The 288,358-nt window shown below is 42.7% G+C and overlaps 1 protein-coding gene and 1 long non-coding RNA gene across 6 annotated transcripts; one reads left to right on the top strand and one right to left on the bottom strand.

The window, feature by feature from the left end:
• Nucleotides 1–72,175: 72,175 nt before the first annotated feature.
• NRP1 (neuropilin 1) lies at nucleotides 72,176–219,508 on the top strand. 5 transcript variants are annotated; one of them, XM_025000766.2, is made up of 17 exons: nucleotides 72,176–72,715; nucleotides 76,082–76,256; nucleotides 129,501–129,682; nucleotides 136,357–136,584; nucleotides 143,469–143,624; nucleotides 145,731–145,897; nucleotides 174,338–174,493; nucleotides 178,250–178,394; nucleotides 186,501–186,832; nucleotides 192,107–192,251; nucleotides 195,639–195,743; nucleotides 200,916–200,975; nucleotides 207,020–207,157; nucleotides 210,573–210,847; nucleotides 211,323–211,419; nucleotides 213,749–213,799; nucleotides 216,319–219,153. In XM_025000766.2, the coding sequence occupies exons 1-17, from the start codon at nucleotides 72,643–72,645 to the stop codon at nucleotides 216,606–216,608; spliced, it is 2,775 nt and encodes a 924-aa protein (XP_024856534.1). In that variant the 5' UTR covers nucleotides 72,176–72,642; the 3' UTR covers nucleotides 216,609–219,153. The 5 variants fall into 5 exon arrangements, with proteins under 5 accessions (XP_024856534.1, XP_010809434.1, XP_010809435.1 ...); XM_010811132.4 differs by having other exon boundaries at nucleotides 195,639–195,722; XM_010811133.4 differs by having other exon boundaries at nucleotides 195,639–195,722; nucleotides 210,576–210,847.
• LOC112449261 (uncharacterized) lies at nucleotides 202,249–235,198 on the bottom strand. The gene is made up of 4 exons (XR_003037731.2): nucleotides 233,683–235,198; nucleotides 207,841–207,909; nucleotides 205,471–205,608; nucleotides 202,249–203,334 (listed from the first exon to the last, which is right to left on the bottom strand). It is a non-coding gene; the product is annotated as an uncharacterized lncRNA (long non-coding RNA).
• Nucleotides 235,199–288,358: the final 53,160 nt, after the last annotated feature.

Raw genomic sequence — 288,358 nt, forward strand, 5'->3', positions numbered from 1 at the left:
CTCCCAAATCCTCTTTACCTTAATCACCAAAAGTTCATTCTTTCCATCTATAAAAAAGCAGATTCCACAAACTTCATGAATCAGACAAAAGTATGGAAAGATACACAAGTGCAGATGCACAGAAAACAATAAAGTCAGGACCATCTCATAAAGCCCCAGCAACCGTGCTCACAGCCTCTGTGTTTTCACCTCCTGCTGAATTCAGCTCTTTGGACGTTTCTTCTCCACGTGTGCAGTAAGTGGATTCGTCCCCTGGGTGCTTCCATCCCCTTTGCCCTCTGTTTCCTAGACACATCCTCCCTCAAGTCTTGACTTTTGAATGTTTCTCCTCATACATCAAACAACCAACCTAAAAATGAACCCTGTTTGTTTCCTTTTCAAGATGCCCTGGTCCCCTTCTTGACTGTCAATAACACCTCCTCGCCTCCCGAGCTCCGGGGTCTCGAATCATCTATTATTCCTCCATTTCCTCCTCGGCCACACTCACTCCCTGGGGACCCCAGCTCCACTTCCTGAGCAGAAATCTTACAAATTGAGTGCTTTCTTTCTCACTTCCACTCTGACTTTAGTTTAGACTGAAATAATTTCCTGCTCCACCTGTATACAACCCCGACTTCCTACCCTCCTTCTCTGCTTATCTCTTCTCATTCCTAGGAATCTAAAATCTTACTGTGTAAATATTTCCTCCGTCCCCTCCCTAACTCTTCCTCTCGCTCTGATGGACTCCATTCATGGTTTTTTTTTTTTTTTCTCTCTCTCTCTTAGATTTTTCTTAGATTGACTTTTCATTTTTCAGAACAAAAGTCAGTATCTTATGGTATTTGTATGACCTTCCTTTTTATCTTTTCTTCTGCCATTCACTGCAGCACCCTTTAACGTCCAGATTTATTTGTGTTAACACATTGCACTTAAAGCTTAAGCACTGGGCTGTACATGGTCTAATACTGTTTCCCCTTCCAGAAACGTTTGGTTACAAAGAGCAGGGAGGCATTCCATTTTGTTACTACATCCCAAAGGATTTCTAAATACTTCTTGTTTTGAATCACAACAAGCAGTGCCACAAGGCTTCATTGTTACTATTCCTTTAAGAACATGACCTTGTACAGGAAATGGGAAGTGGACAGCCCTAGAATAGCCTTGAGGAAATGTTGTGTTATGGAAACTGCTGTGGGGCTAACAGGGCACATTTCCTAAGACCCAGGTAAAAGCAGAAGCAAGAGAAAGACTGTCTCAGCTGCTTCCCAGGGAGTTTTCATGCACTGAAAACCATGAGTGTCTGCATGGCTCGCTTCATGGAAAAGGTCCATGGGACCAGTTTGCCTGACTTTGGTGTGGTTGGATGGGTGCTGCATATAAGCACAAGGACAGTGGCTCCAGCAACCTGCTTTCTGCAATCTTTTCATTGGGCCTGGACACTTCTGTGGTGTTCAACTGGAAGATCCTTTTGAATCTTAAAGCTGTAAAGACCCTCCAGTCCAATTTAAACCCATTCGTCCATCATAACCAATATGATGCATTCACGTTCTTCCTTTGACTGGGAACTCTTACATATCACATTCAGGTGTCCTTAAATACAAAAATGGACCGAAATGACTGAGGCTGTTCAGTGGTCACAAGTTAAAACTTGGTTTAAATAGTACTTCCAGGAAAACTTAATTATTATCCTAATATTGCCCCAAACTGGTCCCTTCTGACCACTCCTGGAAACTATATCACAGTTGCTTGTGCTGTTTTACCTCTTCGATTTTAATACTTATCAGCAAAAACTAAATGAGATTTTTCATGGAGGTAATTTCAGTTCCTTCCTAAAGATCAGCAGAGAAAGCAGCATGCCACTCCGGCAGCTGCAGCTTTAGCACTTTGATGGAAGAATGCAAGCCTCACTCTTTATCCTTTTATGGATCACAAAGGCCTGAACTAATTAGTTCTTATTAGAAAGCCAATTAGAAATACATTTTATTTCTCCATGTGGTGTAAATAGAATATACCAAGGTGGATTGTGGCTGAGATACCCTCTACAGCACTGATACCTACATGCAGACACCAGGTCTGCAGACTGAGGCGCACAGAATTGGTGGGGGGTAGGGGGGTACACACAGAATTGGTGGGGGGTGGGGGGGGTAGGCGGAGAAGGCAGTGGCACCCCACTCCAGTACTCTTGCCTGGAAAATTCCATGGATGAAAGAGCCTGGTAGGCTACAGTCCGTGGGATCACAAAGAGTCAGACACGACTGAGCAACTTCACTCATAAGACAGGAGGTTGGAAGGGGGATGACTTTTCCTATCATAGGCTTCTTTTTATTCAGATTCAGTAAGTAAGCCATTTCTGACCCTCCACTCGGACCTAAATATGCATGTAGGTTAAGTGTCATCTCATTAGACTAAATATTTCTTACTGGCCAGCACATGTCCATTTAGAAATGGATGTCATAAGCTCAGGAACCTCCATGCGGACAAAGAGTATTTGCTAGTCCTCAGAAGTACTTGCTTAGGACCTCAGTTCTGTCCCACTGCCACTGCAGAGCTGACCAAGCCAGCTGCCAACCTGCTTTCTTTGCCTATACACTTTGGGGCCTCCTGTGTGTCGTTCTGAAAGCTGCCACTGCTGCTCCCTGAATTGCTTTCCGAAGCTCATATTCTTTATTGCCTTTGTCTTATTTTAGAATCTTACATTATTTTCATTCTTCACCAGGCTTTGAGCTTAAACAAAATTGGTCCAGTTGTATGGGTCACACTTTATGGTTATTCAGAATGAAATGAAAGCTTTAGAGGGACAGGGAAGACTGGCACGCTGCGGTCCGTGGTGTTGCAAAGAATCAGACTCAACCTAGCGACTGAACAACAACCATCTATTTTATCCAGTAATATAAATGCTTTTTGGGAGGCTGGGATGGTAGGGACAGATTTTCAAGATTTGTTATTCTAAACAAAAATGCTCAAGAACTCCCGTTACCCATGAAGTACAAAATAAACAGAAATCCACAGAAAGGGCACTGCCTTATACCCCTGATATTGCCTTCAGGGCACTGGCTGCTTGGCTGACATTTACACTGGTATTTTCTTCTAGTTTTTCCATGAGATTTGCTTCCTCCCCTCTTATGGGCATTCCCCTTTGTATCAATTTGTTACAAGGAGAAATCAGGCACATGTTTCTTCTTATGAAGTGGAAGTTGCTCAGTTGTGTCCAACTCTCTGAGATGCCATGGGCTATACAGTCCATGGAATTCTCCAGGCCAGAATACTGGAGTGGGTAGCCATTCCCTTCTCCAGGGGATCTTCCCAACCCAGGGATCAAACCCAGGTCTCCCACATTATAGGCGGATTCTTTATCATTTGAGCCACAAGGAAGCCCTGTTTCTTTTAATATCAGGTGCCAAATAATATATGGGCTTCATCTGTCCCTAAAATCAGTCTTTCCTTTTCATTCCAATACACTTTTTTATTCCTTCTCCTCTATCCTCATTTTAAGACAATCAAAGGTTTGCACCCATCTCATGTCAATTCATGAGCACAATTAATGACTTTTGAACAAAAAGGCTGGGACTAGATTTTCAGTCATTCCTGACCCAGGGGTGTTGCCAGCATTCCCTGATCCTCAAAACCCTCTGGAATGTGAAGAAGTTTTCAGTCTTCAGGGTTCACCTGCCACAAATTAGAAGTGTAATTCTTTCTGTCTTCAAAGACTCCTAGACATTGGATCATTGGAATCTCAAGGAGGTCCCCAACTGTACAAAAAATATGCATATCATCTTTCTGTATTACATATTATTCGTTCTTTTGTTTTTCCCAGCCAAGTTCCTTGTTGTTGTATAGTTCACTGATGCTGTATTTTCTACACATGTCTCCAGCCCTAGCCCAGCTTCTCTCAGATTGGTCCTTCATGCTTCAAGGACGACCTGTAAGTACAGTGCCTTTCCTTCCTCACTTTCCTCTGCTGGGTGATGGAAAGGGTATTCCTGGTTCATCACACAGCTTTCCCTTATCCTCCTGGATCACTCAGATCCAAGCCACTTCTGCTATGGGAATCAGAGTTAGATCTTGAGATAAATATAACTCTTAGATTCACAGCTTTTCTGAAAGCAGGGGCAGATTGTCAAAGTAAGGGTGGATTATCTGATCTCCTCAGAAGTGGGACTGCTGGTGTCCTCTCCTTTTCTGAGGAACTAAAAGTTCTTTTTTGTTGTTTATCAGGACACAATTAAACTATAGCTGATCTTCAGTTATAGTTTTGGTATCTAGAAATCATGCATACTCGGTCATACCTTTTTTGAGATTGAGTTGATTTATAAATTGACTTGGGAAAACATTACATTCTTATGATATTAAATCATGCATTCAATAAAGAGAGGAGTTAAAAAATACAGCAGAAACTAACACAACATTGTAAAGCAATTACACTCCAATAAAAATAAATATATGATAATCCATATGGAAATAGAACCTGAAAAAGAATGAATATGTGTACATGTATAGGCGGGAGAAACATCAACAACCTCAGATATGAGGATGATACCACTCTAATGGCAGAAAGCAAAGAGGAACTAAAGAGCCTCTTAATGAGGGTGAAGGAGGAGAGAGAAAGAGCTGACTTAAAACTAAATATGAAATAAAAACTAAGATCATGACCTATGGCCCCATTACTTCATGCCAAATAGAGGGGGTGAAGGTGGAAGTAGTGACAGATTTTTTCTTCTTGGGCTCTAACATCAATGCGGATGGTGACTGCAGCCGTGAAATCAGAAGATGTCTGCTCCTTACAGGAAAGCTAAGGCAAACCTAGACAGCGTGCTGAAAAGCAGAGATATTACTCTGCTGACAAAGGTCCATATAGTCCAAGCTATGGTCTTCCCAGTGGTCACATAAGATTGTGAGGTAGAGTGCCAAAGAATTGACGCCTTCAAACTGGTGCTGGAGAGGACTCCTGAGAGTCCCTTGGACAACAAAGAGATCAAACCAGTCAATCTTAAGGGAAATCAACCCTGAATATTCACTGGGAGGACTGACGCTAAAGCTGAAACTCCAGCTTTCCCTGCCATGTGAGGTCACAAAGCACCACTTCCAAAGGGCCTGGGCTCATATGTGAGTCTGAGCAAATGATAATATTAATAATAAAATGGTCTCTGGAGCTACACAGCCCCTGTAGATATTTATCCTTTCCAGAGGATTTCAGTGCAAAGCACCACTCCCTCTTCCCTTTGGCTGCACTCCTCCAATTCCACCTCACATCAGATAAGGCGTCTATGACAGATCCTTGTTTCTGTCCATTCTAGTAAATGCCATCCAATAACACATTAACAACTTTCTGCTTTGTCTACGTATCAGTATGGCTGCCAAGTCAATGCTATCTTATCCTCCAGAATAAATCAGAAGCCACTCCATGTCTAAAACTTACTTTATATTCTACACTCTCTCAGCTCTGGAATTTGAATCACAACTGAAGCTTGAGTGAGTCACGGCCAGAGTTTGAACAATGAAAGTTCCCAGGATGGATGCCCCAGGATGGATAGTCACTAACTTCTCCTTCCAACCTCGTCCAGATGATGAATCAGCTTTTGGCTGTCTCGTGATTTGCCCTCTTCCTCCTGGTTGCCCCTTCACAGATCCGCTCTCCTCTCTATCTGCCAGTTTTCTCCCTCTGAAGCTTTAGAGGAATTAACTGAGTAACTCTACCCACACTGGAAACATCCACTTCTTAAACTGAGCATTTCCCATCCTTATTACTTCTCCTTTTTTTCCCTTCAAGCAGCAATTTCCCTCAAGATGTCATATGTACATCTCTTCCCCTGCTTTTCCTAGCCGCCCATTCTGGGGGTGTCTGCCACCTTCCAGGATGTTCCTTTAAGCCTTGGTCTTCTCTGAAGCTCTCCCATCATCGTCTCCCTCCCCACCCCATCACCCTCTGTGTTTTCTGTAGAAGGCGTCCCTCCCACCTTGCATCATCCAGGTTGAGCTCATGCATCTCTCAGATTTTCAGGAATTTGCACAGAAGTATTGGAAAAGGCAATGGCACCCCACTTCAGTACTCTTGCCTGGAAAATCCCATAGACGGAGGAGCCTGGTAGGCTGCAGTCCATGGGGTCGCTGAGGGTTGGACATAACTGAGCGACTTCACTTTCACTTTTCACTTTCATGAATTGGAGAAGGAAATGGCAACCCACTCCAGTGTTCTTGCCTGGAGAATCCCAGGGACGGGGGAGCCTGGTGGGCTGCCGTCTATGGGGTCGCACAGAGTCGGACATGACTGAAGCGACTTAGCAGCAGCATGAAGCCTCAACCTCATGACTAGCCTTTGGAGGGAAATATTTCTCATCCCTCCAAAATGATCACTTCCAGAATGGACAGAGAAACAAACAAACAAAAAAACTAAATTTGGGTGAAAAAATATTCAGAACTGAACCCCTAAATCTTATAATCGTGTTTTAAATGACCATGAGAGGCAGAGTAGCAGTGAAGTGAAATGACCAACTCTCTTCCTTCAGGCTGACGGGCCAACAGGCACTGTGATCAGCTTCTTCCCTTCACCTTTCCAGACACTTAGAATCTCTGCAGTAAAAAGCTATGGGCTGATGGCATCCCTGGCCTAAGCTCCTTTCTTTCCTGATCCATTTTTGCCTCACTAATTCTTTAAGGGAAGGAGGGTGGGAATTTCCACCTCTCCAGAGCCTTAGGAAACATGCTACAGACATGAGGAGAAGGCAGCAAAGGAACCACCAGGCAGGCTTTCTGAGTCCCTATACCAACACAGTGGGCCAGTTTTCCATGACAGATGAACATCAATCTCATGGACATTACCCAAAACTCAGTAAATCAAAAACAGTATCTCCTTTCCCCAAAAGCTGGCTCATTCGCTCACTTTCCCATCCCCCCACCCCCATGGTACCACCGCTGTTCACTTTGCTAATAACTTTATCTTCTTTCCTTAGCCTGATATCCAGTCTGTCGCTGCCTCTTAGATCCTTCTCTTCCTCTTTTTTTTTTTTAATCATTCTCCTCTTGCTGTTCACTTCTTAGATCAGAGTCTCATCAATTCATTCCCAAATCACCACACCTACCTGGTGGATGAGGACCTCCGCCCCTCATGTTTCCTGACTCCTGTCTGTAGTATTTCTTGGGTCTTCACATTAACCACTCCCAATCCTGCTCTCTTGCTAAAGGATGCAATATGGCTTTATTGTATCTATTACACCAAAATCAAACGCTCTTTCTGAATTCCCAGTTGTACCACTATTTTGTTCCTGCCCACCTCCATCCCACCTAATTCCCATCACTCTTTGCTTTTTAATCTTTCAAGGATCTTTTGTTAGGTGAATGCAGGTGCATCATTGCTCTGACTTCTTTGTTCTTTTAAATTTTATATAATCCTGTTCTTGCTTCTATTAATTTTTCTCCCTTAAATTCTGTCTGATTAATATTACCAAACCAAATTTCTTCTGGTAAATATTTGTATAGTGATCTTTAACCTTTTGGTTGTCTCTTTCAAGCAATACATACATAGATTTTTGTTATATTATCCAATCTAATAATCACTCTCTTTCAGTAGAAGTCAGCATAAAATGAGACTGGGGAAACTCTGGCATTCACATAAGGTGATACTTTATTATCAGGTGTTGGACTCTGAAATGAGATACTTTTGCCAGTTGGATCAGCTGTGTGGCAACCCCTTTTCCAGTGTTAATATTAAATTCTCTATCTCTGTGTTCCCCCCTCCACTTCCCTGGTCCCCTAGGTCTGATGGCTTGACAGTTTCAGATAACGCAAAACAATGGTAGTTTTCCATCTTTGCCTGATTTGTGATTAGTTTTTCTTGGCTATTTTTGTACTTTAGCATTTCATCTGCCTCCAGAGACTTTGATGCTGGGCACATATTTTATTTATCTGAACTTTAAAATGCTACCATCCTTTGTGAGAAAAGATAAGTAAGAATTCTTTTTCTGGTCCCCCTGTGGAGCTGTTCTTTGTTTTATCAGTAATGCATGTGCTGGAGAACAACTTTAATGGAATCTGTCCTGAGTGTCTGAAGGACATATTTGAATTGGAATTCATTCCTTCAGAGACGATTTCACCATCCTCGCTGTGTCCATGTGTTAGCCTGTGCACACTGTGGTAGGTTTGTATCTTTTTGAGAGCAGCGTTTTTTATTTGTGGATTGCAGATACTTAGAACAGAGCTAGGCTATGGCAATTAAATGACGCTTGTGCCTTGGAAGGAAAGTTATGACAAAACAGAAATATCACTTTGCTGACAAAGGTCTGCATAGTCAAAGCTATGGTTTTTCCAGTAGTCATGTGAGAGTTGGACCATAAAGAAGGCTGTGTGCTGAAGAATTGATGCTTTTGAACTGTGGTGTTGGAGAAGACTCTTGAGAGTCCCTTGGACAGCAAGCAGATCAAACCAGTTAATCCTAAAGGAAATCTACCCTGAATTCCTGGAAGGACTGACGCTGAAGCTAAAGTTCCAATAATTTGGCTACCTGATGGGAAAAGTCAACTCATTGGAAAAGACCCTGATGCTGGGAAAGATTGAAGACAAAAGGAGAAGAGGGGTGGCAGAGGATGAAATGGTTAGATAGCAACACCAACTCAACAGACTTGAATTTGAGTAAGCTCTGGGAGATAGTGGAGGACAGAAGATCCTGGTGTGCTGCAGTTCATGGGGTTGCAAACAATCAGACATGACTTAGCAACTGAACGAAAACAACAGTAAGACTATGGAAGGAGCTTGATGAAATCATGCTGGATGCAAAGACAGATGCTCCTCAGTTATCCGGTCCCAGTTGTAGACCTTTTCCTAACCTTTCTCACCCTGATATTGTCATTATGCCACCATCTACCCAACATGCACAGACACCTCTTAGAGCACCATCCTGCTCCAGATCCCTGGATCCATTCCAGGATGGCTTATCCCAGGAACAAATGCTTGATAGAGCCAACAACCCCAGAACTTCGAAAATGGAAGTGATTTACCTGGAAAAACAACACAAAATAATCCCTTGGGCTCACTGAACCACTTGGCAACTTGCAACTAGAATCTGGTCTCTGATTGATGTCAGACGCTTGAATTAGCTAACCCTGTTTCCCCTATAATCAATGAATCATTTACCAAAAAAAGGCAGAATAATACAAATGATTATTTATTATTTGCTTCAAATCCCTTCTTCAAGCACTTTCTAGACTAGTCCATATTTCAGTGCATGTCACCTCTCTTCAATCATTTCTTCTTGACACAAGTTTATTTCTAAATTTGATACTTATTGCAGCCTACTGGATATATTGTTCTGTGGATTTTTTTTTCTTGCTGATAGCATTAAAAACTCTTTTTATTCTTCAATGCACATATATTATTTTTGTTTAATTAAATCACAGTGTCTTATAGAATTCTTTTGGTTATAATCTATGCTAGGGATAAAATCTGTATAAATGCATTTCATTGTAAGTTTGTTGGAGAATGTGGAGGAATGTTTCCCCTATGCTTTCCAGTAAGGGTCTTCAATAATTCCCCTCATTCCTCTAAATTAACTACTAACCTAAATATTGATCCAGAGACGTAAAATATATGTCAACCACCTTGAACTCGTTGGATAAAAGACGCAAATAGGAAATACAAGACATAGTTCTCAGGAAACACCAGAGGAGATGAAGAGCAGCAGATGCTGAAAGGTGGTACTTTCTAAGTGAGAAACTTTTGCCAGTTTCCAGTCAAACACAGACAACTATACGACAATCTTCTGCTCCTTGCCTGCCATGTCACCTGAGTGCTTAGCCAACAGTTTCCTTCCCAGATGCTCAAATAACAAGCTTTATTTGGGCCTCAAATCAGATTTTTTGCTTCAACACAAGTCCCATAATAGTGAATTGCCCTTCAGCAGCTGTATGCAACACGAGATACTAGGAACCATCGGTGGCAGGATCAGTGCCATTTGTTTCAACAATAAAATAACGTATTTTAAGTGATCTAAACAGAATGTTTGGTGGCTTAATAGGACTTTTGACTCTTTTCCATGGAAAATCTCTTTAGTAAAAACACAAGGCAAATTTTAGACTATTTTCTGGTTAAGCAAATGCACAAAAGGCTAGAAGCACACAAACACACACACAAAAGCTAGAATATAAAGATCAAATTAGAAAATGGGCAAAAGACATAAACAGACACTTCACTGAAGAGGATATACAGATGGCAAATAAGCACATGAAAAAAATATATTTCACATTAGTAGCCGTTAGGGAAATGCAAATTACAACCACAGTAAGACATCACTACACAACTATTAAAGTGGCTAAAATTAAAAATACCAAATGCTTGCAAGGACGCTGAGAAACTGGATTCTTCATGCATTACTGGTAGCAAGATAAAATGGTATAGCCACTCTAGAAAAGAGTATGACTTTTCTTATAAGACTAAACACATGCTTACCATAAGACCCAGAAATTGTACTACTAGAAGTTCATTACAGAGAAATCAAAACTTATGTTCACATAAAAATCTATACATGAATATCTGTGGCAGCTTTATTCCAAATAGCCAAAACCTGAAAACAACCCAAATGTCTTTCTGTGGGTGAATGGATAAATAAACCATGGTACATCTGTACCATGGAAGACCACTTGGCAACAAAAAGGAGCGTGGAACAAGTTATACACAGACCTCAAGGAAATTATGCAAACGTTAAAGTCCATATCAAAAGGCTATATACTATATGATTCCATTTATATAACATTCTTAAATAAAAAATTATAGAAATGAGGAACATATTAGCAGTTGCCGGAGACCAAAGAGCAGGAAGGAGAGGGAAGTAGCCAGGATAATAAATGGTAACTGAGGGATTTCCCTGGTGGTGCAGTGGTAAAGAATCTGCCTTGCAATGCAAGGGACTGCAGTTCAATCCCTGGTCAGGGAACTAAGGTCCCAAATGCCTGGGAGCAACTAAGCCCCTATGTTGGGGACTACAGAGCCCCTGCATCACATTGAAAGATCCCTCATGGCACAACTGAGACCTGATGCAGCTGAATTAATTAGTTAGTAACTGCGGTAAACTTGAGATGGAACTGTTCTGTATCTTGACTGTGGTCAAGATCACACAAATCTATACATGGGATGTTGCTGTTTAGTCTCTCAGTCGTGTCCAATTCTTTGTGACCCCATGGACTGTAGCTCTCCAGGCTCCTCCATCCATGGGATTTCCCAGGCAAGAATACTGGAGTGGGTTGCCATTTCCTTCTCCAGGGGATCTTCCCAACCCCAGGATCAAACACGCATGTTCTGCATTGATTGGCAGCCAAGTTCTTTACCACTGAGCCACCAAGGAAGCCCTAACATGAGATAAAGCAGTATAAAACTAAATACATACATAGATAAGTAAGTGTGTGTAAAACTGGTGAAATCTGAACATGGTTAGTGAAGAGCCTTGGTGTGTCACCATGAGGAGGACACTGAATGAAAAGTACACAGAGCTCTGTGCTGTTTCTTACAATTGCTGATGAATCTAAAATTATCTCACAACAAAAAGCTTTAACATTGTTCACATTAGAATGCTTGTAGGCTATTGATCGATAGGATTGAGGTTGTACGTTGATGAATTGCTCCTCTGAAAGGTAATCACCTTAGGGCAATGTGGCAGATGAGTACAAAATTGGAGTATTAACTCAGGTACCAGGGCAGTGGGTAACAGACCTGAACATCGTTCCCACTTTTTCATCTTCTTCCGCAGTTAAGTCACCAAGTCCTGCTTCTTACGCACGCCTTAAATCTGATCTCCTCCTTTGCTTCCACTACCATCGTCTTCGCCATCAACTCTCCTTAAATGGACTATTCCAATAACTCTTGACTACCCTCTGCTCTTCCCTGAAGTTCATTTTGTTATCAAAAGTGCCATCAGCTAGGCACATTTCTTTTTCTGTGGAAAATTTTTACATAGAATTTATTTTAACATTTTATATTATTTATTTCATTAGATTTTTTATTTATATTGGAGTAAAACCAGTTAACAATGTTGTGCTAGTTTCAGATGGACAGCAAGGGACTCAGCCTTACATAGACATGTATCCATTCTCCCCCAAATTCCCTTCCCATCCAGGCTGCCACATAACATTGAGCAGAGTTCCCTGTGTTAATAAGAGAGCTTGTATTTTCATTGTGTACTGGGTCCTGCATTTTATCCCTAAAACATTCCCTTCACTCTAATATCTCCATCTCCCTTAGGGTAACCTGCTGCTGCTGCTGCTAAGTTGTTTCAGTCGTGTCCGACTCTGTGTGATCCCATAGACGGCCTCCCACCAGGCTCCCCCGTCCCTGGGATTCTCCAGGCAAGAACACTGGAGTGGGTTGCCATTTCCTTCTCCAATGCATGAAAGCAAAAAGTGAAAGTGAAGTTGCTCAGTCATGTCCGACTCTTAGCGACCCCATGGACTGCAGCCTACCAGGCTCCTCCTCCCGTGGGATTTTCCAGGCAAGACTATGGGAGTGGGGTGCCATTGCAAAATGCAAATCTGTAAAAGCTTTGGCCTCACAGGGAAGGACACCTGACTGCCCCCGTCACCATCCATTCCTATCTCTCTTCTGCATCCTTCTTGTGTGCCTTTGCTCATGCTGAACCCTGATGAGAAACTCCAGTCCCCTCCCCAGTGCCAGCCTACCTACCTGAATCCTGCTTGTCCCCCCAGGGCCCGGTTAAACACTTAAATCCCCTCTGTGATGTCTCATGACTTCCCAAGGGATGAGCACTCTCTGAATTCCTACTTCACTCTCACGCATTGGGCTATTTTATTGCCTTCTGTTTCCAGTTATCTGTTATACATTTGTTTCTTTTCATTCTATGGAGATTTTCAACCCCTTGAGGGAAGTGCCTGGGTCTTAAAATTCTGAATTCCATACATTTCAAGCCAGGCGGAGGCTCTCACACAGCCAGGCTACAGTAAATCTGTTGTGAGGATGCACACAGGGGCGTGTGGAACAGACAGTCTGGGCTAAGCACGCCTCTGCAAAGGCAGGGAGGTGGGAAGGAGAATAAGGAACCGAAGGAGGGTGCTGGGAAGGGTGTAGAAGCTTAAGGAGGTGATTTCCTGACATAAGCTGGGGCTTCTGGGAGAGAAATGGCAGCCTTACAGAAAAGTCACATTTCACTGTATCTAACAACCGTGTCAGAAGGGTTCTTGAATCCTCAGCACAATTTTGCATTCCCACCGCAGTCGCCCCAGGTGCTGTTTTCCTACACTGATCTCCCTAATTGTATCTCACTGCTCATTTGAAATGTGATTTGCAAATCCAGCCCACTGCTTCAGAACCCAAGTCTGCCACCCATTCAGACACTCTGCCCCTTCCTTGCCGAAGTCTGCCACAGGACCTGTCTCTCCGAAAGAGCCTTTGTGCCACTCTTTTACAATCATATTTTGGGTAAAGTGTTCAATTTTCTCTTTGTGATTCCAGTCAGACAGAGAAGATCTGAGCTCAGTGTGCAAGAAAGGGCAGAAGATCTGTAATTTTCCTTAAAACAGTTCTTGGCCAGAGCCCTGGTCTAATTTGTATGATGCATCGCTCGACAGTGTTACGAAACACCATGCTGGCCTGCAAGGCTAATTTATGGAAATTATAAACATGCATGGATTGGATTCCTTTTTTATGTTATAAAATGGTTTGACTGTTTGAATTTTTGTTGGCTTTTGAGTCTCCCAGGGATGAGTGAGCCCAGAACTTCCTAACGCTCTCCCTGTACATCAGAATCTTGCTGATCTGATGGTGGTCTGTGAGTCCAAAGGCAGAAAAGCTTTTGAAAATGCCTCCCGCATTCTCTTCGGTGTTGCATTTCAAAGTCTCTTTGAGATGATTTTATTTTTGTGAGACCTTCAGAATACTGTTTGTGAGCTGGCTGTTTTGTTCACCTTGCTTGATATTTCACTAACATCTCAACAGACAGAACTTCAGCCAAAAGAACTTTAGCTTGTACATCAACAAAATCCTTAATGAAAGTACATTAAAATCAGCTTTAGGGTCTGACTTAAATCAGTAGGGACACATTTACACTGTAAAAAAAAAAAAAATTTAATTGAAAGGATTTTCCTTTTTCCAAAAATATGTGTAGTCATCTGATCCCGAGTATATTCAACACCATCAAATCCAAGGTTATCCTTGTATGAGTGTGTTTTCGGTCGCTCAGTTGTGTCCCACTGTTTGCGACCCCATGGGCTGAAGCCTGCCAGGTACCTCTGTCTATGGGATTTCCAGGCAAAGATACTGGAGCGGGTTGCCCTCACCCTCCTCCAGGGGATCTTCCTGACTCAGGGATCGAACCTGTATCTCCTGCATTTCCTACATTAGCAGGCGGATTCTTTACCACCAAGCCACCTGAGAATTCCAAAGTTTATCCTTATAGTGTAGCAAATAGCTGCTGATTTGTTTGTTTAGCTCTGATGATGAATTCCATTTTTTCTAACAAATACAATATAAACTACCAAGGATTTGTCTATTAGGAACTAAGGATGTTGCAGTGGGGTTTTCTCAATTTAATATGTAATTGCTCTTTGAGATATTGTTTAAATGGGTCCTTGATATTCCTTTTATCCCAAGAAAGGTAGCTTATCATCAGTTTTTGTCTAAATGAAGAAGGTTACTAAATAATAAAAATAGAATTTTTACCTCTTTAATCCCTCCTTCAATCGTATGGACCAAAACAAGAGCAAAACTGTTTCTTAAAGTCATAAATTACTCTCTTATCTTCTTAAAAACTTCAATCTCTTTCCGAGAATCTGCCTATAGGTAAGGTGTGGAATATCTTACTTTTTATTCATTCATTCTTACAACAGTCATTTTCCCTAAGAATTCTCATTTCTCCATTCCAATTTTGACTTTGCAAGCAAGCCTGCTATTTATTTCTGGGACTGATCAATGTCTCTCAGTTTAATCCTCAAATAATTATATTCAAACACCCAAAGAGCACAAGTGTGGCAGCCTAACTCCTTAACTCAAATTCTAAATCACTAGTTATTCATGTTAATGGTTATAATGAGTTTTTCAAGCATATATTACCATAATCTAACACGCCAGAAAAGGAATTTAGTGTTTCTTTCCCTTGCTAAATTTCAAAAATATCTAGGATTAAAATCATACCAAACCCTTTTTGGTTGACCCGTGGGCATCACAGGGCAGCTGTCATCCTTCTCCACACATTTTTACCTCCTTTGGTGACCAAGTCCAAGCTCATACCGCTAGCCACAAAACAGGTTGATGAGTTAGTTGAGAGATGAGGTGTTGGGACAAGGAATAGTGACTTTATTCAGAAAGCCAGCATATTAAGAAGATGGTTGACTAGTGTCCCAAAGAACCATCTTACCCAAGATAGAACTCAGGCTTCATTTATATTAAAAGGGGAGAGGATGTGGGCTGGTTGTTGCAAACAACTTGTTGTCTGAATCCTTTGTTCTTGCAGCTGTCCACATAGGTCTGGTCACAGCGTTCCTGTTAACCTCCAGCAAGACAAAGGATATTCTCTATTCTGCAATAAGCAACATTCTTTTACAGAAGGGGCAGGGCCAGCATGACTAAGCTCAGGCAACAGAGCACACAGTTAGAGCTAAAGGAATAGATCTAATATGAAGTCAGGTTTGTTCTCTGTTAGACTTTCTCCTTCAATAAGTTGAGAGGGAACGGCAACAGAGGAACAAATAAACTATACCTTTGCCATTTTTTTCACATGTCATCCACACACAATAAACATGATGGTCATTTTCTGATAGGAAAGCTGTGACACCATAGGTGACCTCCATGTTCTCTCTCTTTCTCTCTCTCTCTCTCTCTCACACACACATACACACATACACAGGCTCACACACACAGGCACTATTACGGCTCCCTAATCTCAAACCCTTGGGAAAATGCTGCAGCTGTTTGCACTGGAAAACTGGGCATAACTGTGAATTTACTCTGCATCAAGTCAACTCGTTCAGACAATGACAGCCTGCAAGTTAGGGCTTCATGTTTGGCTTTATACTCCTCCCTTACTGAAGGCAAACGCCAGGGCTGTTACCCAGCTCTGTACCCGCCCCACTGTTTCTCCCACTTTCCCTGCTTCATCCAGGTCACTGTCAAATCAAGCCATCAGGATGGAGTAGAAAAACCATAGACACTGGGGGGTGGGCTCAGACAACAGGAGAGTGGCAGGGCAGAGAGCACAGGTCTCCATTCCAGAAGGACTCCACGCCTTGAAACTGCTCTCTCCTTTGTCTCCTGTTTCCAGCCACACATAGCCTGCTGGGGCCAAACTCCTGATTTTCTTTAACCTCTCTTACTCAAGCCTTCCTCTCCCTGCCATCGATCCCCACCAACTGCTCCAGGAATCCCTGTCACTTCCTTCCCAGAAGAAAGCCTGGAATATTCTATCAAAGTCTACCCTGCAGATTCACCCCAGTTCAGTATCCTCTCCTGAACTGTTGGTCTGCAGGGTAGTAACTATATCTGTGACTCTGGAAAGAATCTCATCAAGTGGCCCATCAACTCTCAGTTGTAAACAATAGCAGTGGAAGGTTTGATGGTCCATGAATGGGCATTTGTAAGGATCATCTCATCATGATGCTTTTATCTCAATTATCTGGCCTCATGGATGTCCCCTGCTGTCTTACTGTAGCCCAACACTGGACGTAATTCACAAACACAATCTTCTTGATACTGATTCTTCTATCAAAGGCTGCCTGGGTCTTAATCAAATCAGGCTTTCCTTTTCACTTAGGTTGTCTTCCAAAACTAAGCCAAACATGACAAATGCAATTTGTACTTCTTCAAAAGTAGCTGCTCTGGACTTCCCTGATGGGGCAATGGATAAGAATCTGCCTGCCAATACAGGGGACACGGATTCCACCTCCAGTCTGGGAAGATTCTGCAGAAACTAAGCCCATGTGCCATAACTAGTGAGTCTGAGTGCTGCAACAACAGAAGCCCAAGCACCTAGAGCCGGTGCTCCATCCACAATAAGAGAAGCCACTGCAAAGAGAAGCTTGTGCAGCACAACAAAGAGTAGTCCCCACTTGCCACAAGAGCAATGAAGATCAAGGGCAGCCAAAATAAAATAAATAAATGAAAGTAGCTGCCCTGCCCACCTGCCTGATCATCAATGACACCAGGGGACGTTCTCTCCATCCCATCAGAACATCTTCAGGATGTTCTTTCAGCTGCCTCCAATGTCATTCCAGAAAGCATTCTGCCATCGCTGTAATAGAGGTCTGCTTTGGTATTCAATAGCACAAAGACTTCTCTTCCCTTCCTGCCAACTTGAGGCAAAGGACAAGAAAATTCAGTAAGTGCCAAGACTAAATGAATCAGCCCCTCAAAGCCAAGAGAAGATTATGTAGGAAAAATCAGGCCAAGAACACCCAGTGCAAAACAATGGTCATTTTAAGTGTAAATTTCATGGCCTTTATGTCCCAGAAGAAACAAACAAATTAGTCAAGATCTTAGCCTCAAAGAAATTAGTTTGGAATTCAGAAACAAAGTGTGACAAATAAATTTAAGGATTTTACGAGAAATTGGCATTTTTATCCAAAGCACAAGTCTTGTATTTCATCAAACTTCTCCTCAGGAGATCATAAAATGTTACATTATGAATGCACTGGAAACTTGATGAACTATTGTTTTTGGCTTGTTTGCAAGAAAGCAATAAAGTGGCCTTTTCTTGGCTGTTACTAGATTGTTGTCATTATCCACGACATCACATGAACCTATGTTATCTTTAATTTTGTTTTTTGCAAACCTAACAGTCACAAGAAAATCTCCTCTTTCCTTCTTGGTGAGTTTCTTTATTTTCAGTCTCTCCTTTGTTCTGATCTCAGCTCAGAGGGAAAAGAAGTGGAGAAACACGTAGAAGATCTAGGTTGGCAGATAGAGGCATGATAAAGCCCTGGTGACTCTATTCACATTTTGGTTAAGTATCTTAAGTACCATTGTCATGCACAATTGGTCCCAATATAATGCTAGTCATGAAAGAATTTCAAAATGTCCCACAGTTTAGTGGGTATTTCCCTTCCTCTGGTTGCCCAGCACTGCAGGGCAGCCAGGCTTTGTAGGCCAAGTTATGTATCTGACTGATGGGGGAGCGTAGGCCTGTCTTATGGAGAGAAAGCTTTGGGTAAGTGCCTAAATTTATCCTCATGAAGATGGAAACTTAAGTTATGAGGCAACCTTCCAGTGTCAAATGTTGACCTTGGAGTCCCCAAGCCAGCCTCTCCAGAGACTTGATTTACTTACCTCTCAAGGGATGTCATTCACAGAACAAGATGGAGGATCATGACGGCAGCTAAAAGAAAAACATAATTATTAAAAACACTTCAAGGACTTCCCTGGTGGTTCAGTGGATAACAATCTGCCTGCCAATCCAAGGGACACAGGTTCAATCCCTGGTCCGGAAGAGCCCACACATGGAGGAGCAATTAAGCCCCCGTGCCCATGCACCAAAACTACTGAGCCCACGCACTAGAGCCAGGAAACCACGACTACTGAGGCCCGTGTGCACCGTGCACCATGAGAAGGAAAGCCACCAAAATGAGAAGCCCGTGTACCGCAACTAGAGAGGAGCTCCCGGTCTCCACTACTAGAGAAAGCCCTCTCACAGCAAAGACCCAGTGCAACCAAAATGTAAAATAAATAAACAAAAACATTTCAAGGGCTCTAATCCCTTGCAAGACTGAAATGTGAAGCAAGCAAAAGGAGAAAGCTTCAAGCTTTCTCAGTTTGTCTGTCAAAGACATCCCAATCTAGAAGAACCATGGAACACTTAACAACAAGTTAAGGCGAAAAACAAGCAGAGCCGGTAATGTTTCCAGTCAAGGAAGGAGAGGGGGAAAAATGTGGGCAAACACTAACAGCATATAGAGAGTGACCTGCGAGCTCCAGACTTTCCATGTCAAAGAGTTGTGCTCCCCACACCCCATCATCCCTCTGTCTGTTGGAAACCTCTTTCTTTCAAAAGCTTATTTCATTGAAATGTTAAAACATCTACAAAGAACTGACCAACCAACCCAGAGTGAGAAAAGCCACCACGAACAAGACCCCAGTCCTGCAGGTCTGGGAGGATGCTCAGGGAAGGAAAGGGAGGAACCTGGTAAGAGATCCCAATACTGGGGGAGACAGGAGAGCTTTCCAGAAATCACACAGTTGGCTCTAATCTTACGAATAAAGAGGGACTGAGATTTGTCCAGGATCAAGGTCACCAGTGGGACCCACGTCTACTGACTTCCTCCATTACATAGCACTAACTCGCCAGGACTCAGATTTCCGAGGAATAATGAGGCTAATGGAATTAGATAACTCATAACCCAATTTCTCCTTTCTCAGTGAGACCAGGCAAGGAAATATGGAGTCAGGATGTGACAGACAGCAAGATAGGGCAGCTCAGAGGAGACCACGGGCAGGCAGGGGCTTGCACTGATATTATCAGGGAGGAGACTCCTGTCCAGGGTCTGGGACATGTGCAACAGTCAGCAGGAAGTGCTGAGGATCACAGTCCTTCTGTAATACAGATAGACAGAATGCCTATCTCCCTGTTTCTCCCAGATGTGCAAGGATAACCACAGAGGTCAACAGCAGCCAGTGAGACCAACCTGTTCAAAAGTGATCCTGAGGGACTTCCCTGGCGGTCCGATGGCTAAGACTCCAATTAGTGGGGTTCGGGTTCAATCCCTGGTCAGTGAGCTAAGATCCCATATGCCTCATGGCCAAAAAGAAACCAAAACATAAAACAAAAACAATATTGTAACAAATTAAAAAAAAAAACAACTTTTAATATGGTCCACATCAAAAAAAAAAAAAACCCTAAAAAAAAAAAAAAAGTGGTGCTAAGGATAGATTATTTACTCCTGCTGGGTCAAAAGCTCTTCCTCTCCCAGGTGTATGGGGTCACATAAAAGATTATCCCAGAGATAGTCGGGGTTTCACAGGTCCTGATAAATGCTGCTAACAGCAGATACTCGGCATGGGCTTCTCTAAATGAGGATTTGACAGATCTAGCCGGCTTCACCTGAATATCCAATTAAATGAACTTTCATTATTGAGAAGAATGTATGTGTATATTTAGCTGGGTAACAAAGCTAATTAGAGCTGCTTTTCACCCTAAAAAGGGGAAATTTACTATCAGTAAATTACCAGCCACCCTGTGGCACTCGTGGTCAGGAAAACTGTAGACTTCAGTGATAAACTGGGAATAACCAGAATTCTCCACTTGGCAAGCTTGCCCGGCTCTACAGACTGCTTCTGTCTTCTCTCCACATTCTGACTCCTCTGCCTAACCATCCAGGCTGGGTAGGAGCGGCCACCCAAAAGTTCCCAAACTCACAGGTCACCGCACAGCCAAAAGCAGACTCTGGCTGGCAGGTGCCCAGCCTAAAGCTGAATACCTAGAGAAAAGACTCGGGTCATCAGAACTAGACCCCGGAGCCATCCCTGGACTGATGGCTTCATCCGGGGAAGCGGGTATAGCAGAGTGAGAAGTACCTAGCGGCTGAGCACAAGGTTCCCAGAGAAAGAAGTATCGGTAGGGCCTTGCGGCATCTACCATGGATTCATTTATGGAATTTAAGTCTGGGGACCTTGGAGAACTTCCTGGCCAAAGCAGTCACTATGAATAGAGAATCAGAGGCTCCAAGATATGAAAATGAAAGAAACTGAAAGTCACTCAGTCGTGTCCGACTCATTGTGACCCCATGGACTGTATAGTCCATGGAATTCTGTAGTCCAGAATACTGGAGTGGGTAGCTTTTCCCTTCTCCAGGGGATCTTCCCAATCCAGGGATCGAACCCAGGTCTCCCACATTGCAGGTGGATTCTTTACCAGCTGAGCCACAAGGGAAGTCCTCCAAGATATGAACGCTTGCCCAAAGTTACAACTTATCAATTGCCAGTCAGTGTTAATCTGATTCCATCATTCATTTATTCAACTCATGTCAACTTACTACATGTCTGGCTCTTCTTGACCTGGGACTGTTGATAAGACTGTGTACAAACCAGACAGGCTCTCCAGCTTCCTGGAGAGTACAGACCTGGGCAAAAAAGATCACACAGATAAATAACATTAAAACGCTGATCAGTGTGAGAAAGCTAGACAGTGCCAGCCCCCATTTATTTTGCTGTGTGGGTCATCAGCCAGGTCAAAAGAGCAGGTCTCAGCATTGGAACTCAGAAGAGGGATTGCATCTAAAATACACTTTGACAGAAGTGACATCACCAAGATGGTGACACAGGGGGCTCCTGACCTTTTGCTCCCAGCAGGGAGTCACTGAATATACAGCTGCACATGGATTGCTCCTTCTGGAAGAGATCCAGAGGGAGTTCAGTGACTCCTACACCCTGGATGACACAGAAATCATCCACATCAAAACGAGTAGGAAAGGCTGAGACATGCCCTTGCCATGAACTACACCCCAGTCTCAGTGACACACGATCCAAGGAAACCCCCAAATTCCAGCTTCTCCCTGAGGAGCAAGAGGGCTTGGACCACACGTACAGCACTCCAGCTGTAAAGCATCCAACCAAGGCAGGGATCCCCCAAATCAGCTACTTTGAGAGCCTACAGGGCTTGAATTCAACAAGTCCCACAGGACTATTCATAGCACCGAAGAAGCAGGCAAAAATGCCCATCTCATTTTCTCCCTGGAAGAAATTTTACTCCAAACTTTCCCAGCTGCTGCCTGAGAGTCCAGCTGCTACTCAGCCTGTGTGGAGGTGCTAACTGGGATCCTCCCATCAGCCCAAAAAGACCTGCCCTATCTTCTCCTCGTGGACTTCCCAGGTGACACTAGTGGTAAAGAACCTGCCTGCCCACGCAGGAGATGTAAGAGACACAGGTTTGATTCCTGGGTCAGGAAGATCCCTTGGAGGAGGGCCTGGCAACCCACTCCAGTATTCATGCCTGGAAAATCCCATGGACTGAGGGGCCTGGTGGGCTATAGTTCATAGGGATGCAAAGAGTTGGACACGACTGAAGTAACTTAGCATGCATGCACCTTCCCTCTGCAGCTCACTCCAATAATAAAAGCAACTCTTCAGCTTCTGTCTGGAAGGAGCTTGTCCTCATATCTAGCACTGCATCTTTTGTGGCCTCTGCCTAAGGAATGGGTCCTCAAATCACTTAGTAATGATAACCAATAAGGGATGGCCTTTACAGAACTGTATTAAACAACAAAAAAAAGCAATTATCAAACAGCTACGAAAACACTTATCAAAGCTATGCCCGCCCTGGGTTCAGTGCAGGTCCCAAACAGAAATAAAGAAAACAATCTCATTTACAATAGCATCAAAAGAATAAAAATTAAGAATAAATTTAACCAAGGAGATGAAAGATATGCACACTGAAAACTTTAAAACACTGTTTCTGTACTGGGAGCAGGAAAATGGGGAAAGGTTGGTTAAATTGTACAAACCTTTGGTTATAAGATAAATAAGATCTGGGCATCTCACATATAACATGGTGACTGTGGTTGATAATGTGGTATTTTATAACTGAAATTTTCCAAGAGAGTAGAACTTAAGGGTCCTCACCAAAAATAAAGAGGTAAATACATGAGGTGATGGATGAGTTAATTAATTCAATTGTTAGAATTCTTTTACAATGTGTATGCATATCTAATCATTAATTTTACACTTTAAATATTTTACAACTTTACTTGTCAATTATACTTCAATAAAACTAAAGAAATAAATACAATAAATTTTGCCACTTTGCAGTTTTGTCAATCACTATTGCTTATATAGATACCATATGCTATTTTTGAATCTTGAGAAGTGGTTTAAAAGTCCCTGTAACTGTGGCACAATCAAACTGTGTAATCACATTTTCTCGAAAGATCTTTATTTTGCTTAATTGATACTCGCTGAACGTTTGAACACAATGGAGATATTTTGTCAACTCAAAATATACTGTCTTTTTCAAAGATTCTACAGTACAACCATCCTAAATATTTCTCAGACATTTGTGACTCCTTCACTAGGATGTTGTCATCAAAAATGTAAAAGCCTATGAAAAATTAAAATGACTTTGGCTTGGCCAAGGCCCTCAGCTGGAAAAATACCATCACATGTCTTCACTTCCCTTGTATGTATGAAATTGTACTTGGGGGGCAGGTTTCTTTTCTTTTCCTTTTTAACTAAAACCAAGTCAATTTCAAAGTCGCTAGCTGCCTTTCTTCTTAAGGAAGTACTCTTGATTTTCCTGTATCATTGTTCCGTCCTATTGTAATGCAGCTGGTTCCGTTCTCTAAACAAGCGACATGACATCCCTCATCTTTTCTTCCATTCTATAAAACACAGACTGAGGAGGGAAAAAAAGAACTCCAAAATAGCATCCTTCTATATTTGCAGTTTTATATGATTATAGCATGCTAGAAATGTCACTATAATTATAGCAACAAATTATTTCAACAATCCTCACAAATGATGCTATTTATAGACAATCAGAAGAGTATATAGAGGATGCAACCATTCTAGCTGGAGAGCTGGTAATGGCTGTGCTTGAGCCTCAGGCTGGGACCACCTGGCACCAGGTGACTGGAGGTGTCCTATGAAAACAAGAGGTTCTATTCAAATGCAGAACAGGAGCGATGGCATAAATAAAACAGCACATTTAAATGACTATGGCTTAGCACCTACTCTGCATTCCTAGTACCTTAGGTACTATTTTTAAAAATTACAATCATTGCTTAACCCTCTTTCAAGATTTAAAACATTGCTTTATCAGAGAGACATCAGGTTCAGAAGAGGTGAATGACAAGAACTCAATGCAAAAACAGAAAGCAAAAACAACTACCATGCCAAAAAAACTGGATATCACGTTCATTATCTGTTCTCATTTATAGACTATTAAAGCTGGAAAAAAAACAAATAGTTATTATGTGTCATGCTTACTTTCTTCATTTCATCTTGAGCAGGGGAAAAGAGTTGGCTGGAATTGCTTGTTTGTTATTGGTTTTTTCCTTTTTATTTTTATTCTCTTTCATTTTATGGTTTTTATATAGTTTTGCTTAACAAAGCTGTAAATTCAGGGACGAAATAAATTTCACAGTGCCTCTTGAACCTCTGCTACTACAGAAGCCTCCATCTAGCTCAGAGATTCGGCTTGGATGGGGTTTGAGGAGGGAAAATCCTTTAACCAAAATTAACCCCTCAGTAAATCACAATTTGCTCCAAATTATCTGTGTTTTTGCATATTGAGTGACACAGTTCTCTCACTGAGGCACTGAGTAGAGCTGAGGGTGATGGGTAAGGAGCTTTCTATCAGTTCAGTTTCGTTCAGTCACTCAGTCGTGTACGACTCTTTGTGACCCCATGGACTGCAGCACGCCAGGCTTCCTTGTCCATTACCAACTCCCGGAGTTTACTCAAACTCAAGTCGATTGAGTCGGTGATGCCATTTCAGCCATCTCATCCTCTGTCATCCCCTTCTCCTCTCACCTTCAATCTTTCCCAGCATCAGGGTCATTTCAAATGAGTCAGTTTTTCGTATCAGGTGGCCAAAGTATTGGAGTTTCAGCTTCAGCATCAGTCCTTCCAATGAATATTTAGGACTGATTTCCTTTAGGATGGACTGGTTGGATCTCTTTGCATCCAAGGGACTCTCAAGAGTCTTTTCCAACACCACAGTTCAAAAGCATCAATTCTTCAGTGCTCAGCTTTCTTTATAGTCCAACTCTCACATCCATACATGACTACTGAGCTTCCTATCTCTCCCCCTAAATCTGACCTTGGATCTGGTGTGTCTCCTGCAAAAGTAAGTACCAGTAGCAGTAGCCGATAATGACCATCCTATGTTTGATATCTTTTAGCTGACAAAAACGATGTCCTTAATTTTCCTAGCCTCTTTGTGAATGGTTGTGTTGCAGGAAGGCAGACCCCTTCCAGGGTCCAAAACTGGGCTCTTGTATAACACTTGGAAATGAATTGTCCGAGACACGTGCTGACAAAGCAAGAGATTTTACTGGGAAAGGGCACCCGGGTGGAGACCAGTAGGGTAAGGGAACCCAGGAGAACATCTCGGGTTTTATGGTGATGGGATTAGTTTCCCGGTGGTCTTTGGCCAATCATTCGAATTCAGAGTCCTTCCTGGTGGCGCACGCATCGCTCAGCCAAGATGGATGCTAGCGAGAGGGATTCTGGGAAGTGGACAGACACGTGGTGTCTCCTTTAAACCTTTCCTGAACTCTTTGGGTTGGTGGTGGCTTATTAGTTCCGTATTCCTTATCAGAATCTCCTGTCCTAAAACAACTCATGCAAATAGTTACTATGGTGCCTGGCCAGGGTGGGCGGTTTCAATCAGTGTGCTTCCCCTAACAGTTGCTTTTGTGTCATTAAATGTTCACCTACTGTATTTCAGTCTCTATCAAAGGTTGCTTTTACCCAACTGTGCATCTCTGTTGCTCATTACTGCCTAAAGGCTGTGAGGGTAAACTTGCCACGAATTGGCTATCATCTCGTTGTGGGAGCACATGTCCAGAGTGAACTTAAAGCAAGAATCTGAACCTCAGTGACTCCTGCAGGGAACCCAGAAGGTGATCTTGGGGTGCAACTTATAGTTAAGTAGCGAAAGTAGAAGGTGCCTCAAAGACAGAGCACAAAGATTTCCAGAGTCAATTGCTGGTGGCTTCTTCTGATCCACAGGAGGAACTGACCCAGGGAGGAAAAATAATAACAACAACAAAACAAACCGAATAACATGTGTGCAACAGGGACTATAGCCCTAGCTCCATTTGGAATGAATAAACATGTGTTAATCATTAGAGTTTGAAACTGATCCCAGAGTATGTTGCATTATAGCTACAGACGTGAAAAAGGATGAATCTTTGCACCAGCAATAGCCATGCAGGCTTAGATGGCGACCAAGCTGCCCCTCAGAGTGTGGAGCTCAGGACGGGGTGGAAGCTGATGTCTATGTGATGTCACTGAGACACACTTAGGGAAGCAGGAGATGAATCTTCCTCAGAAGCAGCAGGGTGTCCTCTGGCATACAACCTACAGGCTTTGTAACAGAGCTCCAGATGGATGCTGAGCGAAAGATACCAAACACAGTGGCACCATGCTAGTTGGACAGCTACCTGACAGCATTGGAAGGAGCCTGCAGAAAGGGTCCCTTCATTAAGCTAATAATACACCAGCTTATGTGGTTAACTGAAGCCAAGGGCTGGGGATAATTTTACAAAAAGGAAAAAAATTTAGCTGCCATGGCAACCTGGACAATGACAGATCTTCTGGATGTGAGAAGATTCCAGTCTGAGTTACACAAAGTCACCATAAGCCCAGAAAGCAAAATGGATTTAATTAGTGGGTTAAATCTGCAGCACAGGAAGAATGGCAACACTTGTCCTTTATTTTCTTTCCAAACTAACAATGCGTCACTAGTATGTATGTTCCTAGCAAAGGAGAATTTTTAGCTAAGCACACAATGGCAGAATGATGCTTCACATGGGAAATCCCCAAATTTAAATCCCCTCAGGCCTCCAGATCCAAATTAGCCATGACCACTTGAAGGATACTCAGAGAACAGCCTTCTTGATATGTCATTTCTAAACATGGAGTCTTCAATGGCACTTCCTATAGCCACAGATGCCAAGATTACCACTTTCTAATTTTAAGTCTATTAAGATAACTTTAGTACAGACACCTTCATTTTATTAATCAAAATATATTTGGTAAGTATATACAACATTGTACTGAGCATCAGATAAAGCAATTTACAACAGAGGAGAGTCCCAAGAACTCAGATTTTACATTGCAAAATAACATACGTGTTACCAAAGACAGATCTGTGAAGGGATATTAAAGGACACTGAAAACTTTTCTAAAATGGAATGATTTATGGGACTGTTATGCCTTTCTATAATCTGCATTTCCTTGCTGTCTTGGCTGTATATCATAGAATGTTGCCATTAAACTATTACTTACTGTTACTTCTATTAGCAGTAATTACTATTTGCTTTTTAAAATGTTCTCCTTTGGTTTCCATGACCCTCATCTCTGTCCACTCTTGGTCCCATCCAGGGCCTTCTTCTCGCCTCTCTCATGTTAATGAAGGACCTGATCTCCCCTTTCTCAGATGTACCATTTGATGTTTATATGCTTTCCCGAAGTGCTTTTGAACTGTGGTGTTGGAGAAGACTCTTGAGAGTCCCTTGGACTGCAAGGAGATCCAACCAGTCCATTCTGAAGGAGATCAGCCCTGGGATTTCTTTGGAAGGAATGATGCTAAAGCTGAAACTCCGGTACTTTGGCCACCTCATGCGAAGAGTTGACTCATTGGGAAAGACTCTGATGCTGGGAGGGATTGGGGGCAGGAGGAGAAGGGGACGACAGAGGATGAAATGGCTGGATGGCATCACCGACTTGATGGACGTGAGTCTGAGTGAACTCGGGAGTTGGTGATGGACAGGGAGGCCTGGCGTGCTGCGATTCATGGGGTCGCAAAGAGTCGGACACAACTGAGCAACTGAACTGAACTGAAGTCTCCTTGTGTATCTAAACCTGAAGTCTTTTTGTCATCGTTGTTCAGTCACTCAGTTGTGTCTGATTCTTTGTGATCCCATGGACTGCAGCATGCCAGGCTTCCCTGTCCTTCACTATCTCCCAGAGTTTACGCAAATTCATGTCCATGGAGTTGGTGATACCATCCAACCATCTTATCCTCTGTCACCCCCTTCTCCTCGTGCCCTCAATCTTTCCCAGCATCAGGGTCTTTTCCAATGAGATGGCTCTTTGCATCAGGTGGCCAAAGTATTGGAGCTTCAGCTTCAGCATCAGTCCTTCTGTAAACATTCAGGGTTGGATTTCCTTTAGGATTGACTGGTTTGATCTCCTTGCTTGGTCTTCAGGGATGCAAATCAACCAGGAGTTTGGGATTAGCAGATGTAAACTCATATATACAATGGATAAACAACAAGGGCCTACTGTGTAGCACAAAGAGCTCTATTCAATATCCTATGATAAAACAGAACAGAAAAGAATAGCTTTAAAATGCCCTTATGTGTCTAAATTAGTCACTTTGCTGTAGAGCAGAGATTGGCACATTATAAATCAACTATTCTTCATTATAAATCAACCATACTTCAATAAAAATTAAATTGAAAGAATGAAAAACAATACTTTTGCAACATCTCATTAAAAGTAAAGTAAAATTGAATACTTCTCCCCTTTTCCTTTATTTCTCTCGTTTTATATCAATATTGTCGTCATTCTTCCGGAACTTCAGAACTGGTAATCTGCATATCCCATGTATAATTATTCACCAAGTCCTGCAGGTGCTTCCTCCAGATTTTCCTTCAGCCCACATATCTTAGACTTGGAATAGTAAGTGAATTAGAGCTCTGTAAGCAGACCAGGAGATGCAGTGGTAAAGAATCCGCCTGCCAATGTAGGAGACCTGTGTTTGATCCCTGGGTTGGGAAGATCCCCTGGAGAAGGAAATGGCAACCCCCTCCAGTATTCCTGCCTGGGAAATCACATACGTAGATTTGACAGACTATAGACCACAGGGTCTCAAAGAGTCGGACAAAACTGAGCAATTGAGCACACACACACACACACACACACACACACACGTGTGCACACACAAGCAAACCAGGGTGTCTCGAGTCTGCATGCCTTGGAGCACATGCTTTAAGCAAAGGTCATTAGACAGCTAAAATAGAAACAGAGTTGTTCACCATGTGGGGATCTTGACTGTGAAGATTCAGAAGAAACCTTACTCCACTTGAGGTAGGAAGCAAACTGGAACTTGCAGACCTGGGGCCAAGGACAGAAAGGTGCTGGGAACCAAGATTGCATTTCTCTCCACCCAAGAGGGGCTCCATTCCCTCATGGCTGAAGCCTACTCTCTGTTTATTCACCCGCATGCAAAATGACGACCAGGCAACAAGACCTACCAGCTCCCCTTTCTGTCGCCACCTGGCAACATGCCTGGGTTTCTTAGGTCAAGTGTCAAGGGAAATAATAAGAAAGTGAAAGTGAAGTCGCTCAGTCGTGTCCGACTCTTTGCGACCCCATGGATACCAGGCTCCTCCGTCCATGGGATTTTCTAGGCAAGAGTACTGGAGTCGGTTGCCATTTCCTTCTCCAGGGAATCTTCCCAACCCAGGGATCGAACCCAGGTCTCCTGCATTGTAGACAGACGCTTTACCGTCTGAGCCACCAGGGAAGTTGGACCAAATGAGCTATTTAACCAAGACTATACATCTTTGGTTGCTGGGCCAAGAGGAGGTTTCCTGTATATCCAGTACCAGGTAGCCACTCCTTAAACAAGCAGAGTCCTGGCTCAAGGAGTGGGAGGAGTAAACACCTCTGCTATTCTGAGAGCCAGAGGGTAGGGGATGGTCTTTGGAGGGGGCCATGGGGAGAACAGGCAATGAAACAACTCTTGTTAAAAGCGCTGGTTCCTGTAATACCCTTTCCCCAGCCACCCATTCAGAACACTCCTCCTCATTCTTTGAAACCTAGGAAGGGTCACTCTTTTGTTCCACCTTTCACTCATTTTGTTCAGAGCTCTGAGCAGAAACAATCACATCCTGTTCTTTCTTGAGCTTATATCTATTTCTGCACATAATTCACTAAACTGTAATGATCTATTTGCATGATTGGGTCCCCTCCTGGACAGGGCATCTCTCAAGGATAATTTTAGACTTGTTTTTGTCTCAGTTTTCCCAACTTGGAGCAGGGCGTCTGGTAGTAAGCGCTCAACAAATGTTTTGTTGACGGAATTGCTTTTAATATGCTAACTAATTAATTAATATTTATGAATGAATGTTGTCCCTCAAGTCTGCCCTTGCTTAGGGAATTAACTGCATGAAATTGAAAGGGCAGAAGTTACAGTTAGCAGCAAAGAATTAGAAGCGTCCATAGAAATACGGATGAATCTTAAAAATTAAAGTCTTCAGTGAAAGGAAGGAAGGGGAGCTATATAATTAATATCATTTCCATAAATTAAAAATATAGGCACACAAAATAACACTGCTCATTTTTCAAGAATACAAAAAAATATACATCAAACACACTGAAAATTTTGATTATAGAAATAGAGTAACAGAAACAGGGTATAGGAATTTTTAAAAGGGACGAAAATAAAATAAGAATGAGGCCTTAGCCAGATTGAAGAGGATGATGTACTTTGAATTTAGGAGAAGGGTTAACTTAACCATCTGCTTTGACTTCAAAATAACAAATAACAAATGGGATCAGCTTTAAAAAGGCTTAGGTTCCTATTCTAGCTTTTATTTGTTAGTGAATTGATATGGGGAAGTTACTTAAATCTCCCTGAACCTTAGTCTCCCTATTTATAAAATTGGAATATTATTATCGACTTTGAAAGGTTGCCTTAAAAATGTATATAGAACATTCGTCACAGAACAATGCCAGAAATATTCATATAAATGGATTCCTACACAGTCTCTCTGCCTGCATTTGCCTATGAGTTTTTCCAGTTCAAATCTACCTACTCCAAATCAGTAGTAGACAAAGACATCATGCCCTTTCTCTTATTCCCTGCTTCCTATCTTACCTATGTCCCAGTTTACTGGGGATAGATGGTGGTGGTAAAGTCGAGTTGTTAGAAATGACTTAACTCTTGTCATCTGGTGCCTGCAGCCATAAAATTAAAAGATGCTTGCTCCTTGGAAGAAAAGCTATGACAAACCTAGACAGAGTATTTAAAAGCAGAGACATCACTTTGATGGTAAAAGTCTGTATAACCAAAGCCGCGTTTTTTCCAGTAGTTATGTAAGGATGTGAGAGTTAGACCATAAAGAAGACTGAGTGCTAAAGGATTGATGCTTTTGAATTGTGGTGCTGGAGAAGACTCTTGAGAATCCCTTGGACAGCAAAAAGATCAAACCAGTCCATCCTAAATGAAATCAACCCTGAATATTCATTGGAAGGACTGATGCTGAAGCTGAAGCTCAAACACTTTGGCCACCTGATGGAAAGAGCTGACTGGGAAAAAAATCTTGATACTGGGAGAGATTGAGGGCAAGAGGAGAAGTGGGTAACAGAGGATGAAATGGTTGGATGGCATCACTGATTCAATAGACATGAGTTTGAGCAAGCTCTGAGAGATAGTGAAGGACCAGAAAGCCTGATGTGCTACAGTTCACAAGGTTGCAAAGAGTAAGACATGATTTAGCAACTGAAAAACAACAAAACAACCTGTGAGTTTGATACAGCAAGTGATGAGGTGGCTGGCAGAGATGGTATGAGTGGACAGTAGAGGACTGACCTCCATCCATGGAGTTGCCACTGGACACCCATCTCTCTTCTGTAAGTTAACGGGTGGCCTCTGCTGTCACCCACCGACCCACAACTCAGTACTTAGCAACCCAAGCCTGTTCTATCAATTTCCTTTCATACCTTCAGCTCATGACAAACTGATTTTGTTCACCATCTTCACTGCAGGAACTATGAGATTTCCTAGATCTCTGACTTTACTGAAGATATTCCACAATTGAACTGTCTTATCTTCTGTCCCTTATTTCAATATTATCCATTCTTTAAGGACAAGATAAAACCCCAATTTCTGTTAAAAAAAAAAAAACAACTTCCCTAGATGACCTCAATGTTCGAGTAACTTCTTTCATGATTGTCACATTTGGCACTATCTTCTGCCTTTTCACAGGTTTGTAATCTACTCAATCTGAATTATAGGTATATTGAGCATAGAGACATTTATTTTTATGGTATCTTTCATTGTGCTTAGTATACGGTAAACCATCAAAAACTACTGTTTAATGAAGAAACCACTTCAAAACTTTAAAATAATGTCATGTTCAGGTGAGTTAACTAGGGATTAAAACTGCAACTCATTCAGTCATTCAGGAGAGGGTTAGCAGAGAAAATAACTGTCAAATTTATGAGTCAATGGGAAAATTTGTTGTTGTTGTTTTTTAATTTTGAATTTCCCTCTTGTTTTCCTAATCCATAGAGGTTTATGGTGATACTATCTCCAGATAAGTCACCACTACAATGGGCCTTGGTCTGGCTGTTTGTAAAATGAAAATGTCTGATTAGAACTTTCTTCATTAAATTCTTACATAGAAACGCAGTCAATAATACGCTGAAAAGACGTAACTGACATGACTGAAGTCGGGGAGAGGCTTGAACGCCCGTTTTCCTGTCCTTGTTCCGCTCCACAGTCTCTTTGAAGATGAGTTTGAAAACGCCAGGATTCAGGATGAAACCATCCCAAAGAGGCTCAGACACCTACCAGTTGCCGACTTCATGAATGGGGAAACTGAACACCTTCTTGCTTCTTTCTTGCCACTTTCTATGATGCTGGGTTTTCAGGTGATATAAATTACTTAGACTGTTCAAAGTGGTAGCAGCCTCACTGCCTTCTCAAGGTCCCATGTAGATTGAAAGAAATAACAGGTCAAAGTGTTTATCTTGTCATAAAGGTGTAGTGACATTATTAATATTTAGGTGGCAATTGTTTTTACTATCTTTACCATTTTGCAACATTACTTAGAGATAGTTGCATTCGTTTTACTTAAAGAAGAGGAAATGGAAGCTTAAAGATGTTCAATAAGTACCACACATCAGGCTAATCATACATAATAGAACAGTGATTCTATTTGCAGGCTTTTCTTACACCAAAATTCGTGATATTTTCACAAAGCCATGTTGCCTCAAGCTGAATTAAGAAAGGCTTCCTGAAAGGACAGATGACTTTAGAAAAAAGTGTTTAAAAATAACACAACCTATAGTGTCCTCCCTAATAACAACCTTGACTAACATCTCTTAAAATCTTGGGGTCCATCTCATTGGACCCTTGATACATCCTAGGACATGGTCAGTGTTGGGGGTGAGGGGCTGCAAGTCTTCCATGAGCTTGGGACGCAATAAAAAATGTCAGAGGAGAGCAAAGACCAACAGGTGGAATCTACCAGGAGCTAGGAGGACTACAGGTCCTATCATGAGTACCACAACTCCTGGGCTATTTTTCTGGTTCCTTCAATATTGGTCACCTCTTGGTGCTCAGTTACTTAGTCATGTCTGACTCTTTGCAACCTCATGGACTGTAGTCCATCAGGCTCCTCAATCCATGGGATTCTCCAGGCAAGAAATACTGGAGTGGGTAGCCATTTCCTATTTCAGGGGATCTTCCTGACCCAGAGATTGAACTTGAGTCTCTAGCACTATAGGTGAATTCTTTACCACTGAGCCACAGGGGAGTCCTGGGCCACCTCTTAGGGTTCCACATAGTTCAGTAACTTTACTTCCAGGAAGCACTGGCACAAGAATTCAAACCCAGGATAGAGAGTCTGAAGCCTCTTCTATCAACCTCTGCTCTACTGTGGCAGTATCTGTGTCTTCCACCCAAGGGTTCATTCTTGGCCTCAATACTTCAAAAACAGACATGTATTCAAATATAATTCACAAAAGCCAGTTACATTTGGTAAACTGTTAGTAAAAACCAAGTAGCTAAGCCAAAACAGTTCAACAAAATTTGAACCTAATATCAGGTGATTTCCATTGAAAGTGAAAGTCACTCAGTTGTATCCAGCTCTTTAGGACCCCATAGACTGCAGTCCATGTAATTCTCCAGGCCAGGATACTGGAGTAGGTAGTTTTTCCCTTCTCCAAGGGATCTTCCCAACCCAGGGATCAAATCCAGGTCTCCCGCATTGCAAGGAGATTCTTTACCAACTGAGCCACAAGCGAAGCCCAAGAATACTGGAATGGGTAGCCTATCCCTTCTCCAGTGGATCTTCCCAACTCAGGAATCGAACTAGGGTCTCCTTCATTGCAGGCAGATTCTTTACCAACTGAGCTATCAGGAAAGCCCTAGAATTTCCATTAAATGTTCTGATTTAGTCTAAAATTAGTACAAAGTATACTTACAATTCACCAGGTCTCGAATCTTCTGTTTCAATGAAGTAGGAGAAACAGGGAATGAAGAAATAAAATTATTACAGTCCTAAATCTCTAAAAATTTTCAACACTAGTTTTTTTTTAAACTTGGTTTTCATCTCATTCAAATTAGGGTAGGCACTGCAAATAAAATTTTAGAATGTAGACAGAAGGCCTGTGAAGCATAAATTATAGGTGTTTTCCCAACTGGTTTGTGTGAAGGATTTGCTAAGATCATAAAATTTTAATTCACTAAAACTCAATTCTTCTGAAAAATAAACTAACTTGGCTTAAAAAACCACATTCATTCACTTAAGGAATTTATACTGGGTGCCTTAGTATGTACCAACCATTGTGCTTAGTACCAGAGGAGACACAGAGTTATATTTAAGTGTGTGTGAATTGGTACACAATCTAGAAGTCTGGTTGGAGTTGTTTGAAAAAGAGAAGGACAGAAAGTCCATCTATTATACTGGAAATGTCTGTAACCCAGTTGTAAACATTGAATTTCCTCTGCCCCACATTGGTTGCATATATTTTGCTTACAAAACAAGTATCCATTATTGGTGGCTCAGAGGTTAAAGCGTCTGCCTGCAGTGCAGGCGACCTGGGTTCGATCCCTGCGTCAGGAAGATCCCGCGGAGAAGGAAATGGCAACGCACTCCGGTATTCTTGCCTGGAGAATCCCATGGGCGGAGGAGCCTGGTGGGCTACAGTCCACGGGTTCACAAAGAGTCAGACACGACTGAGCAACTTCACTTTAATAGAGATTAGGGGCAGGAGAAGAATGGAACGACAGAGGATGAGATGGCTGGATGGCATCACTGACTCGATGGACGTGAGTTTGAGTGAACTCCGGGAGTTGGTAATGGACAGGGAGGCCTGGTGTGCTGCGATTCATGGAATCGCAAAGAGTCAAACACGACTGAGCGACTAAACTGAACTGAACTGAAAGATACAGTGATGAATAATCTGTAATCCCTGCCCTCAAGAAGTTGACAGTCTTGTAATTACTTTGATAACCAATTGGTTTTAAAGAAAAGGGGGCGATCTCTGTCTTCTTAGCAAGCAAGAATAGAAAGCTCTGAAAAGTGAAATTAGGGTACCAAAGAACCAGGCATCCTCTTTCTACATTCTCTTGTAGAAAGAGGATGATGTTTTGTTTTGACTTTTTTTTAAAATGGCGATTGACTTTTAAGAGACAAGCTCACGCAGAAGCAAAATAGACTTCAGGGAGCCAATTCCAGTACCTGGTCAAGAACTGACTGTGTCTTGGACAGATGATCTGAGCCAGGAGAATATGTAAGAATGGCCTCCTAATCTGGACAAGACTAGATACTTATCTATACTCTATGGCTACGTGTTCTTATCAACAAGAAAATGCTACTCCTATCTGGTTAGAAAAACTGCTGAGTCCAGCCTCCCTCAAAAGAGGTTCAGAGATGGAAGACTGAACCTCAGAAGCATCCTGCCTCCCCAAGCCTGCTGTCCCCACCTCAAGCAGAGCCCAGCAGCCCTAGCCCCATTCTCAGCAGCCAAAGGCAAAGCTAAGTCACTGAGAAGACTGTCATTATAGGCAGTAACTGCAACAACCAATTTAGCCCCTTAATGACTGTCCTCCTGCACTTTTTCCTTCTGCAGAATAGAGATAGAATAAGAAGCACATCGGAGATGAGGTAAGTGAGAAATTGACGTCGTAAACTTGGACTTTAAGACTGTACTTTGTATAACATTTAAGCTTTGGCATTAGAGATTGTCTATCTATTCATAATGTAAAAATAGGACACCAGTAAACCTTTTAAAAATCTGGATCAGAAACTGTTTCGTGCATTGGCAGATTTGAAATAGAATCTACAACAAAGGGCTTTTCTAAAAACCCATGAATCACATAGAAAAGAATCTCATAGAACCATACAAACCCAAGGTATGGATAATCCCTTAGGCTGTAACAGCCATAATTGATTATGGATTCTCCTGGGAATTCTCTGTTTGGGAACACCCACAGTATTGGTGATTCTGCCCTCGGGCTAAGGGTTATTCCTTCTTCAGTATCCCCCAACATCATCCTTGACAGTATCTGCTTGTGTAAGTGGTTTAACTTGCAAATAGGATTCTATGCTTGCCTCCAAGAGATAGGATAGGGTAATATCAACTAAGAAAAAAAATTTAATTTGAACAACGAAACACATGAGAGAATCTAGCTTTTCAAAACAGAAAAACAAATGATAGTAAAGGAAGCTTCTTTTCTCCCTCACTTTTCTCAAAAACTTGAACTTCTGGCATGATCGTAGGCATTCTTTCAATTCTCAACCCCCACATTCTCTGTTCCCAGCTTTTCCTTTTCCCCTTAATGTCCTATTCTCCTCATTTAAAGCCAAATGTAGAATGAGCCTCCAAAATCATATTTTTTAAGAGAAATAAAATATCGAGGGTACATGCAAAAAAAAAAACAACTACATTTTAAAAATTATACATCTGAGGTATAATTTAGTACTTGCTTGAAGTCATATAGCAAATAAATCAGAAAACCTAGGGACTTTCTGGGAAGATCATAGTCATGTAGACCTCAACCCTGGGGGTAGAATAATAACGAGATGGGGCTTCTCTAGTAAATACATAATAAAAATCATCATCACATTTCCATCCTCAGAGATCTCAGGGTGGTAAGTGCTATGGAGAAAATAAAAAAAGATGAGGAAGGAGACTGCTGAGTCAAGGAGGGTGCCTCTTTTCATAGAGGGGGCGATCCTCATTAAGTCACAGTATATCTGCCTCCTGCCTCAAGACACAGCCCCCTTTCATCTTTGTTTTTTTTATTCCTGGCCGCCCCACACAGCATGTGGGATCTTAGTTTCCCAACCAGGGATTGAACCCATGCCCCCTGCAGTGGAAGCTCAGAGTCTTAACCACTGGATTGCTAGGGAAGTCCTGGCTGTCTGCCTTAAGACCATTTGTGGTCTTTTATCTTTGACCTCCTCTGCTTCTCTGATCACCAAACTTTGAACATCCATCAGCATCAAAAATAGCAGCTGTGCACTCAGTAAAGTATCCATGAATGCCGTGGGTACAAAAAAATTCCTTCAGCAGACTGTGTAGAATTTAGCTTGATTTTTTGTCAAATATAAAAAAGAATGTGTGCAGGCTTTATACTTATACAAAACTAGTAAGCACTGGCCTACTCGTATTCTCTCAAGAGTCCATCACAGGTGATTCTCCAAAACTAATATGAAAAGAGAATTACAGCTGGGTGTTCAGATAACTTACTGAGAATGGCTACAGTAGTTGACATCTGTTAAACTAATTCACCTGTAGGATAAAACTAAAATGTTTCCTGGGCATCTACCCTCTTTTTAAAAGACCTTGATTTCCTTTTTTAAATTGCAGAGTAAATGTTTTCTTTGGTACAGCCTGCAAAAGGCCTTTGTGACTTGGTGCTAGCTATGTCACCAACTACTCCCACGCTGTTCCTTTGGCACCCCCTCCAGCCATCCTGACCCCTTTGTGGCTCCCACTCTGGGCTTTTGCACATGCTGCCTCTCTGGTTGGACCCCTCTCCCCTTGCACCCACCCAGGCTATAGCCTCCTGCCCAGGTCTACTATCAGCTTATCAGAGAAACTCATGCTGACTTCCACATCTGAAATAAACACCCTATCGCTTTCTATGGATCCCCTACCACCTGCCTTATTTTCCCTAGTACCTTTTATCACCAATGCATTGGATTGTTTCCATAACGGTCCACAGTGAGTCACAGCTCCCGGTACCCATCCTATACGGATCTGTCTCCCTGAGCTTGGCTCTGAACCCATGGAACATGAGCATTTATGATGCACAGGATAAATGATTGCTCTTGGGGGGCTTGTTCCTATGGAACCCTAAGACCCCATGGATGGAGGGGTCAGGCCAGCCCAACTCTGCCAACTGAGCCCCAACAGATCCTTCAGTTCAAAGCAGTCCCACGAGCACTCCCAGGGGAGGCCAGCAGAAGAACCTCACCCACAGAATTGTGGGGATAATAAACCATTGTGGTTTTAAGTCACTCAGTTCAGGGTGTTTTTTTAAATTTTTTATTTTATATTGAAGCATAGTTTATTAACAATGTTCTGTTAGTTTCAGGCATACAGCAAAGTGATTCAGTTATACATATAGATGGATCTATTCTTTTTCAAATATTTTCCCCATTTAGGTTATGACAGAATATTGAGTGGAGTTTCCTGTGCTATACAGTAGGTCCTTGTTGGTTATCTATTTTAAATATAGCAGAGTGTACACGGCTAACTATCCCTCCCCACCCCACCCTTTCCCTCTGGTAACCAGAAGTTGGGTCTCTAAGTCTGTGAGTCTGTTTTGTAAATACGTTCATTTATGTCCGGTTTTTTTTAGAATCCAGTTTTTTATACATCAAAATATAACCAGTACAGCTCCGACGGCATAATCTTTCTCCTACTGTGATCTTCCCACTGGGATGTACCCTCCCTGTACAGGGAGGAGACAGAGCGAGCTCTGGTGGAGGAGCCCCAGTGAGGACAGGAGTGGCATCTGAGAAGGTGACCACGCCAGAATGGGCGGGTCAGAAATGTCTTGTGACGTTTCAGTTCGCTCACAAGTCCACGACCACGACCCAAAGCACCAGTGTCTTCAGGTCCTGTCTTCCTGCTGGATCAGAATCCCCTCGAGCCAAAGCTTGGCTCACTGCACCACTGATTTAGGAACAGAGCCATTGACCAGCTTCTAGACCCGAGTATGAAGAACAATACACCTTTTCAGAAGCAGCTATCATCTGTGGGGTATAATTACAGCTATAAACCCACCATTCCTCCCACTGCATTCAAAAGACGACTTCTCTGCACCCTCGCAGCCTCGAGTTCAGTCTATTGAGCATGGGGACGCAGATTAAGAGGCCAGGACTAACACCCTGTCCCTTGCTGGGAGACCAAGATTGGGAGAACCAACAGGCTAGGCTGGTTTGAGGTTTTAAATAGAGGGTTAAATTGAGCCTGCAAAGTGAGCAAAATCAGAGCAGACAGGGGACGGAGGATGTCACTTGTTTTCTGGGCAGCTACCCACAGGGACAGCCTAGTGTCAGGGAAGGCAAATCTGAGCATGGGGCCGGGCTAGCTTGGGAGCTCCAAGGAGCCTGACCCATGGGTCGCATACGTGGGGGTAAGTTCATCCAGCTGTCTGGATGGCAGTTTCCTTACCTGTAACCTGAGGAAATTGTTCTAGATGAGCTCTTAGGCCTTTTTAAGCTTTGACTGCTGGGGGCATAAATCAGTAATACAGAAGTATGCCCTTCTACCCCACCCAAAGAGGTGAACCATGAAATCACTATTTTCACCAATTGTCATGCACAAATTAATAGTCCTATGTGGCAAAATTGTCTTTATGAAACTGCTCCCTAGAGGTTGTATTATGCTGATTCTAAAGCAAACATCCAGCATTGATTCATCCTGCTCAGATGCACCAAACACTATGGGTGTCAGTGTATGCAGGCACCCAGGCTGGGTGGGAGGGAAGAAGAGCCCCTCCATGAAACAGTGGCCGTGTAATAAGGATGTTGAATTCCTGATGGCTTCAAAGTAGGAAGTTGCCCCTCAGTGTGGTTCAGAGGATCATTCCGGGGTCACGGCTACTGGAAGGGGAAGAAGCAGGTGGAGAGATGTCAGAAGAGGCTGACTACAATAGTATGAATGAAGGATGAGAAGATCACCATCTATAATGCAAGCTGATGGCTGTAACAAAGTGACCAGGTCATAGCTCAATGCTAGAAACATTGCTCCAGGCAGTGGGTCAGCTCCATACAGTCATTCAGAGACCCAAGTTCAGCATCTGCGGCTCCTCCATCCCAAGGACCTCACCATCAGCAGCATTCAGCCAGCAGACGATGAAGACCTCAAAGGGTCTTAGTGGCCAAGCCTGGAAGGTATGTGTGCCATTTCTGTTCTCTGTCCTTTTCTGTGGACACCCCTGGAGCGTAAGAAACCTATGTGCTTCTTGAAGTGCCCAAGAAGAAGGAAATAATGGATTTTGGAGAACTATTCGAAGTTTCTGCCAACAGAGCTGTGAAGGTAACAAAGAAGATAAATATGGGGGGACAGGATTAGGAGACATTCTGGAGGAATCCTCACTGAGTGTGGTGTCAGTTTGGAAGGAAGCTAAGAAATGAAAGAAAGAAGTTGGCTGGTGATCCTGATGTTCTAGCTTGGAACACTGAAATTTAAAGTACTGGCAATAAATATATTAGCAATTTTAAAAGCTGGCAATCTTAGAGAATAGAGTGGTAGTTGCCAGGGTCTGGATGGAAGAGGAAGTTATGATTTTTCAATGAGAATAAGGTTTCTGCTATGCCGGATGAAGTTCTTGAGATTTGCAAGACAGTACCTGATGTACAACTGTGTATAGGTAACACAGCAACTATAGTTAGTGATGTGGAATTGTATTTTTTAGTATACTTTTTATTTGGCTGTGCCTTGAGGCTTGCAGGATCTCAGTTCCCCGAACAAGGATTGAATGTGGGACACTAAAGTGGAAGCACAGAATCCTAACCGCTAGGCCACCAGGGAATTCCCTGCAATTACAATATTTTTAAATGTTAAGAGGACAGATCACAGGTGTTCTTACCAAACACACACAAACATACACAAAAAAGAACACAAGGGAAATCTGAAGGTAATGGGTATGTTTTGTTGTTGCTGTTCAGTCGCTAATTGTATCCGACTCTTTGAACTGTAGCACGCCAGGTTTCTCTGTCCTTCACTATCTCTCTGAGTTTGCTTAAACTCATGTCCTTTGAATCAGTGATGCCATCCAACCATCTCATCCTCTGTTATCCCCTTCTGCTCTTGCACTCTATCTTTCCCAGAATTAGGGTCTTTTCCAATGAGTCAGCTCTTTACATCAGGTGGCCAAAGTATTAGAGCTCCAGCTTCAGCATCAGCCCTTCCAAAGAATACTCAGTGTTGATTTCCTTTAGGATTAACATTTGATATCCTTGCTGTCCAAGGGACTTGCAAGAATCTTCTCCAGCACCACAGTTTGAAAGTGTCAGTTCTTCGGCACTCAGCCTTCTTTATGGTCCAGCTCTCACATACATGACTATTAGAAAAACCATAGCTTTGACTATACCCACCTTTGTCAGCAAAATTACCTAAATGTCCATCCAGAAGATGCTCTATAATACATTATAACACAGCCCTGTAAGTGACAACTGTTAAAACTTGCAAGATTGACCTAGTATGTGGATTGACATGAAAAGGTGTCTGAATTGTATTGTCACCTTCAAGAAACAAATTGCAGAATGATATCTAAATCTGTGTTTTGGAATAAAAATATATGTATGCATATTCATTGAAGAAGAACTCCAAAAGAATATAGCAGTTTAAAGCAGTAAGTGACTATTTTGAGAGTTATATATTATTTAAATTCCTTTCTACACAGTGTCTTGTCTTCACTTGGGTAATCAAAAAAATATATGAGTTGAGAGGTTTTATTACTTATTTATGTGTTTATTTCTTAGACCCTATAAACCATGCCTGTTTAGGATTAGGGGAAGGGCAGGATGTGAGTGTGTGCATGTGTGTACATGTGTGTTATTTTTGTTGTTCCTTTGCAACACTTTGTAACATCAGCAGTTTTCCCATTTTAGAAACAGAAGACAGGCTCAGGGAAGCACATGTGTTCCCCAAGGTCACAAACATCTGAAGGTCTTGACTTGGGTTTCACTGAAACCACAGGGAGGCCTTCTGCCAACCTTCCTCTTGGCATGTGTCACAGATAGATGCTGGGGTCATGGTGGGACAGGAGGCCGCAGACTGAGCAGGGCGAGAATGGCCAAGAGCAAAATAAGGAGGGCCATGTCTTTCCCCAAGGCCACGTGGTAAAGTGAAGTGAAAGTCACTCAGTCGTGTCCGACTCTTTGCAACCCCATGGACTATTTCCCAGTCCATGGAATGCTCTAGCACAGAATATTCCCAACGCAGGGATCAGAGCCAGGTCTCCCGCACTGCAGGCAGACTCCTTACCAGCTGAACCACAAGGGAAGCCCAGGCCACGTGGAGTGTCAGATAAAACAACTCCTTTGTGTGTTTTCACTTTGCCCAGTTCCTCTTATCTCCCTTCCAGCCCTTCTTGCTCCTTCCTTCTCTTTTCAATTCTCTTTTTTTTTTCTTCCTCTGCCTGCCAACAGAAGAAATAAGACTTATCATCAGATGACAGAGAAGAGACATCAGTCAGTCAGTTCAGTCGCTCCGAAAAAAACAAAACAACAAATAGTTGTGTCCGACTCTTTGTGATCCCATGGACTGCAGCACACCAGGCTTCCCTGTCCATCACCAACTCCCTGAGCCTTCTCAAACTTGTGTCCATCGAGTCAGTGATGCTATCCAATCATCTCATCCTCTGTCGTCCCCTTCTCCTCTCGCCTTCAATCTTTCCCAGCATCAGGGTCTTTTCCAATGAATCGGTTCTTCACATCAGGTGGCCAAAGTATTGGAGTTTCAGCTTCAGCATCAGTCCTTCCAATGAATATTCAGGACTGATTTCCTTTAGGATGGACTGGTTGGATCTTCTGGCAGTCCAGGGGACTCTCAAGAGTCTTTACCAACACCACAGTTCAAAAACATCAATTCTTCAGCGCTCAGCTTTGTTTGTAGTCCAACTTTCACATCCATACATGACTACTGGAAAAACCATAGCTTTGACTAGAAGGACCTTTGTTGGCAAAGTAATGACTCTGCTTTTTAATATGCTGTCTAGGTTGGTCATAGCTTTTCTTCCAAGGAGCAAGCATCTTTTAATTTCATGGCTGCAGTCACCATCTGCAGTGATTTGGGAGGCCCCCCCAAAAATAAAGCCTCTCACTATTTTCATTGTTCCCCCATGTATTTGCCATTTAGTGATGGGACCGGATGCCATGATCTTAGTTTTCTGAAAGTTGAGTTTTAAGCCAACTTTTTCATTCTCCTCTTTCACTTTCATCAAGAGGCTCTTTAGTTCTTCTTCCCTTTCTGCCATAAGGGTGGTATCCTCTGCGTATCTGAGGTTATTGATATTTCTCCTGGCAATCTTGATTCCAGCTTGTGCTTCATCCAGCCTGGCATTTCACATGATGTACTCTGCATATAAGTTAAGTAAGCAGGATGACAATATACAGCCTTGACATAAAAATCAGCAAAATTTTCCTCCATTTTGGTAATTTGCAAATGTTATTGTAGGATTTTTTGTTTTGGTTTAGTTTGCTTTTGTTTCTAGTCATAAGCCCTTGAGAGACAAAAGTGATACCATTTTGAGTATTTGGTACCTCGTCTCCCATTGGGACACAATCATGCCCATATAACTCTACTATGAAGCTCTTGATCACAGGATATTTGAGAAATAAATAAGTGGCAATTGTTGAGTTTTTAAATTATATGTTAGCACTATCAATTAATTTATGGTTTTCTATCCTTTTATATCAATCCAATCATCTTATGAAATGGCAACCCACTCCAGTGTTCTTGCCTGGAGAATCCCAGGGATGGGGAGCCTGGTGGGCTGCCGTTTATGGGGTTGCACAGACTTGGACACAACTGAAGTGGCTTAGCATAGCATAGCAATCATCTTTCGCAAATGTGCTGAGTGAAATGAATAATAAGGGTATGTGTTTGTTATAAATATTTGGTCTTGTTTTTGATGACTCATAAAAGGGTCCATATTCAAGAATATAAAAGGCATTTTATGTATTAAGATACTTCATACAGAGTGAACCTAAAACATAAAGTATCACATATATTTGTTTAAGCTCACAGAAGCATGTTATTTGCATGAAATAAGACAATCCATGAGCTACCCCTGAAAGCTGTTTCTTAGCTTTATATTTCCTACAGAGAGAGAGAGAGAGAGAGAGGGAGAGATTTGGCTTAGCAAATAACCAGTAATGTTGCAACTTTGTCCCTGTTGCTTTACTTGTAAAAATTAAATTTAAATATATATTTAAGTAAGTAAGAGGGTGCTTTTTTACATTTAATGAACAATATCACTTTTCACTTTCATGCATTGGAGAAGGAAATGGCAACCCACTCCAGTGTTCTTGCCTGGAGAATCCCAGGGACGAGGGAGCCTGGTGGGCTGCCATCTATGGGGTCGCACAGAGTTGGACACGACTGAAGTGACTTAGCAGCAGCAGCAGCAGCAGCAGCAGCAGTTTGTTATAAAGATAAACATTAGCATGCAGATGGTGAGACTTCGCTTCTAAATAAAGTTGGCAATAATTACTGAAGACGGTTTATTAGGTTCTTTTTTAACAAAAGAAAATACTAAGGTTCAGTGTGTATAGGATATGTCTGCATCATGCATGTTTACTTAAAGCGTAGGAATGCAGACTGCTTCGAAGTTATTGCAGTGTGTTTGATAAGAAGAAAGAAGGTACATTTGATAAGAAGAAAGAAGGTACAATAGTTTAATCTATAATCCATATACTAGGTTTTAAAAAAAATATTATCATGTGTGAATACCTTAAATGGCTATCATTTCTAGGAATCTTCTTCAGCTTTCTCTGTCCTCAAGAAAATCAAATAAATTAGACTAGACCAACCATTAATTGGTTGCCAAGATTAGTTTTTGTAAAAACCATTCTGGAGTTGTAGGCGTTCATGAAAAGACTAATTGCAACGTGGTTTAAATTCTTATTATTATGATTTAATTGTTCAAAAACAATTTTCCCTTAAGAGTATTTTTTCCCAGTCATTTATTTCACTTTACCAAATGACCTTTTAAGAAGTTCTATAATCAAGCCAAGATAAAGAACATACAGATACCCTGGCACTCCTAGCTACCTTTTCTTCTCACTATCTCTTCCTTTATTTATGAAAATCATGCATCTCATTATTAAAATACTTCAAATAACATAAAAACCTATGAAGTTACAAACAAAAGCTCCCTTTTAATTCTATCAGGCTAGTTTAGAAAAACAAAAACAACATTTTAAAATAGCATGCTAAACATTTAATATGAAACATAACATGAAAAGATTTTTTTAACTGTTATATAATTTAATATATAATCAAATAATATGCAATACATAACTATAATAAGAATATACATATAAATATATGTTTCTTTTGCACAAATCTTAACTTCCGATGAAGCATAGCATTTTGATTCATAGTGTCCCTTATGGGGAATCTTTGAAAGGCCTGAAAGACGCTCCTTTCCACAGAGTACAATATAGTAACATTTCTTCTCTGTGAGCTGACTGGTGATACCCAAGTTTTCAATCATCAAAATATACACAGAAAAAGAAATTCTGCTCAGTTATATTTGCATTTGCCTAGTGTGAACAGTTGTATTACTTGGCGTCTGAGTCTCTAAGACAGAGATGAGGATTGGAGACTGACAGTCGGTCTTGTAGCCCCCTCTTTATCCACACTTCAGGAAAAGGATACATGGAGTCCAGAGCATGATGTGGACCATCCGACCTTCCAATCTCATGAGGAAGCGGAGACAAGGAATAAAGGCAGGAAACAATGGCATTCATCTGCAAGTGCTCAAACCCCACATTCTTGAGTGGCTAAAAGCTGGGTGTATCTAAAATAAAATTTACTTTCAATAATAGTTTGAGAATTTCTCCTATGTAATATTAAGCAAGGAAAACAGATTTTTCAGGATTGTCTTTTAAATCAAGTCTTATCTTGATCTCTGGTCTTTGCATGATAGAAGAAGAGGGTAGTGGGCAGTGTCACATACATACAAAAGGAATCTTCTACCAAAGAAATAGAAATAAAGATATCAGCAGGTGTAGTATGTATTAACTACTCTTTAAAACTACGTGGCCAGGAATGTGGAGGAAAAACAGAAGTGAGATGTATGCAGGGACTTCCCTGGTGGTCCAGTGATTAGAATCCACCTTCCAATCAAATCCTTCCATGGTTTTGATCCCTGTTGGGGAACTAAGATCCCATATGCTGCAGGGCAACTAAGCCTGAGAGCCACAACTAGAGAAGCCTATCTGCTGTAACTAGCGAAAGCCTCACACAGCAACGAAGAACCAGCACAGCCAAAGATCAAAAAAGAAAGAAAGAAATTGTATACAGATAAAAAGATTTTGTAATAGAAGAAATTGTGTTCCCCATCTCTCCCCTCCTAAATTCATGTGTCAAAGCCCTAACTTCCAATGTGACCCTATTTGGAGAAAAGAACTGCAAGGAGGTAGTTAAGGGGATTCCAATATGATGATGTCCTTCTATGGAAAGGAAGAGACACCAGAGATCTCTCTCCCTCTCTGTCTCTGCTGGTGCACAGAGGAAAGGCCATGTGAGGACACAGCAAGAAGGTGGCCATGTGTGAGCCCAGAAGCGAAGTCTCACTGGAAACCAACCCTGATAGCCCCCTGATCTTGAACTTCCAGCCTCCAAAATGATGAGAAAATAAATCTCTTATTGTTAAGCCACTCAGCCTGTGGTATGGTCATGGCAACCTAGAATACAGGTTTAAAACATGTTTCTATTCCTAAGCTAATGGCGAGTGTGAACATGTGTGTGTTAGTTGTTCAGTCATGTCCAACCCTCTGCTACCCCGTGGACTATAGCCTGCCAGGCTCCTCTTTCCATGGTGTTCTCCAGGCAAGAATATGGGAGTGGGTTGCTTCTCCTTTCTCCAGGGTATCTTCCCGACCCGGGGATTGAATCCAGGTCTCCTGTATTGCAGGCATATTCTTTACCATCTGAGCCACCAGGGAAGCCCAATGGTGGGTGAGTGGAAAGGAAAAGATGGTGGACATGGGAGAGATCCCAGAGGAGATCAGAAGTGACGAAATCGAGAACACAGATCACAGATCACAGGAGACTTTCATCCCACAGACCAATTGTTCCAGAATCTTGAGACGGTACTAGGAACACTCAATGAGTGTTCTGACTTTTGATATGTACAGAAATTTTTTTTAATGTTTAAAGTCATACCTTTTCCCCCTTTTATCTCAGGAAAAGAAATCCCTTCTCTTCCAAAACCACAGCTTCCTTTATTTTTAGGATTTTCAAACTTCCCACACCAAAGATCTACTCAACTTCTCTTCATTACCTTCTTGGCTGTGTGTCTCCCTCTCCACCAGCCTCTGTACCTACACACCCTGGGTCTAGTCTGAATTTTCCAACTTCTTGTATCTCTGAAACTTTTATATGATAATCTTGCAAATCATTTTCCTTAAAAGTTTTTCATGGTATAAAATGAATTAATTTTAGGTTTAAAAGTTTTCTCTTATTTTTAGATCAGTGTATTATTAGAAATCACATTACAAAATTCATTTAATATAGTCTTCTATAATATTAATTCCATGCATAAAATAATTTAGCTTTTTCTGATTTATTACATGACACATAGTATTTGATTTACTTTAATTATATATGAAAAAAGGATGGTTTAGTAACAAGTTTCAAAATGATCTTGTATGTGATTTCTGGATTGATGTATATTAAAATGTAGATTAAAATTTAATTATATGTTACATCATCAAGATTTGACTACTAGTTGATGTTTAGAATTCCTGAATCTTACAGCTTTAAAGTCAAACTGGCTTATTTTTATAATTTGTAAGTTCTAATAATGGTATGAAGGGAGTTTGCAGGCTGTTATTTGCAAGTACTTGCCAAACAACACATTTTTATTAGATAAAAAACCAAATTAGATATGATAACCACTATATTTTTTCTGTGTTCCTCTTTATTTTTTAAGCATGATGAGCCTTATAAGAATGTTGATATTTGCCTTATGGATCTGGTGAAGGTCACCTTGGGTTAAATTTGCAGAAATATTATCATGTGCTTCTCAAAAACATATATTCTAACATCAATATTTTTCACTTTATGCCTTAAGCTAGAGTCCCCTTTTTTCAGCCCCAATACATGGATGAAAAAAAAAATCAATTAAGAACTATATAATGGTGTTCAGTGGTAACAGTGGTGTTCAGTCAAAGCACAACCATGTTTATTCTAATTCCTAACTAACTTCTATGCTTACCTGTTGGTTGTATACGGGACCCTTGAACTGTGCTATCGTTGCTACCACATGAATCTCCTGAACACCTTTGTGAATCTCTGGTATTCATACATCACCAATTAGAACACAGTGCTCTAGACCCATTGGTTTCAAACTTTAAAGTTCTCAAACTTTAGTAAGCATCAGAATCCGCCAGAGATTGAGTTATGAAAATGCAGACTTGGGTATCTCCCCTGCCCCCAGATTTTTCTGATTCAGTCAATCTAGGAGGTCTAAGAACTTGCATCTCTAACAAGTTCTCTGGTGATACTGGTGCTGCTCGTCCTAGAGCAAGGACCGCATGGGAGAACCATCGTTGCATGGGTCTGGACTGTTTGTGTCCATTGGCTTCCCCAGCCCTATGCCTTTAATTTTCTTTCCTGGAATGCCTCCCCCACCTCCTTGCACTCCCCAGCCCATCCTCTGAGCTCTCTCTGTTAAAACTCTACCTGTCAAGGCAGAATTCTCTGCCATTTCCTCAGGTCAGCTTTTTCCAGCTCTCCCTGAGCGCCCGTGTTTGCCTCTGTGAGACAACGAGGTGGTTGCCCACTCAGCATGCACACGTGGAGTGCAAAGCAGGCACCAGGCTTGGGGACGATGCCCAGGACACCAAGCTGTAAGAGCTGTCACTCTTCTCTCTGAGGACACCCCATTCACGTATCTCACTCTCAAGTGTTGAGTTGAAGACTCCTTGATTGTGAAAACTATGTCTCATTAATCTCTACATCCCTTAACGAGCCTAGTGCACATTTAGACATTTAATAAGGTTATTTCTAACTTTGATTGACTCATGAAAATATTATTTGCTTATTCAACAAATACTTATTGGATGTGCCATGATGAATGAGGCTGCCCTCATAATAGTGATGACAATCATAATGATTTATTGAGTGCTTATTATCTGCCAGACACGACACTCAGGGTTTTCTGTTTATTAAGTCATTTAAGCCTCAAAACAAGTCTATATGGATGGTGCTGTAATTACTTTAATTTAACTTTGGGAAAGTCTAAGTAATCTGCTCAAGGTCACTCAGCCAGGAAGAAAAGGAGCCAGGATTTAGAACCCCGGCCATTTGGCCTCAGAGCTCATGACACTTTGGCTGATTAAATATATTCTAGCAAGGGAGGTGGCAATAAAGATGGATGATTAAATATAATTTTAATAGGTACTGCAACTGGGAAGTACAGGATGCCATGTGTTATATGGCGGGTGGAGTAACTCCAGTCTTGAGGGGTGATCAGGAAAACTTACCCTGAGAAAATGGCTTCTAAGCTAAGACTTGAAGGATGAACAGGAGTTAAGAAGGCAAAAGGGAAAAAGTGAAGTGGTGCCACACGTCAGGAAAAGGCATGTGCTTAATTGGAAAGGGTATGAAATGGTCAAGGAACTGAAGAACGTTTAAGTATGGAAAGGTGCAGCTGAAGAGAAACGTTGAAGCCAGATCACTCAGGGACTTAAGAGATATTGTTAAGAATTCTGAAAGGCATCCTAAGAGCAATGGGAAACCACCGAAGTGTCTACATAAGGCAGCTGTGTGACTGGATAAGCACAGATGGTAAGGGAACAAGCACAAATGTGGATAATGGCTGGTGGGCTACTGCTATAGTCCAGGCAAGAAGGGAAGGTGGCTTATACGAGGGTGATGGCAGTGGAAAAGGACAGAAATGAATGGGCTTTACCAGACGGCAGAGAGAAAATAAAACTCATTGATTAACTGCATGTGAAGGCTAAGAGGAAAGGGCCAACAAGGATGAGGATTTCTGTCACACAGAAGGATGTGACAGAGGGGGACTTTTAAATTGAAGCCTGAGTGATAAAGAAGAACCTGATATGTAAAGATGTAGGAGGAGAAATTGCAAGCGGAGAAAAGGTGTAGATGGGTGGTTGAAACAAGGATGGAAGGCAGGTCAGTGGATTTGAGATGCTGATAACACTGAAGAATCACTGGTGTGATTTACCAGGGGGATAGGTTATAGTGTCTCAAAAAAGAGGTGTTCAAAATCAAGATAGTTTCTCTTGCATTTCAGGTCTTAATCAGTAATTCAAACCCCTTTGGCCAGATGTACTCACTATTCAGTTTTTCAAATTTTACAAAGCTAATATGATACACATGTCACACCCTGATGGGGTCCATACAGTGGTGCCCTAGAATCAAACACAGTAATGTAGCAAAATGGTGAATAGTCACATGAAGTAGGACAAATAAAGATCATTAAGAGCCTGGCGACAAGTCAAATCAGGTGAGTTGTCCAAGTTGGTCGGTTTTGGCCTCCAGATGAGTAGCAATAAGTAAATAAATAAGTAAACAAAGGCATCAGAGCTGTTTGGTTTGGGATTTCAGATAAGATATTGTAAATATAACAATCCTCTGTGTCTCAAGTCCTTTGAATTTTTCTCTTTTTTCTATAAGAGATGTAACATACTCTTTGAAGAAGACAGCCATAATGCTCAAGCAATAAGGTAATACTGAGGTTCTGTTTCTCTGAATGTTACACAAGTTTATACCATTGATCATCTAGAGGAGTAACATTTTACACACGAAAACTTAACCTCCTATAAAAATATGTGAACAAAAGAAGACTCACTTTGGTGGGGTTGGGGAAGGTTGTGGGGAATTTATCCCAAGTATACCAGTTCTGAGGTCAGATTTATGGGGGGATCCACCCCACAGCTGTGCTTCAATCCTCTTTAGAGACACAGGCTTCCCACCCCCTTTCCTGAGTTGGTGAATCATAATCAGAAAACAGAGATGAAAGTCCTAGGAAATATGCATTATGCTCCATTGTGTAACTGTATAATGATTGTACTATACATGCTGGATCAGAGATTGACTGAAAACTGGAGAATGAAACAAAGTTTGGCTAATTCTGGACCAAATCCAGCAGGCAGATAAATGAGGCCATCCTGATCTTCTGCCAAGGCCAGGGCTATAGATAACTGTACTGGGCATGGGTATGTGAAAAAATAAGTTGAGGGAAAGTTTAGATAAGGAGACTGACAGATGTGGTAAGTTTGTTCAGAATGGGTTATTAAAAAATAACAACCAAAAAAGCAGTATAGCACAGGGAGCTCAGCTCTGTGATGACCTAGGTGGGTAGGATGCAGGGGTTGGGAGGGACTCTCAAGAGGGAGGGGATATATGTATACATATAGCTGATCCACGTCATTGTACAGTAGAAACTAACACAACATGGGAAGCAATTATCTTCCAATGAAAAAATAAATTAAAAAAAACAACAACTTTCTCTGTCCTTAAGTTTCAATCATCTTTCCCTGCTTCAAGCAATGTTTCTGGCAATGTTCCATCATGTTGATGGAGTACCAACCTTTTTAGTCTCTTTTGTCATTACTAAAGCAGATCTGTTCTCCTTCTGAGTGATTTTTTTTTTTCTAACAGGACATTTCTGAATTGCCACAGAGTGTGCAATGGTAGCCCATTAAGAAGTTTTTTATTCCAAAAGCTTAGGAAAGCCATGTATTTAATTAGGATAAGGCTAAGTAAGCTCATTAGCTTTGTGAGTGTCTTTCTGACAAAGTACATTCCAGGTGGAAAGAAGAGGGAGAGGAAGAAGGAACAAAAGTTGGAAGGCTGAAGAATGCATAAATCCATGGACTTCATTCCCACAGGACAGAGTGTGTAGGTAGAGTTCATGTCAGTGAAGAGTGGAAATGATTGTCACTACCCAGTTTCTTGGCTCCTAACACTAGGCTGCAGAATTGGAATTTAGTGCATTTGTCTGCAAAAACAATGCCATTGAAAGGGTTTGGAATAAGAAAATGTCATTATCATATTTATATAGCTTTTCCCCTACAACTCAAACCGCTTTGCCTTCTTGAGTCATTTAATGTGTCTATGGCTTTAGGGGAACTCAAGTTAATTTGAGTCCTTGTCCTAGTTTTTACTGACTTCCAAGACCTGAAATCTAAAAATTAGAGTCTGCCGGTGACTCAAACTCTCTGAACTTCATTTTCCTTGTATGTAAGTGGGGATTGTAATACTAATTTTATCACATCCCTGCGAGGATCAAATAAGCAAAGATGGAAACCACACTGCGTAGCGCACAGCACAAAATAGATGCTCATCACGAGCTGGTTCTCCTCCCACGCCTCCCACGGCTTCTAATAATTAGGATGCTAACATCAGAAAGAAAATATCCCCCATGTCAACCTTTGTATTATTTCTCTATTCAGTTTAGCAGAATTTTATATGGCACATTGTGAGGCCCTGGGACAAAGATGAATAAAAGAGAATCCCTCTTCTTGAGGATCCTATAGTCTAAGAAAGGAGGTGAAGACCACATCAGTAACCAGAAGACACCACATAAGAAGAATTAACAAAATACCAAGAACACAGAAGGTAGGGTATCTTGGAGCTAGTGGTTCTGGGAAGACTTCATAAAAGAGCTGATACTTTATGTCAGCTTTGAAGAATGAGGAAATAGATGGATGGGCAAATCACATCAAAGTAGGATTTAAGAAAGGGTCAACCAGCAGAACATGATTCCATAAAGAATATGAGACCAAGTTATAAAGGAATATATTTGTCCTACTATGAGTGTGAATTTTATCCTGTACATACAAGAGATCATAAAAGGTGCTCAAGCAGATTTGATATTTTTGAGAGTGGTATAACAGGGTAGAATGGAACACCAGAGCTGGGAGACCTCCAAGAGCCACAGAGACTTCCAAGCTCCAAGCTTTGGTATCTTGATGGATGATATAACCAAGATGAAGAGTCTAAGAAGAAAAGTTGGGGGAAGTGGACTGAAGAGGGAGACAATATTATTTGAGACCCTTTGGATTTGAATTGACTCTGGCCCATCCACATGGAAATCTGGGTTTGAAGTACAGTAGAGAGATCATGATGGATTCAAGGAATCACAGATTATATGTGAGAGTTAAAGCCAAGAATGGGCTCCCAGGTGGCTCAGTGGTAAAAACAATTCACCTGACAAGCAGGAGATGTGGGTCCATCCCTGGGTCAGGAAGATTCCCTGGAGAAGAAAATGGCAGCCCACTCCAGTATTCTTGCCTGGAGAATTCCATAGACAGAGGAGCCTGGAAGGCTACAGTTCATGGGGTCGCAAACTGTTGGACATGACTTAGAGACTAAACAACAACAACAAAGTCATGAATGGGACCAGCTTCAACTAGGAACATTTTGAATATGAAGAAAAGAGGGCTAAGGGTGGAATGATAGGGATGACAGTGTGGGTCATAGTGTGGAAAAAAAAAAAAAAAGAGAGGAGCAATATCAATGATACAGATGGAAAAAGAACGTCTAGGAAGTCAGTGGAGAAAGCCAAAAAAGGTTAATCATGCTTAAAGCAGAAAGAAGTCAAACATATTTAGGGATATATATGTATATAATGGAGAAGGCAATGGCACCCCACTCCAGTACTCTTGCCTGGAAAATCCCATGGACGGAGGAGCCTGGTAGGTTACAGTCCATGGGGTCGCTAAGAGTCAGACACAACTGAGCGACTTCACTTTTACATCTCACTTTCATGCATTGGAGAAGGAAATGGCAACCCACTCCAGTGTTCTTGCCTGGAGAATCCCAGGCACAGGGGAGCCTGGTGGGCTGCTGTCTATGGGGTTGCGCAGAGTCGGACACGACTGAAATGACTTAGCAGCAGCAGCAGCAACATGTATATAATATAAGTAAAACATATTTAAGGACATATATATATATTCCTGTATAGTCATTTAAGAACCAAGTGAAATACTTATCTGAATTTGTCCTTCTCCTTGTCTTATTATAGAATGGCTCCAAGTAGAAGCAATTTCCTAAAGAGATTATTAGTTCTCTTCACTCTTTGATGATCTCTGTTAGATGATTTTCATTCTTTGATGGCACCATTTGATCATCCTGTGTCCACTTTCTTTACAATACGATTAATCCCATTTAACGACACAAGACATATTTTCCCGAGGTTCTACCAAACATGCTCCTTTCCTATCCAACGAGCTTTCCTCACTCCTAACTGCTTACAGAATCAAGTATAGAATCCTTTCCTTTGGCATTAGACACCCTTCCCATGCAAGTAACACCCTCATGGTCTGTTAGAGTCTGATGTCTATCTTCTCCCCCTGGTGTACTCACTGTCCTCTGACAAAACTGCTTACAGAATCAAGTATAGAATCCTTTCCTTTGGCATTAGATACCCTTCCCATGCAAGTAACACCCTCATGGTCTGTTAGAGTCTGATGTCTATCTTCTCCCCCTGGTGTACTCACTGTCCTCTGACAAATCTTACACATTTATGCCTCAAATGGTGTTGAAACACCTGAGGTAATTCCCTCGACCCTCCACTTAGAAGGGAACAGAGATGCCATGTCATTCCTACACATCCTTGAAGGCTCAGCTCAAGTTCTCTCCTACTAAACTTCACTCTGCTTTTCTAACCTTCTATAGTTTTTATTTGGTATTCATCAGGCCTGAGACCCACAGACCTGAGCTGGGCCCCTAAATGACTGTGTGATGTTTGGAAACATCTCTGATTCTCTGTTTTCTCTCTTATAAAGTGAGATCATTTTTAAGGTTCTTAAGCTCCAAAATCACATGATCACATAAGCTGCAGTGTGTGTGTAGCTAAAGGGATAGAAGGTTCTGAAACAGAAGAGAACAAATCGAAACCATGATGCTGGGCATGTGCACACCACATATACACAAGGCTGCAGGTGCACGCATGCGCGCGCGCACACACACACACACTCATCCAGTAATGAATGAATATCTTCCAAGCAATGGGGCTTCCCTGGTGGCTCAGCTGGTAAAGAATCTTCCTGCAGTGTGGGAGACTTGAGTTCAATCCCTGGGTTGGGAAGATTCCCTGGAGAAGGGAATGGCTACCAATGGCAGTATTCTGGCCTGCAGAAATCCATGGACTGTATAGGGGGTCGCAAAGAGTTGGATGCAACTGAGCAGCTTTCACTTTCCAAGCAATGAATACACTAACACTGGGACTTCACCAATGAACTAGGTTTTGGGACCAAGCATATATATATAGAATGGGATGATGGTGACATAGTCATGGACTGTGTCAAGCATGTCACAGAATTGGAAGCTAAGTCCAGAAGAAATGTCAGCTTTTGCAACACTATCAACAAAGTAGAGTGAAGATCCTTATCACCTAACTTGGATGACTCACCTCATGTTCTCCTCTCATGAATATTGCTTCATCTTCTCAAAACCCTCTGAGTATATTAGTCATAATTCCTGAGTACTTTTTTAGTTCTTTTTCCCTCCTTGAATTATTTCTCTTTCCTTTGGGGTCGGTTTTCTTTACTGGTATTTTACTTTTGTGCTGTAAATCCAATGCTTGTTGACCCATGGTTGGCCCTTCAGACTTAAGAATGAGAGAGTAATTTATATATCGTATAAATTTATTTATATGTCTGCCTTTCTTACTGGACAGTAAAATCTTTGAGGGAAAGCCTTATGTTTTATTCACCTTTTTTGCTACAGTTCTTTTGCAAACTTGGGATACAGTATTACAAAGATAGTATTTAGAAAATAGTAATTGATCCTTTCTTTTCTATTCATACTTATTTGGAGTAAGGGTGACATTAATAACAAGAAAGACTGAGTCAGCTATGTAACTGTATTCTGTGATCAACAGTTGAATCATTACACCATTAATCACACAAATGAAAAGTTTCATCTGGAAACAAGCAGGCAGAAGGCAGATGACATGAGGCATTAAAGGAACAATGAAATATTTGAATGACTTTTGAACAAATACCATTTCATATGATGGGCACTTACCCATATCAGATACTATTCTGAAAATTCAACATGAAAATCTCTCAAGCCTGTCTTTCCCCCATTTTACAGACATAAAATCAAAAGGCAAAAGCATAAAGTAATATTGCCAAGGCCACATGGTTAATAAATGGCAAAGCCAAATTTTGTCTCCCAGCCGACCATTTCTAACCTAGTCATTAAACCTCTAACTATCATAAATTAAAGGCTTTAGAATTTGGATGTGGGTGAAATTTGTTAGCAATTGGACCTTCCCAGTGATGAACTGATAGGATCAAAGGCAGGGAAGTCAAGAGGAGATATTTGCAGTGATCAGTAAGTCAGATCTTCAAGATCTACACCAAAGTCAGGAGGCTCTTGATGGCAGTCTTGTGGACATAAGCGTGTCTATTCTCCCCAAGTGAAATGCAGGGTCCTGTGGGGTATGGATAGCATCATGTTCTTCTCTCCATATTGTTCTATTAACATAGTAAGCACAAATATTTGTCAGTTAATTTTGAAATGCTTTCTACCACCTTGCCTTTCAGATCAGGCTCGGTTATCTCTTCTCTGTGATGTTTAGCAGGAAAGCAAAGGCACAGATAGATGACTTCTAAAGCTCCCTTTCAGGGCTATGCTATGGTAGGGGACAAAAATAGACAGGAAAAAGCACCAACATCCTTGTGGCCTTCTGTGGCACAGTTGGAGAGAGCTATGCCAGAGTTTCTGATTTTTAAAGATTGTTTTTTAAAAAAAATTTTTTTAAAGATAAAATGGAGTTCTGAGCAATTCTCAAAATGGCTTATTGATCATGCCACCCGGGTTTTCTAAACTCCACCCTGGATATATAAGAAATAGCAAACTGGTGTTGGGAAAAGGAGCTAGTCTTTCTGATAGCCTCAAGGATATGTCAGATGTAAGAGCAAGCTGTCTAAATATTTCTAGACTGCAACATTAACGAGAAGAAGAGCAGTCTAAAGCTTTTACAAAACAATCTTCAGTCATAAGAATACATCTGAAAACTTGTAACAGGATTGAGGATAATATTTCTTAAATGCCACTCTAGATTGTTGAAGCCATTTTGAAGTCATCTTTTTGCCTCCAAACAATGGCAATTTGATATTAAAAATAATACAATATAGCAATTTTGAAGCAAAAGCTACAAGAGTCACTCTGTAATTGACTCTATCCTTGGATACATCATTCTATTTTTTAAAGGCTAAATTAAAGTGCAAAAAATATTATTGAGTCATGAAAGGAAGAATAAAGGATAATGATAAGAATGCTCCAAATCTACTCTTGAAAATTTAAAAATAGTGCATCGTATATAACCATTTTCACTGAATAGCAAAAACACACAGGCATGAGTCAAGCAAAGATAATTAGATGACCTTGCTTTAAAATAAGAGTCCCTCAAATCCTTGAAAGCATCACCTGATCCTATTATATAGTAAGTTCCCTATACATGAACCTTCAAGGTGCAAACTTTCAAAGATTCGAACATGCATTGAAGACCTGCTGGAATTGGAGGCCCAGAGAAAGGACAAAGAAAGACAAAAGGAAGAAGTAACTGAAGAATGGAAGAGATTCATGACACAGGAAACGGCAAAGGATTTTCTTTATTTGAGGAGACAGTGTTAGTTTTTGAGACACAGGACCTGAACATAGATCAGTACACGAAGGTTGCAACAGCTGGAGTCATCTATGACAAGAAAGAGCTACTACCCAGACGTGGGGCTTTCCCAGGTGGCTCAATGGTAAAGACTCTGCCTGCCAATGCAGGAGCCACAAGAGAGGAGGGTTCAATCCCTGGGTCAGGAAGATCCCACTGCAAATGGCAAACCACTCCAGTACTCTTACCTGAAAGATCCCATGTACAGAGGAGCCTGGAGGGCTACAGTCCATGGGGTCACAAAGAGTTGGACATAACTGAGCAAATGAGCACATATACACATCCAGACATCACTGGATCCTTTTTTCAAGAGAGTAGACAGAATTGAACCCAGCAAGGAACCATAACCTGGGCCATCAATGTCAGGTGGATGATCCTTCAGCTCTACCATCTTCCGCCACCTCTCCCTTCCCCAGTCGGTAACTCTTCTTGCCTGTTCACTGGATACCAGCCCCTGTAATGCCAGCTGCTGTACCACACTTTTCAATGTACTATATTTTTCAAGGTACTGTAAAGATTTAAAATGTTCTCTTTGTGGTTTGTGTTTGTTGGTTTTTTTATGTTTTATTTGTGTGAAAAGTATAAATCTATTCCAGCACAGTATTATGTAGTTGATTTTGCTAGTTGGGTGCTGAGGGTAAATTTGTTGGATTTAAAAACAAATTAGACTTACAAGTGTGTTCTTGGAACAGAACCTGTTCATATATAGGGGACTTACTGTCATGAATATGGTTGATTTCAAAGATAAAACCACATTGACTAAGACAGTCCCTAACTTCCAAATAAGCTATTCACCAATAGACACAATCTGCTCGCCTGCTGCTCCACCCAGGTGATGAAGCCATCTCTGACCTCACTGAGAACACCCATTCCTTCTGACCCTCTTCTTCAAGCTGATGTCCTCAGTTGTGAGGGCACTTCTTCCTAGAGCTTTGAATCCAGTTAGGACCCCAAACAACCACAGCATTAGGAGCCTGTGCATGCTCAGTCACTTCAGTCATCTCCAACTCTTTGCAACCCCATGGACTGTAGCCCGCTAGGCTCTTCTGTCCATGGGATTCTCCAGGCAAGAATATTGGAGTGGATTGCCATGCCCTCCTCCAGATGATCTTCCCAACCCAGGGATTGAACCTGCGTCTTCTGCCTTGCAAGGCAGATTCTTTACCCACTGAGCCACCTGGGAAGCCCATTAAGAGCCTACTACCAAGAAATTCCCCTTGCAATCCCAAGGGAGGAGCCCTGTTAGCCCTTGCTTGCCTATTCATATTAGTGCCCTATTGACTAAGTGCCCTGAACCCTCTTAAAAATAACCAGGCCTTATGTTATCAAGGGCTCCACAGCTCAGAGCCACCAAGAATGGAAGTTCAGCTATGTGTGAGTTTAAAATGTCTTGGTGGACTGGCCTGTAGTTTATCTTCTATGACATTGTTTCCACAGGGAACCATGTAGGACTCCGACCAACTAATTTTGAAACAGATATCTAGAGCATAACCCATATCTAGGCTAGGGACCACACATAATAATAATAATGACCCAAAGATAAGCAAGCAGCAGGAGCTGAAATTACAGAATTGAAAATATTCCACCAGGGAAAGAAGAGGAACTCAGATATTGAGAATGTATATTTAATAGTTGTAGTCATAGAAAGAGAAAGTAAATTGGACAAAAAAAGAGAAGAAGGAAATTACGAAGAGGTTTTAGGTGAAACTGTTAGCTAATAATTCTGTCATGGGAACGCCTATAAAATGCTTATGCTGCAGTCTAACAGACCCCAGAATCCTTCAATAGTTTAGGAAATCAAGTTGTCGAAAGTACAGTGGCTTTGTGTTTAGAATGTCCTCCCTGCTTTAGGCTACGAAGTGTGTCAACCCTAGATGTTAACAATAACCAAAGAGAAAAGCAAGCAAGCAAACACCAAAATATCACTCTCTTGGTTCCTCTTTTAAAAGAAAGGCGCTAGAAGAAACAGAAAAATAACAAGGCCGTGGCACTAATCTAGGCAGAACTGAAAGGTCACAGTTGTGTAGATGGAACAAGGACAACACCAACAGGGTGTGGAGTCTTTCAGGTGTGATTTAAAATTATGAAGGCATTTGTGTTTAATTATGAAGTCCTTGGGAGCTCTTCTTTTTGCCCCTTCAAATGAAGGGAGTCATCAGGAATGGAAATTACTCAATTGTGAGATTAAGAAGACAATGTCCTAGATTCCAATCAGGACAGCAGTTCTGACAAATTGCAACTGGACCTCTCTTTCAGGACAGCAGGATACCACTCTGAGGGATTTTTCCATCAGCCAGAGTACACCCACCTGGATCTTGTAGGTGTGACCTTCAATTAAAGTAATGATTTCCTCGTTACCCACAGGCTGATTTTACAGAGAAACTCCCAGCGAGCACGAAATGGGAAAACTCAGAAGGAATAAGACAGAGGATTTTAAAGTCAGGATCGTCATTACAGCCTCAAGGGAACAGGTGGAATCTTCTGGGGCTTTTATAAAACTTTATTGTATTTATATTGTTTTCCAAGGACAGCTTTTATTAAGGGATATGGTTATTAAAACCACAGCCAAGGCAGGCTTTATTAGACGGATGGAGGAGTTCCTCTCTGATTCCCTCATGCTTTTTGGACCAACATATTACTGAGGAATATTTTCGTGTTAGCAACAGACCCGACATCCTGGATTTCATGATACTGAAAATATTTGCTGCAGCTAGCTAGCCAGTAGGAGCCCACCCAAGATCTCTATGAAGACTCCCAAGTTGGCCCAGAAACCTTCTCGGTCAAAAGCATAGTATGTGGTTGGCAGAGTTTTCAACCTTAAAAGCAAATACGTAATTAAGCTCAAGGATGGTCTGAAAAATACTCTAAAAATAATACATTCCTGGTATAGAAGCTGAAGACAATATAAAAGGAGACCTACAACCAAAATGTGTTATCATTTGTCTTCAGCTTGACCTGGCAGTAGGGAAGTTCCATCACTACTCCTGATTGGAACTCGAAATAGAGAGCAGGAACTCAATTTGAGGAACTTTCCTGATGGTCCAGTGGTTAAGAATCTGCCTTGCAATGCAGGGGATGTGAGTTCCATCCCTGGTCAGGGAACTAAGATCCCACATGCCCCAGGGCAACTAAGCCTGAGCACCACAACTAGAGAGTCCGTGTCCTGCAAGGAAAGACACCTGTTTCCACTGACAGAGGTGTCTAGAAGGGCAGACACTTTCCAGCAGCAAAAGAGCACATGATCAGAGAAAGCTAGAGAAGAAAGCCATGCTTTAACCTGTATTTTCTCAAAAAATCTTTTCCTTAATTTTTATATTAGTTCACACACAAATATCCTTCATGAAATAAGCACTCCTGATCCCTGCTGAATTGACTTGTCCTATACTTATGGGAGATGAGGCAGAGAAATTTTGGTGAGGGATGTCTGGATCTGAGTGTTTTTTAGTTTCTTTGCTTGACTTCCTCATGGTTTTGATCATCCCCTGCCAAGCCTCTGATAGTACTTTATTATCAGATTTCTCATGTGAGCTGATGGTATAGACCGATAGACATAGAACAGGCTCTCCATGTCACTGTCCGTGTTAGGAGCACAAACAATTCAGAAAGAAACTATACTGAGAAGGTTTCAAATATCATATGCTCAAAGCTCTGTAGATGTGAGTTACTCCTGTGATGTCCTGGTACAGCCCTCCCCCACATTCAAGGTCTCATGTGACCTTGGATAATGACCTGTCCACTCTAACATCTTTTAAAAAACTGACCACAAGACAGTAGAATCACTCAGTTTCACAACACCTGCCAATGCAGAAGACGTGGGTTTGAGCCCTGGGTCGGGAAGATTGCTTGGAGAAGCAAATGTCAATCCACTCCAGTATTCTTGCCTGGGAAATCCCATGGACAGAAGAGTCTAGGGGGCTACAGTCCATGGGGTTGCAAAGAGTCGGACATGACTTAGCAACTAAAACAACAAGGTCCTAAAAGATAAGTTAATTCGGTTTCTGTCTTTTACAGATGTAAACCTTAGCAACCCAGCAGGATGAAACAGTGTGTTCAGAATTGCAAGGTCATGGTGGAGCTGGGACTGTACTCCTAACCTCTTGAACTAAATTGTGTTTCCTGTCGGGTGCTCTGGTAGGTGAGGCTGTCCCCGCCATTGTTCTCAGCCCATTTAAGCGTGTTATCTTTTAAGAAGTTTTAAAGGGTAACATTTTGTGAAAGAAAATAAGCTGATACTACAGGGGCTTGTTTCCAATACATCTAATATAGTAACCTGGTTTTTTGGTTTGGTTTGGTTTTATTTTGGCCATGATCCCGAATTTGTAGGAACTTAGTTCCTCAAGCAGGGATCCAACAGGTGTCCTCTGCGGTGAAAGTGCAGACTCCCAACCATGGAACTGCCAAGGAATTCCCCAATCACCAGGCTTTGATGCTTCATTTTGTTACTGTTTGATGTATCACAGCAATCAATTTGCAGATGTTGAAAAATACTTGCATCCCCTGGATAAATCACCCTTGATCATGGTGCATGATTCTTTTGATGTATTGTTGGATTCAGTTAGGTAATATTTTGTTGAGAATTTTTATATTTATGGTCATCAGTGATACTGGTCTGTCATTTTCTTATTTTGTGGTTACTTCATCTGATTTTAGTAACAGGGTGATGCTGGCCTCGTAGAATGAATGCAATTTGGGGGATAGTTTGAGAAGGACCAATGTAAACTCTTCCCTAAGTGTCTGATAGAATTCATCTGTGAAGCCATCTGGTCCTGGACTTTTGTTTGCTGTTTTTCTTTTATTATGGATTCATTATTGGTAATTGGTCTGTTCAAATTCTCGATTTCTTCGTTTTCAGTGGAGCTTAACATACGTCAAGACAACATCACACAAGAAAAATATACACTCCCAAGCCTTTCCTTTTATGATGCAACTGCAAAACAAATCATTTTTGTTTGCTGCAAAATTTATATTTAAAGTCCACCAATCACGTTAGAGTTGGACTGTGAAGAAAGCTGAGTGTCAAAGAATTGATGCTTTTGAACTGTGGTGTTGGAGAAGACTCTTGAGAGTCCCTTTGAGATCCAATCAGTCCATTCTAAAGGAGATCAGTCCTGGGTGTTATTTGGAAGGAATGATGCTAAAGCTGAAACTCCAGTACTTTGGCCACCTCATGCGAAGAGCTGACTCATTGGAAAAGACTCTGATGCTGGGAGGGATTGAGGACAGGAGGAGAAGGGGACGACAGAGGATGAGATGGCTGGATGGCATCACCGACTCGATGGACATGAGTTTGCGTGAACTCCGGGAGTTGGTGATGGACAGGGAGGCCTGGTGTGCTGTGATGCATGGGGTCGCAGAGTCAGACACAACTGAGCGACTGAACTGAACTGAATCATGTTACTGTAAAAACTTTTCATTTGTTGAAGAAAACATTATTTTGTCTGTACGTCTTAGGTCGTGTCTTCATGGCAATCTCTTCACTGTAAATATGCCCTCATTTCCCCCTGAATGGCAACTTAGAATTTCTGAACCTCAGCGGTACACACCGACAGCAGCATGCACGGTGCCTTATTTAGTATCCTTATGAGTGTATTCTGGAAGTTTCCTCGCTTCTAAAATCTTCCCTGAAATCTCACCATTCTGTGGGTTATGCATTGTGCTCTTAATGTGATCTATTTCTTTCAAGGTCTTTGTGAGGGAACAGGGAAGAGACAATAAAATACAGGAAGTTCACTCCAAAAAGAAGATGGAGTTAAAGATGAACTCCTTCACCTGCTTTATCATTTTGACTGACAGTCAACCCTGAAAGAAGTACTACCTTCAGGTTGCGTGATAAAATCTATGGATTCATGCTATCTGCTGTGAGTGTATATTTAGGCGAAAAACTAAAAACAAAGAAAAACACAACACAGTAGCATCAACCCTAATCAAAACAAAGAACTGCAAGTTTTCATACACTCTCACTCAAAACAACTAAGTAACAAAGAGAAGAGTCTTCCGAAGAGCAGACAACTGTTGACTTCTGTAGTCTGGCATTCCTTCCCCTTCTTTCAAAGAATCCAGAGACCCTCTTTTTCTCTAGAATTCCTCTCTGCATTTTGTCTAGCACATGGCTTCATGCCCACAGGTAGGGTGGGAAGTGATCCAGGCTAGTTAACAAGAGTAATCCATTTCCCTTGGGCATATCATCCAAGTGGAGCCAACCAGAATTTTATTAAAGATAATTACATCTTCTAGGGGAGAAAGCACCTACCCCCACATCCTTCCTCTGTGATCACAACCTGGAAAAAAGGCTCGCTTAAGTCTGGAACAATCATGACCGCCTGATAACTCTGCCTGGAAAGCTCTCACCTGAGAAGGAAGCCAACTCAGATGAAACACAGAAAATGTCCTGCTGATTGGCACCAACTGAACCTTTGGCTCCACCTCTTCCTGAAGCCAGGTCCACTCCTTCATTCCCAGATATGACAATTAAAAATCACTTTTATTAATCCAGGTTTGCTTCTGGCTGTGCAACGGACAACCCTGAGTACCACACACTCACATATCCTGTAATTGACAAGAAAGTTCCTCTTACATGTAACAGGAAAAGTTGTGATCTTATATCTACATAATAAAGGACGTTCACTTGACATGATCAAGACTAACATCAGCTTCATAGATAATGGAGTTGGTCTGTCTAGGATAGATAACTGTGTGAAAACCCAAAGCAGACATTTTCGAACCAAAGCCCAAAGAACCTTAAAAATCAATGAGACAGGAGTCTGCTTTGGCAGACAACATTAAATTTGAGTATGTTTGAGTCAATTTGAGTATGAGCTAAAATTTAAGTACTGTTTAAAACATCCAGTTTATCCTTAAATATAATCCCAAAGGCTCTAAAATCACAAAGAGGTTTGAAAAAGCTACACCGTGCCTTTGTACACCTGACTACAGACAATAGCACAGTACGAATTTAAGAAGACATTTGATATCATAAAACACAAGCTATTGAATAGACACTGAGTTTTCAAAAGAATGAACCAACTGTGTTAATTATTTTCCTATAAAGCCTTACTTCCAACTTCTGTAAGATAAAACCTAAGTTCAACATCAATTTCTCATATTTTATTCCATCACAGAATTGCTGCATAATCATGTTAAATTTGAACACACCACCTATTCTTGTTTTTCCATCCATGGTATGAGAGAAAGAAGCAGTGCCTTTAGAGGCTAGTAAGGCCCAGGTCCATTCTGAACTCTGTTAATGCACATATATGCAGTATAATTAGACAGACCTAATGCCACTTGCTTTTTTGCCTTATATTTCAAAAGGCAAATTTATACATATATTTTCTTATCCCCTATCACTTTATAACTTTGCTGTCTAAACTTTTATGGTCCTATTATTTCTAGTTCCTACAACTAAAACTTACACTGAGAAAAATCAAGAAGAGAAAGTGCAGGAGGGTCTCTTAACAAATATTTGTCCTTCCTGTCTACACTGCTATTTATTGTCCCTGCTGGGGTGTTTGCAGCATTCGAGTAGGAGGAAAGTATGCCTGCAAAAGGTAACCTGCTGTACTAATTGGCTGAAAAAAATTTTTTTAAATATAAAACTTAAGAAAACCTGCCTTATTCTGCATGGCTTTCTCACCTCATACAAGCTTTTGTATGGCATTAGGGCAAGTCTATCCAGGCAGTGAATTTTATAGCTGAAAATCACCGAGTATTAATGTATCACCTTCTACATAGGAGGCAAAGCACTAACAATCTGATGATTTAACATAACACATTGAAGAAAGATGCCCATTGACAGACAGTCTACGCAATGTTTGTCTGTACTATCAAGGCAGGAAGTGTGAGTGAAGTCACTCAGTCGTGTCTGACTCTTTCTGACCACATAAACTATACAGTCCATGGAATTCTCCAGGCCAGAGTACTGGAGTGGGTAGCCGATTCCTTCTCCAGCAGATCTTCCCAACCCAGGAATTGAACCGGGCCTTCTGCACTGCAGGTGGATACTTTACCAGATGAGCTACCAGGGAAGCCCAAGGCAGAAATTATGTCACAATTCAAAGCAAGCAAAAGAATCACATAAATATCTGTGAAAAACTTATGTGACACTGATGGTGACTCTGAAACTGACAAAACTAAAGAAATGTTTTGGTTGTATTTCACATTAATTGTCTAAATAAGTCAGTCTGTGGATGTCTGGTATAGGGTGTAAAACACAAATTCTAAAACCTTATTTGGCCATCTCTAGAAGATTAAAGGCCAAAGATGGGCATGAATAGGGGACAGACATTACTGAAAAAAGATATTTGGAGTAATACTTCCTGTACATCAATAGACATAGTCTTTAATTTGTTATAAATAACGCTTAGAAAAATTCCCATTTCTTAAAGCATTTATTGAGCACCTACTATGAATCACTAAAGTTGAAATAATACCTTTCATGTGCTATTATTACTTCAGTAGGAGTTAGCATATTTTTGTGAATTTTATGAAAGCCTAGCCAATTTTTCTAGGAGTGTTTTCCTAGCTCAAATTCTCAAATTATTTTAATCAAAAATTATCAAAACCACAGCAATAGCAGCAACAGCTTCTCTAGTCAGTCTGGTCTTCACTCCAATTTCACTGCTCTTTGTAGACTTTAAGTACCCCTCTGTCTCTTGCTATAGAAGGCAGGAGATAATGAAAAAGAAAATACTGTCCACTTATTCTACAGAATGACAAACCTGCTTGCAATTATACTCATCAGCTCCTCTTTTCCTACAGTTATAACAAAGGAGCTGTCCCCCATTCAATCTAGAGTAAATTGTCTTTCTGAAATCCAGATTATATCCCCTCCTGCCTTGTCAGGCAATTTATACCCTTATTATCTTTCCTGTGCCTTATTTTCAACATTGTCTCCCAATACTAGAGTCGACCCATCAGCAAAATGTTTAAGAATGTTCAAAACCCAAACCAGACAAAGATGCCACAGGAAAAGAAAATTACAGGCCAATATCCTTGATGAGCACAGATACAAAAATTCTCAACAAAATATTATTAAAACTGAAGTCAACAGTACATTAAAAGAATATACACCATGATCAAATAGGATTTACCTGGGATGCAAGGATGGTTCAACATCTGCAAATTAGTTGGTGTGATACACTACATTAACAAAATGAAGGATAAAAATCATATGATAATTTCAATAGATTCAGAAAAAGCATTTGACAAAAATTCAACATCCATTTATGGTATATAAACACTCAACAAATTGGGTATAGATGGTACATACCTCAATATAACAAAGCCATATAACACAAATTTGTGTTAAGTTAGTGTTAAGATCATACATAACAGGGAAAAGCTGAAAGATTTTCCTGTAGGATCAGGAACAAGACAAGGATGCCCACCCTTTCCACTTTTAGTCAACATCATATTGCAAGGCCTAGTCAGAACAATTAGGCAAGGAAAAATAAATAAATAAAAGACATTCGAACAGAAAAGAAGTAAAACTGTCACTATCTGCAGATGATATGATAGAAAACCCTAAGGACTCCATCAAAAAACTGTTCAGTTCAGTCGTGTCCGATTCTTTGCAACCCCATGGACTGCAGCACATCAGGGCTCCCTATTCATCACCAACTCCCAGAGTTTACTCAAACTCATGTCCACTGAGTTGGTGATGCCATCCAACCATTTCATCCTCTGTTGTCCCCTTCTCCTCCCACCTTCAATCTTTCCCAGCATCAGGGTCTTTTCAAATGAGTCAGTTCTTGGCATCAGGTCGCCAAAATATTGGAGTTTCAGTTTCAGAATTAAGTTGTAAACTACAAAATCAATATATAAAAATCTGTTGTGCTTGTATAAACTAGTAATAAACTATCAGAAAGAGAAATTAAGAAAATAATTCCATTTACAATTCCATCAGTTCAGTTCAGTTCAGTCACTCAGTCGTGTCCAACTCTTTGCAACCCCATGAATCGTAGCACTCCAGGCCTCCCTGTCCATCACCAACTCCAAGAGTTCACTCAGACTCACGTCCAACGAGTCAGTGATGCCATCCAGCCATCTCATCCTCTCTCATCCCCTTCTCCTCCTGCCCCCAATCCCTCCCAGCATCAGAGTCTTTTCCAATGAGTCAACTCTTCGCATGAGGTGGCCAAAGTACTGGAGTTTCAGCTTTAGCATCATTCCTTCCAAAGAAATCCCAGGGCTGATCTCCTTCAGAATCGACTGGTTGGATCTCCTTGCAATCCAAGGGACTCTCAATAGTCTTCTCCAACACCACAGTTCAAAAGCATCAATTCTTTGGCACTCAGCTTTCTTCACAGTCCAACTCTCACATCCATACGTGACCACTGGAAAAACCATAGCCTTGACTAGACGGACCTTTGTTGGCAAAGTAATGTCTGCTTTTGAATATGCTATCTACGTTGGTCATAACTTTTCTTCCAAGGAGTAAGCGTCTTTTAATTTCATGGCTGCAGTCACCATCTGCAGTGATTTTGGAGCCCCAAAAAATAAAGTCTGACACTGTTTCCCCATCTATTTCCTATGAAGTGATGGGACCAGATGCCATGATCTTCATTTTCTGAATGTTGAGCTTTAAGCCAACTTTTTCACTTTCCACTTTCACTTTCATCAAGAGGCTTTTTAGTTCCTCTTCACTTTCTGCCATAAGGGTGCATCATTTTCATGTAAATAGCTAGAGCCATCTACTAACAATACAAAATGAAATAATATTCTATTAGGATACATTCTATAGTTCTTAACTGTGAGATGTTTTTTGGAGGGTTTTTCTGACCTTTGGTTGATAGTTTTAAAATTATTTTTTACTAATTTTCAAAATTCTCTAGAATTATTTTTGGCCTTTAGTTGATAGTTTTAATTTAGGTTTTACTAATTTTTTAAATTCTTCAGAATTTTAGTTCACTATGATTAACTTTTAAGAGATAGCTTTCCCTTATTTGATGTTCAAATAATGCTTTATAGATTGTTCTACTTAAAAATAGTTCTTTTGAAATGTTGACTATGTTCTCTCTAATGATGTCTTAATTGATTTGATGAGTATTTCTATGGATTATTATTATTTAATTTTTATAATGAAAAGTAATCAGTGAAGGCAGAATAATCTAAGATTATCTTTTCAAACAAAAAATAGTTTTCAAATTCTGCCCTAATATCTGACACCAACAAATGCTTTGAATCTACTCACATAATTCAAATTTTAGCATTGTCTTCCTGCATTTGTACACACTGTATTACAGATACTTTATATTGTAACTTTGTTTTAAAACTTTGATAGTAGTCTTTTCTCCAATATTTGAAGCATTTTCAAGGTTTTTAAAAGGCCCAAAATGAAGGATCAGAAGGGAAAAGTTCATTAGTTTATTTTCTTCTTTCCTCTGTTAATCCAAATGCAGACAGCTCTACATGAGGTCCAAAAGGTCATCCCTTGAATGACAGAGTCATTTAACAACCGTGCCATTTTTAATGTAATTATTTTAAATAGTGGGCACTTAATCTAAATTTCAATTTTTAAGCTTTTCTATTTCATGTCTTTCATTCTTACATTTCAAATGTAGGTTAGCTCCTACTAAAACTATGTTTTGTGGTTGCTTTTCTGAAATAAGCTGATGTGTATGCTTTAAAAAACTTGACTAGACTTTGTGTACCTGTGTACTAAGTACCTTCAGGCATGTCCGACCCTATGGACTGTAGCCCTCCAGGCTCCTCTGTCAATGGGGTTCTCCAAGCAAGAATACTGAAGTGGGTTGCCATGCCCTCCTGCAGCAACTAGATGTGATGCAGTTCTGAAATACCAATCTGCATTTGCACCAACCTAAAATACTTTGAGGACATTAGTAGCTCAAATGGCCTTCTGGGAGCAATGGATCTCACCTACTTACGACAAATTGATGAGCACTTGATGAAAGAAACCATACATTTACCACCCAGTCTATCCTTAAATGATGGACCTCTGTTCCAGTCTGGCTTAGGAGGCAGAAGTGAAGGGCTTTCTTCCTGCAGTAACCCCTTCATGGGAGTTCCTGAAGCTGGGTGTTGTCCATCCAGGGCCTCTGCCTTGCACTCAGGCAGTGTGGTGGTGGATCTTCCCTTCAGTCGAATCGGATCCTACATAGTCTGAGGACTTGCGATGTCTGAAAGAGTGATGTGTGCTCGCGAGACAAAATAGAATCAGCCTAGGAATACTGCCAAATTCTTCCTGTCTATCACTTACCTCACGTAAAGGTCGGTCTGTCTCCTTTCAGAGGGAACAGCAGAAATCTAAAACTGACCCTCTTTGACACTTAGTGGACTCCACCAGCTGAGGAAAGAGGTTGTTAGCAAGGACAATTTGCTCCGTACCTGCCCACTAGCAGCCAGTTATCATTCAGTACGGTAGGGCTCCCATTACCCAGAACTGCATGTGGAAACTCCGGAGTTAGAGAAAAGTCTCAGATCAGCTGAGATCAGAAAAATCAGAGGCAGAACTTAAATATGATATTTCCCCCAGAGTACCTACTGCGTGTCTTAGTTGGTTGGAGAAAGGCTGGCAAAATGCTCAGCTGGAGAGCAAGAAAGGCGTTTTCTGCGTGCCGACCCTTCCCCGGGAAAGGCGGATGGGAGGAAGGGGGCGAGGTGGCGGGGCAAGAGCAGTGCCTCTTGGAGCGCAGGATCTGGTGGCTTTGTTAGCTTGGTGGGTTCAGACTGGGAAATGCACACTCAGCAGGGAAAAGGGAAGAGAGATTGGCGGCAGTTTTCTAAAAACAACACGGTTCAAGTCTCCGCGAGTGCCCCCTCGCTCACCCCGCGGAGGCACAGACGGGTCAACCCGGTCCCGGGAGCGCGCGGGGCCGCGCGGGTCCCACTAGGAAGGAGGCGGGCAGCCGTGACTCCGGGACGCCCCGGCGCTGCGCCGAGCGGTTCCACTTCTCTGTCAACCTGCCAGTTTCGGAGAGGCGCCTCTCCCTCCGAACCTCGGGCTGAGGTCGCCCGGGGTTACCCCAAATCTGACGATGCCGCTCGCCCCGAGCAGCCGAGGATTGCTACTGCCGGGGGTGCGCCTGGGACTGAGAGGAAAGCGGGGAGGAGGCGTCGCGCGCCCGCGGTAGCCAAAGCGCCCGGGCTTCTCTCCGCGGCGATGGCTCCCAGGGGTCTGCGCGGGCGCGCCTGGCGCCCGGTCTCACCCCGCCACTGTCTCTTCCGCCCCGCCCAGGCGTTTAACTCTCGGCCTTACAGTGCCACCTTCCCACCCAGAGTCCGGGGTGGGATAGCGGGGAAGTAGGAAACCAGCTAGGGCGAAGAAGCGCTCGGGCCCGGGCGGCGGGGAAGGTTGGGGGCGGGGGGGATGACGACTCGTGCGCCCAGGAGGCCGGTCTCCAGCTTGGAGGCGGGGACTCCCCCGGCGCGGGCCCGCAAGCCCGAGGTGCAGCTTTGCACCGCGCGCGGGGATCATCTGTACCCCAGCCGGGGCGCGTCACCGCGCCCAGCCGCCACCCGCTAGAGCGGAGCCCTAGCCCGGGCCCGCGCGCGCTGGGCCGCCTCTCTCGCGTCCCGCCCCTAGTTCTTCCGCCAAAACCTTTGACCAGAGTCTTCCTGCCAACATTCCTAAATCCCTTTTGCCAGCTCTTTGCGCCAGGTAGGAATAAGGCTCTGCTTTCGGGTGTGTGCAGAAACGCCGTTCCCAGAAGGCGGCTGACCTTTTCACCTTCCCCACGAACTCCTTCGGAGGGGGCCCTGGGCATTTACCTTCTCAAGGGCCTGATTCGCAGCCAAAACCTGTTTGTTCCCTGAAATGTCCTTGCTATTCCTATCTGCAGAGGCTTTCTGCACCAGTTCCCGGAAAACCCTTCGGGGACCGAACTGGGGGGCATCCAGAGCCCACTGAGGACGCGCTGCCGTGGGAGGCGGGGGTGGGCCGGCGTGACAACGGCCTGTAGCCGGAGCGGGCACCGTGAGAGCCCGGCCAAGAGCAACACCCCACCCCCGCCACTGTTCCTGCTCCCCAGTGATGCACAGGAGCCCCGACCGCTGGACCCCTCATTTCCAAACCCCGAGCACCTGGGCTCCGAATGAGGTGGCTGGGCGGGGTCGGGCGACGACTGCCCCCTAGCTGGAAGGCTCACCACCTTCCACCCTCCGGCGTCCCCTCTGGCCGGGAGGAGAGGACACCAGATCTTCGGCAACAATGGAGCCCGCGGCGCGCGGCGCACACCCGGGCTCGCCAGGCGCCCAGCAGCGCGCCCCGATACGGGGCAGGGAGGCCGGGCGGGGCTGCAGCACAGCATAGTCCGCGTGAGTCTACTGACTCGGCTCTACGTGGCAGCGACACTTCCGACCCTCGCCCGGCTCCGGGGTGCGTCCCCAACCCCAGCCCCTTTCCTCCTTCCCTTCGGGCCTGACCCGCAACGTCCAGGGGCGCCCTGCTGCTCCTGCCCCAGGTCACGACCCTAGGTCACGCCTTGGGCTCCTCCCGGGGGTTTCGGAGTTGGGAGAAGCAGCCGCCACCTCCCGGGCGCGCTGCCTGTCTCCGGCAGCCGACCCCCCAAAATCCTAGCGGAACTGCCCCGCTCTCCCCCGGGGGCCCGAGCGAGCATGCCGAGGTGGGCTAGCCCGACCCTGGCGCTGCCACCGACCTCGACGACCGGTTCCCCCCCAAACACATCCGCCACCCGGCCCTGGGCACGGAGTCTCGGCGCCTCCCTGCCGGGGAAGATCCCAGCAGGGCCTGTGGGAGAGACGGACAGACGGACGGGGAACGTTCAGGGAGAGAAACTTGTTCCTCCCCGTCTCTGTCAGGCAGTCGCCGGCGAGCCTGTGCGGGGAGAGGGGCGGGGGGAAGCGAGGGAAGGGCTCCAGAAGGGGAGGGGAGGAGGCGGTGGGGGAGGCGGGGGTGCAGTTGGTGAAACTCCTCCGTCTCCCGCTCATCTTTTCATTGCTTGCTCCTCTTCTTCGCGCAGACACCCCGACCTCCCTTGGGCGCCAGCTCCCCGGCCCCAACGGGTCCAGAATCAAGCCGAATTTTTTTTTTCTTTCTTTCTGGAAATTGGCGTTGGTGTGTCTCTACGTCCCTCCTCCCCCTCCCACACCCCCACCTTTTTTTTTTTTTTTTGAGACATGGCCCGGGCAGCGGCTCCTGGAAGAGGAACAAGTGTGGGAAAAGAGAGAGGAAACCGGAGCTAAATGACAGGATGCAGGCGACTTGAGACACAAAAAGAGGAGCGTTTCTCTCGGATCAAGGCATTGCCTCGCCGCTTTTCTTTCTCCAAAACGGTCTGAGGATTTTACAGCTCCGGGAGGAGTGAAAGCGCTCCGGATCGTGGAGATCGCCCCGGTGCTCTGTTTTCCCCGCACGTTCGGTTCTCCCGCGTTCGCCCCGGAGACCCGGCGAAGGGAGGATGGAGAAGGGGCTGCAGCTCCTGTGCGCCGCGCTAGCCCTGGTCCTCGGCGCGGCCGGCGCTTTTCGCAACGGTAAGTGACAGGCGGAGGCGCGCGGCCGCGGGGGTGAACCCGGTTCCCGGCTGCCCGCGCCCAGCTGCCGGGACCTACCGGGGAGAGCCGCCTCCCGGTGAAGGAAACTTTTAGCCAGACGCAGAAATCAAGAAGTAAGATCAGTCGTTGTAGGTAGGGCAGGGAGATTTCACGTCCTCTGACTCCCTCCTGAAGTTGGTTGTTTGGCCATGGGGTATTTCCCACCTCTGCTACAAGGCAGAGCGCCCTACCTTCCCAGATCAGCGCACCAATTATCTTAATAATGTTTCCTCCCCAAGGCAATTAGAGGAGACTCCCTTTCAAAAATATGATGGCTGTTGAAAGTTAATGAACACTTTACCGGGAGCACTTCCTGATTCTCCGACAGCTCCCCCGAACTGATTCCTGTGGTGGGTGCCCGCAGGAGATAGCGGTTTGCGGGTGGGTGTTAGTCCCTCCTCCGCTTTTCCAAACCAGCCCTGCTCCGTCTGGAGTATGAATGAAAGTTATATCGCGTCAATAAAGGAATCTGATACACACGCTGTAAGGCACCAGGATATGTGAAAATCCCCTAACCTAGTTGCAGCTTCCACTTAGCTTTTAAAACCTCTCAGTGTTAAGTAAATGGAAGACCGTGCTGGGTTAGAAGCAGTATCCTGTAACGTAAATAGTGTGTTTTAAAATGGGATCTGGTTGTAGGCATGTTCGACTTACACTGTAAAGTAGGTGGAAGCAAGGGGGCGGGTGACATTATCTTTACAGTAAGTCTTCAGCAATTATTATTAACTAATTATCAAATATTTACTTTAGCCTGGCTTAGATTTCAATCAGAGTAATTAGAACGAGAGCCCATCCGCTACTTACCGGTGGTATATTGTTTTAATAAGAGACCACAAGTGGAGGAGTTCATACCGAGAGGAATTTAAATCACATCTTTATGATGGGCGTTAATCTCTCTAATATGCTTTTTAGAGGTTTCGTGATTGAAGCAATAGATTTCCCGAGCAGCTACCAAGCAGTGTTCTAAAAGATATGCTTGGAAGCAAAACACACACAATTGTGAATGTAGAGTTCAATTTATTAATGAACCTCAGACGATGGCATCCTTCTCTAGTCTGGCAGAGAATGAAATAACACTCACCTCCAATTGAAAGAGCTCCAGTGGTTAGACTTTAGAAATTACAGTAACCCAACATCTGCTTCCACGGTGGCGGGTGTTCATAGGATGGATTTGAAATCCAATGCCAATAGCTTTCAGACTTTAGGCTGTGAACTCCATATGTATGTCTGTGTGTGTGTGTGTGCATGTGTGTGTGTGTATACATACATGAGAGATATACATACTTCCCAATTTTCTTAGCAGAAATCTGGGGAATGCTGAGACCCTAAGCTGCAGTCAATGACTTGACTGGTTAAACCTATGTTGCTATACTTAACAGTGACCAAAGCCAGTTAATGCCTCTAGCTCAGCAGACCTTTCCCAGCCATGTCCACCTCCTCGGAGTACCAGTGTCTGCTAAATTAATTCATTAACCTTATTTAGGACTAATGGTCCAGAATCATTAGAAACTGCTCGTTCTTAATCAAGTGTTAGAGAGATTTAACAGAGCCAGGGAGTCTAGGAGTCCACATTATCTTATTACACTGTCACTTTCTCAGAAGTCACAGATTAAAGAGCTCTGGTGTGGTACTGAGTCCACCTAAATGTCTTCTGAAGTGACTCTGTCGAGTGGCTACAAGCAGTGCTGTTTTATTTCACTCCTTAACAGATGCCAGACACTGCCATGATGTTTGTACAGAGCTGGAGGAGACTTAATGAGATGGGGTTGCTTTCCAAGTTTTCTGCACATTTAAAATAATGCAAGAGCCTCTGCAGAATAACATAACAGAGTCCAGTATGATCATTAGCTGAGATTCTGAACTCCAGTTACAACACCATTTCTTCTTGGCAAACCTTAAGCTTCTAAAAGCTAAGGCAAAGGAAACCCTTATAAGGCTATCCCCACCCCCCCAACAGTCTAAGAAACAAAGTCAGAAACATCTAGCAACTGAGAAAAACAAAGTAATTTATATTGTCTTCTCTTTTAATTTATGGGAAATGATTTCTGTAATGCATGTAGCTTTATGCATTTTTGATGTGCACTTCATCTTTCATTTCCATTTGACCTGGTTTTCCTGTAATAAAATTCTGTAGATTTATAAATTCATGCTGAGAGCAAAGAATGCCATTCTTTTCCCACAGGGAATCTGTTAGATGCAATATTAAAATCTATATATACCATTACTGAAAATTTGTGATTGATAGGCTTATATGTTTCACTGCTTTCATACCTGTTCCTCTTAATATAGCTTATGCACCGAATTTTTATTGCTCAAAATTAAGCATCAATAAATGTGGCAGCCTTTCAGGCTGAGACTCTCTAATATGAAATCCATCATAAAAAGTGACAGTGAGGGTCTGTACTGAACAATAAAGCTGCCCAAAGACTGGTTTCTTTGGCTCTCAGTGAATCACTTCAGGTTTGGGGTTTTTTTTTTTTTTTTTGAAAGGAAGGTCAAAAGTAGTTAGCTCACCTTTTCTAAAATGTGAGGGTGTAGCTCACCATCTGTGATACCCAGACCTCCATGTGGGCGAGTTTTTTCCAACATGTAGGTAATTAGAATTAATCTGTGTAGCTATTTATTTTTCTTTCTGCCAGTTACTTTGATCTGGTCTCCAAAACTGAGCAACTTTCCTCGGAGCAGTAGAGCTGAATTATTTCTGCTTCACCACATCTACTTTGTTCCCTGATGCTCTGGATCTCAACGACCAGAGATAACTCAAAATCACTTAGATTTACAGGCAGATAAGACAACAACAAAAAGGGTTTGGCTTTAAGCCAGTTGAAGTCCTGGATGACAATCCCCACTGATCAATGACACAGACCAGGCTTATCATCAAACAGCAACACAAGGGGTCGAATGGCATCTTTTAGTCGCCTTCACTTAGAACTTGCTACTTAATGTGATTACACTTCTGGGGGTATAATTAAGTCTAGCAGAAGCTCCCTGGGGACCATGTTAACATCTATTGAGGACTTAATGTTTTTAATGCTGGAAGACCTTTTTCTTGGGAGGGAACTTTGTGGGAGGTGGGGGTGGAGCCCTTTCAGCTCTAAGTCCTCCTGAACCAACTTCCTGAGATCAAAGAGCCTTCTTTGGAGGCGTGTTGCTATCAGCGCCACCTGAAGGACCTGCAGGCACCTCTTGGAGCTCCCCTTAAAAACTTACGGAATGTTTAATAACCTGCCATTGATACGTAAAAGTAGAATACCTAACTGGTTGTACAGGGAACCATCTAGAACTAAAATGTTAATTTTATTGCAGATAAGTGTGGCGATACTATAAAAATTGAAAGCCCCGGGTACCTTACATCTCCTGGTTATCCTCACTCTTATCACCCAAGTGAAAAATGTGAATGGCTGATTCAGGCTCCGGACCCATACCAGAGAATCATGATTAACTTCAACCCTCACTTCGATTTGGAAGACAGAGACTGCAAGTAAGTGAAAATGTTTGAACAGGGCACCACAGCACCATCTAGTGGGCGCGGGTGTTATGGGTGGGGGGAGTCTGAACCGTCTAAGACGTAAATGGATCCAGGAGGAATTCCGATCTAGGCCAGATCGTGTGTCAATGGTATGGAAATTAAATTATGTTAAGTGATTTCTGAGTTCCCTAAACCAGGGAGATTATATTTAAATGTGTAATCTCTCATAGTCTTTTTCTTGTTAGCACTTTTGGTTGGGGAACTTGTGTTAAGAAAAGTGTATTTAGGTTTCTTTTTTTCCTGGAAAGGCGAAGAATTAGAAACGCAACCTCTTGCTTTTTATTAAATATTGTGAGTCTCTAACATGCAGTGCATTGGCAGACAGTGAGGTTGGGGTTTTTTTGAACAAATCTGGGGCATATTTTGTGATTGAAAAACTGTGTTTATCTTACTGAGTTTGACATCACCAAAGCAAATTGTCAGTGGGGGAAAAAAAAAAACAAGGCATATAGAGTAAGTCTAATGAAGGACTTTTATAGTAGATTAATGATCGCAAGTCTCTTATGAAAAATGCTAAAAAATTGTTAATTCACAATAATATGATGTTTGTTCATGTGCTTTAGCCTTCCTATCTCTTTCAATGGTTAAGTTACTAATAATCAATTTTTGCCAGGTTTCATTACTATAAAAACATTATCAGTAGAGAAACAGAATAAATTATAAATCATCACTTTGTGTGAAAGAATTGTGCGTAAGTTTTGCTTTCCACAGTTGGAAGGTATGTTTTAACAATGCAGGCAGCAGTTCACGCGGGTCCAAATTTGCTTTCCTCACTGGACATCCAGCAGACCACCTGGCTCTGTCATGTCCACCTCATCCGGTTCTACCATGCTGTGTATTCTCCAGAGACCTGAGCCTGAATATCAACCTCTAATGACGTTTAGACATTTTAATCTCACTTCTAAAGTGTTTCTCAAGGACTGATAGGTTTTCCCAAGTTTTAAAATCAGTCTGTTTGATATAACTATATACAGTGTAGGCTACTATTTCCATTGGATAACATTATTATGCAGGCAGATTCATTATTTAAAATATTTTCTTTACAAACACATAATAACCCTTGTAGAGAAGAACAGAATAGTATGAAAATGTTCCCACCTGTCGGAAGTCCTCCAGAACCTGTTGGATTCTGGGGGTAAACTAGTTTTTCATGGCCAGGGAAATGACATCATCTGGTTAATTCAACATCTGGTGCCTGGAGAATTAGCATACATTCATGTGCTGTTGATCAATTTCCAAATAATCAGCAGACACTACAGTAAAATTATGCCAATTTCGATTTAATCTTTGTTCTGTGATTCAGAAGTGCTTCAGGGCATTATATTGACTTTTTAATCTTGTGTGAAAGCTGCCATTAATAAAGTGTTCCAGTAACTTCTTGGAAATGGGAAATTCATTCTCTCTCCTTTTTTTAAGCCAATATTCTGTATGGTGGTTTTTACAATGTCTATTGCGAGACAACCTGAAGATTTATTTTCCATTTCATTTATTTTGTTTTGTGTTATGTTTTTGCATCTTGACAATACTTAAACTGCTAGAGGGGGCTTCCCTGGTGGTTCAGTGTTAAAGAATCCGTCTGCCAATACAGGAGACTTGAGTTTGATCCCTGGGTTGGGATGATCCCCTGGAGAAGGAAATGGTGACCCACTCCAGTATTCGTGGCCTGGGAAATCCCATAGACAGAGTAACCTGGTGGGCTATAGTCTATGGTGTCTCAAAAGAATCGGAAGTGACTTAGTGAGTAAGCAACAACAAGGAGCTGCTATAGGAGATATTTTTAAGAAACTCTGGTAAAACACACTCAAGTAATAGCATTATTCCTCAAAATAAGGTGCTATTAGATTCCAGGAAACTCATGTTTGCTGATTTCTGATCTGAGAGTCTTGACCATGTACATGTGTCATATAATAAAGAATTCAGAGTAGTTATTCGAAGTTGTGTGCTGGTCAATGTTAGCAACTGGATTTGAGGAGGGGATGGGTCAAGTCTGGATCTATGGTATTTGCCAATTTCTGTAGTGAAAATTTTCTCTACACGGCCAATTTCAAACCACCCAGTGTGTCACTATGCACAGATTTGCAAAGAGATGTGCACATTTGATTCTCATGAGTTGGTGTGAGCTGGCTCCAACACCCAACTGCACAGGTGTGGAAGAAGGGGAAGCCAGTTGCATGAATTAATGTATGGAAAGTGTTTGTAAGCATCTGGCACATGTGTGCATGCTAAGTCGCTTCAGTCATATCTGACTCTGTGTGACCCCATGGACTATAGCCCACCAGGCTCCTCTGTCCATGGGATTCTCCAGGCAAGAACACTGCCATGCTCTCCTCCAGGAGAATCTTCCCCTCCAGGGAATCTGGCACATAGCAGACCTTAAATAATTATCTGCCATATCATGGTGTGAGGTCGAGCATGGTGGGAGCAGGGGGCAGCTTTTTTGTTAGTTTTGTTTTTTAAAGATAATAAGAAAAGGGGATCACTATAACTCAGAGTAAAGGACCATTTTAATGATATCAGCAAGAAACTGGCCAATAAGACTGTTTCTGTAATTATGATGGTGAGTTTTGTGTTTTAATGCTTCAGAGTAAGGTGGTTTCTTAATTGTAGTAAGTGAGGATTTGTTCTCTGTGAAGAAGCCATCTCCTGACCAGTCTTGAAGGCTGATGTATTTAGCTTGCTGTAGTCAGTGGAGATTATGGTCCTGGAGAATATATCTGTGCCCTGTTTTCAAGTGTTGCTGCCTGACATTTTATCAATAGAAATTCCCAAAATGATATAGGAAGACCAACTTAGGACATTTGCCATCACTATCTTCTCTGACTGGGTCCACATGACTCCTAGTTATTGTTGAAGTTTGCAGTTGAAAATTCAACAAATGCGGCACAATTCTTTTCTCCTTTGGTAAAGATTGTGAGAAGAGTCCACAGCTTTAAAATCTATAGGGGATTATAATTCTCTAGAGGAATGGAAAGCACCAGAAACTCCTGTCAGAAGAAATTCATAGACTTCAGTTTATGTGGGATGTGCAAAAATATAGATTTGGGGGTTTTGATGGATTGTGGGCTTGTTTTATTTATAGTAAATGACAGAGTTTGGGTGGACTGTGGAATTCTTTTGTTTACAATAAGCAACTTCCAAAAATGTATTTGAGATGACACATCGCGTTCAGAGAACTGGTAAGCTCCTACTGATCGTGTCTGTTAAGAACAAGTTGTTTGTATTATTTGAGATGCTTAACGTCTCCCTGTTTCAGCTGTATCTAATACCAGTCAGGAGGACTTGCTGTACCATGATGTCGTAAGATAAAATAGGGTAGTGGACATGAAAGCCCTTTGAAAACTGAAACTTTCACTTTAGAAACTCCCCTCGGAAGCAGTTGTTATATTATTAGGCTATCTTTAAGAACTTGGTGATTATTAGAACATTCAGATTTAGGAAGCTAGGCAAACTAAATATACTGATCCAGTAGTGGGATCATCTGCATATAATACACTCTGCATTTCCCTTGAAACTGTCAGTATTTGAATAGTCAGCTTTCACAGTGGGAAAGCTCATGAAATCAATTCCTTCATGCATCTGCTTGTGGCAAAAAACATCCTGGAGACCAAAGTAGTCAGTTGTTTCTTAGAGCATAGGGATAAATAAATAATTAAATAGACAAGTTCTGGTAGGAAAAATATTTTTATTTTGCCTTTTATTTTTTGGTTTTCTTTATCGTGAAATGAAGATATCCTCTCATAATTTTAACCACGCAGTGAAATGCACACAACTTTTCTTGTGAAGAATGGCAAGTCTGGCCCAGTACATAATTAACTTATGCTAACTTTGCAAAAAGGTTTTTTTACAGTGGATGTCAAGGGGGGATAGTTCCTTTAGGAAAATGTCCAAGTTGAGTTTGGCAGCTTTAAAAATCAACCATCTATGTGTAGGCCACCCCTGAATCAGGTTTCATTGCAAATAAGCATCAAAAATATAATATTGGCACTTCCTGAATTCTTTCACTGAACAAGGTGTGGTTATCAGTCCATCCATGGGGCCAGAGAGCATCTGTCTTGGGGCTAACCTTGTGCTGGGATTTCTAGCTAAATAGACTGCCTAGTTTTACTGTAATGTTGATACCAGAGGAGGCTAGAGAATGTTCTGAGTGGAGAAGACGTTGAGGGAAAAAGAGGAATCCGATTTTTCTCTTTTGCACCAGCAAACTCCTCCATGCTTGTGAAGTGTCAAAGTGGAGCCAAAAGCAGAGAAGAAAGAAAAAGCCACCTGCTGAGTGTTTGTCAGAAAGCAGTGTTCATTGTGCACTGAAAATGGTGTTCAGTATTCACATTGAGCTGGTTGGGTCTTACTCCACTGGGGTTTCCTTCAGTGGTAAAGCGGACATCTTGACTCTCATAAAACTTTATATCTGCATAATAAACAAGAATGTCATTGATACAGTAGTTAGAATTTATGGCGTTTTTCCGGTTTCCCAGCAATGCAAACTATCAGCATGATAATTTATAATGGTTTGTGACAAATACTGCTGAGCAAAGAGGTGTGTGGTTACATTCAGATCAGATGTCGTCATCTGGGGAGCAATAAAAATTTCACAGACATTGGGTTAAAAACATTAAGAAAATGAATGTGAAGCTCCAGAAAGAGAGCCTGAAAAAGTGGCGGTGATGGGCGAGAAGTGAGGTCTTCTGAGTGACAAGTTCCTGACTTCATTGCCTGATTTGTCAGGGCTGTTTTGTAGGGTTGCATCAAGACACCAGACTAATTATTACCCATAGAAGCTTTTCTATATCCAGTTTAGATTTGTAGTCTCTCTCTTCTGTAGTCAATAATTCAGTGTCTTTTTCTTAATTCAACACAGTCAAAGGAAGATTTTACTCTAGTAACTTCATATGAAATTTAGACACAGTAGAACTTAATTAAATAGTGATGATATTCAAGTTTGGGGCTTTGTTGGAATAAATCACACATTGTATCTTTGACACTACTTTTAAAATTTCCTAAGTTGTTATAAACTTTGAAACACCATTTATATTCATAGAATATAAACTCACTGAAGGAAAATTAATCTGCCCTTAGTTCCTCAAATCTGATTATTCCTGAAAATGTAATTATACAATGGTCACTTTGTCATTTATAGGGAACTCTAAGTTCCATTTTTGGTTTCCCTAAGTAATATTTTTTGCTTGATATTTGCTTTGTTTGGCATAGAGTTTTGTATTAATTTTCATTTTTAGAATTGCATTAAAGTACTTTTTATCCTGATTAGGGAGTTTTTGTATCTGAGGCATGGGTGTTTCCCCTAGTCCTACTCTTGGGTTTTTGAGCATCACTTAGACCAAATCAAACAAAGACCTTATTTTTATGGAAAACAGTGGGTATTCTCTGCCAAAGTACTTCTCTTTTTTTCTTTGTGAAATATAAAAGTCTATTAAATTATAATATCTATCTAGAAAAATATACAAAGTAACATTTGATGCAATTTTACAATGGGAGCATATTCATATAAACCAAATCAGAGCAAACATCTCCAACTTCTTAGTAAGAGATCGCCTTCTGTCCACTTTCAGTCTCTGACCTTTGGCCTCAAGGGCAACTGCTGTCCTGACTTGTGTGATTCCATTTTTATAAATTTCAAAATCAGACAAAACTCAACAATAGTCTTGAAGTCTGTATGTACCATCCTTTGAAAATAGTCATATTCTTTGGAATGGGGATAGAAAAAAAATGTGTACTGTTCTAATCAGAAAGTACAACTGAAGTATTTTTCTTATATTTTTTTAATGACAATTATAGAAATATATTTATTGCTTTACTATGGTTATGTTCAAAGAAGCACAAAACTGTTGGTCTGGAGCCTGATTTTTATGCAAGGGAAATTCAGAATGATCTTTCTTTGCTTTATTTTCCCTCATCTTTTCATTGTTGATTTCGGTCTCAAGTAACTTCCCAATATGGGCAATATGAGAGGCACCACTAAATTCAATTAAAATACTATTGAATGGGTAAAAAATGAACTCTTCTCAGAACAGTGGAGGTCAGGGTTGTTGCTACCACCTGCAGCATCCTTGTTTGCTGCACAGGCAGATAATTATCTACTTTCTGCCTTTTGATTTCTTTCTCCATTAGCAGTGATTTAATTTGAACAGAACCCCACGTGTTTAATAAAATTAATTTCCTTTATTATTTCTTCCTATGAGCAATCACATTGGATCATAATGAATTTTTAGTATTACTAGGTTGTCCGGGGGTGGGGAGGGCGTTTCTGTAATTCGAAAGAAGCAACCTTTATGAGAAGCTAAAAGAGAAGATTAGTTGAAATCTTATCAAATTGAATCAACATGTGCATGGCATTTCCAACCAGATCTCACTTTGAGGAGGAGGCACTTCAGAATCGATCCAAGGGAGACATATGCCTTCAACCAGCATGCGTATTCTCAGCTCCTTCCCTTCCAGCATAAAACTTGATACTTGCATGCATGCTGACATCCTTCAGCAGAAGCACACACACAAACATATGCGTGTGTGTGCTTGCGAGGAAGGCTATAAAATGAACTTAACTAATGGCCATTGTAGGATTCATCAAGGCTGATCATTAAGCCTCAAGAAAAATAAGAGACAAGATTAGTGTTCAGATCAGGTTCCAAATGCGTCTTAATTGGCTGTTTGTAATCAATCCTGATTGTAGGAGTCAGTAAGTTGGCAGAACATAGCCCCTCCAAAGAAAAATTTCCCTGCTCTTCTCTGGTTAATTGAACTGTGTCCAGTATCCAGGTCAGTTAGGATGACAAGAGGTCGAGGTAGCTCTCAGACTGGCTGTGAAGCACGCCAAACACACCATGATGGCTTATGGTTGAAATCATTTAGTATCTACAGATAGCTTAGAAATGAACTGCTTTCATTCAGAATTCTACTCAATTTTGCAGCAGCACAGACAGAAACAAAACAAAACAAAACAAAACTGGCTTCTGGCCATTCCGTTGCTTCTAAAATAGTTTTTCTCCTCATCAAGCCTAGGTCTGTATTGTACACATCTTGTATCATATTTATGTGCAACATGTTTTTTTCTCCTTTAAATAATCAGTAGAGTGTTTACAAAGGAGTCATCATGTTCTTGTTGTTGGGTCTTCTGTGGCTGCCATAAGCTTTCTAAACACCCTAGGCTTCATCTCACTTAATCTTTTTTTTAAGACTTTTTTTTTTTTTTTGATATGTACCATTTTAAAAGCCTTTATTGAATTTGTTACAATATTATTTCTGTTTTGGTTTTTTGCCTAGGAGGCATGTGGGATCCTAGCTCCCCTACCAGGGGTCAAACCCACACCCCATCCATTGGAAGGTAAAGTCTTAACTATTGGACCACTAGGGAAGTCCCTGTCTCAATCTTTGTATACCCATTTTGCAGATGATACTACTGGCGCTTAGGGAAGTTAGATTAACTGAGCCCAAATGCTCAGCTGCTGCCCCAAATACCTTTCCATCTTTGTGATCAAAGGGACTTGGGATATACTTTTAGAATGAGAAAATTCACAGGAAAATTACTAGATTATTTTTTACTTAGCTCTCGTTTTCTTCCATGACACACCCAAAAGTTTAAATACAAACCAGTTAATTCTGAAGGACTTAATTTTTAAACACTTAGTTCAGATTAAGTGAAGCCTTGTGCACAGAAACTTCCAACCAATTGACAATCTTTCCACTGAGTCAAAACTTGTCTTAACTTATCAATAAAATTCACAGTGGAGTGGGGAAGGGTAATATCTAAATTCTGGGTCCTTTGGTTGACGAAATTTGAAAACACAAAACACACATAAATATAACATTTATTTGAAGCCTGGAAACCAGGCAGCACAAAGTTTCCATTTATACAGTTGGTTCAAGGGACATAGGATATATATACCAGCTGTATACCAGATCCTTACAAGCCCAGGAGGAAGAAGACTGGGTTCTCTTCCAAACTCCCCTCATTTGCTTCATCTCAGGCGAATAGTGGAAAAGTTTTGCTTTCCCAAAGCTTCCCTGTTGTCAGATTTCAATACTTGTGTTGGCCGCAGTGATACTGAAAGGGTTAAAGAGAGAATGTTTGCTCAAGGCACTGGGTTCCTCTGAGAAACAGAACAGTGTTTTTTGAGAAAAAACAGACGCTCCAGAGTATTTTGTTTTTATCTGTTCAGATACTTGTACAAACAGCCGGCCAGGTTGGAGGTGATGGCTTGTTGCTTCTGTGATAGATTGACGTGTCATGGAGAGCTTGACCTGTCCCATCTGAAAGAGGATGCTAAATGTCTCTCCATTCAAGTTCTTATATTTCTTTAGAATAGCCAGAGCAGGCAAAGGCAAGTCAGTGTAGTCACGATTCCAACTCCCCATCTGACTCTCCAGCCACTAGATGCTGTGAGCTGGTCAGCTATTGTGTATGATACCCTTGGTCAGTGAAATGGAATGGTAAAACCTAAGATGTAGTCAAAATCTTAGTCTTGGCCAGACAGCTTTAAAAAATTAGAAGTACTAAATTTAAAGACAAAAGAACACACTCTTGACTCAAAGAAAATGAAGGATGCGGAACCCCAGAACAACTTGGTAACACTAGGTTGACTTGGTCTGATTCAGGATTATTTTGTTTTTCAGGTGTCGTGACGCCTACAAGGGGTAGCCCATAATGTGATTTTTCAGTGAAGGTTGTTGACACTGCGCTAAGGGAAGTGGGAGGTGGGGTTAGCACTGATTAGAATTTTCCTTTTGTTCCCGTCGAGGAAAAAAGTCTGCATTTTCCTTACTTTTTATTCCAGTGCCAATTTCTTTGTCCCTGGCTAGGGTCACTGCTGAGTAACCATTAGGCTATATCGGGTCAGTCCTGCAGGACACCTCCTCACCTCCTTCTGTAGCTGTGTTAGCATCATACCTTGTGTGTGTTAGTTCATTAACATGAGCTGGGGATTTCTGATTGTCAGGGGACCATGTTAGCAGCTCCCTATGAAAAAGTGTTCTGGTGAAAATTAGAGACATGGGTTATAATTGCCCTCTGCCATGCATTCCCATCTGTGAGACAGGACACAGGTCCTATGGGCCAGGTTGTAGTCTATTAATGGCTTGGTTATACCACCATTAATATGATGGTTTCGACAGTGTTAATCACTATGGCTCAGGAAGACAGAACGACATCATTGTCTGTGTGGACCTAGACACAGCTTCAACTAATCTTTTTCCTTCTCTTTCTGAAGAAAACAAAATACTTTCCTTCCTCTACCAAACTCAGTAACACAGCATGGATGAGATAATGTAGGTGGAAATATCTTAGGAATACAAGAGAGATATGTTAAATAAAGCCTAGGTATTACTCTAACGGGAAGTGCATCCGCAGGTTTTGTTCCTTAAAATAAGTTCAGACTGTAAACAATAAAGTCTGCATCCTTGGGAGGAGACACTTATAAATATTTCAAGAACACGGCGCATCTCCACAATAGAGATGGTATCTCACGCTCAGCGTGTATTCAGCCAACAAGAATTTCTGAATGTTCTTACAGTGAGTTGGCTGGTTAAATGTGTCATAATTGCAGTCTTCTAAAAATCTACACTACTGTGGATAAAATAGATAATAAGGCCCTACTATATAGCACAGGGTACTCTTCTCAATACTCTGTACTGATCTATACTGGAAAAAAAAATTTTTAAAGCATAGACATACATATATGTATAAATGATCACCTTGCTGTACAGCAGAAACTTAAAACATTTTAAATCAACTGTACTCCAATAATGGAGAAGGCAATGGCACCCCACTCCAGTACTCTTGCCTGGAAAATCCCACGGACGGAGAAGCCTGGTAGGCTGCAGTCCATGGGGTCGCTAAGAGTCAGACACGACTGAGCGACTTCCCTTTCACTTTTCAGTTTCATGCATTGGAGAAGGAAATGGCAACCCACTCCAGTGTTCTTGCCTGGAGAATCCCAGGGATGAGGGAGCCTGGTGGGCTGCCGTCTATGGGGTCACACAGAGTCGGACACAACTGAAGCGACTTAGCAGCAGTACTCCAATAAAATTTTTTTTTTTAATTAAAGGTGAAAATAAAAATCTAGGTGGGTTTCTGGGAAGTTCAAGGAAGATGCTCATTGTCACAAACTAGATAAAAGCTTTCATAGCCTTTAAAAAGTCATTATTTGCTCAGGTGTGCCTTTGGAAAACTTATAAACATTGGGTTGGCCAAACCATTCATTTGGGGTTTTCCCATAAACTGTTACTCAAATGAACTTTTTAGCTACCCCAATATATTCAATACAATCCAATAGGAGATCAGCCTTTCCTTTAAGACAAGAGCCAGTGTCATGGTGATTGTTACAACAGGGCTGTCCCTTCCTCCCAATCAGAGAAAAAAAATAGTGCCCATATGGTTTGGTCCAAGAGTAGGGAACTACATGGATTTTGTATTATAAATTCATACAGAAAAGCAGCAGGGAAAACCATGCTTTAAAATTGACGGTCCCTCCCACCATCCCCACTTTCCCTTGGTTTCTAGCAGCCTCCGCCCTTTGCATCTTGCCGTCTCCTCCCACCATGTCGGATTAGGACAGATTTCTCAAAAGTGAGGGAGTTCTCAGTAGCCTCGAGAAAAAGCCCATCCACAGGAAGGCGCTTAGGATAGCGGCTGAGAAGAGATGACTGTGTTGGTCTCTTCGGCCCACTCCGCCCTCAAGAATGCTCGTATGTGATAAAATGCAGCCTCTCTGGGTCCCCCAGCCCTGTTTTCCTTTGAAATGACCACAGCTGTGTTTGGCTGGGAGTCCAACAGAAGGGCTTTGCTTCCCTTCTTGTGGGACCATGTAGACCGCCCGGCTCCAATAGATTCTGTAGGACTTTCTACTCATGAGTAAAAGAAACACTTCTTGAACCTGTTATCCCTCAAAGAAAACTTTCGCCTCTCTTTCCTATGACTGCCAAGGGCTTTGAATGTGGTGTCTACACCCCAGAACTCCACTTTCTCCTTAAACCCTTTCCAGCCTGATTCCTCTCCCCTCCATTTGACTGAATTTTTTGCTCAAATCTTAGGTCCCAATAACTAGTCTCATGCCACAAACCACTGGCCTTTTCTTGGTTCAGATTTCTTCACCCTTTTCACAACATGATCCAGAACCTCGGATCTTTCTTCTCTCCCGAGTCTCATAGCCCTGCGCCATCTTGGTTTCTTCGCCACTTCTCTGGCCACTTCCCATTGTGGCTAGTTTCTCTTTATCTTCCAACATTTGAATACAGGCCTTGGCCAAGGTTTAGACTTGACCCCAAATACCTTCTCCCCAGGTTGCCTTTTTGAGCCACTCAGCTCAGATTATACCAAGATTTCTGTCCACCTCGATTTGGCCTAAAGCATTATGTGTGTGTGCTGTGTGCTCATTCGTGTCCAATTCTTTTTGAGACCATGAACGGTAGCCCACCAGACTCCCCTGTCCATGTAATTTTCCAGGCAAGAATACTGGAGTGGGTTGCCATTTCCTACTCCAGGGGAACTTCCCGACCCAGGGATAGAACCTGCGTCTTCTGCGATTCCTGCCTTGGCAAGGGGGTTCTTTACCACTGTACCACCTGGGAAGCCCCCAAGCATTGGACTTAGACTTTCAAACTGTTTCTGGGTGATGCTGATTGCCTGGATGATAGACTGTTGCCCCAAATGAACCATCAAAGTGGACCCCTTCCCTGGGGAATAACTCTTTGCTGCCTTTTCCTAGTTATCCACCCTTGAGACTCTGGGACATCTCCCAATTTCTAGTTGTCCCTCAAATCAGTTTAAAGCCTCTAAATCACATATCTGCAATATCCACCATATCTGTCTTTTCTGTTGTGTTCTTCTGGTTAGCTCTCAAATCCTAACACTGGCTAACCTCTCTCTGGTGCCAATGGGTTAGCCTCAGGAGCGGGCTTCTCTTCTTCTCCCCCTCTGTTTAGAAACATCAAAAATTTCCTATTCTCTTCTTGTTTCAACTGTGCTTCTCAGCCTTGAGTTGAGAGTTCAGTTCAACCAGAAATGAAACCCTGTCACTTTCAACCACCCCTCGGGCCTTTCTCCTCTGGTTCCCTTTTATCTTCCACCCAAGTGGCCACCTTGGAGTTCTTTAGACTCACACCTGCCTTCCTACCCCAAGCATCTTCATGGGCTGTTTCCTTCCCAGATGGGCAAGGGCTTAATGCCCTACACAGACCTCCATCTCCCCATCAATATGTGGCTCATCCTCTGGCTCCATCACAGTGAGGCTTCCTTCTGAAAGCCACTTCTGATTAAACATGGTCTTGTTCTCTGTCCTTGACACTCCCAAGAGCTATGTCTATGCATCACTCATGTTCCTTCCAATTTCTATATTTAGTCATAATCATTGGTATTCAGCTTCTCTGGTAGCTCAGTTGGTAAAGAATCTGCCTGCAGGGCAGGAGGCCTATGTTCGATCCTTGGGTTCAATCCCCTGGAGAAGGAAATGGCAAACCACTCCAGTATCCTTGCCTGGAGAATCCCATGGACAGAGGAGCCTGGTGGGCTATAGTCCATGGGGTCTCAAAGAGTCAGGCATGACTGAGCAACTAAAACCTCATTGGTATTCTGGTACTATTCACTCAGCTAGTTCGGAAGATGTTCCAGAGGGGAGACTGAGAGTGGTTCCCAGCCCTGGCAGCACCTCGCATGGTGCTTTGCCTGTAGCAGCTGCTCAATTAATATTTGCCGAATTGAATTGGCCGATGGACATCCTTCTCCACGTGTTCACCTAGCACCGAAGAACTGAGTCAGCTGCCCAGGAAAAGCTCTAACTTAATCAGATATATGCACACTTATACTTTTCCTTGAGACAGTAAACCCTTTATTTTCCTTGGTAGTGGTATCAAGCTTACATTTTTCCTCTAAAAACCACTACTTTGAAAAGCCTAGAATTTCTACACATGAGTAGCTTTAGCTACATCTCAAAAAATATGCAGAGGTACAGCTTGACTGGAAGCTCTTCTTTCTGTCTCACAGCCATCTCCACCATCTGTTTTCGAGTTAGAGGCATCCAGCGTCTGAACCTTGCAGGCATAGTCCAGATCGCTAGTATATTCTGACATCCCCACAACTCTTGGAATGTTGTGTCATAACTCTGTAAACTTTGTCTATTGTATATTCATATCTGGGCTCACATCCAAACCACCTTTACATAAATTTCACACAAATAATTTAAAGCCTTCTTTCGTTCCAGCTGGCAACCCCAATAAATGCACATGCTAACTTCACAGCAGGCTTGCTGGGGGAGATGGAGAACTTGAACTTCTCCATGAGGGAGGGCCGCACGGGATGCATCCCGTGCAGAGTAGTGTAGATATGTTTGTCCACGTCACCAGGTAAAAAGCAAGCACTGTGCCTTTGAGCAGCCACGTAAAGATGCGATCCTAGAGAGAAGACAGACCGAGGCAGCCCAAGGTGTTTCCTGAAGCCGACAGGGAGGGGTTTTAGCAGCTCCCCTGGCTGTCACCATAACAGTGCTTCCTGAGCATTTCTTAAAGCTGTGTGTCACCATAAGTGAGTGTCAGAGGGAAGGGACAGAGAAGTACCAGGGGCATGTACGCCCCTAGGACAGCAAACACGCCGGCCACCATGGCTAGTTTCACATTCCTTCTGGCTCCTGATGCCCTGAACTTCCATGAGTTCTCTGGGGGTGTTTCTGGATGTTTCTGTTACATCTCTGGTCAGGAAAGCCATAGCACCCCCTCACTCTCACATCTCCGGTTCCTCTGCATCCAGAGAACAGAATTTCCCAAGCTGGGCGGGGGAATGATGACGTAGGGCCAAGGAAGAAGGGTCAGCTGATCATGCCCTCCGCTTGTTCTCTTTTGAGCCAGTCCGTCCCCTGTTATCACGCTCACAGTTCCCTATGATGACTCACTCGGTGGGTGGCATGTCCTCTGCATGGGGTACCTCTGGGAACCCACAGTGATCCTGAGTTCTAGAAATGACAGCCTCCAAGTACCTGTGGGCTGGTGTGTTTCATCTTTCTGCACCTACAGTTCCTCATCTGTGAGGTGGGAAGGGTGGGCCTTGGGCTCTGAGCTCCTATTGCCTCCAATATAAGGTTGGCCCAAAAGTTCGTCGGCTTCCCCATAAACCGTCATAGGAATAATAGGTCCACCTGATATAATGGGACTCAGCTTGTGCAGGGGAATTTTGGTGCCACAAGAGTCAATTCCAGAGGTTTTTTTCTGACTGCTCAGCCTGGCCCCGATGCCTGAGCCTTTCTCTGGCTTTTGACACAAGCCCCCACTGCCCCCCAGCATCTTTCTAATTTCTTAGATCTAAGCTACCCCAGCTCAGCCCAAATCCTCCTTACCTTTTACAGCACAGCCTCTGCCTACTCTTTTTTTCCCTCCCAGACACGGACTTTATATCTGTTTTCTATGCCCAAATTGTATCTGGCATTTAAAACTCTACTTTAGCAACATTTATTCCACGGAATCATTCACTTTTTAACCTAGACTTTAATCTTACCTGTGAACAGGCCTATTTTAGCAAATGAGTTATTTTTTACTTTTTTTCTTTAAAGATTTTTTTTTTTGATGTGGACAATTTTTAATGTCTTTATTGAATTTGTTACAGTATTGTTTTTGTTTTATGCTTTGGTTTTTTTGCCACGAGGCATGTGGGATCTTAGCTTCCTGTCCAGGGATCGAACCCTCACCCCCTACATTGGAAGTCTTAACCACTGGACTACTTCCACAGGAAGTCCCACAAATGAGTTACTTAAAAGAACTAGGAATGTGGTCTCAGAAGTATTCACGTATTGTTCTGCCATTGCTGAATACAACATTTGCAGGCTGTGGAAATTCTGTGTAGGAATGAGTTGTTTGTTCTTGAAACTAGATGAGCCACAGGCCAAGTTCGAAGTGTAATTTAACTGCAGTTGATAACCTGAGTATTAACCTAAGCTCAGGTTTGATCACTAACACAAAAGTAGCTTTTACCTTATCTTTGCATTCAGCATAGCTTGTTAAAATTAGATTGTAAAGAATAGAAATTACATTGGCAAAAGTACAAAGGAATGACAACCGTGATTTTGTTCATGAATCCCATCTCACTCTTTATGTCTCCACGGCAGTGTAAGCTATGCAATGAACTATGAATCTGTTTGTAAAACAGTCTTGAATTAAGGTGCTCACTCAGACACCATTGTAAAAATAATTTTCTGAAATTGTGGTCTATCAACAGGAGATAAGATGGCACTTTGTTGTCGCCTGCTGAGGCCCATTATAAATATTTTATTTCAAAAGCAAATCACACTGAAAATACAATGTTCAGATTCATTTATTCCCACAATAGCATTTTTGCAAAGGTGTAATTTCATAATTTGACTTAGCATTGATAGCACATCATTATTTTGAAGCTCTTTGTAACCACTGGCTAATTCACACATCCTTGGGAAAGTGTTTATTTGCAGTTTATTTGTACCAGACCCATTTTAGAATGAAATCACCCAAATGTATAAAGACTAAGCAGCCTGCCAAAGGCCGAACAGGGAGAGAGATGTGCTTGAAAGTTGCTCTCCTTCTGTGTGTGTCCTTTCCTTAGTATATCTGACCAGACACTTCCCAAGACTTTAAACACAGATGTGCCACCAATAAAGATGAATGTTAATGATTCTATTACGGCAGGAAATTTGGTTTAAAAAAATAAGCCCAAGTTGTTCAACATGCAAATGTAAACAGAACGCAAAATGAATGAACATGTTAATTGTACTTTTCTCCTCTATTTGTTCCTCCTGAGCCAAAGTTTTGTTCAAGCAAATGATCAATGGTGGACTGACGTCTAGAGTTATTTAGCTAATTCCCAGCATTAATTGAAAAATGTCTAGTATTTCTAAACACCATCCTAAAAAAAGAACTTGAACTGTCAACCCCCATTACTTTTGTCATTTTTGTCATTACATCTTTCCTAGGCCTGACCTTGAGATTTTAAACTATTCATGTTTCTTACCAATGTTGTTTGAGGGTTTGGTTTCTGCATTGATTGCACAGGCTCTGAGATTGATGGTGAACATGAGTTCACTGTTAAACATTCATCATGACACAGGCCTAGAAGAAAAATACGCATGGTAGTAAATTCAGAACTCACAAACTTGAAAGTTGGGATAGATTCAGGCACTTTGTAAAACATTGTTTATTTGGACACCAAAATCCTTCCTCTGATACCTCAACTGTTGTCTGCTGCCTCAGTCATTCATCATTCATTCATTCACTACATATTTATTGACTACCTAGTATGTGCCAATCACGGTTTGGGCATAGAGCACAGTGTCCTGCCTTCATGGTACTTGTGTTCCAGGAAGACAGTGATAAACAAGGAGAGCTGCTACTGCAGGAGTATCCTCTGTGCCCTTCCAGCCTCATTATCTTCCCCTGCAGTTCTAAGGCAAGCCCCCTGGGGACCTGGCTCTGGCTCCAAACAAGATGCATATAGAAAATGTCTGGCTGAGGCAACTGTTGGCTGAGCATCAAGTTCACTGCTGGCTGTGATGCTCTTGCCTTGAACCCTCTGCTGGGGCTCCAGACTCTCTGTGATTCAGCCCTTGGCTGGGCTACTCTTGTTTCCCCGAGTTCATATCATCTCCAGCCCCGAATACTTGACCAATGATGCCTATTCTCCGTGCCTGGCACTGACTGGCTATTCTAACTTTAGGTGGTGTCTTGAGTCACAGGCTTCAGGAAGCATTGGGCGTGGATGGAGTGAGCCTGTGACTTCCAGAGCTTCCCTAGATGGTTTGGGGTCACTTCAAAGTATGAAAGCCAGCTCAGAGGGGCTGCGGAGGATATGGACTCTGGGTGATTCTTGTACATGAATCTCAGCGGGGACTGGACACAGTCAGCTAGGACTTTTTGGAGTTGGTTTATAGCCCAAGCAGCCATTTTACTGGCTCTTCAAGTGGAATAAATTCAACAGAAAGGGAAGAAAGTAAGTGTAGGAGATCTTTTCTTCCTCGTATCCCTAGGCAAGGTATAAAAATAATAATTCTTCGATGAAAACATTAGTGACTAAACGGGTAGATGCTTCATCTTACCATTCCATCTTCATCTCTTCCCAAGAAAGGTCCCCATCACTCCCTGAACGTAAGTACTGGCAGTGGAAATAGAAAGAAAAAGGTATCATCAAGGAGATGTGGACAGACCTTAACCAGTGATAGGATTTGAAGGGAGTTGAAGATGGAGACATTACGGATGAGATGTCTCCATCCTCAGGTCTGCAGATACCATAGTTCCAGTAATGTCAATAGGCAGATAAACGAGACAGTAGGTCCCATTTCAGACATTTTGAGCTGCTTTTGAAATAGACACACAGCATTCTATTGCGTTTGAAGTAAGCTGGTCAAGTTCAATGCTGATAAAAATGGGTTTGACCGTTTAGTCTTAAGGGAAGGAGGACGCTAAGAATTAATTTGCTAGACCCGTTATGTCACCATGTGGGGGGTGGCAGGTATGTTTCCTATCACACCATACCTCTGGTTTATTAGTAGTTGCCATTTGGAGCCCATTCCAGAAAAAAAGTAGCAGAATGGACTGCAGTGCCTGCTGTGAGCATGAGGAAGCAGTGTACCCAAATGTTACCAATCTGCTATCTTTAATTCATATGCAGAAGCAGCCTCTTTGGCCAATAGGCTAAGCACAGAATGGCAGAGAAGAGTTCTATTTGGAACAAACATTTTTGCTAATTGAATAAAAAGGCATGCATATTTATTTTTCTTGAGAACAGAGTTATCAGAAATAAATTTTAAACTCTAATTGTTACATAAGCCCACTGACAATTTTTGGATTAATTTCTCTGTTTTAAATGAAGTCTAATGTATGTGTTCCATAGAATCACTTTTTAAAACTCAGGGTTTGCAGTTTCTCTTAAAAAAAAAAAAATACCATATTTATAGTTCTAAGTAGAACTGTTCTGTGTGGCTTGGCAAACCCCATATTCTGTTTTGCACAATAGGCCTTTTCTGGAGACATGTACACACACTGAGTTTGCATATGTATGAGGAAGCCATGCTGCATATTTTTCCCTTAAATAAATATTTGAAAAACACAAGAAAATAAGTCACCCGTAATCCTAACACTCAAAGACAACACTGTCTATATTTTCATATGTCTTTTTGCAGCCTTTTTTTCTTTGCATTTGGAAATACTCATGTTAAAAAAAGAGAGATGATTCTTTATAGACACCTTTTATACTATCATTTTCTCTAAAAATTACATTTTAAGCAAAATGTTAGGCCCTTAACTAGTTTTTAAAACATCTTTTATAAATCACATGGTCTTTGCAAAATAATAATTTTAATTCAAACTGCTTAGGATATTTAGAGTGCTTTCAATTAGAATTATAAGCAAATGTGAATGATGCTGAGATGTACATCTATATGCATGTCTTTATGTATCTTTGAGAATTTCTGTAGAAGAAATTTCTAGAAATATGATTCCTGAACTGAGCAATAAAGGCAGTAATAAAACTCTTGATACAAATTACCAGCTCACTTGAGAGGGTTATTCTCAGGGATAAAGGAGATTGATAATGTTTATTTTAAAGTTACATCTACATTTTTAAAGAAATTGGTATTTTTATGACATAAATTGATACTTAAAATCAGGAATTGGCACATTTTCTGCCAAGAACCAGGTGGTAAATATTTTAGGCTTCTCTAGCATTGGAGGAGGAAATGGCAACCCACTCCAGTGTTCTTGCCTGGAGAATCCCAGGGACAGGGGAGCCTAGTGGGCTGCCATCTATGGGGTCGCACAGAGTCGGACACGACTGAAATGACTTAGCAGTAGCTTAGCAGTAGCAAGACAACATCAATGTCAGTGACGTAACTCCATCATCATAATGAGAAAGTAGCCATAGACTGCAGGTAAATGAATGGGATTGTCTGTGTTCCAATAAAACTTTATTTACAAAAACAGGAGGGTTGGTCAGACAGATTCACAGGTCATAGTTTGCCAACCCCTGTCTTAATTAAAAATTCAGCTGTTCTGTGAAAACATCTGAATTTGTGGCTCTCAAAGACTAGAAGCCATGTTTGCAGAGTTCCCTTTCTGAAGATTTGAGCTTGTAGGGTTGTGAATCCCTCCAGTTACAGACCAAGGAGGGCAGTCAATCTGTTTTCACTGCAAGGCAGTTTGGAATCTAAGCAAGGAAGCTATGAATCAGCCTGTTGTTTCAACATATGTGAAGTATGGCGCGGTCTATAAAGTTAAGCTTCTGTTTGCCTCTGTCAGGCAGCTGTGGTTCTTTCTGCCCTGTATCTTCTTAGTGCCCTTTCTTGAGAAATTCACTGACTCCCAGAGTAAGCCTCATATCTATGTATACCAATGATCTGCACTCAATATTGATTCAATCAAGGCCTCCATCACTTATTAATTCTAGCATTACTGCACAGTTCCTAGGAAAACAAAGCTGAAGCCGGAAGGGAAAAATCTTCTGAGAAATAACTTTGTTCTCATGGAACCTACCCAACAGGCAATATTTTTCCCAGATGTTGAGCATACAATTGCTTTTCCTTAGGTGACCCTTTGTAGAGCAGCTAAAAGACCTCATTGACTACTTTTAGAAAGGTGTAAAGCAAATATAAAAGGAAATAAACCAAGTGTAACCTCCTAAGTAATGCTACTATGACAGAGATAATTAGCAATTATCTCTCAAAGAAACTTGTGAATTGACCAGGGGGATAAGATGTGTTTATCATGTTATTTCAACGGTTGTCTACCTCCCTTCTGAAGGTGCTTTGAATTCGGAATCTTTGTGGCACAATGAGGATAAAGGGAGCTGCTTTCGGAGGCTGTTGGTTTTTACATAGATGCACACACTCGCACGCGCACACACACCCTTCTGACCCCAAGAATGCAAAAGCAGCTGCCTTCATAAACACCACATCTGAGTCCAGCAGTGGTTATTTGCTCATTGTTTCTGTCTCTTTTATTTATCCTGGAGAAACAATGTGAGCTTGATGTACACAGCCCTCTGCCAATAATAGAAGTGTGTGCCCAGTCAGCCCAAGCAAGTCACAAAGAGATGGGGAATAAATGGATTTGACCCAGCAGATTAGTATAAACAATAACTTTCCTGCACACACACACACACACACACACCATATATGTATAACAGCTGCAAGTTAAAATTTTGTTTAGAAAGACTTTTTCACTAAAAAAACGCACGTTGTGTTGCCATCATAAGCATCTAGTCATAGTGCTCATATTTTTAAAACGTGTAGAAAGTTTATAAACACACATCTACTGCTTGGCAGCTAGCCAGAAAGATAACCCTGGATTTACATTCTGATCCTTCTTTTTGATGGATGAAAAAACAGGCACATGAACAGTGGGTGACGTGCTCAGTGGGTGGGTCCCTGGTGCCAGCTTGGTTCTCCGGATCCCCAGGAAAGTGGTCCTCGCGCCTGCCCACCCTTCCTCTTCAGCTCTGGTGCTCTTCCTCTTCAGCTCTGGTGCTTTTTCTCTCTGCGGTTTGTTGCAGGCTGTGCATAATCATGATTTGGTGCTCTGGGATGCATGCATGTTTAGATTTTATTTTTTGTCATCTTGAAGGATAGAACAGGGACCAATGGGTAGAAGGGCTTTCCAGGTGGCACTAGTGGTAAAGAATCCACCTGTCAATACAGGACACACAAGAAATGTGGGTTCTACCCCTGGATTGGGAAGAGTCCCCGGAGAAACGGCTGTACCACAACAAACTTCCCAACTCGTAAAATAGAATTTCTCAGGGATGTCCAAGTTTCAGTTCAGTTCGGTCACTCAGTCGTGTCCGACTCTTTGCTTCCCTGTCCATCACCAACCCCCAGAACTTGCTCAAACTCATCTATTGAGTCAGTGGTGCCATCCAACCATCTCACCCTCTGTCATCCCCTTCTCCTCCTGTTTAATCCAAGTTTAATCTTGAGTTATTTTAGCTTAAGAGTGTCACACATTTTAAAAAACGGTCTTTGTATATTACATATGTTTTGTACAAATGTAGTTCAGCACATTAGAACAGTTGTTATCCACCTAATTATGTGACAGTGAACCTTAGAAGGGAGTTGCCAGTGAAGTCACCCAAACCATTGATTCCTGCTACTGTCCCCCCGAGCTGCATATCAGGCCATTGTAACTGTCACAGGAGCTCATTTGTGGCCTGACAGGACACACCATCATGGTGCCCATGGTTCTATAGCAGATCACACTGTGGTTACAAAGAACTGATTCTGTTGTTTACATTTCCTCAAATCAGTCTGGTTGCATGAATGCTTCTACTTTCGGGGGTTTCATCGCTTGGACTTAGGACATGGTTTTCTACTCTCTTTCTACCCTGGTGAGGGACATTTCATAAAGCAGTGAGCTTCCCTCTCCCCAGAAGCTTTTAAGCAGTGGCCTGGTGCCATCTTCCGGGGGGAGTGTCATGCATTTTTGTAAAGATTCAGACCTAGACCGAATGGGTTCACAAGTAAAAGGGGGTGAGCAGATTGAATGCCAATCACATGGCCTTTGGTTGAGATGGAGTCATTTTATTTTGCTTCCCGGAGCACATAATGAAAGACACAGCTTATCTCGAAGCTAAGTTTGAACTGGATACTGTCGCTGGGGTGGTTGCTAGGGGACAGTCATCTGTACTAGCCTTCTGGTGCTCTGCGTGCTGAGGAGCAATGGGACCAGTGAGGCAATAATTTGGGCCGAAATTGGAGTTTGGAATTAACATACACACACTGCTTTATATAAAATAGGTAAATAAGGACGTACTGTATAACACAGAAAACTATACTCAATATCTTGTAATAACCTATAATGGAAAAGAATCTGAAAAAGAATATGTATGTGTACAAGTGAATCACTTTGCTGTATACCTGAAAGAAACACAGCCTTGTGAATTAACTATACTTCACTAAAACATAAAATTAACCTGTGGTGGACTCATGTCAATGTATGGCAAAACCAATACAATATTGTAAAGTAATTAGCCTCCGATTAAAATAAACAAATTTATATTAAAACAATAAAATAAAATAATTGGGGGCTTGTGGAGCAGGACAGGGATGCTGACTAGAACCTCTGAGGGGGAAAAAAAATGCTACTGAGGTCTCTTACATCACGCTTGTGTTCTTCCCCATTCTCTTGGCTTTCTCAAGTTTTTGAAGGGGTGATACAGTACTTCTGGGGGTAGGGATTCCATGCTAGTAAGGGAAAGGAAATCAATGAAAGAAGAGGGAACGGAGGCCAAAAATGGCAGGTATTTTACTGACAACGTCTTGGGTCAACTCCTGAAGTAACTTATAATGTATTTCAGTTCTTTTTGACTGTTTGGCCTTTGTTTATGTGTTACCCAAATTTCATTTTTAGCTGTTTCCCAAGAACAGCTAAGTATTGACGCTTATTTCCTCATGCGATTTGGTTAAATTCCCCCATTTATATCTTGACAGGAAAATAGGTTCTCAAAATTTGAAAAAACCCAGAATCTTCATTTCTTCTTTCTCATCACTATGCCAGTATTATTTGATCTCATTCAGTAAAAAAAAAAAAAAAAAAAAAAGGTGGTCTATGTATCGCATGCTAGTAGCATTAGCGGAGAAGGCAATGGCTCCCCACTCCAGTACTCTTGCCTGGAAAATCCCATGGACAGAGGAGCCTGGTAGGCTGCAGTCCATGGGGTAGAGAAGAGTCGGACACAACTGAGCGACTTCACTTTCACTTTCCACTTTCTTGCATTGGAGAAGGAAATGGCAACCCACTCCAGTGTTCTTGCCTGGAGAATCCCAGGGACGGGGAAGCCTGGTGGGCTGCCGTCTCTGGGGTCGCACAGAGTCGGACACGACTGAAGCGACTTAGCAGCAGCAGCTGTGGCTGAAGGGAAAGTGAGACGTTTTCTACCCAGTTTGGTTGGTTTCACTTTCTACTCGTCACCTCCATCGCATTTAGCATTTACTTTCTTCTTATTAACCATCAACTTCTGACATAGAGATTAAAACTAAAATCTGACTTAGAGATTGTGAAACCCTTCCACACTGACAAAATTTGAACTTATCACACCATTTCCATATTATATTGTCAGTTGGAAAGAAATTAGGTAGAGTTTAAACGTGAAGTTGTGCCTCATCTGTTAGTTCCAATGGAACATGGAAGGGAGAGAGAAACAACTGTGCTACTCAACCATGGAGTCACAAAGAGTTGGTCACAATTTAGCAACTGAGCAACAACAGCAATCTATTTCAGAAGGTGGAGATTATCCAAATAAGGATTAACTGGGCAGTTTGTAAGTGCCAGTCAGAGTCACAGAGTACGTGATAAGAATTCAAAGCTCATCTTTTCCTTGTCAGATAATTAAAAAGAACGGATTCTAATAAACCCATACAGGAAAGCATGTCTTTTAAGAATGTTTGTTTGTTTTGGTTCAGACTTGGATCTGTTTACCCATCTTAGAAAGAAGATAACCAATGATTTCATAGCTTCCTCTCTCACTTCACTCTTACATACTGAGGTCCACAACCAGATGTGATCAACTAGAAAGGAATGCAAAGTATGGTGACTGATGAGGGACAGATTTTGCCTGAATTTAGTAGATTCTTTTGAGATGATGGGGTTGGCAGGGGAGGGGAGATGAGCTGCCTTGGATAAAGATGTTCTCAACTTTGAAAAGCACAACTGTGGCTATAAAGTAATAAAGTCGACTCGAAAACAAACGTGGTTTAGTCACTAAGTCGTGTCCAACTCTTGCGACCCCATGGGCTGTAGCCCGCCAGGCTCCTCTGTCCATGGGGTTTTCCAGGCAAGAATACTGGAGCGGTTTGTTATTTCCCTCTCCAGGGTATCTTCCCGACCCAGGGATCAAACATGGGTCTCTTGCACTGCAGGCAGATTCTTTACTGACAGAGCTACCAGGGAAGCCCCTAAAACAAACATACCCAGAGTTTTTAGTGATATATGGGAAGATGTCTCCAACTAATGTCATTAGCCAAGCTTCCATTTCTCAAACACAGTTTGGGGGATAAAAGGAGCCTTTTTGTGTAGAGTCATTATTTCCAAACTCGGGGGTCCCCAAGGTTGCCAGAGCACCTCATGCAGCTCCCCTGTCCCCCTTTCCTGCTCTGAAGTCTGGTCAGCTTGTCCTCCTTGGATGTTCATCCGGCAGGGCCATGGCTCGGAGGAATCTTTATATTTCTCTAGCCCCTACGTCCTCATTAACAGACAAAGCAGCTGAAGCTGATTCCTCCTGCAATTTGTGTGTGGCCCCTGGACTCCTGACAGGAGGCCTGGCATCTCTGTCACGGATGGCTAGTCATGATCTCTTCAAGAGAACATCTGATCTTAAAGTGCTAATGGCTGAAAATTTGGGGGAAGTCCTTATCCAAGGGCCATCTTTTGATCAAGGAGGGGCCCTCCGCCTCAGAGGAAATCTTTCCTGTTTACAGACAGCTGCAGCTTTGAAAGCCCTGGCAAGCTGTGGGCCAGCCTCCTTAGCTTTTATGCAAAGGGGCCAAACAGGATGAGACCAGGATGGAAACTGAATATCATAGGAACCCAGAAGGGCAGGAAGTAACAACATAAGAAGGAATTCTTGATTAAAAGTATTACTGGAAAGGTTTGTGCTGGGAGGGTCAGAGATAATGGTATTAAAATATATTGGACTGTGAACGTGTTTATAGTTAAGAAAGCCATTAGCCCACCTTTTCTTCAGTTCTGTTTCCTTTGTCACATTATTCTCCACTTTGGAGCAATCTGAAATATCTTTTCTATCTGAGGACTCTGCTAAGTGTGTTTGGGAAGGGAAAAACAACCAAACTTCATTCTTTTTGATATTATTTTCTGTGTGGAATAGAACCTGGGGAAGACCATATTATTCTTTACAGAATTAATTATTCTAGAACTAATCATTAAGAGATTGAAAACAGTGTGTAAAGGTTAACGTTGCTACTCACAAAGATTTTTCCACACTCTGACATAGATGTTTGTGAACCTTTAAGAAAGAGTCTCAAAAATCAAGCATTACTATGCAGTGTTTCCAAAACTGTGTGCGTGGTGGTGGCTGGTGACATCCCCCTTGTGAAATCAAGACCCCCACCAAACGCCCAGCTCATTTTCCAATCTGGCTCCTGGCACCAGCCAGTCCCCAAGTGACCCCTGAGCCCCACGCACCAGCTCCATCTCCACACCTGGATGAGCCGCCCACAATCCCCGATTCCAGACAGAAGTCTTAGTAACAGGTTTTTATCATTGTCGTCCTGTGCCAACCGGAGAATAAACCGTCCTTACCAGATGCTCTGCGTTGCAGAAAATGTGCTTGTGCAGAATTCCGCATCGGTCTCCTTGCCTCGCACCCGGCAGGTGATATTTATGGACTGTTTACAAGTTGCTCACATATGGCATTCTAAGGAGGTTTGTAACTTTTATATGCTGTCATCCAGTTTATTTATTTTATGCAAACCTCCTAAAGGTCAGCCCTCTTCTGCCTGCCTCCGTAACTTCAGGCTGAAGGAAAGATCCTCAACCTAACCTCAAGACAGATCAACTAAGCAAACGAGCTCTCCATATGCGGGTCTCCCGCGCATGCACCCTTGAGTCCCTCGACAGGACGCTGCAGGCGGAACGCAGGGGGGAACCGGGCAGCAACTCTTCTTCCGCCAGCGATGCTGCAGTGATGCTCTTTTCGGGGAAAACGTCTGCCCGCTTTGGACTTGGCTCAGCTCACATGGAGGAGAGAGGGGCGAGCAGTCCTGGGGAAGATGTGTGGTCAGCACGGGAGGTGAAGCCAGGTCACATCCCTGCCTGAAGCTGCTCGCAGCATCCCTGCTACGGCCTCCGTGGGTCCTAGATCAGCAGGTAGCAGCGCTTCCGGCAGCCTCTCCCCACCACCGTCCAGAGTGGGGCGTCGGGACTCTGGCACCCGGAGGCCGTGACAGACCTGTCCCCGAGAACAGTTCTGACTTTACAGCCCTGCTGCCAGGTGGACTCGCAAATTGTGTAGAGGTTTTATCGCTGTCAGAGGCCAATGAAAACAGGAGGCAGGTGTCTTCTTGTCCTTTTGAAAACCAAGATAAAGGAGTGAGGTTACTGGGTCACTGGAAATATTTCACTAGTACTGGGTGTGTGTGTGTGTGTGTGTGTTGATTCTTGTTTTTGTTTTGTTTTTGGCTGCTCCACGTCTTAGTTGCCATATGTGGTATCTAATTTCCTGACCAGGGATGGAACCCGGGCCCCCTGCATTGGGAGCATGGAGTCTTAGCCACTGGACCACCAGGGAAGTCCCATCACTAGCTGCTAGTTTGAACAGAAGTCTAGGCTGATTCCTTTGGCTGTGAAGAGGGTGTGGGCACGCAGGCACCTGGGTACTGTGACCATGGCAGTTTGCCTGGAAGGAGAGGGTGGCAAGCTCAGAAAATGAATTTCTTTCAAAAGTGACTTTTCCAGGTCACATAGGTCATCTTGTTTGGTTTCCACAGATGTTCTTTATGTAAGTAAAGAGCATTTCCACTGGGAGTTCAGGTAGGATACTGACAGGAGGCCCAGGGATCCCCACAAAGTTCTGCAGCTGCTCTCAAGGCAGTCAGGACAATGCTCAACCAAGCACATCCCTCTGAATCAACTACCTACAGCAAGTTTTACAAAATACCCGAAACTGGTCCCTGCCTCAGACATCCTGAACTGGTATCCTAAGGGTGGCGCTCTGCAAGGACCAGAGACAGTTCTGTGAACAGAACAGACTGAGGCCCCAGTCTCAGCATCCAGGCCTTCTGATCCAAAGGCTGCCATGCTGAGCAAGTCTGTAGGCCTGGTGGACTTCTGCTCAGAGAGCTAGTGACCGAAAGAAAGGGTGGTCCCAGTGGGGAAAGGCAGGGCTTCTGTGGTGGGGTTGAGACAGAGTTGACATCCTGGTAGAAGGAATAAGGTGTGGCTTCCACAGCCCTATCCTGGGATCACCACTTAATCTGTGACCTTGGGTTTACCCAGTGGAACCTCATTAAGCCTCCTTGCTCTCAACTATGAAGTAGACCTACAAATAGTACCTTGTGGTGTTATTGGTTATAAAATGAGATTGTGGAGGAATAGTACATAGTTAATTTCCTGGTACAAGTCTGTGTTCATGAGGAGTAGGCATTAGAAGTTATGGTGGTGGTGGTGGTGGAGTATTTAGATTAGTGGGAAGAATATGGCGTGTACATTCTAACATTGTGCCAGCCTAGCTTAGAATGGTAACAGCTGCAATTCATATTATGTCTCTGTGTGCCTGGTGGTGGGTGTGTATGCGGTTTAATCCTCACAAGCACCCCGCAAGACATTCTCATACTCATTTTACTAAAGAGGAAGCCAAGTATAAAAAGGTTCTAAGATCCACCTAGGGACTTCCCTGGTGGTGCAGGGGCTAAGACTTTGCCTTCTAATACAGGGGATGTGAGTTCCATCCCTGGGTGGGGAACTAAGATCCCACATGCCTCATGGCCAAAAAACCAAAACATAAAACAGAAGCAATCTTGTAACAAATTCAATAAAGACTCTAAAAAAAAAAAAGTACAACTTTTTTTTTTCTGTTCTAGGACTATAGAACTTGAGGTGGCAGATGAGTTTAAAGCCAGATCCTTGTAATGCCAAAACCACAGCCTGTATGAAGCCCGACCAGATGCTTGGTTGGGGGACGTTGTGTTCCCCAGCCAGCCGATCGGAGCATATACAGTCCCTGTCGGCATGACTAGTTAAGAGTGTGGTTATTTCCTGAGCGGTAACTGAAAAGCACTTGGGATCTTGGGAATTCAGATTAGATCGTGAAATGATCCCTTCTACTGTGAGGTTGAAAATTCACGAGGTGTTTGTCAGGGTCAAGAGTGGCTGTGAACACACAGAAGCAGCTCTTTCAGATCCTTGAAGCTGTTAGCCTGTACGGTCAGGGCCCACCTGCATATCTGAGTGCCCAGCAGGTGAGTTCTGGTCACCCGGGGTAGAGACAAACTGACCGTGACTTTCACAAGCCACTCCTGGGACCCGTGCTGCAAATCAGCTCTCTTGCAAGTTCCCTTTCACCAACTGAAAAAAATCTCTTCAGGGGATCCCAGGATCTTGAAAGTCCTCGCTTGGCTCCATAAAAACATGTGTATTTCATGCCTGCCAAAATGAGTGTGATTAACAGGAAAATGAATTTCAACTGTGAACTGAAGTTGATAAATGTATTATTAACAGGAAAATATTGTACTTATTTTCAAGAATAATGTAACACTTAGACATTTTTTCTTAGAGTGGCATCTGATAGTCTGATTTTCTAGCACCACAAGGCCAGGCCTTTGTACTGTAGGATCTCAGTGAGTCAATACCAGGGTGGATCTCTGTTTTCCCCTACCCCCCGGCCAGTACCCTCAGAGTCTGTCTAATTTAGGACAGATAATCCTATGTTTAAGCCCCAAGTGTCTGAAGGCAGAGGAGTTTCCTGAGGACAAGATATACTTTGACTCCATGAGATGTAAAGGAGGAAGTAAAATTTGCAGAGGCCCCAGCAATATGGCAGAATCCTTATTTATATTCAATGTAAATCTAAAGAAACTGAGAAATTCATAGCAAACGGCTCCTAAAAACAGCCTTGGAAAGAAACTTGTTTAACTTAGATTTACAGATGAACTAGTCTCCCCTTAAAAGTGTGCTGCTGATTATAATAAGACACACAGCGAGCTCATGGCCTTAAGTAAATTTGCCATAAATTAATTATATGGCATCACTAGAGATGACAATGTTTAGTGTTTGTTTTTCTGTTACAGTTTGTGTCAACCTTCAATTTGTCATTTGTAATTAATTTGTAGAGTATTTGCAGTTGTGCTGCAAATATAGAAGTTGCACTGCACAAAAAACGTTATTTAAATTGGATTATTAGGTGTGAAAGTGAAAGTTGCTCAGTCGTATCCAACTCTTTGTCACCCCATGGACTATATAGTTCATGGAATTCTCCAGGCCAGAATACTGGAGTGGGTAGCCTTTCCCTTCTCCAGGGGATCTTCCCAACCCAGGGATTGAACCCAGGTCTCCCACATTGCAGGAGGATTCTTTACCAGCTGAGCCACAAGGGATTATTAGGACTGAGCTGCTAATCTCATCTGGGCTCTGGTGATGCCATCCATTTCAGGGAGCCCACTGCCTGGCCCGGACAGCCTTGGGTCTGTTCCCATTCCACTCTACCAGCTCTAGAGTGAGGGCGGCCCCTTGTCCCTCCCCTGGGTCAGGCAGCAATTACTGATGAAGATCAACCCTCCCCGGCTCTCTCGTTCGCATCCAGGCCTTCTAGGGGTCCAGAGACGTCTCGTCCTTCTCCTCCAAGAACAAGGCAGTTTGGAGATTTCCAGCTGGCTCAGGGCTGGCTTCTGTATTAGAAGTAGGATTAAGATGAAAAGAGGCTTTTTTCACGAGTCCACTTAGAGCCACTAAGAGGAAAAGGAGACTGAGAGTTCCAGAACAATCAAACTTAGTAGAGAGGTCAGTGGGCCAGGAAGGCAGCCTGGCTTCAAACAGACCTTCCTGTCTGTCTGTGGGTTCCTGCCTGAGGATACAACTGAAAGAAAAGAAAAGTGTTTCCAAAATTTAAGAATCTATTGATCCCTTTTACAGAAAAGCATGTCCACAGAGCTTCTGCATTGAAAACTTTTATTATAATCTTATTTATTCTACATATCGTCCAAATTTATCCATCTTTTATGTTTCATGTCCCCATAGAATAGAGCAATGGAAGTTTACACATTTGTCCCAAGAAAACTGCAAAACGTGAACACTCAGATAACAACCTCAATTTGATGTAATGAATGATGGCATTCTGTAGAAACAAAATCCCTTTTATTGGGTAATATAATAATGGTAGGATGTCTTTGCAATTTTATGCTTTACTTGTTATTAACTTAATTTCCTCGAGTTTCAGCATGATGGAAAACCCTTTTAGCCATTTTCATGGTCTTTGCTGGTTTTTAAATTTTTTTATTGTTTAATTTGTTTTACCCACTGATAGCTTAAATTAATGGTCTATTAATTGTGAATTAATTTAATGGTGTACCCCCAGAATATCATGTTGGAGAAAACTCTTTTAATGAAAGAGTTCTTTTAATGAAGAGTTCTACACGGGCTATTTATGTCTAGAGTTACTGTGGATTAACTATGGCTTATTGATTTCCCAATGAGAGGCACCATAGTATATGTCAATCCCTTAGTCATGTCCGACTGTTTGCGACCCCGTGGACTGTAGCCCGCCAGGCTCTTCTGTCCATGGGATTCTCCAGGCAAGAATACTCGAGTGGGTTGTCATTTCCTTCTCCAGGGGATTTTCCCAACCCAGGGACTGAACCTGTATCTCCTGCATTGCAGGCAGATTTCTTTTTTTACTGAGTCATCAGGGGAACCCAGAGGCACTGTGGATCCTGGTTTTTTTAGAGTTCAGCTCTGTGTTACTCCTGAGTTTTCACGAGCTGAGTCACTCTCCCTCCACTGTGTCTTTGTCCACACAGGGAGCTTTCCTGTGGCTGCACTTGGCACGCACTGAATCATAAACACAAACACTCATGTGCCTGCAAAAGCACATGGCAGTATTCCTTATATGGCGGCGACTGAGGATATGTTTGGCTTGTGCTTTTTAAAAAGATAATCATCAAAATGAAAACCTACCATTTCTAAATTCTTTTATAACTCTCTTGACACTTGAAGAATGACTAGTCTGAGATCCACTGCCCACATCTGACATATTAGAGATGATATCAGAGCAAGTCAGAGGCTCTAGGCCATGACCAGTGGCTATGATGGAACCAGAGCACAGCATAACTGTTTTGAATCAGGGTGTGTTGGTGATGGAAAGGGCCTTGGAGATCTTCCAGGGCAAAGCCCTTTGGGTGCAGATGAGAAAACAAAGGCCCAGAGAGGTCAGGTGACTCACCCAGCATTACCCAGCTGTTCAGCAGCAGAGTTTGACTTACAACTCTGCCCTCCTGTTTTCTTGGTCAAAGCCATACCCATCACAGTTGCCTGCTCTGGGCAGCTTAGTAGGATGAATAGCTGTGACACTGAGGAAACAGTCCTTATTTAATGTTGTTATTATTACTTAGATGTGAAACAGATGTTAGTTTACTCCGAGGTTCATGTATATAGCGTGAACCCGTTAGGATTTTATCAATCCAAGAAGGGCATATTACTTCTTTTCTTCCTCATTAACTTTCAACTACTTACTCTTCTGGCCCATTGTGTCTCTTGGCATAATTACTAGAAATGGGTTTTACTGAAGCAGCATTGAGTGTGTGCGTGCACGCGTGCGCACGTGTGTGTGTGTGTGTGGTGTTAGTAGATGCCAAGCATTCTTCTTTCAAAGATAATGGATGTGTTTTCTGCTTTCTCCCCTTTGCTGAATGCTGACAGAATGTGTTTTAATAGAAGTACTGGATTTGCAAGAGAGAATCCAGAATTAAGCACAAACTGCTGGTCGTGTGACCTGTGGTCCACATCACTTACCAGGGTCTCTGCTTTCTTACTCGAAACATTTAGGGGTCAGAGAACATGCCCTCCAAATTCCCTTCTGTAATTCTGGCTCATGATAGTTGTCTTTGTTTCTAACACAATGAAATGAATTGTGTGTGGTTAAATATACCATCACCATTGTAAAGACGTAACAGTGCAAACAGGTTGTAAAATTCTAAGGAAGCACTTTGTTTCTGTTTTCCTCTGCACTGGATGCCAATATATCAACTGAAGATGTTATGAGTTTACTGGACCAAAAACATACCAGGAAAGGAAAAGGCTGGAGAAAGTCCCTGTCCTGATTCCTGTGTTAAAGCTAGTATTTTATAAGCATTTCTTATCTTGTTTGAAAGAAATAGAGAACTTAAATATTCTGGGATAAAAAAAAATAGCTTATGTTATTTAAGTATACGTGCATATGTGCATTTAAATAAATTGGAAAAACAGGAGAAGAAATGGTATGAAAATAAAATAAGACAGATTGGAATTGTCTCATAAAATTTGCTTTAAAAAAGTCAGGGTTATGGAATATAGGACTGGGTTATGAAAAACAGAATCCTACCAACTCTTGCTTGTTGACCTTTTGGTTTCTCTGGCATATTCCTGAACAATAAGCAAAGTGATTTTAAGAATCTTCACTCAAACAATATACATTTTCAAGGGCTCTGATGGACTGAGTTAATCCTTAACTACAAATAAGGTCAAGCAGAAAGCAAGTTTTCTATGTCTGTACCAGGGAAGCTATGGACTTTCTTCTTTTGAACAGAGACAAATCTGCTCATCTGCCTAAACTGGATTAGGCTGTAAATGAACCGCAAACCTTTCCAAGCCCTTCGATGTTTTGATTCTCACCAAAATGTTCAGACACTTGCCTCTGGAGGTTCCTTGTGAATGTCAGCAGAGTGGCACGGACATAGAAAACTTGCTTTCTGCTTGACCTTATTTGTAGTTAAGGATTAACCCAGTCCATCAGAGCCCTTGAAAATGTATGTTGTTTGAGTGAAGAGTCTTAAAATCACTTCGTTTATTGTTCAGGAATATGCGAGAGAAACCAAAAGGTCGAAGACCAACAGTTGATAGGATTCTGTTTTTCATGAAAAATTAGGAAAGAAGAAAATCCGTAGAGAAGGTTTGCATTCTTAACCAATAGAAGTGGGAAAACATGTTTGTTATGTCTATGGGAAAAGCACTAGATAAGGTGTCAGAAGACTTGAGTTTTGTTTTTTTTTTTAACTTTTAATTTTATATTGGAGTATAGTTGATTAACAATGTTGCGATAGCTTCAGGTGGACAGCAAAGAGACTCAGTCATTCATATACATGTATCCATTTTCCCCCAAATTCTCCTTCCATCCAGGCTGCAACATAACATTTGACAGAGTTCCGCCTGCTATACAGTTAGGTCCTTGTTGTTTATCCATTTTAAAGACAGAAGACTTGAGTCTTTTGACACTAAAACTAATGCTGTGATTGTGCAAATTCAACTTCTCTGTATCTCCATTCCTGTGTTTAACATAAAGAAATGGAACCAGTTCAACTTCAGACTTGCTTGTACATAACTGTCTTTATTAAAATGTACAGACCTTCTCAGTTGTGTCCCCATTGCATTAATTCTCTGCTTCCAGGAAACATTTTGTAAACATGTTTTAAATGTTCATGGTCAACGAATTGGCACTCTGAGTTTTTTCTAGCATTCTTTGCTGACATTATCTCTTTTGGAAACTGCATATTTGGTCCACTCTCTGTGTTCCCACTAATTTCTCACTGCTCTCCAGGTCTGCACAACACACTTCTTTCTGTTCAGTGACTTGCTGTGGTTGCTGTTATTCGCAGTTGTCTGGAAAAGTCTTGTCTCCAAATTACAGTGGCTTTCTTTTTTTCTTGCCCTGAAGCAACCAATGATGGGAGAATATGTGTGTGTTTCTGTTCTCCAGGGTCAGAGCTGGCTGGGGCGTAAAATTCTTAACCATCCAGTTTAATCCAAATGATTGAATCACAAAAGTAAAATGCAAACCGTGGGCTGCGTATCAGGGAGATTATGTAAGTGAAATTAATTTTTAGAACCAGATTGCATTCGTTAAGCCTGGGATCTTAATGTGGGCCAACAGAAGTGTCCCATCAGCTTACCAAGGAGCCTGAGACTTCATTATTGCCCAGATAATAACTGAAAAATTTGAACTTTGCAGTTTTATAGATCAGTTTGTATCTAAAAAGCAGGCAGTTTTTAAGAGCACCGAATAAAGGTTGCTTTCTGCAGACACCTGCAGCGTGACTATTTATAAAAGTACCCAATCATTTGTCCCCTCCTAAAAGTGCTATTGGCATAAGAGGACTGGGTATTTAATCCATAACCCACCATACACTGCACCCCATGGTGGCAAAGCACACACAGAGCCAGAAGAAAGAGATCAAGAAAGCATTAAAAATGTCAGGCCACAAGACCATGTTTAAATGATTAGGTGAGACGCCGTCTTGGTTTAACAATGGCCGGGCACACCTCGGGGGCCTGACCTCCCCCACTTGCTCTGTTTTGATGGGTTATTGCAATCTGTTCTGAAATTGAATTTCAGTTTGTTTCAATAGCATTTTGCAGTAAATAGGAGTGACTGTGGTATCTCATTTGTGAATCTTGATGTAATAATCAGAGGTAATTGAAGCATGCACAAGCCACAGAGACTTATGACATGTTTTTAAACAAGTATTGACTGATATGAAACTAATTTAACAAAAACTGGAAATCGGACTCCACAGAAAATGCGTGCACAGAATTCAGAGTCTGTTGAAACTGCACCAACTTGGTTTAAAAAATGGCATGTTCAAGTTCCCTTACCTTTCCTGAAGGAGTTTGGGTGCAAGTTACTGACAGGCAAGGTTGTGACTCTGGGACTCGGGCTAATCACCTGCCCACTAGAGTTAATCAGTTGCCAGTCCTGGGGTTTGGGGTAACCCGTCCTTCTCCTGTCATCTCCGCCTGCCTCAGTGGCTCCCATGAATAAGAAAACCTCTTGGAAAGGGAAGCAAGCACACAAAATTAACTCCAAATGGCAACGTTCTGTGTAAACTAAGCACAGATTTGGAATCTTTTTATTTGTAAACTAATCTTCTTAGATAAGATTGTTCTGTATTTGTGCATACACTAATGTATGTGCATATAGACGTATTACATATATGCTCACTGACAAAGTGCCTGCTGGCCTTACATTCCATTTTAATGCAAGTCTGAGTCTAAAAAGGAGAAATGCAAGAACAAAACCTGTGATTTACATCTCTAAGCCGAATAACAGAGATAACTGGAGCAGGGTGCACGATTCCCCTTAGGCTCTGGATTTCAAGAGGGGTGAAACGCATTTGAGGACAAGAATTTGAAATTCAAATAATGAAAAGAAATAGTGGAAAATGCTTCTGCAGATACTGACCTTGAAAACAAATGGGTAAATTTTTGTGTTCAGACGCTACAGAAAGTAGAATGAATCGTGTGTCATGCGCTCCGAAGATCAGTATAAAAATAAAGCCTATGAAACCTTGCGATGCTTGTCCCTTGACTGAAGGAAGCAGAAGACAGTGGTTATACAGGAGGGAACATAACAGAGAGAAAATAATAAACAGCGTCATTAGGCAAAACTTAGCATTTGTATGCGTTTCTAACACATACTAATGTCCACTGGATTGGAGACTTTGTGTGGAGCAAATTTCTTTAAAATGGAGTGAATTACAGCCCCTTAACATACAGTTCAAAGTGCACAAATGTCACCATTATCCATAACATGACCAGGGATGGCAGAAAAGATGAAATCTAAACACTGTATATTTCTAAGAAACCTTGAGGACGTGGACCTCATTAGAACCATCATTCCACCTGTGAAAACCGAAACAAGTAGACTTGACAAAAGCATCTAGGGATTTATAGACGTAATACTTATTATCACTAATAGGAGTTGGGCTTCTAAGTCCCAGAACGTCTAGCTGAGGCTATGCCCCTAAGTATTTGGTGCTTTCTTCCAAAGAGTGGTGGTTGTCATGTGGCTGTTTTAATAAGGTTTAATGTAATTGGAACAAAAGCAGAATGTAGCTCCTTGAGTTTTCCCAAAAGCGATTGACGTGGTTTGTCGAAAAAATTTTCGAAAGTGTAAGGTGTGTGTGGTTTTTTTTTTAACTATTTACTAAACAGTGTAGAAGATTGTGTTTATTATCGATGTCAATGTAGGAGTACAAAATCGAGGTTATGCTGTGTTTGTTCTAGTTTTTTCTTGTTTGTTCAGTTTTTCAATGTGTTAACTTATTTCCAAGGAAACTGTTTTTGTTTCTGACTCTTACAAAAATCCAAGATAAATAGAACAACATATTTTCTACCTACAAGAAGTATAATCTCATCAGAGAAATAATAAGGCATGGTAACACCTAAAAAAATAATTCTAGCTCAACATTGAGCAAATCTATAATTACTCGGTCTGTATTAACTCAGGGCTCCATAAATTCAAGGGGAGGAAACATTTACAGGCAACTGAATCTAAGAAAAACTTCACAGAACGAGTGAACCTTGAGTTGGGCTTTGAAAGAATGGAGTTTGGATTGGCAGGAAAAGGAAAAGGGAAACTCCTAAGGAAGAGATGCCAGAATAATTCTGTGCGGTTATCCTTAGATGGGGGACATCAGGGCAGTTGTCCCTGACTTTCAAAGAGCTAACACTTGAAATTCTCCTGGCAGTACAGTGGTCAAGAATACACCTTTCAAGGCAGGGATCATGGGTTCGACCCCTGATCAGGCTAACTAAGATCCCACATGCCTCAGGGCCAAAAATCCAAAACATTAAAAAAAAAAAAAAAAAAAGAAGCAATATTGTTAACAAATTCAAAGTAAAGACTTTAAAAATGTTCCACATCTTTAAAAAAAAATAAAAAAAGCTAATACTAAGAAACAGTAGAGACCCTGGAACTAGCCAAGGCAAAGCTCCTTCAGTTTGTACTTTAAAGTGAAAACCCTGCAGCTAGTACCTGGACTTGCATTTGACCTCCAAGTCACCCTTACTAATTTTTGTTTTTACTCTGCCATTTATCTACTAGGGTTCATATCGTATCTTTTAACTTTTTAAAGACCATTATCAAAAGTCATGTTAACTAGATTTTGTTGTTGTTCAGTCGCTAAATTGTGTTCGACTCTTTGCAACCCCACAGACTGCAGCACACCAGGCTTCCCTGTCCTTCACTATCTCCCAGAGTTTGCCCAAATTCATGTCCATTGAGTCGACGATGCCATCCAACCATCTCATCTTCTGTTGGCCTCTTCTCCTCCTGCCCTCCATCTTTTCCAACATCAGGGTCTTTTCTAATGAGTTGGCTCTTTGCATCAGGTGGCCGAAGTATTGAATCTTTAACTTCAGCATCAGTCCTTCCAATGAATACTCAGGATTGATTTCCTTTAGGATTGACTGGTTTGATCTCTTTGCTGTCCAAGGGACTCTCAAGAGTCTTCTCCAGCACAAGAGTTCAAAAGCATCAATTCTTCAGTGCTCAGCCTTCTTTATGTTCCAACTCTCACATCCTTCCATGACTACTGGAAAAACCACGGCTTTGACTATATGAACTTTTGTCAGCAAAGTGATATCTAAACCAGGTTTAGATACTGTTTTTTAAAAATCCAGTTTAGAGCAAGAAGGAAATGCAGTGTTTTGTTTGTAGCCCCAGCAAAGTCTGGGCTTGCCCTCTCCCTGAGATAACCTTGCAGCTGTGAAAGAGGAGAACATGGTCTGGAGGCTGAGAAAGACACGCGGTTGTAGAGATGTCCTCAGATTATCTTCCCCTGGTACAACTTCTGTTTCTTTTTGCTCCCCTACACCATCATGCTATTGGTTCCCCTCTTGTTCCTGAATTTGCTGCCTGGATCCCGATTCAGACTCTGGACTCCATTCTGGGTGCTCAGTGCGACTCTGGGTGAACCACTCAGGAGTCATTTCAGTCAATTCACTAGTGAATTCAGCAGTGAATCTCCTGTGAAACAAGTGGTTTGACAAAATCAACCGGCTGGTCTAGGAGTGATGTAGACTCGTTGGCAGTAAAGACATGTCACAGAATTCTACTGGCTCACTTTTCAAGCCTGTACCACAAGGACAAGCATTTTAAAAGCCTTCTCAGCCTTTCAGAAAAGAGTGCTACACATATATAGGCCATGTTCAACTCTGCAACCCCATTGACAGCAGCCCACCAGGGTCCCCCATCCCCGGGATTCTCCAGGCAACAACACTGGAGTGGGTTGCCATTTCCTTCTCCAATGCATGAAAGTGAAAATTGAAGGTGAAGTCACTCAGTCGTGTCCGACTCTTAGCAACCCCACGGACTGCAGCCTACCAGGCTCCTCTGCCCATGGGATTTTCCAGGCAAAAGTACTAGAGTGGGGTGCCATTGCCTTCTCCCATATATAAGCTATTACTACTTTTTTCACCCAAAATTTTATATACATAATTATAAGCTATTACTACTTTTTTTCACCAAAACTTTTGTATATATAATTATAAGCTATTATAAGCTCATATGTAAATGTAAGCTATTACTACTTTTTCCACCAAAATTATATATATATATATATATATAATATGTGTAAATATATATATTTCATGCATGTTAAGAATACTTTTCTTCTTAAGTTTAAAGCCTAATGGGAGTAAAAATAAAAGCTTTTGCTAATGGTCTCCTACTATTTGTATGGAAAATTTCCATTGAAGAGATCAATATTGTTACTTATCAGACATTTTACCCAGCTTGTATTTGACATGTCTATCACCCATTTAAGGGAAAAGTATGTTTGAAGACACTGGATTTTAAAGAAGAAAAATTAGAGAAACTTCAAGTTGAAGTTATTATGTTTCAAGACTGCCAAGCCCAACATTACTTCTGCTTCAGTAGCATTTGAACTGTTGTTAACCTGTGTTTCTGAATGTGTATTCGTCAGTGAATAATTAGGGAGAAATTCAGTAGTAAGTCAGTGATAGAAAGGACATTTGACTTCCAAATTTACAAAAGCCTACTTTAAGGTTTAAAATATTATGAAGGCTGTGTGTGTGCTTAATTAGTGAAAATGGGTATTTTGTTTCTGTCAGGGAAGGAGAATAATCTGAGTCATTAAGGAAAATGTCCTGGATTAGCGACATTTTTACAATGCAGTAATAGTCTTACTGTATCACACACACACACAAAGATGTTAAAGACTATAGGTTGGCATGAAATTACATACTGTTTTGAAGAGGGAAGCAGTAAGAGAAAATTCAGCATAGAAAGTTAACAGTTACAAAAATAGGAATGTTCTCTGTCCAGAATTTAGAGTTTGGGGCTGGCATACTTAGTTTGTAAAAGAAAACTCAGCAGAATAAATCAAATGTTTTCCTTAGCATCAGAAAGCCAACCCTCAAAGTCGACGTGCAAAATGCTTGTGTTAAATTGACATCCAGGCATCCCTTTGACCTCTGATTCCATCCACAGGGGGTTCCTGGGTCAGCCCTTCCTTGTCCTCTACACCTTCCTGGATTCTTGCTCCCCAGGGCTGGTTTTTTTATTTACAGGACAAGACCCCCTAACTCTTGATAGCCTAGTCCAAAACCAATAAGAAGGGCAAAGGCTGGAGCATGTGGAGTAGAGGGAGTGGGAAGGCAGAGAAGGTTCTGGAAAGAGAGGACAATAGACATCTAGCCCTTCCCCCATCCTGCCCTTCATGACACAGACACCACCCCAGGTCCCCAAAATTCTGTTATAGAGCCTTTCAAATGGATACACGCTTTCAAAGTGCTCAGCATCCCTGGTTTGCTAAAATAATATTTCTGCAGCCTTTGAGCAATTAGAGAAGTGATTTCCACACTTATCTGTGTTTTGCTTGGTTTTTTGGTGTGTCAATCCAATAAATGAATTCTTTAAATTTTTCTCTTCTTATAGTACCAACAGAGTTAGAGTCAAGGGGTATGATGGTTATGCTCAGAGAGCTGCAAGGCTGTCATGTGAAAGAGGAACTAAATGTGGTCTTTAGGATCAATGAGTGGAAATCACATTAAGTACTGAAGAAACATTTATTGAGGGAACGGATCTGAGGCAAAGTCAGGAAGACTGGGGAGCCTCACCAGGCACTAAAGATGGGCTGAGCTTCCTACCTGGACTCTGTGTGTTTCCTCTTCCTGTTGGTTTTTGAACAAAGCTGAGCAATCCCTTCGTGGAACTCTCAAATTAAAAGTAGACCTTGATGATCACAGTAATCTTTTTCATCATCTCTTAAAAAGTGGGATGCAAGGATTTGTCTTTCACCATAACACAGTAGAAAGTTCTGGTTCTTCTACTAACTAGATTTGAAATATTGAGTTCCTTCAGTGTTCTGGGCTTCAATTTTCTCATCTATAAAATATGATATTGGTTCCTTATCCCTTAGATCTCTTCCCATGGTAAACTTTTGGTAGTTCCATTCATATGCGAGTTAGCTGCGCAGCTGTGTCCAACTCTTTGCAACCCCATGGACTGTAGCCCACCGGGCTGCTCTGTCGGTGGAATTCTCCAAGCAAGGATACTGGAGTGGTGGCCATTCCTTTCTCCAGGAGATCTTCCCGACCCAGGGATCAAACCCAGGTCTCCTACATTGCAGGCAGATTCTTTACCATCTGAGCCATCAGGGAAGCCAGTCCTATTCATGGTATTCACCTTAACATCAGCTAGGTAGTAAAACCAGTGTGTTCCTGATTCCTGTGCTCAGAGACAGACACTGCAGTCAGCCATGCTCTGTGATTCAGCCCCTTTTTACCAAGTATAGACACAGTCTTATATATCAGCACCGTATTTCTTTAGCCTAAAACAGTTGCTAAAACAGTTTCTCAAATCACTGATTCAAATTAAACTTCTAACATGTAAGGCAGATTAGGAGAAGGAATTAAGCTGCCAAATTTATCTCCATCTTCTCAAATTTATGTCATCATTTACAAAGTTGATTCCCTCCCTGGATTCTTTTTTTTTTTTTTTTAATATCTGACCTGTGGCTAGTGCAAGGTAAATGACTTTTCAAAATAACGTAGTAAACACTTTCTTTTCAACACTAGTTCCACCTGTATTATATAATAAAAGGGTCTTAGGATCAAGGAGATTGGTATATGTTGGGTTAAACCAAGTTAAATCAACATTTCATGCTCATGGGACTTCTCAGAGCCTTTATACTGACACAAATTATAGATATTCACAAAAGGAACATTGTGACGTGCAGCATTCCCAAATGATTTGGGGGGAAAAAACATTTTTTTTTCCATGAAGCATTTCATAAGACTGGTGTTCTGAGGGACACATTTGGGACCAGTTTGCTATGATTTCTGCTTTCTACTTTTTTTTTTTTTTTTAAAGAGCAAACAATAGATTGCAAAATGATGAGAACAATAATGATATGATCTAAGTAATTTGCTATTATAAGAGGAAAAAGCAATCAGAATTAATGAAATATCTGAAATACGAGGTTTTTTTTAAACTTTGATTTTCCTGTTCACTGTGGATTTTTTTGTTGTTGTTCAGTCTTTATTTTTATTTTTTTTGGCCCACTTTGTGTAATATGGGCTATTAGCTACCTGACCAGGGATTGAACCTCTGTCCCTGCAGTGGAAGTAGGGATTCTTAACTACTGAACTTCTAGGGAAGTCCCTGAAATATGGGATATTTTAAAAGTAATATAACAGCTTCAAGAACTGCTATGTTTTGAAAGATTCTCAAAGGATCTGTTTTATTGTGTATTTGTAAGTGAACACTTATTTGCGCCAAAATGAAGAACTAAAATGCTGGAAAACTGCCTTATTCCTATTTCTCCCTGTAACTGTATACTATCAATTCTCTTAATAAACTTTTATCCATAGATAGAGCTGTGGATTTTATCCCTTTACATTAAGAGCATTCAAAGAAATTAGGCTGTTTACGGAATAAAAATTTAAATCATTTTATGTATTCTGGTTTTCAGTGAAAAAAAAAATCTCCTTTCCTTTTGAAACAATGAGAGGAAGAAAGGTGGAAGACAGGCTTCTTTCTTCTCTGCTTACCTGTCTTGTTTTTACAGCTGAGTCTTTAGTATTATCAAGGGGAACATTTTATACCATTCTCTAGCTTGTGCTGTGCTTAAGATAAGCTTGTGTTTGGAAATGCTCCCTTTATGCGATGTTTTATTTTACCTAGCTTGACCATATTCTCTTTTCCTTTCTGTTAAGCTTACCATAAAGATATTTGGGGGCTGGGGAGTAGTTGAGATGGTAGGATGAGGGCCATATGATCTCCTGCTTGGGTTAAATCCATGCTCCAACCACAGAGCCATTTCTGTGAGCTGACCCTTTATGTGGTCATATGGTTAAACTTAGCAAGACGGTGCTTCTGCTCTTTGGCTACCCGTAAAGTTTATGGCCACTGCTTGCCTTTTTTCTAAACACACAATTACTCCTCAAGGTCCGTATAAATCATGAGGCCACCTAGGTCATTAAAATTCTCTCCTGTCTCCGTGAACTTGTTCATAACTCAGAGATAGTTAAAAGCTTGCTTTACACCAATTAATTATTCAGTCTGTAAAGCAAATCAGTGATAAGAAAAAAAATTGTGTAAACTAATGTTTAGGCCAATAACCAGTGATTCTCTGCATATTTTGGTCTGTAGCCAGTTTGTGTGTTTTAACACAGACAGAAACCCTCAGTGACATTTGAAGTATTTTATGTCCACAATAGACTTCTCTTATAAAAATTATTCCCTGTATCACAAATCGGAGAAGGCAATGGCACCCCACTCCAGTACTCTTGCCTAGAAAATCCTATGGATGGAGGAGCCTGGAAGGCTGCAGTCCATGGGGTCGCTGAGGGTCGGACATGACTGAGCGACTTCACTTTCACTTTTCACTTTCATGCATTGGAGAAGGAAATGGCAACCCACTCCAGTGTTCTTGCCTGGAGAATCCCAGGGACGGGGCAGCCCTGTGGGCTGCCGTCTATGGAGTCGCATAGAGTCAGACATGACTGAAGTGACTTAGCAGTATCACAAATTGACTTGTGGTTACAGAATATATCCTAGGTTAGTATGACTAGTCACACTAACATATCCATGTTAGTATGGCTACTAGTAACCCAGTCATCTGCAGTTAAAACATCTGATTTTGACTTGATAGAATTTTTAATAATGAAAAAGTTGAAAAAGAGCCAACACCCTAAGCACAAAAGCTTCGGATACTAAGAATGACTTACAGCAAACAGAATGTTGCTTTCAATAAACATGAGGGATTAAGGAAACTCTGTCTACGGCATGATCAATTTTTCTGGTGTGCATTTCATTCTAGCAAAATAAATGCATTGGGCCCATATCTAAGTTTCATGTTTCTTGGCTGTGGTTAGCTCAGGGGTTTGTACTCTTAAGTAAACCTTAAGGGTCTACTGAACAGAACAGCACCATTTTTATTTGGGTCGGTACCAACTGCCCATCCTAAAACTCAGCTCAACCTTTCTTTTACCATCAGTATATCTAAAAAGAAGAAACACCTATCTTTCACTGAACCCATTTTTTATTCAGCATCTTTTGGTTTCCACTTTTTTAGAAAAAAATGGGCAATCGTTAATAGAGTCAGGGTCTTCCCCACTCCAGAATAATCTCACTTACCTGATGCTGATAATGTTCTACTGTGCTTACTGCAAAGAAAGAGGGGGAAAAAAGCCTTTAAAAAAATGAATATTTGCCAACTTTAGTTCCTGCAGCTCTTGATGAGCAAACTACCTGGATCCCCACTGAATAATTACTAATGAATCAGGAGGATTTTTTTTTTTAACTCTTAAAATTAACACATTAGGTCCTATCATCTAAAACAGAATTATGGCTTTGTTTCTTTTTCCAAAGAATTAAAAAGGAAACTTGCAGATTATGACCTTGCTAGATCTTAAGGCAGAGTCGCTGCTTTTCTAGAACTGGAAGTTGCCCCCTGGTGTGTCTCCACCATACCAATTAAGGGGGCTTTTTGAGCAAATTCAGCACTGCATGCCGACAGCACTAATCCAATTGCAGATCATTAAATCAGTTGGGTACATCAGTGGAAACACTTAATGGATTTAGTGATTTCTTTAAAAAAAAAAGTGTTGTAATATATAAAAATTAGCTTCTTTAACTCCATTATTGACTTTTGGGACAGCAGAGAATGTGGGAGTTAGATGGCATCACTGACTCAGTGGACACGAATTTGAGCAAATGCCAGGAGATATCGAACAACAGAGGAGCCTGGCATGCTGCAGTCCATGGGGTCTCAAAGAATTGGACACAACTTAGAGACTGAATAATAATAACAACAACCTTGGCAAGGCCTATTGTCATTCCAAATAGTAATTTTCAGGGTATTGAGTTATGTCATCTTCTGATAGAGATCTTCTGATAGAGAGCTAGTCATCTTCTGATAGATCCCCCCAGGGAGATATTAATAGCAGTAGCCAAGCTTCTGCGCTACCTAGACTACAGCCTGTCTTGAACTGCATACTATGTATGATTTGGAAAACAAAGCCGTGCTCCACCTGGTTTTCTGTGCATTTTTCTCTTTGCTTCTCCTGCATTCCAGCCTCATTTGGAAGGGGACATCAGCATGTATTATTTCACTGAGTCCTCCCTCTCATCGTTGCAAGTTAATTATTTTGTCCATTTTTGCAGGTGAGCAACTGAGGCTTACAGATGTCAGTAAATGACACTCAGCTAGTCAGTGACAAGAGTGTGAGGACTTGGGTCACAGTCACCCCAGTGTGGCTAATTTGATGGATGGCCAGGCAGGTAGCACCTCCTGCCCCATGGTTCCCTTTGAGACTTTGTGGGAGGTCAAAGATGGGGCACGTCTTAATAGATTAAAGGTGCAGGAGTGAGTCCTTCCTGAAGCTCAGAGCCCACACTTGAACCCAGTTTTGTTTTTTTGTTGTTTGAATTTCTTTTTTAATATTTGTTTGTTTTTGCTATGTTAGGTCTTTGTTGCTGTGCACGGGCTTTCTCTAGCTCCGGTGGTCAGAGTCTACTCTCTAGCTGTGGCGCGGGTTTCCCGTTGCAGTGGCTTCTCTTGTTGGAGCACACAGGCCCAGCAGTTGTGGCCACGGACTTAGTTGCCCGGCAGCAATGTGGAATCTTCCTGAACCAGGGATCGAACCTGTGTCCCCTGCATTGGCAGGCGGATTCTTCACTGCTGGACCACCAGAGAAGTCCCAGAACCCCGCTTTTTAACGCCCCGCCTCTCTCTCCACTTTATCCCCATGAGAAGGCTGAGAGAAGAGGAGCAGAGAGAGGAGAACAGGCTTTATTTAAAACAAACAAACAAAACCCAAAACTTTAGGATTTAAAGTAAATAAGAAGGAAGTAAATGTGTCCAAGACGCCCCCTCTTGTCACTTTTTGATGACTTGACTAGCTATATAAACCCATCTTGAGACAATCCATGAAAGTTAATTCCTTTTTTTTTTTACCCTGAGAACAGTGGAAAGTTGGCAAGAACTAAAAATTTTCTATGAAATAGGGAGGCGAACAAGTTGTAAATGATGTTAATATCTTCCAGATGGCACCGTTTTACTTGGGAACCGAATTTATTGTAATTAAAGGCATGTGAATTTTTCTATAAATACTGAACTTTGCAAGTTTGACACTGGACGACTCCATTACCTCGGAGTTGTTTTAAGGGAGACGTCCTTGATCTTCCATTTGAAATGCATCTTTGGATTTCATAATCTGAGTTTAACCATAGAGATATTTTCCCATGTGAAGCATTTTTTAATCTTCTATGCCAATAAATCTTAATTATAAAGTGAGATCCCACAGAAATGAGAAATTCAAACTCCAAACATTTTCTGTTAAAATTATATATATTTTGACCATTCTTTTACACCATGTCTTGAGTTCTTTTATATATTTATTTTTGGATTAAGCTATTATCACTCTTCTGTCTCTAGACATATGTGTTGGACAATTTTGCAGTGTCTGTTTTTGCTTCAATCAGAAGCACACGGCTCGCTCCAGAAACCTGCTTTCCTTTCTGTGATTGAGGACCATGGGCTCAGGGCTCCCAAACCAACAGCCAGTGCGGCCCGAGAACCAGCAGGTGGAACCTCTGCCCTATTGTCCCCTTTGAGACTTTAGCTTCCAGCCTTGCTGCAGTCCCGCACCCCTGCCCTTTGTCTTACCCTGGATCTTACTAGCCTTTACCCTTTCAGGGGATGTACATGGACCATCCCCACTGCTTGAGTTTGTACTGCAGCTTCCAAGCTTCATGTATCCATCCAGAGCTGGGTCTGGATAGAATCCTCAAGCCTGGTTACACACAGCTTCTTCTAGTTAATCATCTGTTAATCTAGGTGCTGCTGTACAGGGATTCTGCAGATTTAATTATGTTGCCAGATCAGATGACCTTGAGAAAGGGAGGCTATCCTGGGTGAGCCTGGCCTAATCAGGTGAATGCTCACTAAGGACCCATCTTTTCTTGAGGGGTTTTGAAGCATAGGAAGAATCCAGTGTGAGGGAACATCTCTGTTGCTGGCTTTGAAGCTGGAGAGAGCAGTGTAGCAAGGAAGGCGGGTGGCCCCTGGGATCTGAGAGCAGCCCCCAGCTGGCAGCGAGCAAGGAGATGGGGACTGTAGTTCCCTAACTGCAGGAAACTGCCACAGCAATATGAACTGTAATGAAGACACAGAACTCAGATGAGAACGTAGCCCTGTGGACACTTGACTTCTGTCTTCCGTCTTATGATACACTGAGTCGAAACCCTAGCCAGGCCAGTGTATGCCTGCATGCTGAGTAGCTTCAGTCATCTCTGACTCTTTGTGACCTCATGGACCATAGCCCGCCAGGCTCCTCTGTCAATGGGATTCTCCAGGCAAGAATAGTGGAGTGAGTTCCCATGCCCTCCTCTCGGGGACCTTCCCAAACCAGGGATGGAACCCTTGTCTCCGGCATCTCCTGCACTGACAGGCAGGTTCTTTACCACTAGCACCACCCGGGAAGCCTTTGACCTGAGCTAATAAATGTGTGCTGTTTTAAGCCCCTATGTCTGGAGTGACTTATTACACAGCAGCAGGAAACTCTCTGCTACCGGCGGAATGTTTATTATCACAATTTCTCTCTTTTGCTAGTTGGTCTTAACAAGCCATGACCCACTCCCTTTGATTCAGTTCAGTTCAGTCACTTAGTCGTGTCCGACTCTTTGTGACCCTGTGAACCACAGCATGCCAGGCCTCCCTGTCCATCACCAGCTCTTAGAGTCTACCCAAACTCACGTCCATTGAATCGATGATGCCACCCAACCGTCTCATCCTCTGTCGTCCCCTTCTCTTCCTGCCCTCAATCTTTCCCAGCATCAGGGTCTTTTCAAATGAGTCAGCTCTTCGAATCAGGTGGCCAAAGTATTGGAGTCTCAGCTTCTACATCAGTCCTTCCAATGAGCACCCAGGACTGATCTCCTTTAGGATGGATTGGTTGGATCTCCCTGCAGTCCAAGGGACTCTGAAGAGTCTTCTCCATCTAACTCCCTTTGATTAGCCCTTTGTATTACTGCAGTGAAAACCATTTAATATTTCTTTTTACTCCAGTAAAAGATTTTCTTTAAAGATTTTCCTTCTTCAGTTTTGTAATAACCTCATTTCCTGGGACTGTTCACTTTTATACATATTGTTATACTATTACCTAACCTATTAATCATCCATTTTCTATGGATGCAATAAAATTACTGATATTCATTATCACGGCCCTGAGGCATTACAAAAGCTTAAAAATGAAAATGTTAACATGTGAGATCAAGCTTTGTGAGTTTCACTGTATTCTGTTTATTTGAGAAGAGGCTATCTGACTATGATGCATATGGAAATCTTTACTGAGCTTTAATCAAAGGAGCCACACAGGAAAGGTGTCAGGTGGACTCTGTGGCATTGGAACTTCCTGGAGGAGAATGATCTGGAGACCTATGAACAAGTAACGATAGTAACACTGTGTGGGCCTTTGAGGAGGACAATGATGCTGAACAAAAGACAGTGTTTGTAGCAATTTGTTGATTCAAGAGAAGTAAGATGTTTAATATCCCATTTACCATCAATGGAGTAGGTTACTAGAGAGAGATGGTTTGGCTGAAGTACATGCAGCAGCCAGTGAGCAAAGCTGCCTGGTCTTTTAGCTCCTGGCTCTTCGTGGTTCTGTGGCATAGACCAGGCCGGCCAGCGGTCACACCTGCACCCTGGCACTTGTGCTTACCTCAGAGTTCAGTAGACAGTAAACCCTTAGTCTCCTCATAGCTGGAACATGAGTTTGGGTGATAAGATCAGTGAAGGAACTTGATGGTGGGGCAACAGAAATGCGACTCAAATCCTAACCTGCTACTCCAATGTCTCACAGGCAGCCACCTCCAACTGGGAAAAAATGCAGACAATGTCAGCAGTCTAAAACGTCATGCAAATCCACATAAACACACAACAGTGAAAAAGTATTACTTCCAGCATTTCAGAAAGTATGAAATCCAATCTGGTTCATTTTAACTTTCTAATACTGCCTCCCCACCCCTGCCCTGCCAAATACAGGGAGTTTCATTGATCCTGTTGTTTTAAAAGCAAAAGGCAAAGCCTTTGATTTATTTCCAAATAAAGCATCATTGAAGGTACTGTTTTCTGACCAATAAACAGGGTTGTTAGCTGCATCGCAAGGTGTTGATTTGATACTTTATGCATAGATATTAATGCTTTTCAAAATAACTTTATCTGATGACAAAGGAACACTTGTTCATTATAAAAATTTTGAAAGATACAGAAATAATAATAGAGAAATAATCTCACCACCCAGAGATAAACACTTGTTAACACCTTTCATTCCTTCCTGTTCTTTTACTTCATACAAATAAAAGTAGAGGATATCTTGTGGATAGAGTTTTATGTTCTGATTTTTCACTTATTTATCATAAGCATTTTTCCTTTATTATAAGACACTTTTGTTGAACATTCTTTTGAATAGCTGCATAGTATTCCTCCATATGAATGTATGTAAGTTCCTTCTTCCTTCCTTTCTATCTGCCTTATTTCCATTTTCCCCATTATTATAAAGCTTCAGGCAATACTTTTTGCATACATATTTGACATGATTCCAGTTTATTTCTTTTGAATAGATTTCTAAAGAGTCCTTTACAACAGAAAAGATTGTGAGCCTTATAAGGCTTTTCTTATATTTCCCTTGATTAGAACATTGCAAGGAAGCCAGAACAGTTAAGAGGTGGATCGTGTAAAATCGCTCAGAAACACAGACGAAAACTAATTGGCCCCTCCTAGCTCCATCACTGTATATTTTTATATCCCTGTCCTCTTTCTAATACTCTTAAGAAAAAAAAAATCTGTTCTCTTCTGGGGAATAGGGAAGGTAATTCTTGGGCAGCAGCACAGTAATCGTTTACAGCTTGCTCAGTTGGGATGGCTATTAATGCCTCGTGTAAAATAGACCAAAGATCCAAAGAAACACATTTTTGCAGGTGAAAATTATTGTAGCCAGCATCATTTCTCACTCTGGTTTATGATGTCAGGTATCGAATTTCTCCATTATTAACGTAGGTATGCACGCGGGGGAAGATCCTTTTGGAAGGAGATTAAAAAGACACCATTACCTAAAATCCCCCTTCTCAACAACTTGAGAATGTCCAGAAGCTGTGAGGGGGGTTGGTACAGTAGCTCCCCATACAGACAACACCCTACAGAGGATTAATTGTTTTTTTTTTTTTTTTTTAACCATTAACGGGCCCCACCATAGAGTCAGGGGTCATTTGCACTCAGAGGAGAAAACCCGACTTAAGTAAAGTGTGCTATTTGTCTATTCAGCACTGCATACCTAGAAAGCCTCCCAAACCACACTGAAGACATTTCTCATTTTCCCATCTCTTTTCCCCTTCCTTGGCCATTTTCCTAAAACCATAATTTAAACTTTCCAGAAGAAAATAATAATAACAATAATCTCTGAGTAATCCTTTCAAGAATTCTTAGAAGGAAATCTTTATTCTTTTATCACTCTTATGGGAAACCTAACTCGTGATTACTATTAGGATTCAAAATGTTTTTACCACCCACATATACCCAGGTAGGGTGAGGGTTGGAGATATGTCAACAAGATGCCTGGGACTTAAGAAGCCTGGGCTTAAAGCCAGGAACACTCATGAGAAGAGCCCCCACCCCACCACCGCCCCGGCCAAGCCTTCACACCTGAAAAAGGAAACCTTGGGGAAATGTTTTTAATTGTAAGAAGGTTAAGCAGAGAGAGCTTTGCTTTATTCCCAGTAAAGGTTGGCTGCTTTACCATTATTCGTGCTGGAAGTGAAAGCTTTAAGGTAGAAGGTTTAAGAAGAAAGATGGGGGAATTCCCTGACAATCCAGTGGTTAGGACTCTGCAAGTCCAGTGCAGGGGTCTGGATTTGATCCATGGTCAGAGAACTAAGATCCCACAAACCTTGCAGTACAGCCAAAATTTTTTTAAAAGACAATTTTTTTTTAAGAGATGGCCAAATCCATAAGATGCTGGCATTCCTATGATGAAATGTGGGGCGGTGATGTCTGAGGAAGGGCTTTCCTGCACAGGTGGGTGGTACACTGTGGACCCAGATGCAGCCTCCATGTCACCTGGAACATTCTTTTTCTGGAGCAGGACTCCAAAGAAACAGATGGGTTAACTTTGTGAACCCTCATCCGTGTGCTACATCTCTTCAGTGGTGTCCAACTCTTTGTGACTCTCTGAACTGTAGCCAGCCAGGCGCCTCTGTCCATGGGGATTCTCCAGGCAAGAATACTGGAGTCGGTTGCCATGGCCTCCTCCAGGACATCTTCCCGACCCAGGGATCGAACCCGAGTCTCTTATGTCTCCTGCATTGGCAGGCAGGTTCTTTACCACTAGCGCCGCCTGGGAAGTCCATGAACCCTCCACTAGCTTCTCTGAATGAGTCCCAAGACACCATCCCCAACTCTCCTCCTGAGCCCAAGCTTGTGGGTCCAGAATGCAAGTCAGACAGGTGCCTCCAGGCTCACCTGTGCAGGTCTCTGGTTTCAGGACCGAGGATGATAGCATCGCAAGGAACGCAGTGCTTGCCACGCCAGCAGCAGTAACAGAGCAGTGCAGCCGGCTGGGGGACCAAAATTTGCAAACTCAGGATCCTGGGCCTCAGGCCAATGCAGGCTGGGTGCGTTACTGTGGTGACACATTAAGTCTCTGGGGAGGGATGCTGACACACCAGCTGCGTTCCTGGCATCACATTTGCCAGCGAGAAACTTATGGAGTGGAACTGGTCTCAACTTCAGAGGGAGAGGCTGGCTGCTTTTTTAACTTCCTTGGCAGTATCACCCTTTGCAATTTGTACGCGTACACCCTCCTGAATATTTACATGAACCGCTCTCTGTGATACATTTGGGGGCGCCTGTCGGATGGTACCGGGAAGGAAAGTGCTAAAATGATAGCAGCATCCTGGCATATAAATGCAACTATTGTGTCCCTGAAAAATCCCATTGCCTAAAATTGGCACTTAAGATGCAGTGACTTATCTCTTGCTGGGTAGAACGTCTAGTCCCTCTGCCCCTTTTAAAAATAGCTTTTACTGTTGCCAAGAGGAGAGCTTAGAATTTACCACTAGCAGATAATGTGGATTAAAAGACTAGCTTCCTCCCGTTATACATCCCCAGCAGTCTAATAGCTGAGTTCTCTCATACCTGGGAGAGAGGTCTCTGCAGAAATGCCCTTTAGTCCTCAGAATGGCTGACCCACCTCTCTGATTTGTGTCTGGAAGGCAAAATGGACTAGGATGTGGCCACTTAGTATTCAGACCATGTCGGGATGCAAGTAAAAAGCCTATAGAGCAGCGCTGGACGCACGGTCGCCAGGCCAAACACAGCCAGCCTCTCAAATCACAGTTAAATTATAAGCGAGTGTGGGGTAAACTGCGCAGACCTGCCTAGTCAATGAAGCTGCAGAGATAAAAGGAATTACTGCATAAATGCCAGCTCGTGAGGCTTTCAGGAGTACAGAGGCGAGGTTCTTTCCAGTGGCCCTCGGTTGACTATAAAAAGCCACTGAGGATTTTGAACATAACACCGTCTTCTTCCTCCTCCTCATCCTCCAGTTCTCCTCCTCCTCCTCCTCCTTTGTCTGAGCATGCCAAGCATCTCCCAATGTATAGAGAAACAAACAGTTCCTCTGTGTGGCTCCATAGTTTTTCAGAGGACAGTGATGCTCACTGGCCAGTGATTGCTCTTGCAATCAGCAGATGCAGCAAGGGAAATGCAGTTAATACAATAATTCACATATGTTAATACTTCATTCCATCACTGTCAGCTTTATTTTCTTCTTGATATACACAAGCCTGGCACACAGTCTTAACTGATGAGGTAATGTCATTTTTAATTGAGAGAGCCTTAAGCTATCCACTTGGACTCGTGATAGCATCTTTGCAGTTGTCTCATGAGACTTTACATAAACATAAGTCATGTGTCCTGGACAGTTTGAAAAGGATTGCTAAGGATGACATTGGTCATCATGAAGATTTCCCGCACTTTGATCTCTTTTAAATTGCCAGATGCAGTTTATGTTACTGCCATATTTTAGCCATCCCTGAAATGAATATATCCCAGGACTTTTGAATCAAGTTCAACAGAGAAATGCAGGTTTGAAATGAGTGGATTGTAATGTCTTCATGTCAGTTCTAGAAGAAATATGGAATCCAAATGAGATTATCTGGTTATCTGACTCCTAGGTGACTTGGCAAATAAATAATAAAAAGAAAAGGAAGAGCAAGACACTAAGAAATAGATAATGCCAAACAAACAAAAATATTCCTGTTTTCCTAGGAGATGCTACTTTACTGGAAATGGATTTCCATATTTTAGAGATGAAGAAGGTTTATCCAAGCATATGCATTATCTCAGGGCATTCTTTAGGCTAGTATTTTATTACTACTCCCTTTATCATTATCTCAGTGTATTATCATTAAGCCTGAATTTTTAAAAATCATAGCACTTTGATGATTCCAAGTCTATCATATTTTCTTTTCCAATGACAGCATTCCTTTAAAGATTCAGGCTGGTAGTAAACACTTACTTCTGAATTTTAAATAAACTTTTTTCCTTGTAGAGATTATGTTCTACAGTTCAAGTTGTAGTTTTAGGGGAAGAAAATCTTTGTTTTGACCACAGTGGATACTGAGAGAGGTTTTTTTCCTGCGAAGCCTGGAGTTTGGTGGAATTGAGTTAAATAGTAAAGAATCTGTTTATTATTCTGTGGCCATATGTTTAGAGGGTCGCTCACAGAAATCAAAGTATTATTCATAGAGAGCTCCAGCCAAGGAGACATTTTGAATTCATAAAAGAACTTCACAGTTTGAAAAGAATGCATAGCATTATGTATTGACACCCCCTCCCCAACCCCAGACAAAGGAACACAACTTAATAATAGAGAATTGTACTCATGAGATTTTCCTTTTTCTTGTTAATTGGTTACTTTAACTGACATTGTCTGCAAGTATAATGGACACCATTATTCTTAACAGTTCTGCGTTACCAGATGATGTGCACGGACATGATGTAGCCCATTTTAATTATTTCATTTTGCTAGACTTTTTTTTTCCCTCTCTGTGAAATCCAGCAGTGAATGCAGATAGCACTTATTTTTTCTCCTGACAGACCATGGTGGAGAATGCTGGCTTCTAAATGATTGAAATTAAAAGGACTTCTCTCCCTAACCTGATGTTTCCTTCCGCCTTTGTCTCAGGTATGACTATGTGGAAGTCATCGATGGAGAAAACGAAAGTGGACGTGTGTTGGGAAAGTTCTGTGGAAAGATCGCCCCTTCTTCTTTCGTGTCCTCAGGGCCATTTCTCTTTATCAAATTTGTCTCTGACTATGAGACACACGGGGCAGGATTTTCCATACGTTATGAAATTTTCAAGAAAGGTAAGTGACTTACAGACCAAGTGTGACTGAGTGGTCACGAACCTCACTTGATCTCGTGAAAGACAAAAGTGGAAAGAAAGACCAGGAGTAATGTTTCTAATCTTTTGGTAAAAAGTCAGATATTCCCCTTACAAAAAATGTTGAAAATACACATTTTCACAAAGGAAAAGTTACCCACTGTATGGAGGAAGTATGTTTAAAAAGCTATTTAAATGTATTTTAGGAATCAGAATTTCATCATTCTAATATACTGACCAGTGTTTTTAAAGTATATACTCCTTTTAAAGCTCCTTTAAGAACATTTGTTCTTTTCTTTCTTCTTCAGAAATAACTTGGATCTACTCTTAAAGTTTTATTTCTTTCATTAAAAAATGCGTGAGTCCCTCTTACCTGAAAATGATGTATTGGGCTGGCCAAAAATTTCGTTCAGGTTTTTCTGTACGATGGTATGGAAAAAATGCGAATGAACTTTTTGGCCAGCTCAATACTTCCTGTTCCCTTTATTTTATTGCAAAATTCAAAACTGGTCGCTCCCAGGAAAATCCAAGCAGTAGTCCACTAGCCTTAGAGTTTTAAAAACTTTTGGAGGAAGAAGCTTTCCATTAACAGAAACATGGTTAGGGCAAGAACTTCTTGGAGAAAACAAAATCATAATGTTTTAAATGACATTCCCCTTCAGAATTAATTATCCACTTGCCCCCTCCAAAATAATCACTTACTAATCTTCTCTCAGGGCTTCCCTCGTGGCTCAGTGGTAAGATAATAGAGAATCTGCCTGCAATGTGAGAGACCTGGGTTCAACCCCTGGGTTGGGAAGATCTCCTGGAGAAGGAAATGGCAACCCACTCCAGTATACTTGCCTGGAGAATCCCATGGACAAAAGAGCCTGGCGGGCTGCAGTCAATGGAGTCATAAGAGTTGGACATGGCTCAGTGACTAAAGCACAACCATCTTCTGTCACAGTGGTATATATTGGGACAGGATAGAATCTGAGCCTGTATCGTCTCCCAGGTTTGAGGAATTAAACTCACATGTCAGCCAGTTAATAAAAATTGTACCTTTATTTGGATGTCACTGTTTTCCACAGCAGCCTGTAGATTCCTGCTATGAATTCAGTCCCGCCTTCCCTTTTAAGTTGACATTAATGTGTGGGAGACCCTCCAGGGACAGAGGTGCCAGATTTAAATGTATTGTCCTGGAATATATGAAAAAGAGCTTATTTAATAGAAAAAAATCTAACCACACCAAATTCGAAAGCCTAAGGTCTTGTGGGTCAGTGACCACCGAGAATAACAAAAAAGGACTTTAAGCGTTTCTGGGGGCATTGGCACAATATCTTTAAATTTCAAAGAACTCTGGTACTATCCCATATAAATATGGATAGATGGAGAGAACTTTCTTCAGAAATTCATCTGAGTACATGCTTAGAAAGCTTTTAGTATAAATAACAGCAGACGTAGGATCTCAGTGGGCTCACATGACTACGTATGTATTTCCTTGTGTTGAAAGCTGTTTGACCTGTGTAAATCCACGTAAGCATAGGTACACGCACGCACAAACATACCCAATTGCTTGCTTACCTGCACCTGACAGCATCAAAGAAAGTGTCAGAAAAAGAGGTAAGAACAGCGTTTCATTGTCAGTGTTTCTCAAAGATCTGAAGGTGGTGGGTGCAGAAATAGCAAGATCCTCCCTAAGTCATTAAGAATTCTGCTTCCTTTCAGATGAGCTCAGCCCTCAAATTTCTGTTAGTCTCAGATGCACTGGGATTTCCCCTCTTTCCTCACTGCCCAATGCCATTCTTGAGACTTGAAGCCTTATTTTCTTCTACATCCAATATAGCTGCTGGTTCTTTTGGATTTTTGTTCAAAAGTCTCAGAGAGTCACGGCTTCAGAAATTCCGAATCACCAGACTGTACACCTGAACCTTATATAATCTTATAAATCAACTATAGCTCAATTAAAAAGAGAGTGTCACAGCTTTCTTTCCACATCCTCTGCCATTGAACAAATTGAACTGTCTAACGGTTATCCCCGTGCTTTCTAATCCTACACATAGCCTCTCAAACAGTCATCAGACTGCTATCCCCAGAATGCCTATGACGGGTATTTGTCACCTGTCAGGTGACGCCTCCGTGTTCTCTGAGGTCATGCTCAGGTCTTGACATCAGCTGCTCCCAACCTTCCTGGCTTCACTTGCATGAACTCACAGCCTATCTTCCTGCCCCAGGTTGGTGGGTGCGCTGGGTGAGGCCCAGCAGATCTGCACATGAATTTTGATTCGGCCGCTGCCCATCTGTGTGAATGTTCAGAGCCTTGGATTCCTCATCTGAAAAATGGATAACTGTATCTAGCACTGGCTCTTTGTGAAGATGGGTTGAAATGAAAACACATAGCAGAGCATGTCCCAGAAGTTGTGTGCCATACACACTAACTGTTGCAATGAAGCTGGTCCCTCCAAATTGTACAGCACTCTCTCTCTCTTCTGGCTTAAGCCTCTTAACCTCCATGGAAACCTGGCTCCAAGTTTATTATTCTTAATTAATGTACTTTTCATTTCCTACACTTACCCAGCTTGCCCCCTATCGCACAGCACAAATATATGCTTATAGATACTGTGTGTATATATACACAAACACAACTGTATTTCACTAACCAGGATGTTTTTCCTAAATATTTTCAAGTTTTATCACATATATGTGTCTCATTTCCCAACTAAATTAGTACCACCTAAAAAAGAAAACATCTTTCTCCCTTGTTGCACACACTATAGTTCTTACAGATACTCCATTGAAAGTCATAAACTAGTAGGATACATTCACACTCACATAGGTTCACAGACATTCTTTTCTTGAAAGTAATTTCATGATAAGTATTATAGAACTTCTGTTCTTTGAAAAACATAGCACTTCTTTCAGGCTGCAGCAATTTCAGATTTCTTCAAAACACATAAATTAGACTAATCATAATTAGAACCAAGGCATTATTCGTTCACCTGTTGGATGAGGATGAGAAATCTTGAGGATTTCTGGCAGTAGGTTACAGGGCCATTTTTGCATCCCTAAGGCTACATTTCTAGACAACCATTTTTGCCCACTGGGTGGCAGGGGGTAGTGCCCACCTCTCCCTATGCCTCCTGGAGCCCCCAGGACACCCTAGTTCTCTCCTTGGGTACCCACACCCCTCCTCTTCATGGATACTGAAACCTTGGGCCATCAGCCCTAAAATGATTCCCATTCAGCTACAGAATTTCTTGAGGAAACCCCAGCCTGCCCACCTCCCACCTTTCCCCTGTCCTTCCCCTGTCCTCCAGGCCCAGATGCTGGAAGAAGCTATACCATTTCCTATGAGTCTCAGTCAGGGAAGGGATGGCATTTATTGAGAGCAGGATTGGTGACTTCATATGTTATTTAATTAAGAGTCTACATTTAAGTATAATTCCAAAGGGGATATCTTAGCTATCATCCTTATCCATCCTGATGGTTCTTAACAACGAAATGTGGGATGCCTGTGGCTCCACTGGATGCTCTCATTCTTACAAATAATGGGGAAAGTGTGGTGTCACTGGGTGCCACTGCTGTGTGAGCATCCCTTACCCAGCAGCTCACACCCTCCTGGGCACCCTGGCTACTCACCCTCAGTCCTGTTTGTGACTTGTGTGTTTACCCCGGGATCCCTCAGCCCTCTCCTGCCATCATCCATTGGGGGAAGTGCTCCCTCAACTGTGGCAAGCTTGTACAATAAAGAATAAGGAACCCATTAAAACAAATTCTGATGTCTAATGGAGAAAGTAAGAAATTACAGAAGCAGCTTTGAGTTTGAAAGGCTTTATTTTCCAATCCTAAAGCCCACTCTCATGTGTGATGCACAGAATCTGAGGATCAGGAGGATTACGAGGTCACCAAGGCTACACAGCAGGTTGGCAAGGCGGTGGAACTCATATCTCTTGGTGCTCCATCCAGCTTGCTTCCACTTCCCCGTGGAATGTCCCCATGCATGCGTGCCAAGTTGTGTCCAACTCTTTGCAACCTTATGGACCGTAGCGTGCCAGGCTCCTCTGTCCATGGGATTCTCCAGGCAAGAACACTGAAGTGGGTTGCCTTGCCGTCCTCCAGGGGATCTTCCCAGCCCAGGGATCAAACCCACGTCTTTTACATCTCCTGTATTTGCAGGCAGGTTCTTTACCACTGGTGCCACCTGGGAAGCCCAGAATGTCCCCTGCTGCTGCTGCTAAGTCACATCAGTCGTGTCCGACTCTATGCAACCCCATAGACGGCAGCCCACCAGGCTCCCCCGTCCCTGGGATTCTCCAGGCAAGAACACTGGAGTGGATTGCCATTTCCTTCTCCAATGCATGAAAGTGTCCTCCATCCATGGGATTTTCCAGGCAAGAGTACTGGAGTGGGGTGCCACTGCCTTCTCTGAGAACGTCCCCAACCTTTGTCAAAATACCTGAGAAAACCTGGGCCAGCTTCCAAAGGAATCTGACATGACAAGGATATACATGAAAGCATTGGAATTTATTTAATTTTGAAAGATCGCCCTTAATTCCATTTTTTTTTTCCATTAAATCTTAACCTCAACTGTACAATTTTATCTTTTGAAGAAGGGGAAAATATTGGAAACTGCATTAAACTCTGCTGTTTGCTTTACCAGCCAAAGACCTGGGGAGGAGGTTGAAGGTCTCCAGGGTCTCTGTTCCTACATCTTGGAAATAAAATTCTAAAGGGTTCCCGATTAACTATATATGAATGAATGACTTTTGAATTAATGACAAATTGGCATAGTTACTGTTATCTCAGATGCCACCAAATAGCTTAGAAACATGTTAGAAATTATACAGCACATTCCAGAATCTCTTTACTTGAAATTGACATGGCAAAATGCCACTTGGTAATAATTTTTTTAACCAGAATTGAATAATCATTTGAAGCCATTGTGTTGAACAGTGAGCCCCATTGTAGAAGGCTTTGGGAGGTATCTATTCAACTCAGACCTCTACGGGCCAGGTTTATTGTGCCATCTACTAAGTAGTCTTCTACGTCTCCAGGGCCATGGCGAATATATGCATGGGGAGAAAGAGATTGATTTGTTTTCTCAACATGCTGCCAGATGCACCGAGGTGGAGAGTGAACTTATAGCCCTCACCACTAAAAATAGAGATCTGTTAGTTAAATTTAATGTATATTGATACCAAACACGTCGCCTTTAGTACTTGGCACTTTGGAAGAATATTTAGTTAAGAACAAGCTCCACAAGCTTCCCTATTTGGGCTTGAATCCTTATATGCCCTTGCAGAGTCCCCATGAGTGCAACAATGGCCCTGGAGAAAAATTGTTGAACCAGGACTTCCCTGGTGGTCCAATGGTTAAGAATTCACTTTGCAATGCAAGGGACCTGGGTTTGATCCATGGTCGGGGAACTAAGGTCCAACATGTTGCAGAGCAGCTAAGCCTGTGCATTGCAACTCGATAGTCCACGGGCCACAATGAGAGATCCCACACGACGCGATGAAAATGCCACGTGCCGCATCTAAGACCCAACACAGTCAAATTAATAAGTAAATATTCTTTTACAAAAAGAATGGTTTAACCAAACATCCCCAGATTGGATCCTGAGATTCAGAAAGGCCAAGTCATCTCTGTTTACCAGACTGCCTAAGAGTTCTTGGACAATCACCATGGCTGTGGTGGCGATAAGGGGCAGAGCTGATAGGCTGGCGTGGATAGTCTGATAGTCTGTGTGGAGGGGCCATTTTCAGTTGTGTGGTGGATAGCACCCTATTCACTGCCGAGTCCATGAACTGAAATAGTGGTCCTCTATGTATTCATAAGGTTGACTTGCAATAACTGTGTGCATGCTCTGAACCAACCTAAATTACGAATTGCCGTAATTTGTAGTCTTGATAACACTGAACCGTCATTTAAATGGCGCATTATAAATATATGCATTACACACACACACACACACACACACACACACACACACACACACACCCTCTTGCACTGTATGTTGGGGAAGGTTAGGATGTCAACATTGGTATCAGGTGACTTGGAGCCACAGGATCTGCATCCCAGTTTATCATGCCCCCACTAACAGCCACACTTTACTGGCACACCTGTGTCAACACCATTCCGAATGAGTCACTCACCCTGCGTACATGTACGAATTACCTTTCACATTTAGTTTGTCAAGGAGGCAAAGGTCACATCTGGCAGAATTACTGAGTCACTGGTGGAGGAATCTGAAACCCAAATTCCCTCCACTGGATTCTCTCCCTCGCCTTTGTAAATGTTCTATTTCACCAATAAAGAGCTGTCAGCCTCAAGATTTAAAGATTTAAGATTGAAGGGGCTATAATTATTTCTCGAGGGCTCTGTCGAGATTTCTGTAGCATACTCATTCATTGTTCCCACATGATTTTGTATTTGTCATTTTTTCTCCCCTCTGCAACAGCAGAAGTTTGTAAATTGCTCCACACAGATGGAAAACGAAGGTGAATGCAATAAATCTGAACTCGACTTTCCGTATATATCACCACTGTGAAAAGGCTGAGTAATGAGTGATTAGGACAATGATTATAATGGTGGGCTTTTATTGGAAAGATAAACTGTCTTTGCCCAGGTTATTTAAGTGGAATTTTCACTCTGCTCCTTTTTTTCTTTCACTCGTAGGTCCCGAATGTTCCCAGAACTATACAATGCCTAGTGGGATAATAAAGTCCCCCGGATTCCCTGAAAAATATCCCAACAGCCTAGAATGCACCTATATTATCTTTGCACCAAAGATGTCAGAGATTATCCTGGAATTTGAAAGCTTTGACCTGGAGCCTGACTCGAATCCTCCGGGGGGGATGTTTTGTCGCTATGACCGGCTAGAAATCTGGGATGGATTCCCCGATGGTAAGCACTGCACAAAGCACCCCAAAGGGGAAGGATCTAGGGGAAGGGCCCCGGGATCCTTTTACAAGCATCATATACATGCATCACTTTAAAAAGTAGCTCAAAAGAGGAAGAAAAACAGCAATTTTCTTTATACAGAGAGGTGATGAAATATTTGAGCCTAAAAAGACTTGGTAATTTTCTAGTCTAATGCTTTGATTTTGTGGATAAGGAAACAGAGGCCATAAAAGACTCTGCAAGGTCTCATAACCTTTTCTATGGGAAAATGGGAAGCAACCCATGGTTTTCCTGACTGAAGTATTTTTCTCATTTCATTGACTTGCCTACTGGTTATTAATTCATAAACTCATCAGAAGATGAGCTCTTAAGACATCAATTAAATCAAGTCAGTCATTTTGCGAATGCAGAGACTGAGAACCAGAGAGATTAAGTCCCTGCTAAAATTTTCACAGTGAACTATGCACCCACTATGCTACCACATTTAGAAATCTCAGAAAGGAAGGAGGAGAGCATTTGGATGTTCCTAGTTTAGATGGATTCCTTGTCTGCTCTCTAGGGAATTTTTATCTTTGGGGAATCAAATCAGATTGGCACACATCCTTGGTACACATTGTTCACATCATCTGAGTTCATCGTCCATTCAAAAAGTATACTCAGTGAGCATCGGCCATGTACCAGGTGCTGTAGTAATCTCTTAGCAAACAAAGCAAAGATGGATGCCCCATTTAGATTCTATCAGAGGGAATGAGGTAATAAACAGTGCATGTTACGGACAATTGAATCACGTGCACGGGATGTTAGAAGGTGAGAAGTGCTATAAACAAAAAAAAGGAAAAGAAGAAAAAATAGAATAAAGGCATGAAAAAAACGAAGGTAAAGAGAGAAAGATGGGTGGAATTTTTTAAATAGGGTGGTCAGGTTAGGTCTTATGAAGAAAATGAGCTAGATTTGAAGGAGGTGGGAGAAGTAACCATGTGGCCAGCTAAATTAAAGTTTTCCATTTCAGTCCTTATGAATTAGAAGGTGAATGGCAAAAATACACACCCAAATTCTGAACAGAGGGAGATAATATCAAATAATTTGTTGCAGCTGCATTGCTAGTCTTGTGTTTAGTCTGGTTTAATAGTAAGATTTCTCTGGAGAACACACTCTACACAGATCAGAAAGGGCAGCTTAGAAGTTCTTACAAATCATGCAGTTAGAGATTTGGAACTATCTATAAAATAGTCAGATGATATTATCAGATGGAAGAAAGACTATTTAAGTAAATTGTGAACGAAAGCTAATATCATGTGAAAGAGATTGCCTTTGTCTTAGAAATGACATTAAATGATCAGTGTCATTCAGTTTAGTTATGTTCCTTAGTAGTAAACAGCACTAGAGAAAATCTAGGTTTAGAGAAAGCTTATGTCATTGGAGCAAATGGGTGAGTTATCATTAGTTGAGTCTCTTCTTTCCTTTATTTAACCATATAAATAGGATTATGATGATTTTATTGAAACTCCCTCATTAAGTAATGAGATTTGTCCAAACAGAGCTCTGATTGATTTCCAAGTATTCAATCCGATAATTAGGAAAACAATATTATAATAGTATTGCAATAATAGTTGGAACATTTAATAATGGGTTTATTTGTTCACAACCCAAATTTGCAGCCTTCTTTTCTAGAACTTATATTTAAATTGACATCTGAAAAGAAGGTCCAATCAACCAACTTATGTAGAAAGGAGAGCATTGTTATTAGTGTCAAGGGTTTTCCAAAGTAGTAATTTTCTGGCTCTAGAAAATCACTGAGTTGAAGCAAAGAACAATTAACAATATGGGTTGTCAGCCTGCAATTCATCCATGTTTTGGGTGAATTGACTTATTCCTAGAGAAAACTGGCTTTGGAATTAGAAAAATGTGATTGTATATTTGTTTTTGTTCACCTGACCTCATCCTGTCTATGCCAGCCTTGCAGCGCACTCTTTTTTTAGGCAAAATGAGAGAGTGTGTCCTCCTGGGTTTTTTGTCAGTGGCACAAGGAACATGTTTGTCATCGTAGTTCAACACACAGATTTCCTTGCCAGCAAAATCGCTTTTATTCTTTGATATCTTTTCCAAAAAAAACAACCAGAAGGCACTGAAGCCTTTTACCCATCAAGTGATTTTATGCGGCATTTTATCATAGACACTGAATTAGACGACAAGTAATTGAAAGCGATTCAACTTGACTTCGAAGAGAAGCAGTTTACTCCAAAAGGTGAGATCTGAGACATGCACATCGTGAACCCCACTTCTCCAGCTAGCAGTCTCTTTGAAGCTCCATAGATTCCAAACTAACAGCTCTGGAGTCATTGGTGAAAGTTACACATCGTTTCAGAGCCATGAACGAAGTGTGCCTGCAGATGCTTGTGCTGACTTATGGGGCCAAATGTGAATGCCTAGCTCACAGCACCTGGATGCCCATGAAGCCAGCCCTCCATCCAAGCTGGGGAAAGAGCTGGAAATGCTCTGTGACCTAATTATTAGGAATTATTATTAAGATTTTAGGAATAAGCTTCATCAAAGCTAGATGGAATTTTATGTTAAAAATAACCTTCTAAAATATAAATATATAGTATCAACAATATAAATATAAAATATCAGTGATATAAACCTTCCAAAATATAAATGACATAAATTGTGCCAATTCTTTTTTCTGGGGAAAAGTTGCAAAATCCAGATATTCTCCACCAAAAGGTTTACCTTAAGAAAAATAGACTTGGCTGATCTTGTACCTGTTTAAAATGATCCCCTTTTGTGTTTATTTATTTAAAAATACCTTATTTTAATAGTACCTCTTTATCGTAGATGGTTACCTATTTTTCCTCATAAAAAGGTGGCAGAAAGCCAAATTATCTGATTCTAAGATAGGGTTCTAATTAATGGAGGGATTAGTGGGAAAAATACAAAGAATGGGCTTTTGCCATTTCCTCTCTCAAGCAGCACAAATACAGTGTTGCCTTCACACCTGAGAAGCAATGGTCATCGTAGGCCTGCTCTCCCCGCAGAGAGAGCCTGATGCCTGTTTTTTAAATTCTCCAGGCATTCCATTTTTGAATTATACTGTTATGGGGAAGTTGGCATTCATCACCTTGTTCTTTGGCTCCACCGTAACGGAAGTAGGGAACCCAAGAGCTGCGATCATGTAAATCCACAAATGAGCACACACACAAGACAGATCAGGGTCCTGCAGCCACTCCAGCTCAGATCAATATTGCATTAACTTGCTAGGCTAAGGTCTCGCTGTTGTTCAGGAAAATTCAATACTTCTTTGTATTATAGTCGAAAAAGCCTTTCACTCTCCAGTCTTGAGGGTTCCTAAAGAGAGCTGCATGCTGGTGTCCGGGGGCGATGTTCAGAAGGACAGAAGGCAGATTTACCAGGCATGTCTTCAACATTATAAACCAGTGAGTCATGGAGATTCTCTAAATTATGAGTCTGCACTAGACAAGTTCTCTTCTGTTTGCTCTTTCAAAGAGACCCCCTTTCCCGCCATCCCCAGGGGAATTGGGTGATGGTGGAGGGGAGGGGAGGCAGCCAGAGCTGGTCGGGGGGAGGGGGATGGGGATGACTGCAAGCTTCCCTTGTGTGCTTGTGTTCCTGGTAAGGTCAGTGGCTTTGGCCAGTCGAGAACGACCCCAAGGATTAAGGCTGTAAAAGTTTGCCCACAAACACAAGAAAAAGAAAGTTATGAAACCACAACAATGGAATTTAAATGAGGGGAAAGAGTGAGGGAAGATGAATAGACTCTCAGTTCAGTTCAGTTGCTCAGTCGTGTCTGACTCTGCGATTCCACAGACTGCAGCACGCCAAGCTTCCCTGTCCATCACCAACTCTTGGAGCTTGCCTAAACTCGTGTCCATCCAGTCGGTGATGCCATCCAACCATCTCATCCATTGTTGACCCCTTCTCCTCCTGCCTTCAATCTTTCCCAGCATCAGGGTCTTTTCCAAGGAGTGGATCAGGTGGCCAAAGTATTGAAATTTCAACTTCAACATCAGTCCTTCCAATGAATATTCAGGACTGATTTCCTTTAGGATTGACTGGTTTGATCTTCTTGCAGTCCAAGGGACTCTCAAGGGTCTTCTCCAACACCACAGTTCAAAAGCATCAATTCTTCAGCACTCAGCTTTCTTTATAGTCCAACTCTCACATCCATACATGACTACTGGAAAAACCATAGCTTTGACTAGATAGACCTTTGTTAGCAAAGTAATGTCTCTGCTTTTTAATATGCTGTCTAGGTTGGTCATAGCTTTTCTTCCAAGGAGCAAGCATCTTTTAATTTCACGGCTGCAGTGATTTTGGAGCCCCCCAAAATAAAATCTGTCACTGTTTCCATTGTTTCCCCATCTATTTCCCATGAAGTGATGGGATTGGTTGCCATGATCTTAGTTTTTTGAATGTTGAGTTTTAAGCCAGTTTTCACTCTCCTCTTTCATCAAGAGGCTCTTCAGTTCCTCTTCACTTTCTCCCATAAGGGTGGTGTCATCTGTGTATCTGAGGTTATTGATATTTCTTCCAGCAATCTTGATTCCAGCTTGTGCTTCATCCGACCTGGCATTTCTCATGATGTACTCTGCACATAAGTTAAATAAGCAGGGTGACAATATACACCCTTGACGTACTCCTTTCCCAATTTGGAACCAATCTGTTGTTCCATGTCCAGTTCTAACTGTTGCTTCTTGACCTGCATACAGATTTCTCAGGAGGCAGGTCAGGTGGTCTGGTATTCCTGTTTTCCGCAGTTTGTTGTGATCCATACAGTCAAAGGCTTTGGCTTAGTCAATAAAGCAGAAGTAGATATTTAGATTCTAAGCCTCCCATAAAGACTGCAGACCAGAAATGGGATTCCTTTTGAGGAAAGCAAAGACCTGAGTTTATGGCTCTAGTGAGATATTTTCATGTGTATGTTTCTGGCAACTTTGCACCCCTCAGGGGAAGGGGGAAGTATTGAATTGGTGACAGGGCCACATTCAGAATGAAGAAAGCCTGGCCAAGAGCCAGAACTTGGTGTAGGAGAATCTGAGGCCAGGATTAAAGCTGGAGAGAAACAAAAATCAGTGAGTCTCATCTGAGAGGCTGTCTTCTGCCAACTGGGAAACCTGTTATCACGACCTTTTCCCCCCATTCTGCAGAGCCACTGTCCAGGACTCTGGTGCCCTTTGGATCATCTGTATCCATCCCCTAAATGAGCAGCCTCCTTGTCTTCTTCATAATAAAGCGGTTGACACACACAAATATTTGAGTGCTGGAGAGTGAAGGGTGACAGAATTTGGCAGATCCATTACTTTGGGCACATGGAGAAGTTATCAGCTATTCAAACTTAGCATTTTGCACTAACTCATAGTCAACCACTTTGGTTTAGTTTTTTTTTCCTTTTCTTTCCTTTTATTTTTTAAAGATGGTTGGCCAGGAACTAAAAACCTGTTAGCCCAGGATTTGATCACTCTGTAGAGCAGGGTGTTCAGACAGCCACTGGCCAGGAACTCAACAGGCACGTGAGGCTCCAGGTAGGCCAGATCTTATGGGGTTCGCTTTCTCGATCACACATGAAGCTTCTCCCAGCCCTCACCGGCCACCTTCTGCATCTAAGTGGCACACACTGGCCTTGGAACCCCACACCCCTGCCCACGACCCATCCCTCCAGAGAAAAGTCCACTTACTGTGCCTCCTTGAACAAAGCAATAACTCTTAGTTGAAATGCACAGAACCATGGATTTCTTGGAGGGGAAAATGGTCTATACCAGATTGTCCTTCTAAGCCCAAACCATCTGGTATGTTTTTACCATATGTGCGATGAAAAAAATTCTAGAGAAAAAGGAGGGGTTTGTGTTTTTTTTTTTTGGTCTTACTGCTGATCTATACAGGGAAATGAAAAGATTCTCCAAGCCCAGAGGGCTTCTGCATTGTCCATAAGGCAACTTACAGTTGCTGAATTGCCACAGTTGGTGTGAAAGCACTTCAACAAAGGGCTGGCCAGTTTAAGCCAAATAACAATTTGACTCTATCGCAAGTTCGTCAGTGTCCCCAGTCTTTCTCTGCCTCCGTTACTGCCTGTTTTCCTGGTGTGCAGTCAGATGGCTGATTTGGGTCCTCTCTTGTCCACTGGACACAAGTGCCATGCAGTCACCTCTCTAAGGTTTGGGACATGAAAAACAGAAATCCGAAAGAGGCATTTTTCCTTTGTCTTGATTACAATTTGCTAGTACGTATACTGGTATCTATAGTTTGTAAATTTGCTAATTATTACAGTTATTAGTCTTCAGATACATCACCTACTGTCACTTGTCTAAGTCTGTGATGTTTATCATAACGAGGCTCCAGGACTCAAAGATGAAAGAGGAAGAAAGTGGGGGTTACCCAGGGTGGGGTCAGACCTTGGTTCTGCACTGTTGCCAGGACCGCTCTGTTCCAGGACTTTTCCCAGGATCCTCTCCTAGGTTGGGGGCAGGGGGGATAGGCAACTCCAAGAACCCTCGCTGGGTGATCACAGCCTGGCGGAGTTGCTGGGTGCTGGACCGAGTGTACCATGTGGTCTTGGAGATAAATGCCAGGGTGTACTTGGCAGCCCAAATCTCCTTTACAATCGAAGCCAGTATTTCGATTTTGTTCCTGAAAACAGTCCTGCTCACTGGGGAATGTGGTTATGCCTGTCATTGCCCTCCTTCTGAGCACACTTGAAAATCCTCCGCAAACCTGATCCAGTATGTTCGCCGCAAACCAATTAACCAGGGAAGGCTTGCTTTGGGTAAGAAAACACTTCTGGGTTCCACTGGGACCCATGTCTGCAAATGGTTTTCTGGCATGAGCTGCAGCAGAAAAGGTGTTTTCACGGTCTCTGCATTCTCCCTCTGCAGTTGGTCCGCACATTGGGCGATACTGTGGGCAGAAGACACCAGGTCGAATCCTCTCGTCGTCCGGCATCCTGTCCATGTTGTTCTACACGGACAGTGCCATAGCCAAAGAAGGCTTCTCGGCAAACTACAGTGTCCTGCAGAGCAGTGTTTCAGAAGGTCAGTATTCACGCCTCTTGCAAAGCCCTGCCTTAGATATTCTCTGCTCTTCCTCCTCACACACCTGCAGCTCTATGAAACACTAAAGACGTGTTTTGTGAGTTGGAGTGCCAAGTGTTTCTCTTTCTCTTTTAAATGGTTTATATGAATATCAACAGAAAGAACTATTTGGGTTGCTTTCTTAAGAAAATTATGTGTGAGAAGGCTGCTTGTAAACCTCTGAAATTATGTGAGAAAAATTGGGAAATGGCAAAACTGAACTAGAAACAATGAAATATGACCAGACCACCTACCTGGCACCCTCCGGTATGTATTGGATTGAGAGTCAGGAAAGCACAGTTATCGATCTCTGATAATAAGGATCAGTCAGTATCAACATAGTTCACTGATGGGCAGGCAGGGAGAATGGATGGTGCATGGTAGTTTGGTTTGGAGAGACCTGGCAGAATCTGTTTTTGTCTTTCTTACATGAATAAAAGTGGATATTCATGTAAAAGAAGCATGTTTCAATTTCTGTGATTACTTTCCATAAAAGAAAAAAGAAGTAATATGGTTTTGTATCTTATTAAAATACTTGACTAACTCAGTCTTTGCTCACAGTTGATGTCGTCTCCAGCTTTTTTAAAGGCCCGAGGGAGAAAACCTGAAAGAGCAATGAATGATTTGGGTTTCATCAGTTTTAGCTGCTGCTACTAAGTCATTTCAGTCATGTCCAACTCTGTGCGACCCCATAGACGGCAGCCCACCAGGCTTCCCCTGCTCCTGGGATTCTCCAGGCAACAACACTGGAGTGGGTTGCCATTTCCTTCTCCAATGCATGAAAGTGAAAAGTGAAAGTGAAGTCCCTAAGTCGTGTCCGACTCTTAGTGACCCCGTGGACTGCAGCCCACCAGGCTCCTCCGTCCATGGGATTTTCCAGGCAAGAGTACTGGAGTGGGTTGCCATTGCTTTCTCCAGTTTTAGCTGCTAGGTTATCACGTAGCATAGAAGGCAGGGGAGTTTGGAGACCTCTTTTACACATATGCTCATGTCTTTTCTACCAGATCTTACTAGAAAAGGAGAAAAGCCAATTAAACTTCAAAAAATCTTCTTTGTACTTAATTTATTTGGTTAATTCATTCATGTATTTTTGTGCCTATTTTATATTCCAAATAACAAATCTAAAGCTTAAAAGTGTGAAACCAGTGAAAGAAAATCTTTTATGCCATAAAACAGTATTAATTATGCTGGAAAATACAGAAAATGTAGAAGTTTCATTGGTTGAGGTTTTTCTGGATGGCTGAGAGCCTTCTCTTTAATCTCTGAAGGTTTTTTTTTTTTTGCACTTTGGTACTTTGAATTCACATTTTCCTGAACTTAATTATTCACTTCCCAGTATCATAGTTCATATTTCATTTTTTGTTGAGTATATGAGGCCTAATGAAATATATGTATTTATGATTCATGGACATTATTGTGAATGTTACTGTTTATGCTGTAAAACTGTAGTGGTCTTTGGGACCCTATGATACTACAGTTTACCCCTGATGGATACTCTTGTATATTAATAAGATAAATTAATGGTGTTATTAACTATGGCCAGGTCAGGGCAGGGGAATAACACAGGGGAGTCTGAGAGGGGAAGCCTTGGTGCCAGTGTTAAGGAATCTGAAAGACAGAGAGTTGAGTTCTACTCAGCCCACCAAATAGGAGCTGTAAATGGACAAAGAGTCTTTTTCACTTTTATTAGATCTTAGAGGAAATAGTAAAATTTTATTTAAATATAACTCAATGTGTATGCATATGACATATCTGCATACGTTAACTTTGAAAGTAAATCAGAATATCCATCATTTCCTAAAAAATCTCTAATAATATTTGTGTCACCCTAAGCCCAGTTGGAAAAATAATCAAGTATGAGATCTTTGTAGCCTTGATTTGAAGAATTCTTGCTGTGAAAATGCACTTATCAGTGCTACAATCCAATAAGCCCCTTGCTGTCATCTTTTGTAAGATTTTGTGTGAACATCAAAATGAAGTTTTTAGTTTTCCAGGTCAAAAAAGAAAATATGCATCTTAGGTTCCCCTGCATTTTCCTGACTTTGGACCATTGTTTCTTCCCTTCAGACTTCAAATGTATGGAAGCTCTGGGCATGGAATCTGGAGAGATCCACTCTGATCAGATTACAGCTTCTTCCCAGTACAGCACCAACTGGTCTGCTGAGCGCTCTCGCCTCCACTATCCTGAGAATGGGTGGACCCCAGGAGAGGATTCCTACAGAGAGTGGATCCAGGTATGTGGCTTCTACTTGGCACATCAGGGTAGAAAGTTTGGATTGTCTACAAAGGTTGTTGAAAAAAATGTGCCGTCATGAGTACCTTCTAACCAGAAGGACAAGGGGACACCAAATGTAGTTACTCTGCAGAATTCACAGGATCAGAGAAAAGCCCAGGTGATTTCCCTGAAAACCCATTTAGCTTCTCAGATACTCGCATACGACTCAACAGAATCTGAGCACAGATGTCTCACTTGGGTAACAACTCAAAGATACGAATTTTTTTTCCCAACAGCTACACATTTTCTATTGATGTGCTTCCTACTTCAACGGATTTTTATTTCCTTAATGAAATATCTTAACTGTACTTGCAGGTGTGCATGAAGTCATTGTTTGATAAGGTGTTTTGTTTGTTTGTTTGCTCAGGGTAGAAGACGAGAAGAACGAGGTTGAGGTTTACTTTCTCACGCTGGTGTCCACGTAGCATGTGCCCAGAAAGTGGTTTAACTGTGGGTGTTGGTGTCTGTGGATTTCGTACAGGCACATACATATGAAATGTACACACCTCCGTCCTTAGTAGTGATGTTGGTTCTGCTTCCCCACTTTGATACTCCCCACCTGCCTTCACCCTTCCACCCTCCACAGGCTCCCCTCCTCTGCACCCCACCCTGGACTTGTCTCCCAGCTCATCCCTGGCATCACTCCCAAAATCTAAACTTGCCCAACCTTGATGTCTGGATACTCTCACCCAAGGCCTGATATTCAGGTTCTTGACTTTTTCACCCACTGTCAAATCAAACATCATATCTGGCTGTGTGGGTTCAACTGTGGGCAAATTATTCAACATTTTTTGCTGAAGGATCCAGACTTCCTTTTCAGGAGTGTAGGCAGAGCCTGTCTTGCACTCATTTCAAGGTATATAAAAATGACTAATTCCCAGGGAGAGTTCCTAAGCAAGAAAAAAATACCAGGATGATTAATCCCCTCCTTTCTACATCTATGGCTGTTTCAGTCTTTTGAGCACAAATACCAGATTTTGTTTTACTTTGGAAAGGTCAATATTAGTTTAACATACACTTAAAGTGAAATGGCCTATTTCAGGAGGCTGAACTCACACTAACCTCAAAATGATAACACTGAGAAATGTGTAGAGGGTGAGAAAAGAAGAGGCTGTTACCTTGGGATCACTGAATCCAGCTCTAGATGAAGTCAGAAATGAAATGAACTTGCCTACGTCAAAAGAGCTCTTGGAGACTTTCCCCCCCACCAGTCAGCAATTTAGTGTGATTGACCTGCCTCTAGAGGGGTGCTTACGTTTTGCAGAGCTAAGCAAGTTTGCCTGCTAATATAGTTGTCTTCTTGGTGACGTGGAGAAAACTTAATAATTTAAGAGACGGTGGTCTTGCATGAGTTTGGAAAATGCAACGGTAGAAATTCGTCTGGGCAAGGAATTCTGTGTCAGTAGAAGCGTAGAGACAGAATGGACTCTCACAAAGCATTTGTCAGTGGGATAGAGTTTACATCTCTCTTAGGAGTCAGGTGCCATTTGAGATGGCCCCAGAAGAAAAATCTCAATGGTTCAGCTCTCTATCAAAGTATGGTTCAGATATGCTAAGTAACCAAAACCCCTCAGGCAAGAAGGTTTGCCTCTTGCTGATAGTACCCCCCGCATCTCTGGTTGGCGTGGCTGTGTGTGCTAAGTCAATTCAGTTGTGTCCAGCTCTTTGTGACCCTGTGGACTGTAGCCCGCAAGGCTCCTTTGTCCTTGGGATTTCCCAGGCAAGAATACTGCAGTGGGTTGCCATTTCCTTCTCCAAGGGATCTTCCCCACCTAGGGATCAAACCTGAGTCTCCTGTGTCTGCTGCATTGACAGGTGAATTCTTTAGCACTGAGCCACCAGGGAAGTCCTCTCTGGTCGGTGTGTGTGGGGGTGGGGGGAAGGGTGGGGGGTGGGAGCAGTCTGTCCCACATCTTCTCACACCGGAGGAAAGAGTCATCATCCAGAACCTGTCACCAGGACAGACGGAGGCAGGGAGCGTGGCCAAGCAGGCTGGCTTCTGACACTCTGTCCAAGAGTGCTTGACCACATTCATTGCCGAAGCGCCTCTCAGGACCACACTTAACTTCTGAGGGGCAACAAGGGAGGGAGGGAGAACAGATTGAAGTATTTGGTGGCAGCACAAATGACACGTGTCGTTCTCGGGATAGTTGCCATGTACGGAGTATTTACTGTGTGCCCCGAGTTCAGCTGGGTGCTTGACACATTTTTATTTAATCCTCATAGCAACCGTGTGATGGAGGTCTAGTTATCCTCATTTTTAAAATGAGGAGCCTGAGGTTCGAAGAGCTGAGTAAATGCCCCGAGATCATGGTTAGTGATCAGGCTTGGAGGCGAGGTCTGTTGGACGCCACATGCTTCATCTTTGTCGTTGATTCCTATACATTCAGGTGTATCCTGTGAGGCGTCCGTCTCCTTTTGTACTTTTCCTCGTGCTGAGAAGGCTCACGTGGGATGGGTTTGGGGGTGTCCTGTTTCTAAACTGAGAATGTGGGGCCTTTGCTCGTCCATCCCTCTGGGAGGTGAATGTCAATGACAGTTCACCTGCAGGGAAAATGATTGTTATCTCCTGTGGGCGCGAGGAGCTCAGCAAGTTCATTGCTGTGCTAGATGAGTCTGTGTACATAGTGGGCAATCTTATCATCCACCCATCACCTAATTATGAATACTTTCATGTGTTTCCAGCTTTTCTGAAACTCCTTAGAAGAAGTGGGCTGGTTGCTTTCATTGGGTGGATGCCTAATAAATTAAGCCACAAGCACAGCATAAGGGAGACGCAGGGCAGGAGGCACCTACCCGCCCCCCAAGAGGACCCTCCGCACCCCACAGTCCCATTTGTATGCGCAGCGGAATGCGGATGGAATTTGTTTTCTTTTTCAGCTTTGTCACATTTTGCATGAAATGTACCCCACCAAACATGTTGCTGTAGCAACAAGGACAAACACTTGCATGTGTTAAATTAATAAGGCAGCCCTGGAAGCTGACTCTCCCTCAAGACAGGAACAGTCTTTGGTTCAATTGTTTTCTTTAGGAAATTACCGAGTGACATAAAAAAACAATGCGTCGTTAACCGCCGGGGTGGATGTCCTCTGTGGTGCTTCCTGTGGGATCTGTTGTCTGGCAGAAAGCTTAAGAACCTGGCAAGGGGCTGTGTAGTGAGGAGGAGCATGAAGGGAAGTCCCGACTTGGACATTTTCACGTGGTCACATCCTGGTCTGAAGGCCGTTTCGTATCCTGAGAGGCAAAAACCTCCTCTTGTCGACTGCAGAGTTAATCACCCTGTGAGCTTTGCCCTTTTTTTCCCCCCCAGAATAGTCCTTTCTGGTCTGTATCCTAGAACTACTGATCTTACTATTCTATTCATTTGATCTTTATCTTCGTTTTGTTTCTGGTTTAGCAGTCAAGGATTCCGAGGAATCAGTGTATCAGTGGTGCTATAAAAAATTCTTAGTTTTCAAGCACATCCTTTGAGCCCAAGCCATTAACCTCACTGACACTGAGTTTTATTTTCCTATAAAATAAAGGTAACGTAAGCTTCCCAGGTGGCTCAGCAGTCAAGTATTCACCTCCAATGCAGGAGCCGCGGGAGACGTGGGTTTGAGATCCCTGGGTTGGGAAGATCCTCCCTGGAGGATGACATGGCAGCCCACTCCAGTATTCTTGCCTGGAGAATTCCATGGACAGAGGTGCCTGGCAGAAAGCTTAAGAACTTGGCAAGGGGCTGTATAGTGAGGAGCAGCATGAAGGGAAGTCCTGACTTGGACATTTTCACGTGGTCACATGTAGCCCGCCATGGAGTGGCGAGCTACAGTCCATGGGTCGCAAAGAGTCAGACACAACTGAAGTGATTTAGCGCTCTTGCACAAAGGTTGTAACACAGCCTTCCTCATTCAAGCTCTGGCAGTCTTGCCAGAGACAGTGGATCTCGGAGAAAGGCAGGCTCAGGTTTTTCTTTTCACATCTGCAAACTAAGTGCATAGAATATGTGTCTGATCAGAAGACATGTTATCCTAAATCCTAGTATAGCCATTCACACACAAAGCAGAATTTAATTCGTTAATTATTTCGATGTTTTATTAATGATGGTGTTCACCGTGCTGTAAATAGATTTGTCCTTCTAGCTTTAATTAAAGCTCCTGGGAGCTCTTTCCTCAAAACAACTGTGACTTTTCCCTGATTAAAATGCCAGGAGACAAGAGAAGGAAAAAAAAAAAGGCAAGAGACATAACGCCTGGATGGAGTATGAACTTTGTTGATCCGAAGAAATAAAAATGGCACTAGGGACTAATCGATTACTTACTACACACTAATGACTTTAGAAATAGAATTACTTCACACACCAACTCAAGCTGAAACTCTGTGTGTCTCCAAATTTGGTAGCATTGTCTTTTGTGGGGGAAAAAAAAAGATTGGTGCTGGATTATTCATGTCTTCACTTATTCCAGAGGAGCAGAAAGCAGCTGGCTTCTAACCCACATCCTGCTTGGTTGGGTCCCTCAGCCCTATTATGGATTAATCCCACAGAAGAGAGAAATCTCCGAGAAGACCCTCTGTAGCTGTAAGAATCCATCAGCAAGCCCCGTCTCTGTTCACTACATTTTCTGGTTCTTTCCGAGGGATGAGGAGAAGAAAAGTTCCAGAAGAGAGACACTCATGCTAACCTCCAGAAGCTTGTTCCCATATTTTCCTTTTGCCTTATATGCATTTTCCTTGGATACTATTCCCCATTTTCTAACTGAAGGAACTTTGAAAAGTGACACCAAGTAACCAAAGACCTTGGTGTAAGGAGATGAGCTGAACTGAGCCAAAACACAGCCTACAACCCGCCCGTCCCCTCCACACACACACATTCAGGGTTCACTCACAGCCACAGCTGTGGGGTCGAAGAAAGTGGGTGCCCTCATTCAAGCTGGTCAGATCCAAGCGACCCTGAGCTTGCTTGGAGGATTTTAAAATTCATTTTAAGACACGTTCTAACAACAAAACCTTATTATGTTTCTATAGCATTTTCCCTGTCTAAAAGCCTCTTTTCAGACAGTAAGACTAAGACATCCCGTCTTAGTCTTGAAGTGTAAGTGAAGTGGACCAGAGGTTTTTTAATCCGCACTTTCTCATGAGAAAGCTCAAGCTCAAAGAGGTTAAATATTTCCTCAAGTCCCGATTTGGGGAAAGCTACAACCTGTGGGGAGAGTCAGCCTCATACAGCCAAAGAGGACCTCCTTCCTCGGACTTGGGACTTGAGTCTCTGGGCACCTAGAGAGCTGGAGGGCAGGCGGCTGCTGGAGACTCAAAGCTCAGGTTCAGATCTGAGCCGGGCCCGGGTGTCGCTGGCCTTTGCAGAGCTCTTTGGCTGTTGGAATTACTACTTGGTTTTTTGTTTTTGTTTTTCAAATTTATCTACTTATTTTTGGCTGTGCTGGGTCTTTGTTGCTGCAAGCACGCTTTGTCTAGTTGCGGCAATCAGGGGTCACGCTCTTGTTGCAGAGCACAGGCTCTAGGTGTGAGGGCTCAGTAGTAGTGGTGCATGGACTTAGTTGCTCTGCGGCATAGGAGATCTTCCCAGACCAGGGATTGGACCCGTGTCCTCTGCATTGGGAAGCAGATTCTTTACCCCTCTACCAGCAGAGAAGTCAGGAATTGTTTTTCACTTCCTACTCTGTCCAGTACAGTGAACTGTACAGATTCTGAGCAAAGTGAAAAGCCTGGTGAGGTCTTAAGGCCTCACGCGTCACAGAAGAAATTGTCATGCCCTTCGCCAGGTTCCAGCCCCCAGCCTCAAGATCTTCCTTTTAGTCCAGAGGTTCTTCAAGGTTTACTACCATCAGGCACCTCCATATCCACCCAGGAATGTGAATTGAATGTGAATGTGAATTGTTGCTACCAGCAACCAGCCATGATGGTGGCTCCATCATAATTCAGAAGCTGAATTATTCTCCCTTAACAAGAACGGGAGCTTCCCTTGTGGCTCAGCTAGTAAAGAATCCGCAATGCAGGAGACCTGGGTTCAATCCCTGGATTGGAAAGATCCCCTGGAGAAGGGAAAGGCTACCCACTTCAGTGTTCTGGCCTGGAGAATCTCATGGACTGTATGGGGTCGCAAAGAGTCAGACACAACTGAGCAACTTTGACTTACTGAATGAGAATGGAGACAGAACATCATTTAAAGGCATGGACTTGATGTCAAGAGCTGAGAAAGGGCTAGCTGGACATCCTTGACGTGCCAAATGGAATGAAATAATTCGTGAATTCTTGGAAATGTTCGCTCTGACACACAGCACTGCAACACGTTTTTATCGGATTTTAGGTGGGAGAAGTGAGTATTGTTTATTCGATTAGAAGAATTTGTTATCTGAAACCCTTGTTGTAATCTTTGAGGCTTTCCCCAGATTGAAAGTAGAAGCTGAAGAAATTTATCTTAAGGGTCTTGAATGTCGTTTATTTTCACAAGTTTCATATCTCATTTTCTTTCCTTCACCACTTTTTTTAATGAATCTTTCATTGTCTCATATGAATGTGTTGAGTGTGGAAAGGGATCTCTTATTAAATAGTTTGTGATATTTTCATACAACTACTAGTTTCTAACAGATTTATAATCTGTGTTAAAATCTGCTTGAATTGGACTAATCCAGAACGAACATGTTATCCCAACTGTAAAGTCTCTTGACTTTATCCTGACTATATAGTCAGGTCTTACAGACCAGACTCGTCAGAGGGGCGTTTTCTCATTCAGATCATTAGTAAATTGCTGAAACTGCAATAAAATACTTTATAAATGTGCTACTAGAGAACTGATGAAAATAGCTGACTGGGTTGCCTAAATGTGGAATGACGTGTAAAATATAATGTTGGCAAATTTAGGGAAAATACAGCTGTTCAATTGAATGTTTATTCCCCAGGTATGCTCTGTGTGTGTGCAACTAATATTAAGTTGCTATTTTAATGGAAACATTGATCTGGAAGGGAGAAATCTGCTTTTTTAAAAAGTCACCCAGGTGAGCCTTCGGTTATCTTAGCCTAGTTCTGCAGTGACTTGTATTCCCTGCACAAAATAAATGCTTTACCTCCCACCTTTCATGTATCACAGACCTGCTATCTCTAACTAGGTTTCCAGCCAGGAAGCTTGTATTCCAAAAGCTATTGTCTCCAAAGGGACTTTTCCTAATGTTTTTTCTGATACCTTGGTGGTTTGTGTTATAGAAAGTCATTTGAAAGAAATGTATAATAGGAGATGTATATAGAGACAGAAGAAATTCCAAGGTGTCTGTTGTTTTTGAAGGAGGTTATGATTGGGGAAAAACAGAATGCACATGTGACATAATTATTATTTAGACATTTTTAGCTGTCTTTTGTCACAGAGAAAAATATTGAGATGACTTTAACCATTTTGGTTAAGTTGACCACTTAATTTTAAAAATCAGTCAAAGGATTTAGTATTTCATATCGATACACTTTAAAAAAAGTGTATGGCATTTAAAGAAGCCTCTTTGATTTTTATGATGAAGCATCACTGGGAAGACAGTGTTGAAAGAACCACAACAGTTTAGGTAGAATTATATTTAAAATTGGGCTTCACTGGTAGCTCAGACAGCAAAGAATCCACCTGCAATGTGAGAGACCTGGCTTCTATCCCTGGGTTGAGGACATAGCAACCCCCTCCAGTATTCTTGCCTGGAGAATCTCCATGCACTGAGGAGCCTGCAGTCCATGGGGTCTCAGTCAGATACGACTGAGCGACTAAGCACGAGCACACTTAAAATAAGTTAGTTGGTAGAGCATGAACCTTCCTTTTTGTCTGCTGTTTTGGTTTCTTATTGTTTTATACCAGTGTTGTTTATCTGGACCTAACATTCATAGCTAAATTCTAGAGGAGAGGTTTCTATATTTGTTTCCAGAATATCTTGACTTTAAGAATATGATTAAACAAAGGTGCAAACATCCTTTTGTCTAAATCCCTTAATTTGCATGCTTTCAGAGGGATTAAGTGATTTGCAAGACCACAGAGCAAGTTTGTGACAGAACCTGGGCTGGAATCTCAGTATTCTGGCCCCCGCTTCTTTGCTCCCAACTCTATTGTAACAGTATGAGAAAATAAATTTGGATCCTGTATGCCAATGTATCCCTACTCAGCTACTGGTTAGTGACTGATGTCTAGTAAATCCAACAGTCACTGCAGAAGCTTTAATTTAAACAAATGATTGGACTTTGTCTAGAGCAGAGTTTCTGTGTCTGGACAACCTTGACCTTACGGACTGGATAATTCTTTGTTGTGGAGCCTGTCCTGTGTGTTGTAGGGTATTTAGCAACATCCTCCACCGACTAGAAGCCAGTAAGACACACATATATGCACACACACCCTCAGTCATGACAACCAAAAACACCTCCAGGTGTTGCCAAACGTCCTATTTGGGTGCAAATGTATCCCCAGTTGAAAACCACTGGTGTAGAAGATACCACACAAATCCTAACCAAGTCATTTTTTTAAAAATAATCAAACCGATCAGCATTTTGAAATAAAAAGTTGCTGGTTGCTTGGCTGGTTTTGTCACTTTTCAGACTCTTACCATAGATAGGGTTTGAACAGAACCATAGTTCTTTTGTTTTCCAAAAATACAAATGCATCTGTTTACTTTATGCAGGAAAATAGCATCATAAACCTGCTTGCTTGTTTATCTTAAAGCTTCACTATTTTTAGCTTTTAAAAGTGGACTGTTTTTAGCTAAATAAATACAGATGTTATTTCAGACATGACTGAGTCTCAAAATGCACTGATAAGGATGAGACTAAGGAAAGGAAACACAAGGATAAACTCAGCAGTCAGCATTGACAAGATTTAGGGAAAATAAGAGTGGAACGAGCTCTTCACACTAGGACGCTGTGTGTTCCTGACTTTGACTTACCTGTTTGAGTTTTTCTTTTTGCAGTATATAAATTAACAGTTGTTTTTTTTTTTTAACTTCAAAAGTAATCAAGAGTAAGGAACTGTGTTTGAAAACCTGTCCATTGCTTGTTAACTTATCTTTTCTTGGGAAAGTTTCCAATTCTGAAACATAAACAACAACAAGTAAGGACCCATCAATTACCGGCCAGTTTCTGTGGACCAATAGGAAGCCAAGGTTGATGGTCTTACATCTGTTTCAGGTGAAAGACTGTTCCTGTCTGTGGTATTTAAAATTTAAAGAACTTCTGTTGTTATACAATTGGGAATCCTCAGGGAGTAAAATGTTAATGAAATCCATAACGTGCACAGATTTTATGATACCAGTTTTTAAGAAATTCCTTTGGTGGGGTTTGTTGATTTCTGCCCTGGCTTTAATAATTGTACCTTTTACAGAGTGTGTTAATGTTTACATATTGGAGAAATGGCTACTTTTATGCAGCATGTAAAGCAGGACACAGATTTCTAAGCTTTAAATAACTTTCATATCAGAACTTGAAAGACCCAGAGTACAAAATGTGTGTTCTTCAGAATCGGCAGAATCCACAGTTTGAAACTTTTCAAACACATCCACGGCAACCTTCTTCAAAAAGGTGAAAAAGGTCCACGCTGGAAATTCCAAAGCCAGGATGTGCATGTGTATTCTGTATATTTCTCATTTAACGCACCATTGGAAAGCTCCACATCAAAATGGCAATTTTTATCCACATCAAAATAGCAATTTTGGATGCTGACCTGAACCAAAGACACACAAAATCACACACACACTTCTTTCCTTACTCCGCAGCAAGCCCCCAGCCTTCACATTTCATTCAGTTGTACGCTCAAAGAAAGGAGAGTAGATTAAATTAAAAATGCCCTATAAATCCCAATAGTAATAAAATGCATTATGCTTTTATATTTCCAACTATCGAACAAAGTAAGCATTTGAGACTAATTGCACATGTTATGACAGAATAATCACATATGTACTTGTACAAGTGACTTATACATTTTTTTTCAGCTCTTTTTGCCTCCAGGGGTTAAAAACATATTTATGGCCTGCCTCTAATTGCCTTCCTTCAGAAGAATGAAGTCTTAATTTTACCAAAGTTTTATTTTTCTTACAATCCCAGTGCTTTAAAATTGTAACTACATTTTTTTGGATTCAGCAGAAAAATAAATAAGCTCCTTTATTCTTTTAGCAAGCCTGAGAGGGCAACAGATAGAATTCTTCAAGGGATGGCTGATTGGATGCGACAGCTTCTGAAATCCTTTCAAGCATTTAAGATTCTGTGATTCTATTAAAAATAAATTTACTCCATCAGCTGGTGCCCTGGGCTTGCTTAAATGAGAATATAAATATATGAAGCATAGCTGGAATTCGTTTTAAATACTACTGCTAATCATATCAGGCAACACATAGCCAAAAAAAAAAATTTTTTTTTTCTTAATTAAAAAGTTGTTTTTTTTTTTCCCTTAGATCAAGTCATTGTTTAGGTTGGCTTCACCCTGAAGCTTATCTGAGGATTTCACATAGAAACCTCACTAGTTGGGGAGGGAGGAGGGTTCAGGATGGGGAACACATGTATGCCTGTGGCAGATTCATTTCGATATATGGCAGAACCAATACAATATTGTAAAATTTAAAAATAAAATAAAATTTAAAAAGTCAAAAAAAAGAAACCTCACTAGTGGGGCTGTTTCACTTGATCCTTTTGAGCAAGTTCCGGGGGAGGTGCGGCCTACTAGGGGAGATAAATGAAGCCTGGACAATTCATCTTTCCTGTCTCCCCAGTCTGACAGAAGTATCTGTAAGGCACAAGCTCAGCCACCATTCCAGCCTATTCACACCTTAAAGTCTGGCCAACATTTGGTCTTTCTTCTTTCCTTAAGAAGACAAATCCAAGTGCAATGTTATAGACCACCATACTAATGCAGAAATGTGGGAGGAAAAAAAGCAGGGTGGGAGATCCAGCTGTCTGGAGAATCATCACAGAGGTCTCAATGCTTCTAAGACTCGATGTGTTTACTTAGGGCTAAAACTGATGGAGCATAGACCTGGTTTCCAAAGAAAAATACCGAGACCCTGGTAAAGACACAGGCTGATGCCTACAGGTGCAAGAAATGAGACAGAGACTTAAGTTTGAAGATCTGGAAATTAAATATAAAACTTCCAGTGGGAAATACATGTGATAATAAACAGAGGTTAGCAAATCATATGAACTGTGAAATACTGAACAGACTGTTTTTGATATTTCAGGAGGTACACAGAGTTCATGGGGAAAAGAGAGAAGAACTTCTAAGTTCCCAGTCTTACAAAATGAAGATAAAGTATGCAGAATTTTCCTGGCCTAGTTTTGTCTTTTTTTTAATTTATTTCTACTGGGGTATAATTGCTTTACAACGTTATGTTAGTTTCCAGTGTACAGCAAAATGAATCAGCCATACATCTACATGTATCTCCTCCCTTTTGGATTTCCTTTCCATTCAGATTACCACAGAGAATTAAGAAGAGTTCTCTGGTGGCTCAGTCAGTAAAGAATCTGCCTGCAATGTGGGAGACCTGGGTTCAATCCCTGGGTTGGGAAGATCCCCGGGAGGAAGACATGGCAACCCACTCCAGTGTGCTTGCCTAGAGAATCCCCATGGACAGAGGAGCCTGGCGAGCTACAGTCCATGGGGTTGCAAAGAGTCGGACGCAATTGAGCGCTCAGACATGTCCAACTCTTTGCAACCCCATGGACTGCAGCACACCAGGCTTCCCTGTCCTTCACCATCTCCCGGAGCTTGCTCAAACTCATGTCCATGGAGTTGGTGATGCCATCCAACCATCTCATCCTCTGTTGTCCCCTTCTCTTCCCGCCTTCAGTCTTTCCCAGCATCAGAGTCTTTTCCAATGAGTCGATTCTTCCCATAAGGTGGCCAAAGAATTGGAGTTTCAGCTTCAGCATCAGTCCTTCTAATGAATATTCAGGACTGATTTTCTTTAGGGTTGACTGGTTTGATCTCCTTGCAGTCCAAGGGAGTCTCAGGAGTCTTCTCCAACACCACAGTTCAAAAGCATCAATTCTTTGGCACTCAGCCTTCTTTATGGTCCAACTCTCACATCCATACATGACTATTGAAAAAACCATAGCTTTGTCTATGGTTGGTAAAGTAACGTCTCTGCATTTTAATATGCTGTCTAGGTTTGTCATAGCTTTTCTTCCAAGGAGCAAGCGTCTTTTAATTTCATGGCTGTAGTCACCATCTGCAGTGATTTTGGAGCCCCAAAACATAAAGTCTCTCACTGTTTCCATTGTTTCCCCATCTATTTGCCATGAAGTGATGGGAACAGAAGCCATGATCTTTGTTTTCTTGTTTAGTTTTAAGCCAATTTTTTCACTCTATTTCACTTTCGTCAAGAGCCTCTTTAGTTCTTCTTCGCTTTCTGCCATAAGGGTGGTGGTGTCATCTGCGTATCTGAGGTTATTGATACTTCTCCCAGAAATCTTGATTCCAGCTTGTGCTTCATTCAGCCTGGCATTTTGCATGATGTGTACTCTGCATTTAAGTTAAATATGCAGGGTGCCAATATACAGCCTTGACATATTCCTTTTCTGATTTGGAACCAGTCTGTTGTTCCATGTCCAGTTCTAACTGTTGCTTCCTGACCTGAATACAGATTTCTCAAGAGGCAGATCAGGTGGTCTGGTATTCCCATCTCTTTAAGAATTTTCCACAGTTTGTTGTGATCCACACAAAGGCTTTGGCATAGCCAATAAAGCAAAAGTAGATGTTTTTCTGGAACTCTTTTGCTTTTTCGATGATCCAGCGGATGTTGGCAATTTGATCTCTGGTTCCTCTGCCTTTTCTAAATCCAGCTTGAACATCTCGAAGTTCACGGCTCACATACTGTTGAAGCCTGGCTTGGAGAATGTTGAGCATTGCTTTGCTAGCATGTGAGATGAGTGCAATTGTGCAGTAGTTTGAACATTCTTTGGCATTGCCTTTCTTTGGGATTGGAATGAAAACTGACCTTTTCCAGTTCTGGGCCACTGCTGAGTTTTCCAGATTTGCTGGCATATTGAGTGCAGCCCTTTCACACATCTGTGCTATTCAGTGTGTTCTCATTAGCTGTCTGTTTTATACATATATGGGCTTCCCTGGTGGCTCAGAGGGTAAAGCGTCTGCCTGCAATGCAGGAGACCCTGGTTCGATCCCTGGGTTGGGAAGGTCCCCTGGAGAAGGAAATGGCATCCCACTCCAGTATTCTTGCCTGGAGAATTCCATGGACAGAAGAGCCTGGTGGGCTACAGTCCACGGGGTTGCAAAGAATCGGACAGGACTGAGTGACTTCACTTTCACTTTTATACATATATATACAATGGAGTATTACTCAGTCATAAAAAGGAATGAAATTGGGTCATTTGTAGAGACATAGATGGCCCTAGAGAGTTTCCTGGCCTAGTTTTTTAAACATTAATCTGAAAATCCAGACTAGTTACTGGTATTGTCAATCACTAACATTTACAGCACACACATCATCCTATTTCTGTAGTTTTAACTTACATTTCCAAATACTGCATTAATTTAAAAGGATGCTGTTATTCATTTACAAAGCTCTGATACCGAGATAGTAAGAATTCATTTATTTAATAATCATTTACCATGTAAAGAAAACTCAGTCAATACATTTGTTTGCTTAACATATTTCCTCAAAATATGGTAAATCAGTGAATCTCATTTATTAAGACAAATGTAGAAGGCATCTTATATGATCACCATCTGGGCTATCCTATGTCTTCTAGAGGATAGGACAAAAAGGAAAAGGAAGCAGGAATAATTAATTTGGGGTCCAATCTGTAAATGCTAGAACTGAATTCTAATTATCAACCTCTATAATATAATGTTAGTTCCCTTAGTCTAAGAACTTTGCTGTTTTCCAGAAGAGTTTATGGGAACATCTGTTTATCTACTTATCTTTTTTTAAAGTGCCTTAACTTAGAATATTCATCTCATATAAAATTCATCTTAATGAAAATCTTTTTATCAAAAGTAATTCCAACAAATTAAGAACCAATTCATCCCATTTCTTTTTAAATATCAAGTTTTTTCATTAAAACCATGCAGAGTAATGTGTTTTCAGACGTGGCTTTGTATCTTAAAGTATAGTGACAACATGATAGGGTTCTTGCTGTTCTGGAAACCTCAAAGTGGTTTGAAAAAAAGTGGTTTTTGTTTTTGTTTTTTTTCTTTTGCATTTCCAAATGTGGGCCTTAGCTCTATTTTTTCCTGTCAAAAAGCACACTCCCCAACATCACACACACCACACACACCACAGTGTGGTCATGTTCACCAAGAAAACATTTTGCCTTTTGTCACCTCCAAGGATGTGGTGAAATAGACGTGTCTGTGCATGCATTAAGAATGGTTCCGGAGGATACAGTGGATGTTATTGTTCAGTTGCTAAGCTGTGTCCAACTCTTTTGACCCCATGGACTATAGCATGCCAAGCTCTTCTGTCCTCTACTATCTCAGAGTTTACTGAAATCATGTCCATTGAATTGATGATGCTATCTAACCATCTTGTCTTCTGCCGTTCCCTTCTCCTTCTCACTTCAAACTTTCCCAGCATCAAGGTCTTTTCCAGTCAGTTAGTTCTTCGCATCGGGTGGCCAAAGTATTGGAACTTCTCAGGTGGCCAAAGTATTGGAGCTTCAGCTTCAGCAACAGTCCTTCCAATGAATATTCAGGGCTGATTTTCTTAGGATTGACTGGTTTGATCTCCTTGCAGTCCAAGGGACTCTCAAGAGTCTTTCCTAGCACCACATCAATTCTTTGTCACTCAGCCTTCTTTATGGTCCAACTCTCATATCAGTACATGACTACTGGAAAAACAATGGATAAAATGGATACATGAATATATATGACTGAGTCCCTTCGATGCTCACCTGAAATTATGGCATTGTTAATCGGCTGTATCCCAACAGCTTCCCTGGTGGCTCAGAGGGTAAAGAATCTGCCTGCAATGCAGGAGACCCAGGTTCAATCCCTGGAGAAGGAAATGGCAACCCACTCTGGTATTCTTGCCTGGAAAATCCCATGCACAGAGAAGCCTAGTAGGCTATGGTCCATGGGGTTGCAGAGTCAGACACAACTGAGCGACTTCACTTTCTTTGTATCCCAATACAAATTTAAAATTTTTTTAAATAATTTAATTTACAAAAAGAACCATTTCTGAAACAAACAACCAAAAAAGAATGGTTCTGGTGGATAAATACAAGTCACAGTTCCCATCATGTTAAGGACTCTGGGCGGGACTAGAGGGGGAAGAGCACGAAGTGATGTGTTTAGTGGAACATCTGTGTTTCTTCTCCTGTGGTTTGAAAGTAGACAGGCAGATACACTTTTCCCATCTCATGACCCAGGCTTGAAATGCATGAAATTACTACAGATAGATTTTTTTTTCAGAACATTAAAAGAATTTGCAGTTCTGTTCCTTGACTGTATTTGGATGGCAAAGCAGCAAGTCTTCAGAGCACAAAAGCTTTCCCCTCTTTTGCCTTGGTTACCCACCTCCATCCACATTTTTCCAACTTTTCAGCTCTTCTCCTGCCATGGGGCTGGTCTCTGCTCCGTCCATTACTATAGAACATCCCCTGTGAATGGTAGTTACAGATGATTCTCTTAGACAGTAATTCTTTGAAAATGTATTATTCCAAGGCTTTCCCACCTCCTTTATAAGTCATCTTCGAAAAAAAAAAAAAAAAGTCAGTCTACACTTCCTGGCTGAATAGTAAGCTTCCAAATAGGGAAAAAGCTGTGGACCAAATATTAAATCGTGAAGTTCATTTCATCTATTCTCAGGAATGACTGACACCCCTTCAGAGACCTACAGTTTATATACAGCTTCTGACAACCAGCTGCACCTCAGCAGCCTGTTCTTCGTCTCTTCTCTTGTCTCCGGGGCAGTGTTCATTATAAAGGGTTTTGGCGGGTGACCGACTTTAATCTCGGTAATCCCGTCAACTCCTTGCAGGATTTTTAACACCAAATAGAGAAGTTTTCTTGGACACCTGCATGTCCAGATTCCCCATCAGCACATAAAACTCTCATTAGCCTGAGAGGCCCACCTAGATGCCTGAGAAATACACGGAAAGTCAGTGTAAAAGGATGCTGTCAAAGTTTATAGACCAAGAGGCTGAGTTAGACCATTGCCCCCATCTGCAAGTCTTTAGTTTCCAAAAATTCACCCTTGTGTTTGTTTTTGAAACCAAGCCTTTTAGAAGGAGGGAGAAAAATTAAAGGTATGACTTACTGAGAAACTGATGATAAACAAGTCACTTTGTTTGTGCTGAAATAGATGCTATCTAAGGACAGATGTGTGTTGATCTTAAGTGATTGGAAATCTCCCCAATACTGAAGATATTAAAATTTTGTGGGTAGCACACAACCAGTTTTGAAACAGAAATAGATCTTACCTGTACCTATTTAAGGTTTAATAATCTCTTTAAGAGATAGACTGATAGCCTGCAAAGATGTACGTGTGCATAACTGAGGTTACTGCATCGTGGAAAGGTGTTATGTGGCCTGGCCTTGATTCAGAGCCAGCATCAATGCTTCTTCCATGGGGCTGCTTCTCAGAGACCACGAGACAAACACAAAGATCACATAAGGCCTGAAACCTGCATTCATTTCCCAGCCACACAAAACTCACAGTGACAATATCCTGTGAAGATCACATGTTAAGCAGGTGAAGACTTGAAGACCTACAGTTAGACAATGAAATGTTGACGTGGTTACTTTTTCTAAAATACAGAAAGGGCCTCAGAAAAGTCTAAGATACCATATACATCCAATCCGTAAATATCTTGTGGATGTCATGATTGCCAATAACTTGGCTCTGAAATGAAAAGGTTGAGAAGAGGTTGGAGAGAATGATAGATACGGTGAAAAACAGATTTAAGCCCTGTTGCCCTTTAGGGTAAATTCTGGGAGGAGGGACACTTAATAAGTTACTGAGAGTTCTTTTGAGAAACAAATAAAAAGGAACCCTTCATGTGACATGGACCTAGCCAATGAAATTCGTCACTTAGCAGACCCTCCCTTTAAGTGGTGAACTTTTCAAAGGACTGGAAATTCTATGAGTAGTTTTAATATTTGCGGTTTAAACATCAAGATAAGGATAGTCATATTCCTCAACTTAAGAGGACAAATTGGTTGCTCAAATGCTAACATTGACTTGAAGAAAGGCATTTCAGGTCTTGCCAGCAATGTTGAACTGACACAGCATTGCGTTTAAATTCAGCAAATGTGTATTGAGCATTTGCTAAGGATGGGATTCTGCTGTTCAAGACAGATGAATTTAAAGTTAAAGAGGGTTTTTTCCCTCTTTCAAAAAAGTTACAATATAGTTGTGTGATTGTGTGTGTGTGTGTGTGTATGCGCATGTGCTCAGTTGGGTCCAACTCTGCAACCCCACGGACTATAGCCTCCATGGACTGTAGCCCACTAGGCTTCTCTGTCCATGGGGATTCTCCAGGCAATAAAAATGGAGTGGGTTGCCATGCCCTCCTCCAGGGGGTCTTCCCAACTCAGGGACTGAACTCGTGTCTCTTGCGTCTCCTGCATTGGCAGGCAGATTCTTTACCACTGCACCATCTGGGAAGCCCACCTAGCTGCTTCAGGCAAAACCATACACACACACACACACACACACACATGCACACACACACACACACACACACACACTCCAATTACTCAAATGACTAGGGGAAAAAAATATTAGGGTCACTTTCTTATGGTTAATGTGTGTAGCAATGCATCACTATGACTGTTATAATAACCAGGAAAAATAACCAAATGGGCTATGCATTAGTATTTTTGTTGGAGGGAGGAGGAGACCACAGCTTGGAATGACTAATTAGCTTGCTTAACATCCTCCAGGTCACTCCTTACAGTCAGAGCCACAGAGGTTCTCCTGGGGCCTGTGCTTTTTTGCCAACATGTGTTGCCTGCATCACCCAGATATTTTCCCTAGCATTCACTGAGGATATTTAATGCGACCAATTCTCTCTGTAGAGAGAGTTCTTGTCTACTCAACTTTTTCCCTCCCTGATGAGAGGGCAGGAATTTGGTAACCTTCAGACTCTTGCATCCAAGTACCTAGCACTTATTTGTGTGATAAAAGAAGAAACTCCAGTCACCAACTTCCCTCCACAGCTTAAGGGACGTGAGACACAGAAATAGCCACCACTGTAAGCTCAGGATCTCAACTCGTGGCCCTTTTGGTTTGAGGAACAACAGTGTCATTTTGACAACAGTGTGGATCCCTGCAGAAAACATCATGCAGTTTTGATGCCATTTCACTGAGGTGTTTTCTTTCAAATGTAGATACAAACAGAGGGTAGGGCTGGACAGCATGCCCAGAGGTTTAGGAGAGAAGGGTCTGACTCATGTGGGCTGAGGGTTAGGTCTTATTCCCAGGAATGCCTGGATTCCCAGAGGTAGTAAAAGCAAACATTTTAGCAGAATTATCTCAGCAGTGCAGTGCATGGGCATGAGCTGAAAGTTTAATTACAAACAAGATTGCATGGTCTCTCTGGTATCCACCCAGCACTTGCTGATGGGGATGCCTGGATTCCATGAAGGCCTCTGCAAGGAGGGTGTGTATTGGAGGTTGGGGATGGGGAGGACACTTTGCTTTGCTCTCTAAAGGACTTTTGCCAAGAGATACTAGACAGGAGGAAAATGTTCATCATATCAGATATTTTGAAATATAGTTGTTGGGTAGGATTTTTTTTCCTGTGCCCTCTGCTTTTAGCTCATCAACCCTAGCCCCTTCCAGCCAAAATCTTATCCTATCCCGTGAAGTCCAGTTTGAATGACTCAGATGACCTCTATTCCATAAAGCCTGAACTTTCCCCTTGTGCCCATAGTCATCTTCTGAACCTCACAATGACTCATCTGTGGTCACGGTGGCAGTTTTTATTTTCAGTCTTGTCATTTTTTTCTGTGCAGGCCTGCTTGCTTCACGAGCCTGGCATACCATAAATATCTGTTGGATTTAATGGATTAAATGTTTTTATCTGGACCCTTGGTATCCTTCGGTTTACTTTAAATTCACACTTTCAGTTTAAGCACCTACGATGTGTGAAGCTCCATTATTGGGCTTTAAGACACATCTGTGTGGACATGTACCCTGGCTCCATATATCCATTTATAGTTTGCCCAAAATGTTTTTAATAATAAAAAAAAAACAATAGTAAATGCTTTGTGTACATAATACCATCCTACTGAAGTTATGTGCAGAGGTCATAGATTCTGCTATTACGTTTTAAAGTTGTCGTCCGGACCCCCCTTTGTCCATTCCTCTGTTACTGCACCCTCTTTGTTTTGGTCGAGACAGATGTCAGAGGCCAGAGATCTGTTCACAGTCTGCTTGGTCTCACGAGACGTTGATGGACGCAGTCAACTGGATCCATTCCACTTAACCCATCAGTTTGCTCTTGCCTACCGACCCCAAGTGATTCCTACCCATTAAGCCTTCTACTAGGAGAATGCTTTCCTAGTTTTCATGAGTATTACAATTAACAATTGATGGATAAAGCCAAAAGTTATATCAGGAGAGCCTAAGCCAGCCTGTTCCTCCGTGTAGGAAATGCTTGCCAAATCTTTGCTGAGTGAACCTTCTAGCAAGAGCCCATGATATGAGTCCTATGAAACATTTGACTAGATTTGCATCATGTTTATACATATTTGAGGATGATTGCAACTTTTTTGAATTGCAGCATACTTAGTTTTCTTTCTTAAGACATTTCTGTTAAGCAGCTTTTGCTATACAGTTTGTAGGTTAAATTCTTAACCAAGTTTCTAGGGATTACATTTGTTTTGTTCTGAGTGCTTATCCTCTTTCCAGATCAAAGGATTAGGCTCAGGGTTTCCATTTAATGTAACTTACAAATAAGCACTCAAAAAATGTTAATTAAAAATATTAAGCCCTTGAATCTTTTACCGTCCAGCAGCAACTCCCAAGTATCTAAGTTGGAAGAGGGTACAATCTAAGAGTTGTCTTGACCAAGCTACTAAAAGTTTTCAAGGTCCCCATCTGAAAGTGAACTTGGTGCTGCAGTAAGGAATCTTCTTCACTTTAAGGAGAAACAGAGTTCTTGGGTTGGTGTTTGTCTAAAAAATATAAAACAATCTTTCCCAAAGTCTAGGCATTCAATCAGCCTTTCTCCTTAACTCTGCATAGCAGTTTCCAATTGTCTTTGATGCTGATCACTTGTATCCTTAAGGTCTATATGAACAATGAGTTCATACCATCTCATTCTCACCGCCTTTGTTATCAACATATATACTGCCTCCTGACAACCAGATTTTGCAGACTTAGTGAGTAACTGAGGAATTCTAATGGAAGACTTGTCTGATTTTTCTGAACACAATTATGTCTGTTCTAGAGAGTATAGAAGGGGGAAAAGAACCCTCAGATTCTGCAAGGAGTGTGTGAAAACACACACCTCCCATATTTGTCTTAAATATGTGTCATCCGTGAAGCTGAGCATGTTCAGGCATGGGTGTCACAGTCCTGTGGCCTGCTCTCCTCAACATCTTTGAAATGCTGACACTCTGAGGAGATGTGGACCTGCCTGGCTGTCCCCTCCCAGAGCAGCATCCTCCTGGTTTCCATGTGGGAGTGATTTGAGTAGCTGGGTTCTGGAAATGTCTCTAGTGGGGACCCTGGAGTATTAACCTGTCACATCGAGTCCCTTTCCTTTCCTCCTACCACGCCCCTTGTCAGTTCTAACAGCCACAGCAGCTCTTACTCTTCAAACAGAACCAGATGGAGCTCCAGTTCCAAGTACATACCAGAATTCAAATTTTCTTTTTTATGTATTTATTTATTTTTTCTGTGTTTTGGCTGCATCACACGGCAGGTAAGATCTTAGTTCCCTGACCAGGGATTGCACCCATGCCCCCTACAGTGGAAGAACAGTGTCTTAACCACTGGCCTGCCAGGGAAGTCGCCCCAAATAGTTCTTTTTTAATTCATTGCTTCTGGTTTCTGCAAATATATATGAGAATGAAAGGATACGCCAGCGTACAGAGGCAGTGGAGCACCCAACAGCATGATCTCTTTTATCAGCCAAAGGAGATGGAGGTGAGCCCTTGTTTGGAGACTTCATTTCTCTTGCCGTTTCCTTGTTCTTTTGCGGTATGCACAGTAGTATCAGGGAAGCCAGCCTTTGGGCTGCATCGGAGCTGTGCAGCCTTATCTAGTGTTATTCTAGCTGGTTGACTCAAGTCTTTGGAGAGGAAACTCCATCTGTCCAATCCCTCGGGATTGTTTTCCTACCAACACTGGTTTTGTTGCAACCGGTAGTTTGTTTCCACCCAGCAAAATGCTTTCCTTTCTAGAAAAAAAAATTAATTCAAGCAATTAAGATGAGAAAAGAAAATTGGTGAGGTTCTTCCTGCATTACACTTTGCTTGCTCTTGGATATTGGTATTCTTTACCAGAATTTTAAAATGTTTTCTCATTATCTTTTGCAAAAAATGATCCATCACCACCATCTTGTTTTTCAACAGCATAAGTGAGTCATTTGCAAAATTTTGCTTTCCAGTAGTCAAGGTAAATGTTCGATGGAGTCAAAGTAATCATAAATGGTTTTAGATTCTCCATAATAATGCAAAAATATTGAATTTGCAGAAAGCATAACTACAAGATTTTGTTTACTAAGAAATTCTAAATTAACTTTTGATAATTGTGGTTTTGAAGATAGGAACTGAGGCAGAGCATGGGTGTGGTGGTGACAAGTACACGGGCCACCAATCTGATCGGGAGTGAGAGATTTATCTGGATCAGTTTCTAACATGTGTGTGACTCTGAACAAGGAACTCATGTACTTTGTTTCTCAGTTCCTTTGTCCACAAAACCTCTTCCTTGTATGACTGTTGAGAGCTGAAGAGATAATGTATCTAAGTTTAACCCTTAATAAGATGCCTGATAGGCTTCCCCAGTGGCTCAGCAGTAAAGAAACCGCCTGCAATGCAGAAGACGCAGGAGACTCGGGTTGGGAAGATCCCCTGAAGGAGGGCATGGCAACCCACTGCAGTATTCTTGCCTGGAGAATCCATGGACAGAAGAGCCTGGTAGGCTACAATCCATGCGGTTGCAAAGAGTCAAACATGACTGAAGCAACTGAGGACGGAGGACAAAGATGCCTGACACAGAAGAGTTACCCTATAAATTTTCCATTAATGTAATTTGAGTCATCAGGTTTTTTTTTCCTATGTAACACGGTAATCATGAAAAAATACGTAAAGAGAGAATCGTGTCACCAACTGTAAAATGATTGTATGCCTATTCATAACTGTAAAAAGTCCAAGGTCCCAAGTCAAGGAATGCGGTGATCAGGTGCTGTGAATTAAGCTCCAAGATCCTGGAACAGCACCCATGTTCAGATGCTCAGGCATTATCAGAAAGCATATGTGTTATCTGAGGAAATGAGACAATTGCTTAAAAATATTTTCTTTAGCTTGTAGTGTCTAGTGATGAATTAAACAGCTCTTTGAGTCATCAGAGATGCTCTAAAAAGAACCCAACATACTCCACCTCCCCCCATCAAAAAAAGTATTTTTCCTGTTTTTAATCAGACTTCCATTCTTTGTCTTTTATTTTTTCAGGCTCTCGTACAGACCTGTCTTGGGAATGTTAAACACCGGGAAACACTCCCTTGCCAATGCTCGCTCAAGGGACAGTATTTTATTGAGCAAGACAGATTTTCATTTTAGAAATGAGGCTTTCCACATTCTGATGTTACACGTAGCTGGTTATGTATTATTGTAGGAAGCAACGATATTTGTTGCATGGCTGGGAGGCTGCATGCTGGTGTTTGACCAGCAGTTTGCAGAGGTTTGCACGATGATTTACTACACGATGCTAAAAATGTGCCCTCTGTCCTCAAGTGATTCCCGGTAAAATGTGTCTCTCTCCTGACTTCTTTTTATCTGGGGAATGTGTTTCCTGTCATTACTAAGACAATGCTATGGCCATAAAGTGCATGTGGGTTAATACCTGCAGACATCTTACAAGGAAGAGGGCGTTAGGGTGGGGAGTTCATCCACAGGAGCTGTAGGACACCATCCCCCGCCCCCGGAAGGGGATGAGGATGGCTGTTTTCTTTTACTAATTCACTTCTCCCCACCCTGAATAAAAGGGGGGCTTTCCTCCACTGTGTCTAGCTGTGTCTTCTCTTTGCGTGGGGAGCACAGTGAAAAGAAGATGTGGGTGTAGACATTCTCCCAGCAGTGTTAGACTTTTATATTTATATTGGAAACAGGATGTCATACTGGGTCACTTCTGCTAATGGTGATAAGCCAACTCAAAGAGTGGCCACTCGAACTCCAAAGGAGTTTGGGAAACTTCTGTCAAATCGCCTACAGACCATCAGATAAATACCAGATGTTTATGTTTGTCTCACACACACACATGGAGTGAGACTTTCCACGATTCTAGTGAAGGCATTTGATGTGCAGCTCTGGCCACACACCCCATCATCACATCCCCTCAACATCACCCTTCATGTTAAATAGAAGTACATCAAACTCGGATGTGAAATCACACCCATCTTCCAACTAAAAGCAGCTGTGAAACAATGGCATTCTTTTTAAAATAAGAAAACGGTGATGGGAACAGGGCTGATTGGATTTAGGGAAAGCAGGTTAATTATGGTTATTATGTGTCTAAATTTTTACGGAAAGAAAGGAAATATTGTTCAGGACGATGAACCCTCCAAAACACAGAGGGTTGCCATTGTATAGAACTTCTGGGGGTTGTATCTTTATCTTTTCAGCTGCCTATCTTGGGTCGCCAATCTTGTCTGTTAGACTGTGAGGTTGGGGCGAGCTCATCAGAATCCAGAAAGCTAACCCACCAAGAGGATGGCCAGATTTTGAGTAGTAGTCATGACAACTGCTTCTTTTGGCTTCCAAATGAGCAGAGAACAATCTCTTTAGAGATCAACCCATTTATTGACAAATAATATCTATAGGGATGAGAAAGAAACATGCTAGGTTGTTTAGTGATGTTATTTCATTCATTCATTTCCTTCCCTTTGCCTCTGCCCTTCCCATTCCTCCTTTTCTCTAGAATATTCTCTCCCTTTTTTGTCCCCTTGTAAGTTCCTACTGTTCATCCTTCAATAGGTGTCTTAGACATGGAAGTCAACTGTGAGATGTCTCCAACTCCCTAGCTCCCTTCCTCCATGCACTGGCCCATCCTGTAATCTTGTTTGTGTCTCCCATTCTTGTTTCTCTTTGTATCTTCATCATTTAATACAGAACTTAGTGGAAAGTTGATACTAAGTGTTCACTGGGTAAATATCAATCAAGGGGAGTAGAAATGTTCACAGGCAGCATACTGATTAAACAGATGATGTTACAACCAGTGGCATTGTTAGAACCAATACCATGAAGCCATTGAAACTGATGGTATAGAAAAATATTTTTAACGTGGAAAATATCCATAAAACTAAACAAAAACATAGAGGTAATATGACCTTGTATTGGGATGACCAAAAAGTTTTTTCGGGTTAAAAACCTGAACAAATGTTTTGATCAACCCAATAATAACAAAACATATACACAACAGTCACATATATTTTGCATAAGGAAAAAAAAACTCTGGAAGACTACTTTCAGTGGTTATTTCCTATCGGTGGTCTTATGGAGATTGCAGTTTCTTCTTTAGTCTCTTCTGTATCTTAGGAATTTTTAATAGACATCTATCACTTTTCTAGATAGAAAAACAGATACTCCTTGTAAGAAATCTTAAAGGTCTGGATGAAAGTATAGGAAAAACACAATATATTGACTTGAGAGATGGAGAACTGAGCTTTGCACTAAACATCCTGAGGTTCAGTTCAGTTCAGTTCAGTCGCTCAGTCATGTCCGACTCTTTGTGACCCCATGAATCGCAGCACGCCAGGCCTCCCTGTCCATCACCAACTCCCGGAGTTCACTCAGTCTCATCACTCAGACTCACATCGAGTCCGTGATGCCATCCAGCCATCTCATCCTCTGTCGTCCCCTTCTCCTCCTGCCCCCAATCCCTCCCAGCATCAGAGTCTTTTCCAATGAGTCAACTCTTCGCATGAGGTGGCCAAAGTACTCAAGTTTCAGCCTTAGCATCATTCCTTCCAAAGAAATCCCAGGGCTGATCTCCTTCAGAATGTACTGGTTGGATCTCCTTGCAGTCCAAGGGACTCTCAAGAGTCTCCAACACCATAGTTCAAAAGCATCAATTCTGACTTATTCTGCCTACCAGGCCAAAAAGAGGAAACAATCATGTCAAAGAAAAGAGGAAATGTCCTTTTAAGTCAAGAAAACTTTATATGTGAGAGTGCAAAGGCAGAGAAGGCATATCTTTTGGAAGAATAAATACTTGATGTGGCTGAAAGATACATTGAAGGGAGGTGGATGTAGCAGGTGAGACTGAAAAGGTAAATCTCAAACTTCCCTGGTGGTCTAATGGTTAAGATGCCATGCTTCCAATGCAGAGGGTGCAGGTTCGATCCCTGGTCAGGGAACTACCATCACACATGCTGTGCAGCACAGCCATAAGAAATAAAAAGGTAGATCACAGCAACCTCATGATTAGCAGAGATGGTTTCGACCCTGAGAAAGGTAGGCAAGAGTACTAGAGTGGGTTGCCATTTCCTTCTCCAGGGGAACTTCCCTACCTGGGGATCGAACCCAGGTCTCCTGCATTGCATGCAGATGCTTTACCCTTTGAGCCACTAGGGAAGCCCATAAATAAAAAGGTACATCAAAGCAACGTCATGATTAGCAAAGATAGCTTCAACACTAAAAAAGGTGTAAATACCCAGTAAGTCCTTCTGGGTCTCCCTGCAGATACCTGCAGAGTGAGCAGTGGAGCTTCTGAGGCTGATAGTTATCTGTCTCCTCCCAAACTCTCAGGCACTGAGAGTTGCTTTTAGGGCAGTCCACAAAGGTCCCTGGGGAAAAAGAATTTACCAGAAGCTCATGGTGTTGCAAGTGAGAGTTTCCAGTACTGGGCTGTGTCTTGTTAGAGTTCTGGGTACCATTCAGTTTTATTTGCAATGGTTCAAGTCCCAGCTATAATTATTTGGTTGTCATTCATTCTTTCTAAACCCAGTGGCAGTAATGTTAGAAAAATTAAATGAAATTTCAAGTATCCCAGTGCAGTAAGTAAGAGAATGTGCAGAGATTGAAAGCATAGCAGGAAACGTCATGCAATTACAATGGGAGGTTGTGAATGCATTTCATTGCTGTTAAGAAAAGAACATATCTTTTCTTCTTTATGAGTGATTCATGCACATGCTTTGGGGCCTTTCGATTTGGGACTTTGGACATTTCTTACATTGGGCATCGGGTTAATTCCAGTCAATAGATCCTTCCTTTAAAGTCGGTTGTTTCTAGTGCTAGGATTCTTCTAGTTGACCACCAGTTAACTTCTTATCTTATCCCAAGAACAAAATTTTAAAAATAGGAAAAGGACAACCAGAGCATGAAGTTCTAGAGCTCTTCCTAATCAGCCTAAGCTGCATGTGCACTCTCGGGAAGTTAATCATTTCCAAACCGAAGACCCATCTGTAGGTTTGACTGAGTTTATTTGCATAGCTCTGCTTCGTGGTCCCTTGAAAGTCAAGGTTTTAAGGGCTCTTCAGGTTGAAGTGGATTGGGTATTGGGCATGAGGGCGTGACTCAGTGGACCGTTAGTAAAGCCTTAAGTGTTCTGAGAGCATTTGAGAACAGTTGAAATTGTTCAGTGCATCTATGTCTAGAGTAGCCATTAACTTTCAAGTTGCAGCATTAAGAAATCAGTGAGTTTTTGCAGCAACCTAAGATCATCTGATTATTTGTTCAGAACAGAGTTAGATTTAGGGTTGCCAGATCACATTCAGAAAAGAACACCCAGTAAAACTTGAACTTCAAGTAAGCAATGAACCTGTTGTTAGAATGTCCCAAATACTGCATGGGATGTATTTATTTTAAAAATATTTGCTATTCATCTGAAATTCAGATTTCACTGAATATTTTGTATTTTTATTGGCTAAATCTGGTAAACGGGGCTGCCTCCCATTTTTGAAATGTGTACACAAATTCATACAAAGTGTTAGAGTTAAAAAATGCAAATTTCAGTTAGCAAGTTTAGGCACTTAATAAAAATATGTTGGATAAGTACTTATTTGTTAAATTAAGATTTAGACCATATCTACCATTATCATCTTAAAAATATGTATTTCTAGTAAAGGCTTGCTCCTTTTTTCTTTTAAACCTGGTAAAAGCATTTTGAGCCTGCACTTTACATCTTTAAAATCAGGATAATGAAATAAAGATTGTTTTACACTGAATAGTATCCCCTTCCTTTTTAGATGAAATCTCCTATTGTTGAATTGTGTGTGTCCAAGTTGGTTTCTCTGTGGAGGGGCTGTTGCTGTATTTGGTCTTGGTTCAGTTTTGAAGGTATTGGCAACATGTTGATTTTACTGCTCCAAGGGCCTTCAGGAAAAAGCAATTTGGGGAAGACAATAGCCATTCTTTAGGAGACAGGTTGTGCATAAAATGGAAATTGTTAAGGTGTTTATGGCCATGGGCACTGGAGGGTTAATTGAAATATTGTTTCCTTAGATTTGGGTTGTCATGTAGCAACTGGAAAGCCGGATGCGGAAGTTGCATTTGGGGAAGGGGGTGGGCTTAGGGTTTGGGGGGAGTTGTTTTTGTTTTTGTCACCATTTTCGGGGGAAACAGCCTCTTACTACTGAATATACTGTTGAAATATCTTGTTACTGTTAATCAGTCGTAACATGCAATTACTTTTTGTGAACATTATGAAATATTTTGCCAAATATTTGTGCTTCGTTTCTTTAAATCTCTGTATTATACAGAAATACAATCTGGCCATTCCAGATTACAAATCTATGGCCCGTTTCCCAAAGCACAGCACACACAAGGGTTTTCAGAGTCAGGATGGTTCCAGTCCACATCCTATTTAGAAGGAGGGAGGTTGCTGCAGAGCAATGGGAAATGGGACCATGTGAGACTCAAGTTCTAGTCCAGGTTTCTCCATAACCAGGAGGGGAGCTTATCTTGTTTGTCTTGGTTTTCTGTTTGTAAAATGACATTTATTAATGTACTGTTTAGAAAGTGTCATTAATCTCTTAGAAAATACAGTGATAGGATATTGGTCCTGGTTTTCTCTTTTGTTCCAAGGATCAAGCAATCTTGGTTGCTGGTTGCAAGGATGAGAAAGTTCTCTTCCCCCTGGCGGTTGCCAGCTAGGGCAGTGGCTGTCTTACCATATCAGAGGCTTTCTTGGGGTTGTTGATACCGATGGAACTAGAGTCTATTGACCCCAGATGGAGGAAGACTGCACCGTGCTCCCCGCAGGAAAAGATGCTCCACATTACAGAGGTATCAGGATGGGCAACTGATCAGGCTTGTATTGTCTTGTAGGTAGACCTGGGCCTTCTGCGCTTTGTCACAGCTGTCGGGACACAGGGAGCCATTTCAAAGGAAACCAGGAAGAAATACTACGTCAAAACTTACAGAATAGACATTAGCTCCAATGGGGAAGACTGGATCACCATTAAAGAAGGAAATAAACCTGTTGTAAGTTTGCCTGCCTCCTCCTCCACTAATTCAGTCTTTGAAATGGATGATCAATTTTTACTTGTTTGTTTGGGAGCTTGCTGTCTGGCCTGGCTTATTTTTGAATTGATTTAAAATGAAAAGTGCAATTAGAAGTTTAAATCTGACCAAGGGGTCTCATGTTCCCAGATCCAGAAGCCAAAAGGAAATTATACGGATGTTTCCAAGAAAAGTCAATACCAGCCAAATTAAGTCAGACTCAAGAATCGCTTTAAACCTCCCACCGGGACATGGACTATGCGTAGGATAAACACAGTCCCCTTAGAACCCTCGGAGTTGTTTTGTTTTGTCTTTCTCCCCGTGTTTCCTCATTCTCTTTCATAGATTAATTCTTTCTTCCTCTCTGTAATGGGCTGGTTTTAGAAGACTCCTTTTCATCTACCCTCTGCGCCTCACAAACTAATTTACAAGTGTGTTTGGCTGCTTCTGTGCAAATGAACAGAACTAAAGGTGTTCTCTCAGATCCCACGAACGACACACCACCTCCTCACTGCTTTTTGTTGAGGAGACCACACCATGCCCTGTCCCCCGGGCGCTCTGTCCTCAATTATTTGGAGCTGAGATGTTTTTCTCAGCCTGCTGTTTATTTGAAGTTACGCTTGCTCTGAATTACTAATCAAGAGATTACTGAGAGCTCGTGCTTGCCATTTCCCCAAAATTAAAAGCTTGCCCTGGAGGCTGAGTGAAACATGCAGAACTGATGAGAATGGGAGCAAAGATCCAGGTACTTTGGAGTTCTGGGTTCCAGAAGAGACCAATTAACATGTCCTGGTCTCTCTTTGGAACATGTATGGGCTTAAATGTCTCCTTCTGGGTCTGGAACTGAGAAAGGCCTCCTTGGTGTGAAGTGAGAGGGCTATTAATACCTTTTGAGGGACTTCCCTGGTGGTCCACTGGTTAAGACTCTGAGCTTCCAGTGCAGAGGGCACAGGTTCAATCCCTGGTTGGGGAAATAAGATCCCACATGCCCAAAAAAAAGAAAGAAAAAACTACCCTCTGACTTAGCTGCAAAGCTGCCACTCTCACTTAGGGCAGGCAGGAAGGCCGCAGCCATAGAGATGCAGCCGTCTGTGGGAGGAAAATTCTGTGGAGCAGCCAGCTCAAGGCCACTGTCCTGCCCTAGAGGACATGGAGCGGATCCTGCATCTTGGGAAAAAATCCCTCACGGTCACTATTGGTGCAGATCCACCAAGTAAATTCTGACCCTGAGTGTCATGGCTTGTTTTTGTTTTGGAGTCATTTTTTTGAAGGCCTGCTTTAGTTTCAAACAAATGAAAAAGCACTAATGCCAAGGACACACCAACAACAGAAGAACCGGAGAGAGTGGGGAGGGCTGACTCAGCTCTCAGGCCGCCTCTTTAATCCGTGAGCATTCTTTATCCAAGACCCCTCCTCAGCGTGGCCCACAGTTGTCCACATGTGGGTGTGGAGAGCACACTGGGGCTGTGGAGGTGTCTGACGTGGACACAGCTCACAGTCAGTGGCACCTTGGCACACTGAGGGGCTCTAGAATAGGAGGCAGAAAGAACAAAAGGTCGGGAAAGACTGGGTGTGTGTGTGAGCCCTCTCACTGAACCTGAATGAAATCCCCTCGTCTACCCGGAGTCCAGCTCTTGTTGCCTTGCTCTGTACTTTGGGGTCTTTCGGCATGCCCCTTCCCTCCTTTCCTTGGGGAGAGCTGGCCATACGCACCTCAGCAGCAGTGGCCTTTGACCACAGACGCAGCAGCCTTTTTCTGTTGGTGGCCTGTGTGTTCTCACCTGGTTTTCAGGAAACATAAAACGTCCTCAGGGTAAGCCAGCCTGTGGTCCCTCCCTGAAGTGGACCCCCCTGGCCCTTGAAACACTCGCTTGGGAAACTCTGCCCCTTCAGGCAGGTCCCCGTTATTCAGCAGGACACAAAAATGCATTCACATAGATTGCTGCCCAGAGAGATTTGCTGAAGTAGGACAGAAATCTGAAGGCCATCACAGGGTTTCCCTGGTAGTCCAGTGGTTAAGAATCCACCTTCCGATGCAGGAGACATGGGTTCAATCCCTGATCAGGGAACTAAGATCCCACGTGCCACAGAGCAACTAAGCCCAGGCACCACAACTACTGAGCCCACACACTGCAGTTACTGACGCCCGTGGGCCCCAGAGCCGGTGCTCCAAAACAGGAGAAGCCACTGCCAGGAGTAGCCTGTGAGCGACAACTAGAGAAAAGCCCACGCAGCAACGAAGACCCAGCACAGCCAGAAGTAGTAAGTAAATACATATTCGTTTAAAACAGCAAACAAATAAAGGCCATCACAGGCTGGGATAAATTCCGATACTACATCGTCTCCAGAGAGGGATCCGGCTAACGTCCGACTTAGTAAAAATGCTTGACCGCCTCCCATGGAGCAGGGCTCTTAGGCTAAATGCAATAAGAACTTCTGTCCGACCCATAAGCTCCTTCTCCCCGGGGATGGTGGTCCTCCTCTGCAGACTCGCCAGGGAGTCTCTATGCCTCTGATGGCCCCCATGGTGCTCTAGCTACACAAGGCCTGTGTCTGAGACACGGTACTTTTTACACAGCTGTCTCCACTGTAAGCTAGGGTAAAATCCAGGGATGAGGAGGCTTTCAGTCCCACCTGAGACAAGTCGAGTGGCAGAGGGTTCCACGTGGCAGACAGCCCCCTGCTCCTCGGAGATGTCACCAGAGGACACTGCGTGGCATCATGCCCAGGCCGAGCGGCCCCCATGGATACTTGTGGGAAACCAGTTCGTGACTGGCAGTAATTACACCGCAGCTACATGCCTCATCTTTCTTAGAAGAAAATGACTCATTTTTAAAACAAGAAACAGAAGCCCTGGGAAAACTGATTCTCCATTACATATGATGTATAATTCAGTTTTGATCTTGACCACCGACGCATACTTTTACCAACAACCGCCCCCCCAACCAAAAAAAAAAATTAGAGTCATTCATTCACGTCAGATATAAGATCTTCCATCAAGAAATGGAGTTCAAAGGGAGGAAGCTCCTTGACCTAGAGCTGAACATAACCTAGAATTTTCAAATAGCCAGATCGTACATTGAACTCAAAAATCACTCCTTTGGGAAATTCCTGGGAAAGTAAAACAGTGAAAGTTCCCATGAAATGTCCACCGTATTCTGTACGTTCTTTTGATAATGTTAATCATTTTCCCACTTTTTTAGATAATTGCACATATTCTTTAACAAATGCTATCTTTATAATAATACTTTTAGAGGCTCTATCCTCTCAGAAAAATTGACTAGGACAACATTCTATATGGTTTCCCTGGTGGCTCAGCGGTAAAGAATCCACCTGCAATGCAGTAGATGTGGGTTCAATCTCTGAGTCAGGAAGATCCCCTGGAGAAGAAAATGGCTACCCATTCCAGTATTCTTGCCTGGGAAATCCCAATGAACAGGGGAGCCTGGTGGGCTATAGTCCGTGGGTTTGCAAAGAGTAGGACACAACTGGCAATAAAAAACAAAAATCCTCTCAGAAAACTGAATAGATGATTAGGACAACATTCTATCTTAGACATGGTTCTTATCTGATAGCCATCATTTGGAAAAATAACATGACAAGTTATTAACACCACCTCAACCATGGTAAACAATGAAGAGATTGTAAACAATTTGATAAGCACTTGTGAAAATATTTTTGCATTTGTTTTTAATCTGAAATGTCTGTTATTAAAGGGCCTTTTCTTCTTCCATCTAGATCTTTCATGGAAACACCAACCCCACAGATGTAGTGATTGGAGTTTTTCCCAAACCCCTGATCACTCGATTTGTCCGAATCAAACCTGTGACCTGGGAAACTGGCATCTCTATGAGATTTGAAGTCTATGGCTGCAAGATAACAGGTAAGATGGAAGATCACCTGGTTTTTATGTATGTCAACGTTTAAATATAAGGAGAGTAACGATATAAATGGGGTTGGTCATTTTCATTTGATAATTAAGAGCATATGCTTTGGATTTAGACAAAAGTGAGTTCAGATCCTACTGTACTACTTACTCACTGGCTTATTACTTTGAAAGGCAGTTTACTATCTTTCAAAGCCTTAGTCATCTCACCTGGAAAACAGGCATCATGGTGTACTCCACTCAGGGTTGTTGTGATCATGAATTAGCTCGTGAATACGAAGTGCTTACACAGGCTGGCATGTGGTAGGTATTTACAAGTGGTGTCTTTCCACTAGGCAGGTTCCAGGAAGACAAATACCTTCCCTTTCATCCTCCATCTCCTGGTTATTCCATACTGACTACTACTTAGTAGGTTTACAATATATAACTGTTGCTTGAAATGTTCTTCACCTGCTTTGTCTTTTTTTTAATTGGAGTATAATTGCTTTACGGTGTTGTATTAGTTTCTGCTACAACAAAGTTAATCAGCTAGATGTATACATATATCCCGTCCCACCCTGTAGGCCATCACAGAGCACGGAGCTGAGCTCCCTGTACTGTATGGCAGCTTCCCACTAGCTATCTGTTTTACACGTGGTAGTGTATACATGTCTTTTAAATCTTGAAGCCTAGAGGTGACCTCATTAGCGACAGTTCAGGAGGAGTTTAATTTGTGGAGTTAATTTATTCTCCCTTTACTCACTAACTGCCCTGACAAAGTTCTCTTAGGTTTTGGCTCAATACATGTCTATCTTTCATTGAATGCATATACTAACATCAATATTAGAAATCGATTTGTCAATATTTCTTGTTTTGGAGTTTGTTTCTTCTGACGTTAATAGGACTTTAAGAGTCTCTTTTAAATTTGGACCAAGTAGGTGGATTATATCCACTTGAGAGTTGAAGATGAGGTACTGGGCGATTAAGTGGCTAAAAAGGTAGGCAGGTCAGGATGGAGCAGGAAGTAGAAGAAGGATCCAGTTAGTCTCACTGTGTTTCTATGGCAACCAGTTACTGCTCTTACTCCTCCTGTACATCTACTCTGTCTTCGGAAGTAAATAGCACATGTCAAATACCTTTCCTTGTAAGTAAGTAAGCCACAAATTTTTCATTAAAAAAAGTACGATGTAACCTCCATAGAATGCAAAAAAACTTCAAAAACAGAATCAGTAACTTATTCACTACAAAGTAACTAAAAGTGAATAACGTTTAAAGTCTGTCAAATATCTTTCATGTGATGTTAGTATACATATTGAGAGCATTTAATTTCTCATTCCATGAAAGCCAACACTATTGTTTTTATTTTTATCCTCTTTAGTACAATTATTTTTAGAGAAGGAAAGTACTGACTTCTGAAGGGAAAAAAAAATCACCTGGGCAATTTTCCATGAAATGACAAGCAATTTGAAGAAAGCTAACCAAGGAGGAAAAAAAAAATTACATTTGTTTACAGTACAGCCCATTTTGGAAAGTAAAAACTGACATTTGATCTGTTCCCCAAATTTTATTTATTTCCATCTTAGAGACAGACTTGTTTATTGTTTTGTAATCTAAATATTTACAAAGTTCAAGGCCTTGGAGGAGGCAGACATTGGGTGGAGAGAGGTTTGGAGGGAGAAAAGGGGCAGTGTAGGGTTAGATCGGAGAAGGCAATGGCACCCCACTCCAGTACTCTTGCCTGGAAAATCCCATGGATGGAGGAGCCTGGTAGGCTGCAGTCCATGGGGTCACTGAGGGTCAGACACGACTGAGCGACTTCACTTTCACTTTTCACTTTCATGCATTGGAGAAGGAAATGGCAACCCACTTCAGTGTTCTTGCCTGGAGAATCCCAGGGACGGGGGAGCCTGGTGGGCTGCCGTCTATGGGGTCGCACAGAGTCAGACACGACTGAAGTGCTTTGCAGTAGCAGCAGTAGGGTTAGATATAACCTTGGCTTTATTCTTGATCAGCAGATACAGGAGAGAAGGTTCTAGGTCATTTTTAGGGCATTACAAATGTAAGCGACTACTTGTCAATTCATAGAAACAAGGCCATTTGAGGGCAGGGTGGAAATTTCTGTCCCATTCCTCCCACCTAGTCTCATGTCACTGTACCCTCCCCCCCCAAAAAAAGGTAAACCATAAACGTGTTAATGTGAATTCTGAATCTCTGGCTCTCCTTTTAATTAAATAAAATACTTGTTTAAGCCTAAATTGCTCTTTGTCATTTTCACAAGGATTTTCTTGAGAGAGAATTCTAGGAGCATGAGTCTTTATATATAAACAAGGGAAACTACTTAATGAATTTTTTAAAACAGTCAAATGGCCTAGTTATTTAAGCAAATATAGCTGTCTGTAGGGCTTCCCTGGTAGCTCAGCTGATAAAGAATCCTTCTGCAATGCAGGAGACCCTGGTTCGATTCCTGGGTCGGGAAGATCCCCTAGAGAATGGATTGGTTACCCACTCCAGTATTTATGGGCTTCCCTATTGATTCAGACGTTAAAGAATCTGCCTGCAGTGTGGGACACCTGAGTTCAATCCCTGGGTTGGGAAGATGCCCTGGAGGAGGGCATGGCAACTCACGCCAGTATTCTTGCCTAGAGAATCCCCATGGACAGAGGAGGCTGGCGGGCTACAGTCCAGGGGGTCACAAAAAGTTGGACATGACTAAGTGACTTAGCACAGCACAGATGTCTGAAATACCATGTTTTAATATTTTCACATTTGATTTGCTCTGTTTTATAATTATTTTAAGTAGCTCTTTTTTTTTCAAATTACATACTGCCACCCTCTTAATCATGACCCCTAATATATTTTGGATACTTTTTCTCTAATAAGACAACTCAACCTCCAAATAACTGATCAAGGCAGGTTTTTAGAGAGGCCAGCCTTCATAACGATGGTCACACAAAGAGAAGGTGTATAGACATACCCAAGCTTCACTCTGGGCTGTCCACTTAGTGACTGAATGACCAAGGACAAGACTCATGGTCCCTCTGATCTCCATCTTCTGGTCACTAAGAGTAACTTGATTCAGCTGTAATAAGGTTAAGTGAAAGGATGCTTATAACACTTGGTTTAGAGTAAGCGCTCACTGAACAGTACCTGGTATATTAAATGGTGCATGGTGCTCAATCAGTTGAACCTGCAACAGGCCCCAGCAAACAGAACCTCTAATGAGACAATGATATCAGTGTTTGCTCAGTGTTACCAGAGGAGATAATTTTCATCTTTTAGAGATCATGGTCCCCTCAGTGGAGACTGATAGAAAAAAGCACGGTTCCTGTGGGTCTAGAAGCTCCATGAAAGCAGGGGTCATGTTTGTCTTCTTTTCCATTGTATCCTGTGTGCCTGTAACATAATATGCTGGACATACTTATTTTTTTTACGAGTGAATGAGCAAATTAATGAATTGCAGCTTTATCCATGTTTTCCTACAAACAAGTGACTGGATTGCAAAATTTGACCCTCTCCTCTAGAGCAGGCAAGCCCCAACTCAATCAGGATTAAAAAAAAAAAAAAAAAAACATTGAATTAAAAGTTATTCATTTTGATATTTGGCAAAACTAATACAATTATGTAAAGTTTAAAAATAAAATAAAATTAAAAAAAAATAAAAGTTACCATGAGAATACAGCACTTGAAAGTCTCCAGAGCTCCCAAGGTCTAACCCAGTTTTTCTGTTCAGAAATTATTTGCTAGAAACATAGCAATCCTGTAATAACCAGAGTGTACAACAATGGGTCACCATATAGAGAGATAAGGAGAACAGAATTGGAGCAAGTCATCCTGCTTTGTAGGTGATTGACAGAGGAGCATTTGCATTATTTGGACAAGGCAGGCTTCATCATTTTGAAAGAGAAACTGGTGAAGATGCCCTTACTGTCTAAGAACACACTGCAGACCATGTGGGCTTTTTCGTTTACCGGAAGTTAATGAACTGGGGCTTCTGCACAGGTCGGTGTGTGCCTGTGTTGAGCAGAGTTTGCAAGGATGATCTTGAGCCCTTCAACATCCATAGGTACCTTCTGAGTCATCAGGGAAGATTAAATTATGCTTATTCAGGTTCACCCATCAAATGCAGTCATTGTCTTCTCATTCCTTGAAAACCAGTTAACTAAGTATTTGATTTACCAGTATTTCTGTTTTCCCTTTAAGTCTCAGTTCAGAGATTTTATTGTAAAATAATATCAGTGAAGATAACCACTTCCAGAGGGGAAAGGAGGTGTGGGTGTGTGAAATAGGTGAAGAGAATTAAGTTTACAGACTTCCAGATAAGGCCACAGGGATGTACTGCACAGGATAAGGAGTATGGTCAATAATATTGTAAAAACGTTGTATGGGGACAGATGGTTACTAGACTTAGAGTGGTAATCATCTTGTAATATATGCAAATATCAACTCACTGTGGAGTATACCTGAAACTAATGTAATGTACATCAATTGTGTTTCAATTCAAAAAAAAAAAGAACCACCTAATTCCCCATCACAGAATTCACTTCTCCCTCCCATCTAGGATTGGTTTTATGTTTTTTAAACAAGGTTGCCAAGTGAAATGCAGAATGTCCAGTTCAATTTAATGCAGATAAATGACAAAGAATATTTTAGTGTAAGTATGTTCCGCATTCAGTATTTGGGACAAACGCTTCCAAGTGGAAGCTCAGCCATAACGAATCCACCTGCAATGCTGGAGATGTGAGTTCAATCCCTGGGTTGTGAAGATCCCCTGGAGAAGGAAATGGCAACCCACTCCAGTATTCTTGCCTGGAAAATCTCATGGATAGAGGAGCCTGGCGGGCTACAGTCCACGGGGTCTCAAGAGTTTGGAACAACTTAGCAGCTAAACCACCACCACCACCATACTGAAAAATTATTTGTTGTCATTTGAAATTTGAATTTAGTTTGGCACCCTGGGTTTCTGGTGTTGCTGTTTTAGATTATTTGTTCGCTAAATCCAGCAACACTGTTTCCAAAGGAAACTGGAGCCAGGCTTTAACCAAGGCACACTGAACCAGCCTGCTGTGGATGAACAGAGCTAGAACCTAGCATCTCCTTCAAACCTTGAATTGTTAGTGGAATCTTTATCCTAACCGTGGTTAAAAGTGAGTCACTGGTTTTGAGTCAAAGGCAAGTCAGGGTGCCTCTTCCTTGATCTTGGACGAGGCCATCTGACTGCAGGACGGCTGCGTTGGCCGATGCAGGCTGGCCTCAGGAGGCTTGTGGATGCAAGGACCGTGCCCCTGCAACTCTGCATTAAAGAAGGGACATTCATCTGATAGAGCTTCTTCTCTCCTTACAGTATTCAAGTTAATTTTGCTTTTCTCTGAAGAGTAACATCTGGTATGGATTACCAGCTACACATTTTCTTCACAAAAGTCAGTTTTGAGTCAGACAGGTGTGACCACAGTGACCAAAAATGCAACTTCTATTTTTAACACTATAATTTCATAGACCCTCAGTAAAATCGCTTTTGTCAATCTTTTCATAATCCCCATTGAATTTATTCTTGGTTTCCAGACCCCAGCCTGAAGCAAATACTGCGGCTGAATTACAGGAAAGGGTGCTTGGGGAGAATGGCAGCTGCCTTTTATTGTGTTTAATAAGCTGATTCATTCAACAAATATTTGTGGAGCAAATACCATGGATAAAGCAGGGCACAAGGACTCATAGAAAAGTTTTTAATATGACTTGGTTCACAGTCTTCAAAGAACTTAAAATCTGGGGAGGCAGGTAGCAAGCAAGCAACCCAAGGAACTGAACATGGTCAACATATCTGAGACATGCAGGTGGAGAGCTAGGGAGAGACCCAGAAAAGGAAAACCACGTCTAGTTGGAGAGATCAGAAAAATTGGATATTTAATATAAAATTTGAAAACAGATCAAAATTTTAAGATAATGGGAAGGGCAAAATGATGGGAGATTGTTTAGTGGAGGGGATAGAATGAAAGGAAGCCTCCAAGTACCACTACACAGAGGTGAGGGAGTTCTCCTTCATTGAGGAGGGGCTTGCAAGGCCATGGTACCAAAAACCTGGCACACGAGGTTGAAAGTAGGTGCATAATTCCTAGATGAGCAGGCACTGACTTTTTAAGTAAAGAAATGACATGATCTGAACTGTAGAACTCAGGTGGTAAGCATCTGATTCAGAAAATGTCTGAATTAGAAAGTGTCTAATTCATTCTCAAGGGTCAGCTGATAACAGAGAAGGCTTAATTGCATTAGACACATACCTCTCATTTACAATGGTTACATTTTCAGCTGAATTTTGATTTATGCAGAACGGGGTTGTTAAAAAGAAGAATAAGTTCTTTTTCCTGGCATGTCTTGGATGGAGATGTACAATTTTGAAAAGAGAATAACTGAAGTGTTTAACATTTTGTTATGAAGCCACCAATCAATTAATCAGTGATTGATACTCTCCTTCTGCTCAGAAGCTCCTTGGTCTACTGTAGAAGTTTAGCAAGATCTATGATGCTGTTCATGGTCTTGGAGGAATTTACAATCTGATTATGGACATGATTCCCAATCTTAAAACATGGAGAGAATAACTTAATACTAAGCTCTGTGCTGCTTTCTGTACATGTAGGCACATTTCTGAGAAGGGAGAGTTCAGGATGAGAAGTTTTTAGGAACAGTCGTAAGCTGGATTTGAATGTTTGGGCAGAACTTACTTCCGTCCACAGGAGGATAAGGGGGCAGCAGGAACATTTTGAACAAAGGCAATGATGAGAGTTATCTCTATGGTAAATGGGAAGAAAATAGATTCCTGTCAGTAATAGGAAATAAAATTAGATAAATAGAATGAAGCCAAAATGAGGGTGTTGAAAGCCAGAGAGAGACTGTTTTATAGCATACCATAAATAATGGAAAGCCAGGGAGATTTTTCAAAGATCTTTCTCATTATTGTGGTCAAATATACATAGTTTACCATTCTAACCATGTTTAAGTCTACAATTTAATTGCCTTCAAGAGTCACATTAGTGTGCAGCCATCACCACAATCCACCTTCAGAACGTTTTCATTATCGCAAACAAACTCTGTACCCCTGAAACTCTGTACCCTTGGAACACTAACTCTCCATTCCCTCCTGCCCCCAGCTTCCAGCAACCACCAATCTACTTTCTGTCTTTATGGAGTTGACTCTTCCAGGCACCTCATTTCAGGAGAGTCATGCAATATCTGTCCTTTGGTTTATTTTCCTTAGCAATGCAAGATTCTTGAGCATGAGAATGACACTGCAAAAACAAAGTTATGAAAAATGACATGGGTGTTGTTGACTCAAAACTGGGGTTTGAGAGGGTAGTCTGGAGATCATTCAGCATGTCCGCCTGAGTCCTTAGATCCAGATGATACCAAAAGAAGGTCGCAAGGCATATGGAGGACACTTTTTTTTTTAAATGAAAATATGACAGGATTTGGTAGCAGAACAGGAATGGAAAATGGAAAATTAAGAAAGACAACTAGGCAGGAACTAGCTGATGGGTGATTCCACCCATTAAAGTGAAGAGTTGGATAAAGGGATTCAGTGTTGAGTGGAAAGGACTGTTCTTGTTTGGACTTGGGACATTTGAGGTGAGGATGGGATACTACAAAGTTCTGGTGCAGTTAGAAATGGGGGTGGGGAGACACTGGGCAGGGAGGGGGAAGATGGGCCCCCTCCTTAAGCATTCATTTCAAAGGCTCCCTGCAACACCCTGGGGGTCGGGGGACCCTCCTACCTCTTCAAGCTGCCTCAAGCACTTTCTTTCTTGAACTTTCTTTCTTTCTTTCTGTACTTGATCTAAGAATAACCTCCGATACCAAGGGGACAGTAAATACGTTGACTTTACACTTGGAAGAACTCAGAAAGGATGAAATGACTGTTCTTATTGAAGATTTTTTTAATTGGACTGTTGAGTGTAGGGTGGGCAGTGCAGAAAGAGGAGCGGGGGGGAGAGCTTTGGTTTCATATCAGATGGTCCAGGCACTTACAAATGTACATGAATGGGGACAGTCCATGTTTTTACTCAATAGGGTGGATTCTCTTTCTCAGCATGGAGACTTCAAATCATGTTACGTTTGTCTATTCCGTTCCCCGCCTAGATTATCCTTGCTCTGGAATGCTGGGCATGGTGTCGGGACTTATTTCCGACTCCCAGATTACAGCGTCCAATCAAGCGGACAGGAACTGGATGCCTGAAAACATCCGCCTGGTGACCAGCCGCTCGGGCTGGGCACTGCCCCCCGCCCCCCACCCGTACGTGAACGAGTGGCTGCAGGTGGACCTCGCTGAGGAGAAGATTGTGCGGGGAGTCATCATTCAGGGGGGCAAGCACCGGGAGAACAAGGTGTTTATGAGGAAATTCAAGATCGGGTACAGCAACAACGGCTCGGACTGGAAGATGATCATGGATGACAGCAAGCGCAAGGCCAAGGTGAGCCCTGGGCGGGGGCGGCGCCGGGAAGGGCTGGGGGCTTCCCTGGAGGCCTTGACTTGAATCAAGGACCCTGGCCTCTTCCTGCGGAAGCAAATCTCTCATTTCCTGAAAGCCGTGGGATCTGCGGGGGCGAGGGGTGGAGTCTGTAAAATGCCAGGGGAGACAGGAATGGGATGCAAAAAGCACGGCTGAGCATCTCATCGCTGGTCAACTTTCCTTCCTTCAGGAAACAGCAGGTGACTCAAGGCTCGGGGAGCGGGAGGCTATGAGAGTGGGGCCGGGGACATGGGCACCGGGCAACCCGGTAGGAACACGCACTCCCTCCGAAGATCCTCTGATTGTCTCTGGAGAGCACCGGCTGCCAGCCCCCTTCTACCACGAATTCCTTGTTACATGTATTTTTTAAATTTTTTGTTGAATGAAAGAGTCTTTCTTTTCTATACTGTTGTACAATTTTCTAAAGTTCCATAGAAGTGAAAGTAAAGTAGCTCAGTCGTGTCCGACTCTTGGCGACCCCATGGACTGTAGCCTACCAGGCTCCCCAGTCCGTGCAATTTTGCGGGCAAGAGTACTGGAGTGGGTTGCCATTTACTTCTCATGGGGATTTTCCCGACCCAGGGATTGAACCCGGATCTCTCGCATTGCAGGTAGGCGCGTCACCAAGTGCTATTGCCTTCTCCAAGCCACCAGGGAGGCCCATAATTGGGCTGAAATCCACATAACGGAAACATTCCCATCATAACCTTTTTTAAGTGTACCCGTTCAGTAGTGTTAAGTACATTCACATCGTTGTGCAAACCCATCTCTAAAACTTCTTGCAAAACTGAAACTCCTTCACCATTAAACAATAATTTTCCAGCCCCTGACAAACACCATTTCAACTTCTGTTTCTATTAATTTGACTACTCCAGGAGCCTCTGTTAGTGGAAGCATACAAAATGTAGCCTCTGTGATGGGCTTGTTTAACTTGACATGATATCCTCGAGGTTCAGCCAGTATTGTAGTGTGGATCAGAATTTCATTTCTGTTTAAAGCTGGATAATATTCTATCATGTATACAGGCCAAGTTGGGTATCTGTCCATCCACTGATGAACACTTTCTTTGCTTTTAACACTTGGCTATCATGAATAATGCTTGTCTATTTTTTATACATTGGAACCTTTTAAAGAGCAGCTGGTCTTTGATGATCTAGTGAAAAAAGATATATTCCAACCTTCCCCAGAACATGTGGTATAATTTTTCTTTTTTAACACAAGTATCCTATAGTGATGATGGTTTTCTGGGGCTCATGGTTACATGTCTTTGCATTTCTTGGGCACAGAACTCCAACCTGGAAAGGATACCCCAAGTATGCAGGGTGACCTGGAAAGGGATTCCAGATTAAATAAGAAAGTTATTTTCAGAAATCAGCTAAATTTCAGATTAACTGATTACAGATTGAAATAAGAGTCCTCAGAAATTCAGTTCTGTATGCAGAACTCTATGTGGGTATTGTATTCAGCTAATGGTATTTCTCACCACCAGCCCAGTTGGCTTTCTGTCCCAGCCTCTTCACCCCTGTTTGCTGAGGATGTACTCCTTCTGTGAAAAGATTTGGGGAATGGGAGAGAATGGGACTGTGGGATTATGACTTGATATAGTCACCCAGGCCAAAGGCTTTGCAGGCGGGAAGCAAAGCCGGGCCGCACAGCCAGCTCCCACTCTGCCCAGATGTGTGGGCCCCGCAGAGCCTGTCCCCACATGCTGTGCTCTGCTCCAGTGGGCGGAGCACCGAGAGGGATGCTGCTGCTCAGAAATGTAAGAATTCCTCTCCCGTCTCACCCCTAGTTAACTTGTGGTTTCTAAAGCAGTTCCAGTGTTTTGTTTTTTTTTTTAATCCATGTGCAGCTACTTTCTTTGGTGTCCCTTTCATTTTCCTCTTTTATGTCTGCCCCTCTTGTTTTGGTGGAAGAAAAAGTAAAATAAACATTAGAAACTGGAGTTCCCCTAAGAGCCAGTCTTTTCGGAGGAGTCATGAGCCCTGTGGCTTTAGCACCAAGTGTGAATATGCTGCAAATCAACAAGTTGCCACGGTCGCATGGCAGTGTGTACTGTTGTGGCGTGTTCTTCAGCACGAGGTTCTAAAAGGGACGAAAACAGGTCACCATATGCTCTGGGTGGGATGCGCCCTGTGCTTACTGGCCTTTGTTATCCACTCACCTGAGGTCAAGTCTAAAGCTATCACTCCCTTGTAGGGCATCACGTATAGCTTTCACAAGAAGCCAACAGCACCCAGCTTTCAACTGTAACAAAAACACTCGGTTCAAGATTGGTTGAATGTGTCAGATCTTATTCCTAAAATATGATTTTACCCATCATTATCATGTTCCTATGTATTTAAGCCATGTTCTATGTGCCAGGTTACTCCTCTCTGACTCTTTGCAACCCTATGGACTAGCCCTCCAGGCTCCTCTGTCCATGGGCTTCTCCAAGCAAGAATACTGGAGTGGGTTGCCATGCCCTTCTCCAGGGGATCTTCCCAACCCAGGGATAAACCTGTGTCTCTTACATCTCCTGCATTGGTAGGCAAGTTCCCAGGTAGTGCCACCTGGGAAGCCCCTTATTTAAACCATAAAAGCTTCTAAATTGTTGGCAGGGCATCTAATAAGTGATTCCTAACATGTCCTTCCCCTGGAATAAAATCTTCAAGATGAAAAAGGAAACTGGTTAAATCATCCATTTAGGAGCAGTGTGTATTTGTAACTTTGCACAAAGATAGTTAAAATATACTATATTTGAACTTGCAAGTAAAGGTTACCTGTTCAGGATGCCAAGTATGTTTTATGTAATGGTAAAGTGAGCAGTCTGTTTTATGATATGAAACAGCACCTTGATAGATTTGGAATCCTTTATGCCCTCTCCTTATTTCCTATACCTAAATGGTACATGATGGACAAGGTACATCGGAGTCTTTGAATCAACTAGTCTTTCCAGGAGCAAATATATCTAAATACTCTAAGCCCTCTTCTTCTAAAGCATGATTAGTAAAAGGACAGAAAGACATGTTGTAAACAGTGTTATGTTGTAAACAATGTCATGTTAGCAAACTTAGCCCAGTTCCATGTGACCCTTCCTTGCTAATATTCTTCCCAGCTCATCACTGACGACCTTTGTAACGTATTTACAAGTAGGAGAAGAGGCTGGGATTCCGAAGGTATAAGTGCTTTTCTCCTAGGAATGTTGAAGCTATGTTAATGTAGATAGAACTTGCCTGTGTAGTAACTCTGTTTTCATTATAATTAGTGTCTTACTGACAACACTTAATTGAGCCTGACAATGATATCCGTCAGATTCTCAATTACTGGCAGCAACTGCAGTTCTATCAAAAAGGCAGGGCCCCCAGTAGTGAATTTACTCCTGAAAATGATAGAAGGAACTTTAATTGAGAAAATCAGATAGGTATGAGCCCTGTACTTCTGGATTCCTAGAGGATTTTCAGAGTTGGAAAAGGCCAATTAATTTACTTCTAGATGGCTCAGTGGTAAAGAATCAGCCTGCCAATGCAGGAGACACAAGGGATGTGGGTTCAATCTCTGGGTTGGGAAGATCCCCTGGAGGAGGGCATGGCAACCCACTCTAGTATTCTGGAGAATCCCATGGATAGAGTTGCCTGGTGGAGTACAGTCCATGGGTCGCAAAGAGTCGTATATGATTGAGTGACTGAACATACACAATAATAGAACCTACCTCTAGAGATTGTCTTGAGGATTACGTTGAGTTAATACATTTTAAGCCTGTAGAACAATGCCTTGCATCAGTAAGCATCACATGGTGCTCAGTATATAAAACGACAGTCCCAGTGACAAGGCAATTTGGTTTTTCTAATCCCTTCCCCTCTTCCCATTCTGGACAGAGTTAGGAAGGATACTGGGATAGGAGGATACAGAGAGGCTTATCCATTTCTTGAAAAAGAAAACAAGCCTAGCCATTGCTCCATTTTCTGATGATTCCACTCAATGGCTTCCCATCAGTGTAAAAAGGGGAGCAGAATAATCCAGCAGCAGCAGGGCAATAACGACTGGGCTCCTGAACATGCCACAGTGATGTCGAGTTAGGAATGCACTTCACTCACTGCAGGGCCACCAGGCATCTGAACATCGTTTAGCGAGCAGGACCCCTGTCACTTTCCTGAGATGAGAAGTTCTTTTATCTACAGATGTCTCCACTGGCGGGACTGCGTAAGTCAACAGCAGTTCCAGGGGATTGGAGTCACCCAGGTTCTTGGTAATGCAGCACTTGCACCATGTGAAATTTACTATCTCCTCCAGGAAAGGAATTTCTCGAGGTTCTTTTTTTTTAAATTTACTTACTTATTTACTTTTGGCTGTGCTTGTCTTCATTGCTGAACGGGCTTTATCTCTAGTTGCAGAGAGTGGGGACTCCTCTCTAGTTGCCATGCGTGCTGCGGGCTTCCCTGGTGGCTTAGACGGTAAAGTGTCTGCCTGCAGTGAGGGAGACCCAGGTTCGATCCCTGGGTCGGGAAGGTCTCCTGGAGGAGGAAATGGCAACCTACTCCAGTATCCTTGCCTGGAAAATTCCATGGACAGAGGAGCCTGGCAGGCTACACAGTCCATGGGTCAGTCGCAAAGAGTCCGACACAACTGAGCGACTTCACTTTCTCTTGTTGCGGAGCATGGGCTCTAGGGCATGTGGGCTCAGTGATGGCAGCAATAGTTGTAGCACAGGCTTCTTGGTTCCATAGCATGTGGGATCTTCCCAGACCAAGGATCGAACCTGTGTTCCCTGCGTTGGCAGGCGGATTCTTTACCACTGAGCTACCAGGGAAGCCCCCTTGCACTTCTTGAGGACGGAGTTTTAGCAAAACCAGGACCCGCTCATCCAAGAGAATGTAAGAAGAGTTGTTATTGGAAACACAGTCTCTATTATAAGAAGAGGCAGGCTCCTTTCCTGAGTTTTCTTCCTCCACCTCAAGGAAATGGTGAAACTGTCACTTCTTCCAGGCACATCAGCCTATCATTTAAAAATGTGTCTCATTAAATCCTTAGCTTCTGGTCTAGCCTCAGTGCGGCCTCCAGAGTTTCTGAGAAGGAACATCTGTCACTTCCTAGAGAAGGTTTAATTGTTTTTTTCCATTCTCATGTAGGAATGTCAGCCTTCTGTGAAGTGGTAGAATGAGGCTCATTTTTCTGCCCTGTTAGAGAGTCCTCAAGGAGAGACTCTTCTGCTGAAAGAAAGGTTTGTTATTACCTGCTGGTTCTCGTTCTTCACAGTCTTTTGAAGGCAACAACAACTACGATACACCTGAGCTGCGGACCTTTCCACCCCTTTCCACACGGTTCATCAGGATCTACCCCGAGAGAGCCACGCACGGCGGACTGGGGCTGCGAATGGAGCTGCTGGGCTGTGAGGTGGAAGGTAAGCCCGCTCTGCTTCCCTAGATGTTTTCTGTCCTTTTTCACGTGCTTATGGCCCTGACGGTGCTGCTGCAGATTGCCAGCTTTCCCCCAAATGATCCTGTGTCTCTTGTGCCTGCCTGTGCACAGGGCTCATCACCCAGTGAGCGGCACGAAGCAGTGCTTCTGCATCTTGCTTTTGTGGGGGTTGTTTGCATAACACTCCTCAGATTCTGGGTGGAGGGGTGTTCTCTGATCTGTTTTTAAAAAATGATGTGTTGTGAAATTCACATAACAAAATTCACCGTTGTAAACAAGTCCAGCATTTGTAGGTAGTCGTAGTTGACAGGTGCTTATGCAAGCAGCCTTTGTCTAGTTACAAAAGATTTCTATCGGTCCAAATGAAATGAAAGCCCCTCTCCATCCCCATCATCCCTCAACCCCTGGCAACCATGGATTCCTTGACCTTCTTAGAGTTCTTCAGAGGCCTGTGTCTGGTCCAAGTTTCCATCTGCAACGCTGACTACCATCACATACTAGCAGGAAGCAGCATTTGACAGACCGAAACATTGAGACATTGTCTTGGATAAATTTCTCAGACTGCTGCAGAGAAACCAAACTTTATATCGCATAATGTATGTAATGCACAATGGGGTCTGTTTAAAGATACGACTGCATAAACTTAGGTTATCATAGGGAGGTCAGGGACAAATTCAGTTCTCACATTGACCGCAGAACTGTACTTTCCTCTGTGTTTTTTTTAATCACATAATGAATGAGATGAATGTTTAAAAAAATCATATGATGGTTGCTTAGTGTACTATTTAATGCTTTTGTGCACTAGAATTCCCATCTGCCTTTGATTTGGGCATAAATGAGTAACCTTATACCAACATTTTCATCCCCATAAAGGTCTTCCTCTAGGTTACTGCAAAGAATGGCTATTGTTGGTACCCAGATGTTAATCCATTGAGCATATGCTCAAAGTTGTTTGGAAGGATGCTTTTTAAATATCACCTTCTTGGGATTTCTAAATTATTTGTGTTTCAAGCTACCCAAATATAATTACATTCCTGAGCACATTAAATATCATAAAACATTTCTTAGGCACTAAAGAATCTTAAGCTATAAATCACCATCCTAGTGAATAATTCATAGCTGCTTTCCTATGTGTTTATTTAAAAGCAGGCCATCATCTCCCATTCTTTATTGGGTAGCTGTTTCCATATCTGTGGCTATGTCCCAGGACCCCTGAGTTATCCCGTCACTGTCAACGCAGACCACGAATGACCATGTTCCAGGACATTGGCAAAGACGCCTGGAAAAAAGAGGGTTGGGGCAGACCCAGCCACCTGCAGACACATCGGTTCAGTGTGCTGAGCAGTGTGGTCACCTGGCAAAGGGCCTCTGCTGCTCTGATGCAGGACTTTAGCCTCGATTCTGGGAAGCAACACTGATTTAGGAGGTGGAATGAATGGATGGTTGAAAAGACCGGGCCTGGTGGCAGTTTGCCAGTGTCAACTCTGTGCTGAGGTCGCGATGGTGGTGAAGGGATTGACTACAGATGTTCACAGGCACTCAGCAAAGTGGGGAAGTCGCCCCAAGCCACATGAGGAACCCGCATCCAGGGAAAGAACTGTCCAAGCTTTTTAACACAGTTGGTGAAAGGGAGTGTTTTTCTTCTTCCTTAAAATGATTAACAGGCCCTTATTAAATATCAACTTTGTACCTTGTTCTACAGGAGATGCCTAAAGGGATAGGAAAAAAGGATGAGGTACAACCCAGCCATCTCTGGGACCTCTAGCTTATTTGGGGCTAGGACTTGTATTTAAGAAACAATTAGAGGACCACAGAAGATAAAATATTTTCAAGTAGTAAAACTGGGACAACAAAATGACTCGCTTTGGGGGTTTCCCTGGTGGTCCAGTGGTTAAGACTGCATTTCCACTGCAGGGGGCATGAGTTCAATCCTTGGTCAGAGAACTAAGATCCCATATGCTTATCCACTGCAAAAAAAAAAAAAAGAAAATTTAATTTAAAAAAATTTAAAAAGACTCACATTTTACTTTTTTCAGTTTAATCCAGGGACTACCCTGGGCCACGTCCAATGTAAAACTCCTTCTTTATAAATACCACAAGGAATGTGGAAAAACCAGCAAGATGAATAGAGAGTTTAAAAGTGGCACAAAACCAACAGCAAAGGCAGCTTAGCAAAGGCAAGCGTCAAGGTTGCTGAAGAGGATGCTATTGATTCGCTGTTGGCAGTGAGCAGAACCCGGAATCTTGTGTGTACACAGTTTACAAAGTCCAGTTTGCAGCCTAAACAGTGTGGACATTACCTATATGTGTTGATTTCCTAGCAATTATTGGTATGTGTCCTGGGCAGTTGAGGATGTTGAAACTAGCTGTGTTTCTCCATTTGTTATAACTCTGCTCAGTCCTTCTCTACAATGAAAAACTGTGTCAAATTTTTATTGAGAAAGCAGCAGTTACCAGCACATTCCACCTGGCCAGAAGCTATTAGAGAACAGACCCCCGCCTCCCCCGCCGACTCCCAGCATCTTGTCTGGTTCTCAGACATCAAGAGAACTGTCCATTATCTCAAGTCTTGTAAAGTGAAATGTAATGCCGAAAACTGTAAAATATTAAACAGATTGCAAAAATGAGGAACAGGCTGGAAAAAAAAAATAGATGGAACTAAACGTAAAGAACTTCAAAAGAAGTCTTTGATTAATGCTGGCTACTTTTCAACTACAAACTCAGAGCTATGGGAATACCTGCCAGCAGCAGAATGTGGTCCCCCAGGAGTTAAGGTAACATGACCCCCGGGAGCTCCCAGACACCTGCTCTGGAGGGAGCGCTCATGAGCCCAGACACTTAGAGAGAAACGGAGTCACTGTGAAAAAAATAAATAAGAACAACATTGTACTAAAAGTGAATGCTGAGACTCCCTTTTGGGAAAAAAATTACAAGATAAACTGAGTAAATATCAAGAATATAAAAGAATTCATGACAATCGATTCCTCTAGCACCTTGAAAATGAAAGGAAAAACAGTTCAAGCAAAACCTCTATCATCAGAATTTTCAACTCCAGGGTCATGAATAAATAACGGGAGAATTCAGGAACTTTTCAGAAAAAGGATGTTTATGTAGATAACAGCGTGTGAAATGAGAAGGCAGCCACGTCTACCAAGGAGATAGGAATCAAATACCCAAACAGAGCAGTCCCCAGTGCCTTCTGCAAAATCCAAGTATCTTCCACTCCTGAAAGAGAGGCAGGCACACCACCCTGCTGGCCTTCCTATGGCAGATTAAAGTTTTCTGCAAAAGCATTAGCAGAGTCAACAACCAGGGGGCTGGAGAATACATTTCAGAGGTGTGAGAAAATAATCCTTGGATCTTGTTTCAGCACCTACAGCTGGGCCAACCACTCCCAATGGGAACCTGGTAGATGAATGTGATGACGACCAGGCCAACTGCCACAGCGGAACAGGTGATGACTTCCAGCTCACAGGTGCAGAAACCATCTTCATCCCATTGCTGTGGCATCTCAGTTCATGTTGTAGTTGGGGCCCGCTCATTAACGCCTCTGTGTGTGTGTGTGTGTGTGTGTGTGTGTGTGTGTGTGTGTGTGTGAAAATCCTCATGGCACTAGGCATCAGGGTGGAGGGAACTTTGCCAGAACACATGCATCTTCATCTCTTCATGTCATCGCGTAAACAAATTGTTCTTCCAAGTCACAGCCATCCGAAACAGTGATTTGAGCCATTTCAGAGTAAAGGGCTGGGATTGTCTTCATTGAATGAATAAGAATTTCTCCATGGCTAAATGTATCTGAGGTTGGGCTTCCCTGGTGGCTCAATGGTAAAGAATCTATGTGCCAATGCAGGAGACCTGGGTTCAATCCCTGGGTCAGGAAGATCCCCTGGAGGAGGGCATGGCAACCCACTCCAGTGTTCTTGCCTGGGAAATCTCATGGACAGGGAGCCTGGCAGGCTGTAGTCCATGGGGTTGCAAAAGAGTCGGACACAACTTAGCGAATGCTGCTGCTGCTGCTAAGTCGCTTCAGTCATGTCCGACTCTGTGCGACCCCAGAGACGGCAGCCCAGCAGGCTCCCCAGTCCCTGGGATTCTCCAGGCAAGAACACTGGAGTGGGTTGCCATTTCCTTCTTCAATGCATGAAAGTGAAAAGTGAAAGTGAAGTTGCTCAGTCGTGTCCGACTCTTTGCAACCCCATGGACTGCAGCCTACCAGGCTCCTCCGTCCATGGGATTTTCCAGGCAAGAGTACTGGAGTGGGGTGCCACTGCCTTCTCCACAACTTAGTGACTAAACAATAACAAACAACAATATGTAACATAAATTGATTCTCATCTTCAACCCTCACCCCCAACCCCAACCATAACACATGCTCCACACACTTGAGAACGTTTATTTTCAAACAGGAATCAAAATGTTTGAGTGGCTCCTTCAACTAACTGATGAAATTAGACTTATATTTGAACTGCAGCTTTTAAGTTAGAATTTTGTGAATCATTTTACATTAAAATGTAGAAAGCCAGAATCCGTTGCTGTTTCACATCACCACTAACAGATGTAGCAGGGATGGCGCGTACCGTGTGCCTCACCGACTCGTTTAGAGGATGACTCCATAATAGTCTGAAATCCTAAGAGCTAGAAAGTGACCTTCACTTCCACTTGGACTGGCAGAGGAAACATTAAGCACATGGGGAAGTCGGACTCCACCATTCGGAAACTGGCCAAAGTCCTAGAATTTTCACCCTGTTACCAAAGGTGGTATGAGACCTGTATTGCCACCCAGTTTCTTACAGCATGTGACTCTCATTTTACATTAAACAGCAGCCCTTGGGTGCCGTCTGTGTCTTTACCCAGAAGGGACTCTAGAGAGCCCGTGTAATTCATTTCCATGGGCGAAACTGAAGGTGTTCCCATGTAACTTCATAATAGTGCCATGTTAGTGGCTAATGCATTAATGTAAAATCTGGAGGGGACCCCCATTTCCAATTACTTCAGAACCTCTCCTCTGAAAGAGCAAGATTGCTCTGCTACTCTGAGATGGAATAAAGGTAAAATCTAGCTGAGAAGTTTAGTACCATGAACTGAGTTTCCATTTAAATCCCTCCTCCTAAGGCTCTCTCCCTCCAAATTTCCAGAATAATCACTTACAGTCAAATGGCCAATAAATATTACATGGCTATGGGCTTTTGAAAATAAATCTTGTATTTCAGTAGCCACAAGCCACAAAAAATAATCTAATTAAGACAGAGGCCTTTTCTTTGTAAGATGTCAAGCTCCAGCTGAAAACCTTACAGCTAATACGAAAAACAAGAGTACTAGCCTGTGAAGCAGGCCCTGCAGAACCTTCCCAAGGTCGCCTATAAACACTCTCTGCAAACCTTAGGCTTTTTGCAAACCTAGTCACACATCCCATCTGTAGTGAAATCCTCATAAAAAGGAATGGATACAGTCATCAGAGACTCTTCTGTTCAATTACCCTCTGGAGAAGAGGTTCTTTCCTTTATAAACCCTAAAGTGGTCAGTTAATATTGATTAGAGTCAAAGCCTCAGATTTACTCCTCGCGTCAGAACAACCAACCTTCTCATTTTTGCATTGCTTCATGACTGAATCAATTGAAACCTAAGCCTTTGAATGAAATAGGGCAAGTCTGTTAGCCTCGAGCAAATTGTGAATGGCACAAAGTTGCAAACCGCAGAAAATAGGTCATTTCCAGTGGAAACACTGACAATCCTTTAAAATACAAGGTGATCATTTATTTACAGTGTTTAAACTCATTTGTTGGATACAATCATTTATTTAGATAGGAAAAAAAGGGGCATTCTCGTTTTTTTTACGTATTATCCTGGCCCCCCCAAAATGTCATTTTCTCAGGCCAGCACATTTGTCTTAATAATTTGATCAATAGGTGCATATAATAAGAACTTCTAGGGGTACTGATAAAGTTAACTTCATTCCACCATTAAAAAGAGGTGATTCTTTAACCAATAAGAACCTACTGTACAACACAGGGAACTCTGCTCAATATTATGTGACAACCTAAATGGGAAAAGAATTTGGAAAAGGATACAGGTACATTTAAAACTCAGTCACTTTGCTGTCCATATGAAATTATTGCAGCTTTGGTAATCAACTACACTCCAATATAAAGGAAAAAGTTAAAAAAAAAGAAAAGGTGATCTTAGAAGGCCTTCTCATGCTTCATGTTCGTTTATTGCATCATGGCCAATTTGTCCTTTTTTAAAAGCTTAATTTCCTCTATGAAGCTCTGTGTTAGTCTTTTCTGAAGAAGGGTGTGCTGACAGGTGCCAGTGATTGCCGGCAGCCTGGCCCTCCCCCACCCCTGCATCTTTCCCCAGGTAGCATCTTGCCTCCCGGACTCACACGCAAGTCCGTACCCTCCTTGCTGTTTTGGTCACCACTGCAAACTTGGAATGCTTAGTGCCTTGAAACCAAACCAAAAATATTCTTTCTTTCACCCTGATGGGTGGAAGCCTAGAAATTGGGATCAGTGTTCTCTTAAGGTTTGGGTCCTAAACACAGATGGTGTCACTTTAATGTCTTCTCCCAGGGGTGACCGATTTGGACATAGTGGGAGATAAGTATTGTAGCCAAATGCTCATTACCTCTAAACAACACTGCATTCCAGGTGAACTGCACCAAACACATGGAAATAAAGAGAGATTTTGCTCTCCTTTGCTTGCTTGCCAAGGTGAAAATTCACCCTTGAAGTTCCTCATTTGCAAATGCCTTTGAAGTCATTAGATAATACAATTGGCTTCAAAGGCACCAGGAGGCCAGATTTCACATTGGATCTGTGTCTACCCGGCAGCAGAATTTGGCTCCCAACCTCTCACAAAATTGACAGTGCGTATCGGTTTTAAAAAGTGAGTTTTCACCTTGAGTCTTTCTCCTGTAAGGCCACTGGGAACGGAATGCTAATGCATTCTGGCCTCCCTCCAGTTCTGCCATTACAGATTCACCTTCTTAACCCATAATATATATAATTCCCTTTCCTAGTGCCTGCCTCGTTGAGGGCACATGCATGTGTGACCACTCATCCAGCGTATTTACTGAGCAAGCGGGGGTAACACGACTTGGTGCCGCAGTGGATGAGCTCAGAAATCTTCAGGCCACTCCAGGAGCTCAGTTTTATGGCTCTCTGATTCATGAGCTGGGTGATTTCTGACCCGTGGGAGCTGTAGGTTAGGACTAGGGCTCAGCCAGAATAGGAATGATCATAGTCTCTTTATTGAATGATAGCATTGAAAGGTGTACAGTGGCACCTCATAACCACCTCCAAACGTTCCAGGATCAGCATGGGCCCACCCATGTCCTTACCCTGAGTCTGCCCAGGACTTTATCTCTTGGGAAAGCAAATAGATGATCCCCAACCATTATCTGCAAGGCAGATGCACATAAGGGGAAATGGCTTTCTCAAGTACCTACGTAGTAAACAATAAGCCAGTTTTTCAAGAAGCATTCAAGTGATGCTTGTGGTTTGGGCAAGTTGAGGAACAGGGCTTTAAAACAGAAATCTCAGGCTTCCCTGGTTGTCCAGTGGTTAGGACTCTGCCATTCTTCCACCGCAGGGGGTGTGGGTTCCATCCCTGGTTGGTGAAGATCCTGTAAGCTGCCTGCTGCTGCTGTCGCTAAGTCACGTCAGTGGTGTCCGACTCTTTGCGACCCTATGGACTGTAGCCCACCAGACTCCACTGTCCATGGGGATTCTCCAGGCAAGAATACTGGAGTGGGCAGCCATACCCTCCTCCAGGGGATCTTCCCAACCCAGGGATTGAACCCGTGTCTCTTGCCTGCATCTCCTGCATCGGCAAGCGGGTTCTTTACCACTAGCACCGCCTGGGAAGCAAAATAAATAAATAAAAGAGAAGTCTCAGGATAAAGGGCAGAAAACGGCTGAGCTAAGATACTTAAGCTGGGATGGTAGATCTAAGTTTCCACGACGTCCTTGGACCAAGTATCCCAAGTCAACCCAGACTGATTAAAGTTCACAGTGTTCAGGGTGTTGTTTGTGCAGTCTTCCAGCTCCTCGGGACTGTGAAGAAATGTGTCCCCCCTCTTCCACTTTCCCTGCAGCTTGTCCAAGCTACATACTGGGCGGAATATTTGTCCTTGGGAAAAATAAACAACCACAGCAGCAAAAGAAAGGAGGAATTACAGCTATCCACTTTAAACCTTCAGTTTTTAAAATAGATGGCGGGGACCAGCCTTGCAACACCCTCCCCTCCAAAAGGCACACATCTGAAAGCTTGGGAAACTATTTGAACTTGGAGGTCTAGGTCAAGTTTAATACTCAAGTCACTAAGAACCTTGGGAGGCCTTTGCTTTACATTGTTGCCATTGTGAGCATCGTAGATTAGTCTGGGCGTCAAGGAATGCCCTTGGAAGGAAGTCTGGAATTATCCATACTATCTAGATGCTTTATGAATAAATAGGTGAAAAATAGTGGTTTCTTTGAACTTGGTGTGGTGGTGAGCAAAATTTGAGACAGTTACTCTAGCTGGAATTAAAAGAAGAGTTATTTAAGGAAACGGCTAGCCTTTAACAGACGTATGTAAGAGCGTTTTCTGCTGTGTATTACTTATTCTGCTTTTTCTCATTTCGTATGTTACTCTTTCTGTGTTTCAGGTGGTACCACTGTGCTCACCACAGAGAAGCCAACCGTGATAGACAGCACTATACAATCAGGTATCAAATACCAAAGAGAAAATTGATTCACATATGTGTGTCTTCTTCCCCAAAATAGCGCATCGCTACGCTTCTCGGTTTCCATTTCCCATCAAGTCGTAGCAGAGATGCCACCAGCATCTGGTCCCCAAGCAGGAGCCATAAACACTGCTTCCCTTTCATCCACATGTATATGCAGCAGGGAGCGAGATTTCCTCCCCCATCAGTCATTGCCAAATGGTGACAATCCCCACTCTCAACGGAAGGAACCAGGGAACATACTTTGTTTAAACGCAGCACATCTAGGACACGGACTGTGTTTGCAAACTCGGGAGAAGGAAATCTCCCAGGCAGCAGCCTGACTATTTATTTTCATCGCCGCTCTGCAGATCGGAGACAGGCGAAGTTTGTCAGTTTTGCCAGCCACGGAGTTGGCAGTTTTACAGCCACGTTTCCAGTGGGTGCACCACTAGATGGTGTGCAGGGAACCAGGGCTGGAGAGGTGAGCCCTGAGGCGGACTGCCTCTACATCCTTTTTTATTAACACGTGATTGACCAGGGGGGTTTTGCAAAAACTTAGTCGGGTGATTATTATGTAGGTGAATATTGAAACGTCTCCAGTTGATAACATTCAGGTAACAGAAGACGTGGGCTTCCCCAGTGGCTCAACAGTAGAGAATCTGCCTGCAACGCAGAAGATGTGGGTTTGATCCGTGGGTTAGGAAGATCCCTTGGAGAAGAAAATGGCAACCCACTCCAGTTTTTTGCCTGGAGAATCCCATGGACAGGGGAGCCTGGTGGGCTATAGTCCAGGGGATCAAAAAGAGTCGGACACAATTGAGCAATGAACTACAACAAAAGACATATTAATATGTCTCTGGTCAGTAAGTTGTTCATAAGGTCCTTTGATGACTTTCAGAGCTTTGCTGTTGATCAGGGCCCAGCCACAGGGAAATGGTGGCGTCCCCCTCACTCTCTGTATTTCGATAGTATTTTAAAAAAATCTTCCCCACAGACACACATGAGGGGAAACAGTGCGTATAAGCAATCAGAGGTTTTACATACTTTAAAAGTTAACCATTAGAGAGAGGTGAACAGGTCAGCTCACCAGCTTCTCCCATTTCCTCTATTGAAGCCTGCTCAGCCTTGGCCTCCACGGTCACTTATTAACCGGGCATGTGGTGTACATCAATGTTTCCTCAACAGCAGACCCTCCTCAGCCAGCAGAAAATCAGAAAGGGACTGTTCTAATTAGCATGCTTCCTCAAAGGGTGCTGTCACTCTTGACCTGATTAAACTGCAAAACAAACCTCCCTTCAGTTGAACTTAACCCCAGTTTTCCCCATGGTTGGCTCTGGGTGACAGACTCCCTGCTACCACTGAGCTCATTGTTGTTGAGTCGCTAAGTCATGTCCGACTCTTTTTGACCCCATGGACTGTAACCCACCAGGCCCCTTTGATCATGGAATTTCCCAGGCAAGAATACTGGGTTGCCATTTCCTTCTCCAGGGGATCTTCCAAACCCAGGGATCAAACCCAAGTCTCCTGCAGTGGCAGGAGGGTCCTTTACCACTGAGCCATTGGGGAAGCCCACCACTCAGCTAAGACACCCCCAAACACCGAAGATGAAACTGAAGAACAGTGTTCAGCTAAATCTTCACAGGGCAGGAGTCCCCTCATACCTCTTCAGGTTATAAATATGGCCTTGGGGGATTGGCTAGCTGCCTTTTGCTCACTTCCCATTTTCCCTGATAAGAAATTTCTTCCTTTTTCCCACTCAGCCCCGTCTGGGTGGTTTTCTGTGGGGTAACTTCCTGTAAGCTCTTTATGACTGTCACAGGGAATGGGCTGAGGTGAACAAGTGAAGTTCTAATAATGTAACAAACATTTTAACTGTTGCTCTAGTTTTTCCTCTTGCCAGAGAGTTAATTACAACCACTAGGAAGCTGCCATCAACAGATCTCATCTCTCTGCTTGCCTGTCAAAAGAGCTAGGGGTCATCAAAACACAACAACCCAAAATGAGATGACTCCCCCTCCATGTTGGAGGCCTGTGTTATCAAAGCAGGAATGGCTTTGTGAACTTTTAATTTACGGCTCAAAGCCCTTGGCATGATGGCTTCAGAGAGGAGCTCCAGAGCAAACAGTCGTCTCACAGCGTCTACTGTGATCATAGGGTGAATATACAAATCATGAACCAGTAAGAAGTCAACAGGCCAAGAAGATGGTGGACTAGTGTCCCAAAGAACCATGTTACCTGAGTTAGAACTAAGACTTCATTCATACTAAAAAGGGAGAGGGTACAGCTGATTGTTGCGAACTTCTTGGTCCTGGAATCCTTTCTTCTTGCAGCTGTCCATGTAGATCCGGTCACAATGTTCCTATAAACCCCCAGGAAGACAATTCATTATTTTCTGTTCTGCAACTTCTTGTCTGTGCATGAACAGAAAGGTGTTGTACCTTTAAAGGTCAGAGCCTTGAGAATGGGCTCTCCTGTATATTTCAGGCTGTAGGCAACATTCTTTTACAAAAGGTGCAGAGCCAGCATGGCTACGCTCAGGCAACAGAGCACAGAGTTAGAGCTAAAGTAATATATCCAATATGGAGTCGGGTTTGTTCTCTGTTACAGAACCACAGACCTTACTGATAGGGATGGTCTAGTCTACAGTCAGCCCAGAGTCCTTTACAAGTCGCCTTGGTTTCCTGTTTTTCCATTGTCTGAGTCATGGATCTTGTTCTCTTCATTTGTATATAGTGAACTGTCTGTGTTTCTTTGAGGAGTTCTGTTCATTGTCACCTCCTGGGTAAGCTAATGCTTAGAACCTGAGCATGCGTGGAGTCAGAAAGCAGGTCTTACTCTGAGGTTTCCCCTGCTCGTCGTCAGACCCATCTAGTGATACCTGGATCCCCACTGTCCTGCAGGCACCTTGACAAATAGCAGCATATCAGACCTTAAACTTTCATCATCATCTGATTTTGCTGAAGCCACTAGAGATTCAAGCAGTCTGAAGATTTCATGCTGAAGATTCTTCTTAATGTAATATGTTCAGTGGGCATATAATTTGCATATGCTATCTGGGTTGTCATCAGATGCATAAAAGCCTGTTAATGCTCTGCCAGCCCTGCATTTTAAATCCATCTTCCCCTTGGCAGAAGGCTCTTACCCTCCAAGGATCCCCAAACATTCTCTAAATCAGTTCAGAGTATGCTCATGACCCATGGTTACATGGACCCAGGCACCTCCGCTTATTTCCAGCCTATGAGTAAGCGAGCTCACATACCCAATAGAAGTTCTGAAGACCAGATTTGAAAATTAAATCCTTGTGCATATATGGTGCTAATGATGTAACTCTGGGCAAGCTAGGTCCCCCAGGCACAGCTGGTGCTGGCTCACAGCGGCTATAAATTTGTTTTAAGTTCAGAATATTGTTTCCTGCTATTTTTAAGAGTCAAGAAGGGATTTAGCCAGATTATTCCCAATGAATTTAATGAGAATTGTGCAGCCATGGGGCCTGGGTAATATTTTGAAGATTGAAAGGTCAAATGGACATTGTCCTGTATACTAATTTCATTTGTCCATTTGCTTTTTTCTCTTTCTCTGCCCTTTTCTCCTCTGCTTCTGTCCTTCTCTCTTTCTCTTTCCATTTCTAGAAATGTCTGTGTGTATTTTTGTGAGTTTAATAGCCTTTCTAGCCAGACTTGAATCTTCAACATTGAGCTGTTCTGTCTCCATGCCCATGCCCCACAAAAGGTACTGATTAAAAAAAAAAAAATTCTAATCTAACAAGATTGCCATAAATTATATATGATTGAGCCAAACAGATAAGAGTAGTAAAATATGAAAAGTTTGAGTAGTCACTGTGTAAAATTCATAGATTGGAAAGAACAGTGAAAGATAAAGGTTGACTTCCATTCACTGGAACAGGAGATGTCAAAATTAGTCTTTGAGGCAAAGTCGCCCTTTGTCTTGGCCACAAAAATACCCAAGTTCATTTATTTTATGACACTGCCAGAATAGTAATAGCCAAATTATGGATGGTGTGGTTTCCTGTAAATTATACAATAAATTTAAAGTATTAACAAGGCAAATATTACCAGAAATGTGTATGCTGTAATGACTGACTGCCCTCCTCTCTGTGTAGGTCTTATAAATGACATTTAAGGAGAAAACCTAAAACCACACACATATTAATATTTTTCAGTATTAACAGTTTCTAACACAAGATTACACAACAGCACATTCCAGGGCCGTGGGTGTTGACATCCAAGGTTATTCAACTACTCCTTCATTGTTCGGCTGACTACATCTGCAAAATTCAGTCATGCTGTACAGAAGAGCGGATTTGGGAGAGGGTTTCTCATGCTTTAAGAAGCCCTGTTTCATGGTTATGATGGACTAGGCATAAAATATGTATCTCCCGTGACACTACCGCTGTGAAATATAGCCCTTTGCATAAACTGAAAGTGCTCGTGTTATACACATACAAGTTATCACATGACTTACTAGGCTTTCTTACCCCAGCTGGCCCTGGTGAATCCTTTGGCAGGTCACACTGTCATTGGAAGGGAGAATCCATCTTGCTCAGTTTTGAGGATGCGTATGGCGCCTTCCTTCCAAAATTTCACATTAGCATTTGAAAGGAGTTCCTTGGAAGCTAAAAATGCAAAGTAACTCATTCTTATCTATTCAGTAAATCTTTCCCTTACCGCGCCTCCTGCCTGCCATTGTTGAAGTGGGGGAGGGGCAGTGGAGCCCAGACTCAGAAGAATGCAAGATATTTGTGTTAAACACTTAGACAAAGTTACAGGAAAGACCACAATGAGCTAGGCTCGCAGCCTGACCCTAATACAGCGTAGAATATCATACTTCCCTTTCGCTACAGAGAGATTGGTTTAGACTTATTTTTTAGATCAGCGGGCAAGCTGCCGGGGCACCTTCCTTCTCATCTCAATGCTGCCATCTTGTGGACGCCTGAACTCAATGAGACGCAATGACCCTCATTAGAGAAAACAGCCCCTATTGTGTGTTTAATTTTATATTCAGGAGAGGAGTGGGACTGGCAGAAGGAAAAGAATTTTATCTTTAGGATTATTTTTATTGTTAGCTCCAGTTTAACAAAAATAATTCCAAATATCAAGGGCTTCATTTTCCCCATCCTTAAAAAGTTAACCAAATTCCCCCAGCAAAAAGGTTGAGTAAAAACTAAGGCTATACAAGTTAGAAAAAAAAACACCCATAGTCAAATAGCACTTTGTAGCACACACAAAACAAATCATTCTTGAGAATCCCTTCACGCTTTCTTTTTAGAACCCAAAGGAAGCGTTTTGAACATTAAAAAAATATACAAGTGGGTACCTATTCAAATATGCTTTGGCTTTGCTTGACCTTATATTGCGGATTTAAGTGGGGCAAACAATTTATATGCAAATCTGAAAATTCACTAAAGAAGCAAAGATTTCCCACTTAAAATTAATTGACCTGATATAAAGCACAGAAGTTAAAAAAAAAAAATCTTATGAAATGCTTCAGAGATGTGCCAGTAAAAACCTGGAGCATAAGCTGGTGTGTTGAGAATACAGATAACCTCCAGGGTGAGATATTCAGGCAACTCACGTTTCTAGACTTTGGAGGTTCATGGGTCAGTCTCTAATTAAGATTCTTTTCATTGGTGGATATCAATTTATATGACTATCCTCAAGAGCGGAGTATCTTTTATATTAAATGTTGTGGAAATAAAATGCTACAGATGTAATAATACATGCTTTGGAAAGTAACCTTCCTGGAAATTTTATGTACCAAGTTGACAGGCAGTCCATAATCTTTTTTTGAGCTGGATCCAAAAAAAAAAAAAGTTACTAAATGTGATGTTGCAAGCATGTGCATCTCTCCATGCATCTTTTGCGTTCCTTGGCAATCCTGGGTGTTGTGGCTTTCCTAGGATTTTCAGATAGATACTAACTTATATAAATCGTGTTTTCCATGAAGGAATTAAGGACCTCTCTGACCTAAATGATCAATGTGTGTTTCTCTACTTGTCTCTGTTTCTTCCTTTCCACCTACTGAAGAGTTTCCAACATATGGTTTTAACTGTGAGTTTGGCTGGGGTTCTCACAAGACATTCTGTCACTGGGAACATGACAATCACGTGCAGCTCAAATGGAGTGTGTTGACCAGCAAGACGGGACCGATTCAGGATCACACAGGTAATGGAGGGTTCACTGTGGCCTCATTTCTTTAGATTTGAGAGGGTGTTACTGAGGAGGGTTGCTGGGGTCTGTGAGTTTAGAAAATACTACAGTCATTCACTTGTGCTTTTATTTTCTGGAATTAAAAAGATGCCCTTCCTAGTAGAGATTCTCTTAGGCCACTTACTGGAGAATGCAAAATAAACTTAGCAACAGATTGACCCCTGTGAAAAGTAATAAACTGGGCAGATCAGTGTGTGTGAATTAGGACCTGTTTTCTACTCTTTCTGAAGGTTTTTCATGGGACATGTCAAACATAGACAAAAGGAGAAAAGAAATGGTAAAATGAACCCTCTCTATACATAACCCAACTTCAACACTCATCAGGTCCTAGGAATCTCATTTTACCTCTAGCATCCTGACTCTGAGTGATTTGGAAGCAAGTCTAGACATAGATAGTGTCATTTCATTTATTGCCTAATGCCTACTCTCTTGACCCTTGGAGTGGAAGTGGATTGGGGTCAGGGGTTGAAATCTTGTTCTTTTGAGGAAGATAGTAATCTAGCTCATTCTCTCTGAGCAAGTAGAAACCTCGCCACACCCCAGTTTACAGCCCACCCCACGTCCTGTCTTACTTTCCTTCTAAGATTAATTAGGGTTAGGGTGCACAGGGAGCTGTCAGCCCCTCTAGGAACTCTTACCCATTGCCATCTTCTTTTCCTCCTAGTCATTACTCAGCTTGAGAGATGGACTAAAAAACCATCATTGTCCTGTAAAAAAAACACACATGCATATACTCACACACACACACACAGAAAACACCCAACCCACAACCTTCCAGCCCATTCAGTGATACCGACAACACTGCTTGTTCAAGTCATGGTTCCCAGAGAGACCCCAGAGGGGCATTTGCTGAGCTGAGACATCTCATTAAGCCAAGGTCCCCCTTGATGAGTGGGCCAGGGGGCTGATGGACGGCCAAAGGCTCCTTCATGCTTTTCCCACTTGGTTGTTCACTCTGCCCCCAGTGAATACAACCATTAAGTAGGTTGAATAGGCCTCTTTCCATCACGGCTACCTCCTTTCCTAATAAGACTGACAAGGAAATTGGATAAAATTGAACTCCTTCAATTCTGAGACACTTTCAATTGAATCTTAAGACAAGCAGTTTTAGAAAACTTAAAATACTTTGACTGTAAATGGCACTGTACGTAGAAATGGCACCAAATTAACCAAATGCAATTAGCTGAAATGAAGGCAGTAATGGTGGAAAAATTGATGCAAAGTGAAGCAAAAAGGCTCAGTAGGATCTGACATTCAAAGGAGGTTAAAAGCTACGTTAGCCAGAGACAAAAGCTAAAAGGCTTACAGAAGTACAGTGCTAATTGAGAAAACGGAGAGAGAGTTCCTGACCTAGAATTGCGATAAAACCCCGAAAGGAAAAATATCAGCGCTTTATGTGTTGGAGTGTCAGAAAAGGCAGGCGTGTCTTAGATGAACGGCTGAGAAGTGCGATTCCTTCAGAAGCATTTTTCTCTTTTGTCCTCCTGGGAGCCCTCCAGATCCACCCAGACCAGAAAGAGCCCGCAGCACTAAACTTGCAATCATTTGCTGAGCGAGCTGGGTGAGCCCGGCATCTGAAAGGCAGGGACTTGTTAACATGAAAAAGTCTGGATGAAAAGAGCCCCACACACAAGACACAAGCACACAGCCCGCCACAGCTCATGTGCGGTGCTTTGCAAATCAGACGTGGAGGCTTCTGAAAATGAACAGTGTCTAGGTACAATAGTCTGTGGCCTGATTTTGAATTTATCAAAGGGATCTCGATTGGTTTTCTGCATTTGACCTCTAACAATGGAGCGGTGTCACTTCTTACAGAGGATTCCCCAAACCCGTGGCAGATGCTGGGAGGGGCGCGGGAGATGTAGGTATAAAGGAGGGAGTCCGAGCCTGGGGGCATTCACAGTCTGGTTCTGGGTGAGAAACAGCTCACCCATGCCGTGGGATGAAAGTGTCCAGTGGCAGGGGGAGTGGGGGTGGCAGAAGACAGCACAGAAGGGAGCCAAGATGCAGGCCTGGCTCAGGGACCAGCTCAGCTAAGCATCTTCAACCTCATTCTTCTCTACACGATGGGGGCAAGGCGGCAGAGGCAAGGTGAGGGAAGGTCTTACCGGCCTGTCTGGGTGGGCTGAGAGAGGTGGCACCATCACACAGACAGGTGACCATCATTAGGTAAATCAGTGGGAGAAAACAGACCCCAGGAGTGACCGAGTCTACACGGTCCAGGAGAGACGGAGATCACACACATTCTGCCGGGGCTGTGGCTTCTACTTCCCACCCTCCTTTCATTATCCCACCCAACAGTTTTATTAAGAGTGCTGAGGAGCCTCTCAGACAAGCAGCCAGGTGAGGGAGGAAGATGGTGGTCGAGGACACATCCACTCTACCTGGATGCTGCTAACGCAGGACGCACCCACACATGCAGTGCAAGAGCATCTCCCAAACATGCCAGCCCCTGGGGCAGCACACAGAACACCCCATTGCCCACGGAAGCTCGCCATCAGATCCACGCTTTCATCAGGTGCGGCGTTCGAGTAGCATTTCTATTTGCAGAGCAAACAGTGAAACATGAGTTGTGTGTTTAGACCAGGTGGTAGCGGGAGGCAGTGCTCCCACCGGGGGTCATTAACAGCAGAGCCGGGAGTTAGTCCTCCAAGCTCAGCAAGCATCTCCGTTGCCGAAATGGCACATTCTAATAAGCCTCAGAAGAGCAGCCTCTCTTCTCCTGGAACCAGAAGCCCACATCAAACAAGAGCGGGACTCACAGTTGAATTTCAAGCTCTCAGGTGTATTTAAGGAACTTATTAATATAAGCCATTAAAATAAACTAGGGGAAAAGAATTGGAATTTGAAGTGGGGGTTGGGGGATATTGCCAGATTATATGGACAGACAGCAGCTTCATTGTTATCAGGCACTTACAGTAACCAAAGCAACATCCACCAGAAGTCTTCCTGCTCCAATGGTAAATAAATAAGAATACATCTAAATATTTACATTTACTCTGTGTTCACACACGTGCTGCTCGAGTGTTAGAACTGCATGGAAATAGGTCTTCCAGCGCATCCGATCTGCTTGCAATGGTGTAGAGACCAACGCAAGTCATAGCCCATGTCCATGTGACCGTGCATTCTAGATAAGTGGTATCCGACTATTGAGATTTACAGTCTCCATCACAAACGTCCTTTCATGGATGCCAAGAGCCTTTCAACGCCAGTGAGGTTACCTACCGTTACCCACTTCACCACCACCACCACTGCACAAGTGGGTTCTGGTGGTCTGGCCAGGAGAGAAGGTTTGAGAGCAGAACTTGATGGAAAAGAGACAGAGGTGCATCCGTCTGGCCATTCCCCCTAACACAGCTTTTTGTCACAGCAGGAGATGGCAACTTCATCTACTCCCAGGCTGATGAAAACCAAAAGGGCAAAGTCGCTCGCCTGGTGAGCCCCGTGGTTTATTCCCAGAACGCTGCCCACTGCATGACCTTCTGGTACCACATGTCTGGTTCGCACGTGGGCACACTGAGGGTCAAGCTGCGCTACCAGAAGCCAGAGGAGTACGACCAGCTGGTCTGGATGGCCATCGGACACCAAGGGGACCACTGGAAAGAAGGGCGTGTCCTGCTCCACAAATCTCTGAAGCTTTACCAGGTGAGCCCCCTTCCCCAGGTCGGGGCAGGCAGCTGGGATGCTGTTTGAAAGCTATGCAAATGAGATGCGGGAATCATTCCAAAAATTATTTCAGATTTGTCCTCAACCTGATACCGATGCACTGATGATCATCTAGGTAGCGTTATTTCATAGTCTCCTAGTTTACAGGCAGAGGACTGATTGCTAAAAAAGAAGGGAAAATGCTACTCTATGATTATTTGGGGCTGTCACAATCAACATTCCTTTTATTTGCTGCTCTTTCCAGTTTTAAATTCTGTATCACACAAAGAGAATGTGAGGAGAAGTTTTATACCATCCCCAAGCAGTTAATACGGATTGAAGAGCAAATCGCGTGCTCATTCGAAATCTCATGAATTTCATTTACGTGCTGTGACTTGAGCTGCACAAGCATGTGTAAACATTGCTATTTGGGACCAAACATTTAAATACTGTGAAAATGATCTCATTTTGTTAGGTGATTTTTGAGGGTGAAATCGGAAAAGGCAACCTTGGCGGGATTGCGGTGGACGATATTAGCATCAATAACCACATCCCTCAAGAGGACTGCGCAAGTAAGTATGGGTTGCTGTAGAAACCAAGGCGGCGCTTGCTCAGGGCATGAGTCTTTCCACTTTATGGTCTTTGTCATGCTCACTTAGACCTAGAATTTTAACGTGGGCTATAAGCGCATCCTATAGATGTGCTTGCTTTGACGCACCAAGGCATAAAGCCAGGTCAGTCTACCTTCAGCTACCGCATCATCTAACCTGGTTCACTTAGAATGTCTGGTTAGTATCCAGAGAAGTACATCAATAACGTGCAACCAAAAATCATAGCAAAGAAGAAACTCACGATTTCCAGGCCGTGCCTAAACACTGTGATGAAAAGTGGAAAACTCAGACATCTGGGTAATTCCAGGTATCTCAATGTGTAAACAAAATAGGAAGCCTTTGAAATTTTTCATCACAGTGGATTTAATGAAGATTACATTGTGAATGAATCATAGACAACATCATTCTTTATTATAAAAATAAGTAGAGGATTCTGACTCAGAACAGTTGAAATGCCTCAAAAGAATAAATGAAATTTAGAGATTTTGCCTAGCATTTCAGAGTTTATGGATTTTTCTTGGCCTGGTATATATGAAAAAAAGTCTTGACATAGAAAACCAATTCATACTCCCAGTTCTTGATATATAATTATAAATAGCATCACTAATGGCAATGTAATAGCACAGTAATTAGTCTTAAGCTCCATTTGCTACACTTAAACTTTTGTTATATATTATGATATAATAGGATGTTAATTATAACAAAATGGAATAAGCCTATTGGGCAAATTTAAGACAAAGGAGGCCTGTTGGCTATAATGGGTTTTTGGTCATTTCAGCAATTTACAAAGTTTTTATTATACAATATATTGGATATATGTAGTCCCTAAAGTGGCAATAATTTGATAGGGTCGATTGAAGAAATTAGAATGAGCAGTGAATAAAGGTCTGCTTCATATTATGTAAGGAAATCTATTTAATGCCACAGTACCTAGCAGACCTTCATAGAAAAAATGATAAGGCTTAATATGTAAGTTACAACTACTTTACAAACTCCCCGGCATCCGGGTCTACACAGTTGTTAATATGTCTATTTCATATAGTTACATTACTTTCATCCCTTTTCCAAGATGGGAAGGCTGATGGTGATGTTTTTGGAATGGGAGAGCAAACTCCACCAGCTGAAACAAAGAAGTACATTCAGTTTGGTTCAACAGGTTTTCTCTGATCACCTTCTAAGGGCAAAGCAGCATCCTAGTGCTCCAGTGAACACAGAGGCTAAAGCAAGTCCCTGAGCCTTTTCTGTTCACGTGACTGGGCTGCGTAGCTGTGGTTACTGCTGGGCGTTAGACTCTGAAAGTCACAGCTAAAGCACAATTAAAACTTCATGTTCTCCTGTCTAAAATGGATAACCAACAAGGACCTGCTGTGTAGCACAGGGAACTCTGCTCACTGTTATGTGGCAGCCTGGATGGGAGTGGAGCTTGGGGGAGAATGAATACATGTATATGTATGGCTGAGTCCCTTTGCTGTTCACCTGAAACCTTCACAATGTTGTTCATTGGCCATACTCCAATAGAAAATAAAAAGTTTAAAAAAATAGTAAAAAAAAAAAACCCAACAACTGTGTTGCTGTGACAGTAAGAAGTTGTCTAAGAGAATTCTACAATTATTCGTCACATATGTTTCTTTGAAAATTTAGCCCTGGATGCTAGGAGATTATCAGCTCTTTATTAATTATTCATGCATTAATACCACAAATATTTATTGAGTCATGGAGTGTGTTCTGGACACTGTTCTAAATGCTGGGGACATAGGCATGAACCAGGTCCCTATCCTCTACCAGAATCATAAAGGACGCCAGGACTCCACTCCCCCTGGAGACTTTTTTTTTTATAAGACACAGGATGCAGTCTCTGGCCTTAACGAGCTGACATACTATATGGGAAACCAACTAACACTTAGGAAGCCGTTATCTACAAAAGCACAGGATGGCAGCCATATGTGCAACCCCACTTCTGTTTTCTATTTTTACCAGACTTCCCCACACTCCAAATGCCAGAGCCACTTCCCCAAACTCCCCCCGCCTCCACTCCCCTCCGGTCTCCTAAGACAACACACTCTGCTGCAGCAGGGCTTCCTGGATTTAGAGCTGACTCCAATTCCCTAATCATTCAGCACTGCCTCTCCATAGCTCTCCAGTTACCTGGTGGGGTCGGATTGTGCTAAGACCTTTGAGGAAAAACCCAGCAGAGCCACTGGCGATTAGTGTGTGAGGGTTGATGTAGTTTGTGTGTATTATGTTTGGTTGAGAGTTCAAATATCTCTTTCAATTTTCTTTGACTTGTCAGAACCAGCAGACCTGGATAAAAAGAACCCAGAAAGTAAAATCGATGAAACAGGTAAGTATGTCTTGCTGACTTATTTTTAAAACAGTTTACATGGCTTTTATTATATTTATGGAGAAACTCTGAAACTCTGGCACACCAGGGTACTAAGTGAAAGTCACTCAGTCGTGTCCAACTCTTTGCCACCCCATGGAGTATACAGTCCATGGGATTCTCCAGGCCAGAATACTGGAGTGGGTAGCCTTTCCCTTCTCCAGGGGATCTTCCCAACCCAGGGATTGAACCCAGGTCTCCTGCATTGCAGGTGGATTCTTTACCAGCTGAGCTACAAGGGAAACCCAGAGTACCAAAGCAGTTCACACAGCATAAACACCCACCCACGTCAGTGATGCTGTGCCTGGGCTATTGTGAGAGTGAGTGCCCGATACAGACTTGGGAGAGGCAGTGACCGGTTCAGAGCGTGTCGGGGGTAACCCCAGGGGACATATGCTAGCCTGGCCCTTCCCTACTGAGCTGGAAGAAGAACTCAGAGGACAACGACATGAAATACCCTTGTTTAATAACTATGGAAACAGGAAGCGAGTGAAGATTGTTTCTTACCCAAGGACCTACAGTACTTTTCATACAGTAATTTGAAACCAACCCAAATTCTTGTGCCTGACTGAGAACCAGATACAATCTTTAAAGGGCTGGAGCCCAGTGTCTGTTTGGACCACCTGTTCCCAGCCTCCGCTACTGAAACCCTCGTTTTGCGATAATGATCACAACGTTGATGACAGTGATGATGCCGATGATGCCGATGAGGGTTTACTGAGGAGCTAGTATGTTCCAGTCACTTTCTATAAGTTCTCTTGTTTAATTCTCACAGCTGTGCTCTGAGTATATTTATCCCCATTTCACAGATGAGGAGACTGAAACTCAGCAGTGACTTGGCCTTAAGTGAGATAGGTAATAACTTCCCAGGTGGCGCTAGTGGTAAAGAATCTGCCTGCAATGCTGGAGACCCAGGTTCAATCCCTGGGTTGGTAGGATGCCCTGGAGAAGGAAATGGCAACCCACTCCAGTATTCTTGCCTGAAGAATTCCATGGACAGAGGAGCCTGGTGGGCTACAAGTTCATGGGGTCACAAAGACTAGGACACAACTGAGCGACTTTCACTTCGCTTCACTTAAGTCAGGTAATTAGGTGGTAGCCTCAGACTTCAAACTGATTAATTCAAAAGTGTGTTTTCATTGAACACCGCTTTGTGATCCAGTGCAAGGCATTTGGTTGGAGTGAGGTCCTGCCTGATGTTGTATTTCCAGAAGTCTCCGCGCCTCCTGCCAACAGTGGCAGGTGTTGGACACTTGCCCCAGCATCACTCAAGCTGCTGTTAGCAGATCTGTACCCTGTCCATCAGCATCAGCACCAGCTGCCATCAGAAATGTGGACATATTAATACCACAGATTTGGTATTAGTAGAGATTTGGTAGAGATAAATAGAGATGGCGCCATATTCGCAGTTGATCATCTCAACACGAGGCTCATTTAGCTTAGTTACGTGGTCCACACTGAGATGGAAACTTTATTAGAGATTGTTTCAAAACAGTGTCGCGTCAAGGGAGAGAATATTAATATGTCCTTGTGGCTTCTTTCCCCCTGTAGGGACTTGCATCGCATATTTTTAGTTTCCTTTGATTGGAATCCTTGTTGATCAGAACACCATTAAGTAAACACCAGGCCTGTTGCACATTAACATTCTAGTCTCATTTCTAGTATCAGGTAATGAGGCTCAGAGCTCCCATGTTAACAATTTCTCATGTTCCACTCTAAAGAAAACATTTCCCCAATGCCTGCGTGCAGAGCTGTGTGACCATCTCCAGTGAAACAACCAGGGCAGCAAAGATGCTGATTATTAAATGTGTTCTGTTCAATACAACACAGACCTGGCTTCTCGATTGGAGCCATAAGCCATTTAAAATAGCAGCAGCAGGCATGCCCTCATTCTGTCGGAAAGCTCTCTCCTGATTGAGTGAAACCATGGTCGATTTGGGGGGAAACTTGAAGATCTGACTTGTGGTAGGACCACCACTCAGAAGGGCAGCTTGGGCCATCTTCTCGTGCAGGATTTGGGGATCAAACAGATGCATCAGGAATGGTTAAATCCCCTGCTAGACCAATGTGGGAAGGAGCATTTGCAAAGCTTATACATCTCGTATCTGCCCAAGGACAATAAACACAGATTACAGTCTCATGGAGGGCGGGCTGCATAAAATCTGAATTAGATTAGAACCCAGCCCTCACAGCTTGCCCAGAAACAGTGGTTTCCATGTGCTAAGCTTTCTGTCGAAATCACAGCACCAAAGCCCCAATACCTTCCCTCCCACGCGTTGATTCCCAACAACTCTCAAACATAAACACTGGTGTTTCTTGGCAATGGAGGAGCCAAACCCCACCACGGAAATCCCCCAGGGGCTGTCTTGGGAAGGACAGCCCAGAACCAGATGTGTGCTTAACTTCTTGTCCATTTTGCTGTCTACTGTCATCTGGTGTGTTAGCAGTACTCACGGAGCCAATTTTGTTTTTCTCCCCAGGGAGCACACCAGGCTACCAAGGCGCGGGAGAAGGCGATGAGAACATCTCCAGGAAGCCAGGCAACGTGCTGAAGACCCTGGACCCCATCCTCATCACCATCATCGCCATGAGTGCCCTGGGCGTCCTCCTGGGCGCCGTCTGCGGGGTCGTGCTGTACTGTGCCTGTTGGCACAACGGGATGTCAGAGAGAAACTTATCTGCCCTGGAGAACTATAACTTTGAACTCGTGGATGGCGTGAAGTTGAAAAAAGACAAACTGAATCCACAGAGTACTTACTCGGAGGCATGAAAGCAGACAAGAGGTGAGCAGGCAAGCAGGAGAGTGGAGCGGAGGACAGAGCTTGAGCTGGGGACCGGCTGATCTTTCACTGTTCAGGCTGGGAAGCGCGTTGATGACGCCAAGCCAGGTTTTTCTCAGGAGCTTCAATGAGTTTGGCCGACAGACACGGACAACTTAGCTGTGTTAACAATCAGAATCCTGTACAGTCAAGATTCTTTCTGTTGGTTTCGTTGAAATAATCAAATGCTGGTGTTGAGACCAAGTATGATTGACTTAATCATTCGAAGGACTCCCCTTTCCCCTTCTCTCTTCTCTTCCTCTTCTGGATTCTTTTCGGAAACTGTGCAAAATCCAAAATGCTGGCACCAAGTGTATTTAGCGGGGCCCCTTTGACGGACACGCTACCTGCAGCCCCAGTGCCCAGAATATATTCGAATAACCGCCTTTCAGTGGACTCCTGAAGCTGGCCTTGTGTATAATCGCCCGCGTCGTGGATAGGCAAAGAAGGAGTAGGGTGTTTTCTGTTAAGTATACCGTAGCCTCAGTACCAGTCTAGTGTGTCAGCTCTGTTTACGAAGCAATACCGTCAGATTTCCTCGATGTTTTCCAGTGTTGTACTCAACCTTGTGCTGTGAACTCCATACAGAAAACTGTGCCATCATAAACACTGCTGGCAACTGGGTGTGATGCGGACAACCGCAACGAAGAATCCTTGGCACTGGCTAGTCTATGTCCTCTCAAGTGCCTTTTTGTTTGTACTGGTTCTCATTGTGTTACATTCACCCGCCCTGTTTTTCGCTGGTGAAAGCCCTCTTCTTGAATCAAACCCTGGGGGCCTGCTGACGAAGAAGAAAGTATATTTTAGTGTGAGATGTCAGCCTCCAGGAAGGCAAGGGCTCCGAAGATTTGGCAACGTGGCTTAATCGTTCCGCTTTTTCCGTAGTTCAATTTCATGTCTCTTGACCCTTTTGTATAAAGCTGCAATATTCTCTCTTCCTGTTCTTTCATATGGAATGTATTTTCAAATGTAAACTCTTTCTCTGCTATCCCTCTGTCTTTTTTCTCTCTTAGGATTTAAGCATTTGCCATTCTTCAGAAAAGAAACTTGCAGCTTTAACCTGCTGGGAATGGCAAACAATTTTACTAGACTTTATGTTGGAAAAATAAATAAATAAGGGAAATTCCTAACTTTGCCCTCCAAAGTATAACTTTGGTTTCCTTGTTAACTGGTTAAAGTGACAGTATCTTTTTTCCTAAAGCCATTTGCTATCTATACCAATCAAAATGATCTTCAATAGAAATGTTTGCTTTCAATAGAAATAGTGGTTAAGTTGAGGGAAGAAATAATTGGCTTTCAAGTGAGACTCAAAGGGATGAAATCCCCTCAAAATCCAAAAATCAGAGATTTTTACATCCAAATACATGAAAATGACCCATGAGAACCTTCTTGTTTTGGTATTGAGTCAAGCAAGGGAAGTGGAAGAAGGAATGGTTAATTTAAGAAAGCGACCATAAATTCTGGTGCCTGGGGATGGAGTATTTTAAGATAAGAGAGGGGAAGAAAAGGAGTAAAGTCAAAACAAATGTTCTTAAAACTCCATTCAGCAAAAACCCTGAGAAAACAAGAGACTTAGTGAAAGCTTCTAGAAACTTCCAGCGGCTCACAGTGAGAAAGCCTGCCTTAGAGCTGGCAAGACCTAAGCCACAGAGACATAAATGTCTTACGAGGCAGCATGTGAATTAGCCCAAAGATTAGCTTTGGTTGTTTTCCATGCGTTTGTGCCCTGCCATGTAGGACAGAAGAACTTCCTCCCTCCTGCACTGCTGTAGGTCTCCCTCAAGTACATTTGTGGGGGTCACATTTGCATCATGGAGCTGAAAGTCCATTCATCCTGGTTTAATTGAAATGAGAATGCCTTTTGTTTCCAGGAAAGTATTGATCACTATGAAAGAAGAATAGATTCTAACCCCCAGGGGCATCCATTCAGCCGTTATAATCATACCCAGATGAAAGCATTAAGGCTTGATTTTTTTTTTTAGGCAACAGACTTAAAGTTGTCCTCAGCCAAGGAAAAATGATACTGCAACTTTAAATTTTAAAGTATCTTGCACTGATAAATATATTTAAAAATTATATGTTTATAAAGTTATTAATTTGTAAAGGCAGTGTTACAAAATGTTCAGTTTATATTGTTTTAGATTGTTTCATAATTTTAAAAGGTGTAAAATAACATATTTTTTTCTTTATTGAGATCTATAAATCTTTCTGTAGTAAAATGTTTTCATTTTACTGGTATATTATTGCTTCATGTTTTGTACCATCATAAAATTTTGTGCAAATTTTTTTTACAGAAATTTTTATTTTCTATGACAATATGACACTTGTAAATTGTTGTTTCAAAATGAACAGCGAAGCCTTAACTTTAAACGACATTTGTATTCTCAGACACTGAGTTGCATAAAACAACCACATAGAACTGAACTGTAACTTAAATTCCAAACTATGACTACTACATTCCAAAGAAACAGTTGAATTAAACATTTTCATAAAATATCCTAAACCTGATGGCTTTTATTATATTAGCTTTGTTATTGTTAAAGAAATTGGTATTATTCCAGCATCAAATAACTTTCACGATTTTTTTAAGTTCTTTTTTTAAAATAATATCCTAATAAGGAGAGAAGATTAAGAAAACATTTCCTGAAAGTAGAACATCAACCCAAATTGGACACTTGTCAAGATAAGGCATAAAGAATTTGGCCTTATAAATGGAAATTTTTTAACTCCAAATCATGTGTCAAATGTTTCTATATTCCATTTAGTGAAGTTTTTTGTTTTTAATGAAATTCCCATATGTCTGTTGGTAAGTTTTGTTCTTATAGAAAATAGGTAATAAACCGGATAGTGTTTATGCATGCAGCTGTGCTAAATTTCATTAGAGGGCAAAGCTAAGCATGGCATTGCAGCTGGCTACTTGGTAATTCTTAGAAAATTTTGAGTCCATCCGGGACCAAACTAACAGTAGTATAGTAATAATAATAATTACAATAACAAAGATGAGAAGGGTGGAATCAAAGCATGCTCTATAGGATAGAGTACCATTCATGAACCAACAGTTCTTGCCTTACCTTCCTCTGATTATAGGAACATTTAATTCTGAAGCATAGGAAATCTATGCTATTCAGAAGGTGGACTGCTCTGCACAGCTCTTCCCAGTGAATCAATATTCCTACTTTTCTCTGGACACTGATGTCTTTGGCATCTTCCAAGTTTTAACTAACAAGAGAACATGTGCCCTACTCAGTGGAGTTTGAGGTTTCTCTGCTTAAAGAAAGGGTTTCCCTGATGGCTCATCAGGTAAAGAATCTGTCTGCAATGCAGGAAAACACAAGAGATGTGGGTTCAGTTCCTGGATTGGGAAGATCCCCTAGAGGAGGAAAATGGCAACCAACTCTAGTATTCTTGCCTGAAAAACCCCATGGATAGAGGAGGCAGAGCTGGGTATTCACTTTACTGAATTTAAATTCTATTTATGTTCATGGATGTACCCAGAAAACATGATGACTTATGATGAATCTACCAGAATTAATCCAGAGATACTTTCCGAATTAAGGGCCATAGATTCATGGGTCTGTTTCCTTGTTTGAGAAACCTTAAACATAAATGCTTTCAACCCATTTCTTATCCCTAGTTAGCTGCTAAGCTAGGCTTTTCTTCCTGGGTTTAAGGAGCTAAATCACGGTATAATTCTTCACAAAGTCAAGAACAAAATATGTCATAAAGATTGAAACATTTAACTTAAAACATGAAAATTATTTATCATCCCATCTCCTGTCTTCCGTGGTAACATATTAATCACCACTTAGGCTGGATTGTACTTTATCTTTTTGCAAATCAGAAGGATTTTGTAATACTCCATGATGTTTCTGCTTCCCAGTGATAATCAGCTGTCATGTTGCAATGAAAAGCAGTTCTGCCAGAAATTTCCCTGAACTCTATCATGAGGGAATCTTAAGCAGCTTTTCAGCTCACAGGTTGAGAAGCCAGAGGGAAGGAACTTCGAACTAAGTAGAACACAGCACCAAGAAGCGAATGAGACCAGTGTGATCTCTGGCATTATTTTTTTAATATTCCAAAGAAACATTGCAAAGTTATACAAATAAGAGCATTATATTATCACACACACGTCACTTCTTAATAGCACTAAAGATCCCATGAACCAGTTATATCATTTCAGGAGAGAAGGAATAAACTCTGTGGGAAACTTCTATGGTAATGATGCTATACTTCTTTATATTGAGAACATTCTACTTTCACAGCAGCTCTGGGAGCTAAGCTTTGTCATTATTCCTCTTTATAAATGAGGAATCCAAAGTTTAGGCAAGTTGAAGGGTGAATCCAGGATGGATCTGGTCTCATCTCCCCGTCCATTCCTCCTATCACACCATAACCCTGCCTGCATGAGCATGAGAAGCCCTCACAGAGGGCCTGGCTACTCAAGCCAGTAGCAGCAGCATCCCCTGAAAGTCTCTTAGAAAAGCAGAGTCTCAGAACATGCCCCAGACACGCTGAGTCCTTTTAACAAGATCCCTGGATGACTCACATGCCCATCCATTTGGGTCTGAGAAGCACTGACCAGCCTGCAGGTTTACTATGCCAGATATTCCAGAGTTTACCTGGTGGTTTGAGGACACTCCAAGACAGGGAACACACCTGCAGATTCTCAAACACATTACAAAAGAGTCTGAGCAGCCTGGAAAACAGTAAAATTGGGCAAGTGGAAATCTCATTCACTGAGCCTGGAAGCATGTTGCTGGTGAGGACCCTACATGTGGACTTCTCTGAGAGGAAGAGATAATGCCTCATGAAGTATGTTGCTTGATGAAACATTTAAAGTGCTATAGAGAAAAGCAAATGGGACTTGCCAGGTGGTGCTAGTGGTAAAGAACCTATCTGCCAATGCAGGAGATGTAAGAGACTTGGGTTCAGTTCTTGGTTGGGAAGATCCCCTGGAGGAGGGCATGGCAACCCACTCCAGTATTCTTGCCTGGAGAATCCCATGGACAGAGGAGCCTGCAGGGCTATAGTCCATAGGGTCGCAAAGAGTCAGACATGACTAAAGCGACTTAGTACACATGCAGCACTAAGCAAACACTCTGTTACTCATCAGTGTGATTAGGAGGAAAGGAGGAGGATCCATTTGTGAAGAGCCAAATCCTTCTGTTCAAAAGAAGTTGCCTCATTCATCACACACAGTTTACTGCTTTCCAAAGGTGCTGAAATCCTGACTGGTGTTAAAATCATGAATGGTAAAATAAAGGTCTCATGAGCCAATTCTATCATCTTATCTAAAATCCTGAGTGGTGAAACTAGGTTGAACCCAATTTAATCTTGCTTCAATAATTTCTAATCTTGTTTCTTGGGGTCCTTATTACAAATAAGCAAGAAACTCTCGTAATAGTTTTGCTGCCCAGCAGTGACTCCCAAAAGAAGGTTTTTCTATACAGAAAGATGGTCTTTCTAGGCCATATAGAAGGGTACCTATTATGATGTAGGGGTTCAATAAATGTGTAACATTCATAACCAAAGGTGGTTTGGTCACTAAGTCATGTCCGACTCTTGGGACTCCATGGACTGTAGCCCACCAGGTTCCTCTGTCCATGGGATTTTCGAGGCAAGAATACTGGAGTCGTTTGCCATTTCCTTCTCCAGGGGATCTTTCTGACCCAGAGATCAAACCTGGGTCCCTTGCCCTGCAGGCACATTCTTTACCAACTGACTGAATTTTATTAATATCACTGCCCTATTAATAGAGTTGGAAATCTCTTGCTCTGGCAGAATGTTGGGTTGAAATGGACCTGTTCTCTGGTGATGGTATTATAACAGAGCTTCACCCTTCAGCAGCTTGAATGAGACAACTTGCCAGGATAGAGAGTAGGTCTGGTCTCTGGGATGCTCCTTTCAGTGATTTGAGCATCTCCCCTGCCCATCACTTTTAATGTCAGTTAATTAACACCCTCTTCAAGGCTCCATCAACATCTTGCAGAGAGGTGGTGCTGGCAACACTAATGGTCTTGATGTAATCCTGTCGGGAAAGCATTCTATGGCTTATTAGGCTATTGTTGCTCTAATTTCATCCAACTTCTGAAAAATTTCAACACTGACTAAATTGCTTCTTGACTTTGAATATGCGATTCTATTTAAAGCAGATTCAATCATTACCCTCAGATCATTTGCAAAATTTCTGCTGTTATTCATGCCTTCTATCTAAAAAGACCTGATATGTAGAATCTTAGACATAATTTTTCTTGGGTCATCTTTTAATTTTATGTATATTCAAGCTACCTAAGTTCCAATGAATTATGAGAAGAAATACTCTGTCATCCAAATAACATCCTTTTGATTTATTTCCTGTATTTATTAGAAAGTTTGGGTGTTTGGAGAGATCCACGCAGTGACCCAGCTTGGTTTTGGTCCCTGTCCCTTAAGCACCCAGAGCTCGGACAACGGATGTGAGTGCTTCAGCTAATCAGCAAGTGCATTATTGAATCTACTCTATGAAAACTTCTTAACTCCTTATCATCATGACCACTGCAATTTTCCGTATGCTTACTGTGTACCAAACTTTACTGGATGTTTCCACTAACACTTAAAACAATCTTATGAATTGAGGTTACAACAGCTGAGGTACAGGATTTCCCTGGTGGTCCAGTGGTTAAGAATCTACCTGTCAATGGAGGGGACACAGGTTTGATACCTGCTCTGGGAGAATCCCACACACCACAAGGCAACTAAACCCATGCGCCACAACTATTGAAGCCCACACTGTAGAGCCCATGCTCTGCAACAAAAGAAGCCACAGCAATGATAAACCCATGCACTGCAACTATAGAGCAGCCCCCTCTCACCACAACTAGAGAAAGCCCATACATAGCAACAAAGATGCAGCATAGCCAAAAGTAAATAATTTTTTTAAATAATAAAAAACTTAAAAAAAAAAAACCAGGTCAAATTATACCCAGAGTGCAATCCCATATCTGCTCCCTATTTCTTCTTTCCATACAAATTATCACCTTTTTGTTTACTATATACCTTACTCATTTATTTTATTATCAATGAAATTAAAAGACGCTTACTCCTTGGAAGAAAAGTTATGACCAACCTAGAGAGCATATTGAAAAGCAGAGACATTACTTTGCCAACAAAGGTCTGTCTAGTCAAGGCCATGGTTTTTCCAGTGGTCATGTATGGATGTGAGAGTTGGACTGTGAAGAAAGCTGAGCGCCGAAGAATTGATGCTTTTGAACTGTTGTGTTGGAGAAGACTGTTGAGAGTCCCTTGGACTGCAAGGAGATCCAACCAGTCCATTCTAAAGGAGATCAGCCCTGGGATTTCTTTGGAGGGAATGATGCTAAAGCTGAAACTCCAGAACTTTGACCACCTCATGCGAAGAGTTGACTCATTTGAAAAGACTCTGATGCTGGGAGGGATTGGGGGCAGGAGAAGGGGACGACAGAGGATGAGATGGCTAGGTGGCATCACTGACTCGATGGACGTGAGTCTGAGTGAACTCCGGGAGTTGGTGATGGACAGGGAGGCCTGGTGTGCTGCAATTCATGGGGTTGCAAAGAGTTGGACACGACTGAGCGACTGAACTGAACTGAGCTGAACTGATACTGAAAAGTGAAAAAAAATGAGTGTTAGCCGCTCAGTCATGTCCAACATTTTGCAACCCCATGGACTGTAGCCTGCCAGGCTCCTCTGTCCATGGAATTCTCCAGGCAAGAATACTGGAGTGGGTAGCCATTCCCTTCTCCAGGGAATCTTCCTGACCCAGGGATCAAATCCAGGTCTCCTGTATTGCGGGCAGATTCTTCACCATCTGAACCACCAGGGGCACCAGGGAAGCCCCACTAATACTGCTGCTGCTGCTAAGTCACTTCAGTCGTGTCCGACTCTGTGTGACCCCAGAGACGGCAGCCCACCAGGCTCCCCTGTCCCTGGGATTCTCCAGGCAAGAACACTGGAGTGGGTTGCCATTTCCTTCTGCAATGCATGAAAGTGAAAAGTGGAAGTGAAGGCGCTCAGTCATGTCCGACCCTTAGCGATCCCATGGACTGCAGCCTACCAGGCTCCTCCATCCATGGGATTTTCCAGGCAAGAGTACTGGAGTGGGGTGCCATTGCCTTCTCCACCACTAATACTAATAGAATGCAAATTCCACGTGGACAGCGACTTTTTGTGTTTAGTTCCCTGCGGTTTCCACAGCACATAGAATAGCTCCTGTCACACTATAGGTCCTAAATAAGTATTGTTGAATGAAGGAGCCATGGTGATTGGTTGGAAAAAGAGAACTTCAGTGGAAATGGGAAATGAGGGGGAATTTTCTGGGCAGGTTTAACCTACCAGGAGTTTGTTCTGGAGCAAGAACTTAGAGGGTTCGTATACTGAGTTTTTTTCTTAAAAGACATTTCTTTCACACCCTACTGAAACAGAGCAGGACCCTATGGTCCTTGCAACTCCTGTCCTCAGCTTGCCTTTTATATGTAGAAAAACTTCAGCCAAACAATAAGTTTAATCAGAGAATTGAGAAAATACACAAAGGAAAACACTCAAATGAGACCTAGTAATAATAGTCTGGTCATTAAGCAATGTCAAGGACCTTTAGTTTCTCCTCAAGGGCACAGATAATATTCTGAGCTGTATCTTGTGAACTGTCTTATAGATACTGAAACCCCCACCAGCTGAAAGAGGTTAACTACATGATGACCAGACTGCAGCCATGACAGAAGCAGCCACAGTTCTGAGAACTGAACTCAAAGAAATGGGAACAAATCAACTGTGGCACTAAAAGTTAACTGTACTTAAAACAATTAAGATGACACTGATCAGACCACCCTGTGACCAATTTCAAGAAGACAATCAGAGCGGACTGTGATGTTTCCTCCCTCCATCGATAAAAACGCTCTTGCCCTATGATTGTCAGTCAGGGGGAGCTGGCCTTTGGACAGAAGTCTGCCCTCCACCCCCACCCCCAACTCCACACACATGCAGGTTGCCAGCCTTTGAAATAAAGCAAACTTTCCTTTCTACCAATTCCGCCTCATTATCGGCTTTAGAGTGACAAGCACCGAATCCCCACTCCCTGTCAGGTTTTTGGCTCCCGCGTGGGGCTCTCGCGACATCTGGCTCCCAGGATTTTCCCGAGCAACGTTGCCGCCATGAGGACGCACCAGGGTGGCTGTGAGGAGCCGCTGCTCATGGCTACCTGTCCCTAGGAGAGGGGTTTGAGGGGATACTCCTAGTGGCTGCTGAAACCGTTTGCTTCGGGGATCCTCCCTGTTTCATCTCTGCCCGGCACTGGCTGTTAACTTACGCTTTTCCTCAGTGGAACGAAACATGCGTCTGGACAAACTGAAGCGCTCCAAGATGCAGTAAGTCAGCCAGTCCACTGGTGTGCAGCTGGGCTAACTTCTTTTGAGCACAAAGTGCTGTTTGGGTATTTGGCTAGTTGGTTCTGACATGTGTCTGTCATCGAGGACCGTTTGTGTTGGGGAAGTGTTTGCTAGGATTTGTGACCGTTCTGCTTCCTGGTGTGTGAATGTGTATTCCCTCCCTGGAAATTAATTATATCCCCCCATTAGGGGAATGGGAAATTTGGTGCGGCAGAGCCAACTCATTCTTTAATTTCTTCCTTTAGTGATGAAAGTGAAAGTAGCTCTGTCTTGTCTGACTCTTTGCAACCCCATGGACTATCTAGTCCATGGGATTCTCCAGGCCAGAATACTAGAGTGGGTAGCCTTTCCCTTCTCCAGGAGATCTTCCCAACCCAGGGATCGAACCCAGGTCTCCCGTATTGCAGGCAGATTCTTTATCAGCTGAACCACAAGGGAAATCCTCCTTTAGTGATAGAATTCCCAAGTTTCACCTGCACATCTGATTTCCCAGGAGAAACACTACCTTTCCCAGCCCCCCTTGCTACTCTGTGCCCTTGTGACTACAGTTGAGCAAGTCATATGGGACAGGAAGTGATGCTTGAAACCTCAGGTTCCTAGCTTTAAAAAACAGTAATTATGCCCATTCCTTGCTCTTTTTCCCTTCACACTGACTGCCTGTGGATGTACCAGTGAAAGCCCAGTATCCCCATAATGCATAGACAGATTGACAAGCAGGAAGAATCGAGGCTCCCTGACACGTCTGTGCCACCAACCCAGATGGTTTATGTTCAGTTAGTTACATAGTTCAGTTCAGTCGCTCAGTCGTGTCCGACTCTTTGTGACCCCATGAACTGCGGCACGCCAGGCCTCCCTGTCCATCACCAACTCCCAGAGTTTACTCAAGCTCATGTCCATTGAGTCTGTGATGCCATCCAACTATCTCATCCTCCGTCGTCTCCTTCTCCAAGAGAAATACAAATTTCTATGTTGTTTAAATCACTGATGCTTTGACATTTGTGGCTAAACCAGTATAACATCTAATAACTGATTAGATGTCAAATTTAGAACATTGAACAAAATCTTAAAATTGAGCCCAGATATGCTAACAAAGACACCAACCACCAAGATGATCTTGCCCCCCTCTTTTCTCATTTCTCATTTTGCTCACACTGTAGGTCAGATAGAGTGAGGAGAAAGTCAAGAGTTAGCCATTCTGTGTCAGAGCAAAAATATCGTCCAGGCTCAGTGGTCCAAGCATAAACAGGTTAAAGAGAAGCATCTGGGCACCAGACAAATAACAGAAAACACAAAAACATCATAGAAAAAAACAAAAACACCATCTAGGAAAAACATAAGAAACCAAAGAGACAACAATTATTTGATGTTATATATAGAATATGAATAAACAAAAACTTATAATTAGAAAATAAAATAACAGGATATGACAGAAATAGGACTTTCAAACTTAAGCCAAATGGCTGAACAAACTAGCATCATTACAGGTTTAATAAATAACTTAATAAAGAACAAAATAGTTTTGAGAACAGAATTACTGGCAGAATTTATCCATAGTGGCCAAGACAGGAATGAAACAGAGCTCTTTCTAGAGAAACCTGACCCCTAAAATTCTCTCTCATTGGTTTTAATTCCCTGATGCATGAATCCCTCCCTCAAGGACCAAACATCCCTGTTTCTGTGCAGCTTCTGGAGAAATTCTTAGACTCAGAATGGAGTGGAGAACAAGATGCCAGAGGGAGCCAGGAGAAAACTCAGAGACATTAAAGTATTAAATCATGAAGAGGTGATCATCTGCGTTCCTGGCCTCCAAGAGGTTCACATTTCATTAGCTTTGGAGAAATGGTATCAGAATATGATGCAGTCCCAGTGGGACTGAAATTTGTCATTTCCTGTTGAGGAACAGCAGGTTTTTTTTTTTTTAATTAAGTGCTGAAGTGTCTGCATGTTACTCTAACTTCTAAGGATAAAGTACATTCATGTGTTCAGTGCTCTGGGGAAGGCTCAAGAGTGTGCAGTTGCCTTGCACATTTGAGGATGGGGTCTCCTCAGGCATTTTCACTCCTGTTACAAAGATCCTAGAAAATCAGCTGGTGGTCATCTCACCCCAAACACAAAGGAAGGAGGAACAAAATATTGTAGAGGGAACACACTAACTGAAACTGGTGGGATGACCAACGAAGACAACAGGAGGAAAAAAACCCTTCATAAAAAGCCTTCCACGGAACCTTGGTTATTTAAGATGCTCCCATAAAAATGGTTCTGAGGGACTAATATTTTCAGGAAATGCTATATACAACTACATCCTTCTTTAAGAATCACAGCTGCTTTTATATGCTAATATACACTTTAATCTTTAATTCAGAAGGTCCCACACTTACCCACGAAAAATATCTTGTGTGCAATACTTGGACAGTTTCCCCATTCTGAGAAGTGGTTGGAAAGTAATGGACTAAGAAATAGATTTGTTTGTATGAACACAAGACAGAAACATTAGGTTAAGTTGTAGTTGGAAGCATTGCCCCAAGATGTGAAGTGGTCCTTAAGATTCTTTGTCCTAGATGAGCAAATAAATGACGGAAAAAAACCTAAGAGAATTTTTGATGCGGGAGACACAGATATGCAGGAATCATAGGGACGAAATCTCAGCCAGAATTTACAGCATGTCTCTATTCCGTACTCGCAACAAATTCTTTATGCTAATGAGCCTAGAATTATCTCCTATCATCCTCCCCCTGCTTAATCACCCTTGATTACCTCTGGTGTGCTGCTGGTAACCTCAAGTTAAACAATGCAGACAGCCCCTACCTCTTCCCAGGCTGTGACAGTGTATCATAATTGAGCCATTTCTGCCTCTCTGGTCACCCTCCTATTCTCCAAAGTGCGTCCTCTGTACATTAATCTGCTAGTTAAATATTGATAGCAAGCCTCTGCCTTAATATTTACTTTGTTGCTCCATTATTGCTATATACGGGGTGATTATTTGTTTCTGTCTTCCCAGCATGTTTAATCAGGACTGAGTCAAGCTTTCCTATGTTTAACCTTCTCGTCCAATCATAGCGGGAGAGTGTTTAGGAGAGTATTTCCAACATCAGCTCTCAAATGAGTCTCTGTGCTTGCTCATGCATGTGCCACCACAGCCAGTAGGGGTCAGAAGGGCATTTCTCTTGGGGTCAGGTGGTTGGTAGTGAGAAAGGAAAGCCCTGGAGGCTCTGTCTCAGGTTGAACATCTCTCTTTGAACATGGCCTCCTAAATGTAGTCTAATGGAGAAAGAACCAGGGTCCACCAGGTAGCTTCTGTGTTTTTCAATGGAATGTTAGCCCTGGAGCTCTTGCAGAAGCTACACTTGCTATAACAGCAGCCATCCCATCCCCACAAAGACTGTGGAAAGTGCCAAAAATAGAGACCTAGATGCCACCCCTTGTCTTGATGGGAGTCTGTTAGAAGCTCTCTGGCAAGTAACTGCACTCTCTCCATTTGCCTTGGCTGCCTCACCAACTTGTGGGGAAGTATTAAGTCATGAGTGAATGAGAAGCAACTTTGAAAATTCACTCTGCTGGGAAATAAAGATGCTTTATGGCACAGAAATGTAAATATCACCCTTGAATCAAGAGGATCCTTCTGTGTTAATTCTTCGGTGTCAGTGGAAGGTTCCAACATATGTTTCTCAAACTGGAATCTGTGACCTCCCCCAGCAGAAAGGCTGCAGTTGCCTTTGGCATGTGTATATTTGGGGAGGAAATAAAAATTAAATTTTAGGCATTTTTGTGCTGCAATCAAAAGAAAAAGATTTAACAGATGTACTCTGGGCTCTTTGCAAGTAGTGGGTTGGGAATTCTCTTTCTGCCTCTCCACCCACCACCCTGATAAAATGGAGCCAAGCGAGTGAATCTTCCAGGAAGTCACTATCTGACTTTCAATTAGAGTGCCTTGCAATTTAGAGACTTTAGGTAATATTGATACCACATTAAGCACATAGTTTAAAGTTCCTCCACTGGGTGGATCCAGTGGGTGCCAGCTAGGCAAATGGTCCTTCACATCTGTAGAATGAATGAGGGTCAGCACACAGTAGTGACTTTTCCAGCTGTCTCCTACGTGGTTGTTCCCTTTCTCTAAGTCCTGGGAAATTGAAGGCTTCTGTGGCAGTAGTGACGTCTACAGAAGAAGGCAGTGGCACCCCACTCCAGTACTCTTGCCTGGAAAATCCCATGGACGGAGGAGCCTGGAAGGCTGCAGCCCATGGGGTTGCTGAGGGTCGGGCACGACTGAGCGACTTCACTTTCACTTCTCACTTTCCTGCACTGGAGAAGAAAATGGCAACCCACTCCAGTGTTCTTGCCTGGAGAATCCCAGGGACGGCGGAGCCTGGTGGGCTGCCATCTGTGGGGTCGCACAGAGTCGGACACGACTGAAGTGACTTAGCAGTAGCAGCAGTGACATCTACAGTCATAGAACCTAGAATCTGGGGACTTTTCCAATAGTCCGGCGGTTAAGACTCTGCTTTCCAATGCAAAGGATGCAAGTTGGATCCCTGGTCAGGGAACTAAGGTCACACAAGCTGCAGGGCATGGCCAAAAGTTTTTTAGAAGAAAGAAAGAAGAAAAAGACCAGAATCCAAATTGCTAACCTCCAAGAAAGCTATGTGCTTTGTGCCTGACCCATTCTTCAAAGATTTCTGATTATTTGACGTTCCTCTAGAACACTATCCCCTGTCAACCTGGCTTGCTTTTTGCTAACAATTGGAATACTCTCTCTCCTCCTGTTTGATCCTCCTTGATTGATTGCCTCAGAACTTCCAACTCAATTTTGGAGCTCATTTTCAAATTTTCCACTTAGGATAAGCTTTCCTGCTCCCCATAAATGAGAGAGAGCCACTGTTTAGGTCCCCAAAGCATAAGCACAGACCACTTCTAGCAACATCACATAAACTTTATACTATTTGTTCACACTTTCTATATAGGTCAACCTGTAGATAATTAAATCAAGGTCATTCTAGGAAGTTCATTAGGAGTTGAACATTCCAAGAGTTTGATGCAATAAACTAGTTACAAAGGTATTGAGAAAGTTGACAAGCTCAAGAGGGGACAATGAGGCAATGCAGATTGTAATGACACTGGACAGCTGCTAGCTACCTGCTGGATGGGGCTGGAGGAATGACGGAAAAATAACTGCTATCAGAATTCAGAAACCAAGGCTACCTGGCCAGATCTGGTCCATGGGAGCTGGCACCTCTGGGTCACCACCCAAAATAGAAATGGGGATGGCTATCCTAGCATCTCCCATTCTTCATTCTACTGCTGGTGCTCCTACCACCTTGAAACTGACCTGAAGCCAGTGACTCAGAGAGCCTGGCTCAGAGACACAGCTTTCAGGGAAAGTCTAAGATTGAATCTGAAAGCAAAGAAGTAAGTGTCTGACTTGATGACTTCTCTCCCTCGGTAGATGCTGAACTTTTGTTTGGTACCCTCAGCACAAGATACTATGTAGATCTGTCAAGCAAAGTACTGACTTAATGTGAGATCTATTTTCTTTGTAATCTTGTCCAAAGGGCTTATGCTTTTTTAGAAAAATAATACCAATTCTCTCAGCCTACCTTAAATCATTTTCTTTCTCTTCATCAAACTGAAAATTTCTCTTTGTCTCCCTTTAACCATGGTATTTCCATCTTTGTGGGCTTTTCACAGTTCCCACATTCCCAGCATTCCAAGGGGAAGATAAGAAGCTGCTGGTAATCTTGTTGGAAATTTGCATTGAGTTCCCTAGGGCGCTGCTCTGGAGGCCAGTCAGGCTAAGAAAGGAGCTTCTTTTGCTATCAGACACTTTTTAAGTCTTTTCATTATCAATTCACCAGTGCAGCACATAATGAGGTCTTGTAGTAGCAGACAGGGAATTCATTTCTCAGCCAAGTGGCTGAACTTGTAAGCTGCCAGATCGTGGACCATTATCTATAATTACTCCTTGGGTATTCAGCAAAGATCGTTTTCTTTGTAGAATTAAAAAAAAAAAAAAAAGGCAGGTCTTGCTATAGGTTTGGTAGATTAAACTCAGGCCAAAGGAAGATGAACTGGGGTTGCTATCTTAAGAGGGGATGTTTCTCTCCTCCAGGATGAAATCATTTGCCCCCTACCTTGGCCAGAAAACCACCTTCAGTGAAGCACCTGACTATGACACGTGAATGTGTGTTGAAGTGAAATTCTCTCATTTGTGTCCGACTCTTGTGACCCCATGGACTATATAGTCCATGAAATTCTCCAGGCCACAATACTGGAGTGAGTAGCCTTTCTTTTCTCCAGGGGATCTTCCCAACCCAGGGATCAACCCAGGTCTCCCATGTTGCAGGCAGATTCTTTACCAGCTGAGCCACCAGGAAAGCCCAAATGTGTGTTTACTGGTCTCTACAACCCTGGGTTCTTTGCTATTTGTCTGCTTTTATATGTGAGTTCACTGTCCAGGAGTTTTTATTTCAGTCACAACATTTCTCAAGACTTGCTTATAAATCAGCCAGGTGCCAGATTCCTTACCCAAATGCAGAGAAAGAAAAAAATCATATGCTACTCCAGTGGGAAACAAAATCTGGAAAACTGAAATGAGCAAAAAATATGTTGCTGCTTGAGGAAGACGGGTGAGAAGGTGGCAGAGATGTGCTTGAGCCTGTTGCAGGAAGGGGGACCCCTTCCAGGGCCCGAAACTGGACTCTTGTCTAACACTTGGAAATGAATTGTCCGAGGAGACACATCTGCTGACAAAGCAAGAGGTTTTATTGGGAAAGGGCACCCAGGTGGAGAGCAGTAGGGTAAGGGAACCCAGGAGAACAGCTCTGCCGCGTGGCTCGCGGTCTCGGGTTTTATGGTGATGGGATTAGTTTCGGGTGGTCTTTGGCCAATCACTGTAATTCAGAGTCTTTCCTGGTGGCGCACGCATCGCTCAGCCAAGATGGATGCTAGTGAGAGGGATTCTGGGAAGTGGACGGACACGTGGTGTCTCCTCTCGACCTTTCCTGAACTCTTCGGGTTGGTGGTGGCTTATTAGTTCCGTATTCCTTATCAGGATCTCCTGTCATAAAACAACTCATGCAAATGGTTGCTATGGTGCCTGGCCAGGGTGGGCGGTTTCAATCAGTGTGCTTCCCCTAACAAGCCCACTGGTATGAATCCATCAAAAGCTGATTATGTGGGTCTCTTCCCAACTCAGCATTCAGTGAAGTCATATCAGTAGCTTGAAACTGACCCAAGTGAGAATATTTCCACCACACAAATAGGCAAACACCACGAATTGGTGCTCTTTCCTTTTCCTTTCTTTTCTGAGATCCTGTAAAATGTTTGCCAGTGAGCCATGAGAAGGAAAGAATCTCATTTTTGCCAGCCCTTGGCCTTTGATAAGGGGCTTTCCAGGTGGCTCAGTGGTAAAAGAATCCTCTTGCCGATGTAGGAGCCATAGGAGACATGAATTCAATCCCTGGGTCAGGGGATCCCTTGGAAAAGGAAATGACAACCCACTCCAGTATTCTTGCCTAGAAAATCCCACGGACTGAGGAGTCTGGTGGGCTACAGTCCATGAGATTGCAAAGAGTCAGATACAACTGAAGCAACGGAGCATGCATGCACACACACACACACACACACACCCTACCTTTGCTGAAGCCCATCAGATAAAGACCACCATGGACACACCAGCAGGCAAACAAATTTAGGTTTATAACTTGCTACATCAAGGATGATCAAACACCACAGGATGTGGGACAGCTCATCACAGGGGAGTTGGGGTGGTGCAGAGTGATTGAAAGAAAGACTGGGGAAGAGGGAACTGCTCTGCCGTGGAGGCTGCCAGGCTGCAGGCAGTTTAGAAACCTGGAGAGCAGAACTCATCACCCAGGGGGAGGAAGGATGAGGTCGGAGGCAGTCATTGGGAATGTTATTAGGTAAGAAAAGCAGTGATTGCTCTGAGAAGGGAGGTCACTCATCATTTCCCAGCTGTGCTATTGCCATGGGAGGCACCCCATGTGGCCTCAGCTGGGTCCCATCAGAAACTTGTTCTATTTAACTTGTGTTGGGAACATCACAGTCTGATTACTAGCAGTGCTAAGTGGACTCAGGGTCCTGTTTCCTTGGAAACTGCCAAGTTGAGATAACTGTGGAATGCTGTCTTCAAAGGCCTTATCGCCTGGTTTGGACACCAGGGCTGCTTCTGTGTCAAAGTGACCCACAGGCTCGGAGCCTCCAGGCAAGAATAGCCATCCATTCCCTCTGAAGTGAAGCAAACAACAAAGTTTTTCACTGTCTCAGATGAACAAAACTGGTTTTCCCAGGTTCACACCTCAGCAGTCTTCACCTGCTCGCCATTGCTTATTTCACATGCACGTGTCTGGCGACTGGAGTCACAGGGGACAAGGCTGCATTTCCCCCAAACGAAGTGCCGATGCAGAGGAAGCTTTTAAAGTGTGAACAGCTTTATGTCTTAAATGCCTTTCTTCTCCAGAACGAGGCACAGAGCCTGGTACAAAGTCAGTGCCTAATAAATGCTTATGAAGTTCAGTCCTAGGGGATGGGGTTATTAGGGAGAGAAATGGGACTCTCGAGTCCAAATTGGGACTGCTGGAACCACACTGTTTAGACAGTTCTCTTCTCTGCTTGTTTACAAGCTGTTTGTTACCATTGTGATCAAGTTCCTTTTTCTGTAGCAAATATTGCTCCAACCTCTCACGGATAGGAAGGAAAAGGTGGTATCTGCAGCTGTGCCCTGTAGGTGTGGCCCTGCTGCGAATAAACATACAGTGTGACCTTCTGCAGGTCACATCCATATGGTCACAAATCCCCAGGTTTCAGCAGTGTTGCTCTTATTTTGGCCCACAAACCACCCACACCTGGATCACCTTGAACTTGCTTAAAAAACGCAAACTTCCATCCAGTGGGCACTAAGGTTTTAGAACAGCCGATCCAGATTGTATAATTTTATTTTATTTTTTCTCCCGTAAGGTCTGTTCATCTAAAAATCAATAGGAATCTATTGATTCATTCATCCCAGGACCAAAGAGAAAAAGATATTCAGGGAGCTTACAGTCTTCTGATAAACTCATCTGCCAGGACTACTTGCCTTGATCTGAGAGAGATCTTGTTTTCCTTTATTTAGACTAAAAAGTTTTAAAAATGACATCACACTTCCTGGCCAACAATCAGAATTGCTAATATTTACAAGCTAAGCTGTTCGCAAGCTCAGAGGGTGGGAGTTGGTGCTTGGGAGTGGGTTAGTGCTTGCAGTAAGCCAGGTTTTCTAGCCTTCTCCACCACAGTCCACTCCCCAAGTCCCGACCCTCAGCTGTTAGTTCAGTGCAGAGTCTGGCACCCAGTCCTTGGCCCCACCTGACCGGCCCCCCAGAGGGCCTGTTTCTCCTGTCCCTTCCAAACTCTAAGCTGCTCCCTGTACAGGGTAGGATCTCACCTGCTAAAAGGCCAGCAGTGCAGGTGATGTCCTGCCTAGGGCAAACTTTGACTAATGAGGGACAAGACAGGCCGGAGCCATCCCACCTCAAATACACATGCCCACAGACTGTCCCAGGCAAGGGCCTCCCTGGAAGAGCGCCCGTAAGTAAAGAACTCAGGCTAAGACCTTGTCTCTGTGTGTGCTAAGTCATTTCAATCATCTCCGACTCTGTGCGACACTGTGGACTGTAGCCCGCCAGGCTCCTCTGTCCATGGGATTCTCTAGGCAAGAATACTGGAGTGGGTTGCCATGCCCTCCTCCAGGGGATCTTCCCGACCCAGGAATCGAATGCTTGTCTCTGGCATCTTCTGTATTGGCAGGTGGGTTCTTTACCTCTAGCACCACCTGGGATGCTTTCTCCCCAATTTGTCTATTAAAATACTTTAAATGTGTAGCTTTGGCATTATGAGTAACCATGACCATCTCTGCCTTGACATCAAGGATGGTAATTTGCTCATATTTGTTTATCTAGTACAAGGATCATGCCTTCAATAGATACTCAATAAGTGTGTATTTTGGAGAAGGCAATGGCACCCCACTCCAGTACTCTTGCCTGGAAAATCCCATGGATGGAGGAGCCTGGTGGGCTGCAGTCCATGGGATCTCGAGGAGTCGGACACGACTGAGCGACGTCACTTTCACTTTTCACTTTCCTGTATTGGAGAAGGAAATGGCAACCCACTCCAGTGTTCTTGCCTGGAGAATCCCAGGGACGGCGGAGCCTGGTGGGCTGCCGTCTGTGGGGTCGCACAGAGTCGGACGAGACTGAAGCGACTTAGCAGCAGCAGCAGCAGCAAGTGTGTATTCAATTGAATAATTCAAAGTCTCTGCCCTCAGGAGACTTGCAATCAGAATTGCCAGGTACCTGGTGCCATCCTTGAAATGAGCTTGGCCCCCTCAACCATCACATACCTGAGCTACCCTATGAGATCATACATCAGAAGTGAAAAGTGGGAGAGAAGAGAACAAAAGAGGTGATCGATTATAAATTTCAGAGTTCCAAAATGAACTGCTGAAGGGACTGTGATTGTCCTGGTGTCCAGGGCTATGGTAGTCACTGGTATACCACAGGGCTGGTGAATCTCCTCCATACAAGAGCAACCAGCTGAAGTCTTTCAGAGGTTCAACCCATACAAGCACATCTCTGATTTTAATATGCAAATCATATAACCTTATCTTTCGAGGAAATTTTCTATTTCACAAATCTTCATAAATTGAGAATATGCTGGTTAATTTACATTTTTTATCAAACACAGATGTTTGCATCACACACAGCTTTCAAAAAAATCCAATCAAACGATCTAGGCATGGTCCCCAGAGTTAACTATAATCAGTTCTTTTGATTTCCCTAAAGTGTTTACAGTCACATTTCTAAATTATATATTGCTATTTCTAATTCTTGGTTTGTCAGTTTAGACATTAACTATTAAATCCCACCATGGTGTATAAGAACTTACCTCTCACCACCCACCTCCCCCATCCCTGCTGCTTTTTTCCACCCTCCCAACTCAGGTTAATCACAGTATTGAGTTGTATCAGTAGTCAACCAGGTATCCATATACAATTATCCTTCACTACTGAGCCCATCGGGCTTTCCTGGTGGCTCAGATGGTAAAGAATCTGCTTGCAGTGCACGAGAGGTGGGTTCAATCCCTGGGTCAGGAAAAAGAAGGAAATGGCAACCTACTCCAGCATTCTTGCCTAGAGAATTTCATAGACAGAGAAGTCTGGCGGGCTACAGTTCCTGGGGTCACAGAGAGTCAGACAAGACTGAGTGACTTTCACACACTGAGCCAGTGAGCACGCAGGTCAATATTCCTTTCACACACAGTTCTTTCCCAGGGGTTAATAATTACTCCATTCAGTTCATTTGCCTGGTTTTGTTTGTATGGATCCCAGTTTCTCTTCAGACATTCCAGTAATTCTGCCACATGTATTTGTGTGTCCAGGTCACTCTCTCCCCCCAGCCACAGTTCTGTAAGAACACAGCACAGGCTCCCTCAGAGATAGTTAACTGAGCCCCTGCCCTCCTTGGACAGATTTACCTTGGGGTCCTCTGTTCTTAGGTGATTTACTGTCCAGTAAATTTCAGGATAGAACTAAGGCTTTGCTGGCACATAGGGCCTCAAATTTTCCATTTCCCTAGGAAGCTATTGGTGGATGAACTCTGCCAAAGGAGAGGGTAAACCAAAACACAGAAGGTCAGAGGCCAAGGATATTCCAGGGCCTCAAAACGAGGAGAATAAAGAAAGGAAGCTGAGTCATTTGTCACTTCTCTGGACTCCTCCCCTTCTGGGACAGACTCTCATGCTGTCCTGGGAGCAGATGATCCCAGGTACCCACACATCAAATCCCCACAATGTACGCTCTAAATATCTTACAGCTCTAAATGCCAGTTCAGTTCAGTTGCTCAGTCGTGTCCGAATCTTTGTGACCCCATGAATTGCAGCATGCCAGGCCTCCCTGTCTATCACCAGCTCCCGGAGTCCACCCAAACTCATCTTCATCAAGTCGGTGATGCCATCCAGCCATCTCATCCTCTGTCGTCCCCTTCTCCTCCTGCCCTCAATCTTTCCCAGCATCAGGGTCTTTTCAAATGAGTTAGCTCTTTGCATCAGGTGGCCAGAGTGTTGGAGTTTCAGCCTCAGCATCAGTCCTTCCAATGAACACCCAGGACTGATCTTCTTTAGGATGGACTGGTTGGACCTCCTTGCAGTCCAAGGGACTCTCAAGGGTCTTCTCCACCACCACAGTTCAAAAGCATCAATTCTTCGGTGCTCAGCTTTCTTCACAGTCCAACTCTCACATCCATACATGACCACTAGAAAAACCATATGCCAGTTACACCTCCATAAAGCTGAAATTTAAGAAAAGGGAACTGAAAACGCCTTTTATAAAGTGATGGCAAAGACCCTTTCCTAGTCTGACAGGCCAACAGAGGAGGGCCTTAGGGAACAAATAATCTTACAAGGATTTAGCGCAGCCTGCAACAAGGTTACCTGCACATTCTTACCAAGTTTTTAGAATTTGCCCCTGTGATCTGTGTCTCCAAACTCTGCGTCACTGCAGAAACACCAGTGCTGTCCCCCTTCCAGTCCTTTGTGTGTGACATGTTTTCTGAAATCTTTTAGGGTCATTTCATTACCCCAGTTTACTGTGCCCTGTGCAGGCTTTTCTTTAGCCCTTGGTGTGTTGCTCTAAGTCCATCATGGGCCCTTTTGATCTAGACAACATCACACCCTTCAGTTCTAGGAAATTTTCTTGTATTAATCCTTTGATGATTGTATGCACTCTATTTTCTGTTTCTGGAACTCCTGGGAATTAGACACAGAACTTCCTGATTCAATCTATAATTTTCTAGATCTTCATTTCTTTTACTCCATTTGTCCTTTTATTTATTTTTTTCTGGGATATTTCCTATCTTCTCTTCTAATTTTTCTAATAAGATATTAGAAGAAGGGGTGTCCTAGTTTTAATTTCCGTGATCGCTTTCTTATCCTTATTTTTTCTCCTTTTCTTTATTTTTCTAAATTCTGATAAAATACATGTAACATGGGCTTCCCTGCTGACTCAGCAATAAAGGATCCACCTGCCAATGCAGGAAACGAAGGTTCAGTTCCTGGGTTGGGAAGATCCCTCGAAGGAGGAACTGGCAACCCAGTATTCTTGCCTGGGAAATCCCGTGGACAGAAGAGCCTGGCAGGCTGCAGTCCATGGGATTGCAAAAAATCAGATACGATTCAGCAACTGAAACAACAACCACAACAATATATAAGCATTTTCCATTTTAACCATTTATGTGTAATTCAGTGGTACAAGTATACATAGTGTTTTTAACCACCACCATTATCCATTTTCAGAATTTTTTCATCATCCACACCAAAGCTCAGTCCCCTGTAAACAATAACTCCCCATTCATGCCCCCACTCCCTCCCAATGGCCCTGGGCAACCAACATTCTACTTTCTGGTACCTCATATGAGTGGGATCATGAAATATTTAATCTTTTGCGCCTGACTTAGTAATAGATCCCCTAGCATAAATGTTTCCTTGTTACAGCATGTGTCAGAATGTCACTCCTTTTTAAGGCTGAATTATATTCCACTGTACGTATATCCATTTGTCTGTCAATGAACATTTGAGTTGTTTCTCCTTTTGGCTATTGTGAGTAATGCCGCTGTGAACACTGGTATACAAATATTTTTGTGTACACTGGTGCACATATATGTTCAAGTCTCTGCTTCTAGTTGTCAGGAGTCTATAACTCAGAGTGGATGCTGGATCATATGATGATTCTGTTTAATTTGGGGGAACTGTCATAATGTTCTTCACCGTGGCAGCGCCATTTTACCTTCCTAAATTCACAACAGGTTCATCATTGTTTACTGACTTTTTTAAAAAACAATAACCCTCCTAACAGATGTGAAGTAGTGTCACATTGTGGTTTTGATTTGCATTTTCCTAATAATTTGCAACGTTAGATAACTTTTCATGAACTCATTGGCCATTTGTATATCTTCTTTGGAGAAATGCCTTTTGAAGTACTTGTAAACCAAGTTGTTTGGGATTTTTTTTGTCAAGTTTTAAGAGTTCTTTACATATTCTGGATTTTAATCCTTATCAGGTATGTGATTTGCAAATATTTTCCCCATTCTGTGGGTTCTCTTTTCATTTTCTGATAGTGTCATTTGATGTACAAAACTTTTGATCAAGTCTAATTTATCTATTTTTTTTTCCTTTTACTGCCTGTGCTTTTGGTGTATATCTTATTCTTTTTTTTTCACAGTAATGGATTCTAGTTTCAATGGAAAAGCATTGCTTATCTTGCAAGCATGTTAATACCAAGTTTGTTTTCTTCTGTTCCCTACGTTATCTCTGTTTTCTTCAGTGTCACTATTTCTGGTTTTTTGTTGTTGTTGTTTTGTTTTTGTTTCACAGAGATCTTCCCTAAATGCTCATAAGCTTTAGCAGTTTCTTGGATTTAAAGGTAGGGTACTAAAAGCCTGATGGGACTTCACTGGGCATGAGCGATGGTGGCCAGAACAAAATAGAGGGCTTTACTTTAAGATGATGACACAGCAACCCAGCCTTTTTAAGGGAAGAATGCCCAAATGTCAATACATGCAAGCATTCCTCTGGGGCCCTCAAATTCCTCCATAGATGAATTTTCTATCATCTGACCTCCTGCTTTCTGGACATTTGGCTAGCAGTCCCACAGGAGGAGGGTGGGGGAGGGGGATATTTGAAGCTGTCATACTTTATAAACACATTTATCGGTTTCATTTGGATTCTTCTGTAACATACACCTGAATGAACTTTTCGGCCAAACCAAGACTTAATCTCCTTGTTCCCAGGTGTGTCCTTCTCCACTTTGTCCCTCTTTACATCTTTGTCTGATGTCTTGAAATTCAGAGCCTCTCAACTTCAGTTTTCCCAAGGAAGAATCAGCTTCTAGTTCTTGATAGGAGGGGAACACAAGAGAGGGGAACTTGCCTGGGGGCCTCACCATTCTTCAGGTAGACCTTCTACCTGCTTTCCTATTACAGCACCTTTCTCAGTCTACTCAGGCTGCTGGAACAGGATACAATAGACCAAGGGCTGATGAATAACAGAAATTTAGTTCTCATGGTTCTAGAGGCTGGATATCTGAGATTAGGGTACCTGGATGGTCAGGTCCTGGTGAGACCACTGACTTCTTGTGTCCTCACCTGGCAGAGAGCAGAGGCAGTCTTATAAGAGCACTAATCTTGCTGGGGAGAGCTCTAGCCTCACACCCTCCCCAAGGCCCCAACTCCTAATACCATCCCATCAGGGAGTTAGAGTTTCAACATATGAATTTGGGGAGAACACAGACATTCAGTCTATACTAGTATCTCATCCACAGACTGTCTCAGAGCAATATCTTGTACCTCCCTGGTCTGTGCTTCCTTGGATGCAAACCAGCTCACCTTTCTATGACATCTCCTCTCAGGGAATCTAGGTTTTAGGTTTTAGCTCTCTCTGTTTTCCTAAGGCTTTGCCACTTCTGTGGGCTTCTTCACTCCCCAGGAATGTATTGCAATCCTTTGCCTATTGTTGCCTTCTACTGCCTTGGAGAATGTGTCTTTTGTATTCCTTTGTTGGCATATTGGGAGAAAAAAAAAGAAATACACAAAGTCGATCTACTTTGTCTCACCAGAAGAGTCCCTTGCATCTTCCCGAGTATTCCTGTGTGTCCCTTTCTTTGTAATGGCTGTAGTTTAGTATTTCCCAAATTTTGAGGAACAGTGGTTACATGGGCTGTTAATAAAGATAATATAAATAAAGGCTCCCACAGCAAACGAAGCGTGGGAGATGTTAGGCCATAGACATCTTCCAGCAAGGACATTATCTTTCAAACAAGTGCAGGAGCACTCCTCAAGGAATGGCTTCAGAGCCAGAGTCAATTCCACATAAGAAAACCATTCTCACTGCATATCACACACACACAACACACACACACACACACACACACACACACACACACACATTTTTATTAGATGGGAACCAGATTTCACTCTAAATTATTTTAGAGCTAAAGTATTAAGAAAAAAAAAAAACGAAGATCATGGCATCTGGTCCCATCACTTCATAGCAAATAGATGGGGAAACAATACAAACAGCAACAGATTTTATTTTCTTGGGCTCCAAAATCACTGCAGACAGCTACTGCAGCCATGAAATTAAAAGACTCTTGCTCCTTGAAAGAAAAGCTATGACAAACCTAGACAGCATATTAAAAAGCAGAGACATCATTTTACTGACAAATTTCCATATAGTCAAAGCTATGGTTTTTTTCAGTAGTTATGTACAGATGTGAGAGTTGAACCATAAACAAGGCTGAGCACCAAAGAATTGATGCTTTCCAACTGTGGAGCTGGAGAAGACTCGTGAGAGTCCCTTGGACAGCAAGGAGATCAAACCAGTCAATCCTAAAGGAAATCAGTCCTGAACATTCATTGGAAGGACTGAAGCTCAAGCTGAAGCTCCAATATTTTGGCCACTTGATGCAAAGAGCCGACTCCTTGGAAAAGACCCTGATGCTGGGAAAGGTTGAGGGCAGGAAAAGAAGAGGGCGATGGAGGAGGAGATGGTTGAATGGCATCATTAACTCAATGGACATGAGTTAGAGCAAACTCCAGGAGATAGTGAAGGACAGGGAAGTCTGGCTTGCTGCAGTAGATGGGGTGGCAAAGAGTCGGACCCAACTGAGTGACTAAACAAGAACGACAAAAGTATTCAATGAGAATATGCTTTAGCCTCTGAAGAGGAATTCCGAGAATGTTTCAAGTAATGACACAGTCAGTTTAAGTCCAGAGCCACCCACGATAAGTACTTAGAAAGGGACGGCACATAGCTGAATGCAGATGCCCATTTTTGAATATTGTTTAAGTCTTCTGATTTTATGGCCACTTCTTATACACTCAAATGAGACACATCCTGCCCTGTGGTTTCCAACTTCCTAGAAAAACAACAATTAATCTTCCTCAGTGGCCAGTGATGTCTTCTCCCCTGACAGGCATCAAAACCAGCAAGAGCTTGGGTGCTTGATTTCTTGATTTTTTCCCTCTAAGCCCTTCCTATGAAGTTGTCCCACATTTGATGTGTTCTTTGTTAAATAGCACTCATTCTCTGCCTGTTTAGCAAAACATGCTTTAGCTCTACAGCTACAGTTGAAAGGGTGGATAAAAGAAGATCTGGGATTTTTTTGTTTCCAAGAGTGGGTGGGGAGAAGCCTTTCCAAAGGCACTCAGCAATTTTATTCATTCCTGCTTTTGACATTTCTTTCATAGTTTGTCTCGTTTCTGAGCTGGATTCCAAAACGCCACTTGTTACTGATGCAGTCAGCATCTCTGAAACACTCAAGAGGGTAACTTCGTGATCCACTGAGGTGTCTGGTTGACATGCAGTGCGGCTCAGCTGCCAGGACCCTAAATGAATGCCGATTACAATTAAATGCAAATTAGCTTTGCATTTGCTTCAACAGTACATACAGAATTTCTTCAGCTGCCTCTGTATTTCAAGGCACAAATGCCATTCCAGACCGTTATAATTAATTGCCCCCAGATAAATGTACAGCAAGAATATCCCTATCATGTCATCTGTCAGCACTGATTTACACATCTGACACAGGGAATGTGTAGTTTACCAGTTAGGCGGTTAAATTTGGTTAATTGACCTGCCACCAGTCTGCTACAGAGGTCAGTAGACTCTTTGTGACCTGCCCGCCTGTCTTCCCGAGCGCAGCATACTCATGCCAGATTCTGGCTGAAATCAGGCATAAAGCCCACGGCTGGGGTCCCTACCCCCTCAACCTCCTGTCAGTCTAGTTCACAGGGTTTCTCCCGAGCCTGGCACACAGTAGGTGCTCATTAAATTTGTTAACTACACAGTGGAATAAATGTTCTTGTGCCTTCCTTGCTTCTCTATGATGCTTTACATCCATTGGAAGTCACAGTAGCTCTAAGAATGAAGGGGCCGGAGGATGAGGAGGGAGAAGAGCAGGGGAAGGCACAGCCTGTGACCCACTCGCTCTGTTTCTGCAGCTGCTCGGCTGAGCCCAGGTTTGTCTAGCTTGGCTGGGTCACTTGGACCGTGTTAAAGATGGAAAGTGTACAGAAGCTGCCTGGGCAGCACGTGATCACACTTTCTCCCTAAACAGAACCTCATGCATTCACAGCATGACTGCTTTTTCTGCCAAAGCCCTGAGATGCCTACCTTCCATAGGATGTGTGAGCATTACAACGGACCCATTCATGACATGAAAAAATTGCATGTGGCCAGCTTGCTACAACTCAAAAGGGCTTTCCTGCCATCACTGTCACTTTGAAGCGGCTGCCCAGCTCCAGCTGTATTTCCTAAGCTCACCTGGCATCTAGATGTCCTCAAGAGACTGGTCCTCACGGATGGGGTTGCGGCTGACATGTAATCTGTAGACAGCCACATCAAGAGGACCCTTGTCTCATGTCTCACAGTGTGTGATACTGCACTCCTGTATCAAGCCATGGGGTCTAGGTCCTCTCCCTTCCATCTGGGTGGACCGTGAGGCTTAGCAAACCAAGTCATACAAGGCAGTACAGCCTCTGTCCTATCCTATTGAGACACTCACCATGAGAACCCAGGAACCAGACAGCCCGGCAGCCACATGGAAATTTCAAGTATACAAGCTCTGGCTACAGCCACAGCTGACGTACCCATGGATGCTAGACTGCAACAGAGGAAGTGAGGTGGCCAACAACTGCGGCCCTCAGCCTCCAAGCCATCCCAGGAGACACCACACGGAGCAGAAACAAGCTGTCCCCACCAAGCCCTGTCCAAATTGCAAGTTCAAAATGAATGTTGTCACTGTTGTGAGCCAGTAAGTTTGGGGTGATTTGCTGCACATCAGTAAAGAACTGGAACAGGAATACAGGTGGAGATGATGTGTGTCATTTCCAATACAGGGCATTTGAGAACTCGGGGATGCCTTGTCTATATGCTGTCTCTGCCCAAGGCCCTGGAGACAGCTGGACCACAAGATGGGAGGAGCCAGGTGTCCTGACTGCCACATTGTTCAGTTCAGTTCAGTTCAGTAGCTCAGTCGTGTCTGACTCTTTGCGACCCCATGGACTGCAGCATGCCAGGCCTCCCTGTCCATCACCAACTCCCAGAGTTCACACAAACCCATGTCCATTGAGTCAGTGATGCCATCCAACCATCTCATCCTCTGTCATCCCCTTCTCCTCCTGCCCTCAATCTTTCCCAGCATCAGGGTCTTTTCAAACGAGTCAGCTCTTCACATCAGGTAGCCAAAGTATTGGAGTTTCAGCTTCAACATCAGTCCCTCCAATGAACACCCAGGGCTGATCTCCTTTAGGATGGACTGGTTGGATGTCCTTGCAGTCCAAGGGACTCGCAAGGGTCTTCTCCAACACCACAGTTGAAAAGCATCAGTTCTTAGGCACTCAGCCTTCTTCACAGTCCAACTCTCACATCCATACATGACTACTGGAAAAACCATAGCCTTGACTAGACAGACCTTTGTTGGCAAAGTAATGTCTCTGCTTTTGAATATGCTATCTAGGTTGGTCATAACTTTCCTTCCAAGGAGTAAGTGTCTTTTAATTTCATGGCTGCAGTCACCATCTGCAGTGATTTTGGAGCCCCCAAAAATAAAGTCTGACACTGTTTCCACTGTTTCCCCATCTGTTTCCCATGAAGTGATGGGACCAGATGCCATGATCTTCGTTTTCTGAATGTTGAGCTTTAAGCCAACTTTTTCACTTTCCTCTTTCACTTTCATCAAGAGGCTTCTTAGTTCCTCTTCACTTTCTGCCATAAGGGTGGTGTCATCCGCATATCTGAGGTTATTGATACTTCTCCCAGCAATCTTGATTGCAGCTTGTGCTTCTTCCAGCCCAGCGTTTCTCATGATGTACTCTGCATAAAAGTTAAATAAGCAGGGTGACAATATACAGCCTTGACATACTCCTTTTCCTGTTTGGAACCAGTCTGTTGTTCCATGTCCAGTTCTAACTGTTGCTTCCTGACCTGAATACAGATTTCTCAAGAGGCAGGTCAGGTGGTCTGGTATTCCCATCTCTTGAAGAATTTTCCACAGTTTATTGTGATCCACACAGTCAAAGGCTTTGGCATAGTCAATAAAGCAGAAATAGATGTTTTTCTGGAACTCTCTTGCTTTTTTGGAGGTTGGCAATTTGATCTCTTGTTCCTCTGCCTTTTCTAAAACCAGCTTGAACATCTGGCAGTTCACAGTTCACATATTGCTGAAGCCTGGCTTGAAGAATTTTGAGCATTACTTTACTAGTGTGTGAGATGAGTGCAATTGTGCGGTAGTTCCACACTGTGACATCACTCAAATACCTGCATCAAACTGATCAGGAGACAGAAATAAATTGTTGTATGAAGACATTAAAGCTTAAGAGTTTAATCTACAATTATCCTAACTCATTGATTTCAGTTTTTCTAAGCTGTCCCAAATCTTCCACACCTCTGTTTCCCCATTTGAGTAACACTGAGTGTTGTCACTTGGGTTTCTGTCCAGTTATCCGCACAACAATGCAGGAATCCTGTATATTATCAGAAGGGCAATACTGACAAACTTCAAATTTCCCGGGTGATGTTTAGGCAGAAGACAAGGGAAGGGCAGGACATCACTCTTTCTACTCCTCTTCCTCAGCCAAGGGAAGCACCAGCCCCATAAACGGAGGGAAAGAATCACTGTGCTCCATAGAAGGAAACCCACACAGGTCAGCAGAGCGGCTTTTCAAGCTCCATTCTGGAGGCAGCCTTGGGTGGGTGAAGCTGAAAGTCACATGTGGCCCTTTAGGAATGAACTATATTGATGTCTTTGCCACAGTTCATTTTGCAGGGAGGTGATAGATCTCTGGGTAGATCTATCTTCCAGATAGATCTCCATGGGCTTTGGTGCCAGATAGAGGGCTAGGAAAATCAGGGGTTCAGAGCCTCACCTGCCCCCTCCCATAGTGTCCAACCCCTCCCCAGAGGCTCAGGAATCCAAGTCAAACGCTCATTTCTTACACTCTCCATTGACCGGACTTCCTACTTCCTTGGTTCTGAAGACTCGTAGGCCACCAAGCCCTCCCAGATAACAATGCAATGGCCTATAACATCCCTCAACTTGGGAACAGAGAAGTAGAGAATACTGGCTCGTGTTTATGTACAAACAGGAGTCAGTGCTACAGGAGATGGAGGATGGGCCTCTCAGCATTTTTGGATTCTGAGAGACCCCCCAAAGACCTGACTCTCTGCCTAGTATTAAAATTCACTTCCTCACCTGAAACACATCTGGAAAAATTGGAGAAATTCTGTTGGGGACCTCAGATTGTGTCCCTGATACCATGCTTGGGGAGTCTTGATATTAACTGTGGTTTTCCAGGAGGTAACTTTTTGAATGTTCAGCATAAAACATCAGTGCCCCTGACCTGAGACATGACCCATGCATCCTCCAGGCACCCAGGGACCTGCCCCACAACCGCTCGCAGCTTCCTTCTCGATGGTATCTTCACCTCTATTACTTATAGCTGCTGAAGCCTTCTCTGTTTCATTTTTATTTTTTCAAAACTGCCCAGGGAGCAACTGGGAATCCAAACCAAGATGAAAAAGCTTTAGGTGGAAAAGTGCAATAAAAATATTCTTGGTTCCTGTTTGCTATTTGAATTCCAGTAAGAACTCACTTTATCAGTGAATTTTGAATCCCCAGACCTAACAACTCCCTAGTATTATATTTTGGGGTGCGATCACAAAGGAATGTGGGGTTCACTGTGTGTTGCCAGCCCTGGAAGAGAATAAACACAATCACATGGCCTGTGGGAGAATTTTTGTTTTTTTTATGCTTCAGCAGGGACCCCCGGAGTGGAATTCTGCTTTTCACAGCTCATTGCTAAGTTGAGCAAACCTCTTCCTATGGGAACCTCAAGAATGTTAGAGATTCTCTCATCTAAAATGGTTCCAGTCTTGGTTTAATCCCTTATCTCTTCACGAGCTGTTTTGGCTCAAGCTGTTTTGATTTCACAGAATGGCTGAGCCTCTGAGATCCCGGCTCCGGCCTCTTCTCTTCAGTGGGTCTCTTAGGGCCTCTAGGCTTAATGTCTTCAATGAAGATCTTGTGGGATAATGTTTCCAAATTTGTTTTCCAGAGCCTCAGCCCCTGGGAGCGGACTTGCCTGGGTTTTGTCAGTCTCTGCCGGGCTCCTCCTGCCTTCTTTCCACGTCCTCTCCCCTACTCCCCTCCCGCCTCCTCCAAGGGCTGCTCTCTCCCTGTTGGCTGCCTTCTCACTGCTGACTTCGGATAAACATACAGGCTTTTGCTGCCTGTGTTCACTGGGGAGACTCAGAGGTGCCAAAAGCCAACCGCCAGCTCTTGGCCTCCTGCATCTTTCACCAGCTCCTCACAGATCTGGAGGTTTTAAAGGCTTTGTCAGTCCTCAAAACCTCTTTTCACCATTTCCTGACTGTTAATGTCTTTGCTAAAGGTGACCCCTGTGGACCAGACTCTCTGTCTTAGTCCTGGAGCCGGACTGAGTGTGTTTTCCTTCTGTGTAGTGCTGGGATCAGAGGGTGAGCTCACTGAGACCCCAGGCTAGGAAAGACCATTCCTCACTTCTGGTGTGCTGGTCAGCCTAGAAAACACATAAGGATGGAGCAGGGGGTCTTTCTAGGTGGCCCACCCACCTCCAATGCTGCCCCCTCTGCTACTGCAGACCCAGGTCCTGTTTTCTACTCTCTGGATTGCTGAACAAGTAGGAACATTGGCCAGAAGCAGATGGGGCTGAGAACTTTGACAAATCCAGATTCCCTAACAAATCAGATAAGAGGAAGGTAACTCAGGGATGAAGTGCATTATGATCCAGGCCCAGTGCCGCCCAGGCATGCAGCTGGGTGATGACTTTATGCCATCAAGTTACAACCAGGTTTCAAATGTGAGCCTCCACACCCTGGCTGGTACACTTCTCCCCTAGAAGCATTGGTCTTGAAGTCATGTGGGAAAGGAAGGAGCCTTCTAGCAGTGTGTTTCCCAGAGGCAAATACTCATCCAGGTAGCTGGACTCCATTTAGAAGCACTTAGAAAATGAGGATTGCAGCTGGAGAAGGTGAAGGTTCACAGACACAAACTCTGGGCTCAAGAAGGCCCCACTCTAATCAGAAAGACCAATTGGGGAGCCTGGGCTGCTTCCACGCCTGGCCCCCAGCCCCTTCCTCCCTGAGAATATCTGGGCTGGGCCCTCAGGTTGTATTCTTTGGACACCAAGGATCATCTTGATGGTCCTTCAGGGAAAGGGAGTCCTAGAGTAAACACAGAACATGGCAGGAGGAGCAAGAGGGACCAGCTCACCCACCCAAAAGGGAGGACAGAAGAGTGCAGAGAACCAGGGGAGTTAAGTCATTCATTCATTCATCCAAGAAATACTTATGGAGGGCCCAGGAAGTGCCAGCCACTCTTCTGGGTGCTGGGACTATGGAGGTGCACAAAACAGAGAAACAATCCCTCTTCTCATGGAGATGATGGACCTTGATCTCTGAATTGGGCCCAGCCTGAGAGAGGCAAAGGGTGTTCTAAAGACAGAGCCACAATGCGAGACGAGAGAGGCTTAGCTGATGGATGAGGACAGACTCTCCTGACCAGGGATGGAGGGCAGGGTACCAGATGGAGGCTCCCAGAGGCCAGGGCATCTGCAGAAGAGACAGAGAAGGAATACTGGGAGGAAGAGGAGGAGGAATGGAGGGGACAGGGAGGTTAAGATGCAGGCAGCAGAACACGCTGTGGATGACGAGGTTAGGGCTGTGACCACGGAAGATGTGTTGGACTGGAGTGAAGTTCATGGAGGAGCTGAGTGATCAGCCGGCAGGTGTCAAGAGTGACTGTCAGAGAAGTGAAATCCAGGGACCTGCCCATCACGGGAAAGGAAGTCCTACACCGCTGCCTTGGGTTTGCATCTTCTGCCTGTAAAGGGGCAAATTTGTTATCAGCTGAATAAAACCAACCATTATTACCACTTCAAGCATTTGGGGTTTGTTTTCTTGCTCTTCGAAAGGAAGTAACCACGGGTAGGTATGTGTGTATCTCAGCTTCCCTCTGAAAACCAAGCTGTTGCTGAGTTTACCTCACAAATTGCAATTCTTTCCTGTAACCAGTTTAGAATTGGCAGAAAGAAATTGCTGGAAAGTACCAGTTTATTCCCTGCTCCACTCCTCTACCTTAGGATGATGATTTTTTTGGTTAATATAGAAATTTCAGTCTTGATCTGAAATATCATACAAATAAAATCCCCTGAAATAGACATGTTTGATCTTAGAGTTTGTTCTAAAAATAATACATTGATTAAGTTCTAGGCCCTTCCTTGTGTATTTGTCAAATTCTGGTTCTTATTTGCAATTTTGCATAATATAAAAGGGTCACATAACTTTCTGTTGGTTTTTTTGGTTAGACATTGCTTTGCCTTACTTTAAAAATTTGATTACTGTTTTCAGATATCTTAAATTCTTTAAGGGAGTTGTGCTATTTGGGTAGATGAATAATTTTACTCAGTAGGCCTCAATAGAATATCTGTACTCAAAAGTGTTGACAAAGATGGGTGCATTTGTCACCTGTGTTACACTGAAAACAGAACACTCTCTCCCTCCCCCAGCCTTTCCACCAGGCTGGGCCTATTCAAGGAGATCAAGGCCCATTATCTCCAAGAGAACAGGGGTTGTTTATCTGTTTTGTGCACCACCATCGTCCCAGCCCTCAGAAGAGTGGCTGGCACATCACTGGCTCCTTACAAATATTTATCAGATGAATGAATGAATGACTGAACTCCCCTGGCTCTCTGCACCCTTCTCTCCTCCATTCTGGGTGGGCAAGCTGACCCTTGCCTTTCTTTGTTCTATAGAGAGAACCATGTTCTGTGTTCTCTCAGAAGACTCCCCCCGACCCTGAGTGAATATCAGGATGATTCCTGGTGTCTAAATAACACCCAGAGATTCTCAGTGAGGAACGGGTTGAGGGCTGGGTGGGGGAGCAGTCCAGGCTCCCTTGCTGGTCTTCCCGATAAGAGTGGGGCTTTGCGGAGCCCAGGACTGTGTCTATGAGTGCTCACCGGCTGTGGCCACCATTTCACGAGTGCTTATGTCTAAGGGTCTGCGTGCATGCGTACAAAGTCGCTTCAGTCATGTCCAACTCTTTGCAACCCTATGGACTATAGCTCACTAGGCCCCTCTGTCCATGGGATTTTCCAGGCAAGGAGTGGGTTGCTATTTCCTTCTCCAGGGAATCTTCCTGACCCAGGGATTGAACCTGTGTCTCTTACCTCTCCTGCACTGGCAGATCAGTTCTTTACCACTAGCACCATCTGGGAAGCCTGTCTAAGGGTCTCAGTTCAGTTCAGTTCAGTTCAGTTACTCAGTCGTGTCTGACACTTTGTGACCCCATGGACTGTAGCACGTCAGGCCTCCCTGTCCATCACCAACTCCCGGAGTTTACTGAGGGTCTGAGGGTCTGGCCCACAGCAAATGCTTATCAAGCACAGCTGATACAATGAGTATGACAATATTGACATCTATGGGTTTTTTCCTCACCCCGCACCCAGTGGCCCAGGAGCCTGCAACCTGTCCCCAAGTTCTGTTCACAACTTCTCCCAGACAGTAGGATTCACACTGTATGGGAACCAGCATTCTACCCTACAGACCGTGAGGCAATGGCACGCACATGGGAAACCAAATAATCTTGGGGAAATCTTGTCCCCACGATCTATATGATTTTCTGAAGAAAGAGCATATTTTGGAGAACAGAGCATTGGGTTTGAAGCCTGGGACTGTGCTTTGAGATCTGTCTTTCCTAGTGTGTGACGTAGTGCGGATTCACATAGCTTCCCTCAGTAGTCCCATATCTACAAAGAGGATACTAGGAATAGCCATCTCTAGGGTTTTTATTTGAATCATGTATGAATATAAACAATAACCCCCAAAATGATAAAATCAGAGCATAGTTGGGTTTCCATCATTGGTTGCTAATTAAGCTGTGTATTCCTTCCCTTACCTGTCACTGTCTATCCCCGATCTTCCCTGGCCCACACACACACAGCCCCTTGGTCACTTCACTGCATCTTCCAACAAAAGGAAATATAATAGACAGGCATTCTTATTTTAAATTTTTAATAAATTGTTTAATGGAAGTCATGGAAGGTTGTGTCTGCTTGGGTTGAAATGAGTCTGGGAGCTTGCTGCATCTCACTAAGTTCAGCACGCCTGCCCTGCAGTTTCCATGGAGAGAGGCTACCTGCGGAGCACACCTGTCTCCTGTCATGTCGCATCGTCATCTTATACTCACAGGTTTTCGCTTCAAAACACTTGCATCCTGCTATACTACATGACCCCTCTCATGTGGAGGAGTTTGCGGCACACACTCGTTCAGCTGCAAGTCTGTGCTCATGACTGCATCACCTCTGTGGCTTGGCACATAGATGCAAATAGCTTTGATGAGTTTCAGTCTCTTTAGATAGTAACAGTTGTGTCTGCCAAGGGAGGTTGGACTCGAGCTGAGACTAAACCAATTAGCAGCAAGAACGCCCCTGCCCTTCCAGGCTGCTCCCTCATGGATGGTTGAATTTGCAGCATGAACAGTCCTCACAGGGGCTGTGCCCTGTATTACCTGGGACCCTTAAAGCCCCACCTGGCTGCTGCCTCCTCTGGACAGGCCTCTGAGAGCCCTGGCCTGTCTAGGCTAAACCTCCCATGTCTGCTGTGAACTACTTTCAATGTGAGGGGCTCTTCCCATTGTTTCAGAGATTCCATCACTGTTGAATAGCTTGCTCACTCAGTCATGTGTGACTCTTTGTGACCCTATGGACTGTAGCCCACCAGGCTCCTCTGTCCATGGGGATTCTCTAGGCAAGAATACCGGAGTGGGTTGCCATGCCCTCATCCAGGGGATCTTCTCGACCTAGGGATTGAACCCACATCTCTTTATATCTCCTGTGTTAGCAGGAGGGTTTTTACCACTAGCGCCGCTCAGGAAGCCCATCACTGTTGACTGCTGGCTTCTAATTGTAGTTTCAACCAGTAAAGCAAAGTCAACTGTTTTTTTTTAATATTATTTCAATTATGTAATATTCTTTAAACTCTGAAACCTACTGTATATGTAAAAGCCCCCAATTTCAACTCAATGCTGAGCAGCTACACCAGCTGTCGACGCCTTCTGGGGGAGGGTTGGGGAAGGGTGTAAGCCAGCAGATAGGCTAGAGGGGAAAGGCCTGCTGCTTTGCCACCTCCAGATCCTCTGAGCTGCCTGGGCCTCAGAGCTGGAGCTCTGAGCACAATCTAGAGATGACTGGTTATCTCTTGTTTATCGGTGATCATTGAGTGGAAAATATTACTGGGTGGTGAACTGGCACAGCTTCAACTTGAAATGACTAAGCCTGCGTGAGTCACAGATGCTGCCAGATTTCAGGCACCATCCCCAGATTTGGGTTCTCAACACCTTGTTTAGGGTTCAGGATTCATCCAGGTAGGATGAAGGTTGCCTATCCCCACATCCTCCAGTAGCAAGGAGATGACCACCCTGAACACAGCATAGGCCTAGGACAAATTTGATACCCTGGGAAAGTGAGATTTTGCATCCTGTTCATCATTTGTGATAAAGACTTTTCATCCAATAAAGATGGGTGGCTTTGCCCCTTGCTCATAGCCAGACCTGAGTTTTGTCTGACGATGGGGAAGTTTATTCCTTTCCTCAGGCAGTCACTAAATCCCAACTCTGAAACCTCAGGAGATTTACCTTCAATCACCAGCAAATCATCTTTCTCTGCTTTTGTTTCCAAGGGGGCAGGATGGCTGCCATGTGGGGCGTTCTCTTTGTAATTAGCTAAAAGGCTCTGTGTCTGCCTGTCACGTATAAATTCATGCCCACTGTAACAGGCCAAGTAGAGAAATACTCAAGGCTAGGATTAGCACATCAAGAACCAGAGCTGGATCTTTACCATTAGTCACTGTCCTGACCAAGAAAAGAGACCCAGAATAAAAATCTGTGCATCACATAACATCAAGTAAGCAAAACAAAGGAAACACACTGTCACAGCTAAGGCGAGCTGCTTCTGCACTGACGGCTCCACTTTCTCTGCTGGAGGTGAGCTTGGTGCTGTAGGATCCATGGAGGTACACGGGCCAGCCTGGTGGAGGGAATGATAAAAGAGACCCTGAGTTGACTCTCACAGTTCAGTAGGATTTGGCTGTGAGGAGGGTGTGAGCTGACCATTCAGAGGGAGCTGGAAACATAAAACTCAAGAGGAGACAGGAACTCCGAGCAGTTCAGAGGGAGGGCGGTGGACTAGGATTCCAGAGAGGAAGGCCATCTGGATGGAAGGGTGTGACTTGCAAGTGAGACGTGCTAGAAGGATTTGAAGCAGAGGAACAACACGATCAGAAGCGCAGCTTATGAAGCTCACCCTGGTGGAGGAGTCTCAGGAGGGAAGAGAGGCAGCAGGAGAGCCAGGAACTAAGGGTGTTACCTTGGCATCCGGGCAGCAGAAGGAGACAGAATGGAAGAACAGAGAGATGACCAGTGAGATGCGGGGGTCATTGAGGTGACGGGCGGGAGGGTGCATTTGGCCTCAAAGACTTCTGGCTTCGGCATCTGGAAGAGTATCAGGCCGTTCATGGAGAAGCAGCCCATGGCGGGGAGCAGGTGGGTGCGATGGGGTTGGAGGGAGGATGGAGTGATGCCAAGCTCCACCGGAGGCGTGTTGCCCTGGAAGCGCCCAGTCCTTGGCTTCTGGTCACGTGCTGCGGTCAGGCACGCGATGCAGTTCCATGTGTGTCGGTAGTTGTGACACGCTCTGTGCCCCCGTGGAACCCCTTACCTGAGGGGACATAGAAGAACCGGGAAAACCAGTCAGCTCTTGTTGTTATAGTAGTTAGTCACTGTTGCTCTGACTCTTATGATCCCATAAACTGTAGCCAAACTCCTCTGTCCATAGAATTTCCCAGGCAAGAGTACCAGAGCCAGTTGCCTCCAGTATTCTTGACCTCCCTCCTCAGTATTTTCTTGACCTTCCCAATTCAGGGATTGAACTTGCATCTCCTGCATTGTCAGGTGGATTCTTTACCACTGACCCACCAGGGAAGCCCATCAGCTCTTAGTATTTTCTGAATCACATCCACGCAAAGGAAAATGTGAACGCAAAGCACACTGTGAAAATGCTATGTGTTACATGAGACTGAAAAGGCAACAACCTTCTTAATCCTAATCTAAAAAAACTATAATCATTTTTGTTCCATGAAGCAAAAACTAAAGGCCTGTTATAAATTCTGAAACAGCTGACTGGTGGTAATCAATTTTTGCTACATTAGTAAAAGCATCAAGATCCAGGTAGCCAACCAATAAATAATTAATAGTGCCTACTATGTGGAAAGGCATCTAGGAGATGCAAAGATGTGTGTGATAGACCACATCCTCAAAGAATTTGTAATTTTAATGGGCATTCATGAATACAAATAGCTATAGTTAAAGGTGTATATTTCACAAGAACTGCTAGTCAACTGTCAGCAAAACCCCAGATGGAGAGATTAACTCTGACAGGGGTGGTGAGAAACCATGAGGGGAATTAATAGGACTAAGTTCACTGGGGTTGAGGTGCTTTATGGACCTTTGAGCATGAGTAGGATTTCATTCTAAGTGCGACATAGGGTCTTTCTGCCTCCATGAAAGAAAAAGGTCACTATCAAGTGTCAAGTATATACATTAGGTCAAACCACATGAAACAGCCATTTTTACAGGTTAAAACATGGTTGAGGGGGTTCGCTGGTGGCCTAGGTGGTAGAGAATCTGCTTGGCATTGCAGATTTGGGTTTGATCCCTGGTCCAGGAGGATCCCACATGCCATGGAGCAACTAAGCCTGTGCACCAGAACTATTGAGTCTGTGTTCTGGAGCTTGGGAGCAGCAACTATTGAAGTCCATGTGCCCTAGAGCCTGAGCTCTCCAACAAGGGAGGCCTCTGCAATGAGAAGTTCGCATATTGCAAGTAGAGAGTAGCCCCCACTTGCCACAACTAGAGAAAAGCCAGAGCAGTAATGAAGACCTAGCACATCCAAAAATAAAAATAATAAATAAAATCTAGTTTAAAAAAAAACAGTTGAATATTGGCAATCTCATGGAGCTCAATATTATCATACTGTTTGAACGGAGGCCTCAGTTCCAAAAATCTCAAACACTAGTTCTGGATCCCGAAGCCTGCTGATGAGGCTTTCCCTAGTGAGGTTCCAGCATCCTCTTGTCCTTTATATCCTGAGGGAGGCATTCCCAGGAGCCCAGTTATTTCACTGGAACAAATTCACTGGAGGCCTACAGACAATTTGGAAAGTTCACTGGTGGCATCTACCAGACTCTTGTGGACAATAAAGGATAATCAATACAATTAGGTCATGATCCTGATGGCAAATGTCCCTGGCAGGTCTTGCATCTGAAATTCTCACTAAAACCAAGGCTCTTAAGTTTCAACAGCTTCTAAGAAATCCACATTAATTCCCTGTTCAATCTTTTGTGCGGGAGATTAATCATGAGAACATCACCATCGTCCCAACTCTACTCTGCTAAAACTTGCCCAGGGTTGAAGAATTTGAGCTCAGACCTGCATCCGCAGGAGGGTCCTCTAAGGCCAGGCTGAGTCAGGCTTTTTGAACCACCCGTGCTTTTTGGAGCCAACTGATTTGATGTGGTCCACTGATGGGAACGCAATGATTCCCGGAAGTTGAGGTCATGAACTGGAGCATATTTTTAAAACTGTATTAGAAAACCATTTCAACATCCGGGTGGAGTTGAGAAAAACAACTTTTCTGATAAATAATTGAAGTAGTTACATTTAGGCCCTGCCCAGGATTGTGGATTCAACTACAGCATGAAGATGAAATTATTGTGCACAGCTCATTTAAATTCACCGCTCAGATGGCCTTGTTTCTTTTCTTTTTTTTTTAAAAGAGACAGTGTCCTTCTGGAATTAGAAAGAAAATTACTCTGAGAAATTCAAAGATCCCACAAACATTTTCAGACGTTACTTCATTGGCCCCATAGCCCTTTCATGGCTCCTGTTTGGCTTTGTTCAGAAGCCAAGGTAAAGCACAGAGTTGAGCCAAGGTCACCCCAGCACTGGCCGAGATGTACCTCAAAGTGGTTGGTGCACAATGTGGTCATGACAAAGAGAAAACACTGCCTCAGCAGCTTGGATTAGCCACTGCGTTCCTTCTGTGAGCAAGAGAGAAAAAGGAAAATACAATTAGAGCTGATTTTAGTGGTTGGACAGCTTGGTGAATGGAGCCCGGGGTTCGTGGGGGCCCCCAGCCACCACCCCACGTGGGCTGGAAGGACAGTTGGGCCTTGGGTCAACACGTCAACAAGATCAGTCTGAGGTTCTGTTCCCAAGCCATGTTCCAGCTTCCTGCTTCTACTCACAAAGACACGAATCCCAAGGGGGCGAAGGCCTCTTCCAAGGTCATAAAGAGTTGGTGGCTTGCCAGTTCTCTTGGTTCCAAAGGCCTGGGTAAGGGGTGAGGGGGAAATTGAGTGGGTAGGGGAAGGAAGAGAAAAGGGGAAGAATGGAGACAGAGGGACAGAAGAAGAAGATGACGTGTTGGGAGAGGAGATGCTTTCATGTCCCTGGCAGTGGCCTGTGGCCTGCTGACCACCTGTGGGAACGAGCACCGTGGGAGGTGGCTCAGGACCCCCAGGAAGCAGGGACCTTGGTGCTGCCCCTGCAGGAATGGAAACACCAGGAACTGAGTGCCACCCCGCCCCAGGCCTGTGTGCACGGTACCTCCTGCAGGAAAGGTGTGGGGCCTCTGCTCTGTGTCCACTACCACAGCCAGGATTGCATGGGGCCCAGCCCTCCCTGCACCCACACACACCCTCCCATGGACACGTGTGTCACAAATGCCCACAGGGCCCCCTGGGTAGAGGAGCCCTGAGCCGGCAAAGCAGGGGGGTGTTCATCCTGGTCAACAAGGCAGCTGGGAGGGCAGTGACATCATCTTCTCCAACACCCTGGCCCCACACGTCCGTGACTTTCTGGGACTGAGTGCGGTTTTTAGAGGGAAAGGACAGTGTTTTGTTTCATATGTTTTTCAGTTGAGTGGCAGGTGGTGAAGGTTTTTTGGCCTGAACAGACCTGAAGGAATGGTAGACCCATCCTGAGCTTTATGCCAGAGAGGGCTGGAAGCGCTAGTGGAGGACCCCCGTGGGTGACGGATGAGGGGCCATCCAGGACCTGCAGGCAGCATGAAGCAGCAGAAGCAGCAGAGCCTCTGGCCTCACACTGCCCCCCACCCTTTGGAGTCACGGCAGCACTTCTCCTGCAGGCGTGAGAGACTTGAGGTTCACGTGCACATGATTGCAAAGGGGAAGTCCTCTGGGCGGGCATCGTGGTGCAGAGGGCCCTGCAAGGACATATTCGGTATTGCTTCGCTTATTAATTGTTTTTCCTAGTAGTTATTCAGTTGTATCCAACTCTTTGCGGCCCCGTGGATGATAGCCTGCCAGGCTCCTCTGTCCATAGGATTCCCCAGGACAGAGGAATTCTGGAGTGGGTTGCCATTTCCTTCTCCAGGGGATCTTCCTGATCCAGGCACTGAAGCCCAGCTTCCCGCACTGCAGGCAGATCTTTACTGTCTGAGCCACCAGGGAAGCCCTAAGTGACTCCCAAATAGGCCATGCTGTCCTAAGGTAGAGGGTCCTCTGATTGATGTCTCTTCTCTCTGGGGCTTCAGGGAGCTGTGCTGACAGCCCGGCTCCCCTCTGGGCTGAAGTACATCCAAGGTCTGGGCACGGGTTAAAATGAGGGCAAGAGACAGAACAGGAAGTCTGCACGCGCCTGGCAGGCAGGAAACAGGAGCTTATCTTCTGTTCCTCCTGACGCCCAGAGCAGGACCCACACGGAGGATGCAACAACCCAGATTGGTGGCTAGTTGGTGGGAAGAAAGGGTGAGCAGAATGGGCATGTTTCCTGGACGCCTGTCTTGTACACAGGGAATACCCTGCTGGTCACTACACCTTATCTGCCTCCCTTTCACAAAAGATGCACTGATCCCACTCTTGCCCCCCACTGTAAATTCTGAACTGACTTCCTAAGGATGTGTCAGATCTCAAAAAGAGAGAAAGAGGGCTTGGCTAAAGGAAGCTCCGCCATGCTCTCCTTTCATAGAACAAGCAGGAAGTGGAGTCAGAGACACAGTGTTTGGAAATAGATCAAGCAAAGTGAATGGCCTGGAAAATCACCTTCCATTTGCCTTCAGAGGCTATTAAGCATGAAAGGAAATTCCCAAAGGAAGTGAGGTATCTGTCCCTGCCCATCTCTGCAGACAGCCTAGATGCTCAGTGCTCTGGAATGATTCAGGTGGGTGGCCCCCGAGAGGGCAGGGAAAGAAAGAGGCCACCGCGTGCACTTCCTCCACCCATGGGCGGGCACCCCTCAGCCCTGAGTTTTGTTGTTCCAGCCAGACTTTATCAGGACAGAGACTGTATTGGAGCATCATTTTTCATGTAGTAGAAGTAACTTCATCAGCGTTACCAGAATCTTCCTGGTGCTTTGAAAATAATGTCCCAGCTTCTCCACACTTTCCAGGAATGAATGATATGAAGGAAGAGGTGCCTGCCTGTTAGGCCACCACCTGGATTGTGATATTTATGCCAAATGTTCCTCTGCAGCCCTGAATATCCCAGCTCCATTTTTGTGGCTCAGCATCTTGCCTGTTCATCTTACTTTGTCTCCGAGCTCTGATGACTGGGCAGTGCACCTATTAATCTTAAATGAAATCGAGTCTCCGCCACTTCCATTTGAAAAAGAAATCGCTTTGCCTATCCCATTTGATTCCACAGCATAAAATATGTATGATTCCTCTGGCCCCTCCACTCCCCTGGCTCCCATCGATTCTTTCAGTAGCACTGAGCACTCACTGGAGGGAAGTACTTCCTGTCCATCAGGGATGAGCCCAGGATGACAGCATCCCCAGGGGCCAGCTGCTCCTTGTCCGCTGGGTCTGCAGCAAAGCTCCTGCTGCTCCCACTGGGGGCTCTTGAGGGTTTCCAGGCCACTCTGCAGATCGCTGTCCCTGGGGCTCTGGGTCCTGACTTCGCTTCTTATTTCGTACATCTGCTACACACAAACACGATAGACATCTTCTGTGACTTCCTAAAGAACCCGCCTGCCAATGCAGGAGACATAAGAAGCTTGAGTTCCGTCTTTGGGTCAGGAAGATCCCCTGGAGAAGGGCATGACAACCCACTCCAGTATTCTTGCCTGGAGAATCTCAGGGACATGGTGGGCTACAATTCATTGGGTTGCAAAAGAGTTGGGCATGACTGAAGCGACTTGGTACACATACACATACATACTCTGTGACTCCAGGGACTGAGTCAGGGAACTGGGGGTGTGGCTGTTGAATCACGAGGGCTGGGATCACTAAGCCACTTGGCTCACCCCAGAGTGGTGGGTTCTGCCACAAGATAAAGCACCCACAGCACCCACATTGCTGTTCTTGAGCCTTCCTCCTGCCTTTCATAAGTAACTCCTGCTGGTCTTTGTACATTACTCCTGACTTCACTATAGGCCAACACATAGTAGGTGTTCAGTAAACCCTGAATGTGTGGGTTTATGCTCAGCATCCTCCACATTCTATTTTTGCATCTTCCTTGCATCCCAAGTGTTTTCCCTGAGAAAGAACACCTCTCTATCCTCCCCTAGCCAACACCATCAAAACATACCTGTCAGGTATCCCAAACTCTTGAACTCCTGCACTTTGCCAACTGTGTAATTAATTGCTGTGCAGTGGTTCAAAACAAGAGTTTTGGAGTAAAACAGACTTGGGTTCAAATCCTTGCTCTTAAAATATATCCAAGGAACCTGGGACAAGCTATGTAACCCCCTGAGCCCTTATCTAGGAAGCAAGGATAACAATAGTGACTAATCCAAGTTGTCACTCATATAGCAGAGATTTTATGAGATGTTGCAAGAAAAGAGGTCAGCCAAGCACATCCTACATGCCCAGGACATGTTGATTATTACAGCCACTGCTTTCTTGAGTTAATCCATGTAACCAGGGGACATTTGACCTTTACTGAACATCCCATAGGCTAACTGTGCCACAAGACTATGGGGACAGCACATAAGTTAGTGGTGAACATTTTATTCAGCCAGAGGGAGAGATTTGAGGGTAAGTGATACTCTGGACAGACACCTCTCAACCCCAGCAATGGAGTGTTAACCTCTTCCTGTCCTGACTGAGGAAAGCAAAAACCGGAAGCCCTGATACTGGGCTGAAAGGTAAACTGAGTTTGTCCAGCTCCTCCCTGTGGCAAGAAGGCAGGATGGGGAAGAGACAGAACAAATCGAAATCTGATTCTGAGTCAGTGGGGCCCATGTCAGTCATGAAGTTATTTTAAGTGGTGGCAACAGGAGTCGGGTTGGAGGTGGCTTTGTTGTATTCTCTGCCCTGAGAAAAGCTGGAGAACATAAAAGAAATAATTAAAAGTCACTCTGCCTAATCTGGTATATTCCCCTGAAAGCTCACCAACAAGGCTCTCATTTGCTGTACAAATGTCTACCGAGCTGAGATGGAGCCCTTCCCAGGGGGAACCCTGAGAGAGGCATTAGCTGTGCCCCTCGCCAATGTGAAACTTCTGGGTCCTCTGGGAAAGGGCTCAGCAAACAGAGTTGTTTAATGCAGCTTCATTTGCCCAAACAGTGTCAGCATGTTACTGCTTTAGAATGCATTCTGCAGGGCCAGGCTGGCACTTTCTCCATCTGTTTACATTTAGAATGGGACTCGCTGCCAAAGATTCGAGTTCCCTGGATTGTGGAATCCAGAAAGCACAAGCCAAAGGCTAGAAATAAAAACAAATTGAAAAACTACTCATAGCTTAGTTGGATTCACAAGGACCAGGAATTTCCCCCTAGAGCATTCAGTCCTAGAGAGGAGGGTCTTCATGGTAGAAAACCTGAGTGGGCTTCACAGGTTCCCTCCCCAAGTTTACTCCACCGCCATTGGCCCAGGACTCCTTCAGGTTGGCCAGGACGTGCTGAATTCTTCTTAGTTATCCCAGCCTGGTGTCTGGGCTTAAGAAACACTGATAGGTGGAGTGAATAAACGGATTACAGTCAGTTCTTTATGATGGTTTTCAAACATAGCTACAAATTCTTTGACAGTCCTCCATTGAGAAGAACATCAGTGCTCCCTCCCCTTGAATCTGGATGGGATTCTGACTGTTTCCACAGTCCTAGTTAAGCAGAAATGACACATGTGATTTCGAAGCCAAGCAGCTTTTGCCTTTGTTCCTAGAGCCACATGTGAGATGTCCAGCCACCCTGAGGCTGCCATGTTGGAGAAGCTGATGCAGTGACCACCTGAAGACATCTCAGCTGGACCTAGAGAGAGATGCACAGCCTGGCCCTAGACATCAGACATGTGACTGAAGACACCAGCTGAGGGTCCCAGGATCATGTAAGTTCCTTCCAGACTTCTGAATCTTCCCCACAGTAGAGCAGACCCAAACCACTCTATGCCCTATCTGAATCCCTGACCCACAGAAGCCAAAAGCATCATAAAACTGTGCTTGCTTGTTTCACACCATGAGGTTTTAGGGTATTTTGTACATGGCAGTAGATGAACATAACATTCTTCAAGACACAAGGCAGGAGGCTCGTGCTACACCATCCCTTCCCAGTTGGCAAAAATCCCTACAGTCAGGAAGTTGATTTTAAGAAAACTTAAATGGCCTCTTCAAAATGAAGCCCATAACTTCTTTATTTGACGTCCAGAGAGATGGGTAACAGCTGGTTCCCACTCACACTCTATCATAGGACTTTATATCCTTGAAGATATTAAGAAGCTTTTCAGGTTTTTCCTCTTTGGGTCAAATGCTCTGAAATCTTTGCAGATCCTTTCATCTTTCTTCATTTTACCTTGTATCTGTCATCCTCTGAAAACAGATGCCAACAGCTTTTTTAAAGAGATGGAGAACACCATCGTGAAATGAGAGACTTTGATCAAAATGACAATCCTTTTGGCATTTAAGGCACTTTATAACATACAAACCATTTTCACCTGTAGAATCCCCAGATTCCCATAACCACCCCTTGACATGAATGAGATGGACATTTATTCCTACTTCTTAAAGTTAGGCTCCTTTCTCAAATTTATACTTGCTGAGATGAGAATAGAAAACAAACCTCCTTAAGTTGCAAGTCTATGAATAAAGACAGGAAATGAAAAGAAGACGATCTTCTGCAGTGCTTAAATAGCAGATTATTTTCTCTTTAATTTTCATTGATTATAATTTTGTCTTTTCAATAAACAAAATCAGAACATTAAAAAAAAAGAAATTCTAGGTCTTTATAAAGTGTTTGAACAGTGTTGACCTATTTTGAACTAAGTCATTTTTAAACATGGGCTTCTCTGGTGGCTGAGTGGTAAAGAATCCATCTGCCAATGCAGGAGACACAGGTTCAATCTCTGGGTTGTGAAGATCCCCTGAAGGAGGGCATGGCAACCCAATCCAGTGTTCTTGCCTGGGAAATCCAATGGACAGAGGAACTTGGCAGGCTACAGTCCATGGGGTTGACTTAGCACGCATGCATGCATTTTAAACATAAATAACTCAAATTGTGGGCACAACAGAAAATTACATAGTAAATGATCTTCTCATTGCTGTCATTGATTTTCATTTTTATAGTTCTAGAAAAATGGTTGAAAATGTGTTATGGTCAGAGTTAGAAATATATTGCATACCACTGGAGTAGCCTAAAAAAATGTACATGTATTTGTCCAGTTACCAATTGCCAATGTATTCTATTACATAGATAATGTTAAGTATTAGGCCATGGAGAAGCAGCAGGATTTCATGGGTTCCATGTGACATCTGACATCTCCATCAACAAGGCACTTGAGTGAAATTCCCACTGTATTTAGTCCTATGCTCGCAATAGAATGTAGCAAGCAAGTCAGGACATAATGGCCTATGCCCCATGAAGTCAATTATGTGTTCACGCTTACTGTCAAGGTCAGACCTTTTGGAAGCCTTAATAAGGGCAACAGCTAGACAGGCTGTGTATGTCTATGTCCTGAATAGGGCAAAAGGAGGAGGAAGGTGTAAGTGATCAGAGAGAGGAGGGGTGAAGATGGAATAGAAGGTGGATGAAGCCAATTGTTATTCCTACTTAGTGACGTAAGGCTACATTCTCAGGATCACATCTAAAAAACAGGGTGAAGAGACCCAGTGGGACACTGTGCCATGTTGAGATGGCAACGATCACATGGTTCTCCGTAGTGCCCCTCAGACAGACCCAAGGAAACCTGATTCAAATCTCTGCTGGAGGGCTGGCAGGGAGATCAGAATCAGTATTCTATCAAGTCTTCCAGGCAGTGCTGAGCCACACAGAAATGAGTGGCTTGCCTGTCATCAACAACTCAAAAAAAAAAAAAAAAAAATCAACAGTAACAAAAAGTAATGTGAGTCTCAGAGAGGTTCTGCTCAAGGGCAACTAAAATAGTCACACTTGAACCTCTGACTCCGGAAGCAGAGTCTTTTCTTCATCACCTCAACCTGAGGGCAAGTCTTCACACTTCCCTGAACCTCAGCGTCCTTGTGCATAAAGTGAGCTAACCAGTTGGACTACATCAGCCTTGAGAGCTCTTTCATGTCTGATGTTTGGCGATGTCTTGAATGAAACAGTTGGCCGCATCCAAGTCACCGGGAATCAAGCTGCCATTTTGGATCAGAGAAACTTGTTCAGACTTTGGGCCAAATGGTCTTCTAGTGGTCTCTGAAGCCCCCAAGAGGGAGGACTAAGCCTGTGGCCCACATATATCGAGATCTAGTTGAGTTCTAGTTGGCATTGTATCCAACGGATCTTGCAAAAGCGATTGCCACCAGCAACCCAGGTGCAACGGAAAGGATGTGGGTACAAACCCTTCAGACTTGGGTGTGTCGCTTTAGACCAGGCCAGAGCCATCAAAGCATCAGGCTCTCCTCCACCCTTTCCGACTGCCCTGAGACTGGCACAGTGCTTAGTAAGAGCGAAAGTAACACTTGACTATCTGGGGGCCAACAGTCTTTTCTAGGTGGTTGAAAAATGTGCCAGACAGAGCTACCACCAGAGAGAGAAACTTCATAGCCCAAAACAGAAACTTCTGCTACCTGGGGTGCCAGCATCCAGGCCTGGCCCTGTGTTCCACTGGACTACATTGCAACAAGTGATAAGTGTACATTTACCAGCAAGATTTGACTACAAATCCTTATTTTAATCTGTCATTCCGAAATACGTAACGGCACTTACTTAGGCCAGAAAGCCTTCTTTTGCCTAACCGTGCTTTAGAGATAAATTGGCAATGAGAGGAGCCTGCACTGGTGGGCACTCTTTGTCAGCTGATTCCACTTATCAATTTATCAGTGCCATTCTGCAAGAAATAGTCTCCACTTTAGAGATGACACTTCGTACATAAGAGGGAAGCTTTCAGTCTTACTCGGCTGCCAGCCTATTACATAAGAGAATGTGTCACCCAGCCTCAAATAAAGCAGAAAGGCTGTGTATGTAGGTGACACCAAAGCCAACATGTGCTTAGCCAAAAAGTGATTCAATGCCTTCAGAATGTGGCTTTACAGAATGAGATTCTGTAGGAGTCAGGGGTCGAAAGTGGGAGAGTGCGAGAGAGAGAGCTGACAGCTTCCTAGCTCAGGGCAAGCTGTTCTCAGTTACATAAGAGCAGGGAGGAGACACTGAAGGATGAAAACTCTCTTACCCTTAATCGCGCGAATCAGTTACACTCTTTGACTTGACTATATGTGTCTGTTTCCCATCCCCTTCTGACTCCTTCCTTGGGCTGCAGAATGGGCTTAATTAGCTGGTTTGGTCATCAGTTATCAACTGTAACTGAGATAAATGGCAGTTAGGGGGTGGTGGGGAAAGGGGTCCCATCTGTAAAGTCTCAGTGACTCTCCAAACCAGACAATTAATCAGGAGCAAAGGAAGCCAGACTTCCTTGGTGGTCCAGAGGCTAAGGCTTCATGCCCCTGACGCAGGGAGCCTGAGTTCAATCCCTGGTCACGGAATACCATGTGCCACAACTAAAACTAAGACCTGATGCAGCCAACTAAATAAAAATAAATATTTTCTTTAGAAAAAACAAAGAGCAAAGGAAGACCATGGGTGGTTTTCATTCAAAGACAGCAAAGCAGTCTTTTTGAGAATGCCTCAGCATTATGCAGAAACCCTGAGGTGTTTTCTAGGTCTGTCTGGCTCTGGACTGAAGGACTTATGCCATGTATTAATAGTCTCTCTGGATCTATCTTTTGAAAAGCAAGGCTAATACATGTCTTCTGCAGAAAAGTACTGGTGAGGAATAATAATGAATTATTAAGAAGCCCTTTCCAGCATCAAAGTGGTGATGTAGCAATAATGAGCTTTGACCAGAAGCCATCTGTTTCGTGGGGTAGATGCTTTAATTGCTCCTGTTCGTCATTAAACTGGTGCTGGAGTTGCAGGAGGGCCGAGGTGAGAGCTTAGGTGGTCTTGTGAGGCGGTCGAGCGTGGGCTTTTGCAGACGTGCAACACTGCCCTCTATCGGCAACAGGCGTATTCACACGCCTCTGAAGCCGACCAGCCCTCCATCCACAGCTGGGCGGCTGTCCCTCGCAGCGGAGGTCGAAGGAGGTGGGGGGCGCTGGTGTGCAATCCCCCGTGACCAGCCCACGGCAGCGGAGGGCTCCTGCTTCACAGAGTGTGGTGCGTGTCCATTAGAAAGCTGCTGAGCAGAAGTCTTATTCCTTGGGGTTTTAAAGAGCCACATTTCTCAGTATTTGACATCAATGGGACATTTAGCAAATGGAGTGCCAGATGGAGCTCCTGGCTCTATTTTCTGTAAGACACTTGAGAGTCAGAACCCTCTGGATGTTTACATTCGGTGGGCTTGCTCCGGGGAGGGCTGGCCATGGCTCAGTGGACGCTGGGCATTCTGCAGCGGCCTGCCGAATCAGGGGAGGTCTAGGGTGCCTATGATGCTGTGGAAAAAAGCGTGGTCGTTATTGACTCCAACATGCAGACACTTACTTCTCTTACAGTGCCTGACTTTCTGTAAGCCACCGCAAAAAGGCAAATGATAATTGATTACCACCTTCATAAGCCTCCAAAAGGGCCAGCATCAGTGCCCCCATTTCACAGATCAGAAAACTGAGGCTCAGGATGGAGAAGGACTTGCTCTCAGTTCATGGTACATGTGATCAGAACCACACAAACACAGGAAAGTGATTACATCTCAGGCGTCTCTTGAAGCTCAGCAGTGCTCTCCCACCCCCGCTTTATACATGACCACGTGTTCATATAGAAATTATCTTGGTGATTTGGTGTTAATCATAATTCACAGTCATGTGAATCACAGCCCAGGATTATAGTCCTTTGAAACTGCTTTATTAATCACTGTATTTGTGAAGGCTTAAAGAAAAATCTCAGTGGTGATATTCTGAGAGCCTTTTATAAGCTCAAAGTTGTCTTGTAATTATAGCGAAGAGACTGAGCCCATCAACAACGATTCTCTGAGAATGAACGTCTGGATTTCTTCTTCCCCTGCTGTTGCCAGGGTCTGTATTCAGGCTGGTAGATGTCAGGTAGCTTTATTAAAGAGGTATGATACCGCATGGCTATGGTTCTTTGTCCTTTGCAGCGACTATTTAAAATTCTAGAACCATGATTCATCCCAGAGGAGTTTTCACTCATATTGTACAATGACCAGAAAGAGTTTGGGACTCAGAGTGTTGTGAAGCGGGCATGGCCCCGTCCTTCTGAAGTTTGCATGCTGCTATTTTTACAGATGTTCTCCTGGGCTCCCACCTTAATTCAGGTCAGGAGAGTTACTGGGAAATGAGACTGCATTTCCTCTGTGTCCCCTCTCCCTGCACGGTTGACTTCAAGAGCAGATATGCTCTGCCGGCCGATGCCTGAGTTGTTTACCACCTCAACCCAAAGATGCATTTTCGTTACCTGTCTTTGCTGGCTCAAGAAAAAGGGCTGCCTCATAAATATTTGGGGAGTTGATCTATATTTCTGGGGCATCTTACCTTTGCCTGGACTGAGACAGCGATACTTCCTTCTTTAAGGAAATGCTAAATCAGCCTCAGGCTGCTCTTACAGAAGGATCTGTGACGTGTGTTTCAGCTTAAGATAATTTCTCACCATGCCACACAAACTAAACCGCCCTTCTTTTGTTCCAAAACAAAAACCTTTATCCCACATGACTCTTTCAATAACAACAAAAAAGAACATTTTCACTTTTTCAAGTAAAATTGATAATAAGAATAAAAAAAAATCTTCCATTTATATTTGTTAAGCTTCCCTGGGCTCCCCTATATTAAACTAAGTGAGTATAGTTTCAACAGATGTTAGCTTCAGAAGGAGTTTTAGAAAGAATCTGTTTCAACCTTCAGGTTAACATGGAAATCCATTCTCTTCATAAATACTTGCATGACCATGCATCCTGTCTTTAAAAGATTGTCCATTTCATTTCTGAAAAACCTCTATTAAAGCCTAATCCACAGGAAAGGGCTTTCTTTCACTGGATTTACATCTTATATGGGTTGCTTACACATATATTCACAAGAAAAAGGAGAGTAACCTACAAGACTCAAGAATAGACCGTTTCTGTGAAATGATGGCACAAGAAACAAAAGTTGATAGATTTGATCAACCTTATTAATTGTGAAAAGAGAAGTCTCACAGAAGGAGCCTTGGCAGACCCCCAAACTGATCCTTTCTGTGCTTGGTGATGGTCTAGAGACAGTCGTGGAATGTGGAATTTTGGTCTAACTCGAGCACAGAATAACATGAGCACACACCCAAGTTAAGTGAATCTCTAGTGAATAGGTCCGCGCAGTCTCTAAAAACCAAGCACAGGACTGTAATGAAACAAAGTGTTGACAGACAAGTTATAACACACAGCCAGCCAATTTCTGAACACAGTGTTTTGGCTGACTAGCCCTGGACATGGGAAGAATTATGTTACTCAATTTACAACTTATTAAAGAAGCAGAAAAGCCGTTGATACAGATGGCTGGTTCTATATCAAAGAAGACCAGGAGAGGTGATATTACAGAGCTTCTATTGAGCCAACTGTCAGGCAGTACTTAACTCACTTTTACCCATACCTAATCATTAGACAAGAATGAATTTTCAAAAGGTAGGAAAAAAAACTAAAAGCCTGCAGTGTTCTTGGTAAGCCAAGACATTGCTCTCTTGTTATCTGCAAAAGCTTAGACATGCTGATAGAATCTGTTTCTTTCCTTAGGCATGGCAGTAATGAATTTTTCACACAGTGCATGTATCTCGCCGTCAGTTGCCTACGACAGCCAGGATGCAATGCCTCTGTGTGGGGAGGGGGCTGAATTGAAAATATATGATCATGTTTTATGCTGGTAGATGAAATCTTCCCCCCAAATACAACATAAAAACTACTACTGATTCACCAGAAGCAGCACACGGTTCCTTATGTACAGTTGATGAGCATTTTTAACTGTCAGCCCCAAAAATAGGCCTCAGCAATGTTAAGCAGGAGAAGAAAAGAGCCATCCCACGCTGCAGAAAGAGCCAAAAGACCCATAGTGTAGTCATGAGTTATGCCTGATTTTGGTAATCTTGCAGAGGCCTAATTTGCCTTGTCTACAGAAAGGGGAAACCTGGATTTCCCCAAGATTTGTTCAGCCCTTACGGTCTGTGATTTTATCTTCTTGGATGAATAACTACAGCACCTAGCAGTGCGAAACAAAAGCCATCAAAAACCTTCATAAGCCTTAGGTCCATAAGAGGGCTTCTGGATAATGTGTTTCGGAAGACGAATAGGCTCTTAGTCCCCTCACTGCTGTGTGGGTGTGAATTAATCACCCCACCACTGAGTCATCTCTGACCTTAGAGAGACTTAAATTTCTTTCACTCTTATCCCTTTGTAAGTGGTGATAACCTGTCTAACCAACTCCTTACCAATCAGATCTGACTCATAAGAATTAATTAATCTTACATTCTATTCTATGGAAGTAAACATTCTAAAAAGGTAACAAATGTGTGTGTGTGTTTTAAATTCTTTTACATTTTTTGGGGGCGGGGGAAATCTTAGTTCCCCATCCAAGGATTGAAAGCAGGCCACGGCAGTGAAAACACAGAGCCCTAACCATTGAACCACCAGGGAACTCCCTATTTTTTAAAACAACAACATGTCAACAACCTATGTGGTGTCACACATAAATTAAGACATCAAAGAGAATATTTTGAGTGTACTCTGACTCATGAAGTAATTGCCAATTTTCTTTACAACCACAAGTCTTCAGATTTTTTTCTGAATTTCAGACTACATATCAGAATAAGTCAACAGCTTGGGTCGTATTTCCTTTTCTCTGCAAGAGGATTTCACATGGTGAGATGGGATTTCCTTTATTTAAGATGCTTGGAAAATCTGGAATGGTCTCGCTGGTTCATTTCTGGAGTGGGAGAATCCAACCAAGAGCTGAAACTGACATTATGCATAAAGGATGTCTTTGGCATTGCAGTAATTTATACTTCACATGTGACAAGTTAATGCCAAGCAGTTGTTCAGTCCATGCAGAAGCAAATTTCATAGAATATAAACTCCTGAGTCAGGAACACCCTGACGTACTTCAGACCTGGGTAACAGGCCAGGCTCACCTCCAGAATAGTTATATATGGGGGCAACTGTTGGGCGATTCATGAAAAACACAAACAGTTCCTTGGAACTTTCCAAGACTCTTCAGCTACTATTTGGTTTCTTTCCTCCTGTTTAATTTGACTCATCTATCTGGTGACCCATTTAGGTCAAATTTTCACATTTCAGGACAATAAATTATGTCTCTCACATTAATATCATCAGAACAACATATGAAGCTATGGATGACATTTTTATTTGATGCTAATGAAGAAGCACAAGCTGGAATCAAGATTGCCGGGAGAATTATCAATAACCTCATATATGCAGATGACACCACCCTTATGGCAGAAAGTGAAGAGGAACTAAAAAGCCTCTTGATGAAAGTGAAAAAGGAGAATGAAAAAGTTGGCTTAAAGCTCAACATTCAGAAAACTAAGATTATGGCATCTGGTCCCATCACTTCATGGCAATAGATGGGGAAACAGTGGAAACAGTGTCAGGCTTAATTTTTTTGGGCTCCAAAATCACTGCAGATGGTGACTGCAGCCATGAAATTAAAAGACGCTTACTCCTTGGAAGGAAAGTTATGACCAACCTAGATAGCATATTGAAAAGCAGAGACATTACTTTGCCAACAAAGGTCTGTCTAGTCAAGGCAATGGTTTTTCCAGTGGTCATGTATGGATGTGAGAGTTGGACTGTGAAGAAAGCTGAGCACTGAAGAATTAGTGCTTTTGAACTGTGGTGTTGGAGAAGACTGTTGAGAGTCCCCTGGACTGCAAGGAGATCCAACCAGTCCATTCTAAAGGAGATCAGTCCTGGGTGTTCTTTGGAAGGAATGATGCTGAAGCTGAAACTCCAGTACTTTGGCCACCTCATGCGAAGAGTTGACTCATTGGAAAAGACTCTGATGCTGGGAGGGATTGGGGGCAGGAGGAGAAGGGGACGACAGAGGATGAAATGGCTGGATGGAATCACTGACTCGATGGACGTGAGTCTGAGTGAACTCCGGGAGTTGGTGATGGACAGGGAGGCCTGGCGTGCTGCGATTCATGGGGTCACAAAGAGTCGGACACAACTGAGCGACTGAACTGAACTAAACTGAATTCCTCCATAACTATTCTTCACCTTCAAAAACCCAGCCATAGCTTTTTTTTTTTTTTCAGTTTTAAAATTGAACTATAGTTGATTTACACTGTTGTGTTATTTTCATGTGTACAGCAAAGTGATTCAGGTGTACATATACATGTTATTTTCCATTTTAGGTTATTACAAAGTATTGGATATAGTTCCCTGTGCTATACAGTAGGTCCTTACTATTATATATATAGTAGTGTATATCTGTTAATCCCAAACTCCTAATATATTCCTCCCCTGCCTTCCCTTTTGGTAACTGTAAGAGTGTTTTTTATGTCTGTGAGTCTGTTTCAGTTTGGTAAATAAATTACTCTATCTTTTTTTAAATCCCACAAATAAGTGATATCATACGATACTTCTCTTCATCTGACTGGCTTCACTTGATATGATAACCTTTAGGTCCATCCGTGTTGCTAAAAATGGTGTTATTCCATTCTTTTTTACCCAGCCATAATTTAGAGCAGAAAATAGATGATTCAGGCCTTCCGTCTATTTTTAACACGTTCAGTCGGAGGTGGCGGGGTGGAGTTTTAGTTAATTTCCCATAGGTACCCAAAATTGTGAAATATTTTTTCCCAGTACTATCTTTAAGAGCTAGTAAAAAAAAAAATAATAATAATGATAATCCATTGTTACCCTGTTAACTGAGCCGTTTCTGGATCCAAAATGCAAATCTGAGAATCAAAGCATGGGGTCCCCAGGGTAATCTTCCCATCACGGCAGCCTCTCTTCAGCAGATGAAAAGTGGAAGGTGGCAGGGTTCAGAGGCAAGCCCAAAACATGGCTGAGAAAGTGGGACTCACCAGGAAAAAAAGTTACAGAAGTACATTTTCTAATCTTGGTCGGGAAAAGGGAGACGTGAGGAGTGATGGACTCTAAGTCATCAAGCTTGTGAAGGACCCTGATACACAGGCAATGGGAGGGCATGTCTGGAGAAAGCGAAGGCAAGTGACAACATGCAGGTTTGTTGGGGGCGGGGGGTGAGCAGGGACTGGTGTCGTCCTGAGAAGCGTCTCCTGAGTGGGGGCTGTTACACACCAGAGCCAGGTGCCCGGGGGGGCTGGGTTTGGAAATTAGGTAGCTCTTACCTGCTGGGATCAAAGCTGTGGGGACAGCACTGAATCAGCTCAGGAGACCCCTTTCAAGGGTAAGAATCTCTTGGTTACTGTGGGAGGAACATTGATCATGAAGAAACAAAAAGGACTCTCAACTGACTCTCTTTATCCATTTCCTTTTTCTGTCAAAGCGAGAATTTTTTTTTTCTTTTCTGAGAGGATGTGTATCCTGAGGAAATTATTATTTTCTATTTGTGTTTGATAAAAATAGCGCTAACCGCTTCTGAGTTTTTAGCAGAAACCTCTGGCAGGGAGGATGGAAGGCTTGGGGCACTCGCTAAGGCTCACTTATGAGTCTTTCTCCAAGGTGTCCGTCCATTAAGGGAGGTGTGAGAGGGCAGGGCCGCTGTGCGCCAGCTTGCAGGAGCCCTGAGGATGTCAGTCTGTGTGGTTCTTACAAAGAAATAAGAGAAAGGGGGGAATTTGAGCTCTCACAGAGCGGCTACCTGAGGGACTGGGCGCCCCCAGTATTTCTGAGTACTGGGGAAAGCAAGAGAAGCTTTTCCAAGCTACACTTGCTTTCAGTCGGGTGCTTCTGAGAAAGTGGCACGTGTTTTTTATAAGCTTCCGGATAAAAATTGTAAAGACTTGTATTGCATCAAAACATGTGGTTTTCACACTTATTGCTGTGGCCATCACAAGATTTTCACACTTATAAGAACATCTTGGGAGGAGGACCAAGAAAGAAATTTGAAGCCCTCTGCAGACTGTTCTTCCCACTCAGATGAGTCTTTGCCCAGATGAGATCTGTTCCACTCTGGTTGTTCCCGTGCCTGAGGCCACTTGTGCCATAGATTGTTAAATAAAAATGGAGACTCGCCTGCAAAAAGGCAGTACAGTCTTTCCAATAAGGAAGGACAGGAGTCTGTTGTGTTTCTTTTAAAATACAGAGTCAATGGTAACTTCAGGATGGTTTCTCTAGCCCTTTCTGAGGGAAGCTGAAGCAAGTGCCCTTGGGGAGTGATTATTATCTATTCTCTCCTAGTTTTTGTTTAGGGTACAATATGTAGTTTTCCCCTGGCAGCTGGGAAATTATGTTGTGTCAGGAAGGACATCATTTTGCCTGTCTTGAAAGGTTTTCCCCAAGGGATCTCAAGCTGAGGCTGTGCTGATAAAACGCACATATAGAGAAGAAAGATTTCTTTCTTTCTTTCTTCCTCTCCTTCTTTATAATCTTTTGGTTACACATCTTTGGCAGGGAATAAACTAAATATAGAAATAAAGTAGAGAAGGAACATGAACATCTAATTTGATATGAGCAGGTTCTGCCTACACCGTGAGTAGACTAAATTATGGCAATTTCTATATTACTGTTTCAGCTCCAAATGGAAATTGGCCCATTTGTAGATTGGAGCTTCTTTCTGCAAATAAACCAACTGAACTTCTTCAAAAGTGTGCATGCACACAGATCTGAAGCCTTTCTACAACCTACTGTGTTGTAGCCACAAATGGCTGGCTGAACTCCCCAGAGGAATGAGTTATCCTGCCTTCCCAGGCCTTCTTAACTCTCAAACATTGTGTCTCAGAAGCTCTGTCTCTTCCCCCTACTAATAAACTTCACTATTTTATATACTGTAGTTATAGGCAATCACAAGCCATTTCAAGTTCCCATCCCTAAAGTTGCCCATGTTTTGGGTGGTTTGGGGCTACATTTTGCCTGTGTTTGGGGCTAGTTTTTCTCCATGCAGGAAGGTAGCACCCAGTTAATTGCGTTTGGAGCCTTCGGTGAACAAACCAGCCTTCAGAAATGAGTGCAATAAAACATATTCTTAGATGCTTTTTGGAGAATTAGTTCCTCTGACGTGAAGTGTTCCCCTTTTCTCCTCTGATATCTACAATTCGTAGAGGAAAGTAGATAGGCACTGTACTCTGGTACAGTTGTGTTTGAATTTCAACCTACCATGTGTGAGCTGTGTGACTTTAGGAAATTGCTTACCATCTCTGAGCCTCAGAGTCCTCATCTGTAAAATGAGTGTTCTTATCTCTTCTTTACAAAGTTGCTGTGAAGACCAGTTGAGAGGATGTAAGTTCCCTACATATGAACCTTCGAGTCTCCAACTTTCAAAGAGGCAAACATGCATTTGCCTTTCAGTCACGTAGGTTAGTTCCCGTGTCTGGCATACATTGTCATGTGTAAGCATCCTCTACAAGTGATTGTGCTTTTGTGAACTTTACTGCGCAGTACTGTATAGAGTACAGGAGTGCAGTACCTTCATTTCAAGCCCAGGATGTACCCAGACATCACTGGATCGTCTTTTCAAGAAGGTAGATAGAATTGAATCGAGTAACAAACCAGAACCTGTGCCATCAATGTCAGGCATGAGTGAAACTCCAGCTTGCCCTACGTCTCCTGTTGCTGATGACCCTTCAGCTCTACCATCTCCCACCTCCTCTCCCTGCTCCAGTCAGTAACGCTTCTTGCCTGTTCGTTCCACGCCAGCCCCTGTATGTCAGCTGTTGTACTGGACTATTGAACTTTTCAAGGTACTGCACTCTAAGTTTAAAAATGTTTTATTTTTTGTGTCTTTTTTTAATGTATTATTTGTGTGAAAACTATTACAAACCTGTTACAGTATAGTACTATATTACCGATTGTATTAGTTGGGTACCTAGGCTAACTTTGTTGAACTTATGAACAAATTGGACTTCCAGTCATGCTCTTGGATTGGAGCTCATTCATATGTAGGGGACTTACTGTAATGAGACACACGGTGCGGAGTAGGCAGCTGGTACTTTTGGTCCATTGGTAAGGACATGCCCCACCCCCCACATTGTAAGAAGATTCCTGGAACAAAACTGAAAAGAAAACTCACAAAAATACGAAGGAGGGATAGAGACTATAGCCTGACACAATAGACTGCACCGAAACCCAATTGTTCCATCTTTTCTTCCTAATTTCTTTCTCTTACTTCCTGGCTCTTCTTGGGTTCCCAGAAGCAGAAACTGGTTTAACTTCTGAAACTCGCAACTCTCATTAAAATGATTCAATTCTTCTGCTCGCTCTTTCCAAAAGAATTCAGAATGGTAATGACCATGTGCTTTCCTAGCCAGTTCCCACATTAATGCCTTTCCTATTCTCTTTATTAAAAAAAAAAAAAATGACCTCTGGCCGGATCCAACTGGAAGGCTGTTGCGAACTTCCTGGGCCAAGGTCGCCTGGGGTCAGGTACATTAATAGCCATTCCCTCCTCTGAACTTTCCTGGGAATTTTAAAAACCTCCTGAATCCACGATAATGAGCTGTAAGGATCCTACTTCCTATTTCCGAAGGAGTATGAAATTTGCAATTTATCTCTTCCTGCACTTTTCCTTCCAACTGCATCAGTATATCCCTACACTACTCAATAATCTGGGGATTTGTTAAATCCCCCATTTGTACAAAATGTTTCCCATTGATTAAATTGCTTGTTAAAACCAAGTCCTTTCTCAGGGAGGGCTTTGCATGCATGCATGCGTGTTAAGTTGCTTCAGTCGTGTCCAACTCTTTGTGACCCTATGGACTGTAGCCTGTCAGGCTCTTCTGTCCATGGGATTCACTACGCAAGGATAATGGAGTGGGCTGCCATTTCCTCCTCCAGGGGATCTTCCCAACCCAGGGATTGAACCTTCATTTCTTACATCTCCTATATTGGTAGGTAGGTTCTTGACCATTGGCACCACCTAGGAAGCCCAGGAAGGGCTTTGCTAAGAAGGTATTGATAGATCCTCAAGTAATTGGCGGAGAAGGCAATGGCACCCCACTCCAGTACTCTTGCCTGGAAACTCCCATGGATGGAGGAGCCTGGTAGGCTGCAGTCTGTGGGGTCACAAAGAGTCGGACACAACTGAGCGATTTCACTTTCACTTTCACTTTTCACTTTCATGCATTGGAGAAGGAAATGGCAACATACTCCAGCGTTCTTGCCTGGAGAATCCCGGGGATGGAGGAGCCTGGTGGGCTGCCGTCTATGGGGTCGCACAGAGTTGGACATGACTGAAGTGACTTAGCAGCAGTAGCAGCAAGTAATTGGTATATTTACTGAACACATACTCCAAAGTACCATCTCAATGACTCCTCCTAACAAGTATTCATACTTCTGGATGAGGGACACCGAAGCCTGGACCATCACAGGAGCCCCTAATGGGAGGATGCAGAACGAGCTCTGGCCATCTGATATCAGAACTAAAACTCACTCCACTGTCTTCCCTGTAGGTTCCAGCTCAAACCATTCATTTTGCTGCTGTAACAGAGTCTGTATGGGTGTTTCAGAGAAACTGAACTAAATCATGAAAAATACTGCTTTCTACTGTCTTCTAAGGGTTGAGTACGAGGTTACTTCATTTCTAAATCACACCTTCATTTACTTAGAACAGATTGCAAACTGAAGAAAATCCTAGAATTCCCAGAAAGCTGGCTTATTTTTTTCTTTGAGTCAAATCACCATAGTATGTTTCCAAAAGTCAGTAATTCTTCCCCAAAGTTGAATGGGACCCCTAGGAATATACAGTCATTATTAGGAGCAAACCCCAGGAGCCATTTCCTTTCGCTGTTGGATTGCGGTACACAGAAATCACCTCTATCTGGAACAGATAAGTTTTAGTGTCTTTCTACTTAGAGAAAACCAGCACAGGAATTGCATAGAAAATGTTAAGTTTCTATCCAGAGCAGGAAGTGATTTCAAATCAACTCCTAAATTCCTAAGCACTTTATCTTCACAGACCTTCTCCGGTTCTTGCTGGCTGACCAGCTCTGGTCTGTGTGCCCTCCTTCTGGGCCACATGGTGGTGTTGGTTTTGGAAAGCAAGTTCTATACCAATTTACTTCTTCCTAAACATTTCTTGCCAGTCCCCAGCTCCCCTGTCCCCAGGTTATCACAGTGGTGAGGGCAAAACCTTCATGATCCACAGCCCACACCCAGGCTGCTTTTCCAGTCTCTTCTTTACAGTCTTTCTGATCCACCTGGAACTCTGAGAAGGAGGGAATATATCTTCTTCCTTTCCACCTCTCTGAATCCTATTTACCCTCCTAAGTTCAGCTCTAATTAAAACAAACCTTCTTCCTACAATAATCACTACTGTTGTTCCAGCAATCATCCAAGTCTGTGCTATGATTCAGAACTGAGACAGCTGAAAGAGTAAGATTCAAGGCGGGGAGTGGAATAACAAAGAGAACCATCTGTATCCACAGTTGTGTATGCAGCAATGCTGGAAGGCCGTGTACCATTTTGAAAAGGCATTGAGCTAATAAGGCCCTCATAAAAAAGCAGGAAAGACTGCAAGAGACTCAAGAATGCAGAAAGCAAAAATCCAAGCACAAAATATTCAAGGCTAAGACCAACATGTGGACCTGGAGAGAAACCTGATCGTTGAGAGCACTGACCCTGGTCATAATGAAAAGGAACTGCCGGTTACAGAGGAAAACACGTCTGAGCACCACGTGTCATCCACCACAGGTTTCTAAGTAGTTTAATCAGCATGATTGGCTCTTCCTGACATGCTTAGTATCTAAACTGCTAAGTGAAAAATCCCTGTTGAATCCCGAGGATGGGAAAACTCATGTGCTAGGAGCCCAGGTTCAGACGTGGGTCTGGGGCACTCCATCAGGTGATTCCCACCTTCCCCAGCTGCTCCTCTGCAATGAAGACCCAGCAATTAGAGACACAGCTGGTATTACCCAACGAGAAGGAAATAGACAAGACAGCCCCTGCATCCCTTTCTCACTTAGGCAAACAGCAACATTCAGAGGCTGATTAGATGCAAGAATGGGAACCCAAAACTGTGTTAACAGTTCTTCAGTCCCTGGACCCATAAGATGATCAGAATCAGTCTGAGGACTGCAGAATTTCTGGAGATGGCCCCATATCTGTATGGTCTTTTGCCTGAAGACACTTTAGAAAATCTGACAGCTATGAGACAGAGTTCTCCATCCTGTATATTTTTCTTGATTACTTTCTTTTTTTAAACTATGACAGTGTTGAAAGTGTTAGTCGCTCAGTCATGTCCACCTCTGCGACCCTATGGACTATAGCCCTCCAGTCTCCTCTGTCCATGGAATTCTCCAGGCAAGAATATTGGAGTGGGTAGCCATTCCCTTCTGTAGGGGATCTTCCTGACCTTGGGATCAACCCAGGTGTCCTGCATTGCAGGCAGATTCTTTACCGTCTGAGTCACGAGGGAAAATGATTTTATTTCATTATTTATGTTTGGCTGTGCTGGACCTTCAGTGCTGTGTGGGCTTTTCTCTAGGTGCAGCGAGTGGGGGCTACTATCTAATTTCAGTGCATGGGCTTCTTGTTTGTGGCCGCTTCTCTTGTTGTGGAGCATGGGGCTCTAGGGCGTGTGAGCTCAGTAGCTGTGGCTCCCCGGCTCTAGGGCACTGGCTCAGTATTTGCGGCACACAGGCTTAGCTGTCCCACCACATGTGGGGTCTTTCCAGACCAGGAATCGAACTCGTGTCTCCTGCATTGACAGGCAGATTGTTCACTACTGAGCCACCAAGGAAGTCCCCCCTTTCTCTTTTTATAGCAATTGGCTGGGTGCCATGGGAAAAGCAAAAATGGAGGGATTGTAGTCTGTGTCCTAACGGTGCTTACAATACGACTGGCGAAACAAAGCACATTCACATTCACATGCCTGGCATGTGCTGCCAGTTATGATTAAGTACTAAATGAATAGGTGATCAATCAATGGCATGTCAGGGTATCAATCTGCACCCTGGTGTGCCAGCCACAGCTCAGTGCACTTGACATGAGTCAGGGTGCAGGGAGGCCACAGCTAAAAATGACTTTTGTGTATAATCCGGCAGAAAAGCAGCTACAGCATGGGGGGGGTGGGGAGGCCAGACAGGAGGGGAGTCCCCCACTCCTTTCCACCTCCCACCCACTGGACCATCTGCCTGGACTGCCCCTCACTGCAGCCCTCTGTAGAGAAGGATCCGCCTATCTCTTCCCATCCCCCACCTCATTACAGGGAAGAAGTGTATTAAGTTGTTTTAAAATTTCCTCTTGGCACTTTTCAGTTCTGCTTTTTGGCTTTTTCTATCTCAAGCTCATTAAACATGATTTAAAATATTTTACCTTACCTCCTTATTCATTCAGCTCTTAAAAGTTTCGCTTCACCACCCGTGTTTTATTATCACCTCTGCATTCTAATCATGTTCCCAGCTGCAAAGATCATCACACAACCTTGTTTTAGCAATAGGTTTCTTTTCCTTTTATCTTCTAATTGGAATTTACCTTCAAAATCTTCCAAGACTCCTTCCTGCCGACTCCCCATTTTTATTCCCTATGATTCACATCCTTTTATATTAAAGCTCTCTCCATTCAGAAAGCCAAACGCTAGCTTTTTCTTTAAGGCTCTCTCTCTGCAGTTACTCATTTCTTAGAAAGGCCTCTCTCAGAACCTGAAATTCACCATAAAATGCACAGCTTAGGTTGTCAGGAAAACCAGCTAGTTTCTATAGGATGACGCAAGACAGAGGTCACCTTGATTCACCCATGGAGTAGACATCGATAAAGGAATGGTTGGAAGCAGAAAGACCAGTTTCTGTTTACAAAAGAAAATTATACTTGATTATAATGGTGTCTTATGTGGTGTTTTTTTTTCCCAAAATAAGCAAGTAAAAATAGAAATTTTGTTGGTTCCATGATTTGCCAGTGAGCGGCATCCAGATGGGTGGGGAACAATTGACTATTCCACACAGAGAGAAAGACTAGTGTGAACGTGTCCACCCATGACTCAAGGACTCGCCGCAGATGACAGTCCCCAGCTGGAGGCCACATGGGAACAAGGGGAACTTGTGCCCACAGGACACGCCCAGTGCCCGCCAGGCATGGAGATTGCAGAACAGGCTTGTAGGGCAACAAAGCCTTCATTACTCTTGAATTTTCCCACCAGTGAGAAAAAGTGCCAAGTGCCTCCTCTGTCCTGAGGAGGCAACTGCTACGATTTTTTTCCTCCAGGTATTAATATAATTGCCATATAGCATTGTATGAGTTTACGGTACATGGCATAATGATTTGACTTACATACATCATGAGATGACTTTCACAGTAAGTTTAGTGAGCATCCATCATCTCATACAGGTACGACATAGAAAAAAATAGAAAAAAAAATTTTCCTTGTGATGATAACTCTTAGGATTTACTCTCAACAACATTCATATACAACCCAGTGGTGTTAATTGTATGTATCATGTTGTACACTGCATCCCTAGTACTCTGATCTTATATAAGGAAGGTTCCTTTAGAATTAACTCTCAGAAGGGCAAGGTGGGTGGACAAGGCTAGGAAGTGAATTCTGGGAAATTCCTGGACATGGAGCATGGTTGCATCTGAGGACTAATTGAATCCGTAGTGGCACTGAGCCAGAACTGACATCTGTTCTCACCATTTGAGACTCCAGAGTCTATGTTCAGAACGCCTGAAATTCCAGCACAAAATAGTCAGCAGGTTGATATTGTTGAACTGTTATAAATTATTTCCTTATAAGAATTGTGTCAAATCAGAAAGAAGTTAGGTGTATAAGTCATAGAAAGAAATTCACATGTAGCATTATCAATGGAGGCTCCATGGAACTCTGCTCAATGTTATGTGGCAGCCTGGATGGGAGGGGAGTTTGGGAGAGAACGGATACATGTGTATGTATGGCTGAGTCCCTTTGCTGTCCATCTGAATCACAACATTGTTAATCAGCTATACCCCAATACAAAATAAAATGTTTTTTTTTTTTTTTAGAAAAAGAACAGAGTGTCCTGAGGCTAAAAGAGCTCAGCTCAGTTAGTTTAGTTCAGTCGCTCAGTCGTGTCCTACTCTTTGCGACCCCATGAATCGCAGCACGCCAGGCCTCCCTGTCCATCACCAACTCCCAGAGTGCACTCAAACTCATGTCCACTGAGTCGGTGATGCCATCCAGCCATCTTATCCTCTGTCGTCCCCTTCTCCTCTTGCCCTCAATCCCTCCCAGCATCAGTCTTTTCCAATGAGTCAACTCTTCGCATGAGGTGACCAAAGTATTGGAGTTTCAGCTTCAGCATCAGTCCTTCCAATGAACACCCAGGACTGGTCTCCTTTAGGATGGACTGGTTGGATCTCCTTGCAGTCCAAGGGACTCTCAAGAGCCTTCTCCAACACCATAGTTCAAAAGCATCAATTCTTAGGTACTCAGCTTTCTTCACAGTCCAACTCTCACATCCATACATGACCACTGGAAAAACCATAGCCTTGACTAGACGGACCTTTGTTGGCAAAGTAATGTCTCTGCTTTTCAATATGCTATCTAGGTTGGTCATAACTTTCCTTCCAAGGAGTAAGCATCTCTTAATTTCATGGCTGCAATCACCATCTGCAGTGATTTTGGAGCCCAAAAAAATAAAGTCTGACACTGTTTCCCCATCTATTTCCCATGAAGTGATGGGACCAGATGCCATAATCTTAGTTTTCTGAATGTTGAGCTTTAAGCCAACTTTTTCACTCTCCACTTTCACTTTCATCAAGAGGCTTTTTAGTTCCTCTTCACTTTCTGCCATAAGGGTGGTGTCATCTGCATATATGAGGTTATTGATATTTCTCCCAGCAGTCTTGATTCCAGCTTGTGCTTCTTTCCATCCCAGCATTTCTCATGATGTACTCTGCATATAAGTTAAATAAGCAGGGTGACAATATATAGCCTTGACATACTCCTTTTCCTATTTGGAACCAGTCTGTTGTTCCATGTCCAGTTCTAACTGTTGCTTCCTGACCTGCATATAGCTGTGAAAAGAAGAGAAGTGAAAAGCAAATGAGAAAAGGAAAGATATAGGCATCTGAATGCAGAGTTCCAAAGAATAGCAAGGAGAGATAAAAAAGCCTTCCTCAGCAATCAATGCAAGGAAATAGAGGAAAACAACAGAATGGGAAAGACTAGAGATCTCTTCAAGAAAATTAGAGATACCAAGGGAACATTTCATGCAAAGATGAGCTCGATAAAGGACAGAAATGGTATAGCCCTAACAGAAGCAGAAGATATTAAGAAGAGGTGGCAAGAATACACAGAAGAACTGTACAAAAAAAATCTTCATGACCCAGATAATCATGATGGTGTGATCACTCACCTAGAGCCAGTCATCCTGGAATGTGAAGTCAAGTGGGCCTTAGAAAGCATCACTACACACAAAGCTAATGGAGGTGATGGAATTCCAGTTGAGCTATTTCAAATCTTAAAAGATGATGCTGTGAAAGTGCTGCACTCAATATGCCAGCAAATTTGGAAAACTCAGCAGCGGCTACAGGACTGGAAAAGGTCAGTTTTCATTCCAATCCCAAAGAAAGGCAATGCCAAAGAATGCTCAAACTACTGCACAATTGCACTCATCTCACATGCTAGTAAAGTAATGCTCAAAATTCTCCAAGCCAGGCTTTAGCAATACATGAACGGTGAACTTCCAGATGTTCAAGCTGGATTTAGAAAAGGCAGAGGAACCAGAGATCAAAATGCCAACATCTGCTGGATCATCAAAAAAGCAAGAGAGTTCCAGAAAAACATCTATTTCTGCTTTATTGACTATGCCAAAGCCATTGACTTTGTGGATCACAATAAAAGAGCTCAGGATGAATGAAATTCCTATGCCTACTGTCACATAAATAAAAAGTAAGTCACGGTCTGAGAGAACATTATTTGCAAAAACATTCCCCACCCCAGAAGGCTTGTATCTGGGCTATAGAAAGAAGCCTTATAGTTCACTAAGAAGACAAATGGCCCAATTTGGAAAAGAAGATAGGTGGCATTTAGGTACATCAAAGATACTCACTGGGGAAATTCAAGTTAAAACCACAGGAAGATACTAGGACCACCCACTAGAATGGTTAAAATTAAAGACTGACCTACAGTCAGTCAGCAAAAATGTGGAGAAACTAAAGCTGTCATTTGCTGCTGGTAGGAATGGCAAATGGTTAAACCACCTTGAAAAACAGTGCAGGAGGGACTTCCTGGTGGTCTTAGTGGTTAAGAATCTAACTTCATTGCAGGGGTCCTGGGTTCAATCCCTGGTCAAGGAACTAAAATCCCACAGTCCAAGGAGCAACTATTAATTCTGAAGCCCATGAGCTCTGGAACCCACGCACTGCAGCTACTGAGCACGTGAGCCACAGCTAGAGAGGCCATGTGTGCAACAAAAGATCCAACGTGACTTGATGAAGACCCGATGCAGACAAATAAATGAACGAATATTTTTTAAAGAAGAAAATAAAACAGTGAGGCAGTCTCTTACATGGTTAAACACACACCCACCCAGACATATAACCTGCCACTCAAGTCCTATGGGAAGAAGTGTATTCAGATAACTGACAAAGCCTTGCAAATCAGTGTCCGTAGAGATTTCTTTATAGTAGCCCAAAGGAGAAACATTTCAAATGTCCGACAATAGAACAATGGGTAATGACTGTAGACATTCCTAAAAGAGGAGGCTACAGGTCAGTAAGAAAGAGTGGGTTATTGGCATGTGTAAATATCAAAATAATCACACTGAGTAAAGAGACCAGAATCCCCAAAAACGTAATATCTGATTCACTTATATAAAGTTCTAGAAACTGCAGACTTCTGTATTGTGATATCAAGCAGATCGGTGGTTGCCTGAAGATGGGGGAGGGGCAAGAAGAGAAAAAAAGAAAGGGTGACCCAGGAAACCCTGGGGGTGATGAAAGTGTTCCCTGTCTCGATGGTACTGATGGATTCATGTGTGTATACATACTTGTATACGTTATACATGTACAGTTTCATGTGTTTCGATTGTTCGTCAACATTATACTTGTTGTTCAGTTGCTATGTCATGTTCGACATTTTTAAAAAGAAATAACCATGTAGTCAGACTCTCCATTATTAAATTACAAGATCTAAAGCTCTATTTTAATTCAGAAGTTCCAGTGTAATGGAACTCACATGAAATGTGTAATTGAGACACCAAAACGTACTGACATAATCAACTTTTTACATAATTGACCGATGACATTCCAGGAAAATGTCCTATACTATGAAGACCTAAGTTAAAACTCCTATCGCACCAAATACTAGCCTGAGGGACTTTAATCAATTACTTCAACAGCTGTGAACTTAAATAATTTTTATAAGATGCATGAAAGAGTAATACTAAAGATGTCTACAACATAGGCTGTAGTAAGCATCAAGTGGGAAAATGATTTGTGAATTTTTTGTATAAAATTATAGATCATTAAAGGATTAATAGCCATATTCCAATGATAACAATGACTGCATGCCTGGCAGCATCCTGAGTTTTTTGCTTGTGTACTCTTTCCAGGAGCTCTGCAAGGTAAGTACCGTGACTCTTCTCTTTGCTGTGGATTGGGTTTAGAGGTTTAGAAAGGATGGATTATTTGCTTGTGGGCACATATATAGGATGAGGTGGGGCTGTAATTTTCACTCTCGTTTCTTAGACTCCACAGGCCATAATCATGAGTATTGTATGATAGTGTCTTCTCCTATGATTTTTGCATGAATGGATTCCAAATGCATATGTAGATGCATTGACTCCTTGAGAGGGCAGATACCCCACTGCACTGCTTTTCCAGGCTCTATGGAATGTAATGTTGGCAAAAGTTATTATGAAGTGCTTCTCCGTAAAGTAGATCTGATATAAAGTGGGTCTTCAAATCACCTCTCTATACGTATGGGTGGATAGAGACCATTTCCACTAGCGAAATAGATAATGATGCCAGGCTTGTGAAAAAGTGATCCAAAATATACAAAGAATTCATACAACTCAACATCAAAAACAAACAACCCAATTTAAAAATGGGCAGAGGATCTGAATAGACATTTTTTCTGAAGAAATGGCACATGAAAAGATGCTCACTATCACTAATCATCAAAGAAATTCAAATCAAAAGCACAATGAGATATCATGTAACACCTGTCAGAAAGGCTGTCATCAAAAAGACAAAAAATAACAAGTGTTGGCAAGATTGTGGAAAAAAGGGGCCCCTGTGCACTGTTGGTGGGAATGTGAATTGGTGCAATCAGTATGTAAAACAGTGTAGAAGTTCCTCAAAAAACTTTAAAAATAGAACTGCCATATGATCCAGTGATTTCACTTCTGACTATTTTCCCAAAGTAAACAAAAACACTAATTTGGAAATATATATATATATATATATATATATATATATACCCATATTATTTATGGGTATAGCCAAGTTATAGAAGCTATCTGTCTATGGATAGATGAATGTGGGCATCTATCTAAAAAAGATACACATACACACATAACATACAATAGAATATTACTTGGCCACAAAAAAGAATAGAATCTTTCCCTTTCCAACAACATGAGTGGATCTGAGGGTATTATGCTAAGTGAAATAAGTCAGAGAAAGACAGATACCACATGATTTCACTTATATGTGGAATCTAAAAACCAAAACAAATGAACTCACAAAACAGAGTCTTAGATACAGAGAACAAACAGGTGTCGGTCAGAGGGGAGGGTGTTGTCGAAAGAAAAGAAATAGGTGATGGAGATTAAGACATTCAAAATTCCAGTTGCAGAATAAATACATCACAGGTTGTGAAATGTACAGTGTGAAGAATACAGTCAATGAAAAAAAAAACAAAACAGAACTGTGTGAACGTTTATTCCTAAATCCGTAATAGCCAAGTGGAGAGGCCACCCATGTAGTAAGGATGAATGGGCTGATGGATGGGAAAAGGTGGCGGACGCAAGGTTTACTCCTCAGATGCCTGGCTTTTTAATCAGGTACTTGATTGAAGCTTTTCTGTTTCATTCACCAATTAATTTTCCTACCTATTCTTCTATTAATTTATCTCTCATCTTTTGGAAAAACTTTTCTTCTGTTTTCTACTGTTTTTGTTCTTTCTGATCACTCATTGATTATTTAATTAAATATGTCTACCTAATGTCTTGAAATAGGCAATGAAATAGGCTTATAAAAATAAATTGGGGAAATGAGAGTGATTAGCAGCTTAAAATGACATCCAGCTGACTTTCAATTTCCTCATTACACTGGCAGAAACAGAACACAATTACAAAAAGATACTCCAAATAAATCATTAAAAATATTACTTTAACCTTCTTTCTAACCACCTGTTTAAAAAGTAATAGTATTTATTCTAGTAACTGTGACTTAATGAATTTCAAATGCTCAAGCAAATACTAACTGGGAAAGAGAGAAATTAGGCAAAAGGAGAAATAAGACAAACTTATTTGCTATATTATGCTGTGCATATTATATTATGTATATTATATATAATTATATATTGTGTTTGAAGTAGAATTATATGTTGTATTTTATAGATGATTTTTATATACTATATATCAATCCAGTAAACTTTGCCTGTAATGTAGGAGTTCAGTTCAGTTCAGTCACTCAGTCGTGTCCGACTCTTTGTGACTCCATGAATCGCAGCACGCCGGGCCTCCCTGTCCATCACCAACTCCCGGAGTTCACTCAAACTCATGTCCATCGAGTCGGTTATGCTATCCAGCCATCTCATCCTCTGTCATCCCCTTCTCCTCCTGCCCCCAATCCCTCACAGCATCAAGGTCTTTTCCAATGAGTCAACTCTTCTCATGAGGTGGCCAAAGTATTGGAGTTTCAGCTTCAGCATCAGTCTTTCCAATGAACACCCAGGACTGATCTCCTTTAGGATGGAGTGGTTGGATCTCCTTGCAGTCCAAGGGACTCTCAAGAGTCTTCTCCACTTCTTCAGCACTCAGCTTTCTTCACAGACCAACTCTCACATCCATACATGACCACTGGAAAAACCATAGCCTTGACTAGATGGACCTTTGTTGGCAAAGTAATACCTCTGCTTTGCAATATGCTGTCTAGGTTGGTCATAACTTTCCTTCCAAGGAGTAAGCGTCTTTTAATTTCATGTTTGAATCACCATCTGCAGTGATTTTGGAGCCCCCAAAAATAAAGTCTGACACTGTTTCCACTGTTTCCCCATCTATTGCCATGAAGTGATGGAACCAGATGCCATAATCTTAGTTGAGCTTTAAGCCAACTTTTTCACTCTCCTCTTTCACTTTCATCAAGAGGCTTTTCAGTTCCTCTTCACTTTCTGCCATAATGTAGGAGACCTGAGTTCAATCTCTGGGTCAGGAAGATTCCCTGGAGAAGGTATTCCCTGGAGAATCCAGTATTCTTGCCTGGAGAATTCCATGGATAAAGGAGCTTGGCAGGGTACAGTCCATGCGGTCGCAAAGAGTTGGACATGACTCAGCGAATAACACATAGGTATATACATACTTTCACTTCAGTTCAGTCGCTCAGTCATGTCCGACTCTTTAAGAAGACTCTATTGTTTGTCTGGGGAATTCCCCAGTTAGACCAATGGTGGGAAGCAGCCCAGCTTCCCATTACTGAAACTGAAAGTGACAACTT

This window comes from Bos taurus, chromosome 13 (genome assembly GCF_002263795.3).
Source record: "Bos taurus isolate L1 Dominette 01449 registration number 42190680 breed Hereford chromosome 13, ARS-UCD2.0, whole genome shotgun sequence".
Lineage (NCBI taxonomy): Eukaryota > Metazoa > Chordata > Mammalia > Artiodactyla > Bovidae > Bos > Bos taurus.

Coding starts and splice junctions, on each gene's coding strand:
- NRP1 (XM_025000766.2), top strand. CDS start 72,643: ATGGAGAAGGGGCTGCAGCTCCTGTGCGCCGCGCTAGCCCTGGTCCTC. Junction 76,257..129,500: donor TTGGAAGACAGAGACTGCAA/GTAAGTGAAAAT, acceptor CCTTTGTCTCAG/GTATGACTATGTGGAAGTCA. Junction 213,800..216,318: donor AAGTAAAATCGATGAAACAG/GTAAGTATGTCT, acceptor TTTTCTCCCCAG/GGAGCACACCAGGCTACCAA.